At 43.3% G+C, this 281804-nt stretch overlaps 10 protein-coding genes, 3 long non-coding RNA genes and 1 other non-coding gene across 22 annotated transcripts; 9 read left to right on the top strand and 5 right to left on the bottom strand.

Moving 5' to 3' along the window:
* Positions 1–6294: 6294 nt before the first annotated feature.
* Positions 6295–47841, top strand: fndc1 (fibronectin type III domain containing 1). 2 transcript variants are annotated; one of them, XM_037087427.1, is made up of 22 exons: positions 6295–6713; positions 14453–14647; positions 16839–16907; positions 20836–21081; positions 21268–21366; positions 21933–22050; positions 22549–22736; positions 23308–23415; positions 24115–24303; positions 24396–27062; positions 27226–27341; positions 27691–27802; positions 27959–28312; positions 30120–30194; positions 31187–31339; positions 35125–35361; positions 39133–39241; positions 43706–43785; positions 44098–44127; positions 44664–44825; positions 44932–45054; positions 47025–47841. In XM_037087427.1, the coding sequence occupies exons 1-22, from the start codon at positions 6641–6643 to the stop codon at positions 47138–47140; spliced, it is 5619 nt and encodes a 1872-aa protein (XP_036943322.1). In that variant the 5' UTR covers positions 6295–6640; the 3' UTR covers positions 47141–47841. The 2 variants fall into 2 exon arrangements, with proteins under 2 accessions (XP_036943322.1, XP_036943323.1); XM_037087428.1 differs by lacking the exon at positions 30120–30194.
* A 23062-nt stretch (positions 47842–70903) lies between these two features.
* On the bottom strand, positions 70904–73615 carry sod2 (superoxide dismutase 2, mitochondrial). The gene is made up of 5 exons (XM_037085939.1): positions 73460–73615; positions 72694–72899; positions 72420–72536; positions 71680–71859; positions 70904–71551 (listed from the first exon to the last, which is right to left on the bottom strand). The coding sequence occupies exons 1-5, from the start codon at positions 73504–73506 to the stop codon at positions 71406–71408; spliced, it is 696 nt and encodes a 231-aa protein (XP_036941834.1). The 5' UTR covers positions 73507–73615; the 3' UTR covers positions 70904–71405.
* A 1367-nt stretch (positions 73616–74982) lies between these two features.
* On the top strand, positions 74983–87384 carry LOC119012282 (WT1 associated protein). Of its 2 annotated transcripts, none has more exons than XM_037085936.1 (8): positions 74983–75196; positions 75760–75797; positions 75921–75976; positions 76078–76136; positions 76279–76406; positions 83369–83547; positions 85869–86023; positions 86163–87384. In XM_037085936.1, the coding sequence occupies exons 2-8, from the start codon at positions 75768–75770 to the stop codon at positions 86819–86821; spliced, it is 1266 nt and encodes a 421-aa protein (XP_036941831.1). In that variant the 5' UTR covers positions 74983–75196; positions 75760–75767; the 3' UTR covers positions 86822–87384. The 2 variants fall into 2 exon arrangements, with proteins under 2 accessions (XP_036941831.1, XP_036941833.1); XM_037085938.1 differs by lacking the exon at positions 74983–75196 and adding an exon at positions 75328–75563.
* LOC119012281 (piggyBac transposable element-derived protein 4) lies at positions 77429–82011 on the top strand. The gene is made up of 2 exons (XM_037085935.1): positions 77429–77835; positions 79944–82011. Exons 1-2 carry the CDS (start codon positions 77690–77692, stop codon positions 81766–81768), a joined length of 1971 nt encoding a protein of 656 aa, XP_036941830.1. The 5' UTR covers positions 77429–77689; the 3' UTR covers positions 81769–82011.
* A 752-nt stretch (positions 87385–88136) lies between the features above and the next one.
* On the top strand, positions 88137–91671 carry acat2 (acetyl-CoA acetyltransferase 2). The gene is made up of 9 exons (XM_037086747.1): positions 88137–88197; positions 89539–89673; positions 89807–89988; positions 90199–90316; positions 90409–90552; positions 90662–90784; positions 90892–91046; positions 91130–91240; positions 91345–91671. Exons 1-9 carry the CDS (start codon positions 88137–88139, stop codon positions 91513–91515), a joined length of 1200 nt encoding a protein of 399 aa, XP_036942642.1. The 3' UTR covers positions 91516–91671.
* Positions 91672–92302: 631 nt separating this feature from the next.
* tcp1 (t-complex 1) lies at positions 92303–97012 on the bottom strand. Its single transcript, XM_037086746.1, has 12 exons — positions 96855–97012; positions 96272–96357; positions 96058–96186; positions 95646–95743; positions 95442–95552; positions 95130–95311; positions 94491–94617; positions 94066–94241; positions 93797–93920; positions 93326–93518; positions 93015–93178; positions 92303–92710 (listed from the first exon to the last, which is right to left on the bottom strand). The coding sequence occupies exons 1-12, from the start codon at positions 96925–96927 to the stop codon at positions 92497–92499; spliced, it is 1677 nt and encodes a 558-aa protein (XP_036942641.1). The 5' UTR covers positions 96928–97012; the 3' UTR covers positions 92303–92496.
* On the bottom strand, positions 96473–96610 carry LOC119013164. The gene has a single exon (XR_005072711.1). It is a non-coding gene; the product is annotated as a small nucleolar RNA SNORA29 (small nucleolar RNA).
* A 1552-nt stretch (positions 97013–98564) lies between the features above and the next one.
* Positions 98565–108650, top strand: LOC119012891. The gene is made up of 3 exons (XR_005072626.1): positions 98565–100447; positions 108030–108111; positions 108525–108650. It is a non-coding gene; the product is annotated as an uncharacterized LOC119012891 (long non-coding RNA).
* On the bottom strand, positions 101714–166525 carry LOC119012890 (pleckstrin homology domain-containing family G member 1). Of its 4 annotated transcripts, XM_037087099.1 has the most exons (18): positions 143839–143849; positions 143092–143171; positions 124240–124811; positions 118154–118254; positions 116895–116964; positions 110743–110789; positions 108519–108669; positions 107978–108109; positions 107062–107244; positions 106842–106937; positions 106363–106449; positions 105924–105957; positions 105683–105775; positions 105280–105341; positions 105000–105185; positions 104795–104914; positions 102835–104704; positions 101714–102730 (listed from the first exon to the last, which is right to left on the bottom strand). In XM_037087099.1, exons 3-18 carry the CDS (start codon positions 124660–124662, stop codon positions 101733–101735), a joined length of 4653 nt encoding a protein of 1550 aa, XP_036942994.1. In that variant the 5' UTR covers positions 124663–124811; positions 143092–143171; positions 143839–143849; the 3' UTR covers positions 101714–101732. The 4 variants fall into 4 exon arrangements, with proteins under 4 accessions (XP_036942994.1, XP_036942991.1, XP_036942993.1 ...); XM_037087096.1 differs by lacking the exons at positions 143092–143171; positions 143839–143849 and adding an exon at positions 166385–166525; XM_037087098.1 differs by lacking the exon at positions 143839–143849 and having other exon boundaries at positions 143092–143395.
* A 14497-nt stretch (positions 166526–181022) lies between these two features.
* paplnb (papilin b, proteoglycan-like sulfated glycoprotein) lies at positions 181023–191898 on the top strand. Of its 2 annotated transcripts, XM_037087431.1 has the most exons (14): positions 181024–181189; positions 183257–186043; positions 186226–186305; positions 186653–186762; positions 187148–187208; positions 187323–187425; positions 187881–188011; positions 188222–188539; positions 188940–189116; positions 189200–189350; positions 189432–189512; positions 189967–190123; positions 190244–190331; positions 190739–191898. In XM_037087431.1, exons 3-14 carry the CDS (start codon positions 186252–186254, stop codon positions 191012–191014), a joined length of 1707 nt encoding a protein of 568 aa, XP_036943326.1. In that variant the 5' UTR covers positions 181024–181189; positions 183257–186043; positions 186226–186251; the 3' UTR covers positions 191015–191898. The 2 variants fall into 2 exon arrangements, with proteins under 2 accessions (XP_036943327.1, XP_036943326.1); XM_037087432.1 differs by having other exon boundaries at positions 181023–181189; positions 183257–186305.
* Positions 191899–192211: 313 nt separating this feature from the next.
* Positions 192212–194152, top strand: erh (ERH mRNA splicing and mitosis factor). The gene is made up of 4 exons (XM_037086608.1): positions 192212–192369; positions 192802–192889; positions 193221–193341; positions 193433–194152. Exons 1-4 carry the CDS (start codon positions 192367–192369, stop codon positions 193533–193535), a joined length of 315 nt encoding a protein of 104 aa, XP_036942503.1. The 5' UTR covers positions 192212–192366; the 3' UTR covers positions 193536–194152.
* A 126-nt stretch (positions 194153–194278) lies between these two features.
* smek1 (SMEK homolog 1, suppressor of mek1 (Dictyostelium)) lies at positions 194279–206289 on the top strand. Of its 3 annotated transcripts, none has more exons than XM_037086596.1 (15): positions 194279–195613; positions 195845–195900; positions 196009–196107; positions 196239–196856; positions 197833–197910; positions 198000–198116; positions 199106–199222; positions 199309–199440; positions 200005–200107; positions 200222–200380; positions 200520–200689; positions 202298–202437; positions 202891–203099; positions 203883–204094; positions 205099–206289. In XM_037086596.1, exons 1-15 carry the CDS (start codon positions 195472–195474, stop codon positions 205219–205221), a joined length of 2475 nt encoding a protein of 824 aa, XP_036942491.1. In that variant the 5' UTR covers positions 194279–195471; the 3' UTR covers positions 205222–206289. The 3 variants fall into 3 exon arrangements, with proteins under 3 accessions (XP_036942491.1, XP_036942489.1, XP_036942492.1); XM_037086594.1 differs by having other exon boundaries at positions 202295–202437; XM_037086597.1 differs by having other exon boundaries at positions 194281–195613; positions 202295–202437; positions 202909–203099.
* A 2617-nt stretch (positions 206290–208906) lies between these two features.
* On the bottom strand, positions 208907–210218 carry LOC119012618. The gene is made up of 2 exons (XR_005072534.1): positions 209948–210218; positions 208907–209655 (listed from the first exon to the last, which is right to left on the bottom strand). It is a non-coding gene; the product is annotated as an uncharacterized LOC119012618 (long non-coding RNA).
* Positions 209543–235077, top strand: LOC119012617. Its single transcript, XR_005072533.1, has 3 exons — positions 209543–209676; positions 212139–212314; positions 232980–235077. It is a non-coding gene; the product is annotated as an uncharacterized LOC119012617 (long non-coding RNA).
* Positions 235078–281804: the final 46727 nt, after the last annotated feature.

Here is a 281804-nt window from a genome sequence, read left to right as displayed (position 1 = left end):
ATTGTATTTATTTCGCAGAATTTGACATGAACTGTGATGAAACTCTGTCTTAATGCCTCTTCATCACACACACTGCATCTGTACATGTCCAAGTGCAACCCAAACAAACAGAATGAATAATAGCTAAGTATGTTTCTGAAAACCTATCACGTCCTTGCAGCTTTGTGTTGGTTTGGGTTAAATTTTCTATTCATCTCATCACTACGCTGTGATTATGCTCTGGTTAGCTTTATGCACAAAAACCTCCTGTAATCATTTGGGGGGAAAAAATCATGATTTGGCTTAAATACCTGTTTTGGTCGCCACAATCACGGATGGAGCAGGTCCGACTTCCTGTGAAATGTAGCCGGTTTTAGTTGCCACAAAGAGCATCCTTCATATAAAATTCCACGCCTATTCACTCTAAACAGGTACAGCATTTCTATTTTCTGCTTTTATACTAAATTTTTACCTTTTTTTTAATTTATGTGACTAGTCACAGTGACGCTTTTATGCTGCATCAGAGCTTAAATGCTGTTACACTAGTACTATATAGTATATATATCAGATGTGATAATAGGCCAGAGCTTTAATTGGACGACCAGTAATGTACAGTATACATAAGTGTAAATATATGTGTAATTTACCTTTACTTGGACCATTTATACTTAAGTACATGTATTGCCAGAAAATTACTTTTGATATGTTTATTTGATATCAGATATTTTAAGACTTGTACTCAAATACTCTTAATTTAGGTGGCTTTCATTTTTACCAAAGTCATATCTTAACACAATTTCTTTACTTTTACTCAGGAATGATTTAGGGGTATCTTTTGCAACACTGATTATGTTTCCTTTATATTGTTAGTGACACTTATAATGTACTTTTACCTTCTAAAATTTACTGTATATTGAGATTAAATGTAATTCTTTAGGGCAACACAGTTGCAAGGCATCTCCTTTTTCCCTTACTCCTGGGTCAGAGGTCAGATGAGTATTGATCGTCTGCCCCTGTCTCTGGCCAGTAGTCATTCTTGCTGCTCTGGTAACAAACAACAGAAACCTAATTTTACCTTCAGGTCGAGGCACTGTAATCCATGTATCTGTTACAAGGAAAGCAGATGTGCCAGGAGTTTTCAGAACAGAGTCCAGATACCTATCGGTTCCTGAGGGGGTCCTCCACGAGGAGAATGAAGGATAATTCACTGGTTCACCAGGTGCTGCCGCAAAAACAAAATGGTTAAATACCAAACCTACCCCAGGATTTACAGCTGAAGAAAAGACAGTGTGTGCAAATCAGCATGTGTCAGTGAATTTTCCCTTCTGGCTTATAACAAGTAGTGTTGAGTTTCTTCCAGGAGCACTGATGGCGGCAGGAATCTGTCTGACAGCGCTGTGATGTTCCTCAACATCCCAGCAGGCACAGTGACACCCAGGCTATCAGCACAGCTCATTGGCCCTGCCAAGATATGGAACTGACTGTCAGATAGGACAGGAAATGGCTTTACACAAAAATAAAGACAGTTCATAGTCTGACACTTTGACATGTATATCCAGCATCACTGTTGCTGTAGTTTAGTCTGAATGTATTCAAATGGTAAGAAAACCTGGACTATTACAGGTTTATTATATTATACATTTTTAGTTGGACAATATATTAGAAAAAAGCTTGTTTTTTGTTTTTTGCAAGCTCCTGACTGAATACCTATATAAAGTGTCAGTCTGTGCACCGCTCAGTATCTGTAAAGTAATTAATAATCATAATAATATAATCACACTTCAACAGACAACAGTACCACACAGTACATCCTCTGAAAATGATCATACTGTCATGGTTTTGGTTCTCAGTTTAGATGTTTCTTTTATTTTGGTGAATGTATCCTCATGTGTCATGAGTGTTTTGTTTTTTTCCAACTTCCTTTCTTTGTGTGTTTTCCCTGTGTTTTCTGATCACTTTCACTTGTCTCTCATTAGTCCTCCCTCCTGTGGTCATTTAAGTCTGTCTTTCCCTTGTGGTTAGTCCATGTGGTTCGTTTCCACAGGTCAGTCCTGCTTCCGTTGTTTACTTACTGGTTTGTTCTTTTGTTTGTTTTGCATTCTTAGTCTTTCTTGGATTTTCATTTATTGCATGTATTTTGATTTTTTTGGATACTTTTTTTTGTTTGGTGAATCAGCATCTCCTTAAAACATTATTACAGAACTACTGTATTAGACTGTATACATTTAAGCAAGGTGACAACTGAGTGTATTCAAAGAGAGTCTTGGATCAGCTTTGCCTCTAAGCTTGGTGTTTCCATTTACTGAAACTATTAATATGATGTTGTTTACCTCTCAACTCCCCCCGTGAAATTAAGGGACAGATACAAAGGCGATGATGGAGTGAATGAGCTACTTCAGCAATTTACAATCTCTGTATATCAGCTCCCTCAAAGGAGTGGAGCAAACACAAATGAAAGGCTGCATGTGTCTTTAAACACAGTTAGATGTTGACCCCTATCAGCATACAGTAACACCTCTTAGATCAACACAGACAACTAAAGAAATAAAGTAAACCGACTGATAGAACTGGAGCACAGCACTCGTTCTGCTTGAGCATGCTTCATATAAACTCAGTCAGGCAGTCAGTCTCACTCGATACAGTATATCAGCAGACACGGCCTATTTCATCACAGCCATCTTGTCAGCTCACTCGGGGGAATTATATCAGGACCTGACATAAATAACCTCAGGCGCGTGTGTGACAAGATAGCAGACAGGACACCTTGTGGTCACTATACGGAGCTGGCTGAAGCATTACCTGAGAGACAATCCGACCATGTCGCTGTGTGTGTGTGCGTGTGTGTGTGTGTGTGTGTGTGTGTGTGTGTGTGTGTGTGTGTGGTTTGGAGGGGAGCGAGTGTGAAAAAACAACGATCTGCTTGGATAAGATTTTTTTTTGGTTAAAAAATGCATTACTTTTCATGCTGACTCATGCACTATTGCAAGCTGCCACAGTGGTGTTGGTGTGTGTTGGGGGGTGTGTGTGTGTGTGTGTGAGAGAGAGAGAGAGAGAGAGAGAGAGAGAGAGAGAGAGAGAGAGACCACTCGAGGCTCAATCAGCACCCTTAATGAGTTTATGAAGTGAAGGTTTTCAGGGCAGACACTGTATAAGAAAGACAAACTGTGATGACTTTATTGGTCCTGGGGAGCCTGAAGATGACCACTGACACATGTATTGATTACGTGGCAACTGTGGCCCTTCTTCTTAGTAATGAATACCGAAAATGGCCTGAAGAGTTTGAATTGCTCTTCACACAGCAGTTACTGCCTTGTAGAAACCCACTTAACCCATAATTTGCCATCTGTCCCCCCTCAGACTGGATCTTAACAGTCATTCATGAATTCATTCATGAACAAGTGACAATTGAAATCTTTCCCCAGTGTAGATGAAGGCCCTGACCAACAGAGGGAGACGTTGATCTGGACTATAATCACCTGCAGACAACTGAACAAAGCTGACTTGCATCACTTGATGTGCCAATAAAAACATATATTTACAGTTTTTGTGGGTCGCTTGATATGAAAGATTCTTGTTCTTGTAAAGCATTGTGTGTGTGTTCATTTTTAATGAATTAATTCAGTAGGGTTTATTGGTATTACATTATATATTAGAACAATTAGAATTATGAACAAATAAGGAAAGAAATTATCAACAAGAAATGTTAATTATAACATTAGTTAAAGGATTAAAATAGATCAATTAAACAAAATGGCACACGTCTACTGCATATATAACCTAATACCAGTGAGTGAATGGAACTAATTACACATACTAAAATATTTGGACTTGAGTAATGACATTGTCGTCTACTTTTTACGTCTGATCTGCTACATTTTGCAGACAAATATTGTACTTTCACTCTACTACATTAATTGAAATCAAAGTTAAAATAAAAATGTATTATTTACTTTTTTCGGCACTAGGACAAAAGATAAGCAGCTGGATAGATCAGTAGTTATAAAAAAGCCAATTGCCAAGTTAAATTTCCGGTTCTTTCAGTATGAATCAGAATATTGCTTAGAGAATAACCTCTGAGCTGAAGACCAAGGAGGATGGATTCAATAATTGCCCATCTGTCAGATTGCTGCTGGTCTTGTGGGACATTTGCAGTTCTAACAAAACTGTCAAGAGGTTTTACAGCAGACAGTCTCTGCGGGGAGACCTGAACATCTCTCACATGCAGAAAGCCTTTAGTGAAACAGTAGACACTAGAAAAGAAACGAGGAACAATGTTTCTAAGGTGTTTGATCTTACATTCCTCCAGACAGAGTTAGAATGGATACAAAGCTGTGTAACATCACACATGTTAACTATTAGAAGGAGCAGGATGTGAGCTGATTTCAGCCTCATTGGAGCACATAATAAAACAAAAACAAACACCTAATTGATTAATCAACTACATCAGCCTACACATCAGACTTCAGTTACAACACGGACAGCTGCCAGCTCCAGAAGTTCTCCGACGATACGGTCATTGCTGCACGTGTGGCGGAGGGGAACGATCTGGAGTACAGGTAGGTCATCACCAATATTGTCGCCTGGTGTGAACTGAACCGCCTGTGCATCAACGCCAGCAAGACAAAGGAGGCGGTGATGGATTTCAGGAGCAAGGATCATCAGACTGCACCGGTGAACATCCAGGGTTTGGACATTGAGATCGTGGAGGAGTACAAATACCTGGGTGTCCACATAAACAACAAACTGGACTGGACACACAACACAGATGTCCTGAACAAGAAGGGTGTAGCCGCCTCCATCTGCTGAGGAGACCGAGATCATCTGGTGTTTCCAGGACACCGTTAACTTTTTTTTTTACTGTGGTAGCATCAGCTATCTTCTACACTGTGGTCTGCTGGGGCTGTGAAAGCTCACAGAGGGACAGGAAGAGACTCAATAAGCCGGTCTGAAGGGCTGGCTCAGTCTTGGACTGCCCTCTGGACTCCATTGCAGGGACATTAAGCAGCTCCTTCAGCAACAGACTGCTTCACCCACAGTGGAAAAAGGAACACTACCGCAGGTTGTTCATTCCAACTGCTGTCAGACTGTTCAACAACAATAGCCCTTAATAGCACCGTAGGCACCTACTGATCTTGCACTACTTACACATCTGCCATCTTGTCCAATTATCCTGAGCTATAATGTCATGTCATTGTCCGAACCGCTTATCCCTTTCCATGGAGTCACGGGGTGTTGCTGCTGGAGCCAATCCCAGCCTTGTCTCAGGGAGAGGGCAGGGTGCTCCCTGGATAAGTTGCCAGCTCATCGCAGGGCCCTCACTGATGAGCAATGTGGGGTTCAGTATCTTGCTCAAGGACACTTCGACATGCAGCTCAGCTCAGCTCAGCTGGGATTTGAATCAGTGACCTTCCGATCACTAGTCGACCTGCTCTACCCACTGAGCTACAGCCAGGTAGCAACATGGCAGGTGTGGGACTACATTTGAAACTCATGAATACAGTGCACATTACCTCTTTTTCCTGTATATAATGCACATAGCGCATAGTCCTTTCTATTTCCTATCTGTCTCTCCTATCTGGATGAAACTATTAAAGATTAAACTCCACCGCTGCTGCTGGAAAACGCCCAAACTCACCTCTCTTCTACGGGTTATACTGTTTAAAAATGTGGCTTGTTGCTCCATCTAGTGGTTAAATGACTTTCTTGGAGAATGGATGTTATTGTGCACCCTGTCTCTACAAATTTAGATCATGTGTCTTTGCCTGCAGCTAACTCCTGCGCTGGCCTGAGTTCTCACCAGTAAGAGACATATAGGGGCCCATTGCTGCCAGTCAGGTTTTCATGATGAAAACAGGCAGCAGTGGGCCTCCATATGTTTGCTTTTGGACAGTGGCCCACCATTAAGTGTCAGTTTTGGCCCTCAGTGGCAAAAAAAAAAGGTGGTTTAGTTTAAGAGGTTTCTGAACAAACAACCATTCATTCCTGTGGTTTCACGGAGAACAATGAAAAAAAGGTGTTGTAAAAAGAATACACTGTTCAATAGTAAATAAAATCAGGACGAGTAGGTGTGGCTCTGCAGGCTCTGAACATTTGCAGCATGTTATCCTGGTGCTGATCAGTCCCGTACAGCCTGCAGTCTTTCTCTCTCTCCTTCCAGACCTTCAGTTCAGGGTGAAACCAGTGCACTTCCCTGAAGAGGGAGACATTCTGTCAGTTTTATTTTATGATCCTCTCCAACCATCGGTGACTCTCTGCACCAACCTGTTCACACATTTACAGATCTTAGCAGCATACTTTCGGCTGTGGGCACTGTGGAGGGGTAGAGAAAAAATGGCATTTGAATGCATACAATACATGCAACTCTGAGAAGCTGTGCGTCTTTTAGATACACGAACAGTATTGGGTCTCACAGTTTATCTTATTCATAAAGCCTACTTCTGTGCGTAATCGCGTAATTTTTTCCCCAGCCGGAATTGACTGGGGCAGTTCGTGAAAGTCATTTTGCTGTTGGGTTCGTAGTGGAAGTTTTTCGCCGACATAAAGACAGAAAAAGTGAAAAGCAGGAGTCCCCATCGGAGGAGGGGAGGGGAGGGCTGGTGCGTCCCAGCCCTCTGCATCCAGCTGGAGCGTCGCTCCGCAGCAGCAGCGCGCCACTTTCACTATGGCTTTAGCCGCAAGCAGGACGCTCTTGGCGCTATTCGTCACGTTTTGCGCACCACGATGCGGATGGACAGGTAAAAAAAAAACAAAACAGAAAGAAGAAAAAAAGATTTGCTTTCTTGCTCCTGAGCAGGTGCACGTTATTCAGTCTGATAACTGCTGGGGCACTGTTGCTTTCTCTTGAGTCATCTTTGATCTCTATGGCAGTTGTTGCAGGGTGCAAGTGTGAGCAGTATTTTGTATTATAAGTGCAAAGACTGTAATATTTTGTTGTCAGGCTCTTGATTCTGTGGTTTTTGGAAGGAAAGAAAATACCACAATGTCTGTGTGTTCCTGCCTGCATACCCGAGCCATACTCATCAAGAAAAAGCTAATTTCCTGCTGCTGCAGATGTGATTTTTTCCAACCTTGTCTTATTGAAATGTGTAAAGGGGCACTGTGTAGTTTTGGAGAAGAAATTAAAACTCTAAAATAGTAATGAGGAAATAATACAAACTCAGAAATATGTTTGTTTTTTTCTGAACTGAGTAAAGAAGCTGTCCTCAGAAGACAATAAGATGCCAGAAGACTGTTTGAAGCTAGAAAGGTGGCAGGGTCCGCCACACGTAAACAAAGCAAAACAGCATGAGACCGTGTTGTCCTTTAAGGTCAGTTTGTTTATTCAGTTTATTCAGTCATCAGAAGACAGAGAGTTCATTCAGTTTGTTTGGACATTAGAAAAAGAAATCTGTGAAGATCTTACTAAAGATTTCAAAACTGCACAGTGCACCTTTCAATCTAGTTTCTAGGAGTGCACCATAATAATTCATTCAGAGTGAATAGTCTGATTTATCATTTGCAGTAGTTATAGAATTATCTTAAGTGTGTAATCGCAGCAATTGCAGCCGTGCAGAGACTGCCGTGACTTTATGGGGGAAAATATGATGCTGGCGTCTCAGCAGCAGTCATGGAACCGGTCCTTACCTCATACAGTTCAGGGACATCCTCGAGGAAATGTGATCGACAGCTAGAAGATGACGACAAATGTCAGTCAGTCAGGAAAAGTGCTGTGTTTCCTACCGAGGGGGGTATCATGCCCAGTTGGTGACTAATCTGGCTGACGGTGGAGATGAAAAAGTGGTTTTCTGTCACACTCCTCTTGGACGGAGTTGCTTTGCTGCGTGTCTCGAAAGTCAGTCATCAGCTGTTTGACAGGGATGGTGAAATAGCGACAGGATTAATGTTTTTATCCATTTTGCTTTTTTGAATTTCTTTGACAAATTGATATGAAATGGGCGCAGCGTTTCTGACAGGGCACGCAGCCCACAGCACACATGTTTTTCAAGTTTATTGAGCCCTGTTTGTAAAATCAGTTTTCATGGAAAGATGCCCACATCCTTCAGACAGTGAAAATACCCAAAATATCAAAAGTGCAATAAAGCGTGACGAGTTTTGGAGGGCAGTAAGCTAGCCCCTTTGGCTGAGTTTAAAATTGCACCCAGCCTTTTCTTCTCTTCTCTTTTTCCAACGTACTTAGCTCCACTTATACTGTCAGTTGATCTGTAAGGCTCTATATGCCTCCTTCTTGACTGTAAGCACTTAACGCATGAGGTCATTTCTTTCTCTGTTCTATTTGTTGTGTTCTTTTCCTCTATGTCTTTTCCATCTTTTAGGAAGTATTTTCTGCAACACCCTGCTTCCCATTCATCCACTTAACATACATTCACACCTGGGAGCTACTTAATGCAGCCACAGTTCACTGCTGCGGGCCGCTGAGCAGCTCCGCTGGAGCAGCTTGCCGTTAAATGCCTTCCTCTGGGCCCTTTGACAGAAGTTGTTAAGGCGGGTATTACTTATTAACTTTCTCCACTCACATGTCATCAGCTTGTCACTCTGAAGTTCTTCAGAACAGTAGATGAAATCTGGCCCGCGGGAATATCCGGACATTGAGGCAGGAGCAGTGCAAACAGAGAGAACAGAAACATTGTGTGTTTGCATAATAGATAATGTGGACTTCTTCCATGCAGCCACAGTCCATCAACTCCTGGAAAGTGTCAAGTGTAGAGAGTAATTGGGACAGAGAGTGAGGGGAAAGAGGGAATCATGTCCTTGCAGGCTGGTGGAATTTAATTTCTCTGCTCCACTTAACATGCTGGAACCCTGCAGGAGCCCCTCACAAGAAAACCTGCACAATCAGGAATTTCATTAATTGAACTTCTTTCTGAGTTAATTTTTCTAATATATTTCACAATGTTTGATCAACTGAAGTAAGTTGACCCAGATCTCCCACCCACCTGCAGCTTGGCTGCCTGTCAGACCTTCCAGTGATGGTGTGTCTCATGTCATGATGTCATCTCTAGGCGCTGTCTCAGTTGTTTAAACATGTACCACCTGCGCCATGAACACACCTGTCACAGCTGAGTAGATGTCAGCATGCAGGAAGATAGCCTAAACTAGCAGTGTAAGATGTCAATTTTCATCTTCGCGAGGGGATGCTTGAACATAACTCTACTGGTTGGAGGAGTGAGTTTGTGACCACCAACTTTGAGAAGCAAAGTAGGTTTTTAGACTAATTTGTACTGGCCAGCTTCTGTTCAAACATGTCATATGTCATAAATGTCATATGTGTACGCATGTAGCCCTCCCAAACTAAACAATTACTCACTCCTGGTTGTCACTTTAAATAAAAATGCATTCTTACTGACTTAAATGAGGCTGAACCTCCATTAATAAAATGACTGCATCCTGTCCAGCAGTGGGGTGATTGATGTGCTGCTGTGACTGACTGAAGTCAGAGGGCACTTATGGTCATGGTCGCAGTCTGGTTCGTTGGCTTTATGACAAGGTTGATTACTGGAGAGAGTTTACTGAAGGTCAGAGGTGAGGGAAGAGGACTGACAGAGGTGCTACCAAGAATCTTGTGGCTCAAGGCAAGACTTCACACCAACCCCCCACCTAGATGAATACCTACCTACCTTAGATTGCTCAGATCGGTCTGGCTGCACAGATTTTTTATTATGGTATGGGGGTTGACGCTTTGGCTTGTTTGTATTTCTTTAAACCAATCACAGTCATCTTGGGTGGCGCAAAACCCAGGAGGCAGCAATTGTTCCCATCCAAAACAGTGTCAGGCTTGATGTGCACATGGGGAGGCAAACCATAGCATTAAAAAGGCTACATATAAGGATTAAACAGTATGATCAACAGAATGGGCACAAATAGTGTTTTTGATATTATTAAGTGTATGGACTGTGTTGCACAGACATCTACTAAGCTGCCATGATTGACTATAGTTTAGCTACACTCTCACTCATTATGTTCCTCTTCCACGGCTGAATCTCGTGTAATGTTTAGTGTTGAGATTCAGTTTGTTCTGTCTGGTCCGGTCTTATGCCTTATATCAAACCGGTTTGAACATCTTTGAAAATGGGCCAAACCCTAATGCCATATGAAGTAGTCGTCTTATGGCAGGCTTGTACCCACTGTAAATATATCTGCTAAGACAGACTAAATATATCCAGGTCCCAATTTTCCAGTAACTAATAGATATATAAATAGATTTTTTAGTCTCATTCGCAACTTATCAAAAACTGACACTTTGGAATGGTGACCAACCCGACCTACAATCCCAAAGTGTCGTATTAACTAGTTGGGAATGAGACTCAAAAATCACTTCTGTCCTCTCATCTAATTCTTGGCAAGAAAGTGAACAATATCCTAAAATTGTGTAGAGTAGGTTAACCAAAAGACTCCTCTTACCCTCTAGAATAAGTGAGAGTGGAGTTTTGTTTGTGGGACTTAGAACATTAAAAACATGTCTTTCCAGAATTAGTGTCCTGGTTACTGGTGAAAATCCACAGAACAAGCTGTCGACAGTTACCATGGGATTGTTTCTCTGGTGGAAAGCATTTTTATTTGAAACTGTTGAGAGCGAGGCATGTGAACCATCCAGATAAATATTGTTTTGGTGAAAGATATGTTGCTGTTGAATGTTTAAAAAAGCTGTGAGCACCACAATTAAATTTCATTAAATTCATAAATCTTGGCGACAGATTATATCTGCATGACTGTCCAGTGGTAAGTTATAATTATTGAGTTATTCCTTTGGTAATTTGGGTAAACGAGCCCTTGAAATCAATGTCATGGATGGTTGGAGTTTGATTCAAACCCAAATTGAAAATACAGCTTGACCAATCAAACTGAAGTTTAACTGAGTGTTTTTCTTTCATCTAACAGCCACCTTCACTGCATAGACATGATAGGATACGATAGGATAAGATACACTACAGTATGATACAGAATGATGCGATACCAAAAAAATACATTACAGTACAATATGATACACTATGGTACAACACAATACAAACATTGCGATACGATACGATACAATGTAATATAGTACAATAGGATATGGTATGTGTACCGTGTGGTATGATATGTTACAATACACTCCGGTACAATATGTTACTACATGATGCGATATGATATGAAACGGTACGCTACGTTACGATACCGTACAGTATGTTAAAATGTGATAATGCGCATATTATTCCTATATATTCTAATCCTAAAAACAAACATCAAAACGGCTTGGCAAAAATAAGCCTGCAGAGACATCTTTGAGGTTTTCCTTCATGTCTGTCGAGTGTATGTGTGCTGCAATGATTAAAAAAAAAAATCCCAGAAGTAGAAAAGTGGAAAGTTCTACCTCACTTGCCTGTAGCACCTACACTCACTGGAGAGAAAATACACCTCAGTCAGTGTGTGCATGCCTTTGTTGTTGCCATGACAGCAAATAACTTTATTATCTAAACACCTACAGATGTGTATGACTTCACTCATAGAATGGACAGTGTTAGCATCATGAGCCTCCTCCACCTTACCACCCATTCAGCTGGTCCTCCTCATTATTGATGGGTGTTTGTGGGGAAGGACAGTTAAGAGGTTTGAAATGGCATACTCATTAGGGGTGAGCGGCGGGTCAGCGTCTGTGATTTTTGTGGCGAGGTGAGAAGGTGCTCTTGTAAAAAAAGTGAAGCTGCATTGCAGGTGCATGAGCGCAAGTATTTTCTAGAGCAGTTTTTACAGGAGTCCTTTGACCTCGGGGCTTACCTGCATATGTTTCTTGCACCGAACCGCACATGCAGATACACGTGTGTCTGTAAATCTGCATCCATCTCACACTCTCTTTCTTTCACAGTTTTATCAAAGAAACGACACTGACATAATGACCCTCAGGCTCTGCCCTCATTCTTCACATACTTAATACTTTCCACTGTCTCACTCAATCACAGTCTGTCTGCCTGTCTTTCCATTTCACATTCACATTCAAACAGCACAGAAAATGTTATGGTATTGCTCTGGTTTTCCATGGCGGCGCCTTGAAACCAAGCCTCCTTCCATAAGATTATGATGTTACAGCCACTCAGTTGCCTCCCAAACTGTTTATTCTTGGATAGCAATTATGCATCTGCGTTGCTTCAAGGAGTCCTGATTTAATCAAAAATATCTGGTGTGCCCTTGGATCGTAAATTTCCTAAGAGGCCAAAATCACAGGATGATGTCTGGACAGAGGAGGACAGATCCATTCCTACGCAATACATGGGCTTAATGGAAACAGGATGGAAGTGACTGAAGTGTGTCCAGATGTGTGTCAGTGGATTCTGCAACAAACAGCTGATAAACCTGTCTCTGCTGTAACCCTGCATTAATGAGGAAATAATGAGGAGAGATTATGTTTTGTTTTGTTTTTTTGTTTTGGGAAAACACACTTGCTCCCTTCTTCTTGCACCAAGACACAGTGTGAATCAAGCCTGTATCCGGTGCTATGTAGGAACTGCAGAAACATCAATGAAGACGATCTTTCCGCACATACTAAATCTCCAAGTTGAGAAGAGACAACATTTGTGGGCCTCTGTGGCCGTCTGTAAACTGCAGCGCGCGAGACCGGAGTGGCGATTATTTCTAAATGTGAAAAGTGAGAGTGCGGATCCAGCTGGGCGCACACCTGCAGGCAACCAGGATTCAAAGTGATGAAGTGATTTTGTGACGATGCTAAAATGAAACTGCTGCTGTAAACCTTCGGGGAGCACGGACAGTCATAAGAACCAGCTGTTTATGAGATGCGCGGACAGTACTAACAATTGTATGTGACAGTGATGAATGACCAGTGTGCTATTAAACCTTGCACAACTTTTGTTTTGTTAGGGTACCGCAGATCTTCACCATTCAGCCAAAACATTGAGATTAAGATTTAACGCTGCCATCGTCAATATTTTCGTATCAACAATACAATGAATGGCACACAGGATTATTTCTTCTCTTCAGCTCTCTGGAGCATTTTAGCATCTTTCAGCGTATTGTTTGCTTTACAGCCCACAACTTGTACCGTAAAAAAACTAACAAAAAGGCTTCAGGATCATCATTCAATGATTTACACTGGTTAGGCACACTAGCACATAATTTAGGCGCCACCCCCTCCACTATTTGTTGACAGGTAAAAAGGTGCAGATTAATGTTAATTTTTTATTTTTCATTTAAATTACAGCAAACACAACCAGAGGTTTTAGTAATACATATTTTTTTAATTATCTGACTTGCTGCATACCAGGTGCAAGGGTGTGACCATTGAAAACGTTTATTCCTATTTGACGGATCAACATTAACTTTGTCGATTTTAACTCTAAATTTTTCAGTAACGTGTTTCAGACAATTTGGGACAGGGGCAACCACAAGGCAGTTGTGGAATGTACCAAAAACATCCCACGGACAAACAGGTCCATTGGTAACAGGTGATAATGTCATGATTGAGTGTTAACGGAGCATCCACAGAAGGCTCAGTCACTCACAGGCGAGGATGGGGCGAGGTTCAGTACTTTGTGAAACACATGATTGTGTAAAGGATATTACCACAGGGGCTCAGGAACACTTCGTAAAACTGTTACTGGTTAACACAGCTCTTTTTGATGACAGCATTCTCATCATATTTACTTTTTCTCTAACTTTTTTTTGGAATCAGGATTGTACAGTGATCATGTTTTTTTTATGTATAGCTTGTTGGGTAAGGGTTATAAACAATATTAAACACCTTTTTCTCCATGCGTCAGACTTTGTACAAATGTTCCCTTCTCGGGTTGAGTCAGCTGAGGTTTAAGCATCCATGCAAGCTCTCAGGCACGAGGCCATCATTTTGTGCATGATGAATCAAGTCAGCGATTTTGAATTTTGGACTGTCTCAAGTGACTGCTAATTATTTCTCCATGTACGCTGCACTCTCCAGGGGCTTTTAACAGCTACAGTTTCTTCCTTGCAAGCTGAATTCACAATTTTAGACAGCGTTAAAGTCACGCTCGACGCTTTACTTCATTATCTTGGTGTAATGTTCACCTGTTGGTAATTGTGCTGTCAGTCCTGCATTGCACTTGAAGAGGAGCATGGAGGCAGTTGCTATCCAAAACAGAGCGGTGGTTGCTGTTTTCTTTGTTTTGTTTTGAGCAAATCTAGCCAAGAGAGAGTCTCAGCTTTGCTTATTGTGCTGAGCCTTTAGCATCCAACCCAGTCCTCATTTATTTATTTAACCATCAAACTTGTTTGTGTTTATCAGGGCCGCCTTAAAGTTTACGCTTCATCAGAATCAGAGTTACCTTTAAATGCCAAGAATAATAATAAACAGAGGATATCGTTCTGGTGCGATCAAATAAAAGGTGTATTAACAGCTTACCTAGCTTGAATAGTGAGCATGCACCATTACAATAAGGGGCAAAGACCATTAAATAAACTTTATACATACACATAAAATGTACACATAATTCAATGACGTAATTTGTTTTTGCAGCAGAGAAGCCCCTGAGGCCACACAGTGGGAAACAGACATCTGTGGACAGGGGCCTGAGGGAGAGCTGGGAGCCTTCTATCCATCTGGATGGAAGACCTGTGGACCGCTTCGTCATCAGCTCCAGCAAACCCACGAGGTCTCACCGCTTCACTAGAGTGGGAAAGGACAGTCGCTCTCACCTACTGGAGGATGTAGGTAAGGCAGAAACAGAAGTTAAAAAGACGAGGATGTGAGATGTTTGAGACTGACATAAGTGAACAAATCTAGTGGGAACTAAAGTAAGGGAAATTCTCCTTGAGGAAATTTGAGAGTTTCTAATTCTCTGAAGAACTGCAGATTGATCAGATCAGGCAGCACAGAGAGAAGACCCAAGCAGAGTGTTCTCTCTCGAGTTTCAGATTGTCTTCACTTATATACTGTCAGGTAAACACTTGACAACAGATGCAGACCCCATGAAAGGTGTTAATCATGCCTTCCCCAGAGCAATGAACCTCTGGGGTTTTGTAAGACAGTGGCTGTGAGATCATCTAACTCCCCGACAACACCTTAGAGGAAGCGAATCGCCTCTCATCTGACTTCCTGACATGTTCTTATCCCCACATTGATTACTGAATCTAAAAGATGTTTGATTCGCACAGCTAATAAGTGTGTTTCTAAGGAACTTAAACAAACAAAAAAAAGTAATTCAGAGGAAAATAAATGGGCTGAGAGCAAGAAAAAAGAAGTTTGGCTCAAACTTTGGAGGGAGCTTTCAGATCCTGGAGTCCTGCACTTTCTCAAAGCTACTGCCAAGAGTGAGGAGGGGATGAGCAAAGCTGTGTACAAAGCTGAGACGCCAGGAGGTGAGGTGTGTGGACACATGTGAGTGAGTGTATGATTGATTTTTATCAGAGGATTAGTTCATCATTGGATGTTCTGTCATCCCGGTTTGCCAGAAACAGAGAAAGAACACTGCGGGTGGGTTCCTGTACGACCAGCAATCACCATCCCAGCCGGTTATTTTAGACTTTAGATTATTTTTAGGTTTTAACAGCTTCTCTGGTATAATTCCTAATCCCGCCCTGTAAAACACAAGACAGGTCTTTATGTTTCGACACACATACAGTTTGCAGTGTTGACACAGTCTAGCCTGCTTTTGTCATTATTCCGTTTTCCTCCGTCCTTGGCTTCTTAGAGCCATACTTCATCAGCGGCTTAAAGTCTGCAGCCAGCCCTTCTTTTCCACATCCAAACCCAGCCCAGCTCCTATAACCCAATCCCCTGTGTTGTGGTCACTGCTGTGTGTGTGCGTCTGGGACATGTGTGTGTTTGGTGGTGTTTGTGGTGAAGGGTAGGGTGGTGCCAAGTGTTGAGGTCATACATTGTCTTGTATGGTGTGTCAGTGTCTTCAAACATGCACATATAGATGCTTTTGTGATTGTGCTCGTGTGTTTGTGTGTGTGTGTGTGTGTGTGCCGACCAGTGTGGCGGCGGACTTGCGGTCTCTCCAGCTCCGGCACAGTTTGCCATTAATCTCAGCGCTGCCTGTCCAGAAATTCCTTGCAGATCGTGTGTTGTTCCCTCAGCAGCATGAGCGCTGCATCACTTGTCATAAATAACACCATGCTGTTTGCCTCCACGTCATTAATGTGTCTGGCCAGCCGCTGTTAAAACAACAAAGATGGAGAGGAGGCTCAATGGGAGCAACAGGGAGAGAGGTGGAGAGTAAAGAAGAAGGGGAGATTTCTTTTCTTTTTAAGGGGAAAAGGCAAAGCACACACATGGCAAAGTTCACAAACACCACAAGAAAGAAGAAAAACATTTCTGCCAGAACATGCCTTGAGTATGTGTAGCTTGAACATGTCTTCAAAGTACCCATACTAAAAGGCTAACAACAGGTAAGCAAACCCACAAGTGGTCCAAAAGGATACACATGCTAACATGCTAACTGGATTACAAGTGGTAAAACATGATACACAGACTGAAATGCTGGAAGTCTAACAGCCTTACAACAGACTCGTAGACCAACAGGTGGTCTAACAATGTACACATGCTAACATGCTGATAAGTTGAATGGCTAATATGCTAATGTGCAATATGGCTTTGTTAATGTCAAAACACAGTATATCACTTTGATATTACTATCAGTTGGTATATTTACAATAACTCGTTTATTACAGTAAATATTGTTATTTTACAGCAAAATAATGTACTTTTACAGTATAGTTTTGTTTGGGTTTCTGTGGAAAGACGGTGTATTACTGTGATTTTCATCTTCATGACTGTAAAATAATTACAGTATACAACTGTGAATTTACAGTATAATTACAGTTATCATTGTCAGTGTGCTCACAAGTTCCGATGAGCCACATCCTATAACTCGATATCTTGTCTTTTTCTTTTTTAGACCCCGACTGGGTTAACCTGGATGGCTTTGCTGTGTTGGGTGGTGCACCTGTCAGCAACTCATCAGCAGGTAAATCTGATCTCAAGGCGGCTTTACTAACAATGCATGGGAGCGGTCAAAAGAAACCCCTGTAAAACTATCAGGTTAAATCCATTAAAAGCGGGATGCTGAAATTATCTGCTGTCATCATGGATATAAAAGGATCCACTGAAACGAATGTGAGGATGATTCAGTGCTATATCTGGGGCGACTGTCTCCTTTTCCTACATTCCCTCACCTCATTATGTCCCAACGGGATCTGTGGGGAAAAACACTCAGTGTTCTCTGACTCATAGATTCCCATATATTTGGCTAGGTTGTGTTTTTCTTGCAGGTGATTCAAATTTACATGTATTTTTCTTGCCTCTAATGGTTTACGCCACATTAATTATCACATATTTGCCTGTCAGTGCTTTCAACAGACTGTAAAATGACAGGAAATTTCAAGCGAGCGATTTGCGTGCACTTCATGGATATATTTATGAGTTTACAGTGAACTAATTGATAAATCTAGTGATAGAAAATATATGTAAAATGATTAACATAAGGTCGATATATATTTTGCTAAACTGTAGCAATGTACTGACATTAACTCAAAAGTATCCAACAATACCTAGAAATCCATAACTTTAGTCAAGGTAATGCTGCATTTCATTGGGTCCCCCGTGTGTCAGAGAGTGAGGAAGGAAGTCAGCGAACAAGAATAAATGTAATGTGAATTAAGCTTTCAAACATTAGCTCATACATGAACGATTGTGTCTCAGTCACCTCAGATTGATGTTAATCGACAGTGGAGGTTGTTCAATGGGGCGTTAACTTTAAGCTCTTTAGACAAACTTTGATGGTCTTGATATTTTTCTTCATTGAAGTCAAGCGCAGCTTTATGGGACAGTTTTACATTTAACCATATGTCATGAAAACACTTACTCGTCTACCACAGAGCTAACACAGGAGACACATGCACACTTGTTTTTATGTTTTCATGTGCCATGGGCAGATTTAGTCTCGCCAAACCACTTGACTGGCATGTCTTTGCGCCGAGGCATGGAACATGGAGGAAACCTACTCAGATTCCAGACTGAAAGGATCAGCACCAGCAACTGAACCCAGGACCTTCTTGTTGTGAGATGACAGTGCTAACCACTGAACCTCCGTGCCGCTAGAGTTTCAGTCGTATTTGTTTGAGGTGGAGCTTCACTGGAGACATGGTTAATCACATTTGTTGAGTTAAACATCAGTGAAGGGAGCCAAAGAACCACTGTGACTCTAACAAAGTGAAGTCAGAATAAAAACCAGTGAAAAGGAAAGGGCAAAAGAATGTTGAATGTTTCAAAGCACACTTGCTTGCAATCCTATCTTATAAAGTTACCAAGCTAGCTACGAGCTAATGATATTTATCCCAGTCAACATTTCAAATTATTAGGCTACACTAGGTTAGCCATGGATAAATAAAGAATATACTCCACATAACAATTTTGACAATTTGTTTATCAGCCATTAATGGACATAAACTAGGAACATGTTGGCAACTGTTATACGTTAAAATGATGTTAAATGATCTTTTAGGTTTGCTAATTTTTCAAGTTATTTACCTGCTAAATAGCCTGCAGCAAAAAACAAATGAAAACTTTGGCATATATAGAGCAATTATTAAATCTAATTGCTCCTGACAAATGCTATCTAATGTGGGCTTAAGTTATCGCTTAAGAAAAGAACATCTAATTTGCTCTGTTTAACTAAACTTAACTTTAATCATACTCCAGGTTACTAGCTGTTCTAGTAAGCTAATGAATGAACAAAAGCGTTGCATTTCCAGATTTGGACCTGGGTTGTTTCTTTTCCATGTGGGTTTCGTCAGATTAGCTAACTTTGTCTCTGCCACTTGAGGTCAAGTCGATCATTTGTGCTCCAGGAATGCTCGACCACTGAGAATTGTTTGCATGAACTAAACTGCGGATAAACTGAGAACTGTACACCACAGCGAGACTCAAACTTACCAATTTATATTTGCAAAGTTTAGATTTTCTTTTGAAAGTGGTGAAATGTCATAGACTGGGGATAAAAGCCTTGTTTTCTCCAGCTAGTTTTTGAGGAGGAGTAAACACTCAAGCAATGACATTCTTCACCGCCAGTGTGAACAGACTGAGGTGGGTCTCCCCTGTAGCAGTGTTCGTCTGTCTGGAGGCCAGGCTCATAGCACCTCGGACCATGGAGCTTCCAGGAAAAGACAGAAAGGATCTGGCAGCGAGAGCATTGTGGAGTCAATGGTTTTGTGGTCCGTGGCGTGGTGACCCAGGCCAAACTATGCACTGTGACGGTTTTCCAGAAAGACAGAAGGAGGAAGACGAAAATAAAGAACATGAGAGCTTGGCTGATTAAAACCAAATGTGTGTTTTTGTTAAGTCAGCTAGAATGAAGAGAGACAATCAAACAGGTATAGTGGGTGTCAGACAGACACAGAGGTTTGGCCCATGTTCGTGTTATTCTTAAAATGTTAACTCAACAGCTGTCAAAAATGGCTGAAATACACATAATGCAGGAATAGAATATGTTGTATTATAGTCACTATCAATATGTTACTGTTGGGCTCATTTCATACATCCAATTCCATATTCAAATACTTTTAACTACACATAATATAACTTTGAAAGATAATCCGGTAAACACCATGTTTGCAAATTTCTTCAGTTCATTTTACAACACATTTTAAAATGTAATCGGTTAGCATACTAACTGTAGATGTATCGAAACATCATTATGTCAAAGTCCTTGATATGCTGTTGATAAATGTATATATGTTTAATGTATTCAATCAAAACTCTTACATTTTTTTATTCAACATAGATACAAAAAGCTATAGTTTGCTGTCATTTTGGCTGACAATAGGAACATACAGATTATCCAAGAAACTTGCACAGGTGCAGGGGAATTTTGAGAGAAAATTTTGAAAACAGGAAAGGCAACAACAGTTGTTGCATTACCAAACAGACACTGACAAATTGTCTTGATCCATAAGGGAGAAATCGACTCAGCTGTGCTGGCAGATCAGCGCGAGGGATAGAGACAGACAGACAGACTTAAAGACATGGGGAGCTCCAAGTCCACAGGTCTTGCTGGCACAAACTTCCTCTCTCGTCCTTGGAGCTTTTCTTGTTTGCATTTATAATCCCCCTCACATCCTCTTTGTTGTCCACCACACAAATGGTCATAAGGTGGAAAGCCGTTTGCACTATAACTGCAGCCACAGCTGAAGAAAACATTTTGGGTGTGGTGGCCTCTCTTGAAAGACAACTCTCTTTTTGTCCACCCTACCTGTTTGTTGGACGGGGAAACCCAACATCACTGTATCTTTTTGTCCTCTTTCTATTTTGTCAAATCCACGTTGTAACATAAGCTTACTTGTCAGTACTCACCCAGCTGTGCGGGAAGCTGTCCTGATGGGAAACAGGGCAGATCCCTCTCATCTGACAGTGATTATGAGAAAATATAAGTGAGGGATAGAGGGAGTACACGAAAGAAAGAAGACAAAAGGGTGGGAGGGATAGAGGATTTTTTTTTATTGTGATGTTGCCAATGCTATCTATCGCTCAGCACTGCAGCCAGATGAGGGGGATTGTCTGGCTGTCTGAGTCAATGTCTGAGAAGCTGTCCAGGATGGAGTCACCACGATGGTGGGATTAAAGCATGAAGCAGGACAGCAGAAGTTGGAGCAGATGACAGGGGACATGGTGCGCTTCCATAGCGTATCCCCTCTGTGACAACTGGTCGTGTTTACTGTCACTGATGGATTAAAGTCACATGTAACTGTGTGTTTATCACTGAACAGATGTGACTAGAGCAGAGTGGCAGTTAGTTTCAACAATGCCAACCCAGCACAGAGTACAGTTTATGAATTAGCAATGGGGCCATAAAGGTAAGATGAACTCCGACTTTTCTCTTGTTTATGTTCTACCAACAGGTCCAGCCAGGTCTCCACAAAGATCTACCAGAAATCAGCCCTTCGTACAACGGGCCGCCAGGGCGGGCAGAACAGCTCACCCATTGGGCGTGTCTAACACCAGGACACACAGGAGGGCCCCTCAGTCCTCTTCGGGCCCCAGGCAGCCTGAGAGAGCTTCTGCTGGAGCCCCCCCACTTGAAAGAAGACGCCAACATCACACAAAGCCTCAATCTGACCAGAGGAACCGAAACACACAAAAACTAAGTAAGGGGACCCGCATTTTACACCCTTTAACCATCAGAGAAACAGGCCGAGTTCTAGCTGCATGCAAACCACTATTTCTGTTTAGTTTTATTTGAAAAGGAGCTAAGTGTATAAATTCTGTCTGTACTATCTTTAGTGTCCATAGTGTAAACCCTGGCCGTGCCTGGTATCCCTTTCTATTCATAGCATCTGAGTCCGTTCATGTGGTGTCACTGCAGGCACAGAAGGCCCAGGGCCAGAGCGCATCGGCTAACAGAGCGGTCGCAACCAAAACAACCACACCAGGTACCTGCAGGTTTATTGACCCTCACTGCATTCCTCTACACATGTATCTGTATTTCTTTGCATTTTCAATACCTTAAAGGTGCAATATGTAAGAATTATATTTTTAAAATTCAGCATCTACTGTATTGTCTTCCTGCTGGAAAAAACCAGCATAGACCAGCACCCAATTGCAACATATGCTGGTCTTGTTGATGACTGGTCATGCTGGGTTTTCCAGCAGGGGTTGCAGAGATAGGCCTAAAGTAAATAACGCCATCACAGAGCTTCCAGTCTGAGCAGAGCCCATTGATACAGCCCCTAGCTACTGGTAGCTACAGCTAACATCAGTTAATAGTGACTCTGGTGACTTGCGGCCCCCTATTAGTTTGGAGCATGAATGTGAAATTAGGCTAATTTTTACTCACTGCACCTTTGAAATAACCAGTAAGCTGAAAACTGACATGTTTAGCCAAAATCACAGAAAACAGCAGCTCACCTATGAACAAATTCAATGATCTCAGAGGCAATTTCATTATTGGTTTGGAGCTACCTATTTTTCTTTGTGTGTGTCTGTTTGTGTTGTCCAGAGCCACCAGAGTACGAGGCACGGGACATCAGTGTCAGGGTCATGTCTCCACAGTCAGTTCTCATCTCCTGGATTGACCCTGCTGTTGAGATGGGGAAGGTGGACCCCGGGACATCCAGGTGGGAATTTGTTTAAGTGCGTGTCTGTAAAAGAGACATAAAAGGAAAGTAATTTATAGATTTGTTATGTAAGAAATGGCCTTGTATTTGTTTTGAAGAAAGTGTTATGTTAAGGCAACTAAATTAATCTTTGTCTTGCAAAACAGAGAAATTTTAAATCATCAGGTGTATGGCGTTGCTTTGCTGTTATATAAGCAACATAGGTATAAGAGTATTTACTCTCTTGACATTTTGTGAGTTTAATTTGTTTATTGATCTAACTTAAAAAGCTAGGGGACCTGAGCTATACTCACAGAAGATCACCATTTGAGGTAAAAACTGTCATTTTGAGACAGGAGGGTCATGCTGGTTAGCATGCTAACTTTGATAGCTACTTCAACACAATATATAATTGATAGTTTTAATAAAGTTAATACCTTAACTATTGTACATTTATAGGTAAAGAATGATAATCCTCTCCTTTTGAATAAAAAAAATCCCAATTTTCCCCTTACCCAGAGCTTATACAGTCAGGTACAGGGAAAAGGGTGAGTCAGCACGCTGGGAGTACAAGGACAGTCCTCAGAGGAGACTGATGATCGACACCCTGTCGGCTGACAGCATGTACGAGTTCTCTGTCAGAATCTCTCAGGAAGAAAATCACGGGAAGTGGAGCGTCTCCGTCTTTCAGAGGACCCCTGAGTCAGGTATGCTCAGCCACTGCCTGCTGAGAATTAATCATGGAATATCATCATGAGAAGTGATGAATAGTGATTTCTTTTTCAGAGGAAAATCTATAGAGAGCCAAAGAGCTGTATTTTTATTAGAGAGTTTATTCCTGCAGAAAAGAGTTCGGTCTTGCGTAACCACGTCTGTTAGCTCTTTTCTTCATATTTCCTCAATACCGCACTTCATCACATTCACTGCCTATTACTCCTATTTGATATTTGATTTGATCTTTGGCTGCAGCTCTGTCGTGATTGCAGCTTTTATACTGTGTCATAACAGCTCCTGAGCTGCGGTTCATTGGAATGTCAGCATTTACTGCCTGGCTCGCAGCTCACAACCTTCCATCTGCAGTCCCATACAAGATCTCATGGGCAGGTTCCTGACAATGTATGGCAGCAGCTGAAGCCTCCTGGCACAAACCACTGTTTTAACATGCTTTAAGTGGCAATGTCCTCAGCCTGCTCCCTCTATGCTGCTTCTGGTTTCTGTCCTGCTCCTCCTCCAATCACTGCCATCTTTCCATTGACGTGTGTTCTCCTCACTTGCTAGCACCATCTGGTCCACCAGAGAACTTTGAGGTCAAGCCACTACGAGGGAAAGGAACCGCCGTCATTGCAACATGGGATCCACCTGAAGAGCCAAATGGGAGGATACGAGGTCGGACCAGGAGGATTAAAGCCAAAATAAAAACAAATTCATTTTTTTTGCCACAATATCAGTAGTTAAAGTTGCTGTAGGTGATATTTTGTTGTTAAAACAAGTGTTAAATATTGCTATATTCCAACAGTGACCACTGTTATGTCTGTCCTACTCCTGATCATACACTAAAATGTTACACTTACACTTGAATGTTCTGGTATCCCTGCCCATGTTATCCAATCAGGACAGAGAACTTTATAAAGAGCCGGTCCTGTTGACTCATGAACAGCAGAGAGCAGGTTCTTCCTGTTTCCTTCTAGGTCAGCAAATTACTGCTGCAACACTTACAGCAGCATAAAATATATCCTTGGTTTATGACTTGTGGACTTGTTTGGTCAAAGTAGGGGATGGCTAGTACAATCAGCACAATTGTTCTAACCGGCAATCATAAATAATCTACTAAAAATATGTCAAGGTAATATACAGATTGGATTTTGAAAATTATGTCTAATGGGAGTCAGTGCAATTGTAATTATTGTTTTGTTTTGTTTTGACTGGCAAACACCCTAGTGGAAGAAATACATTCAGTGCATTTAAATATTAAAATTGTTACTAACCCATCACTTTGTTGGCTTGTTGGAAAAAGTGAAAAATGTTGGTGTACACTTTCTAACAACCTCTCTTCATAACAATTTTTCATGCTCTACCTTCACACAGACTACATCCTGTCTTATGCTCCTGCTATGAAGCCATTTGGAATGAAAAGTATAACGTACCGTGGCAGCACCATGACAGCCACCATAGATGGCCTCACGCCAGGGGAGAGGTACATCTTCAAGATTAAAGCCACCAACAGACGAGGACAGGGGCCTCAAAGCAAAGCCTTCAGTGTTGCCATGCCAGGATGTAAGCACATTTGTCTCAATACAGTATGTATGTGCATTTATGCTTGAAAAGATGATTAATCAATCCTCTTACCAATGTTTCCCCACTGCCAGCCACCAGTGCTGCCTCATCACTACCCAAAACCAAGGACAGCCGCAGGACTAGCCATACACCATCCAGGCAAGATACCAACCCTGATGAGTCTGATGTCCAGTCAACAGAAGTACAAGAAGAACCAACCACACCCCCTCAGCCACGCCCTGCTGTACCTTTCAACAGGCGTGTACGCCCACTATCCCAGACACGCTCCTACCACAGCATCTTCTCCTCTGTAAGGGGCTCGGTCAGGAACACAGCAAACAGAGGGTCATCCAGAGGAAGAGCTCAAGATAGAGAGAAGGAGGAAGAAGAAGCAAAAATACCAACAACACCACCTCCAGTAGTGGAGACAACAACCATGGAGGTTGTACCAGAGACAAAAGAACCAGACAACAATGTTGCCCCTGAATCTGAGGATGAAGAGCAATATGATGAAGAGCCCCTGACTACTGACACCCCCAGCCTCAAAGTTATGATGCCCTCCCCCACCAAACCTGCAGCCACTCACCCCAAACCACCGGCCAGGAGGCCCATTAAAGTGAGGGTCCATCAAAAACCAGGATCCAAAACTGCTTCCTCCTCATCATCCACCTCTTCATCTTCATCTGCATCATCTTCAGCCACCTCCTCTTCCTCTGATTCCTCCTCGTCATCTACCTCTTCATCTTCATCTTCATCTGCATCATCTTCTTCATCTTCTGCCACCTCCTCCACTTCTGATTCCACCTCATCATCCTCACCTTCTACAACCTCATTATCCTCCTCTTCACATAGCCAAGAGTCAGCAGCCAGTAGGAAAGATTATGTGGCGTCCACATATCCAGAGAGCAAAAACACGTATGATAAGCCTGGCATAACTCATGCAAAACCCTCCACTACAGTTGTAAAAGAAATGGAGGCTACATCTGTAGGAAGAGGCTCAGCTTCAGCAGGGCGCAACAATGGGTTTGCTTATGGTTCTAGATATGGTTACAGTCGAAGACATCCAGGAATTTTATTTAGAGGGAATTCAACTCGAATGCTGAATGGTCATAAACCTTCCATCACCTCACAGGTGAATTCACCTAGCAGAACTCCAAATCAAGCAACATCAAACACACATAGTTCAGAAACATCACAGTCCACCTCACCAGACACCACTCAAAACCACAGAACATCAAATACTTTCAATTCTGCAACATCCAGGTCTCCTTCAGGAAGTGGAACCCACAGCCAGGCAACATCAGATCCATATAACCTGGATAATCTGCAGTCCAAATCAGAGTCTAGCTCTCAAGGGTCTACAACTTCACAGAGCTCAGGCACCAATCCATCCACTGCACAGAGCAGTTCAAACCAGCCATCTGTCACAGACACATCACGCTCATCTCAATCAACTTCACACAGAGGATCTCACGGGTCTACAACTCCACACAACACACAGAGTTCACACACATCACCTGAACAAGACACAACAATCAGAGAGGGTAATGAGGACAGTTATCATAAGAACACAGATTCAGAGGTAACCAAAGTTGAGGACCCTACTTCAAGCTCTAAACCACAACCAACTGAGGAGGAGAGAAGAGTGGAAGAGGGAAGGGAGGTGAGCAGTAATGATAAACGGACAGTTCCTCGTACAGGAATTAGTCGCTCTTTTGCAGAGAGGTTCCCTTGGCTTGCTAGTCGTTACCCAGGCAGGTTCGGTTCAGTGACAAGAACGTCATCTTCCAGGCAGGATGGCAGGACTCCTTTGACCAGGACTTCATCCTCTGTCGGGGCTGGCACACCTGTCTTGACAGGGACACCGACTAGGGTTTCAGGGGCCACAGGTGCTGCAGGAGTGTCCAGGATTCAGGAGACTAGTGAAGATCTGAAAACACCCTCCATTCATGACTCGCTGAAGGATGGAGTCACAGCAGGTTCAGCTAAGCCTTCTTTGACCAATCAACAAACAGCATCTAGCGTCCCTAGAATCCCAACTACTTCATTCTCTTCATCTTCATCCTCTTCGTCTTCAGCAGCCACTTCTTCAAACTCCAATTCACATCATTCCTCAAACGGACACAGAGACTCAAATACGCCCGTTCATCGAGGAACCACCAATGGCAATAATAATGATCATGATAAGGATTATCTTGATGAGAGGAGTAGAGAAACCAGTGGAAAAAATGACAGACTCACAGACCCCACAGCGGCCCACAAGAATCCTATAACTTCAGTTTATCCTCAGAGAAACGTAGAGGACAATCAGAGTGTGGATACTTCTTCCAGGACAAGACCTGGATCACCATCTGGAGTCTCGCCAACTCATCGTCGTCCTGGTGTAGGTGTGAACGGGAGGGTACGCTCTCCTCTGCTGGCTAACAGGCAGGCTGGTGGATCTAGGATTCCCATCAGACCACAGTCAGCACAGAACTCAAGGCTTGGCTCTGGTTCATCATCATCATCATCAACTGATTCCTCTTCTTCCTCAAATGTGCCCAAGCCTGTTTTAACCTCAGATCGTGATGCTGGCAGTGGTACCACCGTGACGAAGACAGGGGGATTAATTGGCGGCAACTCTCAGTCCATATCGTCATCCTCAGCATCTTCATCCTCATCTAGAGACAGGATTTTGGGCCAAGGAGGTAGGACTCGCTATCCCATTGTCAGAGGAAAACCAACCAATGGAGGGCAACTCAAGCCTGGCAATGGAAATGGTAAAGTTAATTGCTGAAGTGCATATAATAAAAGATTTCTGCCACTGAAAAGTACAGAATCGAAGGTCAAAGGCTTTGCTTTTGCAAAAAGCTAAATGATACTGTAGATAATATGTCATTATTTAGTGACCACGTGTCTGTGCTTACAACATATAATCATTAGGTAAAAATGGACGACCAAATCTGACAGCAACAAATGAGAAAGAATCGTCCCCCTCTCATGGAACCAGCAAGGCCGTTGGTCAAAAGTTTATCACTGGACCTGATGGAACCAAATGGGTAACTATATTTTGTGAAAGACATGTTACCATAGTTTTGATCTTACATTTGGTAGAAGATTATTCATGAGTCATTGAGCTAAACCCTATACTTTTAAGGAATAGTTAAACTTTTTTTTTTACCCTTGCTTGGTATGAAACTTCTCATCTAACTCTTGACAACAAAATAAAGGAGTCAGTTTCTAAATCTAATTCTTGAACCTTTGATTAATCCTGGTAAAACGAAATTCTACAGATTAATTGTTCCAGTTCTAATAGTCAGGAGCAGGATTTTTCAAAATCTCACAGGTGTTCACATTTTACTTTTATAGATTTCCATACCGATTTAGCTAATCTTTTTATGTCCCTAGGTCATAGATTTGGAGCAGGGAGTTCTTATGAACCAGGACGGACAAGTTCTCCAGGACTCTCAGGGCAAACCCAAGAGAGTTGTGCTTGGAGAAGATGGACGCACGATTTTTGGTGATATGCTTTATTCTTACATGACATTTCAACATAAATTATCAGCTTGAACATGTGTAAAAGAAAATACGTTAATCATGATGATTATTAGCTTTCTGTTCAAGACAAAGTCAAGAATATTCCGTTTCCCCACTTCCTTGCTCCACTGACCACCAGACCTCATGGGCAGTCCTCTGGTAAATCAAGATGGTATGGCTCTGTTTGGCCACGGCAGAGATAGCCGGCCTGTGGTAAACCCCAAAGACAAGGTCCTCATGATTGGAGGGAAACCTGTTCTTGGCTTGGACCTTCCTCACCTCAGGACGACCACCGCCACCACCACCACTACCACTACCACCACCACCCTGGCTCCTACCACGACACCTGAACCCACCACAACTGAATGGTTCATAGAGGAGTCTACCACTGCACTACCATTCCCAACCTGTCCACCTGGAACCTTCTCCAAAACAGATGAATATGGGTATCCATTGCTTGACCCAGAGGGAATATTGGACTGTTATCCAGAAGGTGAGTCTTTGCGGGAGTACTTGAAGTTCATCATAACACACTGCGGTCAGCACTTCTTCAGCACTCAGCAAATATTGATCTAAATGCAGATTTTTTGCTCAAGGGATGAAACAAAATATTGCATGGCCCCAGTTTGCAATGTTACTTAGTACATAGCTTTTCCACAGAACATCAGTCAAGTTAAATGAAACGTTTTAGAGCCATAATAATGAACATAAATAAGTATGACTTCACTAAATCTCTCAGTTGATTTGTTTGTCATATCCATCTAGGCCAAGGCCACGAGTGTTTCCTGTCTATACCCACAGAGTCCTATAACTCTATAACTGTGTCTGTCATAACTGTGTGATCTGGTCAGTGTGTGTGTGTGTGTGTGTGTGTGTGTGTGTGTCTGTGAGTGTGTGTGTGTGTCTATGTGAGACCACAGGAATCACATGCAAGTTTCCACATCTGGGGCCTGGTTGTGGTCGGAGTACTGCTGGTTTAAACACACTTTGGGCTGTCAGTTGCACATTGCCATTAGCGTTATCACACAGAGACAATAAATGAAACATATTTACACACAGGCATAACTGAACAAATCATTTATATTATAGTTGTTACAACACACATGGTGGGCAACTTTAAAATAATTAATCATACCTCAGGGAACCTTTAACTGGTTTTGAAATAGTCTCAATCTAATACTGTTGCCTCTGACCTACATAAGCAAACAAGATCATCAGCAAGAAGATTGGCCACTTTATATATACTGTCGATATTCTTTGAGATCCAAAAATGATCAGCAGCAGATACTGATAACAATTTATGCTGGCCTTGTTAAAGTTCCCATGAAATGGCTAACATGGGCTATTTGCTTTGGCATAGTTACGTGTTTCCTGTAAAAACAGGCAGCAGCCAATAGCGCCGAATGTACATTACCCCCCTCTCATCCCCCAAACATCAAGTTGCTGACACTGACTCTTCATGGACTGGCAGCTTCCTGTGAACACAGTTGGACCAATTTGGTACAACACAGCTTCAGAGAAGTAGGAGGCTAATTTGACGAAAGGAATATAGTAGAATAGGTGGTATTCTGGCCAGGTTTTCTCCTGTTAACCTGGGGCTGAGTCAATTAGGACCATTACAGAGCTAACGGTAGTTACATGAAGCAGTTAACACTTACTTTAGCATCAAAACTACTCGTATCTGTGTACCAGGAAACTCCACCTTGATGCTGTAACTCACTTTGTCATTCTCCCTGGTCCAGAGGTGTTAGTGGAGAAGTTGCTGGTTATCCGTACTGTATGTTTGATAGCAGTTACTTAGTGACAAGTAAAGCTATCTGTTCAGAGTTTCTCAAGGCAGAGCAGCCTGAGGGAAAATTTTCCGCATAAAACATGACCCAGTTTTACTTAAATCACTGAATACATTTCAACAATACAATACAAGTTGTGTATTTCTACAAGTTATATAGTTCAGATTGATGTATTAGCTCATCGCGATGCATCATGCAAACTGCTGTGTTTAGAAAAAGACAAAATACAATCCAAAGTTTTTTTCTCACTGCGGCATCTCTGCACTGGACCATGTAAACCTCAAAACACAGTCCAGCAAATCAGAGAGCTGGAAAGATGTTTAGTGGTGAAGTCTGAAGACAGTGGGGACAATAGATGTTACAACACTTTTTTTCACTCAATCATTACACACTGGCTATATGTTCAGGTAGGATTGTGTATATATGGATGTGTGGGTGTAGACGTCTATGTGTTTATGTGTACGTGGTCATGTGAGATTGATGCTACAGCTTGTTCTACTTCTCTGACAGAGGAATCCTCAGGGATGGAAATGGACCACATGGTTACAGTGACCATGGTGCCTGATGCTTTAGCTCTTGAGAAAGGTATTGGCTGAGTTTGGCTTCAGACCGACCTACCGCCACTGGGCTGGGATGGACTCAACTGCACTATATGCTCTTTGTTTGTCGACTGTGTGCTGCACTTTGTTTATTGTCTGTTTATCTCTCAGTGGATCTCTCTGCTAGCTCTTCCTGTTTGCTTTGCCTGTGGTCCTCGCTTTGTTTCTCTTCTCGTATGTTTGTCTGGCTCGGTTTTGGTTCATTGCTGGGTTTATGGAAATTTTCCATTATGGCCTGTTTTTAATAACTTTTATTCCAAAAACGGAGCCCATAGTGCATGTGAACTGCATTACTAAGCTGAAGAGAATGCCCTGGCATATGTATTTACTATTCGTAACATTGTTTTGTAATACAATAGATGGAGACGGGCTTCAGCCAAACACTGAGTTTAATGAAAACTGCAGTGTTTGGTTGATGTGAGATTTTAACTATGTAGTTTCACTACAGGTGTTTAGATCTCTGAAGGAATCTGTTGCATGTGAGCAGTGTTCAACTTTTTTTTTCTTTCCTCTTTTGGTTTTGCTGGAAAAGACACATTGAGCGTCACAATATTTTCTTAGCATTTCCCTGCCATGGCTCAAAGCTGGTTGCATGTGTGTGGACCATGATGTAATGCCAAGGTCCACTGATGCGGCACAGAAAAAAAACTGATGAAAACTAATTGGATTTCACCCACCGAATCCCTTCACAGTTGTCAGCCTCGGAGAGTTGTGAACTAGTCATTGTCTTCAAACCCCCCTCCCATGGAAATTTGGGTCGCAAAACATTACATAAGAATGAAGCTTTGGGTGTTCCGGGGAAAAAGGGGCTTACACATCTGCCGACAATTAATTAAATCAGTTTGACACTCTTATTACATGGATCACGGTGCCAGTTACGAAGGATTAATGAAACAGAGCAGCGCGTTGTTGAGTCAGGATGTAAATAATATAAATCTGTTTAAATCAAAAGCTCACTGACACATGTGTTGTTGCCAGATGAGCTTTTTGTCCGGACCACCATGCCACCCACAACTACCACTACTGCCACCACCACTACCACAGAGATCCCTGCTCCAGTGCCAGAAACCAGACGCAACAACAAAGGCCCTTCATCAGAGTATGACCTCAGTGGGAAGAAGAGATTCACAGGTATTTAATGAAAGAAATAAGTGTATGTGTATTTGCTCCCATAAAGCCTAACAGAGTTTTTTGGGTTTTTTTGCCTAAACCTAGCCAAATAGTTTTTGTTTTCCTTACCCTAACCAAGTAGGGTAAGGTGTAAACCTAACCAAACCATGACCATTTTCTTACTGTTTGTCAGCATTCTTTATTTTGAAAGTGTAAACCAAAATTGTACATCACACAGTATTGGTAAATGCTAACTTGACCACAGAGCCCTTCGTGTCCAAATCTGATGCTAGAGGGGAAGGTAGAGGATCTTATTTTGAAGCTTGAGAAGCTTGAAGCTTTGAAGGCCACTGACCAATGTGCAGTATTTGATGAGTTCGGAGCGAGAACTTGTTGCTGGAAAAAGGCAGGCATTTAAAAAAAAAAACAAAAAAACACTTGGCTGGTGATTGGATGAATCATCTGTCCATCATGGGCAAACTTAACCAGTACTGGTTGGATCAGCTGGAGAGCACTACCACCTGTGAAGCCAGGTGTTAAATCAAACTCTTGCCAGGTGAGAGTGAAAACACAATATCCCTCCAGAAAAGCCTTCAGTGCCGTTCTTTGTTCTGCTCATTCAATGAAGAAATACTCTCAGGTTCTGATGTAACTGATGGTATAGCAGCGTCTATGCCAACCAACAGGGAAGAGGTGATAGGTGATCTTCCAGAGTTGAGCTTTGAGTTTGTCGTATAGCTCTAAGCTCAGATTTTAGCTTTTGATATCAAAATCCCATTTTGCATGAAGGATTGCTTTCCAAAATGGAACTTAACCTCCTCAGACATACCGTTTTATACTTTCAAGGGATGTATGAAAAAAAAGAAGCAGGAGATTAAAACTTTTTATAGGTTTCTATCAGTATATTTTAGTGCACATGCCAGAGAAAGACGCATATTATCTTCATCTGGCGTGCATGATAAATAGCATTATTGCTGAGAAAACCAAAGAGCATGACCGATTGAGCATGCCTGGCCTCTGGGTATACACTTTTCTTTGTGTGTGTCCTTGGTCATGAATTTGTGCTCAGGGTCTCTCAGCGCTGTAAATAATGGTAGGCTGATGGGAGTTCTGTTTTGTTTTGTGGCGGGGTTATACTGCCGAACCTCCTTCTTGGTTTCTTCAGCAATGACTCACAAGTATATGACCCTCTCAGACTTTACAGTAAGTGTCGGCCAAAGTAAAAGGACTACAGACGCTCATCCATATGATGTAGGTGTCACTGAAGATACAGTGGTGTTCAATGTAAGCTCAAACTACAAAGATCTCAACATCTAATTTGTGAAATCTACACATGAAAATATGAATTTATCACTTTGTGGAAAATGCTAGTAAGATTATCTGTAAAAAAAAATAAAAAAATAAAATGGATTCAAATCTGTTCCGTCCAACCGTAATTGGATCATAATAATAAAGTTCACTGAGGACACGTTGTTCAGAGTCTCCAGACTTGATCCCAGTAAACTTCGGCCCCCTGCTTTCTTTTTACTGATCCTGTGTGCTTATTTTGGCCTCTCTTTCGCCATCACCTCATCTGGTTGCACAAACAGACCACAATATTCTCCTGACAGAAATAAATACAACGTCTACTAGACTCCAACCCTCTAAAAACAACGAGATGTCAGAGGTCCTTTTAATATTGGCTTGTTTAACGACTGTATTTTCTTGTCATGATTCAGCTGTAAATAATTGTGAGGACACCATAACTACACACTTGTAGCAGCCTTTTACTCCACAGACAAAAAAATACTAAGTACTCATTGTATACTTTTTGAAAGTTTTTACAGTTAATCTAGTTGGAACAAAAGTATAAGGTATAAAAGTTATAGTATTATAAGTATATTTTCTTTTGAGACCATCTTTGCAAAACTAGCTATAATCCTTACCCTTCATTTTTCAATAGTAAGTTAGAGAAGCCATAGCCTTGTAATAGCTGAAATGACTTCTCCCTATGAGTATTAAAGGGAAAGCACAGTGATTTAATAAATAGATTGTATAAAAACAATGGTCACAATCAATGCCATGGAAGCTGAGATATCCTGACTTTTATTGGCCAGGATGGGTCAAGTTCCAAAAACACTGGATACTACTATTCCAATAGTGCAACTCAAGCCAAGATACACAACAAATGACTCATGAGTAATTTTTTCAGACTTGACAAAACTCCTTCCAGAGCCACAGTCAATTGAGTTTGACATATAAAAATTGGTGGAGTGTTTAGAATAAAGGGCAGATTCCGGTCAATCATTATCGTCCTGACTCTGGAAGTGAATGATCCTGTTGCTGGTGCGATGATATGGATAAAACCATGACTGATGGCCTTCCTTTCACTCATCGACAGATTCAGAGCAACTTGTCACTGTCATTTATGTTGATCTCTGTGAGAAACCTTTTAAAAGGGAAGATTTACGGCTGTGTCTTTATCAGCTCTAGACAGCACTATCGGTATCATCCGTTCCGGAGGCAAACAGCAGAACGATAACATGACTTACTCTGGACGCCATTTATCTCGGTAAACAACGAATGTCTCACAATCGCACACCTTTCATAGAGCCATCTGAAAGCTATTACTCTCTGTGAGATTGAAAAAAATGGCAGGAGGAGGAAAGCAGTGGAAATCATAAAAGTTAAGGGTGCTGACCTCAGCACTGAACGAAGGCTTTGCTGGCTCAATGCAGAGACATCCTCTTTCCTATTTATGAGTTTCAATATATTTTAGGTCCACTTCAGCAGCCTTTGCATGAACTGTCTGACAGAGACTTCCCCTTTGTCTCTTTATCTGTCCAGGCCAGGCATGTTTGGATGAATCTAGCCGGAGGCAGATGTGTGACAAAAAGTATTAACTAATAATTCTTTGCAGTTGTTTGAATCCGCTTTACAGGAAGATCCAGATGGATGGGGTTTGCCACATTGGACTAGAAAATGAGTACCAGCATGTTTGGACTATTAGGATGCTAATTTATGCCGTACCAGAGTGATATTAGAGATGACATTATGTGAACTGTCCTGATGCTGTTTTGAAGTGACATTCGATCACATCTGGCACACGCGCCAGTTTTCGTCAGTGTTTTTGGATTTGGTTATTTTTAAAAAAGCAGACGAAGACAGTGCGTTTCTGAGGGGAGGCACGTTTAGTGTTTAGCAAAGCAAAACATCTGGATCTTCTGTACAGATCCTGGACATGTGTATGCAGCCTTACAAGCACCCTGTGTATACACAGACACATAAATCTGCTCACCTTGACGACAGATCAAGTATTTCGGTGTATGAATGTGTAATATATAAGCCATATGCCTGCATATACACATACAGAAGGAGCTTGTAACAGCCTTAATCCGCTCAGCCTCACAGGCTGTGTTGATGTGAAGATATTGACACGCGTTAGACTCTTGGCCCGCGTGGTGGACCAATCATCTGGGGTGGTGGGAGCAACTCCAGGCTCCAGCGGCTCCCTCCAAATCCAAGTCAGCCAAGGAATTGTGGGATATCTGAAGTATTCACAGCTGTAGGTCCAGCTGGCATGTCCAGAGTCATTGAAAAGCAACAAAAAAAAGATGGATTGGGGAGGAGAGGAAATAAAGGAAAGATGGGGAATGGTCATCTGAGCGACCAAGCTTACTTTGGATTGCATGACCTGGAAAAGTAGTATCTATCAAATTTAGTTTTTTATTTTAAAATCTAAATAAATGAAGATAAAAACTTGAATTCAATCATCAGAACATTATGTAGTTCTTAACTTATTTTGCATCACATCTTCCTGTCATCAGCTCCCTATGTGGACTACATCCGGAAGGACCCGGGTGCTCCATGCTCCTTGACGGAGGCTCTGGAGTTTCTTCAGGTCGACGTCCTGGAAGACCTGATAGAGAAGGACAGCCTGGCAGCCAATCAGAAGCAACCGCCCAAAAACAAGCCTCATAACTTCACTGTGGTTGCTATGGAGGGCTGCCACTCGTTCATCATCCTGGACTGGGCCCGCCCACTGAAGGACGACATGGTGTCAGGTAAGAAATATTTGTCCTCAACTAAAATAGTTCTCAATTGTAAACAGTAGCAATATGATGGTGATGATAATATAATCATTTGGACATTTGGGAAACACTCTCCACCCACTTTGACTGCGTGAGCACCAAGCACCACCTCTCCTCGTCCCGCTGTAGTCCACTCTGTCACCATGGAGCACAGTCTGTCCATCAATGTAACATTTTGATCTGAGATGTTGTGGTGGAGACGGGTCCCTGTGGGCACAGCAGTTTCTTATTGCACGTTGTTTGGCAAGCCTGAGTCCTATTTGACCATGTTCTTTTCCTGAGACCGGACATTAGCCAGGGGCAGCCTTAAACCATGTTGGATGGGCATGGCTCTTTTTCTGACTCTTCCTTTCCTCCCCGGGGAAGTCCGGCTGGCCAGGATGGTCAAAACAGGTGGATGGATGGTTACAGACTTAATATCTGTACTGGTATTTGATTAGTAAATCTTTGTTATCATACTCAAAAAATATTTACTTTTAGGTCAATTAGCAGACGCTTTTGTCTCACATTTTTCTCACAAGAAAGAAACCGAAACATATCACCGGCGATAAAGTAAGAATGAAATAACAGAAACAATTTTCGAGCCCTCTTCTGAGCACCATTGCTGCTATCAATCAATATCAAATTTTGATATGTATGCGTGATATATATATGCAGGGGCCGTTGCAGTTAGCTGTGAATTGGAGCACTACTGGTGTTTTTTCGGCTGGATTAAGCTGACGGGATGAGTTGCTGACAGTCTGGCCTTTTGTGGTCCGCACAACTGGACCCACGAAATAGACATATAGATAGACTAGCTAGTTATACTGGCTAGATGCCCCTCTTTGTAGCTAACTAGCTTCCACAAACAGCGAGTTAGCCTAGCATGATTGATTCAACTTTCTGAATGCAATACAAACTTAAAATAACAATCCATCATGTGGAATATTGCAAAGGATAACATGTCTTAAATCGCTAACAGTAGACAACAAACTCTGCTCTCTCGTTGGCAGTTTTCATTCATAAAAAGACACAGGGCTAAAGCTTTCTCTCTAGAAGCTGAGACGCTGTTCCTTATAGAATAACATCAGTATATTCGCCTTCACATAGGAGGAAGCAATAAAGTTAGACTCAGATTCATCGTGTCAGCATTTCTTCAGCAGACTATTACTACATAAGATTGTGATTCGGTTTCATCACCCTTTCATCTGTTGTGATTTAAGGATGTGCCTTTAATATGTTACCAGCATCAACTCATGACTCAGATTTTAAGGACTCGCTCCAGAAGTTTATTGTGAATAAATCATGAAAAAACAGACTGCACTCATTCCCGGAGTTTCTCAGGGAAAAACCAAAGCTCCGTTGACCCGAGAAAGTGACACATGGAAAAAAAAGAGACTGAAGATAACAGCCGACTGCATGAGACGTGGTGGACTATCAGAGGGAGCAGTCTGGCCAGCCAGTGAGGCAGTGTGTTGTCTTTGGCAGTGAAACACAAGCTCCTGGTCACGCTGTGGGCTGGTCCGTACTCTGATGTGTAAAACAGATAGATGGTCCTTACTGTCACTGGTGTTTTCTTCCTCTCTTTCTTTCCATCTGTTTGTGTTTCCTCTCTGCTCACACACTATCTTGACAGTTCCTGTATAACTCTGCCCGCACATTTTTGCACCTGATCACAATTTTATTCCATTTCGCATACTTTCCCTGTGATTTTTGTTTATCTTGAGACCAGGTTGCATTCCAAAAATGAATTCATTTAGGTGCTGAGTGATAAATTGGCCTTAAACTTTTCGTTTCTTTTAACATTTTTGCACAAATTCCTTCATAATCTGAAATGCTGTTGTATCGCAAAGACATGTGCTGTAAATACAGCAGACATCTGATCCACGCACATATGCAGGTACAGTTCACACATGCAGATCCAATCACAACGCGCTGTTTTAGTTATCAGCGAGTGTTTGCACAGCCATGTCTTACGAGTTATGGGTCACGGCTCTCAAAACAAGCGGATGGAAACAGCTGCGGGCAAGTGGACTCAAGAGATGAAGGACATCAGAACCCAACTTCTGGTTCCATTTAGTCTGATTCACTGAGGAACTTCTTTGGGCAAAGCACAGACATTATTCACTGAGTATTTTAAGTGCTGCATTTGGCTTAAAGTACCAGCTTCTTAGGAAATGTTTAATACGTTTATATTTAAAGCTGGAAAAGATAGGGTACAGCAGCAGATGGTAAAGGCAACAGTCTAAATACTACTCTCTCTGTCAAACCATCAGTTAATGTAGAAAAAGAAGGAATGAAAAACCAAAAGCCAAAAAACAAAGTAGCAAGTATGTCCCTCCTCTCTTGTCAGCAGCCAGCTGTGTTGGTGCAGCTCCAGTAAAAGCTGAAACTCAGACTCAAAAAGTCCAATAGAAACAGTTGGTAGTTTGATGTACGCCGGAGCCGGACTCCATACTTTTGACATGAGTGATGACGAGCCACGTGACCTGAGGTTGCCTGCCGGATTCAAAGGATTAGTCTGCGTGACTGAGAAAGGAGAAGAAAACAGACAGTGATGCAGGCAGGTTGGAGGACAGTCAGCATCAATTATTGAAAATGCCAGGGCTGCAGTTTTTCCTCACAGATAAATATACATATGGAAGACCACCTACGCAAAAAAGAATTGAATTTTTGATACTTTTCAAGTCCAGAGTTGATAAAGAAAAAAAAGCTGCACTGGTTTTAGACGGGCTGGAGGGTGGATTTAGAGTTTTATTTCTCTTGGAAATTGGAAGTTGGAGCTTGTCAGACTTGAGTGGATCACATTCCACTAGAGAGCCAAAGTCAGGTCCCTTCCGGTGGACCACCATGAGAAAAAAATGTATGGTAGTTAATGGAGAAGGATAGATATTTTTTTGATTCCATTTGAATTGTGCTATGAACTACACATGTTTGTTAACTTAACAGCAAGATTTATTGTTAATATTTTCCCCATGCTGCATGTTATTGTTAGTGATGTATGTTGAGAGAGTCGATGTCGTTCATTGTTATGGTTTCATGCAAGACAAGATGCCTTTATGACAAACAGTGACCTTCTTGACTTGAAAATTGATGTTCTAAACTGGGAAGTCAAACATTTCAACGAATGTTGGCTATTTCCTTCTGTCTGTTGTTTGTGTGCTAAGCTAAGCTATATCTCCAGGTAGGAGCCTAGATTTACTATGTCAACATAGTCGAAGTTGGAGGTCGAAATTTCCTTCCTCCCTCCTCATTAGCAAAAACACTGGCCGAATGTAATAAAACTTAGGGCAAGTGCACACACTATTGAACCCTCAGTAGTGTCGCTTATCTAAACAAAATGGAGGGAAAACAAGACATGAAGGTAACAGTTGCCATTATACATTTTATTTTACGGCGCTTTTATATCCAGAAATGTATCTGAATGTTCCATTCACTAGCTTAAAACAAATACTGTAGTCTACAAATACATCTAACCATTCCACATGGTATCAGACAACTGTCCCCTCGGAGTAAATAGAAATCGTAGCAATTCAAGCTCGGAGTGGTCTCGAATGCAGCGTTACCTTACAGATATAAGACTGGTGTCAATTGCCTCAGCTGACTCTTGGCACAAAAAAAACAAGTCAAAGTCCCAAAATATCGAGTTAGTCTTTTAATGTTAAATCCCGTTTCACTTCAAAACTTGCTACAAACATATATCTGCTGGTAACTGCTACAGTACATCTATAATATCTGAACTGTATTTTGCATTGTTCCCTGCAGGCTACATGGTCCACAGTGCTTCATATGACGACGTCCTCAACAACAGATGGTCCTCTAGAGCCTCCAGTGGGACCCACCTGCCTGTGGAGAACCTCAAACCCAACTCTAGGTAACACATGGGCACCTGCTGTGTGTTTATTTTATTGTGTATGCATGCGTATTGTACATATGCTAGAAGAGAGGCTTAGTGATTTGCGGTCTCATCTCACACATGGCAGTCATAGAGGAAAAGAACCTGAACTTAGAGACAAAGGTTTGCTAAGTTGCCAGATCTCTTACCCTGATCTGCATGTCATGTTTAGTATCAGGTTGCTGCCTCGAGTGCAGGTGCCTGGCTGCGGCCCGAGACTGTTTATTTCCGTTTGGAAGTGTTTATATCATTATCCCATCATCGCATAATGCACAGAATATGCAGCTCGTCTGGATGTTTGTGTGTGACTTCATGTATGATTGCTCGTATGTGTGTTGGTCTTATGCCATGTTTATGTAGGAGTGCGTTGCCAATTGTGATATCAAACCAAGCTGACACTGATCGGAGCAGCGTGTGAGTTTGAAGCAAATCAGTCAGGCTCAATGGAGGCAGGTTTTGATCCACACCAAGATGTGACGCGCTGTCAAACTCTGTTGGGACGTTGGAAAATTCAGTGGAACGTAAATACAGCACGTTATCTAACACTTAAACACCAATACAGTCAGTTCAGTCTGTTTCAGCCATTAGAGCATGTTTCCACAACCTTGTCGTACTAGACAGTCACAGTTTTCAAAAGAAATGCATGGAAACAGCTCTTAGCACATGGACCCAAGGGAGGACGGGATTTCTTTCCATTAAACCTATTTCTTGTTCCATCTGTGCATGACGCAGTTTTCTTGTAAGTTGTAAGTTTGATTGATGCAGAGAAAGTTTAAAGCGCTTTAGCCTCTCAGCAGTTGTACAGTTTCAACAGTTTTACATTGGACTGATGGATCAAAATAGGCATGTCTATTTATTTATCATTTACTCAACTAGATTATATGGTCTAATTACATCAAACATGTGTGATGTTTATGCTTTAAAATCCAAATGATTGCATCAGTACTCTCTGATCCAGACCACAACAACCACCCTAGACCAGCATATGTTGTGTTTTGGCAATGGTCTAGGCTGGTTTTTCCAGTAGGGTAGCCTTAGAGGCTAACGTCAGCTAGCATACTACTGATGGCATTAAAGAAGCATTTTACCTCCAGTTCTTACTAAAGAATAGAACATCTGTGTTGACCACATCATCCCAATCATCCAGACTCATTTAACTAACTGCTTTTGTTTTTTTCCCATTGTCGCACCATGCTAATCTCCATTTTGTACTTTAGCCCTTAAAAGCTAAAGTAGCTAGTATACCGTTGATAGAAACTTAAAATCTCATTTCCAGTTCTCGCTTAAGAAAAGTAAACCCATTTTGACTGGGGCTGATATCAATGTTGTGTCCTAGCCTAGCCCCTGAAGCTAACGTTAGCTAGCATACCACTGTTGAGAAACGCATACAATCTCACCTCCAGTTCTTGTTGAATAATGAAAACCCGTGGTTACCCACTCATCCAGACTTGCATGTCACTGAAACTTCATAATTACAGAAAGTTGTTGAATGATGGTAATCTCCATTGTAGCCCTTCTGGCTAACATCAGCTAGCATACCACTGCCGATGGAAACTTAAAATATCAAGAAGGTAGCTGAATAAATGCATGACACAGAGGTGAAACTGCTAGCATGACACGTAAGTAATGAGTCAATCAAAGTCTTTATGGAAGTGTAAACTGTTAAGAGGCCACACACAGTTAGGATGAGCTGTAGTCATATACGTACAGGCTGTGTATATTAATCTGACACTTCATGGATCTGTTGTACAACTGAGATGTGGGATGAAGGTCATGTTTTTTCTTCTGTGTCATGTTACCAACCAGATACTGTCAAAGCTGTCTCGATGTGGCCGTTCCACATCTGGTGCTCCATAAAAATTTATTTATGCATTCTTTTTTAGCAAGTAATCTAACCATGGGAGAAAAACTGTTTCAGATGTGCGAGTGTATCAGGATCCAAACTTTGCTCTTGCCTGATATAAAAGCACAAATCTGTTTGAGGTGTTATGATAGGTGTCTCATTTTAGAGAATAGGAGGCCAAACACCTGCTGCCGAACACAAACAGAGGAGCTGTGTGCAAGGGGTAAAGTTTTCCAGGAGCCTACAAAGAGGGTTTCCCTCCCTGGCAACCAGTTTGTATCCACGATAGTGCCTCTTCTGTGGTTACGGTTCATCCCGGGATGGGTTATGGGACACTGTTGGCATTTCCCATGCTGCAGGCTCCTTCTGGTTGCCAGAAATACTGAGTTGCTATAGTCCTAAATACACACACATATGTACATACATGCATCTGAACAAATTTTGTTGGTTCTACAAGTTTTCCTGCTCTTGAGATGCAGTGAATTACAAATGTCTTATCCAGTTGGAGGATTTTAAACTTCGAAATTTCGACGTCTATTGAAATCCCTGCCATTGTTTAAAGGTCCAGTGCGCAGGATTGGGAAACAGCTATTGGTAGAAATTGAATATGATATTCATTCCTATTCCACAGAGTCTTCCTTGCTTCTATAGTAGCTCAGAATGGACAAACAAATAAAAACAAATCAAGCACTGGCTCTAGGGCTTGTACGTTTTTAGCAGCTACCATAGGGGAGGGTGAGGCGATAGCTGCTGCGTTTCTTGCAATCTGTAACCTCACCACTAGATGTCACTAAATCCTACACACCGGACCTTTGATCGACAAGCCAAAATGCAAAGTATTTCTTGATTCTGTTCTGTGTGATAACGTGTGCTGCCTTTCTTTACATTATCGTAAATCGATTTTGACATAGTAACTTGATGATATCACACTGGGCTCCAATTTTTTGGGTGTTTTAAAGACCCAAAAATGAACCCAGATATCACTAAGATTTGACTAGCTTAGCCTGCAGATGCAATTCCAGACACTTATCCTGTGTGCATGAAGACAATAAACTGACTAGTACCAGAAGTGTTGAGTTTATTTTCTTTTTATCCAAGATCCTTCATTGATTTGTTTGGAAAGAGGGTTCACTCTGGACAGATTTGAGAAACCAAACTTTGCAACTCTGTTTATTTCAGAATCTTCAAAGGACAGTTTATTTTGTTTGATTGTTTTCAAACTCTGAAATCTTTATATTGGTGCGAATCATTTGAATTTGCCCAATCCTCACCCGTAAACATCACCAAAATGAAGTCAAGCTGTTGTCGAAAGAAGTGGACTGGAAAATGCTAATGACAGTCGTCAGGGCATGAATACAATGATTTGTTGATCTTAACATAGCCAGATGTGATAGTCTAACAACTGCATAACCATCCGTGCTGACATTTTTTTTTTTTTTTTTTTTTAATCAAAACTCAAACCGAATCATGGATTTAGAGAATCGTGACACTCCCGATGGATATTCAGCTATGTTGTGAATTTGAGTCCTTGCTTCTTTCCCCTCTTCTTTTCAAACGTAAACTTTATGAGTGTCAATAAATGTCTGAATAGTTTTCGGTTAATAATCGACTTGTACAAGGTGAATTTGAGCCTGTCGTGCGGGGTTATCACGTAGATCTCCTTCCAAAGATAAAACAAGAAGAGCAAAGCTCTAAATAAATTTTCAAATTGCTAGGCTTGGCTTGATGAAGCATTTTGTGGTCTCTCCTCTTTTTTTATATTCTGGCACACATTTTCTTTTTACTATTTTTTTACCCTCTCCAATTTCTTCCTTCATTACATCACCTCTCTGCAGCTGCCTTGCTCTCTCTCGTCTCCTTTCTCCCTCTCTGTTGATATATATTCTGGTCACTGTTGTCACGTGGCTGTGGTGATTGGTTCCAGGCCTCGTGGCGGTACGTGGTGAAAGTTTTTGGCTGGGAATCGACAGACCGTGAACTTACTGTATGTGACCTTGCAGACTTGGCGGAAAGCGCAAACACATCTACAGTGGAAACATTTGCAGACTCTCAAAGCTGTCACTCACTGCTGTTGTTTTTGATGTGATAGGATTTAATAATTCCTCCAACGCCTGGAGACAAGGTGAGCTCACTGCTCTGCTCTGTCAAGAAAAGCTAATGAGCTCGCAGTGACAAATTTCTCTTCCGAGGCCTCTCCTGCCATTTATCCACTCCCTCTCACCGTACATGTATCCCTGTGCTTTACTTTTTCCACCTTCCTCCTGTTTTCTGTCTTTCATCCTTATCCTTTCCTCCTATCTGTTAATCTCCACGTGTCTAGATGTCTCGTTTTTCCCTCAGCACCCTTCCTCCACTCCCCGCCCCCCCTTCTCCCTTCAACACGAGCCAAATAGCCATTTTATTGTGCTGCGCTCACTTTGGATTCATATCAATAGAAAACAGACTACTCCTAAATCAGGCTGACTGAAGCATGCCCAGTCATCTGCTATGGTCATTAACATTTTCCGCACCTTCATCGGGTCACAACAACACTGGCGGGATGACACTTCAACGGCTGAATCTCTCATTAAATCCTCTCGCTGTGGTTTGTTTTCGTTCAGGTACTACTTCAAGGTGCAGGCCAAGAATGTGTTTGGTTTGGGACCCATCAGCGAGACGCTCACCTATGTCACCGAATCAGGTGCGTATCCTGTCAGCGCCTGCGAAGATAAACTCTAGGACGCCCCATTAACTGCAGTTCGACCCTCAGTCGAGCTTTTTTTTTTTCTGCTGTTCTGCAGTATGCAGGCACTTAAAGAAAATGTCCTGGTGATTTTATTGCAATGCAAGATATTCAAATGCAAAACCATCCCTGCGGTAGAAGCAGACTACCAGATGTACACCGCGTTAAGGGAATTATGCGCCATTCATTCTAAAAATCAGGTGAACCCATTATGCAGTCTGTGTGTATTTCCCCCCCTCGTGACACGATCGCATTCTTTCTTTCTTTCAGACGATCCTCTTCTCATCGAACGGCCGCCTGGTAAGTCAAGGCAGCGACAACACCCCTCTAATTCGACGAGCCATGTCCTGCCGAAGCTCTCTAAAAAGAGAGAGACGTCCATCGGTGAAACAACATGAGAGGATTTCCACTCTTCAACCACTCCAACCAGTGGCAGTCCTTTGATTGCTACTGTGTATAGGCAAAGGATTTAGACGACTGGCAGAGAGACATCACTCTCGCCACGTTTCCTCCCAAAGTATTTGAGTCCCAGCAGCTACTTTTCAAGGAGCTTAAAGGTTCCCTCAGCCCTTCAGCCAGCGCAGTTTTTACACGTCATTTTTTACATGACTCTTGCTCAGCAAGGCCTTGACTTGTATGCTTTCTTTGTAACTCTGTGTCAATGTTTTGTAGCTCAGTGAACAAAAGTAAATCATCACAACACCTAGGTTAAGTTATAAACTGAATTTGGTAGCATGTATAAAACACATGTCGTCCGGCTGCCTTTAATATCGGACCATATAAACAACAACACATACTTTAATTATCTGTATCTCCTCCTCTTCTCTGTTCCTTAGGTGGGGAACCGATCTGGGTTCCCTTCACCTTCAAGTATAACCCAGCCCACAGCACCTGTAAGGGCAGCCAGTACGTCAAGCGGACGTGGTACCGGAAGTTCGTCGGTGTGGTTCTGTGCAACTCGCTGCGATACAAGATCTTCATGGGAGATGGCCTCAGAGGTAACGCATGACGTCGCCTTACATGACTTATTTTTGGAGATAATCAACCATCCATTATTGAAAATATCCTCATTCTTATACCCAATTCCCCTTTTTACCTCCACAGAGCCATTTTACAGTATAGGAGACACGTTCGGCCAGGGAGAGGACCACTGCCAGTTTGTGGACTCCTACAGGGACGGGAGGACCGGCCCGGCATACCTCTCAAATGCTCTGCCCTCAGCACAAGGTAAACAGGAACACATTGTACACACATTGATTGTTTGTGGCCGTGACATTTAGACCAATCCCATTATCATTTTTTCCATGTGATCCCGCTCCCGGTGTCCACCAGCTGTGTTGATCTTGTCAATGCTGAATACAGATGCAGGAAAACATTTAAAGGAATACTTGTTAAAGGACCCACCAGCGTCTTAGACCAAATCTCACATGCTTTCCATTACTGCAGACCATGTTCCTAGTTCTAACATAACTTCTTAGCAATTTTGGTTTCAGGTCATCTCATTACATAATGACATTACTTGCTTGAGATAATTGAACCACCAAAGTGAACGTTATTTACTCGTAAATGGCAGCTTTTTAAGCCAAATGTGGTTTATGTAGCTGAGACTTGGAGGTGCTGTGAAAACCTCACCCTTGTTGGTGTTTTCAACGACCAAGATGTCGGCTGTTTAACAGCAACCTTTTTAAATTCTAGCATTTGCTAACTCTTCACCTCCTGAGTTTGATTTCCCAGAACCAGCAGTGAATGCATTTCTTTGAGTTTGGCTTGCATTTAATGGTTAAAGATGACCAGATTCTATACATTTCCTATTGTAAACAAATCCCGCAAGAAGACCACAAGTTATGATGTGCTCACTCATTCATCGCACTCAGTGTCATACGCACTGGTTCCCACTGAAGATAGGTACAGTGGGGTTAAAGAGACCACGAGTCAGAATTTTTGTTTGGCATTTGTTTCAAATGTGGTTCTTTCTTTTTTTATAATGATGAACAGAAGCTTGGTAGATTGAGTGAGGAGCTGAGAAACGTTTCATGAATTTCAGAATGGCCTTGTGCTCGGTATGTCCCCATTTTGCTGTAATGACAGCATCCACTCAAGCTGGCATGGAAAAACCTGATGACTCACGTTGTTCCAGCAACAGATTTATGTACATCTGTTGCCATTAAATGTCATTCGGCCAATTATGTCACTTTAAATGCGATGTGAGATCAACTTTAAAAGAACTTGACATGAAAGGCATTGATTACATTCAGCCACAGCCTCCCCCTTCTATCGCATTCACGTCACAACGCGGCCGTCGTTCAAATCGTCTGCCCCTCAAGTGGTAGCTGGTCTGTTGCTAACCTAGCGAATTTTGATGCTGTTAACACTAGATAACAATTGCTAACATTAATGGTGCTAAGACTAGCTAGCTAAAATTGGGGCAGTGTAGTGTGCTGGGCGCTTACCGTTGAAATTAGCTATTATTTTCCCCACCAACTGACAACTACCAAGACTCTTGATCTAATCAAACACAGGTACCACATGATTTGTCATACTATTGGCTCACAAACCCTGTTAGAAGTTGGAAACAGCTGACAGAATTGTAATACCAATGTAAATAAATCAATCATTTGGGACCAGAACATTTTATAAACTATTAATACCATCCATTTTTTAATGCATTCATTTTTTAAATCACTAATTCCATAAAACAGCTGGGAACTGTAGGTAATGGAAATGGACGAGTAGGAAATGGACAAGTGCAATTGTTCAGGCCAATTTTTAGCTGCAGATTAACACAAATTTGGTGCCTTCCAGTATTTACAACAGCTGGAGGGTATTTATTTGAAATAATCTATGGTGCCCAATACCCATTATTATGGCTCATTGAAGTGTTTTTAATTGTCTTTCGATGAGAAGTCTGCAGAGGAATGAACGAGTGTTTGGCTCTCACACAGACAAAACGTGTCAGCATGATGAAGTCATTATGTTGTCATGGGATTTAGCGATGAAGAAAATAATGCAGAACATCACGAACCTCATCAACAAAGCTGTAAGAGGATCTTGAAAACAAATTGTCATTAAGAATCAAGGAGAGAAATAACTGAATGGTTGCGAACGCGTGCTGAATGATGATTATATCCAGATTCGCTCAAGCGTCCTGATTAATTTCCTTGAATGGCTATTGACTGCTTGCATTTGTTCTTTTTCAGGATTTTATCGTGCATACAGACAGGAGCCAGTCACATTTGGAGTCATCGGCCGGCGCACGCCCCATCCATTCGTCGGCTGGTATGAATGCGGGGTACCAATCCCCGGGAAGTGGTAACAAAGGAGGAGGAGGAGACGTTGTTACCGAGGGCAACCCTTCCGCATCCTGCTGCAGGCGCTTACCGTCACTGGTCCTGCCCTTAAAAAGAGACTTTTGCCTGCCACGATGAAAAGAAAGACACCACTACGATTTTATTACAGCTTTACAGAAAGAGAATATAGTACTTTAAAACAACTCAGTGTATATCATTACCATGCACTTTTTATACAAAGCAGTCTGTATATGAGGGGATAAAAGAAGCATGTGTGCGCTAGCTTAGTTTCACTCTTGTCCTTACCAAAAGTGTCCTTACCAACTATACGAGAGACCGGTCCTCACCCAGTGTTATTTATCTCATCAGGAATGCACACACATGGTCAAACTTTTGACATTGGACCAAAGCACATGCTACAAAGCAAAACTGTAAGAATGGACACTTAAGGAGTTGTATAGGTCTGTTAATTTTCAGTTGTGAGATTTGTATTTCATAATGTAACGGCTTCCGACAGCTGCATTTTGTTTGTTTATTTGTGTGTTTAAACCATCATACTGTTTGGGGTTTTTTTTTTTTACACCCTTTTGGTATCCCCCGGAATTCATTAAAAGTTACTGTGTAAGTTTTGTATGTAATATGGACAAAGAATAAAATAACCAAATATTTGCTCAGGAACTGTGGGAGATTGAATAAAGGTGCTATGGAAACCACAGCAATCCAAAAACATGAATCATATCATATTCTTCTGCCACTGCCACATTCTTCTTGAGCAAAAAAAAAAAAAAAGCCTCCGCACACGTGATCCAGATCCACTTCATCAACCTAATGGAAGGTCTGAGTAACCGAGAACATTTTGGTTCAGCCAGTTGGAACAGCAACTGTTAAAAGCCAATGAAAAGTCAAAAACACCATATCGTGGATGGAAGCAGGTGAGAGGAGAGAGTGAGACAAAAGGCCATGAGTAAATGTGGGCAAAGCCATCAGCCCACGTGCAGACTATTAACACGCTGCCCCATAAATATTCAAGTTGGAGTTGCAAGGCACATTTTTACACATTCATTTGATTTGTGGGAAGCTACTATGCACATTTACTCAAATACTGTTTTTAAGTAAAGAAATTAATCTTTTTTTTTATTACAGCTTGCAGCTTGGTGTTGGTGCTTAATGGGTGGGGGTAGCTGGTTATACAGTGAGCAGTATACTAGTATACAGTTGCATATATGGAGTAAAGTACAAGTACCTAACATCTGTTCTTTAAAACAGTGCTTCAGTAAATCCACTGTACTCACTTTGGTGAGAACACCTCCGTAACTTAAGCAGGACTTTGAATGCAAGGCTTTGACTCTCACTCTCGGCTCTCTTCGAAACAGGACTCACACCTGCTGTGTTACATTTGGAGAGGCATATTGCACACATTTGCAAAACCAATCATCATTTGAATCATTTGAGACCGCATATTAATCCAATTACCCTGTGGACTTGTAAGAATTATTCTCGTAACATTTATAAATTGAGATAAAACATCTGTCACGGGGGAGAAGATTTTTATATTTCATGCCTTAATCCACTTATGAAGCTCAGATTTCACTGTGCTGTTTGAACTCAAGTTATAGTCCATCTGTGTAATGTGACTGATTGAAAAAAAAAAAAGAGGAAAAACTTGTGATCATAAGTGGGTCAGTGCCTCAATAAACCAGGTGGAAAATATTTTGCGAATGAGACTTTATGGAATGGAGAAGTTTATTTTGCATTTTTTGCCAATTACACATTACTCCAGTTATGAGATTTTACGATTAATTTTCCCCCATGAGATTGATTACTTTTCCTCAGGAGCCTAACAGCAGAACCAGTGTTGCCCTTGTCTGACAGTGATTACAACAGTCAGCTTTGAGTCGGTGAATGAAATTGATGGCATCCAGTAGCAGCCAGGCTACTTGTTTTCAACACATACTGCAAAACTCTTGACACGCAGCAAAACGTATCACTCTTATTAATCCCCATCAGCCCTCCCGGAATGGAACAAAATCTTTACACGCAAGAGCCGAGAGACTTTATCATTGTGCTGTACATTTGTCACTGCAACACCTAATTATTGACTGATATTCAAGCCAAAAAGGGCATTACATTTGTTCTCAGTACAATAAATAAAGACGTAGAAAACTTGTAATCCTGGAAATCTATGGAAAATTACACTTAAAGGCCTGTCCAAGTCCAGCCCAGAGTAACCTCAAAGCTGTTATTGAACCTTTTGGATCACAGGCATGGTTTGGGGCTCTTTGGAAGGTGAAAAAAATGACCCATTGTATGACCTCAAAATACCCCTGGTTGAGAGAAACAGGGGCAAAAACTTTACACCAACTTTGTGTATATACAATGGTCAAAACCAAGTGCTTTGATGGAAAAAACAGCCTATTCAATGAGCAAAGCACATAATACTACAGAAACTTGCATAATTTCCAAGTTCATGTCTTTAAAAACCTGCAATAAACTATATATTACTGGATTTAAGAGCTCAGTGGCTCCATCATGCATCAGTCATCTGGAGACTGGAGTGTAAGTGGCTCAGGAGAGAGAAGAAAGAAGAGTGAGTTGGTTACCTGTTTACATGATTAATGATTTGCTGTTGTAGGCTCTAGGACGGGCATAGATACTCCTATACTATCAATCTTCTTACAGATGAAATTATGCAAAAATATCAGCGATCACAGTTTGTTTTTTCTATCTTGTCACATTTAATCATGGCATACTGTGTTTTGACTGAGTATGTGGCTAAGAGAGGACAGTTTGATGCATTACTGAAACATCCAACACTTTACTGGTGTGCTGGCAAAACTTTGCAAATGCTAGTTTGTTAGCTTGTTTGTTAACCTGTTTGTTTGTTGATTGTGCCTCGCAGATGTGGTCCTATTTGAAACTTTACGAATTAGAATCAAAGCTTTTCTAATGATGCATGCGATGACTTTGCTGTACACTTAAACTGAGCCGTTTGCCTATTAGCCTACTTGTGTTTGTTAAGTTTGGCAAACTAGCCGGACAGCCCCTTAAACTGTGCGGAGTAGCAAAGGTCTAACCTGCAGTCTCTTATCTGAGCAGCACATGCAGTAGTTTGTTGAGGTTGGCTCCGATGTGCTCCGGTAGTGAGATTTAAAAGACATCAAATGCAGAGGGAGTGCTCAGAGGGCATGAAATATTTCCCTGGGCGTTGATGGGAAGATAATGATTGTTTTTGGAGTAATAGCTGACCAATTTGTCAACACCGTGTAGAGGGTGGTTGTCACATTTCAAGCATATTTTCCAGGTACACTGTGTGTGGATGAAAGCCTCTGCTGCCATGTGGTGTCAGTGAGTGATGAGTCACTCCAAAAGTCCCAAAATATTTTCGTTGGCTGCAGGCTGCGGTACCATTTGACCCGAGCAGAGAATAATGATATGTAATGCAAAGTACCACGGGGAACCTCGTCCTGCTCAGAGATTTACGATGGACATACACAAACATAAGATGCTTCGTGCTTGAGAGGAACAAAAGAAGATAGTTTAAAAAAAGAGAAACGAAAGTTAAAATATGAGACAGAAGGACAAACACACTTGATGAACACATGTACATAAAGGCTACCACATCTGCTACAGATGTTAGAGAGGATCAAGTCATCGGGCCCTTTTCTACTTTCGACTCATATGTGTGCGTGTGTGTCCCAGTCTGAAAAAAATGATGACTTCTGTCAGGGGGGAAAGAAAAATAGATAAACTATAACCAATACAATGAGAGGACGCAGAGCTGCAAGCAGGAAAACAGGAACGCGGTCCAAGTCTTTAACTCCTGCTTCCCCCAAGGCGTTGCTTTCTTGGAAAGACCTGAAACACATGCAGCATTCAGAGCATGTGATGCTCAAACTCCCTAATTGGGGCATTTTAACAGCATTTTTCATCATGATAAAATAAAAACCAGTGCTTCAAACAAGAGCTCTGATCTTGTGAAACTTAAACCAATCCTCATGAAAAATGATTTTGATTGTTACATACAATCCTGGCGAAAGAGGCTTTTGTTTTCGGTACGTGCAGGTCATCTTATTTCGTTTTGATCGACTAACCCCCAGAGAAAATGTCTCTCTGTTATGGTATGCTTCTCCACATCTAGCTTGGCTACTTCTGGACTGTGCCTGTTGGTGATTTTCTGCTTTGAGTGATGTAGTGGGAGATATTTGAAATTATGGGGGGGGGATGAGGAGTGATAAAGAGAGGCAGCTGCACAAAACTAAACTCAACCAGACAATGATATCATTTGTAGAACATTTAACCTATAGCTTCAACTAGCTGCTCTGGCTTGGCCCCCCACAAAAAAAAACTAGAACATAGAGTGTTTTCTCAGCATAGACTTTGATGTAGGGAAGTGGTTAGCTTTCTAGCAGGGGTTTTTAATGATGTCAACATTTAACTCAACACAGCCTGCTCATAAAGTCCTCAGATAATTAAAAATGAACGAGGAGCTAACAGAAAACTGGCCACAATGTCGCAAAAGAGTCGAACGGTTGCAATCTGCACAAGATAGAATTCGGTTGTCATCGCTTCGTGCTTTTCCCGCAAGTGGAAGTCAAAATGTCCGCTGTAAAAAACGGCTCATTGCTAGCGACGGCAGACATTTGGACGGTCAGACTGAGCGAAAGCTGCCCTGAAGGATCTGCATCTTCCAGCAGGCCAGGCAAGTTTCAATCGCATCTGCCAATGATAGACATCCATACATTTAGCAGCAAGTAGCATGTCAGCTGAGCGGTCACTGCCAGTTAGGTAAACGCACTGATACAAAACTATTGATTAAAGGGAAGGAATTATTGTACTCTACACTTAAACCGGCCCCTGTTTGGCTTAAATTACTGTAGCTCCAAGAGGAGTGTATTGAGCCACATTCTTTATTTCTAAGTTCTCTGAACATATTACTGTTTTCTGCGCATGATAAAAGCATGAAATTCATTTTCCCACATTTACAAAAACTCTCCTGAAAAAGCTGGTCATCAGAGTACTTGATTATGGCTGCGGCTCTGCTCCTCAGGGAATCTTAACTGATGAGAGAATATTTAATGCAACATTCACATCATATATGCAATCCTTTAAGTGGAGTCTGCCCTCATCAGCCTGGGTGGTCCCGGCTGGTCCTCCGCACCAAAGGAATAGACAAGAGCTGGCTCACAAAATGTAGAATCCCCCGATGTTGTCGGGGGTTTTTTTGCTTTTCATTAAGAATTTACTTTGTCATTCTTCAGCATCGAGCTTGGGATCAAGCGTTGGATCGCGATTGGCTGCGTCTGTTTTGATCGAGGAGTGCAGCCAAAGGGTGATTTGAGAAAGACAGAGGGAGAGATTCGTCACCATCACCAAATCAAACACCGTGTACACATGCACACAAACACGCGCAAACACACACACATGAACCCTGCCTTTAAAACGGGTCCAAAGATGTTGAAATTTCACATATTTTCATCCAAGCTAACACCATGACATCCAGCCGCAATGACACGGCTCTAAAACATCACATGTCAGCTATTTTTCAGCGTGTGTGAGATTGTCTGTAATAGTTTTCAGTCTGTGCACAGAGCAAACTGCAGATCCTTCATATAATAAAAAAAAAAAAAAGGCAAAAGGCCACGGTTGCTTGATTGAGTCCAGGCCCAGCTGACTTTCCACACGAGGATCTTACGTTATAAATTCAGCTACTTTTAAAGGCCAGTAATCTCCTCCTGGATTTATTGTAGTTATTTCGAAAAGGCTAATTTCCATACATTCAAATATTGCACAAAATTGCCTAATTACAGGAACATTAAAAACTCATAACTAAAAATGTGTAGCTGTGAAAGAATGCAGGTCTTCTTAACTGTTTTCCATGCTGCTTTTTTTTTTTTTTTTCTTTTTTTGTTTCTTTTTGATAGAAGTGGGTCACGCTATTTGGGCTGGAAAAAGTTAGACTTCATTCTGGAGAGCTGAAATCATCGCAAGGAGAATCAGTTGGAGGCCGAAAAGAGAGAAAAAAAAAAACAAATTGTGAGAAACAGTCACAATCAGGAATATTACAAGCAATGTCGGGTTGTATTCCTGCTGTTTGTGCACAGAAACATATAGGTCAGTGATACTTGATGGACTGTGAATGTGTTGTCTGTTTGTTGGACCCGTTTTCCTGCATCCCCTTCTCCCCTCTTTGACAATGTTCTCCCACTGATGAAGTTTTTGTTGTAATTGTAAAAAAAAAAAAAAAAAAGATGTTGAAATGCACTCGCTACTGATTAAATCATTCAATCAGTCTACTTCCTGTTCACCTGTGTTCCGTTTCCCTCCTGCGTTCCTGTGGTCCCGCCCACACCTGTCTCACATCAGCCTCATCAGCAGCGCATGGCTCCCAGCCCCTCCAACTTCATCCCATCTCCTTATTAGTTCAGTTTGTATTCAAGCCTGTGTTGTTCTCTCCCTCTTTGTTGTTATCACACCGTTCCTGTTGTCAGTCCTGTTTTTCATCTATGTGCTCCCTCCCTGTGTTCCTTGTGGTTTCCCAGTTTGTCCCTTCGTTCTTGCATGACTTTTAAATTTCCCTTAGCCTGCCTGTCTGTTGCCAGTTTTTGTCCCCTGCCATTTTATTGTTTGCACTTTTGGACTTTTGGATTTTGTACCTCAGCTCGTTAAAGCTACCTCGTTTTTTCTTTACGATTTGCCTCCCTGAGGGTCTCGCATTCGGGTCCTTTCTGTGGCACTGCGACAGATTGTTTATGAAACCCAATCTGCACACGCAAGCCACATGCAACATACAATTTCGACCCATTTGTCAGCACAACCTGGCAACCCGCAGGCACTTGGGGCCTGTGCGCAGCTGCTCTCGCCGTTGTCGAAATGTCGGGGAGTTGTGTCAAACAGTGATTTTCTGCCAAAAACTGATTGTATCGGCCAGTTTATTCACGTCAACAGTTGCTTTTATCTGTATCAAACAGCCGAAATGACTTCACGTCTGTGGTAATAGCGATGGTATGCCTTTATGAAACTTTAATGCTTCTTGTGACCGAATAATCGCAGTTGTGTCCAAAGAAGTGTATACCGTAATCAAGCATGAATTTAAAATAACATTTTGAAAAAAGTATTTATGGTGGACGATATCCTTTCGGCATGGCGTTCCACCTCAGAAAAAAAAGAGAACTCTGGGAGCTATCTGGGCCTTTAGCTGCTAAATGCTCCACAGTCTTCTCCAACTAGTTGCTTACTTTATCTGCCTGCAGTTCGGAGCTTGACGAGTAGCGCACTGTGAGTTTACGAGCGCTTTCTTTCGCCGAAAGTGCTGGATTCCGATGCCGATGAGAGCAGTGAGAGTGAACCAAAGCGCTAACTTGTGGGCTGTGAAACCAAAACAATGCGCTGGAAGGCATCAAAACGTTCTGAATGGCTGAGGGGAACTACATAGCGAGAGGGTGGCGACTCTCCATGGGTTGGCCTAATAACAGCTCTCTCACATTATTCACTGCTTTGTTATTTTATCCTAAAATTATTGATTAGAGCCACCGCAGAGCAATGATCCTATGAAAGTGATTTAAAGCTGCACTGGGAATATTGCAGGACATTACATAACACGCGTTGGGGAAGTTTTCTGTGGGATCGAGAACAAACAGACAGCTGAATTAAAATGTTTCAGGGTTGAGGTTTCCCTTTTTGTGAGTAAAAGGGGGCTTTTATTTGTCTGCGATGGCTGATTTAGGTGCATAATTCACTGTTTAGTCATTGAGTTTGGTCACAGGACCTGTTCCGGCACGGACCAGCTGGAGACGCTCCAGTTCAAAAGAGTAGACTCAGCAAATTCAGTTTCAGCGAAGCTACGAGAGTCTGCAGAACAAAAACAGCACCAGCAGAACAATCATTCATGGCCTGTTTTATTGATTCAAAATGTAGTATGTGGTTAGCAGATCACCGGCATGTATTCAAAAGCTTTCATTTCTTCCTGTATGCTGTATTTTTTCTCTTACAGTCCAGATAAAACATGTTAAAGAGTTCAATTTCTGGTAGAATATTTATGTGTCGAGTCCAAACATCAGCTGTCTCGCTGATAACGAAATGGATTCTGTCACTCTCTGCTGCTGCTTTTGGTTTAATACTACTCATGATGGACACGGAGGTTATAAGGTCCTCAGAAAATACAGTCCTGAGGTTTCAGCTCCTGTAAGCATATATATATAAAATGTTACATGTATTGGAAGAGAAACCGAACTGGCAGGAGAGAGGTATATGCAGAGATTCAAGGGGGAATATCGTTTATCCTTGGCAGTATCGGTTGGAAATGACATGACCGGATAGCACAAACAGGAGCCATAAACAACCGAGTGGACAGAGAAAGTGTCCCGTCCCGTCTTCTGATAAAAAAAAAAAAAAAAAAAAGATTATGAAATAAAAGATCTGGGAGTTCTCAAATGCTCAGAGACATAATATTTACCGAACTCCAGGATGACATAACAGGCAGTCTGCAGTGACAGAGACTTGGTTGTTTTGCTCTCAGTTCACTGTTCTTTTAACGGGGTTTGGATGAAAAGTTGAAGCTGTTTTCTATTTTTTTTTTTTTTTTTTTTTTGCTCGCTGCTCTGAGCTCATTGTAAAAAGTCAGTTATGAACTCAGCCTGCTGAGCCTCTGCAATTATATCATTCTTTTGGCACGCGCAAAGGTCATAAACCTCACAAACTCTGTGGGGGGAATTGAGAGGTCAGCCTAAAGGAGTCTAAAAACATCATTATTGTCATTTCAGATTATCAGTGGTTAGACATGTTATCTTTCTCTTAAAGAAAAAGTGAACGTCTGCCCCAATGTCTTATTTCCTATAGCAGGAGGTGCAGGAGGGAGGGGAACGGCATGGTGACGGGGGGCTTAGAAATCGGAGACGCACTATTCGTGTCATGAAATGCTGTGGAAGTCTTTAAAACTCAGCTCCCGTTGCCCAGGAAATGTCGCCAACATTCATTCAGCGTGCCTGCTTTGAAAAAAGTACACACACACTCTGATATAAAAGACCTGTTGTTTTCAGACACACACACACTCACACACACGCACAAAGCACGCCCCAAATAAAGGCAGTAATTCAAGGAAAACGAATTTCCAGGTAATCAGGTCAAGCTGAGCGAGAGCGCCGCAGCATATCCCAATTCTGTCAACGGCTAAACTCATTTATTGACGTGGATGTCTAAAATTACTTAACGGGATGGAAACAGACCTGGAAAAGCGGAGGAGATTTCAGACGTCGTTAACTCCGGGAGAGTGGGGTATTTTCTTACACTTAAGCCCTGACGCTGATTGCTACTGACCTTCCTCTGTGGCTGTGTGAGGTCTGAGGGTGCGCCGAGCTTCTCCCAGGGGCCATTATCTGCACCGGCATGCGCGCCGCTCGTAAACAACCGCACTTGTGTCAACACACAGCACACATGCGCACCTTCATGACACTTCATCTTCCTGCTCGATTATTTGAGTAAATCCTCCCTGATCCGCTGGCTCCGAGATAATGCTCTCTTTAATTGGCCCATAAACCACAAAGATGGGATTTGGACTCATGGGTTATTGTTCCCGTGGCTTTGGCTTGTTGGATAACCAAACCACCATGACATTCTATCTCATATGGTCAGCTAAGACAGAACGGATAAAAAGGCAGTGGAAGAAAATGCCCTTTTGGATGACCATAAGGTGGATAAAACATGATCAAGTGTCCTCTAGGGTGTCCCTCCAGGGGGGAAAACGTCATTAAGTGCAGTCTAGGGTGCCCTCTTTTGCTCCTCACCGGCCTGATTTTCCCTCCACACCTGCACCGCATCTCCTTCCTCAGTCTAGCACTGCTCCCAGTGTTTTTTTCCCCCTGGCCTGTTCCTCCTGTTTTACCACACGTCGCCCTCACCTGTGTTTCTCCTCCTCTCTCCATCTGTACCTTGATATCTTAGTTTGTATTTGAATCAAGTCTTTAGTTCTGTCTTTGTTGAGTCATCTGTGGTGTTTCCCCCCGATGGTGCAGTTGTGTTTGTCCGTTCCTGCGGTGATCTTGAATAAAACTTCACCCTGCCTGCCGTCTCTGCTCCAGCGTGGCAAATCACGCTCGACGGCCGGAAACTCTCAACAAAATATGTTACACTATGTTAGTTGAAGCAACATTATTTTCAGAATCATGTCCGTCCAGTGGGTACTTTGATCAGTGCTCATGTATGTCACCCTGGTGAAGAGGAGGCTGTGTGGAGCCACTTTGTCCTCCTGGATCCACATATATTCACATATTTTTAACAATTACTTGTTTGCTGAAGTTTCTTCTCTTTTTACCTGCTTAAGGTTTACTTTGGGTAAGTTTTTCCTTATCTGAATCAAGAGTCTCAGGACAGAGATTTATGGTATCTGAGAGCGTGGCACCAGTGGCACACCCAAGATAAAACAACGGTAACTGTATAGATAATTGTACAGAATTTTTATGCAACATAAGAGGGCTTAGATATAAAAGTGTTTCCCCATAAGGTGGGTTTAAAAACAAGTGTATTTTTGTGAGTGAAAGTTGAGCCAACATCAGACTAGGTTTACATCCACATTTCTGATACTGCACTCATCTGGCACTGTGCTCCTGATCTTGGGCACGGCCACAAACCTTTGGATTAAAGCTCATTAAATCACCTCCACTGCTCTTGTCAAATGCCAAGTTGCTCAAATGTTCTATTACTTCATTATTATCCTCCACCTCTGCAGCAGATACAAATACCTCATCGGAAAAGTCCATGCCAGTGGCAGCCGAGGCCAAGAGCGGCTCTCCCTGATAATCAAAACACAACGCTGGCAGGGGGAGCAACCTTTGACAAGTTTATTGTTTTGGAAGTCATTTTTCTCCATGTTAACTCACCAAAACAGTGGACTCCATTGTTGGGTTCAAAGACATGATATCATCTTAATCAGCAAGGTTAATATTTACGCTGCCCGAACATGACTTTATCCCTCCAAAACACTTCACCATCTCATTATGATTGTGTGCAAAAGGAGGCGGGGGCAGATGTGTCAGGGAAAGCTACTGTACTGCTTATTTTAGTCTTTACACATTCACACCAGGGAGACAAACATCGTCAGTTATGTAGTTCAACATTTTGGAAAAATGTTCCCTTTCTTGCTAAGAGTTTGACAGCACTATCATATATATTCGTTAGGCTAAGTAGCCTATGATGCGAGAGCCAGGGGATGGTAAGCTTAGCTTAACATAAAGTCTGGAAGAATAGGGAAAACAGCTGGCCTGGAACACAGCAGAACGATATTTGATACACTTGTCAGAGGACAAATGGCCGCCATTGTATATGCACAAATCTGAGGTCAGAGATTCAAACACAAGAATAATTTGGTTTCCTTGTTCCTCCTCAGATGAGAAAGATAATGAGACATTGTTCCAGGCAGCTCTCCCTTCCTCTGCTGTGATCATTGTTCAGAAATCCCCACTGAGTTGGTAGAAGCCAACACTTTAAAGTGCTAGACTTACCAAAAGATATCATTTTTTTATGCCAATGATTTAAAAAAAAAAAAAAAAAAAAAAAAAAAGCACAAGGCTGTTTTGGTGCGTCGCTGCAGGTGTCGATGAGAAGATAAAATGAAAAAAACGAGAAATTCAGTTTGAAGGCTGATCGGACGCCAAGACACTGCTTCACTCCTCTGATGATGGATTTTGCTGCTCTGGAAAGTTTGGAGGCAATTATCATCTTCTGGACACAGTATGACTGAAATAACAGTAGAATAAATCCCTTCACACCTTTTACGTAGTCAGAATTGGTCGCCGCTTTCCACCTGCTGGCCAAAGAGCCTTCTCTTTTTACCTCTGCGGGACATTCCGCCCCGCTGCACCAACACAGCTGTCTGAATGAGGAGGTTGTCTTTCGTTTAAAGCAGTAGTAATGACTCATGTCTAAGCTAAGGACTGTAGCCCACTGTGAAACCGGTGCTAAAACTTTCACAACTATCACATTAAGTAATTTGACGGGATATTCAAACTCGAAACTTTGAATTTTGTGCGCGGTATGACAGCGTGGAGTCGACAGAATAGGCTGAATTGTAAACACACAATAAAATGAGGCACGGCTGGCAGTTGCATAACATAAAGCAGACATGTCTCTGCATGCGAGCATGGTATGGAAACTGTTTTGGTTTATTATGTCTCTCTCTGTCTCTCTCCCTCTCTCTCAGCTCATTTATTGACCTGAGAAAATCTGACGAGTTGACTTTATTCCTCTTCGCCCGTGTGCCAGATGAAGGTGGAATATGTGCGTTATGTTTTTGGAATTCATCCCCACATGTGTCCTCTGTCATCCGTCAAAGTCGATCAGCCTCGGCCCCGACGTCGGAGGGGGAAAAAACAGTTGTTCCGTATGATTATTAGTGTTTGTTTGAACCTGCGAGGAAAAAACCACACAGGTGGACCAGGACAGCTCGGATGGTGAGTGAGTCAACCCCCCAAAAGGCGCGTTAAGCCGACCCTGACGTGTCGAAGCTTGTCCGTGTGTGTCCATGCCAACTTAAAGCAAATGTTAAAAAGTGTTTGTCAAATTGTGACCACCTCTAGCCTTGATCCTGTTGAAATCTACTTTTTTTTTTTTTTTTTTCTCTGACACATGCATCAGTTTTCCATGACTCTTTTATGCTCTCTCCCACCCTGTCTGACTTCTCCGGGGTCGTAAATGTTACGCCCTTCTGCCAGCGGCCGAGGGAACAGACAGACAACAACACATAAAAACAATCTGGATAACAGAGAGACGTAACCGGTCTGGTCCTTGGGCTCATGATCGACGTTGTTACTGATCAATTAACTGCCATTTGAAAGCACTTTGGGTACACGATTTATTTATACAGAGAGGGACGCTAGCAGATGTGGAATAAACAGAAACACAAGCTCTTCCGTGTGTGTGCGAGGCACATGCTGCTCACACGCCTGCGAGCAGAGCAAACACAAGCAGCGGGACACAAGTGCGATGCATGAGCACAAACATGTTTACAATCGACCCGGCGAGCGGAGGCGATGCTCGGCCCAAACACACCATGGTAGTCTCATGTCTTTTGAATCTGAATCTGGGGATTGGAGATATGCTTTGCTCTACGCCCTTCTTGGCAAATGGGCGACACCACTAAATCTGGATTTAAAAAAAGAAATATTAAAAAAAAATATCACATCTTGAAAAGCCATCTCGTGTGAAGGGGTCATACATGGAAATATTCTGTACGCAATTTCCCCAGTGACGCTTCCAAGGCAATATTTTACTTAATCTATTATTAATCACTCTGCATTAAAAAACATCCTAGACGAGGGAGCCAGGAGATGTTGTGAAAGAGCCGGCCCGACTCTTCTCTGGCTGATTGGCCCAGTCCCACGGCTCTGGATGGAAAAGTCTCATCACAACGGGAGCTGCCTGGGTCGGCTGGCTGGCCAGCTGAGGCGAGACGGCGGCCAACAAAACGGAAGCACACGGAGGGGACGAGGGGAGAACAACGTAGGATGTTTATGGAGGTCGAGGGTGCGACCTCACAGTGCGAGGTCTCATGCTGTACGTATATGTCTGAATGTTTTCATTGACAGCGGGGAAGGCAACTCCAGCAGTGCTCAACATTCTTATGGTAACATTGGATCAAAAGACTCAGTGTGACATTATATGGGTGACAAAACAACAGCGAATTATCACCTGACCCTGTGAATTCTCTGGGCCCGACAGAGCATGTGTCTGTCATCTCACTGTTTTGTCTTTATAGACTCAGTTTTACTGTTTGGGTTCACTCTCACCTCTTCTAACCTCGACGCTCAGCAAAAAGAAGTTCAACAAAACCACTTTGAACTACCTGCCCAGCACCAAACGGCAAATTTAGAGACTATTTGATGGACGTTTGACAGATGATGAGCCAGATGTTTCTCTCAGAAGACAGTAGAAAACCAAAAACAGAGCAGAGGGGTGTGAATACTGGACTTAAGAATATCGGGATGGCAGATACTACAAATGAGTGCTAATGTTTCCAGTGTCTACTAGATGTGTTCAAGACAGTTAAAGTATTTATAGCTTCATGAGGTAATATTTTTTGGTGATGTATTTACTAAAGCATTCATGGAAAAAACAATGGAAAATAAGGAAACAAAAATGTCTCCACGCGGCTTGTTTAGTGTAATCCAAGTCTACCAAATACCCGGGGCGCGCAATATTGCTTGAAGCAATGCTAAAATGCTAAGCTGCGGTGGAGATTCTGGCTCACCAAATAATGTAACAATCCTCATCTATTTCACTTTTCTGGGGGAATGCTGCGACACTGTTTTGCTGTGAAGCTCCTGAAAAGTTTCGTGGGCTGAGAAACTTTGCAAGACTTTCCATCGGCGTTGGGGTGAGTAGATGATGACTGAATTTTCCTTTTTGAGTGAACTTGTCCTTTAAAGTTTCAGACAAATCCTGCTGATGTTCGTGAACACTTGACTTTTCTTCCACTGCCCCCTGGTCAGATTAAATGCCGCAGCAGCGACATACCTCCACATCTACAAGCTACACTGGCACAGATGTTGGTTCAGAAACTCTTGAACCCCAGGCAAAGAATTCAGATGACTTTACTGACCGGGTTTGCTCTCAACTCCACGTACTGTGGACCAGAATCATTTTTGAAATGTATGATCTTTGTGAATACGCTGACCTTTCACCTCGCGTCATCACCTGGTTCTTCTGCCCACAGTCTTTTGGCAGCTTTAGCCATCTAACAGTCCAAACGAAAAGCATTACAGCCTCAAAGAGAAGCTTGCTCGGCTCCTGCTGAAATTAAGCCGGGGTGACAGAGTAATTATTTTGTCATTACCGTCTGAAGTGGAGCAACTGGAGCGGGGACGAGGTCTGCCTTGTGCTGCTAATTATGCATTAAATAGCCGAGCTGTTGTGTTGACAATGAGCAGCTCTTCCACAGCTGGGGAGTTACTATTGTGCGGATGTTTATAAGGACCGTCAAATCGAATGCATCGCTGAGCATGATTAGTTTTGTGTGTGTGTGCGTGCGTGTGTGTGTGAAAGTGTCTCTTCATTCAAATGCATCTGAATGGATGAAGATGTGTTTACCATGTAGATTCAGTCATCAACGATATGTTCACATGTGTTGATCATAACCCCTGCAGACTGCCGAGGCCCCGCATTGTGCCCCAGTTGGTAAAAAAAAAAAAGTGCTGCAGATGTGTGTGGATGAGGTCACTCACGTGCAGCCTTAAAGACTTACACTGATGCCGAATGGCCTCACATGGATGGAGAAGCAGAACAGGGAGGAGGGGGGAGAGGAGAGAAACAGACAGCATGTGTCTCGGGCCAGAGACTGAATTACTTGTTAGCTAAATCTGTCCCGCCTTAATGAGACATTGTCATCAAAGTGGAAGATTTCAGCTCGCAGGAAATGAGGGATGTCCTGGAAATTTGTCTCTCAAACACTGACATTAATCAGCATGTTTGCTTTGAATCGGGCGACGGATGCGGAGAAGACACTTTATCCAGAATCGTGAAAGGAGAAGTGGAAGGACGAGAGGAGGAACAGGCCGAGACTTGGAGTAAAATAAATGTGGTGGGAGTTAAATGAACAAGAGGAATCAGTGCAGCCAAAGAGGCTGTATCAAGAGAGGGAATGGCAGTGAAAAAAGAGGGTGAGTGTGAAATTAGCTGGGACAGCAGGAAGAATGCTTTGAGGCCTTTTTTTTTTTTTTTCTTAGACTTCCTACCAGACTACTGGTTGGACTGCCAATAATGCATCTGTTTCCGAACACAGCAGTGACTATGGAAAAACCCCTGGCAGGAAGAATCTCCAATCGCACAAACACACACATCAGGACACAAACACTTTCAATCTACCTTCACTGTATCTATACTTAGATCTCTTCTTTAATTTACTCTAACATTGACCTTTGCCCCCTCCAGGCTTGCCCCTTTATGTCAGTTAGTTTTATCTCTACCTCATCTGACGCCACATCCTCTCTGGCCTCCAGTACCATTATTCCTTCCTTACCCACAAGCTACCAACACTTCACGCCACATTTGAGGGTTTTAACCATGTTGGTTCTTGTTACAAAGCTGCAGTCTAGACTTATTAACAAACGCTGGACCCTCTGCTCTGTTATTAAGTCACCATTTCAAACTGGATTCAGACCTGCGAGGGCCTAGAGCAGGTGAAACAAGACGAGGAAGGGAAATGAGTTAAAAGGCTTCCAAATGTTTCCCCTCAGACTTAAAACTCCCATAGAAACCGTGTCTTTTCTTGTCTTCAAACTCTGAGGACAGGAAGTGAAAAATATACCACTGCGACACTGGATGTGGCTTCTGACCTAAAGCCTTTTTTTTTTCATCCTCTCTTTTCAAAATACCTTCTGTTGTGACCGAGTCACTTTTTCCATGCTGGTTTCTGCTCCTAGTTTTCCATGTGGAGATGTGTTTAGACAGACAATGAAATATAACAGAGCAGAATGATGAATGGATTTCTGATGGATTCTTGCAAAAATACAGATGACTGTCTCTTCTGTCCAGCATGACCTCATTATGCATGACATATGAGGTCCGCTGAGAGCTGTTTTCAGATTAAAATAGCATGCGATGATTACTGAACCCCACTACATGTCAGATAATGAGCGTGGAAGGTTTCTCAGTCATCCGGGACATTGCATGTCAGAGGCAACGGGACTTCCTGTTTGATCTTGATGATGACTCAGCAATCACCACTCATCGGGTTGTGACTTTTTGGGCAGAGCATTGGAGCACCATTTTAACTGCAGCAAAACATTTTCAGGCAAACTGAAACACTTAAAAAGCAGGTTTTAAAAATATTTTTCATCAGTAATTGCTGTAATTATGCTTTTTTTTTTTTTTTTTTTTTTTTTACAGTGTATGATAAATGAATTAGTTTGTATGGCATGTTTGTGTCCGTACATGTCAAAAAAACCAAAGTGAGATAAAAAGCGTCCCTTCCTAAAGAAAATGAAGGGCTTAAAAATAAAAGCACAAAGTGTTGGACAGTCATTATGGTGTTGCGGTGAATGCAACTGGTTGTACACTTGAATGGAAACAGGTCTGTGAAGATGGATTGATGGTTTGATGGATGGATGTTATTTTAGGAAGGCTCATCAGCATCCACGTGGAATAAAAATGGTATTTAGTTACTTGGAGTCATTGTTAACTAACTTACAATAAGTCTCAACTCACTTTATATGCTCAGTTCTCCTTCATGCACATCTGCCAAAGGCCCTGTTTTCCAGACAGTGTGTTATAAGCAGATTCTTCTTCATTCCACCTCCCTATGAAGAAAAATATCTTCTGCTGCTGCTGCTGCTGCTGCTAACACAGCCAGCTTTCCACAGTGTTGGTAAAGGTTAAGAGGGAAAAACTGCTGACACAGCTGAGTGCGTTGGCATATACTGAACTACTAATAGAATTTATGTCTTGTTCAGCCTCATGTGAGCTCACGAACGTGCAACTTTGATCTATTATTGGTCAAGTTCAAACACGAAACATTGCACACCCATTTTTTTGGTTTGTTACACTCGCAGGCTTGATGGAGAGTTGTTTGGTTGTGTTGTCTTGTATGTCACATACAAGTGTGAAGAAGATTCAAGATAAATGTCAGCTCACATTTTACACTTTATTAAGTTTATATTCTCTGGATGTGTGTTAGATTTATTATCGTTATTATCAAACAAGAATTAAAGCTAGACTGATAAATCGACTGCGATTATATTTTGGCCGATATGACTTTGTTGCATAACGATATTGCTGTATATCTCAGCTAATAAATAACAAGAAAGTGCAGAGCGATAAGGTCAAAGATATCTCTGAGGCAGTACTGGTGGAAACAGTATCTTCATTATGTCAAGGAGAGAACTCTGGAGCCTTGTTTTTCACGCATTTTTCATCTCCGCACAAATCCAGATTACAGTACGCTGGAAAACACATTTCAGGGATCGTTTTCAAAACAGTTTGTGTCAAAAGAATCCCAATTAGACAAGATAAAAACTTAAAACAGGTATTTTATGCCAAACCACGAGGCTTTGATAACCCTAAACCTAAACAGATCATAAGCACCGTGTTGTTATTGGGGTCATTATTTTGATCCACAAAATCCGTCTCGTCCACAGATAATCAGATCTGTTCGCCGGTCACGGTCACCTTGTAAAGACAGTGTTACTGATTAGATACGGCCATCTTGTTTTTCTTTGATCTTTCTTGGCTCGCAGCGTTCTGTCCCTCATGCTTCACTCTTCACTGGACTTCAACCAAAGACTTCATGAACATCGGGCGATTTTCCAAGAGGTCATCCGAAAGATATCAATACTACTGGAGCCAAGAGGATGTCAGGGTTGCTCTATACATAATCACACTGAAACAGATTTACTGTTACCACGCTGTACAGAGCCAAGGAGGAGATATGTGAAATAATCAACACAATGCTGTCTTTATCTGATAGATATCTCCGACACTTATCAATAATTCATAGTTTCCTCTATGCTTTCCCGATGAAAGACACCACAGAAACTGCCTTTCTCCTGTCTGTCACCAGCAGCCACCTTTGTGGATACCTGGAGCTGAAGGAGGAGTGATGCTTTTATGTGTTTGTGAAAGTTCTTGCTCGTACGAGGCCACCAGGAAAGGCTGATGTGTTTTCTTGCTTGAATCCAGTGGGAGCACTGTGGAGCAGGCAGACAGGAAGTCGAGTCTGCTGCACATGAAGGTCTGAAAGTCTCCTCCACTCTGACATCCTGAGTGGCCAGCCAAAGAGGACCCGCTGAGTGCTGACTCTCAGCAAAAAAAAAAAAAGAGAGAGAGAGAAGACGGCCAATTTTTGACAGCAACACTTGATTAAATCCAGGGGGATTATTGAATTAAAACCCGTGGCTTTTAATTGCCAGGACGGAGAAGGCAGCTTCAGAAATGATGGATATGGAAAAAGGGAAAATACAGGCAGAGGAAATCATTTCCAAACAACTTTCAAACAATGTGTCAGAGTTAAAGTGTTTCACTTCTGAGCTTCAAGCACTGCTCCTGTATCACAGATTTGTAGGCCTGTAAAATGTACCATGAAACAATGCAGATCTGGGTTTTATGAGGATAAATGAGTTCGAATGTTGTTCATTTCATGGAAAGAAGGATCTCTTGTCTGGAGTTTTTTTTGTTCCTGCATGAGCTCGATTTGGCAACGACGAGAGCATTTCATTTTTAAAAAGAAAAGCCAGTGATATCCATGTGGATTTGTCAAGCTTGGATCAATCCCACATAAACCTAAATGACCCCGGGCCTGCGGTGATTTATTGCACTCTGCTGCCTAAACGATGTCCACAAGCCTTTAGACTCACTGGTGCAAGTGACTATTACGTAACCGAGAGGAATTAACCAGATACGGTCACACCCTCTCGGCTAAAACAAGCTTTTTCTCTCCTTTTTCTTGAAAGAGGAGAATTTCACGCAGAGAGATTTTCCAGGAGAAGAAATGTTCATGCACAGATGAAACACGATCGGTGGCAGAGGGTAGCAAGTCATAGGGAGCTGATGAAATATACTGTATTCGTCTTTACTTTATTCAGGCTCTTGAGGATGCTTCGCTGTCTGTCCGGTCTTCTCAGCCATCCTGACGAATCAATTACCCTGTCAGGCTGAGGTATCAAAGCTTCCCACAGAACCCTCCCGCCTCAGACCCACTGAGAGGTTTTGGTTCCTGGCTCCCAGCGCCTGGTGAAGAGCTCCCTCTCCAAAGCACTCAAGACTCGGGCTCGGACCCAAACGGGTGCCCTGAATTTTAGCTCCGTCACCAATTGCTGCCAGGAACAACGGACGGCAAATGCTGGAAAGTTTTACCTCCTTAATGTTGACACTTCACTTTTTCGAATAGCTTTCCAGTCCAAATGGGACAACGGCGGCTTGTGTAGGGCACACAGCACAAGCAAGCCACGTCGGGCAACAATGTGGGAGAGCTCTGCAGGCGTGGGATATCGTCTGGAGCCTGGGAACGTGCTGACAAAGCTCCAAGGGTTAGGGAGACAGACGAGATTAAAGATTTGGACCTCAGTTCAGGAAAGAGTCACAGGACAAGTATGCATAGCTTATCAGATTTGCCTAGAGGTGAATGAGAGGTATCGATCTTTCATGGCAGGTGTGAATGCTGCGGGGGGTTCACAACGTTTTCTGTCCACCGTACAGCTCTTTCAGACACCTCATCGTGTTCCAGATGTGTTCACCTGAATGACTTTTAGACTGGATGTTATTTCAGACTATTGGTTAGGCGGAGGTAGAATTGTAACGATAACTTTGCATTCAATCAAATTTTCAATATTTAGGTAACTGAGTGTCAGGGTTGTTTTAATGACTGATCTATCTGATTTATCCTTCTAATAGGCTAGTAATGTCCAATACTATAAGTTAACATGTTTTAACCATTTATCCATTGCCTTTGGCCAGTTATTCAAACGGATTACCCATTAGCTACTCTAACTATCAGTTAATTTCAGCTATAATCATTTAATCATTTACCTTTAGCCAAGTGACCATTTCTCTATTTGGTTACTCTAATTTAAATATTTTATTTATTAGCTTGATCTCCTGAGCTCTCCTGAGTTGATTATTTAAACTGACCATCCTTTAGCTACTTAGCAAACTATCCAGCACTTTAAGCTAAAATCAATATCTTGCTACTTTGACCATTATCTATTACTTTTAGCTAATTATTTGAACTGACAATCTATTAGCTACTTAGCTAATTATCTAGTATTTTTAGGTACACTCATTTACATTTAGCTAACTGGCCTGGCTACTTTTAGCCTTTCCACCATTAATCATTACCAATACATATCCATTAGCCTAGCCTACTTTTAGCTTAACCAATTCATGAGTTAACCTTTGCTGACCATTTAGGCTATCTACTAGGCTATTTCAGCTTTTTCATCATTTACTCATAAGTTTTAGCAAGGTATTTCAACCATTTATCCATTATAATTGATTAGCTATTTGAACTGTTTAGCTAGGCTCTATCACTCTAATCCATCTGCTGGACTTTGAACAGTTTGGCTTCTCCACTTGCCTGTTCATAGTCATCAATCTCATTTTGCAGCATGTAGTTTTCCAAAGTTACAGGTGACTATACTATACGGTTAAGTTGTTTTTGTAATTTCTTAAATCACAACTAAAATGTTTTAAATTTGTTGAGCTATTCCGCATTTAGTGCACCTCCACAAATGCAGTGGGCCTTGTATCTGTATCTGGTATCTGCTGTAGTTGCCGCTTTCATCCAAACATCTGTTCATAAGTCTGTCAGTTCCTCTACACTTTTTCTCTGCTCAAAAAATGATAACAATGAATACCGTATATTTTTGTTGTGATCGTGTCAGTTGCTTTCTCACTCTTGGCAACCTAACATTAGTCTCTGAAAATTTGAACAACATTACCATTGTTGTGCAAGAACATAAAACCCTCTGTGTGCGGTAATACCGAGTTTGAATCAGTAAAGAATACAGTACGTGATGGGCACGCACCTTCACCACTTATGCCCAGACAATGACAAATAAGGATGTGAAACAAAGCCACATGTGAGCCTCACTGCATGCTTGTCTGCGCCCACTGAGAAACCGCACCAACAGCGGAGCTTGTATTTCCCAAAGTGTGTGCATCTGTGTGTGTGTGTGTGTGTGTGTGTGTGTGTGTGTGTGTGTGTGTGTGTGTTTGAGGGAAGCTCAAGAAAACAGCCTTCTGTGTTGCAACTGAAAGTTAACCTGACTCACCACCAGATGGTTTCGCAAGGTCAATTCAAAGTTCTTTCTGAGACTGATCGGCATGTGTTTAAACATCTTCTTGGCTATCAGCACATGCATGTCCCAAAGGTCCTATCGGAAGGAGTCTGAAAATGGGAGAAGCCACAGAGTTGAGTGTACGTTTCACTTTCAGCTCTTTTTACAGAGCTTTTAGTGGCAGTTTTAAGGAAAAAGCGCTAACCGAGAGAAAAAAGGGAGTGGAGAGAAAAAGAAGGACAGATTTCAGAGGAATTAAGCTCAGTGACTGAGACATTTCCCCAATATTTTCCTCTCTTCACTTCCAGAGGTTAAAGAAACTCTATCCCGAGTGAATTCCTTCTTTTTTTTTTTACGACTTGTGGAAGAGGGAAATAATTTTTGGCACACCCAAACTTTAACGGAGCAAAAGTAGGCCACATTTAGACAAACCATCATCTTATAAACGGGGAGACTTCTGTTTTTAAACCCTGGAAATGTCTCCCAAATGAAACTCAAGTCTGCGTGCCAGTATTTATGGTTCTGATAAATGGAAGCAGTTCTTTGTTGCTCACTCCAAAAAGCAGCTTGAAGTCAGTTGTTATTAGTTTGTCTGTTCCCACAGGCAGGCTTCCTGCTGCAGCTGGTTCCTGCCACATCATAATAGTTTGATATACCGTGTATATATAACTCCCAAAAGGTGCGCAGGTCAGATTTAACAATAGTTAACCATGTTAAGATGGAGTCAAACTGCACCAATATGTAATAATTCACTGCATGACATGTTTTCATTTTTTGACTCAGCCAGTTACTTCATTCAATTAGCCGACTCTGGCCAAAATGTTACATAATTAATAGAACCAAAAATGTTGCCGATTCCAGTCTCATGATTTGGAGTCTGGTCACCACGTGCTTGAACTCGCCATGTCCACTAAAAAACCACTTCACCTCCACATCGTGACACCACCTAAAGGAAAAGGGCGAGATCTCTGGAATGCGTTTTGCCCACTGGCAAACTGGTCGGTCCTAATCGCTGACAGGAAGAGCGGAGTCACTTGGATGACAGGAGATTAGCCAGCTGGAAGCCATTTGTACAGTCGAAGTGAAGTTGTCATTGATATTATTTTGATAGACACCCCTCTTTTTTGACAAACTTATGAGTCACACAGTGTCTTATTAAATCATCAAGCAATAAAATGTAGCTTCTTGGAGAGAGATTGTTGATTGTTGAGTCACCTCTCCAGGTCTGACTCAAGCTGTCAACCCGAGCTGTGTCAATGTTTGAAGTTCTGTGGATGAAGACCAATAAAGTGTCTTGGTCCTGGAAGTTAGATTGTGTTTTGTTGCTTTAAATTCTGTTGTGGGTTCCATGGATGGATGAAGAGACCTATTAACTGTTACTTCTTTGAGTTATACACAAACATATAACTCACATACAGGCATGATTTAAATACACTGGATTTGTGCAAAGAAAAATGTGAGCATTCAGCCCAGCCAACCAGGGACATCTACAGCACGAAACCTTGGGAAACACTGCCCTCTTCTGGTAATACTATGAAGAAGAAAAGCGAATCATGCAGTGTACACTTTACCTGTGGTCAGTAACTTTATGAAGTAATCTTTAGATTGGACTGAGGCCAACCTGGCCATGTTTTAGAAAGGCAGGAAAACAAATGCTGATAACCATCATGCAGCGATAAATACGATGATTGCTGATAATTACAGTCCTGGAGAGAGCTCTCTGAGGAGGACTGCTTTCTTGTTTGCGAAATACCCTACATGCCTCACCAAATTTGGTAAAAGCTTGCTTATCTTCAACATGCAACCAAAAACAATGTTTTTTAATATAGAGGTTGCGTGGCCTGAGTTAAGCTGTCAATAACAGTGAACCGATCTTTATCGTCATCGTTATCATCCACTTACGGTAAGTAAAAAGAAGCCTCGTCATCCTTCTCTGACATGAATAACTGTGGACGCTAACTTTAAAACACATTCTAGATGACTGTCATACACACACAGAAATAGAAAAACGAAGCACCAACAATCAAGTTTTTATAATTGAAATTCTATAATTTTATTATAATACATCAAACATGGACTGCAATAACATTGTCGGATTTTGGCGTGAGTTATTCTGACAAAGAAAAGCCCACTGAATATGCATTCCGTTATCTGATACCTAGTTCACATGTACGGCAGACAGTGTTTGGGTTTGTTTAACAGAAGTCAGCCTTGGTGTAAAGGGAGGCCTATTTGTGCGTTGAAAAAGTCTTGGGGTTGGGAACCAACCTGAGATAAAATGAACTTGCAAATAATTTTGAGATGCTTCAACCTGTGTGTGTGTGTGTGTGTGTGTGTGTGTGTGTGTGTGTGTGTCTAGGGCATTATGTTTGCCATAATCTGCACCAATATATAGGAAGTATATTAACAACAATCAACTTTGAAGCAGATGATCATCTGAGAACTTAATGCAAGGTCAACCTGAACATTATTTGCAACTACCATTTGATCTAGGTCAAGGTGGAAGAAGTTGTGGGAGATATCCGAGGATTAGATTCTACTTTTTGGCGGTCTGGAGACGCTCGCTCACATTCTCCCAGCTGATGACATTCCAAATAGCCTTCACATAGTCTGGACGCACATTTTTGTACTGAAGGTAGTAGGCGTGCTCCCATACATCGATACCAAGGAGGGGGATGAGACCTGAGGGCCAAAGAGAGGAAACAATTACCGTGATGGCTCTATTTCCTATGCAACACTGACAAAAGAATGTATGAGCATAACATAACTGATGCACTGTGGAAAGACAGTCAAATCTGTTGTCGACTGACCTGTAGATCCCTGCAGGGGATCCTGGTTTGCACAAGCAGCGATACGAAGTCTTCCACTCTCTTTCTCGTAGCCCAGCCAGCCCCAGCCCGAACCCTGCACTGCCACTGTGGCAGCAGACATCTTCTCCTTCATCTTCTGGAAGGAGCCAAAGTCCCGCTTGATGGCCTCCATCAACTCCCCTGCAGGAAGAGACACAGACAAGCTAGACATAAGCTAGACATTAAAAGCGAGAAACAAAATCAGAAAGCATTTTCAGCCAAGTTTGAAAATGTATTTTTTGAGCAAGTATTTTTATTTCTCCTAATCTTTTTGCAATAAATAATACTACTAATAATCTTTGAGGAAAGCAATACAATATTGTGGATGCAAAGGGCATCTTTCAGCACTAAGGGGCAGAATGGCACATCATATTTTCTGCCCAACTGATGACTGTAAGTCTAATATTTCCTCTTTCTGAACTTTGGTTTTGAATAGGAAAATCCTCACAACATCTTGAACTTTATCTTACTGGATACTTTGCGAGCTACTCATTCACTTGTCTGAGCTTTCTCACAGGGAATGGCTGTCTTTATTTTATATTGGTGGCTTATGATGAGCTTAAAGCTTAACAGAGCTACAGAGACAGCTGTTCACTCACATTGTGTTCAGCACTAGTAACGAGGGTTTGAATTTCTTCTCTGAAATGATGTAGTGCCCCTTTAACTACAAAACAGTGTAGCAAGACACACTTCTGCCTTACCCTGTGGCTCGCCTCCTCCATTTGGCGACAGGTTTGTCCAGAAGATGGTGTGATTAATGTGGCCTCCTCCATTAAACTTCAGAGCAGGCTGGAGGGCCACCTGTGCTGTCACATCTCCTACAATACAAGCCAAACACAGGCAGGTGAATACAAAGGCATCAGAGACACATCTACAGTTACAAATAAAACATTTGAATACAGTGATACATTAGGAAACATCCAAAAGTCTCCCTGGCATACAGTAAATGTGAAATGCTTGCTTTTGTGTTTGTACCCTTTGCAAGTGCCTCCTTATATTTCTCCTCTGTAACGTTGAGGTTGTTGACATATGTGGCATGGTGTTTGCTGTGGTGCAGCTGCATGATCTCTGCGTTGATGTGGGGCTCCAGGGCACCATAGTCGTAGGTCAGGTCAGGGAGCGTGTGCTTCTGCCTCGATGCAGCTACCTGGTTCAAAGTTTGGCTCAGGCTGGCTGCACATCTGAAGCAAAGAACCAAAACACACTATTATAAAATTCAGTACAAGATAGTGTAAGGTTATGTTAGAGCATAACCAGTTTCAAATACATGGAGAGACAAAAGTAACTTTGCTACCAGTGATGCCTGTGTGATTAAACTGCACAATATTAGCCCGGGACAGCCTAGAACGGGAGGGTTTATTAGCTTAAGTGGCATCAGTTTGATAAGCCTCCAGCAGCTGGCTTTAAGTTACCCAACATTATGACTTTAGTTTTGAATTAACATTCAGTAGTTAAGTGGTTTTAACTAGATATTAGCTGAATGGCCTGGAGGCACTGAGATAGCTAGGTGTGCTCAAGTGTGCCCGAATATAAAAACACCCTTTATTTTGGTGCGCCACACGCTAACCTTGCTGAGCTGATGAAATAAGTTAGCATCCAAGCTAGCTAACTGTTAGCTCTGCATAAACAACTGTCTCAAGTTCACGAGCAGTAGCCGCTGACAGGAGCCAGCCGATCTATTTCCGTATGCATTCTGGACGAGGCAATGGCACCAAGCGGTAGGTTGATATCAGTTTTTTACCTGCGTATTTGACCAACTCTGCAAAGCATGTTCACGATAGAGCTCATACACGAGATATAGTTGACACTCTTGGTAACTGCCCTTGAAAGTGTGCAATTTCAACCTGACAGACCGAGGACTGTACCATTATAGTCGTGTGGGGGTGTGGCGAGAGTGTATAATAATTAAAACTTCAACTGCTAAAATTAAAGCCACTACCCAATTTTTAAATTTGGAAAGATACCATAGTATGGCTTGTGTCGTGACAACGCAATATATTGACATCTATTTAAACACACTATATAATGCATTTACCCCTCCCTCCTCCCCTCTTCTATACATTTTTTCGAACTCGCCCTGCTGGTTGGTTTCTGTGGCCTTTGTAAAAGTGCAAGAGGCATAGTTGAAGTATATTTTGTTATAGAAACAATGTCCTCCCGTCTATCTATTCTATTATATCATATTATGATACATGGCCGTTTTGAAATATGCAGTGATATTGTGAATACACAAAATTTAAAAAAAAAAATAAAAAATATCAATAATATGAATATGGCCAAATTAAATTGTACATTTTATATTCACAATAATAAATATCACAACTTATAGTGAGGTAAAAGAATGGGGGAAAAAAATCACGTGAACACATTATCCATCGGAGGGAATGCCAGAGATCGTCCATGTTAAAGCGAATGAATCACTCAGGGATTAAAACCAAGAGGACCTCAGTATCTGTGATAACAACGTAATGGATTGGATAATTGGATGTTGTCACTCATTAAATTATGAGCAACAAAAACAAAACATTTGAATCAAGCATGAAGACCCAGGTGAATGAGAAGCCTCAACTCATAATTTCCGCTGTACAAAAAAATATGGTTTAAAGGAATGTTATAGTTAAGAAATGTTGATTAACAGGGCAACACAGCACAGCACTACATCTACTGCCATACACAACTAAGTGAGGACTGCAGCCAGTGATTATCGTCTACATATTTTCTTCATTAATCATTTTATCTACAAAATGTCATTAAAAATAGGCCTGCTGAAAAATTTCCAACACTTTCCCAGAGCCTAAGAAGCTGTCTTAAAACTGCTTGTGTCATCAAGCCAACATTCAAGATTTTAAAACCTTGCCAATATTTACACTGAGAGGCAGGAACCAGGCAGTAATTTTGGCAACAATCAGATTAATAGTGTTAAAAATCAACAGATTAATAGGTTATCATTACAGTAAATGACTTATCATTGGTAAATTAATCTGGAAAACTGAAGCTTTCACATATGCCCATGCGTGCATTGCATTCTAAAACCTTATACAATAAATTAATTAATTAATTGACAACAACAACACAATAATAATAATATTAGTAATAGTAATAATAATATAAATAATAATATTCATGAGAAAATGCCACGTTCCATATCTTTCGTTTAGAAATCATGAACAGTAAACATTACTGTTTTTGATCATTTTTCAGGTATCTCGTCTCATTTTTTTTTCGGATCCGGAAATCGCGGCGGAGTGAGACGTACTTCTCCCTCTCCCCCGTCTCTGGCTGTGCTCTGCAGCAACGCGAGTGCAGCAGCTCGGTCAGAGCCATTCTGTCCTGCCTTCAGTGACGAAGATGATGTTGATCACGCCGAGGCAACTACATATAGATTAACAGCGAGTTTTTAACGTAGTTGCAGTTATCCGCCTCATAAAGAACTAGTGAAGCCGAGAAGTCCCAGAAAACATCGAGGGAAACGGGTCTGGTGAGTGTTGTGAGGGCTGTAGGCCCGATATCTGCAGCCAAGAGCCCGCTAGTTTCAGGAAAAGGAGCGCAAGGGAGGGAGTCATTTCCTTCACCGCCATTTTGTGATAACAAGGAGCCGAAAACAGAGCCAAGAATTGCATGCTGTCAGGCGGAACATAAAGGAAATACTGTCGCTCGAACGCCTACTTTCACGTCTTGTATTTATTTTGCTAGCGGATGCTAAATGTTAGTAGCACGCCAGAGTTAACCTTGCTTAGCTTATTTCTATCGCTTGCTGTCCATGGTTGCTTGCCTGCCGCACCAGCTAACACAGGCTCGACACCTCTTATGGACTGGTTAATGCTAACTTGTGTTTGGCCGACCAGGTAGTTAACTCGCTCGTCACGCGCCATTGGCTTCATTTGGCTGAGGGGAAACCACAGTAATTTGTTTACAACGAGCCAAGTTGTCATACATGTCATATTTCACTGCGTGTGGACAGTCAGCGTGTTACAGCTGGAGATGATGCAGTCACACGACACCGAGCTCTGATTAATGTTTTCTGTCATTTTTCACTTCTAGATTTCACAATGACCAACGAGGAGCCTCTTCCCAAGAAGGTGAGTGTCTTTTTATTTAACTTTTTCTTATATTATTTTAGAAAACCTTCCTGCCTGAGTATGAGCCTGATTATCCTGTGGGCTTCTGTATCTAACCAACTCCTTTGGTCATCTTCTCTACAGGTTCGCCTCAGTGAATCTGACATGAAGACCCTGACCAGGGAGGAGCTGTGCACAAGGTAAATAACAGCTCTACAGGTAGATTCATTATGTTGTAGGGGGCAAACTTGATCTGTTTAGCTTGAGCTGTTAATGTTTACACATGTTCTGCTCCTCTCAGATGGAAGCAGCATGAAGCATATGTCCAGGTCCTGGAGGCAAAATATGCAGATCTGTGTTGTAAGTACATCTGCTGTTACATAAAAGTGTCATCCAATACCACACGGTTTCTCCTGCCAGCTGTAGTCACTATATTGGCTGCGTGAGAAGAAAGGGACACATCTTGATGCACTTTCTTTCCTTCCCCTCTTTCCCGTCTTAGCCAATGATGTGACTGGGCTGAAGGAGTCGGAGGAGAAGCTCAAGCAGCAGCAGCAGGAGTCTGCACGCAGGGAGAACATCTTGGTCATGCGACTTGCCACCAAGGAGCAGGAGATGCAAGAGTGCACAGTATGTATCTATTCTTCCACTTTGTTCATGCGTCTGATATGATTATGGGATGCATTATTGTTTTACTCACAGCGAGGGCATTAGATGGACTTCTTACAGTGTGTAATAATGTTTTGCGCTGTGCCAGAATAACTGATCTCTAACACAAATCCAGCCACTCTCTGGCTGTAGTTAACCATTACTTTCACTATTCATTAGTTATTAGATTTTTTGTGTGTGTGCAATTTATGGATTTGACAAATGCTTCAAATCAAATCAAGCTGCCATGTCTTAAATTTGGCGAATACACCTTAAAGTACACTGTAAGACACAAAATAATGATTTGTTAAAGCTGGAATCCTCCAATTTAGTCTCTGCAGACTAGCCCACCAATTAACATCATTTCAGTACTGCGTTAGACCTTGTGTTCATTCATTTGCATGGCATGTAGGTTAACCTCTACGCACCCACCCGCCCACCGGCGGGCGATTTCAGATTCGTGACTGTATGTCTACGCTGCGCAGTGACGTATCTCGCTTCAACTTTCATCATTACGGACATACTATACGTCGTTAGAAAGGGTAGAATCTCCCCAATTCATTCATCCAGTTGATTTTGCAGAAATCATGAGCACTAAACCATAAATCAGTGATATTTACCAGCATGGTAAGCGTGAGATACAAGAAACATGCGGCGACTCCCTACCTTTGACGCGGCCATAAAGCCGTAATATGTGTCCGATCCTCAATTATTTATATTCCAGTTGTCCGTAAGAATCCACTGATCAAAAGCATCAAAATGGTTTTTCATAAAATTATTCCAGCTTGTGAATATCATCCTGTAAAGTCCATTTGTTTACCGTCTACCAACTTTGTTCGTCAAATAAAATCCAGACTTTGCCGGCCATATCTTTATTTTCTCTAGTTCCTGTATGGTGTTGTTGGGTATGCTTGTTTTCATCACTTTGCTGGCTACAAAATAAAAGTGTCCCCATCTTTTTCTGTTCAGTTTTCACCCCAGCACAGCCCGTGAAGTACATGGAGCGCTCCTTGTTTAAAGGGCCAATCGGCTTTGTTTACTGTTTTTTGCCGCCTTAGTACAGGGATAGCGTTTTGGCTATCAACATGTCAATCACTCAGGCTTCTAGCCAATTATTTTACCTTTCCAATAATGGTAGGCGTGTCCAGGTCCGTTCGGTATGAGCCGAGCAATATAACTTACTTTATTAACAGCTTACTTTACGCAGCAGACGCACTCGCAGCGGACATTTAAATTTTTTTGGACGGCAATTTTCTCACTTTATAATGGCGAAATCCACAAAGAAAACTAAACATGTCCGAGAAGAAGACCTGGAATGGCTCATGGCATCATCTGAGGAAAGTGACGACAGTCAGTACGACTCGGAGAGAGAGGAGATGTTTGCTGAGGGACTTGACGACATCTTGGATCGGTGAGTAACGTTATCTTTGATTATGTATTTAGCCATGAGTGAAATTTGAATGAAAGTTAGTGGGAATTGGTTCTTATGCTTACAGTGAACCGTACAGTATACATTAGCATTTCATAAATGACGCTAAATAGTTAGGGCCCCAGGGGCTAATTAGCCTAGCTAGCCGCAACTACTCAACTAAAGCTATGTAATCCTTGTAATTCTGTTCTATGATGTAATTCTTTTTGAGCCTCTAATTCCCTTTTATTTAGATTTTTTTTTTTTTTTTAATCAAGCTTGTAAACAAATTGAGCTAGATCTTTTTCACTGACCAGACACTGGGAATATTCCCCCAGTTCAATTATTCTGTTTATGTACAGTTATTTTCCTGATGTTTTTCTGTAATATGTAATGTTTAATATCTGTGTTTATTTGTTTCTATGTAAATAGCACCCCATTGAATTGCATTTACAGTGGGGCAAATAAGTATTTAGTCAACCACCAATTGTGCAAGTTCTCCTACTTGAAAAGATTAGAGAGGCCTGTAATTGTCAACATGGGTAAACCTCAACCATGAGAGACAGAATGTGGAAAAAAAAAAACAGAAAATCACATTGTTTGATTTTTAAAGAATTTATTTCCAAATTAGAGTGGAAAATAAGTATTTGGTCAGCTACAAAGAAGCAAGATTTCTGGCTGTCAAAGAGGTCTAACTTCTTCTAATGAGGTCTAACGAGGCTCCACTCGTTACCTGTATTAATGGCACCTGTTTTAACTCTATCAGTATAAAAGACACCTGTCCACAACCTCAGTCAGTCACACTCCAAACTCCACTATGGCCAAGACCAAAGAGCTATCGAAGGACACCAGAGACAAAATTGTAGACCTGCACCAGGCTGGGAAGACTGAATCTGCAATAGGTAAAACGCTTGGTGTAAAGAAATCAACTGTGGGAGCAATTATTCGAAAATGGAAGACATACAAGACCACTGATAATCTCCCTCGATCTGGGGCTCCATGCAAGATCTCACCCCGTGGCGTCAAAATGATAACAAGAACGGTGAGCAAAAATCCCAGAACCACACGGGGGGACCTAGTGAATGACCTACAGAGAGCTGGGACCACAGTAACAGAGGCTACTATCAGTAACACAATGTGCCGCCAGGGACTCAAATCCTGCACTGCCAGACGTGTCCCCCTGCTGAAGCCAGTACACGTCCAGGCCCGTCTGCGGTTCGCTAGAGAGCATTTGGATGATCCAGAAGAGGACTGGGAGAATGTGTTATGGTCAGATGAAACCAAAATAGAACTTTTTGGTAGAAACACAGGTTCTCGTGTTTGGAGGAGAAAGAATACCGAATTGCTTCCGAAGAACACCATACCCACTGTGAAGCATGGGGGTAGAAACATCATGCTTTGGTGCTGTTTTTCTGCAAAGGGACCAGGACGACTGATCTGTGTAAAGGAAAGAATGAATGGGGCCATGTATCGAGAGATTTTGAGTGAAAATCTCCTTCCATCAGCAAGGGCATTGAAGATGAGACGTGGCTGGGTCTTTCAGCATGACAATGATCCCAAACACACAGCCAGGGCAACAAAGGAGTGGCTTCGTAAGAAGCATCTCAAGGTCCTGGAGTGGCCTAGCCAGTCTCCAGATCTCAACCCCATAGAAAATCTGTGGAGGGAGTTGAAAGTCCGTGTTGCCCAACAACAGCCCCAAAACATCACTGCTCTAGAGGAGATCTGCATGGAGGAATGGGCCAAAATACCAGCAACAGTGTGTGAAAAGCTTGTGAAGTTACAGAAAACGTTTGGCCTCCGTTATTGCCAACAAAGGGTACATAACAAAGTATTGAGATGAACTTTTGGTATTGACCAAATACTTATTTTCCACCATGATTTGCAAATAAATTCTTTAAAAGTCAAACAATGTGATTTTCTGGGGTTTTTTTTTCCACATTCTGTCTCTCATGGTTGAGGTTTACCCATGTTGACAATTACAGGCCTCTCTAATCTTTTCAAGTAGGAGAACTTGCACAAGTGGTGGTTGACTAAATACTTATTTGCCCCACTGTATATATTTTTTCATTATATTTGGTAACATTTGTGCATTGCATTGTGTTTTGTAGGTCACAGTCTGAAGACAGTGATGAGGATTGGGAGCCTCAAAGTGAGGCAGTCAGACGCCCAACCCCCTCTCCTGCTAAAGGCGGTCGTCAGAAGCGCCAACGATCCTCATCTGTGTCTACCAGTGCTACCTCCCCCGCTGTGTCGTCCACTGCCTCCTCTGGCTCAGGGGATGTAGCAGCTTCTACACTAACGGCTGGTCGGTCCCCTGCTGTTAGACGTGCCCGGGGGAGGGGTAGAAGAGGAGGATCCTCCAGAGCACCTAGCTCCCACACAGAGGAACAACAGTGGCATGATGTAGGGGATGACGACGTTGAGCCTGCTCAAGTTGATTTCATGCCGGTGAGACAGCCTGGACCACAGCATGGGACCAGAGTGGCAACCACTCCACTGCAGTTTTTCAGACTGTTTTTCACCGATGCAGTGCTTGGGACTTTGATGGCAAACACCAATGCCTATGGAGCAAAGAGGCATGAAGGAAAAAAAGAGGTCTGGCATAACATCGGAGTAGCTGACATTTTTTCTTACTTTGCCATGGTAATATACATGGGGATGGTCAAGTGCCCTACGCTGGTGGATTACTGGAAAGGGTCCCGCCTCTATAGCCTTCCATTCCCCTCCTCTGTGATATCCCGAAATAAATTCCTCAGGATTTCTCGTGCTCTCCACATGAGTGACATCAGGGCAGATGAGGAGAATGCAGCTAAGAGGGGGACACCGGCTTATGACCGCCTGGGCAAGATCAAGCCCCTTTACAGCCACATTGTTGAAGCCTGCAAAGCCCACTTCCAGCCAGAGCAACGCATCTCAATTGATGAAAGGATGGTTGCATCAAAGGCTAGAATCTCCATAAAGCAGTACATCAAGAACAAGCCCACTAAGTGGGGATACAAACTGTTTGTTTTGGCAGATTCTGCTACTGGCTACACATGGAATTTTTTTGTTTATGAGGGGAAGTCACCTACTGCTGGAAAGGGACTGAGCTATGACTCTGTCATGTCCCTCATGGACTTTGATTCACTTGGTACAGGTTATCATCTTTATGTTGATAACTTTTACACGAGCTGCCAACTTTTTCTGGACTTGCTAAAGAAGAACACAGGGGCTTGTGGTACCATCCGCACAAACCAAGTAGGTTTCCCCAAGACCACCATCAATGACTTCACCAGGGGCACTCCTCGGGGGACAATCAAGTGGCTCAGGGACAGCGGACTCCTTTTTGTGAAATGGATGGACACTAGAGAGGTTGTCATGTGTTCCACCATTCACAAGGCATTCACTGGTGATATAGCCCGAAGGAGAGTGAAGACAGCTGGACAGTGGATGGTGATCGATGTCCCCATTCCAGCACCAGTCAAGGATTACAACCAGCACATGGGGGGTGTTGACCTGTCAGATGCACTCATTGGCTACTACAGCGCCACACACAAGACAATGAAATGGTACAGGACATTCTTTTATCACTTTTTGGACATTGCGATTGTGAATGCCCACATCCTGTACCAGCAGTGTCAGAGGGGGTCAGTGACGCAGAAAGAGTTCCGTCAGGCCCTTATTGAGGAGCTTGCAGACAAAGGACCTACATCAACATCCCAGCCATCCACCTCAGGCATCACTGCACCCCCAAACCCAGCAGCATCCCACAAGCTGCATTATTTCACAGAGGGACAAAATGTGGCTAAGCGGGATGCAGGCAGTGTCGGCAGACGGCTCTGCACACTCTGCCACAAAAAGACACCAGTTGGCTGTTCAACTTGTGATGTTCCCTTGTGTTTTGTTGCCAACAGGGACTGTTTCAATGAGTGGCACACACAAAACGGAATGTAGACTGGCCCAAAATGTCCACTGAGCATCACAGTGCACTTTTTAAGTTTGCATTTACAGTACAGTTATATATAAGTCATTTTTGTAGACAAGTTTTTAGAGTTGTTATATATTGTTCATATTTAGCTTTTATTCTATATTTTTATATATAGTTCATTCATTGTTCATATTTTGTTGATATTGTACATGAGTTGTACATGCAGTATTAGTATATTGAAAGATAATAAAATCCTTGTTTGAAATTCAGTTCATTACAGTCTGTCATTTTTGTATAATGCTTACTATTCTGTAGTGTCTTGTCGCATGACAATATCTCAATATGGCCACCTACAAGCGTGTGGAAACCCCTCCAGCCACCCATCAAATGAATGTGTGAAAAAATAATGTTTTGAATCATGGAGGAAGGTTTTATAGTCACCAAAATGCTTCAGTAATGTTTCCAGTGTCACAGAAGTGAGTAAAAGCATTTGGCACAATTTGGCCATTTGGAGACTTTTTGGAGAGGTTTGTGGACGCCAGTGACACCACAAACTAAAAACTCCATAACTCCCATAAGGTTAGGCCTAGAAGTCTAAAATTTCATCCAGGTGTAGTTGATAAGATGTAGAAGGTATGTGGTATATTGCCATATGCCTTACATAAAGCACATCTGAGTTATTGCTATTCAAAGATGACCTATTTTTTCGAAGAAAAAACATTTTTTTAGAGCCATGTTTGAACTGATGTCATTTAGGTTCATTTAGGTTCAGAAACTAGAGGGTCTCAGCTTTCAAGTGAAGTATCATACATCCATATGGGACTTGTAGTTGTTGTGTTATAAGCTTTTCCATTTGGGTATGCTAAATAGGTGAAAATTACCAACAACAGGTGGGTGCGAAGGGGTTAAAGGTAAATGGTGTCAAGGAGGGCAGCCTTTGCTCTTATCAGATTGACAGCTCAGTGGATCACCCAGTGGCTTTATGGCAGCATTTGCCATTCTTACAGGGCAGCTGAGGTAAACACAACACACACTGTCAGACACAGGTTAGAAAGGTTTTGAACGTATGTCCCTGTTGTCACTTTTTACCTTTTGTGACTGGAAAACTTGGATTCAACTAACTGTTGTGTTTTGAGGCATATTAGCTGCACCCTTTTGCCTCTAATGCAATTACATTTAAATCACTTCTGAGGTCATCATAACTGTGACTTCAGCAGGTGAGTTTATGTTTGTTTTGAACTTGTCTGGTCTTTTGGGAATGAAAATTAATCAGGTGTGACTTGGAAAGCAGCTCATGTCAAACAAAAGCTTTAATTACAGAGTTCCAATGGCTTTGTAATTAAAGACGAATCCTGATAGTCCTCTCTTCACTCACACAAAAGTCCTGACCTTTAGTAATCTCCAGTTTGTTGTCCAGAGACTCAAGATTGAAAAATTGTCAGATAAACTTTAAAATATTGGTGGATTTTACAACTAGGTGGTTTGAATTCATCTGAGTCCAGGATGCATTTTTAAATGTGACTTCTTGATCTGCAGACTGGACATGCTAAAGGACTGGTGTTCATAAAAATATAAAGTACTTCTCCACTTTTCCCGTCACTAACACCTGTTTGTTTTATCCTGCAGACCCAGATCCAGTACCTCAAGCAAGTCCAGCAGCCGAGTGCGGCCCAACTGCGGTCATCCATGGTGGACCCAGCCATCAACTTGTTTTTCCTCAAAATGAAGGCTGAACTCGAACAGACTAAAGACAAACTGGAGCAGGCCCAAAATGAACTGAGTGCCTGGAAATTTACACCTGATAGGTAAAGACAATCAAAATAACCCCCCTCCCCCACAAAAAAGTCAAGACTTCCTCATGCCCCCCACCCTCACGCTCACTGCAGGCATGCAGGAACAATGGTGGGGTGGAAGACTTTACAGAAAGCCAGTCACTGCAGAACAAAACTGTTTTTGTACTCTTGCACTGTGCCAGCTACATATCACATAACCTAAAGTGAAAAGACAGTATGGTCAGGTGACACTTGTGTTTCAGCTCTCTCCCCTCGTATCCCCTCACCGTCCATGGGCCTGAAGGAGTCCGGACTGTTCCTGAAGAGGTGGTCACTCACTTCCCAACACGGATATATGCCCTCCCCGCACCCTCAGCTCAAACCAGACAGTACACATATTAAATAGGGGGGTCATGGTGGAGGGTGAGTCAGGCAGGGAGCATCCCTAGCCTAAAGCAGCAATTGAACATTTTACAGACAATTCCCATACTTGGTTTAAAAAGACATTTAACTGTGGATTACACCACACACATACCCCCTCTAGTCTGCCTGAGAAACGTAAAGACTTTTTGGACAGTCTAGATACATTGCAGTAACGTGAGGACAGTTTCTAGGATTTAAAAGTAAGACTGTGGGGGGGAAGAGCCACTAGAAACGCTGTTAAGACTGTGAGCGGAGCCAGATCCTCGGTCCACAGAGGACTGTGGTTCAGGCATGAGGGTCCAGTCGCCTGTGTCTCTGAACATGGGCCCACTCACGGTAGAGTGTATTTACATGTTTTATTTTGTGACTTGTTTCTTTTTATCTGCATTTCATTTGATCTTTCTCTTGTTTCTCTGAAACAAACACTTACTGCAGTGTGTGTGAACCGAGAAGCATGATTGGCTTTGATTGTTTACATAAAAACATTTGAACTTTGACAGTGAATTAAGCTTTGCTTAATTCCTCAGATCCATACCAAACACACTGCTGTAGGTGCACGGAGTCTTGTTTTCAAGTTGTGAATGCAAATGTCTTTAACAAGTCATGTTATGAGTTGATGGAACTGTATTCATTGTATTTCTGTGTATTTTTGTTATTGACCTCACGATCTCTCCCTCAGCCTTTAACGCTAATAGCTGATGAGATGCTTATCTCTCACCTGTGTGACACAGATCTTAGCCACTGTTTTCACAATGAAACGCACGTGGAATCTGTTTTATCTTTTCATGTCTTTTTAAAGCAAAGCCGTACTACACTCTCACACCCAAGTGAGGCAGTGAGAGTAGAACTGGTAGTGTATACACAATCTACATCTTCCTAGTCCTTAAGAAAAATGAATGGTTATGATAACCACTAAACTACTGAAAAGTGCAGTTAACTAAATGATGTGCTGTGCGTAATTTTAGTGGACAATATTAGGAATAACTTACATGGTTTTCTGAGCTGTTTAAACTTTAATGACTGCTTCTGCTTTTAGAGGGTTTGCTTAGTAATTCAATTAATTAATGTTTATATTTAACTTTCCACTAGCCAGGTGACTTCCATAGGTATTCAAGACTAAATAGATGGCAGTTATGGTTTTAAATAATGTGTATACCTGTCATATGTTTGCAATTTTGGCTTCTTGATTAGGGCTTTGGTAAAGCATAAACGCAATAACTGCTAATGTATGAAATACCAGGTGTGCAGGACTGTTGGAGTGCTCTTTAACCTGTTGAGAAAGCGGCACCTCAAGCTGTTTTGATTTTACTGTTGAAACTGACTACTGTTGAGACTGTTTAAAGTGATGACTACACAAAACAGGTGCCGGGTGGCAGTGCACATTTCCATTTTTTGCTACTCAGTTAAGGGTTGATATTTAAATTGTAGTTTTTTGTAGCGTGTCAATTTTAATATAACTGTGACATTTTCTATTCTGCTGCGAGTGCGTTTGAATGTGAGAATTTGGTTGCGTAAAACATTTCTACAGTTCTTTTCAACGTGCTCACTTGTCGTCAATATGCAACATGTTGAATTAAGATAAAGTGTAAGAATTGATGTATTCGTTACTTAAAAATGTGGGTATATGAAGTGTGCTATGGAGCCACAATGAATACCTTAGATGTTAAAGATATTAATAATTTGATAATTTAGAGAAAAAAAAAGACTTTTGCTCAGTTCAAATAAATGTACATTATTTTCTTAAGGAAGATCCAATTGGATTCCTTATGATTTTATTGGAATCAAATTGATATAAGAATCTTGTCTAGGGTTGGCTAGGTTGAAGAGTTATGTTAGCTTGTGGACCAGTCGGCTGGGACAGATTCAGTGGCACCTCTTGTCACCTTTGTCTCCTGGTTCACTGTGTGATGTGAGACTTGTTTCCCTTACAGCCAAACGGGGAAGAAACTGATGGCGAAGTGTCGAATGCTGATTCAGGAAAACCAGGAGCTGGGTAGGCAGCTGTCGCAGGGACGCATCGCCCAGCTGGAGGCTGAGTTAGCCCTGCAGAAGAAGTACAGCGAGGAGCTCAAGAGCAGCCAAGACGGTGAGGACATGAGCAGCATCTACATCTTTCAGCCTGACCATTCTAACTTGGAATCAAGTCTTGACTTCTTTAACAAACTGCTGTTCAGCTGGTTTTTGACTTTGTTCTTTTTCTGCTCCTGATCTCCCGTCTCTCCCAGAGCTGAATGACTTTATCATCCAGCTGGACGAGGAGGTGGAGGGGATGCAGAGCACCATTCTCGTCCTGCAGCAGCAGTTGAAAGACTCTCGTCAGCAGCTGACTCAAAATCAGGGGTCGATAGCCGGAGCGGGACCGAGCAGGACTTCACCCACTGCTTCCAGCTCATCCGCTGAGCCGTCCACCCAGCCTGAGCAGGCCAGCGCACCCTCCGAACCAATGGGCAAAGACTACGGGAGGGTCTCCAATGGACCAAGCAATGGCAACTCCTCCCAGAGGAGCGAGACCACCACACCTAGCCTGTACCGGGAGGTAAGCAGCACAGAGGAAGACTTTCCCATGTCCCCTATGGTCTCCAGCCCCGGGGAAGCTGAGACCAAGCTGTCCAACCACTCTGAGGAGGCGTCAGGGAGTCAGACTGCTGCTGGGCGGGTTGGAGGACCTGTGGGTTTCGGGAGCCAGCTGAGCGCAGGGTACGAGAGCGTGGACTCTCCGACGGGAAGCGAGACATCATTGACTCAGCACTCGAATGACACAGACTCCACCACCGACCCCCATGAGGACAAGGCTGCCCTGGTAACCAAGGGCACCAGGACTGCAGGGTCACGGCACGCTCAGAACGGCCTGGACTCCAGCACGGGCGACAGTGTGGTTTTGTAATGTACTTTGACATGTACTGTCTTTTTCTTTTTCTTTTTTTTTTATACAGTATACAAACAAGGCAACAAACGCATAGTCTGTAACACAGCACTGCTGTCCAAGACGTTTTGTTTTCACCCTCTTCCCCACGCCTATCGTGATGCCTCTGTCACATTTGTGTTGCTAAACAGGGATGTAACAGGTATGGGTTAATGTTAGATTTAAAGTGAGTGGATGTATGATTTAAAACTAGTCTGTTTCATTCTGCTGTTCATTTGAGCATGTCTATGCTGTTCTTGTTTGAGCTCTTGACACTGAAATGGGGCATCTGGTGTTGTAACTCATCGTCAAAAGTCAGTAAAATCACTGAATTGCAGTAGCTTCGCAATATTCAAGGTCATTTTTAGATGTTGGCCTGTGTTTTGTTTTTTTTTAATGCAATTTTAATTTTTCATTGAGGAAACAAAAAATTCTGTTCAAAAGATTCTGTTGAATTGTGAGTAGTTTATATGCGATGTTCATATTATTCTGACTTCAGTCCTTTTCATGTACTGACCAAATACCAATAAAGATTTTTAATACTACACAGTGAAAGCCATTGTTACTACCACCAAAGTATTAACATAAAGAAAATTGAAAAGGCCTCCTCAAACAGTCCACTCCATTGAGTCAGTATTACATTTATAAGAAATGTATACAAGAGGGATTCGCTTTGTGTTAAGATTCATTCTGGATCTTCATCATAAATCTCAGGTGAACATAATTTGGGTTTTGTAACAGGATCAATTTTGCTAATCCCAGGAGAGAAATGAAGCATTTCAACAGAACATTATTTTGAAGAAGACTGAAATTGTAGAGAGAACAATTAGAAAAAATACATGTGTGCTGATAAATCAATTCAAAGCATTTATTGTCATGTACAATTCAAGAACATATTTCCACGTATAAAATTACATTTCCTTCCACTCCAAATGCTGTTTTATGATATAATGGGGATAAAAAAAAATACAACTGTTAAAAAATATGCAAATATAAGACGGTACAAACAATACATTAGAAAATACCTATACAGAAGATTTTAATGTAATACAAACAGTAATGAGTTTTGTTGTGTTTATTGTTGTCAGCTCAGTGGAAAGTGGCTCCAGAATGAAATAAACGAAACGCTGTAGTTGTCCTCCTGCACACACGGGGGCGCTGTGGTGCCTCCTCCCTGCAGTTACACTCTCACAGCTCCTCCTCAGCGCAGCTCTGTCAGGCAGGCAGTACAGGTCCGCGGTATCAACAGAGGCGACTGCAGTGTGGACAAACAGGAACAGCACCTTGAAGCACGGACATGAACTCCAAAATGAACTCCGAACCTGTTGTCATCGTGTCTGCCGCTCGGACACCAATCGGTAAGATTTAATACCCGGCTAAACGCGAACACATGCGTTTGAAACACTTTCTAACGTTGCTATTTTACTGTTGCTACCAGCCAGTGTTTGCTAACATGCACCGCAGCTCAGTGTCGCTGTGGTCACATGAACTGTAACATACATTAAATAGTATTGTAGCTACCGTATTTAGTTGTATATTGTTCTTTTACCGACGTGTCATTATTTGTCTTGTTCAATTAGTTAAAGTGGTTGATGTCCATTCATTCAGTCAAATGCGCCCAGTCTTGCGGCGCTCTGATTGGTTCACGCATGTGTCCGGAGTGTTCTGTGATCAGTGATTGGCTGGCTGGTCATAGTGCCACGGAGCACGATCTTCCTCTGATTGGTTTCCTCCTCTTTCAAGGTGTGATATGACAGTGAGGCCACCGTGTGTCCAGTAAATGTGTCAATATAACAGCAGGACACTCCTAAATGACAAATAGCAACTTTAGACCAAGTTTGTTTTTCTAGCAGCCTTGTTGTTCAGATGTCCAAAGTACCTCCAAAAATAATGCGTTAAAATAATGAATTGAGCAAATGCTTAAACAGGTAAATTCTGAACTTCACAGAGGACAGAGATAGTATAGGAACCACAACCACATGGTCTCACATTTTCCAGGCCAGGGTCACACACTGGCAAATCACGCGATGAACAGGTGAAACTATAATATAGTCAGGATTAAAGTTGAACTATTATTATTATTATCTCCAACTTAGTTTAAGACACAATATGGACCAGTTAAGCAAATATTTCTCAATAAAGAAATAAGATGAATTATTGTGATATGATACTCCAGCAGTGCAAGTTGACACATGCATTGCTGCAGTGCCTACATAGTCCCACTTTCTCCAGATGTAAATTAAATTAGATGTTGCAGTGTGAAACAAAGTACAAGTATTGATCTTTTAATTAAAACATGACGTTTTGTGCCCCCTATACTGTGTAAATTTTTCCCTGTGGTATCAAACATTGCATAGAATATTTTTAAGGTATTGTATCAAAGTTAGAAATTTCAGTATCAAACACTTCACATGACAGTAAAGAGACAGTGCAGGAAATGTAATGATAAGTATGTCTTGTAGTTGTTGATTCAGATAAAGCAATCGGTGGGGGGTTATCTGTTTTTAATCTGCAGGAATATGTTCTTAACTTTTCAGTTAATCATATAGTTTATATGATATCAAGAAAAACTCGTGAAAAAATCCAACTATATCTGATGTACAATGAGAAATTATTTCAGTCCTCCCTTGTATGTGGAAAAATGAATATGCACCATGGTGCACTCATGCTACAACATCTTCTCCCCAATTTTTACACAGGGTCCTTGAACGGTGCTCTGTCCACAGTCCCTCTGCATGACCTGTGTTCAGTGGTGATCAAGGATGTCCTGAAGCGGGCTGCAGTGAAGCCAGAGGAGGTCTCTGAGGTTATCATGGGACACGTCCTCACTGCAGGTAAAAGCTCAGCAGGCCACTGAGATCAGAGAGCGACAGAGGTCCAGTGTTCCTGTGTCATATTAACAGCTGTTGAGCAATATCAGCCAGATTTTCTCAATGGTGTTTTTTTTTTCCCCTCTCTGTGCTCAAGGTCACGGTCAGAACCCGGCACGTCAGGCCAGCGTTGGGGCAGGTATCCCCTACCCTGTACCGGCGTGGAGCTGCCAGATGGTGTGTGGCTCTGGACTCAAGGCTGTGTGTCTGGGAGCTCAATCCATCCAGGCCGGAGAGTCCACTGTGGTGGTCGCAGGGGGCATGGAGAGTATGAGCAGGGTAGGCTTGGACAGAAGGAGTGGCTTTAAAAGCTTAATATAAATAAAAAAATGCTGGCTCTTTCACTTACACTGATGATCTGATCTCATTAGGCTGGAAGTTGAATCAAGGAGAAAATATGAGATCTACAACTCCGAAAAGATTCTTGCATAGGTTTCGATGCCTCAATGACTTGATGATGTCACATTTGTGTCCTCCTTCCACCAAAAGGCTCCTCACACCCTGCACATGAGAGCAGGTCTAAAGATGGGCGACGCCTCCCTGCAGGACTCCATGCTGGCTGACGGCCTGACAGACGCCTTCCACGGCTACCACATGGGCATGACAGGTGGGCACAGCTGAGAATACAAGCAAACAACCGATTGTCACGCCTCTACACAAGTGTTCGTTGTTGTGATCAATCCTGTGTATCCCTCTCAGCCGAGAATGTGGCGAAGCAGTGGGGAGTCACTCGAGAGGAGCAGGACCGGTTTGCCGTCCAGTCCCAGAACAAAACTGAGGCAGCGCAGAAAGCAGGACATTTTGATAACGAGATCGTCCCAGTCGTGGTGCCAAGCAGAAAAGGTAAAGATTTGTTAAGTGATTTATTATCTAAATCATCCTTCTATCTCGAAGAAATTGTTTAATCAGCCCTTGGTGTGTGTTCACTGTAACACTTGTCTGTTGTCTCCAGGTCCAGTGGAGGTGAAAGTGGATGAGTTTCCTCGGCATGGCAGCAACATGGAGAGCATGTCCAAACTCAGACCCTGCTTCATTAAGGACAGCAGTGGTAGTGTTACTGCTGGAAACGCCTCAGGTTTGAGAGCTGGTGCTTTTCTAACATATGATGATGTCACTGCCAGCTTTTTGGACCAATATGTCATGGATCAAGCAGTTTTTTTTATTTTTTTTGTGTTACATTAGGTATCAATGATGGAGTAGCAGCAACTGTCCTAATGAGCCAATCAGAGGCTGCGAGGCGTGGTGTAAAACCACTGGCCAGAATCGTATCGTGGGCTCAAGCTGGCCTTGACCCGTCCATCATGGGCACTGGACCGATACCGGCCATCAGGAAAGCGGTGAGAAATCTGATGCACCTGAATGTAACAGCAACTGAGAAAATGCTTCTTTATGTTCATTCTCCTCGTCTCCTCTCTGGCAGGTTGAGAAAGCAGGCTGGCAGCTGGACCAGGTCGACTTGTTTGAGATCAATGAAGCGTTTGCTGCACAGTCTGTTGCTGTGGTCAAAGAGCTCGGCCTCAATGCTGACAAGGTAACGGCTATGTTGTGCAGTTTTTGTCCAGTCTGTCCGAAGCATAAGCTGGATGCTGTTTGTCTGCTGTCACTTGAGTCCAATGTTTGTTTTTATTTCCTCAGGTGAATGTGAACGGTGGTGCCATTTCTCTGGGCCATCCGATCGGTATGTCTGGCTGCAGAGTGCTGGTGACCTTGTTGCATTCGCTTCAGAGGACTGGAGGACATAAAGGCGTGGCATCTCTCTGCATTGGAGGAGGGATGGGCATCGCCATGTGCGTGGAGAGAGTCTGATTAAAAAAAACAAAAAACAATGCTGCTCCACGGATTGCACTTGATCTCATCTTTTTAAATGGATAAGGGATACAGACACTGTTTACGCTGATATAAAATGGTAGTTTTCCTGGGTTGTTCCAAATTACTGTATTTGAAGTAAAAGCGACGAGTGTATTTTGTGATTGGATCTTATCCGACCATAGCTTGCCAGTCTCACTGTGAACTTAAACTCAACCTTGCTCAGGTTGTAGCTGTGTAGCATGTGGCTTCATTTTAGAGGATTTAAGACATAAATGTAGTGTATGCTGATAGCTTTAACATAAAACCAGTAATAACTAAGAACCGCTCTTATAACCTGGTACTAGATACGCACCATACTAGTTAGTAAATGAAGATGGGTTGTTTTTCCTTTAAAATGACCCGAATGGTTGAAAAACGTGAAACACCAAGCCTGTGAAGGCAAAGCGCAACTGTTGCTGCGTAACAGTATTTGTAGAGTAACTTGTGGTGTAATTGAATAGTTTGAAGCACTCAATATGTTGCTCTGATACTGACCGACATTCCACTTTCTATTATCAATTGTGCAGACAGCAGCCTTGAACCTCATCTAAGTGCCGTAAGGTTAAGTATGCCAGCCTTCTCTAACCTCGTACTTCCTGTACATAACCTGATGTTTGTGAAGATGGTTCCTGTAATCATATCAATAAACAAGTATAAGCCATAGAGTTTAAAACTTGGTTGAAAGTCATTTCTCAAAGTCTGTCAAATAACCACAACCACACGATATGAATTAACAAATCAAAGGTCATTTACAACCATTGGAGCTTTTATTAAGTGTCCAAAAAAACAAATCACTTACAGTTCCTCTGGAAGCAGGAGGGAGTGGGAGAACAGTAAACAGGCAAAGTGCACGCACGGCCTACACTAAGAGCAACAGCCACGAAGAGCTCTTTATGTATAAATACAGACAATGAACTGGACCAGACCAATTACAGCCTCTTAACCCTCCAGAGCTCCTGACTGCACGGCATCCTGGTACGACTGGCCGCCCTCCTTCGGCTCTGGAAACAGTTTGATGAGGTCGTCGATACGGAGGATGGTGATGGCGGCCTCGGTGGCAAATTTAAGGCTCTTCGTTTTGACCATGGTGGGCTCGTACACACCAGCCTGACGGTTATCTCTAGGCTTGCCGTTCAGCAGGTCCAGACCAATCCTGTAAGGCAACCGAAGTATTCAAATACTGGATGTTCTACATTACACAATAAGGTCACCATGCCTTTGAAACAAACTGAAGACTTGAACTTATCAAAATCTTCAAGGCTCGCAATAAACAGTGCTTACTGCGCCTGCATCTTTGTTACATTTTCATGATCAGTTCAGTATTTTAAGGGAGCACAGCCAAAAAAGGGAGCATCATCTCTAACACAAAGCCTTTAAGAATAGTCAGATAAATCTGTTGTGCCACTTTGTTAACAGGTACTTTAGTTTCATGACTGCTGCTGTAAGGAAAGACTCACCACTTGAGATTCTTGCGTTCGGGGTTAACCTGAGCCTCATTGTGGAAGGCCCGAAGCTTGGCCACCAGATCAGTGGAGTCCTGTGCTGCGTTCACAGCCAGTGTCTTGGGGATGATTAGGAGAGATCGAGCAAACTCGGCAATAGCCAGCTGCTCCCGGGAACCCTGAAGAAACAAAAAAATAAATGGATGTCACAACCAGTACTCTGCTCAAATCATCTTGCGTCGTAAAAAAAAAAAAAAAAAGAAATTCAAGCTCCCAACCCCAAATCTCAGCAGATGCATGCTGGACAAACATTTTACATGTCTCACCATGCTGGTAGCATAATTCTCCAGGTAGATTGACAGAGCTGCTTCCACAGCGCCTCCGCCTGGAACTACAGACTTTGACTCCAGGACCCTCTTCACCACACAGAGGGCATCATGCAGTGAACGCTCCATCTCGTCACACATGAAGTCGTTGGCCCCGCGCAAAATGATAGATGCTGATGTGCGTACTTTGGTGCTGAGAGAGTTCAAAAGTAGGAGGAAGGAACCAAGACCATTAACATTTATAGTTGTAGTACATTAATGTGTAGATAAACATGAAGGACTTCTGCATTCTACAGATAACACAAATCCTTTTCACTGTCTCAGTTTATCACAACTCCTGTCAGAATTACAGTTGAGGAATGATTACATGCAGTGAAAGGTTCTTAATCTACAGTTGTACTGACCACTCTGCATTTGTCAGCATTGTGTTAGAAAAACAAACACACACTACTATGTAGTTGTAGTTCTTACTTTTTGACAAGGATGAGCTCATCATCACAGATGCGTTCCTGCACAACCTCCTCAGCCTGACCCAGCATAGTGGCCTCAAAAGTCTCTTCTCCCTCCAGGTTGGTCAGAGAGGGGCAGATGGTGGCTGAGAACAGACAAACGCAATGTCACTATTATACACTCTCAATTTAATGAAACTACTTGACCAAACCATAAAAAACATTTCACAGTTTAAAAGACCAGTAACACAAAAGCCAATCACCACAAACTGTAGTCTGCTGCCACCTTACCTCCTGTTGCCTTGGCGATGCGTTTCAGGTCCTTCTTCAGAACCCGCCTCACTGCCATGGCTCCGACATCCACAAAGTACTTAAGACACATGTCATCGATGCCACCTGTGGTCAAGAGGACATTGGCACCGGATGCCAAAATCTTTTGGATCCTCTCCTTGGTGATGTCAGATTCTCTGGAGAAACAACATCCAATATTGATTTCAGTTTCATCACAAACATTAAGATGGAATTCATCACATACATAATGCAGAATTGTCCAGCCCACAGTCATGGTAAACAGCTCAGAGAGAAGCTGCTGCCTTGACTCGGGCTGCTGATATTTTCTCCCACGCGTATCACTGTGTATACTATTGGTTCAGCATCACAGCAAATTTAAATGGGATAATTCTTAATGATAACATTACATACTAAATATTTTCTACCTTTGTCTGATCTGGTCAAGCTTCTCTGGGTCGTTGATGATGACTTGGACTCCCATCTTCATCTTTGTCTTCTGCAGGCTGAAGTCCAGGCAAGCAATCTTAGCGTTGATGACACGTTTTACCATGCCTTTAGATGAACCCAAAAACAGCATGATCAGCAGGACAAGTAAACAAAGAATTGAAGTGGACCAAATTTCAAGCCTCACAGCCTGTATGATTACATCCATGATTTTTTATTTATATGAATGATATTGAAGATCAACCACTAGATCATGTTTGCATTCAAGCCTATTCCTCACCTCAAAATCATTCTGGTTAAAATTCATTAGTTTCCAAATTTTTAAGACTTTGTACAGATGCTGCTTCGAAACTAGCGATAATGAAAAACATGTAATTAGACTTCTGACTATTTTTCCATTGTCTGGCTGGAAAAGAGGCACCACAGTTTACAAACTACTGTGTCGTCATTCCTTTCAAAGCCAATATACTGTCTCCCACGCGTATCACTGCTTAGCCATCACATGGGACACAGCAGCAAACTTAAATGGGAGTCTATTTAGCTGCAGTGACAATCGATGAGACAAGTAAACCCTCACACTTTAAATGTGAACTTGGGAATTTCTTTCTAAATGTAAATACCTTGTGAGCCGACTGTGCAGTTCAGCGCATACCCATTAACCAGGAAGCTCTCTTTCTGGCTGCGGCCATGGGCTTTCAGCACATTCACAGAGTTGATGGGGTATTTGGCCACTCCCCTGCCGTCCACAAACTTCACAGCAATGGCGGCATCCACCACCATGTTGGCGAAGAATTCTGAATCACTAAGGGGTCAGGATTAAGGCAGATAAAGTCTGAAGCTGTATACATAGAACAATTACCTACTGCAAACTACAGGCATGTGAGTTGAATCCAAACTAAACATTTTAAGCAATCAACAGCAAAAAGGGATACACTCCAATGATTTTGGAGGACATGGAGGTTTTGGCCGCATTTATTAAACACTCTCTGCCCAGGTCATCTGTCCCAATGGTGAGGTTCTCATTAATGTAGCGAACTGCCTCCCTAGGAGATGGAAAAACATTTTTGCATGTGAGATAATATTAGGATCAGCATCTATTTCTAAACACTCAGGGTATTTCTTTGTTCACATCTTACTTGCAAGCCAGACGATATCCACTGATGACTGATGTGGGGTGAATCTTCTGCTTCACAAGCTCATCTGCACTCTTAAGCAATTCTGCAGCAAGAATTACCTTTAAAAAAATAAAAAGGTCATATGATGTTCATTAAAATGAGATCTGTTTACATCTGATCCAGAGAATACTTTGCATCATCGTGAAAAAACTTGTACCATTGTTTCATTAGGGGTGGCAGAGATGAGGCTGCTCGACCCCTTCAGACACTAACGGACTGTTTCTCTCTCCTGTTAGCATAGCCACACATCCGTAACAAAATGCAGATGCATGGTACTAAAACAGGACATTCACTTTTTAACTTGTTACATTGGCAGCAAAAAAGACATGTAAGTGTCTGGCACCATGTAGGAGCAGCTGTTGACCCTACTCACCACAGAGGTGGTCCCATCTCCGACCTCCTTGTCCTGCAGGTCAGCCAGTTCACACAGGACCTTGGCAGCTGGGTGCTCCACTTCCAGCAGCTTCAGGATGGTGGCTCCATCGTTGGTGATGGTCACGTCCTGTCAACATGTACATGAGACATGGTGAGGAACCCATGCCACAATGTGTAATAAAGAAATAGATGATTTGTAGAGAGAAACATACTCCAATGTCGTCCACCAGCATCTTGTCGAGGCCCACTGGTCCGAGCGAGCTCTTGACGATGTTGGCGATGGATGCTGCGGCCATGACTGCAAAGACAAGGAGGAAGTTGCTACTAGCGAACAAGCACTTAATTACATCATATGCCCATTTAAAGACATATTTAGCATGGCTGTTGCATCCTATAACAATATCGCTGTCAATGATATGATGTTCTGTCATATTATTTAGTGAGGTACACAGTATGTTAGCCACACCCTCAGACCATGACAGTGTTTTTCTATCCCATTAGCATAGCCGTCCATTCATAGTGATAGGAGTGGAAGGTACTGAAATGGGACTAAGACTTCATAACCAAAGTCTTTGGCGTAAAGGACACATTGTTTAAACAGCAGACTTGTCTGCGCTTAGCTGAAATCCTCCACAGACACTTTTCAACTCGACATAAAAGTTAGCTAGCATTAGCATTAGCCACACGTGTGTCCGCAGCAGTAAATGAAATCCTTTCTCCTGCCGGCCGCTCGTGACGCACGGAAAATACACAAAGCGCACATGAAACACCAAGTGAAGCGGCATCATTACTTACCATTTTGAGTGCGAATAGACTCGCCAGTTGTCCTCTGGCCGAGCACGTTTAACGGACCCTCTAACATCGACATTTTCCACCACCACCACAGAGCCGAGAAGAAAGGGAATGGGCGCGGTGCATTATGGGTAAACCGGCATTACCCAGAAGGTTCGAGAAGAAAATGTACCCAGAAATCTCCGTAAATTAACGATTAAGGGGTTTTGACCGCATAAAGCATCTCAAATTTACAGCTGTACGTGAAGACCCTTTATGAAATTAGAAAATAATGTTTTTTCACGTTATTTCTTATATACTGCATTTCCCAGCATGCCTCACCATCTTCTTCTTGGTTTCTTTCATAGTTTCCGGTTTACAGTGTGCAGCGTGTGCGCCCTCTGCTGTTAGTTTCGGGGATGGTTGTAACAGTTTTTGTCTCAGCTCCTGTAACTTGCAGAATGTTTGTGCTAGGGCACTCAAACACCCTCATTTGTCTACTGCAGATAGCAATGTTCTTCACTTCTCCAACTATACCACAGAATTCATTATTTGATGTCAAATGCAAGAAGTACCATTGTTAGAACCAACCCCACTACCAGGATATGTTGTAACACAACCTGGGGTTAATTGTAACAGTATGATTGAATAACTAAAAACTGAGCCCATACCACAAAATATACGTCTATATAGGTTTATTGCGCATGTGCCAATACGAAAGCATCTCCCTGTGCTTCACAAAAATGACTTTGTTTCCTGAAAATGTGTTTTGCCTGAAAATCCTGCACACCTCTTCTCACAGCCATGCAAATTCACATGCAAGATCAGGGAGGGAGTGGTTATACACGAAACTGATGACACTACTCTTATGTTATCTCTTATTGGTGAAAGTGATGCTGTTACAACCATCCCCGATCTCCCCTACTATGGTATCTTTCATTTACCTCTAATTTGTGCTTCTCACATATGAATTCAAGTAACAACAAATTACAGAATATACGTATATAATCAAATATATGTTTAAGGTAATTTGGAAGCCAGACTCCAGACAGAGAGCTTTGACAACTTTATAATTTTAGTTACTGAATGCACTCTTCTTCTTTTGTAGACAAAAATACAATCATTAAGAGATCCTCATACATAAAAACAAATCGTGCTGTTCTAAAAGCTCGTTTTGTCAGATTTAACTCAAAGTTAGATATTGGACCCAAAAATAAATATATTATTGGTTGGACCATACTCCATCTGCTCAATTAATTTAGTCTGTGAAGGCATATTTTCTTGGTTTCTACCAATATGTAACGACCAGTGAAGGAAAGAGTACTGGAAACCTGTACTCAAGTACTAGTGCAGTTACATTACTCAGATATTACTCAGTTATAGGTAAAACTACTGGTATCAAAAGTATTTAAATCAAAGTACAAAGTATTCTTGTCAAATACTGCTTAGAGTATTAGTTACTTTTTAATGGTTGATTTTTAATTCTTTATCAATAGCAGTCTGTCATGTCAGAGTTTTCAGTGATCCATTTGTGATCAGATATCATTTTACCCCACAAAAATGACATTATTATACAAATCTGAGTAGATGTAATTAGTTACTTCCACCCCTGGTGATAAACAAATTGTTCACCGAGCTGGGATGTGTGATGCCACCTATTTTAACTTCTGTACTTAAATACTGATGAACATAACCTCTATAAGATGTTCACTGTGGTGATATGTTTGTTTAATGACAAAAAAAAACACAGAGATGAGTTTAATCTGAATTTATTACCTCCAATACATTGTTTTGTTGAGCAATGACAACTAGGCAGTTAAAAAAATACAGTACACTTAACTTAAACATTAAAGCATTATAAAGCATACCTATGGCATACAAGAATAACTTTCCTAAAATGTACATCTTTACAAAGTGTTTACAAATAAAATGTAAAAAAAAAAAAAAAAAAGACAGAAAAGTGCAAAACAGAGTCAACGAAGACAGACGATCCCCACCAGTGAAACAGGACAAAATGTACAATGAAAAAAAACAAAACAAAAACAAAAACATACTTCATATTCCTAACTTGCTTTTGATGCACGTTTCCTGATATGAACAGTGGGCCGTGAGATTGTGCTTTTCAACTGTCCATGTGCTTATTGTGATTTGGAACTTGTATTAATCGAGCAGTGCGTGATAGAAAAACCCACTTCTGAAAATATTCACAGTATTTCAAATTTTTGTCTGCGCCCCCTAAGTTTGAATGAAAACCACCTTTAAATAAATACATTTTACTTTAATTTACAACTTTGTTTGTGGCTTAAGATGAACGTGATGAGGGCCAAAATAACAGGGGTAAAAGAAAATAATTATATAAATAGGACACCTTTTGTGGAGTTGAAGTGTGTGAGGGAGAGAAAACATGAACATGTGTTTTATGAACCTTATTAGATCTGACCTTCTTTCTGTGACTGTGGATGCAATATCAGTAGTGTGACAGTGTCCCGTAACGTAAACAAAGTAAACAAACAGCTGACTATCCGTTTGAAAAATAAAATATACACCAAATACAGTACTGTAGTCTTTTTAACCCTCTCTCTCTTTGATACTCTCCTTCGTGGTCCCTCTTAAAAACAAAGGTTAAAATTAGTGTGATTAAAAAAAAAACAAAAACAAAACCATCATCCCATTGTTGAGATGCACATTTCACTCTACGTGATGGGAAACATGTAAAACATCAGATTTACTCACAGATTTTTAAAAAATAAATATGAAGCCCTACGGTTCCTTATCGATCATCTAAAATATCAGCGTCTTCTCTTGATTTTTAAAGCGTGACGACCCTAAGTGATGGCGAAGGCGGTAGGCAGAGTGAAATACAATAACTTCAAATAGACTTACAGGTCTAAGTCGAGTTAAACTTAACTTAACTGGATCTTGTAATAGCGAACGTGTTTTCTTTACAGCTGCATCCTTACCGCTTAAAGAAAAAAAAGAAAAAAAGCTGTTAAAGTGACAGTCTAGCCTGAGTAGCAAATCTGAAGACCACAGAATTTGAACGGTCTGATAGTGAAAGCACGATTAAAACACACCAGCCACCGCCGTGGTTCACCGCTCCTACACAGGTTAAGATTAACTAGTGCTGAGAGTGCAGTTAAAATAAGCTTAACAGCAAATTAAAAGAAAGCGCTTGAGGAGGTCCACCAAAGATTTGATTCTTGTACTTCAGGTCAACATGTTTGGGCAGCGAGGAGATTCTAGTTCTTTACAAACAGTAACAGATATCCTGAGCTACTGCGTGTGTCTGTACAACAGTTTATTGCCACGGCAAGTCCTCCAGCGGAGTCAGTTCCTACGACTCCAGTCTATTCCTCAAGGCTCACATGTAAAGTAAGAGAAAGAGTTTAAATCCATTCAGTCACACAGGATAGACTTTGTTCACACGGCGGCCATTTTCCTCCAATGTCACACTCATGGTGTGAAACTTGAATGCTGGGATAATGTACTGCTGCTGTACTGCTCTGTACACAGTATGTGGGTGATCTGGCAAACTGTTATAATTTCACTACTTCCTGATTGAGTAACTACTGTGAAGACAATGAAGAGTTTAATCTGGAGGGACATCAAACTTCAAGGTAAACATCATCTTCGATAACTGATTAGCTTTTCTAAGACAACAGCTGAGGTTAGCATTCAACCACATTCTAGCTAGCGTTACTGTTGTGCTTCAAAATTCATCAGCAACTGAGGATATGATGGCTAGTTACAATCCGGACACCTTCAGCCATATTTCAGGATAAAACAACAGATTTGATTACTCATGAGCAGATGTTAGCATTCAGCAATGACTTAGTAAATATTAGTAATTACACCCTGTTTCACTTCCAGGTTTTAACAAATGTCTCTAAGATGTGTGCAGACATTTCAGAATTTATTTCAACATCCCACTCGTATCATATAAAACAACAGTGTTAACTAGAATGTGATAGAATGCTAACATTAGCTGTTATCTAACTGAATGTAGTGCTAACATCGTTAGCTGATGTTAGCATTTAACAACTTTCCAGTTAACATTACTGTTGAAGGACATCTTGTGTGTTTTACTTAAGGGTTTGGACATACGTCTCCAAGTCAGGTGTTGATATGTCTGAATTAATTTAGACTTTTTTCTTATCATATCATATCAACTGTAATGTCACCTAGAATGTGTTTGAATGCTTAAGCTGTCTCATGAAAGCTAATCAGTTATCAGACTTATTGTCTTACCTTGAAACATGATCCGATGTCCCTTTTGATTAAACCACCCCTTGTCTTTATAGATTATAATCAATCAGGAATCAGTGAAATGAGGACAATTTGACTTGACTGCATACTTTTATAAGATTTGCACCTAGAATACTGCTCTATTAGATATGAGCTTCCCACCCTGTGTGATGTCTGAGGAAAATGGCTGCTGTGTGATTGCGGTCTATGCAGTTAGAAAGAGAACATTTTAGTTTCGACCACTTCTTGCTAACTTTTCCCCACCGGATCACTTTTAAACATACATAAGAAGTGCTAAGGCAGCTCACATGCAGGCTTTGATGTGGCATTTCGACTATTAATAGTAACCTACTGTGCATTTTACACTGAAGCCCTGTAACAGAGAGGTTAGTTGTTACAAACATGTCTGCAATCAAAGAAATTCTTTCTGATCTATGTTGAGAGATGGTTTATGTTTGTTTAATATGTTTTATGATGTTGAATGATGTAGGGCGTATTCAAGGTAAAGCAGCAGTGTCCCTTTTGTTGCTATATGCTGTATGTTTATATATATATATATATATATATATATATATATATATATATATATATATATATATATATATATATATATATATATATACATATATATATTTGGCTTTTAGTTGTCATATAGACTCAGGCGAAGCTGCTGGAGCTCAGACACTGAAACTTCTCCCTCAGAGACTGGACGATTTTGGGCTGGCTGGATGCTTGCGGCTCGCTCCACAGGTACTTCTCCAGTTGTTCACGGTCAAACGACCTCAGTGGCTCGCAGGAGTGCACTGGTGTGCACGGCAGACTCTGGGAATGGACAAGACCCCTATTCTGATTGCTTGAGCTGCCATTTCTTTGTGCCAACCTGACCTGCTCCTGCTCGATCTCATCCTCTGAGCGGATCTCGACATAGTCATCGTCATCTTCCCCGTTGTCCTTAAAATTAGCCAGGTAGTTCTGGGTGGCGCTGAGTATGCTCAGTGCAGAGGCCCGGTTCAGGACCACCACCTGTTGACCGTCGTGTAAAGTGAGGTCCGACTGTCCCTGGGTGGAGCGCTCTGGGAGACTACTCTGCCGACCAGCACGACCCAGACTTGGCCCGTGGAGTCGGTCTGTGGATTGATCCACAGCGGGTCCGTTACATTTGAGCCCAGACTGGTTCTTCTCCTGCTGCTGGCTGCCCAGAGAGCTGACTGACTGACTGTGAGTGGATGGGGGAGACTTTGAGGAGGGTGAAGATGGCGTGTTAAAGGAAGGATGTCTCTTAATGGAACTGTACACATGCTCCTCTTTTTCGCTCGGCGCTGTCATGCTCCACCTCTGGGACGGTGGGCTGCTTGGAGAAGAAGGGAAGGTCTGGAGGGAAGGGATGGAGCAGGAGGAGGTGAGTCTGCGATGCGGGGTTGAGGATGCCCGGCCATCTTCCACCTCACTGGATGAGGAAATGAAGCTGGCCAGCTCCCCGTTGCTGTAAGTGGAGTGGAGCCATTCCTCCTCCAGGGAGGTCTCGGGCATGGACGGAGAAGATGGCAGCCCTGGATGTGTGTGGTGTGGGGCTGCGGAGGTCTGACCAGCTGGACCAGGAGGATCTTTAAACATGACCTGGTCGTAGAGATGGGAGTACTCGGCTATCCTTGCACCTAAAGAGGAGAGACAAACGATGTGAAAAAAGGTGTGAGGAAAAGAGGAAAAGATTTTACATTTAGGGGAAAGACAGCACGGAGAGCCAAATGTTTTGTGTTACCTATGGCAGCGCCTCCTTGTTTCTTCTCCTCTAAAATAGCTGCCAGGTCTTTCTGCTTCTTCTCAGCTCTGGCCCGAGTACCACAGTCTCCGGGGTCCATGCTCCTCATACGCAGCAGCTGGTTGGCCTTCTTGATCTTCTGGCTATACTGCCTTGCCATCAGGAACACCCGGCTCTTTGATTTATCCATCAGTTCGAGGGGAAAGTCCACAGATTCACCCAGGGGAGAGAGCAAGAGCGAGGACGAGGCAAGGGGCGTGTCCAGCCCTGCCAGCTCCCCGGGGAACAAGCTATGAAGGTCCTTGAGGGGAATATCCTTCTGAGCTACGTTTCGTTGTGGAATTTCAACCAGGTCGTCATCCTCAAGGCGGAAGCTGCCACTACTGAGGCGAGCCAGTCTTTTGCGAATGTTCTTAACTGTGCCTGGGAGGGGCTCTGGGGTGACAGGAAGGGGGCGTTGTGCAGGAGGAGGGCTATGGTGTTCTTCCGCAGGGGTGTCTTCACTTTGGGGGTCAGGGAGGTTGATGACTGGGATGGTGAATGATGGCGTTGAGGTGACAGGTGGAGGTTTGGGCTGATGTGTTGGGGGACTCTTGGTGGGAGGGCTGGCTGCTCGAGGGCTATTTACATGGGCTCGCTTCGTAGGGCTGTTTTTGACCGAGGACGCCTTCTTGGGCGATTCGCTGGCACTGACAGGGAAGGCAGCAGGAAGTCTATCGGCTTTCTTCTCATTGCTCTTGATGTAGTTTTCAAGGTCGTTCCAGATTTCGTCGACCTGCTCTGACATCTTATCGCCTTTATGTGAGCGCTGAGAGAACGTTTCAGAGGCGGAGGAGGACGAATAATCCGGCTCACAGGCACATGGGACAGGATGGGATGTGTCCGCTTCTTCATCCTCTCCGAAGTGGAGGCTCTCCTCAGACACAAACCCTCTGAGGCTTTCAGTCAGGTCTTGCTCAGAGGCCAGCAGACTGTCCCTTTCATCTTTTAATTTGTTGCCTTCACTCACTCCTTTAAGCGATGTTGTTGGGGGCTCCCTGAAACAGATGGTGTCATAGATGTTTTCCTCTACTATCTTGAGGTCACATGTCCCGTATGGCCTCCCCTCCTGTGTGGAGGATCTGTTGCTCTCTGATGAACTGTCTGGTTCAATCAAAGGCTCTGCGACCACTGGAACCTCTGGAGGACCTGGTACCCTTGCTGTTTGGCTCTGGGAACCCTGTACATCTGTAGAGGCTTCTTTCCGTGACTGGTTCTCCTCAGGGTCTCTTCTCACGAGGCCCATGCTCTTTAGGTCCTCATAACTGATGTTGTCATACACATTCTCAATATCATCTATCGTCAGCTGCTCGGCTGAGGACGATCCAGATATGTCATTGCTGGATGATTCAGTATGGATAACTTCCAAGTTACTATGACCAGACTGGTCATCATCAGGACTCTGTACAGCCTCTGTGGCCTTCTCTCCAGCGCTGCTCGCCCTCCGCAGGACTCTGCTCCCATTGGGAGGAGGGTCGACCTGCACGGTGGGAACCTGTTCGACATGCCAGCTGCAGGGCCGAGCTGTCTTGGGTGAAGAGGTGGCCTCAGACCTCTCCGACGGTGCCTCTGGTTCCGGTCCACTTGGTTCTGTGGGGACAAACATCTGGTAGATGTCCTCGTCCTCGTCATCAGGCTGCATGGTCCTCTGGCGGGTTGGGAACATAGCCCTGCGAGCTCGGTGGTCTGCCCAGATATTGTTCACAGAATGGTCACTTTCTGTGATTACTACGGATGGAATAGGGGTCTCTGGCGGTTCCTCAACCACGTTAGGTGTCCTGAGAAGTGGAGGGTGGTGACTTCCTTCCCTCACAAGGGATTCTCTTGCTTTCTGTGGTAAAAAAAAAAAAATCAGAAGTTGTAAAGACATTTCAAAAACATCCAGATGGAATTCGATTATTTGTGCATTTGTGATCAATACCTGAAGGTCTGAAGGGCTCATGTTGAAGGTTTTCCACTGTTCTATACTATCCACAGATGCCTGAGGGTTCAGTCTCTTCCTACTGCTTCTTCCGGGGACTCGCAGTCGTTTTCCGCCTCCCTGAATGCACAGTTTTAGACATTAACAACATGTCTGAGGGACCAGAGATTAAAGTGGGATCTTCACTGGGCAGCTTTAAACTCACCAGGCCACTGTCATCTTCATCATCAGCATCTTGCTGATGCGGCTCCTCTTCTCTGTCACTGTGGTCAAAGTGATCCCCAGGGTCGAGGGACTCCTGTGATTGGTTGATGAGGCTGCGGCTGCGACCGATCGTGCCCAAAGCCAGCTGGGACACTGGTGAAAGTAGGGTGGCACCCAGACTTTGCCGCTGAAGAGGAGAAAGTAATGAAGGGTTAAGTGAAATTAAATCATAGTCATAGTCCTCTAACTAAAACTGTTTATGATCTTTGGTCGTAGCTCACCTTCTCGCCGTCTGTGTTGGCAGCATTCTGCTTGGCATTCTTCAGTAATTTCGACAGAGGTTCTGAGAAATCAAAGGAATAATTGATGAATGAACAAAAAAAGCAGAAATTGTCTGAAAACAAGGACTCAAAATAATGACTTAATATGTCAAAAGAGAGAAACTAAATTAAAATGACTTAAAATGATGAGTTGGTGTTTTGAAATAATGAGAAACCTTTGCAATGTTTTGACTTAAGGGTCATTTCTGCTGAATGTTACATAATAATATGGATGGGGCATTCTGTCTCTGGGTTCATTTCATCCATATTCCATATTCCTGCTAGGTCATCATCTAGAGATACCAAGTTATCATTTGGCAGGAGAGCGTTTCCACACAAAGTAGTACATTTTTTAATCTCTCACCTTTCCTGCGTCCTCTTCGAGGGGTAGGACCCTCCTTGGTCTGAGGGGAGTCCTTCTTGTCTCCATCAGGGCTGTAATGAAACCCTGGATGATCTAAAGACGTGACAGAAAAGATGTCACACAACAAATACATTATGATTAAAATGTATGAATATGGTTAAACACCAAAATATAAAAAATAAATAGAACATGATTTTGATTAATTAGTTTTTCTATAGATTGTGTGTGAATTGGCACTTACGCATTGCATCCATCTCCAAAATCGCCTGCTTAGCCTAGAATTCAAATATTAAAAAGATACTGAGTTCAACGGGCTACAGATTATGCAACAATAAAAGATTTGCCACAAGGTGGCACCCAATCACAGGCATGGCTTAACAACTTTGCTCAACACTTAACAAGCAGCCCCTTTATGTAATCACGGCGGACCCTCTCAGCGACCTTCACCCCTGAAGAGAAATCCTCACTTTACACTTAAACATGGCCAACGGCAGACGAAGGGACAGAACACTAATTGTCGACAGACATGAAAGGAAAGGAGAAAAATCAGAGGGAAAGAAAGGCGGAGACGAAGGAGGAGAGAAGTGGGCGAGACGGGACTGACATTTCCAATACATCCTACTCAAATTATGTGTTTATGCCATCAGTGAACAAGCTGTCAGGAGACAAGCTGCTCTTACCTTGGCAGGGATTTTGGCAGGATGGTTTTCAAGTATGAGTCTTTTGAGGTGCAGGATCCACATGCGCTTGTCTTGCTGTGATTTGGCCTGAGGGCAGATGGGGAAACATCACAGAGAAGATAATGTCAGTCATGAACTTTAGAAAAGGTGGCTGAAAGGGTCGGGATTAACCCTGACGTTCTTACATCACACAGACTTTCTCATATTTTTCAGCGCTTGTCCAAAACACAGTGGTTAGGTAACAACAATGGCCGCATTAGCTTTTTAGCACCCGACATGTCTGAGCATCTGTCTGAGGGTGAGCCTGGACGATCTACAAAACAATCAGACACCTGCAAATAACCGTCACACTTTCTTATTTCACTCTTGCTCAAGGCTGCAGATAGCTACAGAGTTCAACCAAAACATGTAATTACAGTTACAAAAGACTTGGACGTCTTGCGTTGTGATGTGTGTTCTCTTGTGCAATGTTTCTATACCTGGACTGTGTGCTGAAGTTTGGGATTCTTGTAGTGAAACACGCTGAAACTCAGCGGTTCTTTAGGAATAACTTCCACCAGCATCAGATTGCAGCACTGCAAAAAACAAACAACAACAACAAAAAACAGACATGTAGGAAGTCGTGTTAAAATATTTTACTGGGAAGAAACATTTGTTATCTTGGCGTATCTTCGGGTCGCTTGAAGCGGCACGACTTACCAGTATGTGAGCCTTGTACGTGTAGGTTTCCTCTCGTTTCTTGGTGATGAGCAGGAGCTTGTCAAACAGGAAGAGAGTTCTCTCGTTTTTGGCTCGCTGCAGACGAAACGTTCCTTCGAGGACCAGCTCACCGTAGCCGATCAGATCGGGTCCCTTCCAGTTGGTCAGCAGGCTCTGGATTTCCTGCAAAAAGCACAGTAAAAAAAATAGTGTATGTATGAAATGTAATGCAGGTAAAAATGCAAATAAAGCCGGTGATTTTAAAAACATATTTCATACTTGGATAAAAGATAAAGAAAATGATTGGGAAAAAAAGTGAAAACAATAGAATAAAAAATTATCGATGGATCACTGAAAAGCTGTTTTTAAAGATGGCATGAATGAGGAGGATAAAGGATGTTTGTGGAAGAAACAGAATACAGACAATAAAAATAAAAAAGTTAAAGAGAGGTAGGCAAGAGAAAATAATTACAATGAAGCGGACAAAACAAAAATCCTGGAAAATGTAAGACCGAGCCAATCCTTTCCTCCAGACACCGAGAGTAAACGCTTCCACACACATTCCTGCATTCATCTGACCCTTCTGGCTCCCAGCTGATAAAAGAAACAAGCATCTCTTTTATGTGTCCTCTCTATGCAAGGCCGTCATTAGCCCAGTGGAAAATGCAGGGACTCGTGTAAGAAAGACGTGGGAAGGATCAGAGCCTCGGCTGATTCAAGAACCTCGAGTGCACATAGCTTTTGTGCAGGACTATAAAATAATCGGCTCCTTAAAAGGCTCGAAATAATGAGAGAGAAGTGTGATGGATGCATCGTGGGGGGCGATCACACGTTGACATTTAATGGATTCAGGAAAGGTCTGCACACAGAGAGTCGCAAATCCAGGGGATCTTTCTTATTTTTGCGCTAGTAGTACCTGCAACCTGACGGCGTGCTCGTGTTTCCTCTTCATGTCGTTGATGTGCCAGGCCACTCTCTGCATGGTGTCTATGGCTTCCTGCACCACCTCGTAGGTCTCCGTGTCCTTCTCCATGTGGTTGGCTATCTCCTGTAAGGACAACACACACGCACACACACAACGCTAGGAGCTAGCACTTGGACATAATGTATGCACATATACTCAAATCTAATTTTTCCTTATTTCATGTCAAAATATCTTAATATGAGACATAATCTTTTTTCTGTGTGTGTGTGTGTGTGTGTGTGTGTGTGTGTGTGTGTGTGTTTCTGCACATAAACACACTCTAATGCAAGCACATACACAGGAACATACATACTGAGCACCATATGGCTAAACATTTGGCCTCTCCAGTGGAGACTGTTAGTTGGAGAGGATTCAGAAATCCTGTAACCAGACTCATCTATTTATATTGGCATACATTATCCATCGGTGTGCTGTCCTGTGTCCCATGCTTGCATTTTTGTGTGGGTGAAAAGTAACTGCTCATGTGACTTACATGCAGCAGTAGGTGGTACTTGAGGATCCTCTGCACTGGCTTGAGCAGGTAGGAGCCCAGGGGCAAGGAGTGTCTCAGAGATTCCTGGCGCTCGCGGAAAAACTTGGCCAACGCCTTGTTCCTCATGCACTCTGTCAGCACAGCCACCGACCTGTGGAGACGAGACACGACGAATGAGATATCGGGGATTTGTAGTAAAATTGTAAACCTTGGGTTTATGATGACAAACGAGAGCTGTAATGATCATCCTCCAACCTTTCATCCGCCTTTTGTTGAAACGAATATCACATATTTCGTTTGGGTTTTTGCATAATATTAAAATGGGAAATATGTCCAAAACAATACATGTATTTCAGTTGTGATGCTCTAGACCCAGTGCACTACACTGTGCGTGCGTAAACAGTCTGCTTTTGTCTCACATCTCTTCCAATGGAAGAACATTTGTAGGTATCTTTGTAGGTATCCAATGTTCAGTGTATTTCCTCAGATAAACTCTTCACACATATAAAAGTAAACGTCTTTTTAATTCATTGTGATCGTTTTTTTGCCTTTAGTGTGTTTTATTCCAAGGTCCCACATTCTAAAATGTTTGATGCCTTCCACAAAATGTTTGCAATCTTTAATGTTAAATAAACCACATAATTTTTGCTGAAGCACCTCTATGCACCCTCTGTCTGATCGCTCTATATTAGTGCCAGTACATTTAAGCCCCCCCCTCCTGAAAAGTCCCGTCTGCTCTGATTGGTCAGCTGTCACAAGCCTGAGCAGGCACCGCCCACCCTGTTTAACCATGGTGACTTAAAGCGGTGACTTAATACTTGTGACATCACAACCTTGTGGAAGGAATGGCTCATTTAAAGCACAGTTTCTGACTATAGGCCTTCTACAGTACCTGCTTTATAATAAGAAGGACATGAAACCTCACCCTCTACAACAGATGGTGGTTAGAGGTTACTGTTTGTATAGCATTATTAAAAGATTTTAATCTTCTGGGTTATTCTGATTATGTGTATGGTACACATTCTATTAAAACAGCAGAGAGAAGTTAATCTACTTGTCATTGCTGTGTGACCTACTGAGGGGGAAAAGTTTTCTAGACCAAATGTAGGCTGTTTGTGTGTCTGTGTGCGCACACACACGCAGTGGAAAAGGACAGAGAAAGACAGTTGTGAATTGCTCAGCTTTCTTCTCTGTCTTTGTGTGTGCGCGCGCATGCATGTGCATGTCTGCATGCCTAAATTCCAGTGAAGCTCCACACAGGCCTCACATTGTTCTAAAGGAAACCCGACCTCGAAGCTCAGCATGACCGCGGTACATCTGCAGCCTCTGTGTGTGTGTGCGTGTGTGTGTGCACTTGCGACTGCGAGTGTCTCCCATGTATGTGCGTGTGTGCGTATATGTGTGTGCGTGCGTGTGTGTCTGTCGTGTGTGACCTTGGTCGGGGTCACCAGCTGTGGTGTGGATGTGGGAGACGGTCTATCTCAAACAGCTGACAATAGCCCCTTCACACACACACAGTGACACACACACACACACACACAAAATCAGCGTTCAATTAGCCGTCATTAGCTTGTAAACAGTTTCTACCCCGCGTGCCTTTTCTTATCATCAGAATGGTAGCCGCAGGAGAAAGTGTGTTTGCTCGGCGCAGTTTGTCTTGGCGTGAAGAACAGCCTCACGTTTCAGCCCATTTAAGTCACACACAATGTACACACCGACACACAAAAAGAACCTCCACATTACTCTTCCCGAGCGATTCCCCCACAGGACCACGCTCACACAAAGCTTAATAAAACATTAACGGTGTATGGTATGATAAGGTGACAACCATAATACCCATGTCTGTCAGTGTGCGAGCTGTAACTCTGTCAATAGGCAGCGGATAAAAGAATGAGAGGGAAGAAAGCGAAGCGCGGAGGGAGGGAGGGAGACCCTGAGGCACAACTGTAGGTAGACACTTTGACTCTTGCTGAGGTGGCTTCTATGGAGCGTGTCAGTTCGTCGGCGAGGGAGAAAAGAGGGTAACGCATTGATCGAGGTGCACAATGGAGCCATGTGAGACGCTGGGAAGACGGTATGTGGAGGTGAGATCAAGATAGGATGACAAGGACAACAAGAAGATGGGCTGTGTGGAGGAGACACTGTACTGTAACAAACACACACACACACACACACACACACACACACACACACACATACACACACATTCTGGTTGGGGTCTTACCGTGGGTAGTTGGTGCAGTACTGAGTATAAATGTGGAATTCTTCACTCTGTGGAACACAACAAGGACAGAATTAGGTCATGTGTTCTACTGACAGGAAACAGGACAAACTGAAGAGTGAGGGGAAGAAAAGGTGTGAGATGTAGAGGTGTAGGTGTGTGTGCTGAGGGATGAATTTGCCAGATGTCGTGTAATATTCATCATGTACACCATCATGACGATGAGTTTCTGACTGAATTTTGTTTTTGACTTTTAGTGGTTTTCGGCCTCCGCAACATAATTACACTTACACTAATTAAAAGGCCCATGAAGTGTTTTTGCAAGTTTTGCTCTTTAACAACAAATCATGCACTTGACTAACTTGACTTATATTAGCTTGTAAAGTTTGGGCAAAACCTGCCTGATTAGCTCAGATAAAAAAGTGTTCCTTATAACCAGTCTAGAAAGTCATTGCATTTCCTTTAATTTCTAAGATAAGAAAATGTATTAATAGACTGATGACTAATCACAGTGAACACGAGGTCAGTGTTACACTACTGTTTCCTTGCAGTGTGGATTAGTTTGAAGAGTCTACTCCATTTCCTCTTAACAGTGACTCACACTTGATGTTTTCAGAGCTGGATTTCACAACAAAAGCCAGTTTCAATCAACTTATGAATTCACACACCATATGAAATTGGTTATTAGCAATAGCTGGCCAGAACCGAGGTTAAAAAAAACAAAAAACAACAAGAAAACAAAATGAAAAACAATGCAGCAGTGTGCAAAATGATTAGTTGTATAATATGCGTCTCGAAATAAATAGAACTGAGAGTGGTAACGGACAACCACCGCCCTTTTCAGCATTTCCAAGTTTTGTAAGGTCTAATTGTTAAGTATTGTTGGTGCTGCCGTCACAAAGACAACACGCGTCCATTCAATCATTTGGGCTACAATGGAGACGTGCAGGCAGATAGAAATGGTGCCAGGCTGCCAGCTTGACTTCATTTTCCTGGGAGATTTTGTGCCCAGTGACAGACAAAGCTGCATGGTGAAAGTGAATTTTACAGGCAAGCGATCTAAACGCAGACACTGTTATTAGTCTATAGACATTACACTGTGCAATTAGCATTTACTTCACAATGATTAGCTTTTATAGGGCACAACCTGCCTGACAGGCTCAGAACTCTAAATGTCGACATATGCAACAAGCTGTTTGTATAATATATAGTGACTACAATTAAAATGACATTTTTCTTTGTATTGTCATTTCTTGTCTTGTGCTATATGAAGAAACTTAATTTTTAGGATTAATCATGTTTTTCTTTATGGCGCAGCTACAAAACTTGAAGGTCATTTTCTCTGTTTTTATTCCTGACAGTCTTTGGTTTCCATTGGTTTCTGTTTGGTGTGAGCAGACTGGAGACTGATCACATCGAACATGAGGTCCGCATTAATTTTTGCTGGTGTTACACTATTGTTTCCTCGTACTGCAGTTTGATTTGAAAAGTTTACTCCATTTTCTCAAAACAATATGTCGTCCTCTGACAAAACTTGATGAAGACTTTGATTACACAACCAAAGCGAGTTTCAAGAGGCCGCTAATAAATTCTCCTGTCATACGAAAGTGATTTGAGCACAATGGACGCCTGGAGCTGAAAACAAAGTCTAAATTTTCTTACAACGCAGCAGCACATTTTTCAACATTATCGTTTTTTTAAAATAAGTTTAATAAACTTTTTAATAAATGTACTAAAACAGAAAACCAATGTTACTGTGGTATCCTTTTTAAAGGTCGAGGTTGTCGGCCTCTTCATTGCTGTGTCGGCGGAGCTTCGATGACTCGCCACTTATTTCATGTTTACGACTCGGCACACTCTGAGCCCACGGACAAGGCATCCTCTCTCCTCCGCTCAGCGCGACTAATTGAAAGTCAACCCCGTAGCTTATGATTACCCTTTCGTCCTGGCCTTTAAGTCTCTGTTGATCCCAACAGCCCTGAGCGCTCGGATTAAATATCCCCTCATACTTCATCGCCGCCCCTTTAATTGAGACTTTTCCCACCTTGCATGCCTCTCTGAACTTCAAAAGACACCAGAGACGGTGCAACTTGTCAAAGCTAGGACGAGACAGGCTTCCTGTGCTCTCCACCTCCGGATCGTCCTGATTTCTATCTCATCTCTTCGTCAATCTTTTATGGATATTACGCCAATATCCTCCGCTTCGAACTTTGAGTTCCTCGTCTTGTGCTCTCATGGTGGCCGGGAGATGAGCCCTGTACTGTTGCGTAACTCTGTCTAATTAAACTCTATTTGTGTCTGTAAACACTCGGGGGGTCGCAGGATGTGGACAGCTACCAGGAAGCGACATCATAAACACACAGGGCGCATGACAGAAGTCTGTCCTCGTTCATAATGTGTACAAACACACACAACATGGACATTCACACACACTTTCCAACATGTAATTCATAGTAAACTTACAGTAAACATAGACTGAATGCATGTAAATGTTTTTTTTCTTGCTTTATGTAAATATACATTACTATTCAAGCTACAGCAAACAATTCAACCTGCTTGAAAACAAAGTGGGGACACACACACACATGGACAGACACACACTCTCATGATTTGTTAGCCTGAGGTGCTCCGTGGGAACCGTCCTAAATTGAAGAGCAGAGCTCTCCTCCTCGTCTCCAGCAGTCTGCCGCCACAGACCAGGCCTAAACACAACCAGATGTGCCACCATCGATTTCTGATGACACACACCAACACACACTCCTAATACACACTCTTAATATCCGTCTGGACGGCGAACACGAGACCGCAAGACACACAAACGCTTCCACGGGCCTACAAATTTGTGCCAAGCACGCATGTCTGCACAAACTCTTTGAAGCCGACCATGAAACCAGCCGACCCTGAAATAGCTCAGATCTGTAATAAACTTCCCCTTTAAGAAATATATACAAGCTATAGCTACATCATATAATCAGCGTGTCCAAATGCTGCATGTGAACTCTGAAAAATCAAACATATCTTTTTCCAGAATCAAGAGGAAAATTACACAGGAAGACGTTTAGTTTTCTGAGCGGTGGCTGCTAATGATACTCAAAAGAAACAGAAAAAGACGGAGGTTAAGGCAATTGATCAGCGGGTTTTGTTGCGATTTGTCGAGACTGGTCAGGTCACATTGAGTCATCAGGTAGGGGTGAAAAAAAGAAAAGCTTAAGATCTCGTCGTAATTGTGCCCTCCGAGCTTCAGTCAGCATGTAGCAACCCATAAAACGCTTTGGAGGATTAGTCAACACATAGCAGAGTCAGGGAACATGAGGATGGATAGCCAATTATCTGAGAGAGGGGGAGAGATTTACAGCGAGATCTGTCTCTTCTTCAAACAATGTGCTTAGACCAGAAACGCATTAGTGTGTGTGCGTGTGTGTGTGTGTCTGTGTGTGCGCATTTCGCCGCAGATAGTGAAAGAAAGGTTTTGTGGTTTTTCTGGTTCTTAGCAACTGTGACTAACTTTTCAGCAATACAAAAGAACCCTGGTTACAACCCTTTTACCAGAAGTCTGCATGTGGAATGATGACACACACACACACATATATATGCACACGTGGATGTGAGTCCTTGGATGTCTCAATGTAAAGGGAGTGTGACGGTCAGCGGTGACGAAATGCTTCCAGGCGGCGGACTGGCTCGTACTCCCTGTAAAATCCATAGAGGCCAAAACACACCGACTCTTTAAACACACAGTTAAAGATACTGTATGTTCATTTCAGCTGCTCCTCTTATGAATATGAGCAAATAATGGAAATTTAATTAATTTAAGCTTGGAAACATCAGCTTTTGAGCTTTAGCTTGTGTTTTTCCTTTGCAGACAAAGGGGCTGTTCACATCTGGTTTAACCATTCGTCCTGAGTGAACCCATCACAAGTAGACAGCCTCGAGTCCGACAATTAACACCTGACATTAAATGCATCTTGAGTGACCTCCTATCAACCACCTCCCCACTTTACATGCAAATGTGCACCTATAAACAGATACATTTTTCTACACAAAGTTAGAAATATCTACATGTACCAAGTGCCGAATTAACAAGTAGGCCCAATTAGTTAAGAATTCGTTGTGGACAACATTTCCCAAAGTTTATTAAGTTTCCTGTAACTCAACAAGTCTCTTAAAAGGGAGTCTTGTGAATTCTCTTCAAGGAAAACAAAGAAAAAGCTGTTTATTGTGTTTGAAAAGGTTTACCATTAATACGTAATATTCTTTAATAAATTTGGTGTAATCAGTTGAAACAGTGGCTGCTGGGAGGTCAAACGCAGCTCAGACACAGAAGCAGACAGGATTCACTTTAGGCATTAAAAAAAAACCGAAAAAGGCTTTTACAGTGATGCCGCGACAATCTGACACTTTTCTACTAGGAAAGAAACATCTTAAGGTATTGTATTTCAATTTCACAGTCGTAATGACCCAAGGGTAAAATGTAGGACTACTTTGGGATACAATCATGGCCACCATGCAGGCACCATGTTAAATGTGTGGTCTGCAGCTAAACTATATCCATGCAAAATAACCGACTGGGTTTAAACATTATGTAAAGATGGACGTTGTGACCGCTCCCCAAACATGGAGCCAAAACATCTCGAACTCTCCCTAAAAGCTCCCTGGCAGTATGGCAGGGTGGCAGTACGGGTCTCCTCCTCCACTGCACACTTCAGTTTAGGATATTTTGGCTTCAATTGTTCTACAGTGGGAGAACTTCCCTGTTTTTGGTTGGTTTGATCAATTGAGAGTTGCATGAGAGTGTAGTTATGAGGGGCAGGGTGTTTTATTGACTTCCAGAGGTTGAGCCTCGCTCTCAGCTGGCTTTCACCCAGTTTAACCTCTGGATAAACCACACAGTAAACACCATGAGGATGTTATACTGGTTTTTATAATGAATGCTGCGCTGGCTACAGAATAAAAAGTCAACAATAGGATGCCTGTATTTCAGGTCAGGGGCTCTTCTGAGATCGGCTTCTTTTCTCGTAAAGACTTTTTTGTTTTTGCGACTGTAACATGAATCAGTGGGTTACAAGATGTCATCACGCTGGTTTGTTTATGGATCCCAGTTAATTATGCAGAGCGCTGCTGTGGGCTGCTATAAAACGGGTTTGTCTCAACAACAGCTGCTGAATTTAGGGAGTCTGTGACTTGATGGTCAGACAGTTGCTCTGTGGTGTTGGGTGTAATTGCAGTCGGGCAGGGAGGGAATGTAAAGTGTTTCAGAGGAAGTGCTGGAATGCAGCAAGTCATCATGGGACATAATCATGCAATCATTATTTTTTGAGGGCACAGATGGGTGAGGAGCAGAGGAGGAATAAAGGCAGAAACACAGACAGAAGGAGCAGAGATAGCCGAGTCCAGTTTGTCTCGGTGAAGCCCTGCTATTATCCCCCTTCTGTAAAAAAAAAAAAAAAAAAAAGGTGATTATACATTTGGACGGTCCTTAAAATTCCTGCCCTCCTGTCGCACTCTTTAAACACACATCTAAACCCCCCAAAAATAACACGAGTCTCAATAAAGTTTACTGACTTCGTGCAGCAGCGTTATCTGATTTTTGTAAACTAATCTCTTGTAACAGAACATTGTCTATAAGTGTGTGTGTGTGTGTGTGTGTGTGTGTGTGTGTGTGTGCGTGCGTGCGTGCGTGTGTGTGTGTGTGTGTGTGTGCGTGTGATGGAACCAGCTGTTTGGACGAGTTTCAACAAGAAGAGAGGAGGAGAGTGCATGTGGGCAGAGAGACAGACAGCGGAGGTAGAAGTACTCAGAAGCTTAAAAAAATAGTAGTATAGTAAAATACAAGGGGCTCAACCAGACCATGTCTCAAACAAGTAACTCTGACTGTTTCATAAATGCAGAGGAGTAGGCTACATTCAGACTGCAGGCACAAGTGGCCAAAGCCAATTCATTTTTTTTGCTCATAAGTGACTGTTTTTTTTGCACAAATCACATCACATCTTAACTTTTTTAATTCCGGCATGTGAAGTTTTGTGACATGTTAATGTTCTTACGTGCGTACGGATCAGTTCAGTTTAAGTACAGTAATTTAGTTAATGTCCATTAACGGGAGACAGAGAGATGGAGGTGTGGAGAAAGAAGGGGTGAAGGGAGGCAACCATTGTTACCTTGGATACGAAGCACTCTGCGATGGCCACAGGGTCGGCGTTGCACTTCTCAAGATCATGAAGAAGGTCCCTGAAAAATACACACACACACACACACACACACACACACACACACACACACACACACACACACACACACACACACACAGACATCACTCAGTGAGATCATTAGTTGATGTGAAAATGTGAATACAAACGACTCGCCCTCGACTCATTGTTCCAAACTGAGACATTCAGGAGCAAGAGTCACCCCGACTACAGAAATGAGGTCTTAGGGCACTCGGCTCTGAACAAATGAGAAACTTCCATGAATTGAAACAGGCATCTCCCATGTGTGGCCTTGTGTGTGTGTGTGTGTGTGTGTGTCAGTGTGTATGTGTGTGTGAATGTGGAAAAAAAGGCCACCGTTGGGAGTTATTGTTTCATGGTTGAAGCATGAGGTCACCTTGATCGCTTTAAACCGCTTTCATGCTTCCTTTTTACAGGCCAGTTTGTCTGTGGGACAGCTGAGAAATGAATAGGTAGGAGAAATGAGTGTTTGTGTGTGTGTGTGTGTGTGTGTGTGTGTGTGTGTGTGCGTTTGTGTCTCCAGACCACCATGGCTGATGCTCAGCTAGCCACACACACACACACACAAACACACAGTTAAGAGCAGTGCCGGAGGACACAAATATGCAGACGGGGACTTATCACACACACACACACACACACACACACACACACACACACACACACACACACACACACACACACACACACACACACACACACCTGACTGTTGCGACAACGCCCTTCCCACAAATCAACAGGTGGCTCAGCCCAGTTTCACTATTTGCAGGACATTGTTTGTTGAACCTGAGAGAGTCAATGTTTTTCTGTGCAACTGTTTTTTAAGACCTTTTCGGGCAGGTCAAAGTCAAGTTCCAGTCTTCATTAACAAACTGGTTTTTCATTTGCTAAATATGTCTGAGTTTAGACCCGTTACAGAAAGAGTTAAACCTGTTTTCCTAGCTGATCACTAACCTTAAGACAATATTCACATTAAGGGATTGAATCAGAAAATTGGGGACATTTTCTTAGTCGTTTACGTCTAAGTAGAATCTGACATATCTGACGAAGCATTTCATAATGTGGAACTGCCTGAAAATCAAGGAAATAGGGACGCATCACATCAGACAAAGTTTATCGTTGAGATGATGAAGATGAAGAAGTAGTCAAGTCTCAAGTATGTAAATAGTGCGTGTGTGTGTGTGTTGTACCTGTTGAAGTGGTAGATGTCCTGGATGTTGCCGAACAGAGAGCCTTTATCCTCAGAGCTCAAAGCCAGCCGAGACTGGTTACTGATACACTCCAAGTAGTCCTGCAGAGAGAAAGCTGTCATGATGGAGCTGTTCTGTACCTGGCTGCCATCTCGGCAAACACTTGATGTTGACGGACTGCTCGCACTAAGACTCCTGCGGACCTCAGGGCCTTTCAAAGCCCACTATTCTCTTGACACATTGACAACTTAATGTGTGAAAGGTCACATTTTTAGAGCTGCTTAAGTAACATTCCTTTAGTTTAACAGTCATATCAATAACACATTAGCATTGTGATTCAGGACTTTCAGAAGCAGAGGCATTTTTTTTTATCTATCAACGCTGTGGTTCATCTCGCTTTGCATCTTGCAGGCATCAAATTCACAATGAGTCTGTTTGTTTATGTTTAAATGGGTCACCAAACGTACCTGGTCGGCCACTACTACACCTGGGCATGCTGCCCATGTAAAATATATGTGTGGGAAACACCGGTATTAAAAGGTTCCCTCATACAAATGCAGAAACCGAAACAAAGATTTGATTAGATTTAAAAGTAGAAAGGGCCCACACCAGATTTCGCTGTGACCTGTTGTAAAACCTGTTTTAATCCAGATAACGACAGCGTTGTTTTGTGCAAACAGCTTGATAAGGAAACAGCACAGGTCATCAGGTTGAGAGCGAATGCTGGGAAACAAATGCTTCGCCCATGTTGAAAAACAACCATAAGTCTATTCTCTCTTGGTTTCTTATCACTGCGTCCATCACTGTCGTTAGTGAGGAGACGCTGACAAGACAACACCGGCTTCAGCTCTCAGTCTGCCCTGGAGGGAGAGAGTGAAAGGTGCAGAGACGGAGACAGATTGTTTTAATGTTTTTCTGTTAAAAGCTTCTTCTGCTCGCTGATCGTGCTTGTTCAGTATTCTGCGGCGCGGCTGATCAGTAAGGCACCCAAACAATACTGCTTTTACATCTACTGCTGCCAGCCACTGGTAATTTAACAATACATGTCTCTGTGTCTGTCTCCTGCTGCTTCCTACAAAGCATCTTAAAAAGAACAGTCCACCCAAAATAGAAATTTGTTTAAAAGATGTAATAGTTCACAAAAAAATTCAAAGCAAATCAGCATTAGAGCATTCTCCAAAACAACTGAAGTAGATGGACATTAAATGATTCCGTGCAGCTTATCTGCAGAAATCTCCAAGTCTCCGGAAGCCCTGAGATCCAAAGTTGATAAGAAAAGACATTATTTACAGCCTCGATGTGCTTTCGAGCTTGTGCATGGGGTCCCTGTGCTAGCATTTCAGCAACAGCTGAGATCTCAGGATTCTGGAGGCCTGGATTAGACTGGTCAGGCTGCATGGAGCCATTTTTTGTTTTTTTCTTCACTGTTTCGTCGTGACTGCAAAACTTCCCCAGACTTTCTATCAGCATGAGGGCGAGCAGATCACGACTGAATTCTCATTTTTGGGTTGAACTTATCCTTTAAGCTCTGAAAGTTGCCTACCCGCCTCCCAAAACACCTGCTCACGCGCACAAACATGAACTCAGTCACCCACGCAGCAGCTGTATTCACACTCCACACCAGCAGCAGTCAGGATACGGGTTTGAGGAGGCAGAAGCATCCTGCTGGCAGTTTTCAAACCTGACCACAACCTGCGACTGGGCAGGACAGACATTACAACACTGAGAAAAGTACAAGGCTGTCCCCGAGCGTGCACAAACACACACCCACTGATCATTTCTGCACACAACATCGGTGTGTTTTCAAAGAGGGAGCAGAGAGACACAGAGTCTGTTTGCATAATTTCCAGTCTGCTGTAGCGGTTTTCGATTCCTGATAGTGTTTAATGTATTTAGCCATTATTATCATAATTATTATTATATGGCTGCGTCTGAGCAGGCCATTAAACTGTGTTTGGATAGGCGAAGGGAGGGAGGTAAAACACAGAAGAAAAAAAAGAGACTGAATAATCCCAGCTAAAACAAATGACAGCCATCTTGGGTGTTTTAGGGTTTAGAGAGCTTTAGGCCAAGGTTTAGTTTTGAGGCTTTGAGTTACACAATTAGACTAACAGGCAGGTTGGTGGTTACATCAGGGGGTCACGTGAGGTCAGAGGGTCATGTTTGGATTTTGCTGGCTATCGGAGGTGATGCGTAATGCGATGCTGTATTAGCCGCCGGGTCACCGATCTGACCCGGCCTGACCCAGTCACTCATCGCACTCAGCTCAAAAGCTTGACTGAGCTTGACAATGGGCAGCGTTCAGATCCACACACACACACACACACGCACGCATGCAGGTACACTCCCTGCTAACGTGTACAAACGTGATGATTCTCGTGTTAACCATTAACCTCCTCAAGTGCACACTGTTTTTCCTCCACACCAAGCGCTCCCTTCACTCTGCAGCGCAGCAGGAAGTCATTCCTCCGGACCAACGCCGAGTGCAAATATCCAAATCTCACTGTGTCGGATGTTCCTCTGCAGGCCGAGTTTGATGCAGTGTTTCCAGTTTATTTCCAATCTTAACTTCAAAATGTTTTGGCGATGCGTCAAAGCTCTCAGAGTGGAAAAAGTCAGTAGGAGGAGGAGGAGGAGGACGAGGAGGAGTAGGAGGGGAAAGAAAGATGAGAACTTTGTCTTTGGGGTTGTTTGTGGAAAACGGATTGGCCTCATTACACACACTGATCGAGCCAAGGAGGGGTGATCACACAGAAATGTGCGACGGCCCCCCGAGAGCTCAACTTGAACACTGTAGCCTAACAAAACCCATGCGAACAGACAAAAAGAATGCAAAAGATGAACAAAATTGACATCCAGTCTTCTGTTTTCTATATTTAGATCACATTACACATCACCTCCAGCAGCCAACAACATCCAAACATGACCCTCTGACCTCGCGTGACCCTCAACATAGCTGCCAACCTTCCCGTCAATCTAATTGTGCAACTCAAATCCTCGAAACTAAAATCTCGGCCTAAATCGTCGAACATTTGCTTATTTTTTTTTTGTCTACTTGCACTGGCTTTCTTAGGTTGCAGCATGTTGATCTTTCAGGGCCACCGTAAAAAATGCAGTCTAGCGCCAACTGACAAACTCCTTCATACCTACACACAACAGAAGAAAATGCCACTGCAAACAGACAATGAATGCTAATGTCTCTTGCTTGTAATAAGTAAAAGAAGAAACTAAACACTGCAGGATTTGGTCTACTTTGATATCCCGTTCATCTTTCAGCTGGATGAACAAACCCACAAACGCTCGCTAACGTCTGGCTGTTGTCTTCAGTGATAAAAGGGTACGATCAACATTCAGGCGAGAGTGAAATGAAGTTGGCATAAACAAAATATTTATCTTCCCCCAAACTAAATGTTGTGTTTTTTAGAGTGAAACTCCCCTCGGAATGATGGAGTTGCGGCCCAAAACCTCTGGAAAAACCACGGCACAACATCTCAACATTCCTCCTGTCAGGGTTGATGCTTTGGGCAAGAATCTACGAAAGTGCCGTCTTAGATTCCTCATGTTACAGCCAGTAAAATGTATTACAATTTTCTTACATTTAAGTAGTAAGTCATTTAAGTCCATCTAAATACAGCTGTTTTTGGCCTCAAATCTGTAGACTGTCAGCTTTAATACTGCATACTGTCTCTATTGGCATGAAACACTATGATTGCTAGCGCCAGCTTTTGGGGGCCGTTTTTGTTGCTTTTGCGTCAGTTGCTTGGTGTTGGAATTATGTTTTGTTTAGCTGCGAACAGCAGTGATGAAAACAACACCAGGGTGGACACGCTAATTTTCGGCCCCTTTTCCAGTACGATGCTAGGGCGCACACGGAAGTTAAGTACGTAACACTTTTCAACCCGTCTCTGTTCAAGCAGCATTCAGTCATTCTTCAGTCAGCATTATCAAAAAGTAACCACTGTAACACAGTCGCTGGCTCCCATGCTGCATAATTTTCCTGTTTTCGGGTGTGTTCATGACTTCAAACGTGACTCACCGGAAAATAAAAACAGGATGGCAAACTCATCGACTGGCAATAGGAAAGGAGTCAATTGTTTATTGTTTTTGTTTGACAGGTTTACCCTCGTTTAAAAAACGCCATACATGGGCTCATGTTGGCGTAGAAACTGTGCTGTGAATTCACAAGTACAGCTCACCGACTGGCAGCCAGGGCGGGAGTGTGAGCGTGGACCACATCTCGGGCCGCTGACGGATGAAACACAGGTGAGCCCGGGGGAGGAGGGAGTCTGGGTAAATATTTGTGTTCGGGCTGTAACACCCTCTTCCCTCGCAGGAAGCAGCACGGGCAAAAGGGATTACTGCGGGGCCGGCTCACGTAGGACAGTGCTGATAATAGGCGGGTCAGTGCTGCGCTGTCCAGCAGCTGTCTGCTGTGTAAGGTAAACTGTCATGCTAAAAGGCCCTATTCATACAGATATAATCAGCGCAATACATCAGCTGTGCACTCACTGGAACTGTCATTAAAAGGGGTGAGGAAAGGCTAAATGCACGTGTCTTTATCCAAAGTACCGGTGACGAATTAGCTGTCCTGCCATGTAAGTGTGGTCCTCCAGGGCTGGGTGGTCCGCGGAGCAAAGCCAGCAGAGGCCCATTAAGTGCAGCTCCTAAAGCTCTGCTCTGTGTTTTCCTAACCTACTTTAGACGTTGTTATCTCCGAGCTAAACCCCTCTACCTAGCTTCCACCCTCTCTCCCCCTTTTCCTCACCTCTGTGTCCAAAGGGGGGAGGAAAGGAAGGAGGAGAGAGTGGAACATCGATCAGGGGTGACGGGCCAAAACCACAAAATCTCTAAGCCTCACTCTTACAGCGTCTCTGAGGGATATGAGGTTCCTGCGCAACAGCTATTCCTTGGAATGAACTTTTCTAACCCAAAATAGCACGCAGACAGGAGTTGGGGATGTGAAAAGAGGAATGCAAGAAAAAGGCCCCAACACATGCAGAATACGACAATTTCAGTACAAATATTTCAGCGCTTGACGCCATCAATTCAAATTAGGCCGCAGGGTGCAAAACGCAAAACACGCGTCACATGTGCGCACCACATTCGAGCACAGACGACATTAATTTTAGTTTCATAAAGAGCTAAAAGGAGCTGAGCAGAGAAACACAGAGGAAGGGAACAGAAAGGAGCGACCTTTGACACAAGCCACTACACCCAATCTTTAACAAAGCCAATAAAGCGCTGACTAGAGGCAATGTGTATCCTCGCAGTTCAAAGCCAACCTCACAAAAAGAGCGTATTTATCCGTGTGTGCGCTTTAAAAAAAAAAAAAGAGAAAGAAAAAAGTTTTGAATGTGTGCCTGTGCCCGCAGCACAAAGGCAGCGGTGTCGTGTATCTCGGCCAAACCCCGCCTGCGAGCGCAGGTGACCTTATTGTATCGGAGGTTCCCGGCAGGCAACAAGCGGTGCGTGTCACGTGCGTGAGGAAAACCACAAAGACGTGAAGGATGTGTGTTATCTGTTGTTTTAAAAAAGGCCCGTATTCCTCATGGAAAGATCGGGGTCAAGCCAGCGCCAGACTGAAACATATTTATGTCGGCAGACTGCTGCTCGGACTTCAGATGGGTCAGCTGGGAGATTGTTTTTTTTGGGGGGGTGGGGCCTCTGAAACATTTACAACTACATGATCCACTTTGATTTAAGCTGTCTGCAGTGTGCATGACCAGGAGCTAATGTATGTACCTAATATGATGACGGACTATGAGACACCTCAATTCATCCCAACACAAATCTTTTTAATTCCATGAATTATCCATCCCGGTTTCAGTTTCTTGATGTACGTTTAAGAGCTTTATAACATTTTACTTTTACTTCTTGACGTCTGTTTAAACATTCAAACAAACATCCTGTGCGAAGTCACATGTGGAGCTGATATCAATTTGTTCAAGGCCTCTCTCTGCATTTGATTTGCTGCCAAATGTGCTAATACACCTTTAAAGTCGTGCCAACATCAAGGATCCTTCTGCTTCTAACACTGACACAGTTTGTGTTTTATCAACATATCACTACGGAAGAGTGTTTCGTACCTCGACAATGCTTCGCAGGTCCTGGACGTAGGTTCTCTCTGTGTCTATTATCTCCTGCACCACCCGGTCCACATACGTCTTGGGCGCCTGCACCTGACCGGTCCGCTCTCCCCCATCTGGGCTCTGCTCGGGTTCTGAATGTTCTGTCACATTTTGCCCACTGCCCTGTCTCCCTTGTCCCCTCCCCGTGTCCATCCCTCCATCGTTTCTGTCCTCTTCCTCCCGGCATCCCAGCTGCCGGGCGGGGACCAGCTCCAACCGAATCGCCCCGGAGTCCCGATCTGAGGTCACCGGGTTACAGTGAGGGGCAGTGACGAGGGTGGAGCGGCTGCCCAGCGAGCAGTGACTGTCCCGGGAGGAAGCGGACGAGGACGTGGAGCTGTAGCTGATTGGCCTTTCGGCGCTGTCGGGTGACGAGTCCATGCTGAGGGCAGAGCAGTAGCGGGAGGAGGTGTAGCGGAAGGCCGGGTTGCGGAGGCAGCGGGCCTGTATGTCAACGGAGCTCAGGACTGAGCCGGAGTCCGGGACTTCAGGAAGAGGAGGCAACACATCGGGCAGGTAGTTATAATCGTCTACAGAGGAAACAGAGAGAGGGGAAGAGATTCTTTATCAGTCGGTAGGGTTCATGCAACATCACGCATAGAAACATGTTCACACACCAACTTCCTAGTTCCTTTCAGTGAAACTACAGGTTTTTGAGACTGCAGACTCCAGCAAAACACTGAGTTTACCACCAAGTGTCAAGTGCATACCGGTGGAGAAACCAGCACCACTGGTCCAATTTACTTTCCAAGCATTTCGATGAGAGAGACAGTTACTGTGTGTTGCCTAGAGCGTCTTCCAAAGTTGCACAATCAAGGCTCAAATTTGAATTAACGGCTGTATCCTGTCTTGGTGTCAAAAATTTTATCGATTATCAGATCTGATATCTATATATTTTTAAGGTAAAGCACAAAATTGGACTTAAGTAGCAACACATCCACACCGGTGCAGCCCCTTGTGTTGTTGTGCGGTAGTTCCATTGTTGGTCTGAAGGTCTCTGAAACAATGGCTCTGCACATTGCAATATTTAAATACACTGTTGATATATCGGTCATGATGCCTGGGTATAATTACTGCAAACATATATGACCACAGTCTAGACCTGTGGTATCTCTTATACATGCCTACATTGGAATTCCTGTCCTTATGTCCTAATCTGCTGAAGTGCCTCCAGTGGTGTCACTCAGCGGCTAAGTTGCATTGTGGGTATTGTGGGCGGAAAGCTTTCGAAAAAGAAGTAAAAAGTTGATATCTGGTTCTGCTGTTTCAAATCTGATCAAGTGTTTTAAACTGTCACAATAATGTGTTAAAGGTGTCACAGGAGAGCAATGCTTGATCAGGGGTCTGCTTTGAAAACCTGGTGCCTGCATTACCCACAATGCAAATTACACGCAGCTTCGCCTGGAGCCACAAAAGTCTTCATACTACTTTTTTTCACAGGTGCTGTAGAACTCCCCAAGACCAGTTAAGACGCTTTAATGTGTAAAAAAGACCTGAGACAGACAAACAGACAAATGATCAATAGGTGCCATTAATCAGAGTGGACGCAACATGGAGGTCTAGTATTTCATGTACCTGTAACATCATGTTTGATTACAGTAATTACACGACTCTCAAACTGTAAAGTCCTGACGATTTACTGATGCTGGAAAGTCTCGCGCAGAGCCGTTAATATTCAAATTAAATTCAAACACTCGACAGACACCGACCCTGTATTTCCCTCGCTCCCACTAAATGCTAAAAAGACTCACTGTATGTAACGTCGAACACTTACAATCACACTTTCATATAGCTTTACACTCTCTATGTGTTTGGCATCCCAGTTCCTGACATTCCAGCAGACCACAAGTCTGACTGACCACCCGCCAAACGAGGCCTGCCAGCCCTCCCAGGTTTGTCCTCAGCTCTACCCGAAGAAACTTGGTGTGTACAAGGAGGTGAACAGCGAGAGAGAAAACACACACAAAGACGAGCGGCAGAACAGAACAGAACTGTGATTTGTGCGAGAGATAAATGTGTTTTTTGTGTGTGGGACTGAACTTAACAGCGAGATTGACGGTGTGATGCTGAGAACACTCCACTCCGAGGCAGTGAATGAAAGCCCTATTTTAAGAGGCAAGGTTGTGTGTGTGTGTGTGTGTGTGTGTGTGTGTGTGTGCAGATACAGGAGTCTCTCTGGCGTCACGCCGGTGCCAAACTGGCTCACAACCTTGTGTCTGTGGAGAGATCCGTTAAGATATGATTACCAGCTCTCTCTCTCTCAAGGCCTCCCAGTCTGGCCAGCTGAAGTGAAACCACACATGCAGCGTATCAAACAGAAGCCTTCCAAGTTCCCTTCAACGTTTTCCAAGGTCTCGCTTCGCAGAAAGGCCAGCTTTCATGGGAAGAGCAGGGAGAAAACAAACACAGGCAAGGGGAGGACAACGTGAGAGAGCGCCTCGCACCAGCTCTGTCGGAGTCTGACACGGTCCTCCATCATCAAAACTCCGTACACAGTGCGACCCTGCAGCGCTGCTGTTGTGGCAACACTGCGGTTCAATGCACTATAGGAAGGTGTCGCTCCCTCGCTGCCAGCAGCGCCGGTTCAGCCTAAACCCCCGTCTCACTTCAAAGCGTCGGAGATCACAGGCTCGCGTTCAAAAAACATGAAAGGTGAAACTGAGAACAAGCACAAAGAATCCCGGTGCATACCCACTCTCTCACCTTTCAAATGGGTACCTCGGAGGTCTTTTGGCCACGGTGACACCGCCTGTTCGACTGGCCTGTGATGGTGAGATCACAGGGTTGATTCTGGCAACCACTGCTGATCTGGTACCAAGTTGAGAAACTGAACCTACGTTACCACACTTTAGATTTTATTTTATTTTTTTTTTTGTCAGCTTGAGGCGCACAAGTTTGAAACACTTAGAACGAGCTCAGTGCGCCGGGGCAGTGTTGGTGTTCACACTGCTGGCACGGGAGTGTTGGACTGAGACAGATCAGGGCGAGCTGGTTAGCATGCTAATGACATAGACGTCATAATGTCTGTTATTTCTTAAAATTCTCTTCGTATTTTCAAAAAATATTTCAAGTTTTCAACCACAATTCTTACATATTGCACCTTTAACCACAGACCTTATTTCACACATTTTAACTGAAACTAGCTAGTCATTTAACACCTGAGCTTTATTCAGCTTAAGAACAGCTGCCTATTGTATGTTCAATTAAGGCTGAAGAGGGTGGAGTATTCAGGCTAACCAAAACAATCAGCTAAATAGGCTTAAAAAGTCTTTACAGCTGAGGGAAATGCAAGGTTTGGAGATTATTCCTTTATATGACACCTTTATATGTGATTATCATTTGATCACTTTTTAAATAACAGAAGTATTGATAAGTGCACGTCCAAAATCCCTTCAGTCCGCCCCACTTCTCCTAACCATCGTGTTTTTCACAGGAATATAAAAAGGAGTTCCTGGTCACATTGTTCCTCAGAAGGAAGTGTTTTGAAATCTCGAAAAACAACTGCGTTGAGGGGCAGAGCTGCAGTCTGTAGCGCTGAATCGCAGCTTTCTGCAGTTTTAATTTCGCTCCGCGGCCGTGCCAAGAAAAGCAGGAAGGAATTGGAGCGTCCAAAAAAACTGAAGTGGCATGAAAACTGGATTTTCCTCAGACAAGTTTGGAGCCGATTCATTGTGCGTGCGTCCGTCCAAATGTTTGTGCTCCCGGTGCCTGACCCACTTTTTTAACAATTACAGATCAGACAGGAGGAGGAATCTGAGGGGAGGAAAACAACACACACACATAAACCGACGGCCTCTGCTTTTTTTTTTTTTTCGATAAGCAACGTGCTGCTTTTAAGTTACCGTACACAAAGCACAATGGGTTGCATTATATCACATACCATGACATTAATAGGTAACCGACTCTGGCAAATCTATGATGTTTACTCCCTTATCACAGTAGGTTATGTATGTAAATCACACTAAATGCATTACGTTTATCGCTCCAAAGATAACACTAACCCAGCTAATAACTTAATGGTCCTCGCACCGCCTATTGCAGCTAGATACGGCTGTGCACGTGACAGACAGACAGTTACACACAAACACACACACACACACACACACACACACACACACACACACACACACATACGCGGCGAGCAAACACAGAGAGGCCATGTGTTTCCGTTTGCAGTGAAACCCAAACATCTCAGAGAGAGATTGCTCCATCTTGTGTTTGCCCAGCCCTTCCTTCCCACCTTCCAGCTTCATGTTTGGGGCACACCCCGACCGTTTCCTGGGTGAACTGGCTCTTGGACACACACACACACACACGCACACACTCACTACACACACACACACACACTACACACACAGAGACAGGGAGCAAAGATGGCCAAGCTTAAGTTACCTCCTGTCCAGATTATGTTCAACCTGATCCTTGTAAATGATCTCTAATTATGGTCATAAGCACACAGGTTGGGACTGTTTCTCCTCAGTGTGCGTTTGTGTGTGTGTGTGTGTGGGTGCATGTGAGGATTAGGGTAGTGTGTGATAGCTGCGCTTCCTGCCAGGCCGGAGAGGGAGAGAATCAGTCGAAGCCTGAACAGCCTGGCTTCAATCTCTGGCTTTCATTTAACTTGAAAAAGACAAAGAGCTCGGGCGCTTTAGTATTCGGCCAAGTTTCATATGTTGAACATTGAGGCCGACTGGAAGGCAAACAGTGAGAACCAGACTGAAGACTGACAGAGTCCACAGAGGGCACAAAACACTGAGAGTCACGTGTGGTGTTTTAGTTTTTAGGAGAGCGTGGTTCTCACAAGTAAACAGAACCCTTCTGATTAGAAAACCTTTACATTTGTGCTTGTTTTGATTATCAAAACATGGATTTTTAAAAAAAACGACTAAAGGCATAAATTTGATCATTAAAGTAACATAACAGAGACAGAAAAGCCACACACTAAATGCTGCTGCTCAAAACCAGCGTTTCTGTGTTGTTTCTCTCACCGCACAAGCGCTTCAGTCCAGCACTCCCGAGCGCACTGCCAGCATTTTCATGCCCGGACAAAAACATCATGTGGACACGGGGCCCTTACAGTAAAATAAAGTGATGATCTTGCAGCAGGAAACAACATTTTTTTGGAGGCAGGGAAACAGAGAAATTCAGTGAGCGTTGAGTTGGATGTCGGACGATTACTTTCATTAGAGATGATTCTGCTGAATACGTTCGTACCTTTTATTGTTTCAAGGAACATTCAAATCGCTTCTTTTTGTCCAACCGTGTCGTGAATGATAATAGCCGCTCCAGCTCTGGCTGTGTCAAATGTGGTAAACAATGAATTAACATCACACTAATTGAATTTAAACGCCTGGTGTGCTGCTCCGACTGGGACCTGAACACCCTCCTCCTTCGACGCCGTCTCTCGGGCCTCTCTACCTGTCCGGCCAGGTTTAATGACTCACGCTACACTTGACCCGTCCACTTCAGCCGGACACTTTACGGTCACCTGAAGCTCTCTTTACTCTGGAGTGGTCAGCAAACAGCTGTGAGCACCCTCGTCCCTTTACGGCCCCGGTGGTCCTCAGAAGTATCTCAAACAACACAAACAGCTCTGTGAGTGCTTTGTGACGGACATGTGAACATTTCTTCGTGGCCTTCTAAGCCAAAATATGTCAAGAATTATGTCATATGCAGATTCCGGAGACAGGACAGCTGCGTGTTTATTTTGAGCTGCGCGGCATCCCGTAATCTTCGGGTTCAAGACAAGTGTAATAAAATGACAATGTGTAGTTCGCCGGCTCCAGCAGCATAGCCCGCACGCGACTTCCAGGGAGTATCCCTCAGCAATAAAACCCAGGGAAATCAAAGAGGGGACTTGGTACTGAAAAGGCTGGAAAATACCCACTTGGTTTGGCTCTGGCGGCTCACGTCAGATTTGGCTGAACTTTGAAGGCATTTCTGCTGCGAGCGAGGACCGAGTCGTGCAAGAGAAGGTTCAGGGTCGGTTTGGAGAGGACGAATGATTACAGCGGCCGAAAAAAGGGCAGATACGCCGTCGGTTGGGACACGCAGACCACAAAGACTTGGATGCAGTTTTATTTACAGTTATGCTGCTTGGGTCACTGTCAATGACTTGATGTCCTCATTGTGTGTGTATTTCCACTTTAGGTGGACTGACGATAGAGGAATTGGCAAACTGGAGGGTGAGCATGTGATGTGCTGACATTATGTGGTGTACTATAAGGTGCAAGAGATGGAAGAACCAAAAACGGCATAAAAATAGACGGGAAACAGCACTTAAAAGGTAGGAAACATCAGCAACAGATAGCTACTCAGTGCTTGGGAAGTTTGGAGCTGTGTTGGGACTGAAGGTAAACGCCGAAATTTACAACCAGCAAGTCAAACCTTGTCGAGACGCGACTGTGAGCAGTGTAAACTGGGTTTCACTCTGCTGAACTTCCTTCAAGTCTTTCATGAAAACACCATGAACAAAATGCGATGCCAAACACTGCGTTAAGAGGAGGTTGCGCCAGTTTTTATTTAAATGGAATGTTCTGACCAAAATCGGCTCTTTTCAAAGGAAATGCGTGCTTGGAGTCAAAGCAAATCTTCCATCTTCGACACGCGGATCTGGATGTTTGACCGACTGCCAACGGCCTCGACACTGAGAACATAAGAAGAGCCAGAGGGAGAGCAAGAGCCTATGGAGCCTTCTGCTTTATATCATTTTCCCCACCAGCAAAACCAGGCCACTTATTTTGAGAGGATGCGCAAATAAAATTCCCACCAGCATCATCTCCAACATGACGTCAGCGAGGACAACAGGCTCTGTCAGCTGAAAGACTGTCGCCTTTCTTCTTTCCATCTCTCCCCCTTCCTCTCGCATTAATGCCACTCGCACTAAAGTTTTAACGACATTTTGGCCACTTTCTTGATTCCTGCCATTTTCTCTCTCCCTTCCTGCCATTCTCCTCTTCCCTCCTTCCTTATTATACATTCAAACTCAGAATATGTTTGGCAGGATATAAAGTAACTGCGAGTTCTCTCCACAGGACATTCCTCCGGGCTCAGACCATCCCTCTGCAAGCATATACTTTACTATGTAAAAATACACATTGACCAGCCCACTGTGTGTACGGCTACAGACCACCGGGGCTCATATTTACACGCCTTCCTAACACTCCCTATTCACGCTCAAATTACTGACATACATAACAATCAGGAAGGATTTAAACCTTGCAGATGATCTTGACTGTCACCTAGAGAGAAGACTTTGTGGACTGTTTTAATTAAATTCTGAGAGCACATTCAAGAAACCCATCAGATGGAAGATCCACTGACAAACAAGCACATTTAGGAAAATAAAAAGGAAGCGGAAATGTTCCAAATTAAAGAAAAATATCTCCAGGGACTTTAAAGGTGCACGATGTAGTTTTAGCGAGGACGTTTTAATCGGAAGAATAAACAAACTCTTTGTTTTCATGACTGAATAAACTGAAAAACATGAAAGGACAACACAATTTCATACTGTTTTACTTTGTTTACATGTGGCGGACCCTGCCACCTTTCTAGCTTCAAACAGTGTTCTGGGGACATCGTTTTCCTCTGAGCACAGCTTGTTTATTCAGTTAAGGAACAAAATAAACACTTCTATGTTTGTATTATAACCTCATTAATATTGTAAATATTAAAATTCAGACTTTGAATTTTGTTTCCAGAACTACGCAGTGCCCCTTTAACCAGACAGGACTTGACCACACACTGCGTACAGCTCCTCTAATCAGCCTTGTTTGTCCGTGTGTGTTCTTGTTTATCCTGCAGCAGGCCTACCAGATGGCGTCCACCGCCACGCAGCTTGTTGCTGACTTTACGGTCCCGGTGCATTTACATTGTAACCGAGTCCAGAGGCTGCTTTGATGGCAGACAAGAACAATGTGTTATTTTCATAGCACTGGAAGTCAGAGGGCGAACGCAACGGGGGAAAGATGACGAGAGGAGTACATGTGTGTCTCTGAGAGCGAGAGAGAGTGAGAAATGAGGAGGAGAGCACCCAGAGGAATGAAAGTAGGAAGAAGAGATGAGAAGAAAGGGCCAAAGGTCAAACACCACCCACTCCCTCTTTGCTTTTTTCTCACTTTTCCATTCCCCACTCGCTGATTTTGAATCCCGCCTTTTGTGGGACTCAAACCCGCAGAGGTTCTTCTTCTCTATCTCAAACCAATCAACCAAATTCCCCCCAGCGCCCTCGTCTTTTTCGAAACCACACCGTTTTTCTCCTGCAGCGGCACAATGAGGCGCCTCAGCCCGTGCTGTCTGTTCGGCTCCAGCCCCACATCGTCTGCCGCGTCCACTTGAGGTCAGTCTCTTGGTTTCCTTGATAGAGACGCAGGCCTGATCCCAACTGACGCTAAGGGCCTTAAAGTGTCACTCGGGATTTCACACCGCGGTCGGACGACTGCGGCCGAGCGGGAGGCGGACGAAGAAGAAGAAGAGAGGGCAGAGGTGGGAGAGACGGAGAGAGGCCGAGGATGGGGTTCGAGACGGGGAGGCGGGGTTTCCACCGAGCAACTTATCACCGGACCGACAAAGAGCCGCGGACATACATTATAATGCAGATGTTCCGGAGAATGGAAGGAGAGGGGGAAAGTAAGGAATGGAGAAGAAACAATTTCAAACATCTCCGCAAAACAACACGTCACGACTGGTAAAGACGGAAGCTTCAACTTGACGTGCCACTTAATGGACTCCTGTGGCTTTCATTGCCTCACGAAACGCGATTAAAGTAAACACGCACACACGCAGCTGGGAGGCTAATTGGCAACAAATGGCGTTTTTTTTTTTTTTTTCCTTCTTCTTCTTCTTCTTCTCACGATCGAGTGAAACCAAACAATCAAACATCCCACAGGGTTTTTATATACACAGATGAACACCTCCTTATCTTCGCCTTCTGTTTACGAGCGGTGAAGTTTCTGTGTTTGGACATGGGCGAGGAATGCTGATGCAAGGCGTACCGCTCAGCTGACAGCACCGGTGTTTAGCCTCTGTGGGAAAAAAAAAAGACATGTCCACCCTGCAACACTTACACCTCCCTATTTTCAGACACTCTTCACACCCACCCTTGGGACAACCGTGCGACCTGTCCCGCACACACACACACACCCACCCTTGGCCCTCCCCTCCCGAGTGTGACATACTAGCCTCATTCTCTGGATGTCAGCCCGGAGGAAAAAAAACGCTCGCCTGCCGGACTCTGCATCCACATCAGTCTCTCTCTTGTTATCCCTCTTGTAGCTACGCGAACACTTGCTTGATTGCATGATTGGAACACTACTGATCTGTTTTCATATTACTCCAAAGGGACCTGCTCCCCACGACCCCACCCCAACCCCTCCACAGAGCTGCAGCTCCTCGCACGTGAGCGCTCGGGATGGGGGGCAGATGTCCTCCACCTCCCCAGAGGACCAGGACGAGCAGGGTGGGAGGAGGACGGACGGAGGGGTCCATTGTCTCCGGCACCTCTAAACCAAAGAGTTTGCACTAAACAGTAATTATTCCACCACCCCCCCCACTCCTCCTCCTCCTCCTCTCCTCTCTTCTGTCCCCATTTGTAGCCACCCCCCAACTGCTGCCCTCAAGGCTCTAATTTGGGTCACAGGCAGCAGAATGGCATTTCAACACTCAGTCAAACCTACACCCAGCAAGAGGACGCTGACACATGGGGTGGCCTCAGGAAAAAGAGGAATACAGTTAAAGTTATCTTTGGGGAAAATGAAACACAGAAAAGCTATTTCTTAAAAAAAAGTTTTTTCTGCAGTTTCTGCCTTTAAATTGCATCCGGAACGAGCAACGCAACAACATTTACAACTGTGGAAGAACAGCAGAGAGGCTGTGTGCGCCACCGCCTCAGCATCATCAGGGCTTTCTTGCGGGAAAAGCAAACACGCTCCCTTCAACGCCAGGGGTGAGAAAACAAACCAGAAGACGCTGTTCATACAACCGTGCCGCTGAGAGACGCGCGGCGCGGAGACACTTCACACAGCGCTGTCAGCTGAGGACAAAATATCACACACACACACACACACACACACACACACACACACACACACAGCACAAAAAGAGCCACCAAGACAAACAGCCAAACCATCAATGACTCGTATGAAGCTTGTGATGGACGTCTGGCCAGATGCCACTTGAGAAGAGAAGAAGCACTTTTTATACTTTCTCTGCGGTGCAACACGTGATATTAAAGGTGCACTATGCAGTTTTGGGGAAGAAATGTAAATCAGAGGAAAACGAGGAATCCATAAACAAACTCTCTTTGTTTTCATGACTGAATAAACTGAATAAACAAACCAACTTTAAAGCACAGCACGATTTCATAGCGTTTCAGTTTGTTTATATGTGGCGGACCCTGCCACCTTTCCAGCTTCAAACAGTGATCTGTGGACCTTGTTTTCCTCTGAGGACATCTTATTTGTTCAGCTATGGATAAAGAGTTTGCAGAATGACCTCATCAATAGTTTCATATCCATAACTACACTGTTCACCATTAACTCTCATTTTTCAACCAAATACTCATTCATTGACAAATTGTTCAAAGTGATTATGGTTTAATCCTGTTTTGATGGGGTTTGCAGACATGACAGCAGAATGTAGTCCTGCAATCACTTCTGGAAGAAACTTTGATCTGATCACGCTGGGAAACATGACTGAATGTATTTGATAAAACAAGAAAAGCTCTTTCTTACCAGTAGGCATTGTGGCTTGGCTCTTCTTCAACAGAAATGAGGGTGAGTGAGGTTGGAAAAGGAGCACAGGTTTTAAAGGAAAACCGAGCAGGTCACATATCCAGAGTATTCCAAGCAGTATTCCCAGCAAAGTGTTGGAAAAAAAAAACCAAAATCCCCTTTAGATCTCCCAGATTCTCTCAGTCATTGTGAATCCTTTTTTTTTTTCTTCGGGGAGCAAACACGCAAGTCCGCTCCTCCAAAATATACACCGGAGTCCAAAACTCTCAAACTCTCAGGCTGAACCACACACACCAACACACTCCTCTCTGGGTTTTCTCTCACTTCAGTTTGATCTCCTCTGTCTGAATGCCTCTCTCCCTCCCTCTTCTCTCTCTCTCTGTTTCTCTCCCTCTCTCTCTCCTGTGGCAACACATCCACTGCCTGCATGTGTGCGTCTAAAACTGTTCGTGTGTGTTTGCATGCCAGTGTGTATGTGTGTGTGTGTGTGTCAGAGTGAATGGCCTCTGCTCTCTCCGCTGCTCCCTCCCTGCTGGGTATTCCCCTCCCCCTGACTCCTCCTCCCTCTCTCTCCCGCAGCAAATTACAAGGAGCCGGGAGTTCCACATTAAGTGCCTCCTCTCCTTTTTGTTTCTTTTTTCTTTCCCCCTCTCTCCCTCCATTTCTGTCTCTCTTCCCATCGTTCCCCAAAATCGAACTTTTTAGCTTGGTTCTAGTAAACGTTCGTAGGGCCTGGCGACACCTTTTGTGTGTTTTCGTCTGCTGCACGCTCAGCAGGCAGCTGAACTGCCACTGTTAGCGCACAGCTCCAGAGATCACACACACACACACACGCACACTTAGAGAGAGGCAGTGAGAGGTGGAGTGGGGGGTGGTGGTGGTGGTTACGGCTGATCAATAGGCTGGGTGCCAGCTCAAACAAAAGCTTCTCGTCCACTGCGAGACACTGCACCACTCATTGTGTCCCACATCAGAGGAAGGCTGGACTGAATGGGCGCACAAAATGTCAGAAGTGGGATTCAGCATGTACATGAACATCAGCCAGTGGTTCACATTCACCCGGGCTTGTGTTAGATCATCTGTTTGACATGTTTCAGCACCAACACTAATGTGAAACGTCTTCTTTATTCCTTTACCTTGGCGGAATTAACTATTAATATGTCATCATCCTCGGCATTTTTCACAGGAAGCCTGCATCACAAAATTGAGGTGTGGAGCATTCGGGAGCCGGAGGAGGATTTGATTAAAGGCACCGCTGAGTTGCATTATGGTAATTGTAGGATCATTTTTGAAGTTGTACTCACACTAGGGCCTTAGAGAGAGGACACCTCGCCCGCCGCTGCTTCGACTGTGACCATTCCTTAATCTTAATGACAACTTTTAGAGTGCATCGCTAAATCAGTGGAGTAACCCTTTAAAGGTGCAGTGTGTAGGATTGAGGAGGAGTACAACCTAATTACCTGAAAATAAGCATAAGCATGTATGTCCATAGAGGGAGTGGGAGTCTGCCATGTTGCACCTCTACATTCTTCCTATTTTCCAGCGGTACTGTCAAAAGGATTTTGATTGGTTTGAAAGACATACACATGAGCAAAAGAGGTGGTCTGAAGTGAATAATGTCAGAAAGCAGTTATAGTTCAGGACAGGCCACGAGCCCATAAGGCAGACACGCGGGAGACAATGGGCCCTCAGTCTCACGCACTAAAGCAAATGTGTCGACTATTAGTTGTCGCTCTCTAAAGACAGGGACTGGTCCCAGCAGCATGGGGTCCAGCTAACACCACCCCCTTCTCCTCATCAATACAATAATAGAGACCCCCTGGACTATCCTCACACACACACACACACACACAGAGCAGACCCCAAGAAGCACGACCCCTCTCTCTAATGGTCTGAGGGTCCGATGAACCACGAAGCCCCTAGACCTCCTCTCCGAATCTAAACACGAGTCCCCCCTGCCAGCTCCACCCCTCACACACACACACACGCACACACAGTACATAACGAGCACCTCCAGCTTGGCAAACACACACAGGGAGGGAGCGCCTAAACTCCTCGGCTCAGCCAAGCATGACCTGTTGATGACAGAAACCTACAGCGGCAGTCCGGCTTATCTGATGCCCCCTCTGTTTGCTCCGACGGCCTCCCGTGACACTCCGACCACGGAAACAATACTGCTCCTCTTTTACTGCGTATGACAACCTCTGCATGAGCTGCAACACATGTAGACAAAGTGCTTTAAAAAAAAAAAGTGGGATGAAAGGGACGACAGGAAGGCTGAGGATATTGATAAGGATCAAAGATGAGCCCGATGTTTTGGCTGCAGATTTGACCCGCCGAATGAAAACTCATCCTGCCAGACTGTCTGACGTAAAGTATTAGAAATGTCACCATCTCCTTCACTGGTTGTTGCCCGAGAATTGTAAAGAAACAGCGTGTCATTTTGCGTTCATTTCACCTTCTTGTCAGGGGTCAGATCAGAAAGTTGATGGCACCATTGCTTCAAATGTTTCAGCACCCATACTAATGCGACGCTTGTCTTTTAATCCTTTTACTTTGAGGCATAAACTGTTAACATGTCGTCATCATCAGGTTTCTTTGTTGAGGTGTGGTGTATTCGGGAGCCAGGGGAGGGTTTAATTAAAGGCACGGCTGAGTTGCGCTGTGGTAATTGTAGGATAAGCCTGACTCACAGGGAGTTAAAGCCCAGATGAAACTGAAGCCAGGGTGACATTCGGTTCCCCATATTTGCGTGTTTCCCGTTAAAACAGTGAGGTAGGGAGGGACTTGGTATTGTCTGAGGGAATACAGTACCAAACGGCTAAACAGCAGCCAAACTCCAGCTCAATATATTATTCCCTGTCATCACGCTGGCCGCAGTTGGTCTCTGAGTTTATCATTTCCCTCCTAACTCAGATTGCAGATTTCCCAACAGACCCCCACCACCACCTCCTCGCTTTTAAAGGCTATCAACAAGCCATATAACAAGGCAGTAAGACTCTCTCATGCACCCAGAATTAGGAATTGATGGTTTGAGAGTTTGAGGGGTTGCCAAGATGATCGGGGCTCAGAGCGCCGCAGTGGTCACTATGACGGCGGTTGAGGAATTCATCTCCAAGGCAGAGTGGCATGTGGAAAGACATCGAGGGAGAGAAAGAGAGAAAGAGAGGGAGGGGTGGGGGGAGGGAGGGAGGGAGGGAAGGAAGAAAATGCTTATTGTTAATAAACCACTCCGTTCCTCATAACACTCGGGCAGTGCAAACAGCGAAGCGGGGCAAAGGGTTCATACACACTCTATTTAACTTTTACTGCCCACACACACACACAAAATCGCTTGTTTTTCCGACCGCATTGTAAACTTAAGAAAAGTCCGCAGCCTCTTGAAAGTGCTTTAGTGCACGGAGAGTGTCAGAAATTTTTTTAAAAAAAAACCCACTATCCCCAACCACTTAAGCATGTCCCGGAGGAAAGGAGGGCTGCAGGCGGAGGGGGGCGGAGATCTTATGTGATAGTTGTTATTTCAGCGGGCAGCTCGTGCGTGTGTGTGTGTGTGTGCGTGTTCGCATGTGTGAAATCAGGTGCAATCACTTCCTCAGGCAGCCTGACAGCTTCTTCATTTTCTCAGCTGTCCGCAGCGTAAAGCGAGGACGTTTCTGTGGTAACGTATGCAGCACACGGCGGAGGAAAACGGGAAGAGATTCAGACTGAGAGAGAGACTGTGACTAATGACAGGAGTTTTGTGGGTGGAGGGGTCATTCATATACAGTTTCCCCCTCCCTCTGTGACCCTGTCCGTCTTTGTCGCTGGCGAGATGGATCATCTGCGCGCGCACACACACACACACACACACACACACACACACACACACACACACACACACACACACACACACACACACACACACTCTACGTCTTTCTTTCTCTCTCGGATTCTTTAAGTGTCACAACTCTTGAAGCTTTTGTTCTTGCCGCCTGAGCTCTTCATTAACCCCCCTGAACACACAGTTTTGTCCCCCTTTTTCAGCCCCTCTTAAGTAACACCAAGGTTGGAAAATATCATCCCTCACTGTCTGACAGCAACGTATACAAATTCCATAATTTGTCCTCGCTCTCCGGGACGACACATACAAGTGTTTTCTAAACTGAGGCCACAATCATCAGAGGACTGTTTGTCTGTGCCTTCCAATGTTCCAATGTTACAAATCCAAATAAAAAAAACACGGAAGGAATTTGGTTTGGGTTGCAAAAAGGAATTTGGTTATGTTTTGTGAACACCAGCCCTGCGGTTACAGTAATAACCACAATTGTAAGAGTGGCGGAACGAGCGCAGACATCCTTATGAAAGGTCATTGAGTTTTTGTTGGAAATTGGAAACAACCAACCGTCTCCTGTGTTAAAGATCCATTGCTTTGTTGACATGTCCGTCCACCCCTTGTCCTCCTGATGCAGGCTGTCGATCCATAACAACACCCCCTTTACACACTCATGTCACAATAACTACAGCTGGGAGACTGCATCGTCAATGTAAAAATATGCTGAAATTATGAACATTTTCATTTCTTTAGGGAAACATTCCCTCCGTATCAATCCTTCTCTTACATTTTTTAAAAATTTACTGTGAAATATTCAAATTCAAGGGTCCGTGTTCTCTGTCCACAGCTATTAATATAGTAAAAACTGGTTAGCTTAGCTTAGCCTGCTAACTGTAAACAGCTGGCCTGACTCTGTCTAGAGGTAACGACCAGCATTCATGCAAAAAACTCGAGTAAGCACAACAGTTTGTGTATTTTAAAGTCACTGTAGCACCTTAAAAAAACTCCATTCCATTTTTAATCTCTCCAATGAAGATCTTTTTGGTCAGAATTACTCGACTGTAGCATGTAGAAACACAGGAATACCTGCCAGTATTCCCATTAATAGAAACTACATCTGGGTTTGGGCCTTTAATGTGAAACAGAGCGATGGAACCAGGCTTTTAAACGAATTTCACCCCAAAAATCATGTTTCAAATTAAATCAAGGTTTGTTCGGTTATTCCAGAAGCACTTTTTGTTTTGCTTTGTTGAGACTCTCCTTACATCCCGACAGCTATCACTAAATCAAACGCTGCCAACTGGGCACCACAAGCACGCAGCCAATGCATGAGCCACTGCTTCAAACAACACACGCCTGCAGCGGATAACGTTAGCATAAATCACACTACTGCAATAACTGTCGTGCCGAGTAGCTTATTCAGACAGGGGTAAGTCAGTGACGCCTATTTTGCCTTTTGTATGCATGATAGTGGCATTTCCGAATCTAACAGAGTCATTTGTTTCTGTATCTATTGGTCTTAAAAGTTAAAAGAGTGCGTTGAACAAAAGGGAACTAGCCACTAATACACCTTCCAGCTGGCCGGTGAGAGCGACGGAGCGGTCCGTGTAGTCCCAGGAGAGGAGGTGGGATTTTGGGAGGTTTGGATACTTTCAAAACTTTGCTTGCTTTTGCTGGTTGATACAGTCTCACCAGCCCCATCGTTTAGCTCTGTGAGTATACAGCACAGACATCCACTTTACTGCTGTCTTAGTCCTAGCTGTTGATGCATTGCAGCACGCTTGTTACAGCACCTCTGCCTGTCTGCTTAGATCATCAGACTCCATATATCATGCGTGGATTTCAGGATAACAACCAGTAAGAAGCCTTAAGTATGTTCTGTGCTGTTGCCAATATCATCCATGTAAAATCTACTATCCTGATTGTCTGTACTATCCATTATTGATTTTTCCCCTTTGCCAGATTTATGAGATTTCCAGAATCATGGACCGTATTCCCTCTGGGCCGCAGCAGTCTGCTCGCAGTGCCGGGACAAGTCCAGGAATTTCTGACTCTGGCCAGCCAGAAGTCTGACTGGCGCACCGGCTTCAGCTTATATAAGAGCATGCATCCCTCAGATTTGGAGGAGCCGGAGGGAGAATCCAGGAAACAAAACAAAAAAAAGACAAGGAGCGTCTTCGCCATTCCAGCAGACTAAACAACAGCGCGACACAAAAATAACTACAGCTGCTACGTCAACAACAACAAGGTCAACAGCCGCAGCTAATGATAGAGCAGGGTGGCAACCCCGGCCCGTAGAACAACCCAGGAAAAGTATTTACGATGGGAGATAATGTCAGTATTCGTCTACGCAGCGAGTCGGTATTCACATTAGCGGAGGCAGATAGAGGAGGAGAGACGGGGGGGGAGAAATAGCAGGAAAACAGGTGGTCTGCGGGAATTATAACTTTCAATTCCTGTAAGCGAAGATCATTTGGCCGTGGGGATCGTGGAGAGATATTTCTTTACACGTCAACATTACGGGAAGCAACACACTGGCCATTAATGTGTGTGGTCTTTTCTTTCGATTTAATTCAGATCTCCCATTTTTAATCACTCCAGTTCGCTGGAGTGATTAAAAATTGACACATGTTCTTGTTTGTGTAGCATACTGTAGAACTGACCGAAAAGAAAGTGTCCCGATTCTTGAGGGCGATGAATTTGCGTGTGTGTGTGTATATATATTCAGTGTAATTGTGTGTTGAGTGAGTGTGTGAGCATGTGTGGCGGATATATGGAGGAAGCTGTGTTTGGCCTCAGATTAAAATGCAGGACAGGGGTCCTGCTCCAGGAAAGGCGACCAGCAGAGTGGAGACAGAGGGACTTTTCTCCCATTAGGGAAACACGTGACACTTACTAAAATAACACTTACATACCATTCACCTATTCTGTCTCCAATATTGTATGAACATGAATTAAATATCACTTAGATCCATGTTATTGCGTTACATTTGCAAGATTTATGTCATGGATTTTTCTTAAGAAAAAAGAGTAGATCTGAAAGCGATTTTGTTATATATTTAGAATTTCCGAAGGTGTTTAAAGGGGCATTATGTAACAGTACAAACTCAGAAATGTCTCTTTTTCATAATTGAATAAAGACGCTGTTCTCAGGGGAAAATAATGTCCAGAACACTGTTTTGAAGCTAGAAAGGTGGCAGGGTCCGCCAAATATAAACAAAGTCAAACAAAAATTGTGCTTTCATAGTTTGTTTAGGCATTACAAAAGTAGCCAGTGAAGATGTTTCTCTTCTGATTAAAATTTGCACCATTAAGCAACCAAACTCTAAGTATCAGAGAAAGTTGATCCAAGAATTTATGAACACTTTATCACCACGTTATCATCAATCAAACTATATAAAGTCCCATCTAACACACAAGACAACATGACCACGTTTTTGAAGAAAGGAAGTCAGACAACCGATAATAAAGTGACTTCACGCGATAAATCTTAATGATTAACGTCACACATGACAACAAATGAGTCTATCCCACTTTGTCCGTGAATCTGTGTCCCTCAGAAAGCTGGGTGCTCCAGTTAGAGCTCCCAGAATGAGGACAGACCACAAAGGAGAACACACGTGTATGCACATGCACGCACACACGCACACACACACGCACGCACGCACGCACACACACACACACACACACACACCAAACACTTAGGTAAGAGTTTGAGGTTACTGTACTGAAAGAACACTGTCAGATAACTTTGCCTCTGGTAAAAAACTGACAGATTTTTTTCTGTTTTATCCAATAATTCATTATCAAACTTTCTGTGCAAACCTCTATTAAAGCCTAGAGACTAATTCTTCTCACAAAATAAGTGTGTTAAATCTCTACTGAACACTAAATCAGGCTCAAATCAGACTAGACATAACAAACACACTTACAAATGTTGATCCTCCTCTCATATACAGACTTGAAAGCCTTATTATTATCATTATTATTATTATTATTATTATTGCCACGCTCACTGTTGACTCCCAAGCTTAAACCCAAACTGGTACTTGTGCTTCCTAATTAGACAAGTGGGCAGAGGTGGCATTAGAGTTAATTGAAACTTTGGAACGAGTAATTGGAGGTCAGGCTGGGTTTGGTGGAGTCGACCTCTGCAATTACGATTCAATAAAGAGCTTTAAGGAGGGAAGAAACGCTCTTCTGTGACGTCCGAGCGTGCGATGGAACCAGTTCGCGCATCCAAAAACCAAAAGACAACCTGTCACTCACCTCACAGAGACCATTCCCCACGACTTAGCCTTTCCTCAGACGCTGGTATCCCAGTATCCTGTCACAGGTTAGATCCATGTCTAGGCATTGAAAAAAAAAAAAAAAAAAAGGTTTCACACCAGTTCATGTGCCGACTTAAAAACGCGGACTGACTCAGAGAGGTAGGCTCGTGTCAAGGCGGCCTGGTCCGTGGTCCACCCCTCTATGAGGTCAGTTCAGAGAGAAAGAGGGAGAGGAAAGAGGGGAGAGAGAAAGAGAGAGAGGGGGGGAGAGCAGATGGAGGCAAAAACGCAACTGAACTGACTGCCCAGTGGGAGGGGAGGGGGGAGAGACAGGGAGAGAAGTGCTCGCACATCCAAGCAGCCCACTTCCTGACCAATTACTGCTGCAAGACTAGTCTCTCTCCCTCTCTTTCCAACTGGACCCTTGCTCTCTCTCTCTCTTTCTCTCTCTCTCTCTCTCTTGTCTCTCTCTCTCTCTCATCCCTCTCTCTCTCTCTGCTGCAAGAACTGGAGAGCAGCCAGCACTGCAGGCGACACTGGTGAAATCACACTGGGAGAAAAAAAAAGGCGACAGGAGCCGTCACCGAAACTGTGACGAAGAGACCGAAGAGAAGGGGGGGTTGGATCGAGAGATACTGGTGATTGAGAGGAGAGGGGTATGGGTGGGTGAGACAGGAAGAGAACAGCTGATGCAGAAGAGGAAAGAGAAAAGAGGGCAGCGCAAGGACGAGCCGTCTCGCCTAACCCCGAAAAAACACGACAAGTGGGTCACATTGCATACAGGATCGGTCTGGTGCGTCTGTTTTTCTTTTTCACTTTCAATATCACAGCTTCTTGGATATGAGAGGTCGGGGTCAGGGGAAGAGGTTAGACTACCCAAAAACAGCCAGAGAGCAAGAGATCACAGAGCTCAGAGCTCGGCCTGCTGTGAGCACACACAGAAACTATCCAGCGGTCATTCATTGTGTGTGTGTGTGTGTGAGTAAGTCGGTCATTGTTCTGCATCCTAACGGAGCAGGATGGAGGAAAGTCCCCGTTCTCGGAGCCAGTGGCTGTTGTTCCTGCCTCCTGGTAGCAAGGCTTCCTGGGATTGATAAAGCAGCTCCTGGCCCCTGTCAGCACACACACTTTCTCACTTCCATGGTTTCCCCGGTCTTAAAGGTTTTTCCAGGGAAAACAAAACCGCACGTGGTGCTCCTGTGCGGTCGCAGACGTTGGCAAACATTGACCTTTGATAAGAAACCCACTAAAACACACTTAACCCTAAAATGAAAATGATCTAAATCTTCGTGATTCGCGCACTCACAATAGAGCATGGAGTGACTTTTAGCATCAGTCGACACGAGGGATCAGCCCCACGCTGTCTGTGACCTACTGTGGCAGTGACCAGTGACCACACAAACAGGGCCGATGTGGGTCAGCGATTATTATCCTAACCTGGATAAACCCAACAAACCCAGCGGCGAGCCTTTGTAACCCAACACAACTCCTTGCACTTTAAAAACACAACGAGACAAAGACGCACGATAGCACCGTGTCAAGGAAAAACAAGCCTCCTTGCCAACCGGTCGCCCTTATCTGCGCTTTTGCTTTGCTTCGAGGACGAGATGGGTGGAGTTTACTGCAAGTGTCAGGTGGCTTGTTAAACACAGAGGAGTAGACGAAACTGACTTTTCAACAGACTCCTGCGATTGTCTGAGTTATCGCTGATCAAATAATATATGGTTACGACAACAGTTTACGGCCGAGGTCATGTCTAAAATCGTATTTAATCTACGTATACACAGTGAGCCGTAAAAAATAGGTGAACAGCGTATAAAAAGAGTCAGCAAAGGTAATACAAGCACCGTTTCAGGTGAGTATTAAGGCCAGTTTTGTTTTCCATTTTTCTGAGAAACACCTGCTTGAAATTTCAGAAGAAAAATCAGAAATCGGTCGATCAATCTGCAGTGATTCTGAATCACCGCAAGTCGAGTTGCTGTTCCAGAGATGTGGCGTTGAATAATGGCCACAACATTTTTTTTTTTTTCCCCACAGGACAAGCTTCCTCTGACAGTATAAGTTAACAAATATATGACGGTTCTTGGTTTCAGGTGATTAAACATCAGGTGATGACAACAAAGTGTTGAATATCATCTCCTATTTCTGCCAACAGAGCTGCCTAATCTGGACCTTAAATCAACTGATCACGACCAGTTTTGTTGATTGCAGCCTCAGAAAAACTCTTAGAGAAAGTAGGTTAAGTGCGGCCTGTTTTGATGTTAGAAGCTACATTCGACTGTGTGATTATTAAGAGGAAACTAGTCATATCCCGTTCCTCTTAGTGTACAGGCAACTCCTGTTTGCCTGAAGTTCAGAATAAGAGAGCTGCCTGTAGCGGCAAAAAAGGAAAGAGGTCAATTATTTTCGTCTGCAGCCACTGGTGGATACCACAGGATCATTAAAGTGTTGACTGACGCTGATGTTTCTCCGACAGGAAAGCAGAAACGAACGAACCAAAGTGGGACTGTGAATTCGACAGCAGCTTAAGAGATTCCCCAACTCACAACAGGAAGAAAAACCCCCTCCCCCGCCCTCCACCCTCCTCTACCATTTCCTGCCCATCTCCTGTCGCTTGTTTACAGATGGAAAACAAAAAAAAAATCAAACAGGACGTGACATCATCGCGCAGGTGAATCACCCTAATGTGATGGCTTTGTCATTACAGCGTCACCCAACATTACGATTTCTATCATCATCTCCTCCGCCCAGCGACTTCCTGGTGACATCAGACTGACAGTGCAGGAAATGTTAATGAGCGAAATGTAATTCTTGCACGTAAATGCTCTCGAAGTGATCCTCATTCCTCTGATGTCATCAGGGACGTGAGGAGTACACAGCGTTTCGGAGCTGTAGTGGGACACTATTGTGTTCCTGCCCTGTCCCTGCTGTTGTGAGAAGAGGACGGATGATGGACCAATAAATAAACTAGAACATTTTTTTTCACTTATCTTTTTAGCCTGGCTTTTACTTTGGGCGCCCCAACAGACATCGCCCTAGTCCTAATCGTTGGTGTCCTTAAAATTTCCATCTCCTGTGTCTTATTTCTTTTAAAGGAAAAAAAATGTAATGCTTTCATTGCTTCACTGTTGTAATTTCTACTCTAGACTTGCACGTTTTTATTAACTGCTGTCTATTCCTGTCTTTGCTTTTGTCTTCGTTGTTATCATCTGGCTCTGTGAAGCACTTTGGGCTGCGTGCTTGAATGAAAGGTGGTATATAAATAAAGTTGATTTGCTATGATTTGAAAAAAGACGTTTTGTACAAATGATATTTTAGAGTTCGTAACTTCCTGAAAATCCACTGAAATTGTGGATGATGACTTCCCGCACTTGCAGCCGTAATTACTTGTCCGATAATCGCACTCTCTACTTTATGATGCTGCCGCGGATGTATAAAAAGAAGAATGACGCCAGAGGAACGTGATGCTGAGGACTGGACCTCGCGGATTACTGTGTGGCAGTGTTGGAGAGTTTGCACTGGTGATTCGGCTGTTGGGGGGGGATTTACACCTCTAGCTCCGAACGCACAGAGATCAAACTGATATAAACGCTCCATCAAACTCCAGCTAAAACAGCAAACCCACTTAATGACTGTACTAAATCTCAATTTGTAATCCCTGCAGGCCACATACAACCAGAAAGTGTGCCAAAAAATCTAGCAGGGTAGAAACGTAATATCAAGTTTTCCTGCAACAAAACCTCAATCTGAAAACATGGAGTGTATCCAGTGTATCAAAGGTGGGAGAGACTTTGTGTGACAAAGTGTCCTCAGTGTAGAAAGCCATGACATCATCATCGTCGTCGTCAGCACTAAGGGGCCCTCTTGAAAGGGTCATCACTTCTTCGTCTTGGCAGCTCTGTATACACACTTAGATTAAAATAATATTTCTTGGTGTGGTTCAAAAAGGGTAAGTGATATCACCACCGCTGCTATAAATATGAATGTGGGGGAATCTCAGTGAGTGCATGTGGTTGGCATTAAGATTAAAAGCTTTACATTTAAGTTAAAAACAGAGAAAGAGACACCACAGCCGGGCTCCTCTCGACAGAAGTACGAGCCAAAGCACATTATTGCTCAGACGGAGATAAAGCAGGGGTGAAGCGCTGATGTGTGTGTGTGTGTTTGTGTGTGTGTGTGTGTAGGCGCCACACTCCGAGCATGTCTGTGTGTGTGTGCGTGTGTCTGCTTATGTGGGTTTGGGGGGGATAAAGAGCCAGGAGTGCGTGTTGGCAGGTTCCCTTTGACCTGTGGAGGCTTTATTTTCCCTCATATTCATATTGGGCTAATACTCTGCCTTTTCCCATGCCAGTGAAAACCCTGGAAGCCGAGCCCTCTCCGGCCCTCTCCTCTCTTTGGGGAACCTAAGATGTCACTGCACACAAAAGGAGCCGTGAAAGCCGTCCAACTCAAGCAGGGGCTATTATTTACAGTACCAAAAGAAAAATCGCTCTTCCCCCGAACAGTAACCCCCTCCGCCCCTCCGAGCGTCGGCCGTCTGTCTCCTTGTAATGCTTCCCCCTATTTTGCCCTTTTCCAATCCTTTCCTTTCATTTTTTTTCTCCGGCTTCACTTTCCTCCAATCATGTCTCTCTCTCTCTCTCGTTTCCAGCCCCCACCACGATAAAGTAAATAGTGGGGTTTTGTAACCAGTAAGCCCAAAATTAGGAGTAAGCCCTACACTGATCTGCATTGAGCCGTTCAAAACAGGCAGAAATTTCAACGCTGATCGTATAAGTCCCTCTTAGTGGACGCAGCTGCGTTTGGAGAATTTTACACAGCTTTACATTTCTTTCTTGAGGGGATTTAACATGAATGGACTTAAAACTATCCACACATGACACGTCACATATCAAAACTACACTAATGAATAGCTCTAGATTTACGGCGGCTTTGCAACAGTATCTTAATGTTTTGTTTGTCTTGTTTCTTCGCACTGTGTTGGTAATTGTTTTGAATGACTTATGAGGTGCTATATTTGGGGGCTTTATAGTCATGAAATTAAACAGATGTGTTACCTTTTGTAAATAAACTGTAACATGCTGATGTAATGTTAGCGTAAAATACAGTTATCCTACCGTATTATACTGAAATCCAATACATTGTAATAAGCTTAAAATAAACAGAAATTACAGCCGACACACTGTAAAAACTTCACAAGTAATCTGTCTGATTGTTCCGTGCTGTTACCATGCAGGTGCTGCATTACACTGTCCAGTAAAACAAACTGAAGCAAATGTTGCTCTGCCCAGCTTTGTGCCGGCACTCTTTGAAGCTTTCATGATGAATACATTCTATTAATTAATTAGAATTTCAAAGGAAATCTGCACTGAAAGACAACTGCTGACATCCGTTTAAGCACCGGCATACTGGCTGTAGAGTATCCACAGAAGTGAATGTTTTACAGAAGACGTCTGCGTTATAGACGCAAAGATGGAACGGCAGAGTGACATTTCAGGTTTCAGATATTAGCATAACAGGTTTTTAATAGTCGCTAAGTAACGTGATTCATAGATTCATGAGCTGTTTTCTTTCAAGACTTTGTAGTTTGATGGACACGGAGGCCAAGGTCTGCTGCGAGCTACCGTATCAACAGTAGTCCAAACTGTGGGCCGGCTGATGGCTTTTAAGTTACTGTCACACGTCTCTGTAATAACACTCTGACACCGAGACTAGAAATATGTCTCCAGTCTGAAGAAAGCCATTAAAAGGCTCTGGAGCTCGAAAAATGTTCTCCCCTCATATTTACAGTAAATGCAGATGTTAGTGACAGGTTTTAACTCGGCCCAGATGTGACCAAGAGGAAGATGGGCCCCATAAACACTTCAACACCCACAGACGCCCTGACGCAGCATTTTCTACATCCCAGAGCAACAAAGAATATAACATGCAACGCATCCACAGCCTCCGGCCCCACTTGCTGAAAATCTTGAGGTAAAACAGCACTGAGATGGAGCATTTTACCTGTGGTAATGTGGGCAACCATATAGATTATAGTAATACCAAGGCCAATACTTCTGGGGGGTTTCTGCATTTAAAAAGCAGAACATTTTGCAAAGATTGACTGCACAAGGTACACCAAACTATATCATTACTGTACTAATGTCAGTATAAGTGACTGACAGTGCGCAGGATTTTTTTTTGTTCCTTCACAGTCAGAGTTTAAGATTCGACACAGCTGTCTTTAAAGGTTTAATTTGCACAAAATGGCAGGAATGCAAACGTAGCTTAACTGCTACTCAAAATACTTCTTGCTGTAGCGAAGCCACGTCCTGGTGAATGCAGCTGGACATCAGAGCGAGACTGAACACGCCCTGAAACCGATGATGCCAGTTTGACAGGGGGACGCAGTGCAGCAGCTCTGACCAGGACTATGACTGTGGGGACGAGAAGTATGAATTGAGCTTGAATTATTCATTCATTTCTCTTGCCTTATAAATTTTGCTTATGTAAATCTTTTAAAAACACAAACACTGCCCCTATTAGCTGCGAGACACAATGGGTTCCACATCCTACCGTCTTACAAGGTCCAAGCACACGTTTCTCTGGAGAAATATCCAGGCGTCTGGCAAAAACAAATGTCATTTTGTGATCTAAAAACCCGCCAGATTGAGAGCAACAGGGACAAAAAACATATTATACTTATTCATTTACTCATTTACTCAAACTTTGTGCATATAAAATAGTCAAGAACAAGTGCATAGGTGTAAAACAGCCTATTCAAAGAGCAAAATGCAAAAACTACATAAACTTTATGTTAATGGCTTTGAAAAAACTTTAACAAACTATATATTACTTAATTCAAAATCTCATTGGCTGTGGGATGCATCAGTGATGCGGAGGCTGATGCGTAAGTGGCTCAGAAGAGAGGAGAAAGAAGAGAGAGCATGTCACTCGTCCGCATCACTCATTGGCTGTTGTAGGCTCGAGGTCGGACATAGAAGCTCCCGTCTGCTCAAATGCTTTCAAAACGGCTGTCAAGTTTTTTACAGATAAAGCGGATGTGGTTTTATCTTGAAATTGGAAAACCTGGATTGCGTGACTAGAATAAAGATATATAACAATGTATGGCATGAATATGTGCTTAAACTGAGGCATTTAAGGGGTTAAAAGTAGTATTATAGTCTGTGGGATCGTGAAGATGTTATCATGAGTTCAAACTCAGCAGCTGAAACTGATTTAAACAGCTGTTTTATACATGCTGACACACTTGAAACGGATCTGTTTGTGCTGCGTCTTATGCTCATCTGCATCACGATTCAATGCGTGGCAGCGTCTTTGAAAAACATCACACAGGCCACCCAGTTATAAATTAAACCTGAGACACTGGCATCTTTCTTATTCCACTTTGTGGCGGCGGTAACTCTACCTCCCTTTATCTCCCTCCATCTCCTCTCTGTTGTCATCCGTCTTTTAGTTCAGCAGTCACCACCTGTGCTGCGTCTCAGCTGACGTGTGCTGCTGCTAATGTAGGCCATCGCTGACTCCAACGACAACACCCAGCCTGAACCCACACAAACAGACACACACACACACACACACACACACACACACACACACACACACACACACGTCCCAGTGGATCTGTAACAGAACTCAGGATTCTGGGATGAGAGAGCAGAAAGGCTCGAAGAGAATCACATTCAGTCAAAAGGGGGAAAAACGTATTCAGTGGTGGAAAGTAACTTAGTACATTTACTCGAGTAGCTAAAGTACAACATAAATAGAATTGTATTTCACTTGAGTATTTGATATTTATTTAATATAAAGCGTATGAACAAATAATTAAATCACACGTATGTGAAAGGAGTCTTTGAGAGGCTGCTACTAGCTACTATTTGGCCATTTCGCTTGACAAATTACCATAATTGCAGTTAACTTGATGTTTTGTCAGCTAAGTTATCATTTCATCACTTGTGGGCATATTGGTACATTGGTGCATAACTCGTCCTGGTCGGTGATGTTTTGACAGTGACACAGTGATTTTACTGTGGTCAGTCAGCCATGAAACATCAATTGGAAAGTGCACAGTGTTCACGAGGAACGGCTGTGTAAGGAAACAAAAACAAAAAGTTGTACAGTATGGATGCACGTGACATGATGTACATTTGTGCAACTGGTGAGAGTGTATGGTCGGCCGTCGGGCTATATGTGGCCTGGATACACGAGAGCCAAGGAGAGCGCTGGACGGGAGAGAGGAGGAGGAGGAGGAGGCTCCTGTATTTTTAGCATTGTTCCCCTGCGCACTTATCACCAGGATGTGATTTAGAGACAAGTTCCTAACGCAGCCTCCCTGCTCATAAAGACATACCGCGGTGCTTATGAAGGACTGTAAAGACTTTACACCGCACTGACGGACAGCGGTGAAATATCTCAGAGCTGAGCGTCACAGCGACATGAAAAATCTTAAAAAAAAAAAAAAAAAAAACTAGACCTCAATCGCTAAAACAGTCGTGTGTGATATTGCTGCGCTGGGAATTTACGACTGTTGATAGTACAGCAAACTGCACCTGCAGAGAGCTCAGTACAGTGCAACTTCCTAAAGTACAATTCCTTCAGATCAAACAGGATCTCGCACACACTCGCGCGCACATGCACACACACACTCACACACACAGCACAAGAACTCCACTCATGCAGACGTAAGAGGCTATTTATACACCACTTCCTTTTATTTACCCAGCTCATTGTTCAGACCACATCTGCTGAGGGCCATGGGCACAATGGTCAGTCCATATAGCTGACCACACACACACACACACAGTGTGGCCCTGCAGCACAAAGAATACGGGAGCAGCCAGACACAAGCCAGCATTCAGAAATATCTACAGCTTTTGTTCTGCGTCTGAGTGACAAACTCCAAAAGCTGATGCCACCTGTTACGCAGGCTGACATTCTTGCACACACACACACCCACACACACACACATCCATAGATGCGTTAATACACACACGCCTACACACAGATCTGCACAGATGCCGTATGTTAGCTCCACTGGCACAGTTGGACATTTGGCTAAGTGCTGGAGATGACAGCTCATTACAGCCTGTCTGTTTCGTGTCAGCTTCAATATAACAGGAAGTCAGTTAGGGGCTTTAAAAAGCCACTGGACAGCTCATAACCCCTCATGGCCCGGAGGCTGTCGGCTCACAACGGCAGCCACAGAGTCAGGCACAAAACTGCAAATCTGTTGGCTGCATAAATCCTCGCCATGTCAAGTCAGTGACGCACACATTCAATGCCCCTGAAAACACCATTAAATCTAAAAACATTGCCGTCTCTTTACTCAGAGCCATTTCCTATAAAGACGGGAGCTGCCCAAAGTGGCCCCTCAGGGGTAAACAGCTCAGATCATTATCTTCTCAGCTCTCCACCAGCAAACCGCAGGGGTACAGCGGTGGGGCAGACGAGGGGCACAGGAAACCAGCACGGTTTCTTTTTCAAACCGCAAACTCAACAATTCCACCGCACATATCCATAAATCACTTCCAGGTACGCCAACGTGTTGTAAAAACCTGCAATTTGAGGACTTTTACGCCTTCCACAAGTTTCGCTGAGCAGTTTAAACATTTTCCTTGGAGGCTTTTCTGAAATTGTGCGACAATGTCAAGAAAAGACACAAAAACGGCACACAAAAAAATTGGACATTTTAAAGTTGGAAATGACTGCTATACGAGCTAAAATCAGAACAACAACAACATGAGCAACACAGCATTATCTATACTTCGGTACATATCATTTCCACAATAATCACACACCCCGGGGCTCTCCGTATCTCTGACTATTCATGCTGACTGGTGGTTAGAGGATAAACATACATCCTTCGTTGTTTTTCAGGAGGGTGCTGTATGTTCTTGGCTGGCAGCGCTGCTCCAGATCTTTTCGCTCCCTCAACATATTTTCTCCTCTCCCGGCAGGAAACAGCCGTTTGTCAACACCACAAATAAATGTTGTTTGTTTCCTGTCCTTGACTGGGGATTTTTTCGGCTCATTTGGAAGCTACATGACAGATCTCGGGCTCGAGCGTGGAGCTGACATTGGATACGTGGGTTTTTTTGTATTCCCCCCCCCCGAGCCTAGCAAGACATAAAAATAAGGGCTCGAGCTGATATTTACAGAAAAAAAGGCATCAGCTCCGTGAGTCAGCTGCAACAGTTTGGCTGCCATGTGAGCTGATGAGATTTTTTTTTTTTTTCTTTCTGTGAACACAGGAAGGAAACTGGTCCAGGTAATGAAGAGGTGTGAAAAACAAACTCCACATTCAACAGTTAACACTTTTTTTGGAAATGTTTTTAATCGCAGCAAAGAAACAGAATCAGAAACACGTGTTCGAATGGGTTAAAACTAACCGCCTAAAAACATCTTAACGCTCATTTAGGAACCAACTTGTCCGACCGACTACTCCTAATCCTCGGGCTTATCCGAGCGTCCACGCTGCTACACCCCGGCGTTCAGAGGGAGTCGGACCCCTGCCTCAGTCCAGACGGGGGTTTCCCTGCCAAACGCTGCACAACAATAAAACAAAGCCATCACACTGGGGGTGGTGGGGGGAGGGGGGTGAGCATGCAGGGGTGCAGGGAGGGCGGAAAGTGAGAGGAACAGCTGCTGAGTGGGAGAGCTGGATGAAGGGGGGGTGGCTGCACGGGAGAAAAAGAAAGCTGGAGGAAGGAGAAAGGGGGGAGCGCTCTCTTTTCTCTGTCAGTGAAATAAATTACTTTTATGTTTGCGGCCTGTTCAAGCTATGCCATCGTTAGGGTGAGGCCCCCCCACCCCCGCCCCCACCCTCGGGTCTCTTTAGGCGTGCACAAATTGAAGAGCGCACAATGGCACAGCTTATAGCTAAACTGTTTCTTTACAATATTCGCCCAGTATGGGGAGTCGGGGCGAGAATGTCTCAAACAGCTTCACCACACAAGTAGACAAACGGTTTACGTTCAGGTGCAGTCTGAATATTTGCTCCCCTGCCTCCGTCTCTGAGGAATTCTCTGCATTAGAGCCACGGAGTCGCTTCATGGCTAAACTTGCACTTGTGTGCTGACAGATCTGTTAAACACAGGGATGGAGATGACAGCTAGTAGCTGCTGTAAAGTCGAGAGCTGGAGGCCGGCCAGGTGTGCACGTTTTATTGTGAGCACGACAAGGTTCAACAGGTCAGACTTTAACCTCGGTTTTAATATCCAGGTTTCATTTTCTGGAGCTAATTCTTAAAAGGTGCCCCGTGGCGTTTTTGACCACTGGTGGTGCTGCAGAGGGATGTTTGGATGAGAAGGTCCTCGTTGGTTTGTGTTTTAATCTCTGCTGGTGACACAAAACTCATTCTCACAGGTGATTTCTTCCTATTGAAACGATCATGTTTGGTGAGATATTAGCATTTAGCACAGAGAACAAACTCAAAAAAGCCGTTAGCACTAACTCATCGTCTTTTCGTGAATAAAACAGGTGTCATGCATGCACTTTTTTCCCCACATTTTCAGACACTGGTATACCATCATCCTTTAGGTTGATGTGGAGAGCATGTTAGCAAACAGTTGTGAAGTAACGTCATCATTCATTTGGAGTTTCTGTGCACCTGATGAAGTTGAATCCAAATTTCTAGCCTCTTCTCTCCTAGCACTGTGTTTGCTTGTTTTAGATGTAAAAGTATCTAATTCTGCTGTGGAACTCTTTCACATCAGCAGACACAAATTGGTGCTCGGGGGTAATTCTCAGGAAGAGGTTAAGTCACAAATTTACAACTTTATCCTCATTTTTTTAGTGCTTTGGATAATAAAAAGTCATAAAACAATATATCATCATTCCACAGACCCAATACGTTTTACAGCCTGATGTTGGTTACCGGACAAACCGATGAAGTGTGCAAGCTAGGAGGTACAAGGTGCACTTCATACACCCCTCCAAGCACAGACAGTTGGTCTGACCCACAGGTCACACGCCTGATGTCTGAGTTGGTACAACCCCAAATACAGCTGCTCACTCCACTTAGCCTGCCGCAATAAAACACCAGTCAGCAAATAAAAAGACTGGAAAACAGATTTGCAACCGGAGGCGCAAAACAGAATTTATTTGGGATATTCTCGGTCACATGAGGCAAGCTGGTTTAACTCTATTTTAAAACAGAAGCTAAAAAGAGGGTTGTTAATCGCATTTTCGCCCCCACATCCTCACCGCGGCGTTTTATTTTTGTTAGGATTTAACAGCCTGCCTGACTCTCATCTGCTCCTACACTCTTTATGCTCTTCTTCTGCCCTGTGCCTCTTTCACATGTACGTTAAAATGAATGGATGCCAGAAATAGTGCAGTGCATTCGGAGGGGCAGTAGACATAACAAAATCAGGGAGGAAAGAAGCCAGCCATATATACAGGGCCTTGGGGAGTACACTGGGAGGAGGGAGGGAAAGCGCAGCGGCCAACAATGGCACACATTCACATTCTGGTTCAACCTACAAGTTTCTGGTGGCCTCGTTATTTAGTTGACCTAAGTGGAACAGCACTCGCTCTAAGGATTCGAGTCTGTTATTCAAATCATTGAAAAGGTTATTGCCTACTTTTGTACTCCAAAATGCATCCTCACTGAAATCAAGATAATTGAGTTGTAACTACAAATGATCAGACCCAACAAACTGCATCCAGTGTTCTTCTTTGCAAATGAGACAGTTCTTCTGATATCGGAGACGATATATCAACAAGTTGTCTCTCTTACCAGGAAATCTAACGAGTTTGGCATGTTCCATTAAACAGACTTTTGTAAGTTGTGAGTAAATGAAACAGAAAGGATAATCTCTGAACAAAATCCCCCTTGTCACTCCCATAGTTCAATCTTCAGTCATCAGACTTTAATCTGTCTTATTCATACCTGATGACATCTCAGGTTTGAGGTGAACCAGTGACTGACCCGCCCTGGCTGACGGGAATACAAGGGGAATTCATATGTTGTTTTACTAGGTAGAAATTGGAAAGAGGAGGGAGCTTAAATGAAATTGTTCAGGTAAGATGCTGAGAAGAGAAAGCTGAATAAAACGTGGCTACATACATTATCAGGTGCAGTAACACAAACAGCAGGTTTTCACAGTGAATTCTAACAATGAACTTTTGTAATTAGCGGCATTCTGGAGCAACCGTAGAGAAAAGTAAAGACAGTGCATTACAAGGAAATTTATATTAGGGTAACGTAGGGTACAGCACCGCACAGTCATTTAGCAATAAGATATTGTAATTTAAATAAAGATAGCTAAAAGCTAAAACGCTGACAACAAGCTAAAAGGCTAACCTGCTAACAGGCTAACCACATGCTAACAGGCTGATGCTAAAATGCTAGCAAGCAATATGGCTAGTTTAGCATAAAAACACTGCAAACCACTGTAAGATTACTATAAATGTATATATTTACAACAACTACAGACGCTTAACACAGCATCATAATGTGTTTTCACATTTGTATTTTAACAGCACAATTGTGTCATTAGAAACACAATATATTATTGTAAAATCATTACAGTGCACTGCTGGGAATTTACTGCAATTATTATCCAGTATTTACTGCAAAACTGCAGTATCATTTCCACAGTGAGAGCTTCTTCCAAACTAGATTAAAAATATAATGTGCAAAGATTGAAGGGACAACCCATCATCCTCAGGGGGCCAGTCTTCATGACTTCCTCGCCCTCACACATCATTCAACAGCAGACTCCCACTGCCAGTCCAGGGCTGAGGGGACATTTAAATAAAACCAGAGGAATGTCTTTCCCACCGCAACATTCAACTCCACATAGTTTCCCACTTCAGAGTTCACCAACCTGATAAACTTAGCAAGGAATCCACCCGACTGGCATAAAAATGTCACTCGTTGTCATGGGACATTCACTGGCTATAGTGAGCTGGTGACCCCTGACCCATCCTGGCATTCTCTTTCTACGTCTTCTTCCTGTTCGTGTCCGTGAGACATCCAGTGGATCAATGCAGGTCTATTACACCGATCGACTTGATAATGTGAGTTAAAGGAAAGCCCCGTGAGGATCACTTCTGAATTTGGAGCTTGGGAACTTGGTCTAAAGTGGCTCTGTTGCAGTTATTGCATTATAATGACTTCACATGGAGAGAAAACAGACTTCATCAGAAATGTTGGCGGTGGAATAAAATAAACAAGTGAGCGATGTGAAGCTGTGGTGAGGTGGTTGTCAAACGTAGACCATATTCACACGGTGGCCATTTTCCTCTGACATCACACTCAGGGTAGGAAGCTAAAATGCTGTACTGCTGTGTTCTACAGCTGAATACATGTAGGCAATCACTTTCACTTCATATCATCTCCTTCCTGATTACTTAGCTATGGATAAGACGATGGATAGTTAAATTTTGAGAGACGTCTTACCAAATTTCAAGAGCTAATTCAGCCATCCAGTTAACATGACTGTTTGATATGATACTGTTCTGATATGATACAGTGAGGAAAGGTGTAAATTATTTATATATTTATTTATATTGAGATATAAACATAGATATTAAAGACATTTGTCTAAACCTGGACAAGAAGTACACAAGGGTAATGTTAGCTAGGACGTTGTTAAATGCTAACATCAGCTAGAGTTGTGAGCGAGCTGTAGATTATGTTCTGCCTTGAAATACGACCAAATGTGGCCCCAGATTTTCTTTTTAGTCATTGGCTATTTGTCAGATCACCTATTTTTGTACAACTTGCAACCTGGAACACAGCAGCATTACATTACCCCAACCCTGAGTGTGACGTTGGAGTAAAATGGCCGCCGCAGCTACAGTTAGCAGCAGTTAGCAGCCATGTTTGCAGTTGTGTAGAGTATGAATTCAACAGGTGGCCAATTCCCACATACTGCACCTTTAAAAGTAAATGAATGAAGTTAAACTTAAATGTCCAGTGGCATCTAGCGGTATAGTAGTTTATTACAATTATATAATTATATTTTTCATGCTGTTTTTTCTATGTAAGTTATGTTTTCTAATCAGTGTTGTTTGATTGGAATGGAAACACTGTAACGTGCACAACTCTATGGATGAAGAGATTGAACTTTGAACCACCAGCAGGGAAAGGCAGACACATATATAACAACAAACACACACACAGAAAGGACAAAGGGCCACATTTAGCCACTCGATAAGCAGGTGTGTTTACATGTCCTTATTATACAGAATCAACTCTCCATTGTACGGAGCACGGAGGCTCCATAGGCCGAATGTTTACAGTCCGCGGTGAGTCCACAGCCACTGTACAATAAGTGAGTGCGTCAAGCGACCTGCGCTCACCATATATAGCTACTACTATTAGGATTCCTTTCATACTATCTGCAATTAGCCTGCTGCTTTCAAAGCAGGAGTATTTTAGTCTCACCCTGCCCCCCTGACCTCCGACCTTATAGCCTTTAGTTTACACGGCTGCAAGCTGCAGGTAGCCCAGAGAGCCAAGTGCACGTGCAAAATGCTCCTCAAGGCAGTTCGTCTCCTCTCGTATAATGTCTCCAGTCCAGAACATAGAACATATTTCATTTTGAAGCGGGCAGGATATCAAATTAAGAGAGAGGCACGTTGGGGTCTTCAAACATTTTTTTTAAAAAATCATGGAAACTGGAGAGGTATGCAGGAAAACAAATGGAATGTAAATATATAGACATCACGTTAAAAGCTTTGTACGTTCAAACACTGGTTTAAACATATCTGCCCTGTGAGCATTGTGATTTACAACAATATAAATCTTCGCAGGGCAGCACTAATCTAATTACAAGTAACTCCCCAATCTCGGTAATCCCTCAGCTCTTGTTCCACCAGGTGGGTATTAAAGTGAGTCTGAGAGCATACATTAAAATATTTTCTAAGGTTAGCATTTTCGAGCGCTACAGCGAGCGGGGCCAACTTTCCCCTCGCCTCGCCACACACCTTGTAATTAGGTGGAACATGTTTTTACAGCAGATCTCTAAAGTACTTCAAGTAGCGGTTAGTCGTACAGATGGAGCTCGAGAAACACACACGCACACTTAAATCGCAGCCTATAGGTGCGTCTGCCGGAATGCTTTTACAAATGCAGACAGCGTGTTATCGGATGCACAGAGTGGGGTGGGACGTACAGTACACATGCGCTAATATGCCCGCACACGCTTCGCTTCACATGTGAGGTAGGTGAATGAAGTGTGTTTGGGTGTGTGAGGAACAGGCATGTGTCAAGTCAGCGGGTTTGACAGCTCAGGTCAAATCCATTGTGCCCTCAGTGATCCAAATGTCTCAGCTCATCTGAGACGTTTTCACTGATTCAAAGCAGACACATACTCTAGCAAACCATTACACACACACACACACACACACACCAGCACAGACCTAAAAACCTGGGTTGACCTGAGTCATTTCTGCACTGAGCCTGAAAATTGACATCAGATTTAAATGCTACCATCAGCTGCACAAAGTGGTCTTTATCTAAACTATTGCAAATTGTCTTTTCTATGTTGTGTCTTTCTATGAATGACAAACAACAGTAGAGTTAACAAAGCTCCTCTTTGTTCATTCCAGTATAAAGTGCAAAGATGAAAGTATAAGGACATTTTGACAAAAATAGCAACCAGGAAAGTATCCCGATGTCAACACAGGCATTAAATGGGTTGAAACGAGGCATCAAAACATGGTAAGCCACGAAAAAAAAAACTACTTTAAAAAGGAAAACATAAAAAGAGACTACAAATACCACCTTATGGCTGTCTGTCTGTCTGCATTTCCTGAGCTGTGGCATTGAATAGAACAGAAAATATTTTGCAGAATATCACAATGCCACAGTTTATTTAACCTCTGACCTCTTCGATATCAAATTACCTCACCATTTTATCCTATTAGACATGTGCATGTCCAGTTCTATTATAACCATCGTATAAATCCCTGAGTCACGGCCCAAAAATGTATTCTGTATGGTCAAAGTGACCTTGACCTGAAACCTTTGAAGAAATACGCTTGAGGCTTTATTGAGATATCACATTCCCGAGAGTGGGACGGACGTATAGACAAATACCATAAATACCATGGAGGACAATGATGGGAAATGTTTTAAATTGTGCAGAAGAGACCTAAGACAAATGCAGAGTTCGCTGCAGTACTGCCAAGTTTACTACCATGGAAACAAAACTCATTTATATCTATTCATATTCATCACAACTGTTTCGTTGATTTGTTATAGCACCTCTTGCATCAGAACTGCAGAATTCATTTAATTAAAAGAAAAGCAAATATCGGCACAGAGGGATTTTTCTCGACTGATTTACCAACAGACTGCACAGGTGGCGCTTTCCTTCTGTTGATCTGATTGGTTAAAGTTAGCCCATGATAATTTGTCCAATCACCTGCAAAATGTCGTTCTCAAAACAGTTTGTTGTGGCTCGGTTCCAGATGCTGAATACGTAACGTCAGATCAAAGACTTATATTTTAGGGCTTAAGATGAGGCGCTGGGCGTAAGTGATCTTGGTTCATGATCAATAATGTATCTATAGGAGATGAGTATTCCATGACTGTGTCAACACTAAACTATTGCTTCCTGGCTACGTGGTCACCTCCGTGTACGTTCAAGTGCGTTTGATGATTCAGTGTGTGTCTGTACTGTAGATCAGGTCAAGGTTCTCTATGTGGGTTATCTGTATTTAGTCCCAAGGTAAGGAGGTCGGGTCAGCTTAACATCTAGATCAAGTCTCCTCTTTCACTTCAAGAGAATATTTACTCCTCGAATCTGCTTCCCTGCAGGTGTAGAGTCATAACCGCGTGGTTTTATATTCATACGCTATGAATAGAAAGTTCATCATCCAGACTACAAGACCTGGAAAAAAAAAATCATTTGGTTTTGAAAAGGAAGTTCCTCCAACAGCCTGCCTCTCAGTAACACAACAGTCCAAAAATATCTCCGTGCAGCGCGGAGCAGGTCTCTACATGTCCGTCTGCTGCTCCAGTCTGGGCCACGGAAATATGGGCTGGACCCGGAGACACACGAGTGACCGCAAACGTGCACGCACGCACGCGCACACCTGAGTGCAACAGGAAACACATGGCGATATGCATCAACCTTTTGTCCTCTGACATGCACACACGCTGACATCCACACAGGTGACGACAAACTGTGAAATTTGGAAATTATAACAGGAAGCAGCAGTCGCAGCGGCGCGAGCTCGTCCATCACAACAACAGGGCGCCATGATTAAGAGAGATTACAGCTGTATATCAGAATATACTAAAAAATACACCACCTGTCATGTTTAACAAGACAAAATCTGAATTAAAAATGTACAAATCTACAGCTTGTGACTTTGGTTAACACATTTAATTGAATGATGCTGAAACTCTCTGGGATTCATCTTTACTCCGACGTTTCTATCAGTGACACCCGGCTGCATCTTGTTGGGCGGCCACACAGCTTTGCATGTGGAAGGGCACACTTTGCATGACAGCCCAGATTGGCGGTATTTGCATCTTCACTCACGGCAAGGAGCATTAAAACGATGCAGGCGGCAGTATGTGTCTTAAAGCCGACATCTCTATGTAGAGGTGAAACCTGATGAAAACAGACCTACTGGCTGCGAGAGATCGTTGCTTGCATGATCCTTTTTAAATCGGCCTGAAATGTAGACCATAATAGCTTAAGAATTCATTATTTTTGCATAAGGAAGCAAAGACTTTCAACTTCAACTTAATCACATTGTAGGTGCATGATTGATGTCATGATGGCACGTGATATAAAACGTGGTGAAGATGTGCTGCGGCAGCAGGGAGGGAGGCAGTTTGATAGTTGTCAGAGAGACGTACTGATTTCAATCGCAGTGTATTTTGTAGTTGTGGGCATATTGAGCAATTTCAATACTATTAGCATTCATTATTGTTTATCGATTGTCATAACCATAAGGTTGCAAAGATATCAGATGACCTCACAATAATCTAAAAAAAAAAAAAAAAAAACACCACAGTGGCATTGGCAGATAATTTCTATTGCAGAGTTCAAATGTTTAACAGGACGATGGCTCTAAGGCTAAAGACACATTTTTCACTAAAGGTTAACAACACTTTATAAAGAGCAAACTTTCGTGCTTCACACAACGTGGGCATTTTGTGGAGGAGTGTGCAACCTGCGTGCGTCTCTGAAGAAGCTAAATTTAAAGCTGGATGCTCGGCTTGTTAGCACAGCTCATTTCCTTTTCCTGTGTGATGGGCAGGAAAGGTCATTCGGCTGCGCAGCTGAAGCCCGCGTTGTCCGGCTGAAACAAAGCGACTTGATGAAAGATGTGCGAAGATGTGGCGGCTTTTCTCCAGACTGCAAGACCATCGCATTTCGGCTCATCTTGCTAGGAACACAGCATTGTGGCATTTCAGGCGACTTTGCTTCCATGACCTGTAAACTCTTTCTGCACTCACTGGGAACTTCATTAGATGTGTACAATCAAGTGTACAAACTAATCCCACAACAACAGCACAGTGATATCTACAAAATGCGTGTTTCTATTAACTTCTTCCCCTGCCATCTCCCTTCCCATCCTCCTTTGCTGCTCTTCCCTCCCTCCCTTGTCGACTCCTTCACGCCTCAGCTCCTACATGTGACCTCCCAGCAGGGAAGACTGCCAGCAGCAGGTGAAAGATCGTGACCCCCCACACAAAGACTCACTGCCCTCCTCCTGCAGGCAGCTCCAGCCTCGAGCAGAGATTAGGAAACACAGGGGGATATCACGTCCATCAACACCGACGGCTTATCAGGGAGGATTTTAAAATACTAACGAAAGCGAGCCCTGTCTAGAAAGTGGAGTTTCAGCAGATCCCACAATCAAACTGCCTTGATACAGCTACAGTTCAGGCACGAAGCGCTGATAAGGAAACAATAGAGAGAATCCGGTTTGTTTCTTAAAATAAACCTAACCATTAATTACTTTCTCATGAACTCTGCCTCTAATCTGTTGTTATTCTAGCATCAGCCTCCCAAAGAGTACTGTAACTGCTCCGGTCATATAATATGCCCCAGATATGTATCGTGCCTCCTATGGAAGCTTAGTGGGTCTCTTCCGCCTGCAGAGCGTTTGAACTCCACATGCCATCTGGAACTGCTTTAGGCAGGACAGAGATAAAAGTGTTGGATCACACTGGACATCAGGATAGCAGGTATACAATCATTGAAACAGACGCACATGCACACACACAACTGTTTTTCCAATAAACCATCAAATACACTGCACACTTGCGCACACACACACACACACCACCTGGACCTCGGTATAAATAGGGCAGGTTGTGGAGTGATTTAAGATAATCTTCAAGGCAGAGAAACGTGATACAGCGCGGGACCAGAGACATCCTGCAGAGCCATCCGTCTGAAGGACCTCCAGTAAAAACATCAATCAGGAAACACGCAGAGAAAAAGCTACTTGACAGCTGCAGCGCATCATAAACTTGACCGGCCGTCACTGTGACGGGTTTGTTTCCATGTGACAAAGAGGAGTACAGTAGGCCTGACAATGGCCTTGTGAGGCGGTGACAGACAAGACATCTGTCCCCCTCTGAGTTTCCACAGAAAGATATGATCAGAAAACATTTGGATGCATTTGACTGACTCTTTTTGTATTTTCTACTCTTACCATAGGGAGTTAGAACACAAACAGACAGGAGCACGCTTAGAGCACTTAAAGTGGCAATGATCAGGCAAAATGAGGGACAATGTGCAAGGTTTCATTCATAATGATCAATCTATGGACACTTATCACTTTAAAGGAGTTTGTGAATAGCTTTAGCTCATTGTTTAGCTGTCCAGGCCAACAATTCTAGTGTTTTTGTTCAGTCTGACGTTTTTGTTTTCAGACACTGATAGCGACAGTGGCAGACTCAGGATGTTTGAAGAGCAGGGGCAAACAAAACAAAAGGGCACCACATGTGTACGGGGGGGGTGATATAGGCATGTTTTGTCCCTAGAGGGCTCTTTCCCATGGTTGAACTACCATAGGAGCATATAACAAGGCAGGTATCGGACTATTTAGCAACTTTAGCAGCCATCAGATAGAGAGAGATCAAAGGGACAGAAACACAACTTGAAATTAATGCAAACATTGCTCTGTAAATACTTTTGTAAATAAGCTAGTGTTAGCTAACAAGCATGCCCAGTAGTCACACATATTGCAGGTGATCCTGAGGGGGACATGAATGTGTGAACCAGACTTCATGGTGACCAATCTATACTTACAATTCACTCAAAACCACTCAAAACCACAAATGTGAACATAAAGGTGGCAATACAGGGAAAAAAGGAACCAACAAAGGTAACGTAGTTCTTCATTTTGGGACCAGGAGTGCCTTCACAAATTTCCATGGCAATCCATCCCCTAGCTGCTGAGGTATTTTAGTCTGGAAAAAACTTGTGGAGACAGATTCACCGTTGTTACTATCTCTAGAGTCATGCTGCCGGCGTGGACAGAAAGCCCCTACAGCCACATGCTAAATAAACCTGGGGCCACAATGTCATTAGAAAACGAGCGGAAGGCAGTAAATCACCACGACCAAACCACTGACAGGACATGAGAGGAGAGGAGAGGAGAGGGTCTGTTCTGGGTTAACATTACAGGGTGGCACACAGGTCATCCAATCTCCGATTACATTCTCACGAGACTCAGAAAGGAAGAGGAACACCTGCCATCTTTCTCCAGCCAACCTCCTCTCTCTGATCAGGGATGAGGCAGAATAAACACACAAAGCTTAGAGTAAGATTTAAAGATAAACAAATCTTTTTCTCATAATAGTATGATTGTATAAAGAACATATTTACTTGGCGGCCAATTTTCTCCGACGACTGGAAGGCTCAGCTGTGTTCCAGACTGCAAGCTGCATAAACACAGGCAGTCTGACAAATCATTATCCTTTCAGTGTTTTATTATTGATCAGCAACTGAAAAGACAATGGACGCTGAATATCTTGAGGGGTATCAGGATGTTTTACATATTTGACATTAGCATTCAACCACTTCCTCGCTAACATTACTGTTTGATGGTGTTACCCGATATGACAGCACAGCCATACAGTAGTTCTAAAATATCAACACACATCTTGAACACATTTCTTTAAGTTTGAAAGTGAAACACGGCGGACGTAATCAAACAGTAACGTTAGCTAGGAGGTGGTTGAACGATAACGTTAGCTAATGGGTCACATATGTCGTTTTACCTTAAAATGGACCAATTTTGTGCATTTCTGATTCATGGTGGTTTTATATTTGTAAAACTTCCATCAAGCTTAGAAAAGCAAATTCAAAATCCTGTGACATTGTCACAATATCAAGTCTATGGGCCAAGCGGGAGAAACTCTACTGCGCATATGAGATGGGCTGCACAACCAGGAAGTAACACAGTAGACTTTTTTGTAAGCAGTTCTCGTTGGTTTGAACAGCCGCCATCTTTCCATCTGGTATCTAGTTTCTTCTATATAAATCTTCAAGTCTATGCCAGGCCAATCTGACTGGCTGCAGGCTGCAGCTTCATACACTGTATGGTATTAATATCAATCTTCTGACAGGGAATACGTCTAAAAATGTCTAACCAAGTCTTTGTGTCAGCAGCAACAGCAGGAGCGGATGTGATGGGGATAAAAAGGGGCCATGTCGATCATACATGCAAAACTTCATATGTCACAAAGGGCCACGCTAAAACTTAATCATTGCTTATGAAATCCGAAGTGATTCAGCGTGAAAGTCACCTGTGAGGGGCCAAAAAACTTCACAGTTCCACCCCCTTCTTCCATCTGCTGCTCTTACATAACACCGCGATGTCTGTCCAAGTTGGAAAAAACATCATCAGTGTCTGATCTGAAACTGTCAAGTGTCTGACATACTGCTCAGAGAACAACATCAATCTCCAAGCTGGACGGATCTTTTGTAAGATCCGCTTACGTAAGATCAATTTGAAAGAGAGAGAGAAAAAATAAAATACAGGGTGGGTGTCAGAGTTCACCAGGTCCTTGTGTTCCTCCTGTCCATCACACACATCTCATAATCAGGGGTGCATCGCACAGCCCCATGGTCTTCATTATTCCTCCCTCTTATGCAACCTGCTCCACCGTCAGTCTCTCTATTATCATCTGCCAGCATCTCTCTCCTCCCGGGCTGCAGTCTGGCCTACAGGCTGCTCTACAGGTAGCACCTGCTCCTGTGGATCACCTCAGTGTTTAACCTGCCTGTGGGCCAAACCATTACACACAGACAGAGAGAGAGAGAGAAGGGCTCGTTTGTTAGACGATGTTCACTCACTCTTTCTCTTCGGAGATGTCTTTCTTGCAGAGAGCACATGCGCAAATCTTCGGTTTCCTGCTTCGGGCTTCATTAAAAGCGGTTAAAGGTCTCACACCGGGCAGCGTTTACCTGTTGACACACTCTGTAGGTTCGCCCGCTCACGCGCCGGTGTACTCCTATGATCCGGCGGTACAACGTCAGTGACGTCACGCGCGTCCCTGTAGCGTTGCGTCAGTACCGCTGACCATCGGCTGATGAGAGATCAGATTCAGTTGAGCGGTCTGAAAAGTATCCCGAAGTAATACTTGAATAAATGTAACGACAAGATATATATGACTTTGGAAACAGTGGAAGTCACCCATATGAGTAATAGTCTATATGTAAAAGTCTTAAAATATCAAAGTTAACACACATTTGGCTCTGATGCGACATGTAATTTGTAATTTATTTAATAATTAAAGTAATCAGTCGAAGTATGAAGCAGCAGGAGTACAGTGCTTGTGTAAATATACTCCATTACACTCCATCAGTGGAAACAGCCAACAAAAAACTCAACAAATTGTTTGCGTAACTGAGGTGAATATAAAACACTTCCCCTGTATTATAGTTTCTTCTTCACTACATTACAATGATTTATCAGTACAGTATCTTTAATCTGCATGGTACATTTACTTACTAGTACTGAACGTCCTTAGTTTGTGTTGGAAAACAAGTCCGAACACAAATATGGCAGGTATGAGAGGAACTTACTCTTTCGACAAATGGCACCACGAGCGCTTAGCCTACAAACACACATTCTTACATTTTCTTAAAAAACAATCCCCAAAGGATTTGTAAAACATAGAAAACGGTTAGCGCTGAATGTACCTCTGCGTGCCTCTCCACACTGGGCCTATAAAACACGTTGGTTTATGTTTTTGACTCCTCAGTTTTGTTCTCTTCAGCAGCTGGCTTCAGGCAACCTCAGTCCCCGAAGGTCCTTGTAGGATTTACAGACGGTAGCAGAGGTCACATTGTTGTAGTTTATGACAGGTCTGCTGGATTTTGTTTTGTTTTGTTTTGTTTTGTTTTGTTTTTTACCTCTTCAGAGAGTTTCTGTGCAAAGCAGCAGATCTTTCATGACTCTGTAACTTCTTCATGTGAGCTCAGAGAATAATGGAGACGTTGATATTATTCCCTTTGTTTCTAGATGTTTTCTTTAGTTGTACAAATATTACTTGCCCCTTCTCATTGCCAGATGAGACAGTGATTTCATCATTTATGGGGAATTATTTTTGCCTACATTGCTGCTTGTAACTTAGAGATCAGAGAAACCGAAACCTGCAACTGCCCACACTCTCACTGGTTTGATAAAGTTTCTTTAAAATATGTTGTTGGTTTTTTTAACGACTAGATCACATATCTCTACAGAGATCACGTTGCTTTAAGTGCAAGACTTTGGACGCCAGTTAATACTTTTTTGTTACATTGACATTTACAGTAGCAGTAATTGATTCCAGCTACTTCCCTGCATGCAGGCGGAGTGTAAAGGAAACCCAAAACCAAACTCGGACCCTGTGCTCTGTATTAATAGTCTATAGGGTGCAAAAACACAGTGCAGGGGCAGAACGTGGCTGTGATCACTGAATGGAAACTGGGTCGTTGTGAGGAACCCATGGGGAACGAGCAGCACGGCCTGTGTACCTTATTCCTCACATTGCTGCCCCTCCTTCTTATTGAACTCACTGTAATCCTTGAGAAGCGCTGAATTAAAGCTGATGTTTGCAACTTTTTCCTCAGAGAGAGCCACTCTGTCTCTACAGCACTGATATTAAAAGCGACCCTCCCTTCACATTGTGATCGATACGTCTCGCGCTTTCTGCCGACTGGGGAGTAATACCTCTGGCGCTGGTGAGGTCGCGACCTAAATGGCTTGTCCCAGGAGGGGATAGGCTGCATACAGTATCATCTTTCTCACGGCAAGATGACTTCATTGTCAGCTGAAACCGCCGAAGCCCTGAAAGTGATAAGGATTTCCCCTCAGGTAGCAGCTGAGCAGACACACAATGCCGCCCCCCTCGACATGTCACTGTCTAGTCCTCCGGTGAAAGAAATTATAGGTTCCTAACAACTGTCCCCCCCGCACATGTGTCGGCATGCATGGCCATTTTCAGTTAAGTGGAAGTCCCATAGTCCAAATAGTTTTGAGTTCAAGTTAAAAGGTTGCGGTCGTGAACTTAGGATGGATTGAAAACAATTTCAGCTATACCAGTTTTGACATGTGTTGATGCCTGTTTGATTTTATCATTTGATGGTGAATTCCAACAGAATTCCGACAAACTTAGTTTCACTTGGCTGTCGCCTTGCGACGTCTAAATGGCCTGTTGTGTCGTGTGACAGTCTGCCACATCAGGAACTGACGTGCTGCTCAGAAAACAGGCATTTATCTAGGATGACTTGGGCTATGGGACACACAAAATGACTTCCTGGACTGGAGATAAATATTTCCTGCGTTTAACGATGTTTATACACATCTGATAGTGTGTGTACATGGAGCTGTTGTGTTATTTCTTACTTGCACATCGTTTCCAGCCACAGTTGTCTATTTTTACCCTCTGTTTTTCGAAGTCCTTTCTTTTGTTGCCATTTGGAGACACAGCAAATAGCAACAGTCATCTTTTTATTTACTTTTGGTAACATTGCTGCAGGTATTTTGTAAATTCAGATGTTCAGATGTTATCTATGGAAGCACATTTCTGCCAGTTAAATTAAATAAATAAGATAAGATCTAAGCCTATATATATATAAATATCCTATAAAATATCCTAATCATGATATTAAAAAGGCATCATTATGGGATAAAAATTATGAGATTAAATGTTGAAATCATGACATAAAACATCTGAATTATGAGATAAAAAAATCACGATTAGAAAAAAATATATAGATTCTTGACATAAAAAAATCTCTTCTCATCTCTTAATTAACGTGATAAAGTGCCCCCCTATGTTGCCCTTCTACTGGAAGAGGTGGTGAAGTCCTCTGTCATCACTATAAATATATCACAACTCTCTGCCACCTGGTGCCCCTTTTAGTTTTTCACCACTGCCTGTGCAACATCTTGAGCCTCCACCGTTGAGAGGAACTGCAGAAGCAACATTTGAATCCCTGCGTTCCATACCCACTATCAGTTACTTTTCCTTGAAAGTGAGACGTGTGCTTGCAAGGTTTTAGAGCTGCAACCAGTAAATTAATGTGTGACTTCGCTGACTCATGTAATTGTGAAGGTGTGATGGCTGAAGCAAAGCTTATCTATGGCAGACTGTGAGGGGACCGAACTGTGTCATGCCAGATATAATCCATGTCTAGTTCTATGGTGTCAAAGGGCAATATGACAGAGGAGAAGCCAAAAATAGGCTCACAAACAAAGGCTGTGACTGAGGGAAAGATGAGGGCAGTCATAATAAAAATCATTATAGACTCGCGTGCGACTGTCTGCGATATCAGATGACACATGCGCATGATGTTGGTTTTTGAAAATTGCTTTATTAAGCCATGCAGACACAACAATACAGATGATGCACTACAGGTTCAAATAGGCCGGGACCACAGTAATAAAGAGCCCTCTAGGGTGTCCTTCTAGTGGAGAGAACGTTATGAAATGTCCTCAAGTGTGGTCTTCCAGTTCACTATAAATGTATCGTGACTTGCTGTTCACTGGTGCTCTACCAAATACAGCTAGTGCCTTTTTTTTTTACCCACCCCTGCCCCTCAAACATCCCGAGTCCACAACTGCTCATGACCCCATGCCTTTAACGACAGCTCATCCACTTGGATTAGCAATCGCTTACAGACCTTTTTGACAGATTTTGTACAGCTCGGCATTAGTTTCACAATTTCCCAGACAGTTCTTCCCCCCCGGCCTGAGCTGTACACACTGCAGATCTCTCTTCCCTCTTGTACATGCACACACAAGCATGTGTACACCTACACACATCAGAAAGTTTATCTCCACCATCGGCTGTGAAATACTGGGAGCCCCAGTCTGCTGCTTTCAGTCCAGAGCGACAAGTGTTAGAGAGAGAGAGAGAGAGAGAGAGAGAGAGAGAGAGAGAGAGGCTTTGTGATATCAGAGCCTGAGACAGGGAGAGCTGCCGAAAGCTTGACAGGATTAATGGACATTAGCACATGAAGTCGTGAAGAAAGCAGGAAACACCACAGGAAATGCCTCAGAGGGTGTGTAATGCTATCTCTGATCACTGCCCAAGTGGCACCCACATTATGTATGCAGACGTGGTGGGAAAATACTGGGGGCTTTTGTACGCTCGGCACACAAGTGAGATGCTAAATATACTCCGAAATCTGCAGCGTACTTTAGAAAGCGGGATTGTATCGTTGCTGTTGTAGGACATCAGATATTCTGGTGGGACTTGTTAGATAAACTATTACAGTTTTACCAATCAATGACATTCTTAGAGTCTATATTCTGTTGATTTATGTATTAGCACTGCACCGCCATGATGGCCTTTTTCTGTGTTTTTAGCCGTGAAGGAGGGTGAGATGAGCTGGGTTTTAGCTTCATGTAATCTGCAACCCCGACCACCAGATACCACTATATTCTACACAATGTTTTAATAAGAGGCATTTGATCAAAATATTATTATGTAAGAGTATGTAACTGTTTACATTTCAGTCCAAAGTTATAGAAATTAAATGTCAGAGTGGGCCACCTTTCGTAACTGCTAACTGCTGCTAGCTGTTGTAGCTAGAAAGCACAGTTAGCTCTGCAGCTAGCAGTCCGGACTGGGAGCTCGGGCACTATTCTGTTTGTCTTGATCAAACACAAAACATTTTTGAGGTGATTTAGTTTTTATATCTTCTGAAAGATTTCAAGAATATAAATCATTTTTAGAATTGTGTGCAAAATGTCAATAACTAATGTTTCTAATATATTTTAACAAGCTTGTTTGCTAACTGAGCTAATGAGCTAACATTCATGGACATATAAAGAAAACACAGTTAGCATTGGTCAGGAGTTACTCTGGTGATGTGCTGGCCCTATTTGTTGAGGGCATGAATTCAACAGTTGTCCGGTTCTTACGATTTACCTACTTAGCCTACGTATGAAATCCAGCTAATAGAAGGTTTGATAAGATCTCCTGCCTGAACGGTCTTGCCCCTCCTGTGTATATTTCACACTCAGTGAAACAGAAAGACAGCAGCGAGCGACTTGTCCAACGGGCACAGGAAGAAACGCCTGTGTGTCTGTCATTCACGTCATTGAGCTCATACAAAATCAGGGGATACAAGTGTACACTTTGTTATTGCACTCAGTTCACTGATTAACAATGAAACTCTTTGCTTTTGACTCAGCCGTTGTGCAAGGATTAAAATAATGAAGCAGGACATACAAAGCAGGTGGCTTGCAGGTGCCAGCATGAGCTGTATTTCAGAACAGAATGAGTGTTATCGTATCGGGACGGTGATCAGATAACATTTAGAACGTGTTTTTTTTAAAATTCATCATGAGCAGTTTATCCTTATTTATCGACCCAGCTCAAGTAATGTGGGAGCCAGAGGGAGCTGCTCCCATGAAAACAGTACAATACAACATCCTTTGGGTCATTGATACATTACCAACCATTACTGTAATAAAAGATGATGGATTTTTATGTAATAAGCATTATTTAGGTTGATGATTTAAATAGACTGAAAGAAACTAAAGAGCTGCTTTTTGCTGCCAAACCAGAACACCGCACATTTATGACTTTCTATCTCATTATTTTGACTTTCTATCTGGAAATGGGCTTACATAGTTTATGGCAGGAGCTGCCACGATGTGAAAATTTCTCTCCCTCTTTCTCGCTCACTTAATCTTACAAGATTATAATTCTAACTCAAAAGTTTATGGGACAGAAATCGGAAACAGCGTGCATGTTTTGTCCTGTGTGGCCAACCATAGCATGAGACTGGGTGATGCATTTCAGAAGCCCAGAAGAAGGAGTGTGACTTGTGGTGTTACGTAAAGGACATGAGTGTAAGAGGAGCACAGACACACCTGGAGCCGCGCAGCCCATTAGTGTTCGACCTTCAATAGAGAGCATTTCAGTGCATCTTGTCTGCTGTTCCCGGTCCTTTTCCTCTATTTTTAACATGTCATCGTTACATCAGTACCTGGTGTCAAGTTGTCCTCTGATGATGATGTCATTGGGTGAGGTAACCGACTGATCCCAGGAACTCCCTCACACAAGTGCTCATTGTGTTGTAAGTGGAGTCTATAATCTGTTGTGTAGTCTATTAGGAAAGTATTCAAGCGGTAACAGTTGACAAAGGTGGCCAAATATGTATGAACATGAGGGCGGTGTTTTTTCTAGGTGTGAGACTTGGGTGCTTATATTTGATGAGGGATTCTGGTGTCTACCACCAAGAGGCCACTTTTTTTGTTGTTGCAGTTTTGCGATTTTTAATGATTTTGGATCATTATTACCACTGCCATATATGTGTACAATAAGCTGGATAAACATAATGATAATTCTTGCTGAATGAGTCCACAGAGGATTAACTACCAAACCACACCACAACCTCTGATGTCAACTTTTCAGCTGTGTTTTACTTTGAAATTGGTATTGTGGTTTCTAAACCAGGGGCCGCTTTGACACCATCTCTTGTGACTGACACCTTTACATGTTCACTTTAACAAGTGGAAATGGGAAATGTCGAGTCCTGCAGCCACCCTCCGTTCAGCCCACATCTCAGCTTCCCAGAAACCTGATCCACTTCCTTGACTTCAAATCCATCCCTCATAATCAAGCTTCATCTTTCCTTTTCCCATCATCTGTTAGTCACGTTTGCATATCATGTTTGAGTCTGACTGGAGTCCATCAAACCACCCACTCAGCCTCGGCCTCAGGAAGGTGAGCGGCAGGTGGGGGGCTCCGTTTGAAACGGGTGTCTGTTCTCCTCATCAGCCGCAACTTTGAGAGTGCGATCAGGGGAAGTCTAGGTCATCAAACCCTGAGAGCCTCCGGCTCACCTCAGACAAACTTTGGTTTCACCTGCCACAAAGGGAGCAGTGTTTAAAGCTTTAAACAAGAGCCATCATTATCAAGCTGTGAAAGTGAGAATGTGTGTGAAATCTTTAAGTCTGAATATTTGTCTGTGCCTGAGTGTAATCCTGTAAGTGGCACTTCTCCTCAGTTAGGAGAAAATTCAATAATGATTTTGGAGTACAGCTTAAACAGTTTACAAGAACACAAAAATATGTTTCCTTACATACATACAACACGCTCTCATACGTAAGTGTGACTGACCGAGTTTATGAGTTGCCAGTTATTCCCAAGATGACATAAATGACCGGTGACGGCAAGCTGTGACAGGAACGATGCACCAGACCGGAATGGTTGCAGTTAGGTTAAGTTTGGGTTCGAAAGCTACTTAGGTCAGGTTTAGTGCTTGGAAAGGTTCGTAAAAGATCATGGTTAAACTTAGTCATCGTTGACTTTTGGTTTCACACAGGACTCTCACAGCCAGTGGCAGACTCAAGATGTTTTGGGGCTGGGACAAAAAAAATAATGAGGGCACGCCAGCCTCCTTGATATGCAAATTTGGTTGCTCTTTATACTGTGTCACTTGACACTTGCTCCCATCATACGTACTAGTGGCTAAAAAATAAAATAAAATAAAAAAAGTAAAAATTAATGGCAACCAAAAATGCTCTTTGGGTGGTCAAGTAGTTGTTAAATATCTAAAATATAATATAATTAGTTTAATATTGTTGCTTGATTAGCTCAGAGTTTGAGATATCTATATCAGAGATGTCAGAGAGCAGTAGTCAGCCAAAGCTCAACATTTTGGGAAATAATTGTTTACTTTCTTGCTGAGAGATTAGAAAATTGATACTAGCTTGAAGCTACAACCAGCAGGAAATTAGCTAAGCTTAGCATAATAGAAAAGATGAGTTGAGGGAAATCAGCTAGCTTGGCTGTATCAATCAATTGCCCCCCATGGTGTCCCCATATTAAAAAAAAAAACCGTAGTGAAAGTGCTCCCTTGGCAGATAAAACATAATAAATTGCCCTTCCGGTGCCCTTTTCTGCATGCTGGGGCCCCACCGCTTATTGTTGGTGCCTTTTTTTTTTATATCTGCCCCTCACCCTCAAATATCTTGAATCCGCCACTGGCAGGGAGCAAGTCTTTTCATCCCACTTCCAGTCGGCATGATAAGCTAAGCTAGTAGGCTGGTGGCCAGCTTCATATTTAGTACACAGACGTGAGATGAGAAAGGTAATAAGTGTATTTTTAAAAAAAACAGTCCGATGGATACTCAGAGCAAATGGACTGACACAACACCATGTTTGGAAACTTCAACAAAGTTGTTTGTGGTCATTTGCAAAAAGGTCTCAATTTCCTTAAGCATGTTGTCAATATGAGAAAAGGTCATTAGAACCAGGCTGGACCAGCCGACAGGCTTCTGAGGTAACGGCTCTCGCTAGAATGTTCTAAAAGGAGCTAAGATGTCACCAGAAGGCTCTTCTCCATCTCCCTCCCTTCTATATAGATAGCGGACAGATGGAACTAGGCTGTCGCTTTGCTAAAGTTAGCTATGCAATTAGTTCACACACTAATTAGCTGTGAGAGGAGCAGAGGCACACCAGATTTCCCCAGTGTCCAAAACCCGTTTCCCAGCCCTGAATAAGAGTAAATGAGGTCCTGGCAGCGGCAGCAGGAAATATCCAAAAAGAAAAACATGGCAGCGCCTGTGATACAAGACAGGTTTGTCAAATAGTTGAGGCAAGTGTGGTTCAGCTGTGGGAAATGAGAATGGAAATGTCTTCGAGGTTGTAGGACAAGGGTATTTTGACATTGCGTAATCTGTGGTTCCCAACCAACAGGTCAAGAGATGAATATAAAGAGCAATCAGTGGGATAGGAAGGCCGAAAACAATGTGTTTGTTTGTTTGACACACTCAGAGGGACTTACATCTGTTACAACCATCTTGTTCTTTCACTACAGTACTTTGAATGATTAGATCATAAAATCATGATCATATCCCATATTGTTTTTAGTAGCTTATAATTTTCAAGTTGTTTTACTTCAGCATTTTTCAGAAGTTATTATTATTAATTCTTTAAGATGTTAAAGATCTGGCATTGATAAAAAAATATATATATATTTATTTTGTTCTTCCATTTAAGAACCCTGCTTTAAAAGGTCACAAGCTCCACTTTTAAGAAATTGTATGTAATAAAGTTTCTCAAGTTACAACGTCACCACAAAGCACATCCATATGGCACTGTAGAAGTATGATTCAGGTGAGCTGGCGTTTTATTTTCACTTACAGTAAGCGTCTCTCATGCTGCTGTCTTTGCTCAGTACAATGTGGTTTCATTTCCAGAGCCAGTCATTCCTGCGAAAGCCACATTCCCACATGCTTGTATTTGTTGGTGCTGCGAGCCAAGCGTAGCACTTCATTGGAAAAGAAAAAATAAAGTCCGACGAGTGTTGCCTCAGTCTGTTTATGTACGTATGAGCACGTGTGTGTGTGAGTGTGTGCTGAGGGGAAAACTGAAGCCCAAGAATGTGGGGAGGATATAAAACAATTAAAGCTCTGTTAAGGGAGTGTAGCGCTGGCAGTCGTCTCACATCAGGTGCAACAGAGACCCCCCGACAATGGACTGCTGTGGGCCGGCGAGCGCATCGATGTCATATGTATCCCTTATCATGAACGGGGGGGGGCCAAATGCTTCACTTGACTGACACTCTGAACACATTAGGCATTCATAATGGACACGAGTCACGAGGAGGTCAGCTCGATGCGCTCCACCTTAAATTACATCCCCGTGATTTGAAAAGAAATACCCCAGTTTATCTTCCCGAGGTCTTCGATCAGGATCACCAGTGTTCGCTCTGATTTTTCTGGCCTTGTCCGCCAAGATATTTTTATAGGCCTAACCAATACGACCGATATCATACCAGTCAGATGAGTCATTTTTAGTTTCTCCCAGCAGGTGCCAGTGGGAACATAAATCACACATTTTCAACAATCTGGGTTTGTTCTTCTGAGATGAATCTTGGGGGAAATAGTTAAGCTTTCCATCCGACTCTGACAAGCGAAGTTTCGTAAGAGCTGGGCTTCTGAGCAGCGCCGACTTCAGATTGTTGTTTTACTGACAGGGGAGAGGAAATTCTCTGGCATCAAATAAAAGCGGGGGAGGTCTCGTTTGGAACATTAGCTATTCATGCACTTGTACTCCCCTGGAGGGACGAGATCAGGAATCCCACCCATTTACCAGAAAGAGGCAACGTCTTGAGGAAACTGATCCAGATCTGAGAGCTCGGGGTGGAGCGCAGCTTAGCTGTTTTTTCTTTTTGTTCACCTTTTTCTTTTTTTTAAACTACAATGCCTTTTTTTTAACAAAACAAACATTTTTTCAAAAGGCATTCATCTTTTCTTTTTGGGGGATTTAACTGTCACTCCAGCCCAGAGAGACTGACATTTGAATGAAACTCTAAACAACACTTTAAATAGAAACGCTTTTCAAATCTCCAAGGTAAAAATTTTGCACCGTCTGAAGGGCAACTTGCTTTTGTTTCGGGTTTTAATCCACAACACATTCCTCAAATTGCTTCATAATGCACATTCATCATTCTATTGACAGACAGAGAATAACAGCAGCACTTGGTCCTTGACACATTAGACGTTCTGTAAAGGCCTACACAGACACACAGCTTGTCACATGTTCCTCATCAGTAACTTGTACTTTGCTGACTTGGGTTTTTCATCCCATAATGTTTTACTTAGTGTGGTGCAGTTGGCAGTTGATATGGCGAGGGCCAAAAGTTTGATCAACCAAACTTTGTTCTTGAGCTTTGACCTGACTCTGCTCTGGGGATGTAAAATTAAAGCTGTTTTCACTTTACTCAATAGACCATATTCACAAGGCGGCCATTTCCCTCTGACATCACACTCAGGGTGGGAAGCTCAATATGAGAGACAATATGTTTCAGAAAAGTGTACATTCGTTCAGATGTATCAACACACTGTTTTGGAGACATCTGTCTAAACCTGGAAGTGAAACACACCGGATGTAATCAAACAGTAACCATAGCTAGGAAGTTGCTGAATGCTAACATCAGACCATATCATTAAAAAAAATACGAGATTATAAAGTTAGTGTTAGATGTTTACACATCCAGCAGACGCATTTCATTTGGACTAGCTAGAAGCTAGAAATATGTTCACCAGCTGTCGGTAACTGAGTCTCTGTGCTGTTTGGTGCTGGGCAGATCGCCTGCATTGGGTTTATGAGAGCTAGATGCAGCCAGAAACTGACACTGATGAAAGAGGTGAGACATAAAACCAGACTAATGAACTGAGGGGAGATGCAGAGCTGAGTGATAATCACATCCGGACTCATCACTGCTGCCCCCTCTCACATCACTTCACCGATGTGGATGTAGAGGAAAATAAGGTCCCCTGAACACCGTTTGGAGCTAGAAAGTTGGCAGGGTCCGCCAAACAAAGTGAAACAGTGTGAAAATGCGTTGTCCTTTAAGGTAAGTTTATTTATATCTTCAGGGGTCTGGATTTTAGCGGACTCAGATGATTCTGAGGTCTCCCAAGATTCACCAGCCGGATGTAGAGGTCCATTTTCTGTTTCTGGCAAATTTCAGTGCCGTCAAAAGAATATCCATCTTACATACTTTGCTGCAATTTCAACACTTTCAACACATGCTCCAAAGGTCAGGGTTTTTTGCTTTTATGTTAGTACTTGCGTTTGACATTTTGTTCTGAACTCTTTCTTGTACTGTGCTGTCCAGTGGCAGAGTCTGAGTGTTTAAGGGGCAGGGGCCAAAAAAATTAAAAAGGGGCACCACATGTATGAGGGCTGTACCATCATGTAGAAAGTCATGATTTCTTAAAAAAAAAAAAAAAAAAAAAAAAAAAAATAAATAAATATATATATATATATATATATATATATATATATATATATATATATATATATATATTTGTTATATTGTTACAGAGAAGAAAAAAGGGCACTTCAACACAGTATGTCCACTAGAGTGCCCTCATTCATGTTTTATCTACTATAGGGGCATCTGAGAGAGCACTCTCAACATGGGGGCACCAGGTGGAATGACCACTGGTAGTGTCTATCTATGTAATATATTTCAGGCTTTTTCTCTTTCACTGCTTCACCCACCGCACATCTATAATTGCCCACTTGTGTGACCCAATCCCCAAACTCAAGTCAAACCACCCACGTATGGCTTGCCCCCTATAACCACACGCCAATCCCCATGATTCCAACCATGACAGTCCCCACGCAGAGACTCCATCTCCTTAGGAGTCTGTGTTCTCAGTATCAACAACAATATCCCCACAGAACCAGATGGAGAGCCATAAATCACAGGCCCATGCACACCCCGGAGAGTCCATAAATAGTGTAAAGGCTCTGAGGGTAAAGACATCATGGCAAGCCCCTGGTTCCCCCAAGGGTCCCGAGGGCCGAGGCAGCGAGTGAGCCACTGGCCCATAACTCTCCCATTCTCTCGGTGACACGGAGCCTTTTTATGCTCTCGCTTACTTGAGTAAATCATAGAGGGGAAACACTGCCGCGCACTATTTCTTCAGCTCCGGCCAGTGATGATGGTGGGCTGTCTGAAAGCGTTCTGCAGAGACAAACCAGATGTTGGCGTGGAGATATTGTGCGTGAGACAAAGAGAGAAAAAAGAGATAAGGAAAGTTATCAATAACAAAAGTTATCTCCAAGTGATTCCGAGGAATGTTTCTACCCGTGCCAGACGCCTGGGTTGAGGAGAAAGCGGCAGAAAATTAAAACAAAAACGACCAAAGAAAGGAATTTCCCCGTTAGTCATAAAGTTTCATTTCAGACCAGACTAAATACACTTTTAATACATTGTCTTTTTTTTCCCTCAGTGATCTAACACCAATCAGTAACAGCCAACATACAGGAGCCAGACCATGACAACTGATACATTTAATCCCTGCATAAAAGGGGTTCAAGCACGGTCACAGTCTGAGGGGTCAGGCACTTGTTGCAAGTTTGTTTCTGCTGAACCCCCCATGTGTGAATCTATTTTCTGAGGCACCTATGACATTCATCTGGACCACAACAATGTCCCCTTTCTCCTCGCCACCTCACGCTCGACTGGCTTCTCTGAATAAGACCCGGGGCGAAATAATCCATACCCCTGAACCCCCACACAGCACTCGCATACATAGAAACACACACATGAATACACATGTTGGCACTTAAATGGTCACACGTGTTGGGACTCATGGAAATGTAAGTCTATCTTCTCGCAGAATTTATAGGCACACACCTGAAACCTTTAGCTGAAGGAAACGCCTAAAAATGATATACTCATTCACATGGAGGAGCAAGTAAAACACACGGTTGCAAGAGACAATATAATGCGAGTGAGAACTATAAGGCCCAAATAGCTTCCACCAAAATTCAGCTATGCAACACTGCCCTCTTGTGGAAATATTGGCAAAATGCAAAAAAAACTTTGCTTCATTGATTCTGAAAAATTGTTTAGAACTATATCAGAACAAACAGGAAATTAATTGGGGAAAAACACCCAAAAAGCAGTGGTGGTAACGCATAAGAACAGAAACTACACCTCCTCGGTGGCAGTGACCCCACCAGCAGGACAACACGCCCTGACACACCACAGAAACTGCTCAGGAACGGCTTGAGGAACGCAGCGAAGAGCCAAAGGTGTTGACCAGGGTGCCAAATTCCCCCGGATCCCAACCCAGTGGAGCAGCTGTGGGACGTGCTAGGACGAGTCCGATCCATGGAGGCCCCACATCCAGAAAATTACAGAACCCAAAGGATCCACTACAGCCTGGTGCCAGGCACCAACGGGACACCTTCTTATGGCCTTACCTTGACAGCTTAGAGCTGTTTTGGCTGCACATGGCGAACATGCACATGCAAAATATTAAAGCTGCAAATGGGGACAAAATTGAGAAATGTTACAAAGCGAAATAAACTGGCACTGAATGAAATCTAAAACACGACAATGTAGGGAAAATATGAGCAGATCTGTGTTGTTAGACATTTAAAAAATGCACCAATTCTAACTTATATAGAACAGAAAAGTAGGTTTATTTCTGTACTTTACAAGTAGGTGTACATCAGCACTGTGGCAGAAACCTCTGTGGTACAGCTGTTGTACCTCTGACATTAGGTTGTTATTTATACCCTTGTGGTTTGTACCTTAAAAAGCCCAGTTTGGTGCCTCTGCTCAAGAATATATGTGTAACTTTTTGGCAACCCAAAAGGTGCATGTTGTTACCTTGAGGTCCGATATCCAGCCACAGGGGGTTGTGTTAGTGTGGATTGTACAATGGGGGACATAATTGGACTCCTACTGAACCTCTATTCCTGTGTGCTTCTCAAAAACAGTGTATTTTAGCTATTTGTCACTGAATGATCAAAGGGTACAGATTGTGCTCACTGATTTACTGACCCTCAACTCTGGACATTTAGTTGTGAACACTAATGCGTTGAACATATTGTGAATCTGCATGTCTCTGTGTGAGGGCAAATTCCCATTGAAACACACAGACACACTGCTCACACAACTAGTGCTGCTGTGTGAATTGCTGATAAGCAGCATTCGGAGTTCGGTCTTAAATAGCAGCAGCGCGACCACCGCCCTCACCTAGAGTGAATATAGTTTGTAGCTTCTGTGACGTGGGCCGCGCCTGGAACAGGATCCACGCTTCACACACAATCTAACTTATCTTCAGCCTGCATGTTGAAAACATCCTGGATGCTCTGTGAATAACCACAGAAACAAGTAAGAGCTCATCTTCTCACTTCACGCTTAAATGTAAATATATCAAAAGTAGGTCTACTTCTGCAGTAGTAAATCCAGATGTTTCTAGTTTTTCCTTTGACTTGCTCTGTTGTGTTGCTTGTGTCTGTTGCTGCTAATACCTGATGCCTCTGTATGCCTCAGTAAAGAATTTTGTTGCACTTTTACCTCCAAAAATTCTCTTTTCATAGCTTATTCAATTGAATAAGCTATTAAATAAATATTTTTGTAACATGTTGTGCAATGCAATTTTTTAAGCACTACAGATACAAGTAATCCATAATGTAATGCATTACCTTTATATGTAATGCTTAAAATATTGCATCAACTTCATATAAGTAGAAAAAAAAATATTTCATCTATTTACATCAACTCAACATGTCATCAGTACTTTGCATTAAATTTCATACTTTGTGTGGAATGCATGCTATTGAATTACATAGACATTTGAAATGTAATTCAGTTGAAATTAGAATCATTTTTCAATGATATCCAAGAGATCTCAGATTGTTTGCCATAAGACTTTATGAGTCTATTTGTTTATGTTGTTGTTGTTGTTGTTGTTGTTGTGCATAAAAAGAAAACATAAGCTCATCTGATGACCATATAGTCACTTTTACAATAAGATGTTGTTGCAGCTAACTAACTGATCTGCTCTTCTGGGAGGTTTTACAGTAAATGATCCAAAACTTAATCACAAATGAATAATTCTTTACTGTTCCTCTAATACTTCTAATATTACCACCCACTGTCAGAAGGAGTGTAGTCTTCCCCCTCACACCGGCCCCCCTGCAACAAGTTGGTTTGCCATGATAAGAGACTGAAGGTGGTGAGGTCACCATTGCCACTCCTTATCTTTACAGCCATTTAAAGGGAAGATTCTCTGTGTCGTCTCTTCAACACGTTGTTAAAACATGTGGATTTTCTTACTGTTTCATTCCGTGAGGTGGCCGAAGGAAAAACACTGGAAATTCTGCTGTTAAATGTATTTAAGAAGAGTTCGTTAATGCTTAAGGAACATCTGTACAGCTTTCTCAAACTGAGCAGTGTATACTCTACATTTATTAAGGTATGAAAATGTAAAGCATATAATTTCCACAACACTCAGAACATACAAACTAATTTTATAGGTTATAGTTTTCTGCCCGATAAAACTTAAAAAATAAAATAATTTCTATATTTATCTTAATTGTTAAAAGTTAGAACTTTTAGAAGTTAGAACAAAACTTTTTCTGCTCGTACAACTTAAAGGTAATGGTCTACTTTACTTACGTTATGTAAAGTCACCTTTTCTACAGTGTGCTTTTAACATGGTCCCATATATCAGCTGATGATTTGTTTCCTAGTGGAGCATCCTTTACCAAATGAGCCATCAGAGGGTGCCATCTCACTGTCTTCTTTTCTAAAACTCTTTCTGCTTTGAGACGCCAGAGTAAGTGTCTGTGTGGGAGCGTTGTCGGACCATTTTATTGACCTTCAAACTGCTTGTGTTTGACTCTGCCTTGAGTGAAAGGGAGACAGATAGACGGATCAGAGAGAATGGATAAGAGATTATATAGTGTGTACCTGTGTGTGCATGCGAGTGTCAAAGCCACACACACACACAAACACACACACGAGGATGAGGTTAATCTGTCTGGCAGTGAATAGGCCGGGCGGAGGGCTGGAACCACGTAATCTGATGTCCCGCCTGCCGCTCACACGAGCCAGCAATGGTCTGGACAGGGGAGGCTGTCGCTCAGGATAGCTGCCCTAAATGGATTACAGGATAGCGCATGTCAGTGAGAGGACACCTGGGCACATAAACACTTAAACCTACACACACACACACTGTACACACAGGTGCACAAGCGGAGGAGATTACTGCAAGTTTCACCCCCTGCAAGGAGCTTAGACTCCTTACCAGCTGAGAGAGGGAAAGGTCTCGGTGCTGCTCTGCGGGTTTTTGTCACATTTCTCAGCCTTTACCTCCCAACATTTGAATTCTTTCCACCCCTTTTGAACTTCACACTCGTCGGCTGCTGGCTAAATGATTCCCTTTTCTTCCAGATATTTGTTTCACTGAAGCCTGACTTGAGTATCGAGCGCCTTGAGAGCTGCTACAGCAGGAGAATGGAGTCGAAGCCAGAGCCAGAGCCAGAGCCAGAGCCAGAGTCTGAGGCCCAGGCCCAGGCCCCAGACAACGCCGAGGCCGGGACCCTGGACGCGTCCGGCTTTGAGGTAACCGCCGACCGGCTGGAGCAGCTGATGAAGAGCATGGAGGTGCTGCTGACGGACGTGGAGCAGCTGCGGAGCCACTGCAGCCACCAGACCACCGAGCTGATGCGTGCGGCCGTGGACCTGAGGAAGCAGCAGGACGAGCTGAAGGAGAGCTACGCGGATCTGTCCAGGGAAATGCAGGAGATCATGGATTCAGTGGATGAGCTGTTCAGCACCAAGAGTGCCTTTGAAGCCAAAGAGAAGCAGGCACAGAAACTGAACCGGCAGCTCTGAGGAACGGAAAGCGTCTGACGGACTGTTTCTCAATGAGGAGAAAAACAAAAGAGAAACTGTGTGTGTGTGTGGGGGGTGTGGTTTTGAATTTGGATGTGTGAGTTCTGATTTAAATTCTGGTTTGGATGTGTGGTGAGATGCTGAGGTCTCCATGGCTTTAATTAGATTCTTTAATGGCATTATATAAACTTCTTGTTGTGCAACTTGTAAGGTCGGTATCAGTCAAACACTCTCACAACCCAATCGCCACAACTTACCATTTTTTCATGTCACGACTTTGTGATCTTTAAGTTAAATTTTCTACGTTGTGAAATCGCTGTGTTTCTGATCGGATTAGGTTTTGGCACAAAAAGTCAGGATCAGGAACGGCTCACGCTTCGTCTCATCAAAAATATCCAGTGGTTTCAGGCTTTTATGTGTTGAGCAGTAAACTCTGGCTTGGCAGTCTCGCACAGCTGTCACCCCACCACTGTACCCATCCTGTGGAAGCCCATTTCAGCAAGTTAAAGGGAAAAAATGGAAAAAATGAATGAAAAGTAAGTTATCAGTGCTGAAAGGACGCTAAGAGACAACAACCAGCCCACATCCTGCTCAGCGCGCTGCCCATCTGACAAAAGCAAGAGTCCTCAATTCACCTGAGTTTAAGGCCCTTTATGGAGCACAGCAGACTCAACCCTCGTGATGTAAAATGACAATTAAGTGAACATTCAGCCATTAACCTTTATGATTATAGGATAGAAGGTCAAAATGATGAGATCAGAATTCCAAATTATTACACAAGAAGTCAAAATTTTGGGACAAATAGTCATAATTTTGTGAAAAGACGCTTAGTTTTCAGTACATTATTTCTTTAAAGGTGCACTATGTAGTTGCATGTGTGGCACAAGAGTGGCAGTGAGGACCAGGAAATGCGTTACCTCATGTTAAGGCATCATTCAGTAATGAAAACGAAGACAGTTTGTTTATGTAAGCTTAAAACAACAGCCTAGAGGGTTTTTTTCTATTTTGATTAAAATGTCATCCCGAAAAACTCCGCAGTGCACCTTTAACTGGCTGAAATTGGCTTCCGCACCACCCCTTCCACGTCCCAACATGTAAGTCAGCTCGCCGTGTAGCGTGAACGTATTGTACCGGAGAAATCTCACGCGCAAATCCGAACATCCGTAGTTTGCGGCACCAACATTTTGCCCTGGCGACTGAAAAGCGCCATGAAACATGCATGATTCTGTGTTACTGCTCTTAGTCTAGTAAATGTAACAATATGCATTAAAGCATCACAAATTGCAACCTCAAAAATAACCATAAAGTTAATGAAACACACACACATTACGAGCTCTCCTAGGGTACAATTTGTTGTACTTTCACACTAGATTGCCGTGTGCTGCTGTTTTTAACACAGGCGATGACAAGACTGCGCGGGCCTACGCTGCGTGTCGACGGATGATTTACTATCACTTCTGCTGTCATTGTATTTTTTCTTTTCTTTTTTTTGCGCCCACCCGCTAACAAACACACATGTCACAGCCACGATTTACCGTCACCAAAGCATTCTACGTTGACAGTTAAGTATATATGTCTCTCTCATCAGCCCGGATGACTCCTGCAGCTTTAATCACTGTTGGTACATCCTCCATATTCTCGTCCCCTCCAGGCACATGCTCCACTGTGGTTTCTCCCTGAAATAAACCAAAATAGATCCTCAAGGCGATCTTTACCTCACGCCAGCTCCTCTTCTGTGAATTATTGGTCTGTGTTTAGTGGTTATGGGATGTGTGAAAGGGACACTCAGTGGCCAGCATCCTAAAAAAAACTTCATATTTTCTGTCAACCCTCAAATCTCATTTTAGTGTGTTTCTTATGGAAAGGCTGAATGGATATTATTGCTTTCAAATGTGCAATTCATGTACGGCAACCATTAAATGATGTGTACCAAAATACAATGTTGTCTTCTTCTGTACTGGCGTAAATCGTGACTTTACACATTTTTTGTAGTTTTTCTTTTGCTAACTTCATAATTGTTGTTTTTGATCATTTGGCTTAACAGATGAGAGAAATAACTACGACATAAATAGTCTGAGGGTGTTAACTGCAAACACCCTGCACCAGATAGAAGAAATCACAGCTTATATTCAACATCCCAAAAGTCCCAAAATCTTTTTTCGGGGGAGAAAAAAAAAACAACTGTTTCTCTGTGTGGTTGAAACCTGACACTTTATGGGTTGTGGTGTTGGTGAGCAGAGAGGGTGAGGAGATAGAAAGCTGGGTGTCAGTGCCTACATTTACTGCCGAGGCGCACATCTCTCTGGACTGCTGGCCGAACAGCTGGCGATTCACTTCAAGAAGGTAAGATTAAAGAGGACCTGGTGACAACTTTTGAAACACTTTGCATATTTAATGCAGATTTTCATCATTGGAAAAGAAATCACAAAGGATATCAAGAAATGTTGGTATAATCAGATGTGTACATTTATTAAATGCACATACCTGGATTCGATGTTTAGTTACTTAGTTTCTATTCTCATCAGAAGGTCTGCAGAAGCCTCTGGCAAACATGAACATCCTCCAAGTCCTGGGTCTCCTCGTGCTATCTGGACCGGCTTTTATTGTGAGTCTCACTTTTAACAATGTCAATGATATCGTGCCATTTCAGTGTAGAAAATATACTTTACTATGGGTGAAAATTGCATGTACAGTAAGGTACAGCATGTCCAAAATCTCAACATAAAAAAAAAAAAAAAGCCAAGCGTTCACACATGTTGTCTGCTGGTTTACATTATGCAACATTTAGGGGACGGTTAGTGGTTAAATGTTCCAGCTCCTATTTCTGCGTCTCTAGCATGCCCTTAGTGTGTGTCGGTGGTTCGGTGGTTGTTGGGCTGTGATATGATGTGTGAGAGTACTATGTGTTCCAGCAGCTGACCGAGTAGGAGTTTTGTGTATTTTGTTTTTCAGCTGACACGGCCAGCCGATGACTACTGGGGAGAGTTTGGAGCCTATGGGCCCTGCAGTCGCACATGTGGCACAGGAGTCGCCATGAGGACCAGAAAGTGTATCACGTCAAGGTAGGACATTTAGACGCAGGGTGATAGGACGGGGATGATAGTCTCATCTATTAAAGGGGCACTGTGTAGTTTTGGAGGAGATTGATTCAAACCCACAATTTTTCTATTTACAGTATTAATGAGGCTATAGTACAAACACAAATGTAATTTTTTTCATAACTGAACAAACACACTGTTCTCAGCAGAAAATAAGGTCCCCAGAACACTGTTTGAAGCTAGAAAGGTGGCAGGGTCCGCTGCATATAAACACAGTAAATTCACATGAAACTGTGTTGCATTTTGCTGTTAGGGGATTTGATTTGGAATAACTGCAGCAAAGATTCTTTTTCTGAGATGACTGATAAACCAAGATGTGTTCAATAGCATTATCTGCTCTCTCCTGCAGGACAGACGGAGGACATAACTGCCTAGGATCTTCCAAATCCTATCGAACCTGTAATACACAAGTAATCACCCTTGATTATTATTTTCTTTTGCCTCTCTATAAATTACATCCACCCTCAACCTGCACGAAAGTACCTCACAATATGCCAATAACACAGCATTTTTTATCACTGCAGGCATGTCCAGTTGGATCCAAGGACTTCAGGGAGGAGCAGTGCTCCCAGTTTGACAGAATGGACTTTCAGAACAAACACCACACATGGGTTCCTTATTATGGAGGTACAAGAGCTTTGATATACTGTACATCCATATAATCTGCGTGTGGGTGGAACTGCGCTTTAAAAGTTATTCTTGGTGTTTTATTCAATCCTGTTAGATCGGCAGAGGTGCGTATAGAAGAGGATTAGGTCCATTGTCAAACTTTTTTCTAACAATTCCAACTTTGTCAGATTTTAAATTCAGAATCCAAATTTGAGAAAAAAAAGTTAGAATTCTGAGTTTAAAGTGAGAAATTCTAAATGAAATCTAAATCTAATGTAAACAGTGGCCCTAATCCTCTTCTATAGGGTGTGGTCATGTACACATAAAAGACATAAATGTGAGTGACTCTAGGTTATGTCCGTCATAGCAGTCAACCCAAGTGCTGATTTTAGTTGAGACAGGTCTAGTGTTCACTGTGGACTGTAAATGTAGATGTCGTGAGTTTATTTTTAATGCCTGTATCTGCTCTGTAGGATCCAATCCATGTGAGCTGAACTGTGTCCCAAGAGGAGAGAACTTCTTCTACCGACACAGACCTGCAGTGGTGGATGGGACTAAATGTTACGTGGGCCGCAGTGACATCTGTGTGGACGGCATCTGCAGGGTGGGAACAAAACTAAGACTAAGATGACCGACTTCGAGAGCTCTACGTTGTACTGTTTTATACAGAAAGCCATTGTCTATTTTTCAGCACAGCTCTTTCTCAAACAGCTATCAAGTCTTTTGTGTTGCACACTAAGGATCAGACCTTCCACTCCTTAAGGCTTTAATACACCACGACCTTTCAAATTAAAAGTCGTGTGTCTCTCTCCAGCTCCTGATCCACGGAGACTTCATGGGCTTGGATGAAGACACCAATTCCGTGCACTCCTCTGCTCCTGTCGCCGTCGCTCCACACCCCAGGGAGACGCTCACATACATGTACAAGGCTGGTGTCTATGGCGAGTGCTCGGCCGCCTGCAACGGAGGCATGCAGTATCGCAGCGTGGCGTGTTGGGTTCAGGACCCAGTGAACCCCCGTGTGGTGGAGGAAACTTACTGCATCACCCAGCGCCTGCAGAGGCCAGCGAGCCAGCAGGCCTGCAACATGCACTCCTGTGCTGCAGAGTACAGCGTGTCCAGCTTCAGTGTGGTCAGTGCAGCAGAGAACCTAACTTTAGCAATTTGAAGATCAGACAGGCAGGGGATGGCTTACTGTGTGTGGCAGAGAGTTAAAGGAGCGCTATGCAGATTTGGAGAAGAGAATACAACATAACTGTAGCAGTAAAGTACAAGTAAGAACATGTAAATGCTTTTAGTTTTACTCTCTATACTTAATTTGCAGAAAAGTAATTCACTTGAGTACATTTTGCACATGACTTTTACCTTTACCAAAGTCATATTTTAACCCAATATATTTTACTCAAGTGGGATTCTTGGTTACTCTTTACAGCCCTGGCTACTTGACTATGTTTACCTATGATAATGCTCAGGTATTGAAATTGATCTGGTCATGATACATGTCACATTGTCTCGTTGCATATGGTGGTCAGTGCTCTGTGACTTGCGGGGAAGGCCAGCAGATGAGGGAGGTGACCTGCGTGGGCTCAGGAGGTGAACGTCTCCCTGACCACGCCTGTAGTGGGCTGGCAAGGCCATCTTCCGTCCAGGCCTGCCGCAGACCTGCCTGTCACACACACATCACCTGGCACGTGACTGACTACGGACTGGTAGGTGAACTGGAGCAACAACGATACTTATTATCCCTCCTCTACATCCACATCCTTTACGCTCTCCCGTCTTGTGTCTGCAGTGCACCAGAAGCTGCGGTGGTGGTGTGAGGGAGAGGAGAGTGGGCTGCTATGATACGGATTTGAACCCCTACCCAGAGGCCCGCTGTGGAACAGCAAGCAGACCTGTTTCTGTGGAGACATGCAACTCACAGGCCTGCCCCGGAGCACAAAGTGAGCCAAACCTGAACCGCTTCCACAGTCTTTTTTCATGGGTTTTATTGTTTGTTTTTAAGCAATGTGCTTTCTCTTTAGCGGTCCCAAGTGTACAGGACCCGAGGGCACATGAAACCACCATGAGAGGATTTGTGCCCCATGTTCCAGGAGACCCTTCAGGTATGTCGAGCATGCTTACTTTATGTACTTGATCGCACTGAATTTGTACGTGGGTATGTGTTGCCAAAGTAGTCGTAAACATGATGTAGAGAGTATTTTGAGAATGAATGTGCAGCCTGTTATTTGAGCTCAGGTATCATTCAGATTTTTTTTTTTTTTGTGGGAATTCATCCTCAGGGCAGCACAGAGAACGTGCCCTTGTGTTGTAATTACTGATGTCTAGACCGTGATTGCACTGCTTTCTCACTGCTTTCTTGTTCTTGCAAAGCACAAAGTGTTTCTTTTCATACAGAAAGTCACATTTAGATTCTAAAAAAATAAAACAAGCCAAATTTAACTGCAACCAAATGTAACCTTAACTTTCAAAAACTAAGCATAAACATATATTCCCACAGGTCTATGCCATGTATAGAAGCAGTCTGACCATGTCTGTGTCTGTATTTACTTGCTTTAGCTTCCAGGCCACAAGTAAACACTGCATATGAGCCGTACCCTTCTGTGATTGGTCCTCACTGTGCGCAGTCATTCTATGGCTGCTGTCCTGACGGGTACACCTCCGCCTCGGGGCCCAGAAACGAGGGCTGCACCCAAGAGGACTGTGTTCGCACGAGGTAACCCCTCCTGGATCCAAATCTTGTGGCCAGTATATGACACAAGTCTGCTGAAACTGATGAACAAAATATTGGCCTATTAGAAAGTGGTTCTAACATACAAAAAATATTCCTTCTCAGATACGGCTGTTGTTTGGATGGGGTGACTCCGGCTCAAGGATTCGGAAGGGTTGGATGTCCTGAGTACCGGACAAGTGTGTCAACTGCGGTAGGAATCACATTTTTTTTCCTTCTCGACAGAGTTGTTAAAAGTCCGCTACGTAGTTTCGGGGAATTATTATCAATTTCATACTATTTTAACTTGTTTATATGTGGCGGACCCTGCCACCTTTCTAGCTTCAAACAGTGTTCCGGGGACTTTCCTCTGACAACAACTTGTTTGTTAAGTTATTGAAAAAAATATATATTTCAGAGTTTTTATTATTACCTCATTAATATTGTAAATAGTATAAGTGTGACCCATATTGGCTACTAAAAACATTTTATAACACAACTTTTGATCACTTTTGTTTTACTCATGTCCCCCAACTTTAAAGAAGTTCAGCAGTAAATCCTCTTTAGCTAAAGACATAAAGATTTACTGTCTTTCTCTTTCTGTCCCTTCTCCCTGAGCAGCGCACACCACCACCACCACCACCTGTCCAGCAATCCACCGGAGCCGTGTGCTCCCTGCCTCGTGATGAGGGCCCCTGTGATACGTGGAAGGTCCGCTTCTACTATGACTCAACCATGGGAAAATGTACCGAGTTCTGGTATGGAAGCTGCCAAGGCAATGGCAATAACTTTGGGTCCCTGGAAGCATGCCAGAGAGAGTGTGGGGGTGTGATGAGGCAGTCCCCACCTGCTGTTCGCAGAGGGTCGCCCAGGGTTGCTGTGAGGGCAAGGGCATAACCATGCTCTCCACTAATACCTCCATAATTAAAAGGGATAACCAGGGTGAAGCATGGTATTTGTACACATGTAGTATTCACATATATGAAGACACAAACAGACATGTATTGCTAAATGTACCAAATCTAATCTTTCATTTAAACATCTGACATACACAGTACATTAACAGTTATCTAGATAACTTCACATTATAACTGATATGATCTCATCTCATGATCTTCATTGTTCTGATTTATTGGCATTTTGTTTGTAATGCTAAGTTCATTCATTTATGTATTTTGCCTGATACATCAGGACTAAAATTTGAAAAATGTTAATGTGATTCACCAACTTAAATCCAAAAGCTAATAAATAAATCTCCTATCCGATAACCTTGAAAAAAAACTGGTGTGGTTCTTTGTTGCCATATGAAATATGAAATGTTGATTTTACGTTCCTTCTATTGAACTATTAGTCAGGTTTTACAAAGCAAAATACAAAGGTTCTGATGTAACATACTACATTTACTGATGAAATTCAGTAGTATAGCTGAGGATTCTCATTTTTTGTTATTTTATGCTTGCTCTTTATACGCCTAATGCATTACATTTCATAGAAAAGTACTGAATTTACTTGCCAATTTGCCGATTAGAATTTTACACACAAAACAAATGATGAGTTTATCAGGCATTGTTATAGATTCAACCACACAGCATTCAGTAATAACCAGAATTGGGAGTGTTTCAATACAGTTACTAATTACCCTTTAAAAATGTAGTCAGTAACGCAATTCAAGTATTACAATATCAAAGTAAGATAACTTGATTCCTTTCTGTTTCTTTTGTATTACCTTGATACCAAACATATGCATGCATATCTAATTTCTGTAACTTTACTGCAATAAAGTCACCTTTTTTGGTTTCTGGATCATGTACTTCCATTACATTTTATTATTTCCCAAGCCTAGTGATAACAATCCAGTAACTATATTGCAATATCACTGTGAATGAAGTGATATGACACAGCACGTTAGAAATACTTCAACTTTTCATATGTAATTTGCTAATGATTAAGTACTTATGATTACAGTTTCTCTTCTAGTAGACTATTCTAACTTTAGATTGCTGCTTTTCATTAAATTATTTATATATTTTTTCAATGCTCATTTTTCTGACTAAACTTTTATTTTGAAACGAACATTTTTATTTTGAAAGCACTTCACTGTACAACCGGAAGAATATTTATTTCATTTCCCGTGAATATTTTCCTCAGGCGGCTGCATCGTACGGGGTACTGAAAACGCACTAAACAGCCACTTCTTATTTGCATTTTTGCATTCCTCATACAAAACAGGGTGTGTGGTCAGCACAAACATGGTAAGGTTGTTTTGTTTTACGTTTTAAGAGGTCAAACTAGCAGTTTTAGCCATAGCTCCTGTTATACCATCATAGCTAAGCTAACAAGCTAGGACGCTAACGTTTACTACTCTGTCAAACATGTATTTCCTCCAATTCCTTTCTTTTTAAACGCCTAGTTTTAATGTTGGTGCGTTAATGATTAATCTCTACCTGTTAGCCTACACACAAACAAAATATGTGGGATATTTTGTGAAAAAATTCGTTGGTTGTTTATATGAGAGAGAGTGACTCAGTTGCAGCGTTTAGCTAACGTCACTATTCGAAATCCCGTAATGCTTGGTGTATGAGAGCAAAACAACTAAACTGCATGTTGCAAATTGAGTTGATGTGGTGTGATATAAAAAGCGGACATTTGTTGTGTGCATTAAATAATATTAATCGTCTTTACAGTCGCACACAATTTTGCTTGTCCAGCCTACCAAGAGACCAGAGGGCCGCACATATGCTGACTACGAGTCAGTGAATGAATGCATGGAAGGTGAGTCTTCAGCTGATTTAAAGAGATTTTCACTAATAAATCACCATATTGTGTTGCTTTTAACATCATGATTTTGTTCCAATAGTATTCCTCCCGGATATAATTGAATTTACTTTATTCTTTACGGTCGTGGATGTGTGTGAGGCAAAGTGAAAGCTTTCTAATGCATTTGTCTACAAATATTAACTGTTATTTATATTAATTTTGTTATTATTTTGTATATTAGTTATTGAATGATAAGTACGATGTACAGCTTAACACAGAACATGCACAGTGAGCTGGAGTTGTTCTTGTAAATCAATGTGCCGAAAATCCTGCATCTCTTCACCAGGTGTTTGCAAAATGTATGAGGAGCATCTTAAGAGGATGAATCCAAACAGTCCCTCCATCACTTATGACATCAGTCAGTTGTTTGACTTTATTGATGACTTGGCAGATCTGAGCTGTCTTGTGTAAGTATGATTTAAAAAAAAAAACAAAAAACTTAAGCTTGCATTGAATCTGTTGATAACTTCCAGTAAAACATAATTGTCTTTTTTACAGGTACAGAGCTGACACTCAAACATACCAACCATACAACAAAGACTGGATCAAGGAGAAGATATATGTTCTGCTGCGGCGCCAGGCTCAGCAAGCAGCAAAGTAAAGGAGTCAGTGGGGAGATGTCCAGCTACATACGCTTTGAAGGAGTTAAATGTACATTGGGAAGAGAAGGGGTTTTGAGAAATGGGGACAAGTGAGAACTTTTGGGCTTTATATAGAAAAGGAGTCATGCTTGGCAGCATACATGTGTTTTTAAGTTTGTTACACTATGATGAGAGTCACACAAATGGCTGCAAGGACTAACTTATTGATGGAGAGGGATTCTGCCTGGAGAAATGTTCGCCAGGCTTGATGAATACTTTTTTTTTCTTTTGGTTTCTCAAATTTTTCGTAATGTGCTTTCAGTTTCCCTAAAATGTATGTGATTCTTTTTCAAATATACCCTTACTGGACGGTTTGATTTTTTTACATTCTGTGGGTTGAAAGCAGATGACTTGTTTTTGAATCAGATAAATATCTGAGGACTGACTGACCCATTTATTTAACTGATCCCAGAAGATTTACTTTCCATATTGCATCTGTTGTTACTATTGTTGCCATAGCCTACTATCGTGTTGTAAAATGCTGTTCTTGTAAACATTTCATTTTGCATAGATTTAAACTTTCCCTGTTGCTGTTTTCATTTGATTGAAAATAATAAACTATTGTTGTTTTTTTTGACTGGTGTCCACTATTGCATAAATGAGCATATATAACCATAATGAATACATTTGTCTTTGTATAGAAATTGGTGGTTGTCAAGGATCTACAACTCTGGATCAAAGTATGTGTCAAAAGTGTGTGTTTAATATGCAGAGTGGCGAACGTTATATAAAGGGTGTGAGGTAGAATGCTGTTGGATGTTGCTGGAGCCTGTCAATAAGTTATTTTTGCTGATCACCGTCAGAAATGGAAGTTGTAGCCTGTGATGTTACTGTCTCTTTAAATGTGGCGGGCTGCCCTGTTGTTGCTGTGCTGGAAACCCCGTACTGACTCTGAAGGGACCCAAGATGGCTGAATACTCACGGGGGGGGCAGTTAGCAATTATCTGAGCAAGACGTCGTGAATGAATGGCAAATAGCTTTATAATGTAAAGCGTAACCTTTAAGTGATTACACGACTGCAGTTTGTTGGTTTGCATAATTTTTGGGATGCATGAATACCAGTAAGGGGAGAGTGGTCTCTCCGCGGCCCCGAGCCAGAACATGGCGGAACACTTGGGAAGAAATAGCAGCTAACGCTAGCTAGCTGGCGTATTATTCAGACACAATTAGAAACATTGGTCTGGGGTAAACACGGTGTCTGCGGTCCGGAAGGGTGAAATAATGTTATCGGTGCACAGCTGTGGTCTCTTTGCTTCAAAGAATTGTTTAACATTGAGTATGTGGAGCGTTGGCAGTTAGCATACGCGCTAGCTAGTTAACTCGTTAGGTTCGCTAGCTACAGCAACTGGCAAACGTTGCCCGCAAGCGTACACACTGTACTAATAAGCAGGCTGTGTGTTTTGCGAGCCACCGATTGTAACAGTGGGGCTTATTCTGAATACTGTCCTCTGAGCTGTGTGTTAGGACTTTGCATTGTCTGTCAGTCCTTGTTTTGTAGATTATCACGCTAGCTAACGTCAATGCTACCCGCACTGTAAATTTGACTGTCGTTAGCTTGCTACAATGGTCTATAAGCTGATTTTGTGTGGCGTGTCGCCTGTAGCCCTGGCGAAATAAGTTTTGAGGCAGCTTGTAAATAAAATAATCGGATATTTGTAGTTGTAACTGCAGGATTGATTAGGGAAATCTTCCTGGATACACGTCCAGGGGTTTCACTTTTAAGCCTCTTCAAAGAACTGTTAGCCTGGTTGACCCCCGGCACTAGTTTGTACTGCATTGTAGAAGTGAACAGGTGTAAAAAGTGAATTGAAGCTGTGGCGTTATTGGGTGAAGCAGAGACTCTGTGAAAGCAAAGAGGGTCCGGGTGAGAGGAACCGGTCACAGCTACCTGCCAGGATGACGGACACTCGTCGACGAGTCAAAGTCTACACCCTCAATGAGGAGAGACAGTGGGATGACCGTGGGACAGGGCACGTCTCCTCGGGCTATGTTGAGCGTTTTAAAGGCACGTCTCTTCTGGTGCGAGCAGAGAGTGATGGTAAGTCGAGCTAAAGAACTAAGGCCACAGGGATGGCAAATATACCAATTTCGAGATCACCTGCAGTAAATTGCCCACAGTAACTGTTGTCCAGTACGTAATATGTAAACAATACCTTCCACACAGTCTTATTTTGATCAGCTGTATCACCTGTATGTACCAATATGGTACCCTCCTCACACAAGTCATTTTGACAGTGCTCGTGAGCCATCTTTGTTTTTAACCTGACAGGTTCTCTACTGCTGGAATCCAAAATCAATCCAAACACAGCCTACCAGAAACAGCAGGTCAGCACGTATCACATTGCAGTATGCTCATGTCAAATGAGGATTTTTCTGTCTCTGTTTACGGATTGTAAATTGGCTTTCTCTTTCTCTTTTTTTTTCATTGGAAAGGATACATTGATAGTATGGTCAGAAGCTGAAAATTATGATCTGGCGCTCAGCTTCCAGGAGAAGGCAGGCTGTGATGAAATCTGGGAGAAAATATGCCAGGTAACTGCACTTCTCTTTGTGTGGGTGTGTGTTTGTCTGCTCCATCTGTGTATGGATTTGATTTCAAGTGTTTGGGTGTTCCTGGTTTCTCATAGTTAATACCTCTTTTATGTGTTTGTCTCATTGTGAAGGTGCAGGGAAAGGACCCATCAGTGGACATCACCCAGGATGTAGTGGACGAGTCTGAGGAGGAGCGCTTTGACGACATGTCCTCACCAGGCCTGGAGTTACCACCATGTGAACTGAACCGCTTGGAGGACCTGGCTGAGCTGGTGGCCTCCTCGCTTCCATCACCACTACGGCGTGAGAAACTGGCACTGGCTGTTGAGAACGAGGGCTATATTCGCAAGCTCCTGGAGCTATTCCGTGTTTGTGAGGATTTGGAGAACAGAGAGGGACTGCACCACATGTATGAAATAATTAAAGGCATCTTCTTGCTCAATCGTACTGCACTCTTTGAGGTTATGTTCTCTGACGAGTGCATCATGGACGTCATTGGTTGTTTGGAGTTTGACCCAGCACTCCCTCAGCCGCGGCGGCATCGGGAGTTTCTAACTAAGACAGCCCGCTTTAAGGAGGTGATTCCTATCTCTGACCCCGAACTGCGTCAGAAAATACACCAGACGTATCGGGTGCAGTATATTCAGGACATGGTGCTGCCCACGCCCTCTGTTTTTGAGGAAAACATGCTGTCCACCCTGCACTCCTTCATCTTCTTCAACAAGGTGGAGATTGTGGGCATGCTACAGGTGAGATAGATGGACACATAAGGTTTTTGAGAGGTGCATATGCTCTACACTGTCATTTTAAATTTAGCTTATGACAGAAACAAATGATACAACATTTGTATTAGCTTATACAAATAAGCCTCACAAATAGTCAACCCTCTCGGGATATAACACCAAAATGCACACATAAGAGAACAGTTCTTGTGGACTGAGGACTGGGAATTACTGTAATTGTAGGTTTGTACAAAGGTTTTATTTTTGGCTGATTGTGCTTTAGCCAGTCTGAGTTTGTCTGCTAGTCTTTTATGGTCATGTGATCTTTGTGTTTTTGTACTGTGTCAACTCAGCAGTGTTTATGTATGGCTGTCTCCATAGAGATGGAGAAGTGTTGTGTAAATCAGTTATGCTGCGCTAGAGGAAAACTGAAACTGGCACACTGTTGACTCTGTTACACTGTACTGTGTGAAATTCTGAAGTCAAACACTACTGATATGGACCTTTTCTTCCTCACTTACCTCGAGGCAGACTTTCCAAGCAAAATTAACAGACAGAGTGTTATATTCATTCAAACCAGAATTGGATTCACTGGACCACACATATCATTGAATGGCAGTGGGTTGGCATAGTAAAAACCTATACCCCATCAGGGAAATGCAAAAAAATGTAGTTTTTCAAACTGGTATACAGCAGATTACAACTGTAATGGCTCTATGTTTTTGATTTCAGGTTGTAAATTGAATGTAGTGAGGTGTTTTATAATGGCAGTATTTTTCAAACTTGCATCAAAACAAGTCACTGGTAAATATGGTGAATGTTAATTTTTGTTTCCTGGTCATTTCCATGTGAATCATACCGTTCTAGATCAACAACATTGTTGCCAGCGGGGTGCACAATTGGCCCTCGTGTTAGGGCCACTGGTGCAACACCCCCCTCCCTTCTTTTTAGCTTGTATGTGATATTCACTCCCTCCTTATCTCCCCTTCCCTTTTGACGTCAGGACGATGAGAAGTTCCTGACAGACCTCTTTGCACAGCTAACAGATGAGGCTACAGATGACGACAAAAGACATGAACTGGTATGCCAGACCTTCAGCAGACGTAATTTATCAAGTACTGCTCTCATTTTCTCCTTGTTTCATCGAGCTGTGTTTATTTCTCCTCGTAGGTGAACTTCCTAAAGGAATTCTGTGCATTCTCACAAACATTACAACCTCAAAACAGAGATGCCTTTTTCAAGACATTGTCAAACATGGGCATTCTACCTGCACTAGAGGTCATACTGGTGAGTGCAGCAATCTTGTTATGAGTGGTAATTCAGTTTATTGGTGTCAGTAGCTTTGGTGGTGGGGTGACACTTTTTGGCAGTAGGATCATAGAATGGGACTTGATAAATTGGGCATTGAAATGGCATGCCCTTTAAAGAAATACTTGAAGCACAGCCAGTCAGTAATCATCATATGCTATGATGATGTAAGAGTTTTTGCAGTATATCGGTCCAACTCTTCATCTTTTCTGCACAATGCTACCGTGATGTATTGCATAACATTGTGATGTGACCGAGGAGTCGAGGTTAAACCTTGTGGCTATACGTGCATTGAACAGCCAAACAAAACCTTTCAAAAAATACCCAAACAATACATAACCACTGTCATGATATGCATCTTTGCACACAAACTTCCCATCTTTTTCTTTGATTTTTAAATGAGCAATGATTATTTTGACCGCCTCTGTCAGTTACTTTTGCTGCCACACCAGTGACAGCAGAAGAACCTATATGAGGATAGATTAGGCAACCAAATATGCTTTGTTCACTGACTTAGTAAACCGGCTTGTTTAGCAGCTAGCAAGTTTTCCTGCATTTAACCAGCCCCTGAGCATGCAATATGTGATGTTCTTGTACCCTGCAGTACAACCCACTACACTGTTTTTAATTAAATTATGTGAAGACATACCTTGGAATAGGCATCACATGTATGTGGAAAACAAATATAAACAAATGCATAAAGCATATTAAGACCTCAAATAGTAGACTACTCATGACACATGTACACCATTGCACATACAGATATGTGTGAGAGTAATGCTTCCAAACTCCTTCCTGTCCACACACACCCTTAGAAATAAACTGAGAAAAATGATCTGTGAAAGTAAATGTTGTTTGGGCATTTCGTTTTGGTTATGCCTTTTGTTTTCATAACAGCTTTATATTTTACTGATTCCAAGGTGAAATTCCCAATCCACTAACAAATGTAATGTGTGTTCGCAAAACAGGGAATGGATGACGTTCAGGTGCGTGGGGCAGCCACAGATATTTTCTCTTATCTGGTGGAGTACAACCCCTCCATGGTACGAGAGTTCGTTATGCAGGAGTCTCAGCAGAATGATGATGTGAGTATATGATCACCGTCAAATGCGTCTCACAGGTGGATATAAACAAGTGCTGTGTTACCGATTATTGTGTATTGGCCTTCCAGGACATCCTCCTTATCAACCTGATCATCGAGCATATGATCTGTGATACAGACCCAGAGCTGGGTGGTGCGGTGCAGCTGATGGGCCTGCTACGGACTCTGGTGGACCCTGAAAACATGCTGGCTACTGCTAATGTGAGTTTGGGCACCACTCCGAAACATGTCAACTTATGCAGATACTGAGTGCTTGATATGCGGTATTTCCTTTTGTATGAAGTGGAAGTGTATCCTGATAAATTCACTTAAGTCAGAATTGATCAAGCAAAAACATTTTCATAGTCCTTCAATTTTCTTTAGATAAAACAGAAACTGTGTTCACAGTTCTGTAGCCAAGAGTTAGACAGCATTGGAAAGAGAGTATTACAGTTAGCAAAGAGAGATGGTGTTTTAAATATGAAACTGCCACATTTCCTTCTAAACATGCAAAAGATAAAAATGTGATGTGTGGATATTGGCTGTTGAACTGAACAGATACGATAACTGTATCAGGGGAAAAAATGAAAATTCCAGCCCGGAAAGCTGGATTTTCCTGTAGAACAAATTTGTCTTGATTAGCACTACTTAGTGCTAGCAGTGTAACCGGCTGGGCCAGAGTTCTACACCATCACCACTGTTCTTAACAATGGGGTTCTATAAAAACATTCATTAGACTGTCGTGCAGCTTGGCAAAAATTTGTTCTTCAACGTTTTCCTCTCCAGAAAACAGAAAAGACAGAGTTCTTGAGCTTCTTCTACAAGCACTGTATGCACGTCCTTTCAGCTCCACTACTGGCCAACACCACGGAGGAAAAACCTAGCAAAGGTACAGAATACCTGCGAGGTGAATGTGTGTACCTGTGTGTTGGTTTTGTAAATGGAATGGTGAGATAAATGAACAAGTATTGTATGTTGCTTACTACCCTCATTCTTCTATTAGATGATTTTCAAACATCCCAGTTGCTAGCCTTGATTCTGGAGTTGCTGACATTCTGTGTTGAGCACCACACCTACCACATCAAGAACTACATCATCAACAAGGACATTCTCAGGAGGGTACTGGTGCTCACTGCCTCTCAGCACGCCTTCCTGGCACTTTGTAAGTCTCACACAATCATGATGACATCTTTAATTCTTTGCACTTGTCACATTTAAAAGCACATTCTGAATATAAATTACTTTGTTTTAAGCTCAATCTGTTTTTTTTTTGTTTTTTTTTTTGTCCATCTCCACCCCAGGTGCCCTGCGTTTCATGCGGAGGATAATTGGTTTGAAAGATGAATTCTACAATCGCTATATCATGAGAAATTTTCTCTTTGAGCCCGTCATTAAGGCCTTCCTCAACAACGGCTCACGCTACAATCTCATGAACTCAGCCATCATTGAGATGTTTGAGTATGTCCGTGTGGTGAGTGTTTCTTTTTTCCCATAGAATGTGTGCTTTAATGTCACTTTTGATTCTGTTGTTGACATCGGCCACAATGACTTGGTGCTATACAAATACAGATTTATTGAAAGTCGACAGTTCACCGTCAGGTTTGAGTATCCTCTTGCCTCATGTTGGTTTTGGTTGAAGAATCTCAGAAACCTGTTGCTTGTTTTTTTGTTTTATATATATCTTTGATTTTTCTGCCCCTTCAGTGGCAACAGTGGTGCTGAAGGCATTATATTTTTGGGTTGTCCAACCGTGTGTCTGTCCATCCTTCACACTCTTTTGATATCTCAGAATGTCTTGAGGAAATTTCTTCAAATTTGGCACATGTCCACTTGGACTCAAGGATGAAATGATTTAGATTTTGGTGGTAAGAGGTCAAAGTTCAAGGTAACTGTAACCTCACAAAACTTGACTTACCATAACTCAGTATTTCATATGCTAATTATGACAAATTGGGGTGATGTGAAACTTTACTCTGACATCATGATCTTCTGCAAAAAAACTTCCTGGTTGGTATTAATGCTACAACTCCGGAACAGAAGTTTGTTACCATATTTCACGTACAGTTGGATACTGAATTTGTGACTTATCTTGGCTTGCTACCTTGAATCTGTGCTGATTATAGAGATTTGCCAATGGCTTGAAGATGTGTGTGTGTGTGTGTGTGAAGCATCCACGTATTAGAATGTGTTGCTTTTTCATGGTCTATCAGAATAGACATGAAGCAGAAGCAGAAGGGGTTCAGATGACTGTCGTTGTACAATGTGATGAAGCTCTTTACTTGTACTTAACGACAGCACGTTTCTCTCTGGAAATTACTCAGTTGAAACGAACATGTCAGTACACCTGTGACGCGGCAATTCTAGTTTTTCCCGTTTTGTTGCTTGTGTCCTCAGAGTTCAGCAGCCAGCTAAATCTTTACAATAGAAACATTTCTAAGAATGAGGCATTGTCTTGTAGCATCATAATGGCTCACTCCTACATAGACTGATTTCACCTCAATTGAAAGAAAACGTAGTTTGTCTCATTCGGTTGGTTTTCATTTGGGCAAGTGACGAAGTGAATTGATTATCAATCAGCCAGTGGTAAAATGTCCATACATACATATTACATAAGTACTTTGTTTTTTAGGCTAGTGAGTGAAGTAGGTCTCCCAGCCACGTGCATGATTTACCAGCCTTTGGCTAGTGGCAAGTACTAATTTTGTGCCCAGCATCCATACATATGATCGTTTTATATTTGATCAGGTTCACGCTGATAAATGAAAGTTGGTCTGAAGTGAATTCAAATGTATTTCTTATTAAGTTTCCCAATCAGATCTGAAGACGGGAAACAATATTTGCAGCTTGTGATATATCACATTACTCAAAAGTCCAAAGTAGAGAAGTAGTGATTCATGTTTTATTGATTATTTTAACTTGTTTGGTGTTTTCTCTCTCCCTCTCTCATTTTCACGCTTCTGCTCTGCCTGTCTTCAACTCTAAACTACACGCCTTACCTCGTCTTTCTTTCTTTATCAATGTTCTCTTCTACTGGGTCACTACACCCCTCTTTTTTCCCCCCTCCCATTGCTCCCAGGAGGATGTGAAATCTCTAACAGCTCATATAGTAGAGAACTACTGGAAGGCTCTGGAGGATGTGGACTACGTCCAGACATTCAAGGGGCTAAAGCTGCGATATGAACAGCAGCGAGAGAGGCAAGACAACCCCAAACTGGATAGGTGAGAAAACCAATCGAAACCACTACTTCAACTATTACACTGTCACTGATGAATTAATGATCTAGGCAATCCCTGTGAGTCTGTAATAAATAGATTAAACAAGTAAATGTGAAATGCCAGTTGGAGAACTCTCATTGATAAGCTCTTGAAGTGACCAATGTATAATTACATGTGCATCAGGTGCAATGTTTTAGATGGTTTGTAAGTGTGTAGTAGTGTGTGGTTGCACTGTCTCCAAAAAAGTGAAAGCCAATGTATCATATACTTACAAGAATAAGTAAAAAGTAAAATATGTAGCATATGTTGAAACATTTAATTGCATGACTAGCAGATCACCCCAGTTGTCAAGACTTGTTACTCATATTAAGTACATCATTCTGGTTTAAGAAACACTGTCTTTGATATACTCGGTGAACATACAGTGTGTGCATTTTCTGTTTTGACCACTAAAAGGTGCATTGTCTTCTCCAGCATGCGTTCCATCCTGAGGAACCACCGCTTCCGCCGTGATGCACGAACACTGGAGGATGAAGAGGAGATGTGGTTCAACACAGATGAGGATGACCTTGAGGATGGTGAAGCAGTAGTTCCTCCCTCTGACAAGATGAAAGCAGAGGAGGACCTGATGGAACCTATAAGCAAGTTCATGGAGAGAAAGAAATGTATGTATGAAATGCAGTGGTTTCTACTCTTAGCAAATATGTTTGTCATAATGGTGGTTAATGGCTGATAGTTTGGAAAATGATAATGATGTATACTGAATGTGGTGTTTCTATATCATCCTGAAACCTTACAGTTTCAAAAAAAGCACTGAGGAGAGAGCTCTGTCAAAAGACTTGCATTGTCATCCCCAAGGGATGATGGTGTGATAAGAAACGACAAACTAATAAGGATGTGAATAAAGCTGAAACTTTTATACAATCAAATTTTGTGCATTTCACTGGCAGAAGAACAGATCCGGGGTAAAAACAACAACATTGTGATTAGATTTTATTGAAGTGCTGGATTGCTGGCAGACCGTGTTGTAATTCTCAGAGATCACAGAGTTTTATTTACTGGCCCCAAGTTGTCATCCACACTTAGTCAAAGTGCCATTTTGATAGACAAACTTTTTGCATGCTATTTGCCAGATTCTCCCTGATGGTTCAGTGCTGCTGGAGTTTCAGTTAATCTACAGCTGTGCCTGAATGGACATTTTTTTGCATTGTAGAGTACCATATAGGGACATAAAACTGGTTGCATGAATGCTTGATTCGACACGGACATGAACAGTCAGTTGTTCGTTAAATGTAAACAGTAAAAGGGAAATTCTATACAGGCATACTGTTTTTCACAGTATATACATTTTGTTCACTTATCAAATGTTTTTTAGAATTAAAAAAAAAAGAAGAAAAAAAACGAGTGAGAAGGGAAAATGACTAATGAGGTGCCCTCTCTACCCCCAGTGAAAGACCCAGAGGACAAAGAAGTACTGGGGAAGTCAAGCTTATCAGGCAGGCAGAACCCAAGCTTCAAGCTCGCCTTCTCTGGCTCCACTAAAACCAGCCTGTCTAGCCCTCCGTCATCTGCCTCATTGAACCCAGGTTCTCCGGGATCACCGGGTTCTCCAGGCTCAGGGGCACGGAGCTCACCCTCCACCACAGCCGTAACCACAAAGGTACCTGTCAGTATATTAATGTTGCTCTCTGTGAAGAAAATACATATATTGTCAGTGTTATTGAGCAGCAATGTGTTAAAGATGAAGACAGATTTTTTCTTTGCACAATGTTTGTTCTGTGTCTAGCTCTACTTCGCTGAAAGGACGAAAGAATTTGGTGAAAATTGAGCTTTAACTATGAGTCTTCACACTTTGACTGTCAATTTTCACACAACTCCCACCATCCTTGTTGTGTATTGTACGAAGAATGGTCACCACTACCACTGCGTCATTGGACAGAATTTCAACTTGTTAGCTTTATTTAGATGGGAGTTACAAATGGAGGGGAAAAGACTAGTACAGGACCCTGATGCAAGGGTCTGCACACCAAAAATGACATCACCTCTGCATTAAAAGTAATAGTTGCTGGATGTTACTCCAGTTATACAAATACATTATTAGCCCACAAACAGGCTTTGCTATTGGTTGGTTTAAACTCATTTCTCAAACACTTCAATTCTGGCACATTGGCCGTATGGCCTCTTAGTCATTAACAGATCAATGCACCCTCAGCCTAGAGGAGCTGCATGGCAGCGCATGACTTCCTGAATCTTCACAAAAGGTTCTGGTAATAGCCATGAGCATGACTGAACTGAAGTGATCATTTTGAGTGTAATGTAATAGAGTAAGAGTAATTGCAGTACACAAATATCTGCGTTTGCTGTACAGTTTAAGACGGCATTTTGACCATTACCAGTTGTGGGTTTTTTTTAATTGTTTTTATTTTCTTATTGTTGAAATTTTCAAAGTTTCTTTGATATATTTTTGCAGTACAGAAATTGGAAGTAGTTAAAGTTGAAAACACAACAGAGCTGCTAATTATAGTTGCCCATCTGCTAAATTTGGTAGTATAGGCAAACAAGCCAAAACCAAAGTCTACCAGATGGTTTGTAGTATTATCCTGATAAAACAACACTATGAAGTGTCTGACCAGTTTTTTGATTTGTGCCGCTTGTCTTCTTCAGGGAGGTTTAGTAGGACTGGTTGACTATCCTGATGACGACGATGAGGAAGAAGATGAGGAGGAGGATGGGGAGAGTAAAGAGGACCCTCTGCCACCTTCAAAGAAGTCCAAACTGAGCTCCTAAAGAAGCTCCACTGTCTCAGCTTGTGCTATGCTCAGACAGTTTCAGCGCGTAGACATTACACAGGAATGATCAAACTTGTAAACAAAATGAATGAATGAAAGCCACGCCTCGCCGTCAGCGGGTGGCCAAAAGAGGAGTGGACTGTGATCGGACACAAAGCCTCCTCAGACTCGCCCACTTCATACAAGTGCCAATCAGGAAAGCAGGAGTGGAAAAACGTCGGAACAGACGTGTGAAAGTTGGGGGAGAAAAGGTGACACTCAGCAGATCGTCGTCAGACTCGGACACCATGAGATCGGTTGGAGTTTGGTGATTTAGCAACTGGAGGAAAATACCGCATACAAAAACACATGTACACGCAGAGTGAAATCCCAGAGAGCTCGCGGGCTCGGACCATAACCCACTGCCCCCCCCGCCCCCCACTCAGGGAAGGACATCACAGCGGCCCAAATGGGTCGGCCAATTCAGACCCAGAACCACCACTCGCATCCCCATACCCTCTTCCTCAGACTTCACCTTCCTCCTTGTTTCTTTCTACTTCTTTTCTCCTCTGCTCTTTCTCCCTCTTTGTCTGTTGCTTTTTTGTCTATTTTTTTTTTTAAGTTAGTATATAGGACCAGACGGGAGGCAGCATGTGGCAAAGAGCTGTCCTTGTTGTCGTTTGATGATGTCAACAGTGTCGTTGTTCCTCAGCGGACGTTCTTTCTCTGAAGAGAAAAAAAGCCAGCAGTTTCTTCATTATTTTCTTTTTGTTCTCTATTTGTCTCTCAATCGTTCTCCTGTTTTTTTGTAAATGACGACAAAAAAGACCTGCCTTTAAATGTTCAGGACGTTTTCAGTCACACTTGAACAGGTTTTTAAAGACCTCAGTAGGTGAGCTAGTTTTACCCTTTTTGCCCTTTGAAACTGCAGATTTTTTGGAGAATTTGTAATCCCGTCTTGATTAAAGATTGAGTGGAATTCTAGATGTGATGAATTTTGTCATATCTTCTCATTTTTTTCCTTTTACATGAGTGTACACTTAGTTGTTCAGAATATTTGGGACCATTAAAATGATCTTTGCTGTAAGATGTCCTACTGCCCTTTGTCCTAATAACTCAAGTGTTTCCTTGCTGCATCCTGCTGTTATTTATCAGTCTGGTTGTCTCAACATGGTTCCACGCAGTGTTATAGGGCAACTCAACTCTATACTGTGGAGATCACAGAAAGATCTCCAATTCCACCCCATAAACTTTAAAGATTTGACTCTCATTTTCTCAAAACATGTGGACTACAAAATGTGTGGTCAGATGTTCTTGCTCTAGGAAAAACACTATTTATTTCATACCTTAGTTTCAGTTCTTCAGGAATCAAAACGCTGCCAGTATGTTGTGAAAATTCAATGCTTCATTTTATGGGCAGACCTCAGCTGCTGATGTCCTCATGATCCACCAGGTGGCAGCCATAGTCCATAAAATAATTGTCAGATGAGGCTCGCTCGCTTGCTGTCCTCATCAGTCATGTCATCTGTACTTTGAAATCACAGTGAATTTGTTTGGAATGGTGTCAGCTAAGCACAGGTTCACACTGTGCAAATAGATTGTGACCACTTGATGCACTACTGTCTTTGTCTTGGCGCTGTCGTTAAGTACCATCGTATAGCAGTTATTTTGCTAAGGGCATTTTATAATGTGTCATTTGAGGATGAAGTGTAGTACTTATGACAGCATCCCCACAAATGTGATCAGAGTGACTATTTTTCCCTTTTTAAAAAAGGTTGAATTGCCTCACATCCTGCAGGGGAAAAAAAAGATTGTGTTGAGGTGAAAGTTAATACCTATACGTATGCTATTTATTTAGATGTTTATTAGCTTTTTATGTAAGTAGTTTTGATTTTACCAGCAGTTTTAGCTGACTGACATTGTTTTGGTTGTAATCACTATTTAGTTGACATACTGTTGTTGGCCCAAACTTTCAGTGTAATAACTGAAAGCCACAGAACTCCAGTAGACCTTAAAGTGTGTTTTTCTTACAACGAGTGAAAATAGTTTAGGAAAAAAGTCAGCGCCTCCCAGCCTATGTGGTCACCTCAGTGGGAGTTTGAGTACGACTCAAAAACAAACAGCATCAAGGGCCACCAAGGAGTCACTGTGTTGTCCCTCCAAGTGCAGTGCAGCCTTCAAACATTGCTTATTAATTAAAACCCAACAGAAGAGGATCACTCGGTGCTCAGCGTGCAGCGAGAGCCGTCACACAACGCCTATTAAGGCTCCCATTCACATGAAAGCCATCTCCAGACAACGGCAGCTTTTCAGGAGCAGCCCTCCCTGCCAGCCTCCGTTTGCTCCTCAGCAGGAGTGTGGCAGAGTGTGTGTGTGTGTGTGTGTGTGTGATCTCCCTCTCTGCCACCGGAGAGGCCAGGCCGGTCCTGGTGCCAGCCACTGCCCCACCAGAACGCCGGCTCCACTCCCAGTGCCAAGGCGCTCACCCGGCTCTGCCCGCCTGTATGTCTGCCAGACTGAAGAGTCCCCGTCGGTGACACTGCTGTCCAGCTTCCTGCTGCGCCAATGAAAAGCCTCTTTGACAGCTCTCTTGATTGGCTCGGCTCCCTCGGCACCCAGGCTGCCAGTTATCAGCTCTCTCTGGATTGATCACATCAGTACACATCCAACAGTCGTACAGCAGCATACGCCGTGTCGGGGCTGAGTCGTATCCATATTTTCATGAGACAGCACCATAATTGCATACTGCCAGAAAGAGTGAAACTAAGAATTATCCCGCCGCCATCCTCCTCAACACTTTGAGTAAACTCAAACACACCTCCAAATGTTTCACGGACACTGCCCTGTCAACACAGAGAGCTTTTAAGCAGCGGTCACTTGTTTAAAGTCAGTCTGTTTTTGAGTTGTATAAGAAATACTAAGCAAAATTGTCGCATAGTTGAGCTCGACAGTTCAGTCCTAACTTTGAAAAAGGCAGTTGACAACAGTTTCAACTAGGAGTCACTTTTTTTCTGGCGCTCACAGCCATTCTTGTGACAACCAAATGAATCAAAGCTCCAGGTCAAGCAAGTGTACTGTTTTTTAAGAAGCTTTTCAGTTGTGTACATTTTAAAACTTGGTACAAATGTTGACTTGGACTCAAAGATGAACTGGGTAGATTTTGGTTGCCAAAGGTCAGAGGTCGAGTTCACTTTGACTTCACAAAAACGCATTTTTGGCCTTTACCCAAGATTTTATACAACAACTACAATACAGTTTTACATATAAATGTCTAAGAGGATTAAATGGTGAAGTTATGGTATTTCTTATACAAAAGGTCAGAGGTTAATGCACTGTGGAATCATGACCTCACGTTTGAGGTCCGAAGAGGTAGAAGGACAAATCTGAAAAAATTTTCCAAATTTATGAAGCGGCACTGTGCATCTTCTTCCCTTCATCTCCTAACCCACTGGATCTATCATTGACCCTTTGTGAGGGGCCCTGACACCTCACTTGACTTAATTACCTAACTGTACATGAAATGTTTAAAACTTTAAGCCGAGGATACTTACTCTGGTTAAAAAATCTTATTAGTTCTTCCACCACTGTGAAAAAAGGTGTTTATTTTTTTCCCTTGCAGTCTATATCATTTGTTTTTTTAAAATACCTAAAAATTGTATTTATTTTCATGTTTTGATAGTAAATAAACATTGCAAGCCTCTGGGTTTTAATTTTTATGTTTTTATTGTAAAAAACTGCGTTTCAGGTTGTTTGTTCTTGTATTTCTAAGTCTCAGCAGGGCAGGAGGTCACACACTACACTACTACAGCCTGCAGAGACAGCCCGTGGGGGGCGCTAGAGACCACTTCTAGAGATAAACAGCAGCATATTAATTGAGCAAGTAAATAAGTCATTAACTAAGTAAATGACATTTCCTATTAGCCAACAGGCTATCATGTAGTTAGCTCACAAACCTAATGATGCCTGTTGTTTGAGACGTAGCTGATCAAAGCAGGAGTAAAATGACAACACAGTGATCTATTATATTAATCCCGTGTAATCCTGCTAACCAGGCCAGGATATGAAATAGGAAATGAGGCACACATGCGGTTTTCGGAAACCTAGCCGAGGTTGTCAAAACAGCCGCACACAGTCCAGCCTCGTGTCTCCCCACCGAGCCGGGCGTCGCGGCGGACAATGACCTGTGTTCCCCGGGCACAAAGTGCTCTCTGTGTCGGCCGAAAGCTCCCCCGCTTTAATGGAGGCGATTGGCCGTGTTCAGCACAGCACGTCCGCCGCCGTGTGTGTGATTAATCACCGTGTTAAAAAACGCTGGAGGAGCCGAGCGTCCCCGAGGTGGAGTGAGAGAGGGCGGCGGGCCGACAGGGACCCCGGGCAGCCACGACGCCCCGGGTCAGCATCCGTCGGTAGCAAATGAAAGAGTTGTGGGGGGAAAAGTCATCATCCGTCACATCTGGTTGACATTAAGGCAGAGGTGAGATACAGTGAGGAGGACAAGTCCGACTTACTTTTCATGAGCTCCCCTGTTCATGTCTGACAGAAACATTAAGTCAAGAGGTTAGCATAACGGACATGCTAATTTTCAACATATCCCAGGCCAGGCTCAGTATGAAGGTTTGATAGATAGTAGTATGCTAGCTTAACTAATACCCCCTTTACACTGGTCAAAAATCAACAATGGGAATTGGAAACCTCCCATTTACATAGAACCTGTAGTAGAGAGATAAGTTAGGGGTTTTTATCACCTCGGCTCTGCTCGGCTTTGGTCTAAACCCGGATGAACACGCTAAATTCCGTGGTGCTGAGTGATGACCGTTGTGGTGCTAGGCCTAAACGATTAAGGAATACTTGATGCTGTCTATGAAGGACGTTTTATTACTGAACACATTGTTGGAGGTGAAGCCCCGTTTGTTCCTATGAAAGCTGCACAGAGGTGTTCTGAAGGCAGTAAAGCTGAACGGTTTAGGGCCCAGCTAACTTCAGAGAGCATTCAACCCGGAAATAAGTTTTTGCACTTCCGGTTTACTCATCTCAAAGTTAATGGGGGTTTTTTAATGGGTTTTCAGTTATATGCCTGAAATATGGTCTGTTTTTACCAGAGCCTTAAAATAATTACAAATTTTGCTCTATAACATGAAATATATCATTAAATGTCCCATGACTGTTGACGGTTGCTAAGAAGTGGCTAAATGAGACTATAAAGGTTGTCACAGACGATCAACAACCCCTCAATCGATTACAAAAGTAGTTTGTGATTAATTTAACGTAATTCTTTGAGTTGACAACTAATCAATTAATCGCTCCAGCTTAATTGTTAAAGTGTTTAGTTTCAGATTAACAGTTGTTGGGACAGTTTCCCCCCCCAGTTAATAGAAAAACAACAACAAAGTAATCAGTAATGAAAGCCCTACTTGCGGCCATCCGCCATATGTTAATTATGGATATGGATATGGATAAGCATTTCCCCCTCCTAGATTGTTTCACTTTAAAAAGTTTTTAAGGGGCCAAAAAAGTCAAAGTATTCAGTAATTCACAAAAGTTGCCAAAAGCCAGAAAACTAAATGTAATTTGATGCAACGGAAATTGTTATTAATTTTTTTCTTGTGAACCCTCAGATTTATCTTGGGAGCCTTTAGAGTTGGGAACCCCTCTCTGCACATATGCCTTTTGGCTCCGCTCATAACTTGCGTTCATTGCAGCTCAACACTAAAGTTCAGGCAGATACAACTGTTCCTAAATGTGCGCCATAAACGCAGCAGTGAGCCCATATGCTTCCTTTGTTTCTTGGTAGCAGGCCGTGGTCCCTTCATAACTCTTGTCGCTCTAAATCAAAGATAAATAATGAGCTTTCCCAGGGAAGCGCTGGGAAGTGGAAGAATTTGGGGGCTGATCTGCCATTGCTAAATGTTAAGTGGCTGGTATTGTGCCTCAGCATGGGGCACAGGAAACATGGATGTGAATGCAAGAGCTCTTGGGCTGCGTGTTAAATGAAAATGTCACAGTGATAAAGAGCGCACCTTCCGCACCCGGGAGTGTGTGAGCCAATGCGTGTGCATGTGTGCGAGATGGGTCGGAAGTATACTCGGGAGGCACGCTGTAAATCCACACCATGAGCTGCAGATAGCTGGTCACACAGGCACACATTGCACACACACACTTGGATCTATTCCTAGAAGCAGCGCGCTTTCCAGGAGTTTATATTTAATGGTGCTCCAGTAATGTGAAGTCACACATCGGGACCTAGCAGATATAGTATATATACACCAGTATAAATTTCTGCGCCTATTAAAAGCACGTAAAACTCACACTGAATAAAATAAAACCAACTTCAGCGGCCCTCTGGGAACCTATAGCGGCCCGAGCTGGAGGTGTTGTCTGAAATGAGCCTGTGCAGCCGAGCGCTGGGAAACAGAACAGCTTCTGTGAAGGGATACGCAGTGAGAGGCAGACATCCAACATGTAAAAATCACCCAGGGCAAGAAGGGGAATGACCAAACCATGATGCCTGGGCTATTGAATTTACCTCACGTAATGTAGCATGAATGAAGCCCTTAAAGGTATCAGTTTCCAGTCAATAAACAGGGGAATCGGACGCATGGTTCAGCCGGAGTTGAACATGTGGGACCAGTCACACACATACACACAGACACATACACACATACACATATGTAGCGCCTCGGTCATCCAGTCAGGATACTACTGTGTACATTAAACTCACTGTTCAACTTAACAAATCAAACCCCTAGCTATATGTTAATGTCAAGGCGGGCTTCTCCGGCCTGGTAACACAAAACTAACCAAACAGAGCTCTCCCCAGATACAGTAGTGGTCAAAAATGGTGTTTGACAGTCACAATTTGTGTCCACTTTTGTTTCAAGGGGGTGAATGCCTGTGTATAATCAAAACTGTTTGATATTTTTTTCTTCTTCCACGCAGCCGTGCCTGATGGCTCCCGCTGTTGGAGTGTCTGAGGCTTTGATGGCGGCTCTGTGTCGTGTGGCGTTGGCGTCCGCGCTGTGCCAGGCGGCGTGTGTGGTCAACGGGCGACTGGGAAGCTGTAGGGGAGAGACGAGAGGGCTGCGGGTCAAGGCAGAAGCCCCCTTTCGGTTCAAGTAAGCGCCTCACCATGTATCTGTTCAGTGTCCGCTGTTCATTTCTCTCCGCCTTTATGTTTCTGTCTGGATCGCTGCCTGACCTTGAATAACTTTTACATACAGTACGCATGGCATGTGTCTCTTTTATGATCTTCTGCATCCTGCAAAGACATATTTTAATCGACGCCCACGCCCCCCCCCCACACACACTTACACCTCATCTTTCTCCCCTCCCTCCCCTTGTGGCCTAGGGGCATATGGTTTGGCTGGGCAAGAGATAAGAGAGATGTGTCAGCCTGTGGTACTGAACAAACACATCTTTCATTTCCCCCCTTTCTTCTCTTCTCCTTTGACTCTTCTTCCCGGCCTCTCTCCTCTCTCCTCTCTCCTCTCCTCTCCTCTCTCCTCTCTCCTCTCCTCTCCTCTCCTCTCCTCTCCTCTCCCGGTCTGCTCACCTCTTTCGTCTCTGTGACGGCTGGGTACAATTAGGAGCAAAGAGTCTTTCGTCTTTTTCACGGCGAGAGACGTTGTTATATTTGCGGGTGATGGAGAGGGGAAGCGAGGGAGAGAATGGGCTTCAGATGCTCTCCAGGAGTGAAGGCGAGGGGGGAAATGAAGCGGCCGAAGGAGAAGAGACAGATCTCCTCACGGTGAATGAAAGGCCCTCTTTCCACTCTTTCCTCTCTGGTAGGGCACATCAGAGGCATGCGCTCCTCTCCTTTATGGAGGGAAAAGTGGTTTCCACCAAATTCTGCTTCCATTTATCTTTTGCTCGCTCGCACACACACTCGTCTGCACGCGCTCACATTTGTACGGCACATGCACGCTCATGCACATACTGTACACAGGCTGGATTTGCTTTGATTCCTGATTGCTTTGGTTTCTGTGGCGGCTTGATCAGGTTACTGTTCAAACTACGTGCCAAGCCAGCGTGTGTGTGTGTGTGTTGGTCTGAGACTCTGTGTGTAGAAGTGTGATGATGGATCTTCAGCCAGTGGTGGGAATAGCACAGTTTCAGCTGCTATTATTAGCCCTCTGTTCCACAGGCCTGATTTTTTTTTTTTTCCCCCCCTGTCTCCTGTCTGACACCAGCGTTTCATTATTATCTGGCTCCTGCGCAGGAAGGGCTACGCTATTGCAGCTAGCAACAGGGAGGACAGCCCCGCTTTCATTCCAGCAAGTCTTTTTATAGGCTCCGCTACTCCAGCATACATAGTGTTACTTAGTCAGTATGTCAAGGACTCGAGGTAAAATAGTTCCAAGAGCCAGGCGACACACTTTCATTGTGCGCTGCAGTACTCGCGCCAGCACACAGTTGGCAGACGCACCCTTGACCGGTGAGTATTTCAAGGGCGATCCTCGCATTTCACACTTCAATCATGTGAACACACAGCCTCAATGACGAATACATACACACATGTGCATAGCACACAGTCCGCGACCCCCCACCTGACTATCAGCTCACAAAGTGTCTTCCATTACAGATAAGTGCAGCAGTGATATTGACAGGGTCATGGTGGACCACAGCTGACTTGACCTTTGGGACAACTATCCATTTGACCAGCCAGATGGTCGGAGGGAGAGAGAGAGGGTTGACTTCTTAGCAGGCTCATTTCCATGAAAAACACGTTCTTTAAAACCAATTACACTTACTGTAAGACATGATTAGAAATGCTGTGGAGGCTACAGGAAGGAAATGGTTGTGCAGATCTTCGTAATGAAAGGTCTTTTGTCTGCTGCTGGGGGGGAAAAAAGTATAAATAAACACAATTTCAGGGATTGTAGAGGACGCCAGCACGGCAGCGAGTGAAGGTCAAAGGAATTTCCTTGTCAATCACTAATGTGTGTGTTTATGTTTGAAAGTGTGCATGTGCAGTTATGTACATGGATGTTTTGATTGCATGTGAGTCGTACGACTCTGAACAAAAATAAACTTCCAGTGAAAAGTTGTCCGTCACAGGCACATCTTACTGTAGCCCCTCGTTTCCCCTGTGTTTAATTTCTGACCTGAGACCAGGGAGATGTTAGTTTAGCAATGTTCTAGATGTGTCCCTCGAGCACTCCGAAAACCGACCTGGGACAAGAGGACTGTGAGTTTTGGGATCTTGTGTGACGGGTCCTTTGTGGTTTTTAGCTCTGACCTTGGATCAGTGCAAGTTCAGAAGTTCAGGCTGTGTGTAGGAAATGAACTCTGAAACTGTCTCAAAATCGTGAGGATTAAAAGATAGATTTTTGTTAGTGTGCCTTTGAACTTTTTCAAGCATTACTTTTCATTTTCATTTTTCATTCTTATTATAAATCAATGTATAATTCCTGTCTAAATATAGTGTGTATGTGATAATGTCTCAATTTGTTTCTCCCTGGTGGGGCATGTGGGTCTTTCTTTGTTTAGCGCTCACACACAGTCACACACACACACACACACACACACACACACACACCCTCTCATTTAGAGGATGTGAGCTGTTAGCCACAGTTTCCCTGTGTCATCTCATCGGCCTTGATTTCTGGTGTGAATTTATGTGAAATAGTAGCAGGAATAACAGCAGGAAAGAATCTGTAGGGAACCGTATTTCCTCTTCCTGTTACAGTACCAAGCTTTTATTGTTCCAGCAGAAAGCAGAGGAGGTGGTGACGGTGGTGTTGGGGTTCAGTTAAATCCTGGACCCGCTGGTCATGTCGCTCACGAGGTGCCGCAGCGTGAGGATCTGATGCTGGGTAATGGGCTGAAACGGCTCACTGTAAATGTCACCGGCCTGCTGGGTGGTCATGTTTGTCAGGTGGGGTATAAACCCAACTGGTGCTGAAAAGGTTTTGGGCCCGGTCCAGAAAACAGTCCTCAGTTGGCCCTCCAGCTTCTTCTGAAAAAGATTATGAGTAGACTGGCCGAGGAAATTGTAGCTTTTGCCGAACTTTATGGTTATTTATATGGGTAACTTGTTTGCAAGCGCTTAGAAGCCATAAGCATCAGTACTTTGGACTTTTGATAAAAACTTTTTAAAGGTTTTAAAAGTTTTCCCTCATCCTCACTTCAGTACAGTTTGTTCAGTTTGTCAAGCAGAAGTCTAAAGTTGCCTTAAAGCTGTATTTAAGATATAATTGCTAACAAAGCATTGATTTCCTGAAAAAGGCATTGAAAGGTGTTAGGTGATGTTATGTGAAATTCATATATGGACCTTTATAAGTTGTTTTAAAATTGGTAATCAGCATTTTATATGCTTGTATCCAGGTCCTGGTTGTGTTTAATGATTCACTGATATAATGAGCATTTATTGTTAAATACTAACAAAATTGGATATAAATGTCAATAATTGACACACTTTATCATCCCTACTGGTTTTCATTGATATTTTTTCACTTTTGGACTAGGGCTCACGCTTTCAACTCTAAATCCAGAATTGATCTAAATGAGCTTTTGAAGGTTCTCAGTCATCCAGCTCATGGTAATTCTATGGTAATTTCATGGTAATGAGCTTCAGCTTCCGATTCCGATTATGGAAATCAAAGCAGGATCGGAGATTCTCACAGTTTTCCTTTTTCTCTCCAACCTCACCTACTTGCAAACATCTGAAGATAAAAACAAAACAAAAACTCAACACAACAAGACTGACTGGTTACCCCGACAGCATCAGAGATGTTGGGTTTATTGATTTGTTTAGGAAGATGGTTTACTCAGTGCCAATTTGAGAAACCACACATTGTAACAATCTGAATTTCTGTCTTTTGTTGTTTACTGCAGAACACCACCAGCATAAAGTCTAGCTGTTGATGTAAAATAAGAATATAAGAATGACAGTTGTCAAGGCATAAAACCAGGGATTTGTTGATCTTTGCAAATCCAGATGCTCTAATCCAACAGTGGCATTGCAGTAAGTGCTGAGAAAGTCAAACCAGATCCTGGATTTGGGGAATCGTGACACCCCTTCTTTGAACAGCCTGGAAAACGGACCTGGGAGTTGCTGGGCTAATCTGTATTTAAATGTAACACATTACAAGGAAGTGGGACGCACATGTTGTCCTTGGTTTGGAAAGCATATCAAAGCTTTGCTAAGAGTTGTTTTTACAGTTTTATCTCTGTATAATCACTTTAGCACTCAAATTAAAGTGTTAAATACAGTTTTGACTCTAAGTAAGTCTGCAGATACCGTACAGAGTACAGGAAATGAAAGTTATCAGCTTGATAAGAAATGGCTTGATGAAAGCGATTTTGGTTTGGTTTTCATTGTACCCACTGTACCATTATCGTGTCTGTGTGGTCTGTTTTCATACTTCTCATTACAAACTGTTGTATCAATCTTATATGTCAGCTGTCTGCGAGTCTTGATCTTATCAGTGCTGCCACACACCCTTTCCCAAATACCACAACCTACGGCCTGTAGCGGAGGGGTCAAAGTTCACCTGTTTCTGATCTGATCCCAGCCTGACCTTTTCTGATGTGATTGACCACTTGCACAAAAGAGCCCCAGTGGCCAGTGGTCACTGAGGTTCTGGGCCATCCGTTAGCCACAGCAGGGGCAGATAGGGGAAAGGTTTCCAGGTCAGGGGGTCAGCGAGATGCCACATGCTCGGTCGTCTGTCACATGGCTCGGCCGTCTCGGATGACAGTGGATGGCTTTGAGAGTGGAGGCCAGTCCCCTTCACGGCCCTCTACTTGCGGATGGATGTGATTCATTCAGGCTATCAGTTCCCCTTGATGAGGACTGCATGTGACTTAGGAGACAGTCCAAACTGGACAGTGTTTTGATGCCATGTGACGGTAGAGCACGGCAATAAAAAAACCAACTGCTTGCAATTCCTTGGCTGGGATTCAGTGTAAATTAGCAGTGACGTGTGTCATTGCCTGGCATACAAAGATATGATTTATTATCTCGTTCCTGAAATCATTTGTAAACAACTGGATGTAAGTGGAAGCAAGTATTTGTATTACACAAGGAGAATTTTAAAAAATATGAGCCTGAATACACAAATATATCTTTTTCAGACCTTTTTTCCAGTGTCAGTCACACACACTCACACACACACTCACACATACACATACAAGCATACACACACAAAGACAGATATATATGTAGTGGAGGTGACCCTGTCCAGACGGGATATAGGGCTCAGTTGCATGGCAAAGCGCCGTTGTTAGTGCTGAGGAGGTGAAATGTGAGCCGGCTCACTGTCCTGGATCGATGGACTCGCCTCTGCTGCTGTCCCGGGAGTCTGCTCGCTCTCTATCACTGTCACCGCTCCCCGTCTCTGTCTCTTCCTCCCTTTCTACGCTCCCAGTCTTTTTCTCTTCTCAGCTTCATTCATTCTAATCTGTACTTCTCTTTCTGTGTTTACCTACAGTACATCTCCTTCAGTGTTTCCAAAGCAAGCAATTACACTGCTTGTGACACAACACAAACACATAGTACACACTATTAACAAACACCACTCAAATAATAATTTCTCCTCTTTCCAGATCCGGCCCAATCTCTCGTCCCCACCTCCTCTCTTCTTCTTGTCTTACCCCCTTGTCTCTATTTTTTTCCTTCTGCTACTCTACTCTCATCGTTTGTATTCCTCTCCTATCGATCCATTGCGGAAACAACTGGTCTGCCTTCCTGCTGCTCAGGAGGAATGGGACTGAGACGCTTTTTCATTCATATGAATTCAACTAGTGTGTGCGGACATCATGACTGGCATACAAGAAGTTGTCTGGGGAGACATGCTGCATCACATACTGTAATCAAGTGTGTGTGTGTGTGTGTGTGTAAACATGTTTAAGATAGAGAAATGGACAAAATGATTGTGTGTAAGTGTGTTCTTTAACGTGCATGTGTGTCTGAGTTTGTGTTGCGTGTGTGTGTGTTTGTTAATTTCTTTGTTTGCTCTAGTACTTCGGTCTTTTGTTAGGAGCAGTTTTAGATGAAGACGTATTTTAAAAAGTGAGGACACATTAATACTTTATTTAAGTTTGAACTTTGCTCTTTGTAGTTTTGGCCATCATTCATACTAGCAGCCATTGTTTTTTAATGACATCTTTTGCTAAAAATAGGTGAGCCGCACCAAGAATCGCAAGCACCCAGATGACCATTCAACCCCAAGGTTTGCTTTTTTGGATTAGGCTGTAGTCCGTCTGTAGTCACCACTCTCTGGTCTGACAACACAGTAATAGCCCTTGTGTGTGTGCATGTTTGTGTGTGTGTGTGTGTGTGTGTGTGTGTGTGTGTGTGTGTGTGTGTGTGTGTGTGTGGCGATACGCACGGCAACATTCCCTTCATTATCACTTGGGGAGCACTCTGCCCCAGCGCAGCCATGACTGCGACCCTGTGTTTCGAGTCCAATATGAGAAGAAGGAGAATTCCAGCCAGGAGGATTTTCCTGTAAACGTCCTCCTCTGGGTGAGAGCCATCAATCCGCCTCTGGCAGCATTCCGCCCGGAAACAAGGATCAGATCCAGTCAAAACAGGCCAGTGTTTGGTTTCCACCGCAGAACATGGTTGGGCGCCAGTGGCGAGACCCTTACTGTGAGTGTGTGTGTGTGAGAAAGGGAGAACCTCTGGTCTCCTGTCCACAGGTGAGTAGCTAACCCCTGCTACCTAATTTGTTAATTTTCCCGGAAGTGAAGAAAACCTCGACAACCTTGCTCTCTTAATGGAACGATGCTTTCATCTCTCAATGCTCTAATTGCCTGCCAGTGCCAGTCACTGGGCGGCACGTACACATGGAGGATGCCTGGTCTTCTCAACACATGTTACTGTGCTTTGTAATGAGTTGAAAACTCCCATCTGTAGCTCACTCTCTGTTCTCCTTTCTTCTCTGGGTCAGAGAATACAAGCCATTAATCATCACCTGGGTGTGTGACAGCCAGCGTTTGATTGGAGGTTTGATCCCGGCTCTTTGACAGCTTTCTCTCTCTGGCTGGTGTTGCTAGAGGGGTAAAGGCAGGGAGGCAGGGTGGCGGGGGGGGCGTGAAAGGGGGGTTGAACACACATCACAGGAAGCATAATTGGCCGTGAGTGAGCGCTTACTGGATCAGCAGCGAGCTCCCTGACTGAGCGGTGTGTGTCAGCCTCTTTGGACCCCCTCCAAGCAGCCAGGGATATTTTTAATTTACCTCCGACATCAGGCCTCAGGAATGTCCCACCCCCCCCACTCGCCCCACCTATAGATACCATACTCCAAGCCCCTCGCCCCCTCTCCCTTTCATTCACTCTTGCTCTGCTTCCCATTATCTTTATTTGAAATGCAGATCTATATTGACTCATCAGAAACACATGTGAGCGACACACGTGCACATGTGCAGGATAGTGCATACGTAGATGCGTGCAAGCACACAAACACACACCCTTATGCTCACAAATTCACTTACTTTCAGTTTGAAAGCCGATATGTGGGTTCACTGTAAAATGGGCCCAAGGTGCACTCCGGAAATACCTGGAAGTAGAGCCAGGATGCATGTTGTTTCATCCTGCGCTGCCAGGTCGCCAGAGTTCAGACTTTCTTCACAGGCATACCTCTCTGATTGATCTGGATCGGAACCAAGGAATGGTTCTGCCCTCAGGTACAGTAGATCGACTTGGTTACTAATGCGCAACTAGGTTGGCTCTGGTCGGACGCCTGCTGAAGGGGGCCCTGCTGATCAAGCACAGGCCTGCCCTGGCTTCTACCCCAGTCTTTAGTTTGACGACAGCAACTGGAGGTTATAATGGCTCCCTTGGTTTCGTTTTTGCCACGTGACGTTCTCTTGGAATCTCAACAAAGCAACGGTACCATGATGTAAACAGCCCTGTCTGGGTCTAAAGCAAGGCCCCAATACCACTACTTTTGAAATACTTGTTCTTGTAACAGGAAGTGTTTCTCCCCCACTAATTATGCCCTCGGGAAACCTGGCTTCTAGGAACCAACTAGTTGCACTCATACATAAACATTGAACTTGACTCAGAAATGCCCTTTTTGGAAGCTGAAAGTTGCAAGAAGTCAGACTTCAGCTTTGATAGTTACGGTACGTGTTTGCACTTTGAGAAACATGATAATATGAGTGTTAAACTGACACTGTGTTGACAGGGCTGCCTTGCTAAAGGGAGGGCTGAGAACATTTTGAGGATCAAAAGGTGAGGAAAGGCTTACATTTTCCTAGAATCCCACCTCCAAGGTTACAGGGAGGTGAGCTTCGGCAGGGTTCACTGCCAAGGTCTGGACGTATGTGTGCATGTGTGTGTGCTCCCCGGCTCTGTCTTTATGAACGTCCACCTGAGGAGAGGCTGTTTCCGCTGTCACGGTAAATTCCTTTGCAGCTCTCACAGTGTCAGCCCCGGCAGCGGGCTGTCTTTGGGGTGGTCGTACTCAAGAGGCCCCCTGTTTCATAGCTCCTCAGGTCGCCCCCTGCCATGCCTGCCTAAAATAAAGAGCTTCTCTGTCTTTGTGCTCTGGAAACATCAGTGGTATACTTCGGCCAAGTAGCTTGTGTTTCAACAGCCAACAGAGACATTGATCATAACTCTGGACACACTGAAAAACAATGTTTTAAGTCATCTTAAAGGTCTAGTTAGTAAGAAAGTTGAGGAGTTTCATTTCAAACTCCGAAATCCATTGTTTTGCTTTTATTCTGTTATTTTCAGACTAAAGGTCCAATCTGTAAGATTTCGTCAAACTCAGCTGGTCAAATAACAATGCTTTTGGTTTCCCAGGTCATCAAAAACTGAGAGAGTTTGACAAGATCTTAGAAATTGGATAATTACTCTTAGAGTAAGAGTATAAAGGTGAAAAATTTTGTTATTGGGTTATTAGCATGCTTTATGATCTGAAATAAACATTTATTAGATCTGATTTTGGGGTTAATTTTATCGTATTTTTCCATATCAAAGATAAGTAATCATGACAAGCACAATTTGAATCATTAAACTAGCTTTAGATTAGTGCTTTTGATTGATACAAGTACTTTGTAGAGGGGGGATTTTTTGCAGTGTACCATCAAGGTGCCCTTGAACTAGGTACTTAACCACCAGCTGCTCAGAGTTGCTCACTGGCCAATAAATGAAGACTGGTGGCACTGGACAGCTCCCAGTTGTCAATGCATGGAACTGTGGGAATGTGCCCAAGAGTGCCTCAATTACCTTCCATACATGAATACAGGATAAGCTTGATTGTCACATAATTTCAGCACAAGGCTCGGCGAGTACAGGATTTCATTCGAATTGTGCGCATTGTGCATCAGATTAGAGAGTGATAGTGATCTCCAGCCAATTAGGATTAAAGAAGCAGATAATTGGCGGTCTGCTTTTGTCACCGCGTTCATTATCCTAATCATGTCGGGTGGAGGAGCGACCAACATGCATATGTGTGCAATAAGTGTTTTATTGTTTTTGTGAACTGGACTGTGGAGGGGAATTGAATGTGAATGTGTGATGAGGGAGCGAGGGGGGGGGTTTGCTGTTGGTGGTGGTGGCGATGGTGGAGGAGGAGGAGGAGGCGTGGGCGGGTGCTGTTATCTAATATGTGTTGAAGCTGATTTTTCCACCTGCAGATGTAACAAAGCCAGGCGAGTCAAGCGAGGGAGGGGCCCGCGCAAATTAATTTCCCATCGCTGTTTTCTTTGTCTTTAACCCCTTCTTTTTGTTGCTCGTGCACACTGCACTTCCTCCTGCCCTCAGATCCCCCTCCATCTCCATCCCTTGGCTCTCTCAGTTTAGCCGTCCCTGCCTCCCTCTCTTTCTGCGCCTTTTCTCCCCCAGTCTCTTTGTCCTATACATCAGTGCATGCAGTAATACTATAGATGCATGACGTCACTGTGGCGGTTGCACTCATTACTGTAATAGCCTGGTGCGCTCTGCTTGGGGAGGGGAGGCCAGACGGATTTTACTGCTGTAGTCTGCATAGGTAGTGGATCATCTCCCTTTGTCTCTATCTGTCTCTTTGTCTTGCAGCCTACCTTCCTTTGTTGCCCTGTTTCTGCCTTTTGTCTTTGTCTGTCACATTTCTAAGGCTGTTCCTCTGGTTTTTCCTCACCATCATCCACCCACCCACCAACCACCACCACCTTGGTCCCTTAATCCCTCTACGCCCTGGCTCGCTTACTCTCTCTCCCTTCTTCCTGTCTCTCACGGCAGTTAGTTGAGTGATATGGGGCCTGCTCCTCGCCACATAGTGCACTAATAATGATGACCCTGTGGTCTCATGTGCAGGATGTCTTCCGCCAATAGGACCCCTCTGGGAAGTGTCAGTACCACTCTGTGATGGGGTGTGTGTATATGCGCATATGGTCGCTCATGCGTGTGGGTTTCACTGGTAATGTAATGTAAATATCAATCGCAGCGGAGGAGAAAATGGAAGATCAAAGCCGATGGGATACGGGAGAGTGGACGGCTGCGTCTAAATGTGTCTGGCCTGCAATATCAATGATGAGCCTGAAGTGTTTAGAGACAGAAGACAAATCCTGAGAGCCCCCCCAACCCCAATTCCTCAAATATGAAGTTAATAGACGCAGCTGATGAGAGCATTAGTCAGGCTGCCGTGTTTGAGAGTGGCCACATGCTTCGGGTCTCATCAGGACTGCAACACGGATTCTCATGCATCTGTGCAGGTTTTCCTGTGATATAGAAGTAGGGAGGAAAGCAGTTGAAAAGAAAAATGCGAGTCGAGCCCCTCAACTCTCAACGGGGCAATGAGAGATGATGGGTGGTGACAATACACCCTTCAACGAAAAATGCGCTTCCTCTCCGCTGGCCCTCCACCTCTTGTCCTCGGGCCCCCTCTCACAGCTGTCTGTACCACGGGGCCCTGGCTTGAGAACCTTCGGAGGCTCCGGGACCCCACCACGCCGCCCTCCCCAAACTGAGAGCTGTCACCCTGGGCTGCCTCAACCATTGAGCCCCTCTGCTGGGCCTCTGACCAGGAGCCACGGGAAAGCATAGGGAAACTGTAGAAGTCTTTTCGTATGATGTGGCCTGCAGAACGGTCTTGATATAAAGCAAATGTGACAACAGCAAATTACAGCCGATGAAGGGCACAGAGGCTTGAGGGAAGCTATCACACAGTGGACAGCACAATGACTAGTACAATGCTACTGTCCTGCTGCATTAGCTGTGTCTAATTTTTATTTCGCTTGCTCTCTCCATCTCTCCGTCTCGTTTTTCCCCCTCGCCGCTGTCATTACCGCTGTCATGCTGAATGAAGCTGGAGAATGTCTGTTAACTGGACACATGTGGACACACTGTCAGTTACTGATCTCGTGTGATTTAATATTTGTATTTCATGCGCGCTCTCAATGTTGGATCAAGGTTTTGCTCCACTCCCGCCACGCTGAGACAATTGTTTGTCTGCTATTGATCACAAGCGAGCATAATCAATGCTCGTAGTCTTGCCGGTGTGGTGAAGACGAATCAGTAATTTGAGCATCGCATAAAGAAGACTGACCCCGTCTGCTCCTGCAAAGCGCATTGATCCTGTGGACCAATCAAGCGTTAACGCTGCTGCTCACAGATTGCCGTATAGGATGCCAGTTGCTCGTAATCTCACCGACTTGGCGGAGGTGCAAACGCAGCCCTGGGTGGTCGCCGTGACAGTGTACCAAGGGTTACGTAACCCCCGCTGATGGAGTTGTGATTGGAGACTGATAAGGGCATGTGATCCCTGCAGAGGAATTAACACACGCCTCACTTCATCCCTGATCCTGCTTCCACTCAACATAAAGCAAATTACTACTAACAATCTTCAGGCAGTGGCGGCAGCCCAGGCTTCCAGTGCAACGCGGACAATGCCATTGTTCTCCGGCTCCCTCCCTCCCTTACTCCCCCAACAAATTATAAGTACCCCACTGGGCTCGAAGAAGCCTGTCGGCCTCGATTCCACAAAACTTTACACATCTAAACCGTCTTCTTAGATGGCCGTGAAAAGAAAAATGTTTCTCCTTTTTTGTCTTTACCCTTTTGTCCTCGCGGTCCTTGATTGTCTTCTAATTGATGGGTGCTTTGAGGTTCATATTCATCACTGATTTTCCCATGCCCCTCACGGGCTGTGTGCTGATTGGATGGACAGGGCTCTGGGAAGGTGCTGACACAAACAAACACAAAGCCGACATGACACCTGTGTGAGAAGTAACAAGATTTGAAAGCTGAAAACAAACACACTCAAATTCCAACGCAGGTTCACACAAAGGAGTGAGATTTTTTTTTTAATTTGCTGCTCATAATGCTGTGGCCCCCTATCAAGTACATAATGTCTCACTTGGGATCCAGGCCTATAGAGATGCAAGGAAAGACGCAGGATGCGTGTGTGCTACTTTCTGTATCCTGAAGGTCACCTCAGCACTGAATGTAGCCTGAGAGCAGGTGTGTCTGCAGGAGAGGGGGTGGTACATCGCAAAGTGGAGTGAGATAGAAATGAAGAGTAAGCACAAACAAAGGCACGAGCTCCAGGGGTCAGAGGAGAGTTCATTTTCCATGCATCACATTCATACTTGCAGCTGCAATTGCCTGATGAAACCGCAGCGTTTATTCTTCGTGATCTTACATATATGGAAACACTTTGATGTCCACTTTTTGAATTTTGAAGAACACGCATATGAGGGCGCATATTCATCTCTGAGGGGTTCGAAATGTCTCAGAGGAGCAGCAGCAGAGTGCCGTCGCCCCTCATGAACTCTCCCGGCATGATACTCAGCCTCCATCAGTGTCTTCTTCAGCGTTGTGTAACACCACCCTTAACAGTCTTGGCTCGCCCTTGACTGTCACTCTCATCATCTCCATCACTCCTTAAAAAATGGATATTGAGTGGGAAGCTGTGGCAGAGAAACATGTTAATCTTGCCACTTCAGCACGGCTTTCGAATTATGTGAGCGTCCCCTCTCTGGGTCACCTTGTGTATTCCTGAGAGCCCTTTCGCACGCACGTCAGTGTGAAGAAACAATGCAATTTTGAATGAATTTGCCTCGCAGTTGACTATTTGCATATCTATTTAACTGAGGATGTTCTCATCATATTTCATCGATTAACATATCTCGGAGCCACGTTCAACGAGATTAATTAAAGCCATTTATCTGCTAAAGGTCCTCGCTGTGCCTAGGGACATCACCATTTGTCTTTGTGATGATTACTGTTCGGGGCAGAAAGGAAAGGCTCACTAGTCTTCTCCGGAACGCCGTCTAAAGAAAGGAGTCGCCACTCCGGGAGACAAAGGAGCCGTGGAAGACCCAAGTCCCTGCATATGTGTCGGAGGGATTTAAGGCGCCGACGCCGATGACATTCTGTACATCATCTCACCGAGCGCACTATCCTCGTTGAACCTCCTGTTGTTCGCATCGCTCCCCTCGCTCTTCCCTCTCTCCCTCCTCCCTCCCTCTTTCTCTTGCATAATAGCTGTTGTGGCCGTGAGCTAGTAGCAGCAGCAATGAGCTCACAGCAGCTCACCCCGCCCACCGAGCCCCGGCTGGGTTCAGTCGTTACTGAAAAGCTGCCAGTATTTCATCATCCTCACCGTCTCCCCTCAATGACCCCCGTTTCAGCCATACCACCAGTCGCCTCAGGGTGGCAGTGCAGCCATGCATTTCCCCCCCCCCCCTCGGTCCAGACACATTGTCCTCGATGACTCTGTGTGTGTGTGTGTGTGTGTGTGTGTGTGTCTAACGGCTGGCAGGAACACCAACTGCCTGGAGTCTGCTACGCTCTCTCCTTCTCTCTCTACAACAGTCTGGCACCGGCTAACACCAGTAGACACAAGGGAGAGAGAGAGAGAGAGAGGTAGAGAAGGCGGGAGGGGAAGGAGAGGGACTGCGGAAAAAAAGGAAACAAAAAAAAAAAGGATGGGAGAGAAAATTTAATGCAGAGAGAAGGAGGTGGAGGAGGTAATATATAGAATGATGAAGTAAGTGAGAAAGATGCAGAGAGACACAATAGGATGCTCTGAGACCTTCAGGGGTTTAGGAGAAGGATTTATGAAAAGGAAAGGGACTGGGAAGAAGAAAGACAAAGAAGGAGACAAATATAGAAAAACACAGACAAGAGGCTGATATAAAGACAGATGAGGTGAGAAGACAATAGGAAGAGGGAACAGGAAACAAAGAAAGAAACTAAAGAAGGAGACAGTGATGAGCCTGAATATGAGAGTTTTGTATTTATATATCTGGGCAAAATCCATCTGCAATGCAGAGCACATAAATCTACCAGTCTGACAACAGCTGGCCATGAAGATGACTGTGTGTGTGTGTGTGTGTGTGTGTGTGTGTGTGTGTGTGTGTGTGTGTGTGTGTGTGTGTTTTCATGCACAGGTATGTGTTAGACCCAGAGACTGGTCTGGGCTGTGGTAGGATGGTGGCAGTGCATGTTGTAGTGGGCGTAAAGGGGGCATAAGTGGATGTGTGAGTAGGGAGGAGAGGGGCTCTTAAGTCAGCACCTGTCGCGTGCTGGCCCGGGGGAGGTTTTTTTTTCTGTGTGTGTGTGTACGTGCGTGTGTGTGTGTGGCTGGGGGACTTAGTAGAGGAGGGGGAATAGTAGGAGGAAAAAGTGCTGGAATGAAGCCCAATCCCTCGGGGTTACCCCCCTCCAATGTCGCCCACCAGTCCCCCAAATGATACCTCATCTCTGTCTCTTATATAACCCGATGATCCCGGCCCTCGTTACAAAGGCAGGCACAAGAGGACGACACTGACGGATATGCACAATATGCACGCGCACGCTGCACAGCGCGTAAAAGGTGTTGGAAGTATTGTTCAAGATGTTGGCCGGTGTCCAGAGGAGGATTATGTCACTTCCCTGTTGCTTTCTACTTCAATACAGGGAAATCTAGTTGAGCCCCAACTGTGATAGCACTTCCCCTTCCTTTTGCTGGCACCGCCAGCTGCACATCAACCAGGGATTCAGGCTGGTTGGTAACAGAACATCTTTAAATCCCGGGGAGTGTCTTGCTGAGCACATGCTCTTTCTCGTCACCATCATGTTTTTCTCATCCATACAGTATTTACACACACTTGGGAGCTGCAACTGTAGGTCACTAAACAGCAGCTCCGGGCATTTCAAGGTTTAAGTGCCTTGCTCAAGTAGACCTCAGGGCTTCTAATGAGGAGAAAGTGTGAATTTATTCGCCTAAGCTCCTTTTTTCGTAGTTTAACTTGCTGCTGTTAAACTCTTACTGATTGTTCGTGTTCATATATCATTTTTATGTTCTGGAAGTGCTCGGTAATTTCCTGGAGCAATAAAACCATTTGATTCCACAATGATACGTATCATTTTCAGGCATTCGCCCCATAAAGACTCAAGGATCCCCTATAAAAAAAGCCTTAAAGTGAGCTGTCTGGACACTTTCACTGCGCCGTGACCCTACTGTCGTGACCTTCGACCCGCAGAGTGTACGCACAATGGGGAGCAATGAAACACAAGGGATATGGTAAAGTAGTGGAACTCCCCAAGGTCAATGACTTTATGGGCTGGAGAGAGAAAGAAAAGGGGGGGGGGGGGTGAAAAAAAGAGGAATGACAAAAAGATGAGAGGAAAAGGAAGTGGCAACAGAGGTTGTGCTGGAGAAACAAAAAACAAAAAGCAAAGCAACGTAAAGAAGGTTTTAGCACACAATGGCACATGAACACACATCCCACCGGCTTCTTTCACAGTCTGTAGCCTACTTTTCTATTGTTTTGGCCAAAGCGGCATGAATGAGACCCCCAAAGTAATTATGAAATTCAATTACAATTCCTCGGGGAGCGGCATGGAAATGAGTTCCCCTGTTTCTGTGTTGCCAGGCAGAGAGCAGCACATCGCAGCAGCGAAGTGAAACATCTTTGCTGGGAACAGGCAGCATCGTCACGACAGCTGAGGCATTCACGTGAAGTGGTTGACGTTGAACATGTGATGAAAGCACCCTGTCACCTGTGACAGCCATGACGAGGTCTCTCACACTTCAGGTTCGACTACCCTGAAATAGTCAAGGTGTGGTGAATTTTTTTTCTCCCCTCCAACATCAAACACAAGACTTCCTGTCCGTGGCAGGATCTGATCTGATAATGCAGAGTAGGATTGAGGCTGTGGACTGAATCAAATTTAACGTATTGCAGATTACGAGCCGTCTGATTGACAGATCCTTATGATGTGAAAGCCACTGGGGTCGGAAATAGAAAACACCCAGACTGGACTGCGGTCAACAAGTCATTAATCCTGCCCGGCAAACACACAGATGTGCGACGGACAACACAATCCAATCACGTCTGCGAGCCGTGGAATGCGGTCAGATGCCATAACAATATATGACATCAAAGCCTGTACGGTTGTAAGCTCCAAGGGGTTGAATAACCCCTCAGATTAGTGCTTTGAGTCATGGCAGCCACCCCTGCTCAGGCACCCAGACGTCATAAATGTCCCCAGACACTGAGAGCCAGTGTCGGGCTCGGCCTCGCTGACCCCGAGGTGGACGTCTCTGCGTGGTTGGATATTTAGTTATCCAGCTCCCGAGGTTGGTCTTTGTTTGTGTCACGTTGAGAGTTTAAAGTGCACCGGGGGCTTTGTTTTAGGTGCTGATTTTTGTGACTCCCAAGGCCACGGAGCTGTGTGAATAGGAGCAGCTGTTAGGGTGTGGGTCGACCGTATCTGCCGGTCCTCATGACCTTAAAGAGCTGCAATGTCCTTGAGTGCCATTAATCTATGACAATGGACATAAATTATTATTATTACTATGTTCAGCATCTTTTTTTTCCCAACTCAATATTGATTTATGTAAATATTGCCCCAGTTGAGGCGTCCGGATGGCTCAGACAAACCGAGAATTAATCCCATGTAATTACAGAGTAGTGTCTCTGTATTGTTCTGGTTTCCTTCACTGTGAATTGGCAGATAAATAATGCAATTAAAGGGCACTGCAAAGCATGAGTGGGGGAAAAAAAATCAATTCTTAAAATGCCTTGTCTCTTGAAATGCAGAAATGTCAATAATTGGAAATATGAACCCTCATTTTTGACATTATGATAAACAACAGATGTAAACACATGCGTTGTGTTTATGTTCTAAACAAAAACTCAGTCATTTTGATGGATCACGAGTGGTTTTAATAATAGCAACGTACCTCTCTGTATTCAACTCAAATCGGAAGGTGCCTTGAGATTCACACCCTGACTGAAGAGGCACTTGAACGGTGCAAAACTCCTCCACCATTCAGTTGAGAAATCATCCCTTTTACTTTGAATTGAGTCCTTGACCTTTTGAACGTACTCTTAGATGTGGAATTCATTTATTTTCATTCAAATTATTTCACATTTTTGTGAATTAAGAGTTTTCGGAGCATGGCTTGAGCATCAATACTTGTCTAGTGGCAGTAGTCCCACATCTGGATCTCCATCAAATTCTAATCGTTTGGACAGGCCTTGTTTGACAGAAGGCCTCTTTCACTGCAGTCCTTTCATCATTCACCAGCTTAAGGACAAACAGACAAATGAGAAGAAAAGCTTTTTTGCGACCGAGTGCTGGGCTACATTTAAATGTACTTGTACAAATGTTTACATTGACCGCCGCTGCTCCTGCCGCTACTATAAAGGCTGGTTTGTGTCATCCTGGCAGCTGCTCCCTCTGAACCCGTCCTGTCTGACCCAGACAGGACGTCCGTGCTCCTCTGCTGCCGACAACAGGTGGATGCTTTAACCGAGGACCACCCTATGGAGTAAATACTCATAGGGAGTACGTGCACAAGGCGCGCACACACACCAGACGCACACAAAAGAGGGCTCAGAGTGGAGTTGCTGAATGAAGCAGGTTTAGATGAAAGAAGTTCTTTTTGACATCAGCAGGCTGCTGAGCCTCTGCTGGCAGCTACAGTCGGGGGTTTATGCCAGCGGGGCAGATGCTGAGGCTCCCGCCACCTGATATGGAAGGAAAAGTCTGAAAAGCAAGAGAAAGGGAAAGAGAGGTGAGAAGACAACAGAGGACTGGAGTGATGTGAAATGAGCAAAACGCCACTAAAATTAATGTTATGGTTTTTTTTTGTTTTTTTTTACAGTGGTCCTTTCCTTTCTCTCCTTGACTCTGCCTCTATCACACACACACACACACACACACCACACAGGAACTGCCTCACATTAGTTTAATCCTGCCCCTGAGCATGGGGAGTCATGGTTAGGCTCCCAGGCAGGCGTGACTTATGTTGTGTGCTTCTAATCATATTACAGTCAGCCGTAAGCTGATGTTCTTGGCATGGTCCCTGCTGATATGCATGTTAGACTCAACCCCCCGGCACCTCACCACTGGAGCACTGCACAGGAACGGTGCTGGGAGAAATGGTGGGGATTTTTTTTTTGTTGTATTTTTTTTTTAACAACGGTTGAAATGATAATGCTAGTTTTGTTAATCATTATGTTCCAGAAGCGTGTCTGTAATGGTGAGTTATAGTTTCATCCCTGTGACTGTGTTTGTTCAGTTGTTAGCACCCCATTAACATTTAGTGCAGATTTGGATAAAGGGACCGATCCAGGAATTTCAATTTGCTTTCTTTAACATTGTGAGATTTCAGCATTTTGGATAATTTCTCTGGGGAACTTGAACAAAACTGGCAAACTGTGTTTAGGTGGCTCGGATCCAAAAGGAGACTGTAGGCCTTGGCTGAGGTATACACTCTACTGAGTTCCATTCTAGTTTGTTGATATGCTCCAATGAGAAATAACAAAAAATTAAATGACAGGACCGCCACATTCAGTGAATGACATTTTTATTCACGTTTTTCTTCTATCCACACCCAAAACCGTGACGTCAAAGCAGGTGTTTTACCTTTCACACCTTCTGCGACTTCACTGACGGAGGTTTGACCAGAAGCAAAGATTCAACCCATGAAACGCAGCGTTAACTTAAAGCCTCTGCTACTTCGTTAGATTCCCAGGAACGTTTCCAGGAGCCTTTCTGGAAGCTTTTTCTTCATTACAACCGCAGAAACTTGGCCACAGCTTTGTTTCCAGCGCTGTTTTTCCTGTCTCTCCAAAACCCCTGCTCTTCTTGAGGTAGGATATTCTGATGGCCTGCTGACGACTGGAGTCAGCCATTCTGGATGTTACTGCGTGGTCAATCATAGCAACTTTTATTCCATGCACACTGAAAGATAGGACTGCAGTGATTGAATAAATGTTTTGATTAATCAATAAGTTGTTTGGTCTATAAAATGTCAGAAAATGGTGACAAATTGTGATCAGTGTTTCCCAAAGCCTCATATGACATTGTCATGCATCATGTAGACAGTGAGAATGTACATTTTTAAAGCCTTCAACCTTAAAATTGTGCATGTTTCTGTAGTTTTATGTTTTTTGACTCTTTGAATAGGCTGTTTTTCTACCTAAGCACTTGTTTTTGTCTATTTTACCTGCATAAAGTTAATGTAAATAAGGAAATAGTCAAACTTTAATGAGGATTTGCCCTTGTAGAAAAACATTGACGTGTTCATTTTCAATGATATTGCTATCTAATTTGAACTTGAACCATGTAAGAATACATGATGCAGACCCATTGTGTTTCCAAGCTAATATGGCCAGTTACAGGTCATCTGCATACTTGTTTTTGTATGAAATATTCAGATGAGAAAAATGAATAAATGATTAAGTGTGTTCAAACTCCAACAGATCAATACCAGAAGCCCTGAGAGAGCTTTCAAAAGAGCCCAAAAATTATATCTGTACTCCAAATGGTTCACTTTGGGCTGGACTGGGAATGTTGTTTTTGTGATACTTTAATGCAAATTTCCAGGGATGAGAACAAGTTAATATGGGATTTCTTCGCAATTTTAAATGAGTTACATTAACTTCATGATGCTGACAAGAAATGCGTATACAGGAAATGTACAATATGCAGAGGGAGACAGCTGATAAGCAACAGAGAGAGAAATGAAACTACACCTTTATTTGCCCTTTGTGTTTCAAAGCATTTCCGTGGTAATGCAATAAAAAAACACTCCTTTATCAGTTGGTGAGTCATCATGCCCTCAAACTCCTTTCATATTCCTGCATGTTGCTGTTACGACACTGATTGTCACACAGGACTCAATTACAAAACCAACAAAGCGGCTCTAAAAATTTGCATGAACAAACCGCCAAGTTTGTTATTGGTCCGATTTTTCTAATCAGACATTGATTCACTAAAGAAACTTCCCTACAAAGTTCCTGATTTCACTTCCTGGGACTTTCTCATGTGGCCACCGCGTCACCATGAGCTCGTCGGTTGGAAATCGTTGGACCGGCGAAGGGAAATGTGAGCGGTGAAAGTGAAGTGAACGTCCTCTCCTCCTGAGGGGACTTTTTCCAGGCACTTAAGTCTCCAGGTGATGCAGAAGTGCTCCTCAACGGTTGGCCAGCCTGTTTGCCAAATAAACCCTTCCCTGGATAAACATTAGTGAAAGAAAATTCACACGCGTCCTTCCTGTGTGAGGTGTGTGATTGGTTTATTAGTCTAGCGACGCAGAGATTATGGAGTGGCTGAAATGAAGAGCAGATAGATAAACTACAAACAAATGTTTAATCACATTTAAGGAGCAGAAGAGGAAGGCCTGTGTTGACTTAGCGGCACATAGAGATCTCCTTGTTTGCTGCTCCTTAAGTGAAGTGGAACACGGCAGTTAAACTCTATCAGATGGCTCGAGTGTTTTATAATGTTCAGCAGAAGGCTCTCATCTGCTTCCTACCCCACACAGTTGCATAGGCGTAATGTGTGCGTACACATGCGCGCACACAATAGTATTGATACTATCATCTCATCCTACACAGCCTCTTTGATGGTCTCTGCACGTCCTGTGCATGGTCCCTCTGAGGGAGGAGTTGAGGATGAGGCTTTTCTGCAAGTCACAAAGTGTCTCAGAGCCGTTGCGGTGAAGCTGCCCAGGAGCCAGACTGATTCAGCGCTCCATCGCCGCACACGAGGCATCAATCATCGTCGTCACTGCCTGACAGAAGGGAGGAATTCGCGCACAGGAAGTCAGCTGTGTTGCCGGCGGATGCGGCGCACACTGCGACCGCACGCGCACCCGCCATGTGTACCAGCATCGGTAGCCGAGAGCACACGGCGAACTCCCCGATCCCGCGTCCCGTCCTCAACATCGCAGCACCATGCAAGCTTGACTGACAGGCCGTCTGTTTGTTTTCCTCCTCAAGACGAAGTCCATTTCCTGTGCTCCCTTTGTTTTAGACCCTAGATTAAAAAAAAAAAAAAAAAAAAAAGAGATCTCCCTTTTAAATGCCGTGTTTACATTGTGTGAGCGCTTTGAGGGAAAGCACAAAGCCGCCACACAGTGGGTGGATTATAAACTTGGACTGAGTTTCAAACAGACTGAATTTATAAACACAGAATTCCCCCACACTCAACTCGCGGGTCCCAGCCTGCTAGCATATTACTGTGGATCAAACACAGACGAAGCCTATCCTCGCACTTTGATGCATTTATGTGTGCGTGTGTGTGTGTGTCTGTGCATGCATTGTGTTTGCACTTACTTGTATGCCTTTTTCTCACACGTCTAAGTAGCATGATTGGTCAATTTCGATGTTGTGCTTTTAAATCCATCACATCACCTCGATGTGTGTGTGCGCCGGCATCCTCGGCAGCACCTTGACGGGGTGATCTCCGGTTGCCGTGTTGTACTGAGGCACGCGAGGGGAGACGACCTGGGATCTCCGTGTCCTATCGAAAGACTACAAGTGCCTGAATACCCATTATGTGCCAGCTGTTCAGAATGAGGAGTAATTGCACTGTTGGCATGGGTCCACGTGGGCCCCAGCGCTGCGGCTTCCCTCCACCCCTGGGCACGCTGCCAAGCCCTCCCGCGTACTGCCTCCCTGACCCATCCGCCACCACCTAACGGCACCCCACCCCATATCCAGGCCCACCCCCTACGCCTCAGCGCCCGACCCACATCATCCCCCAAAAACTCTTCCACCCATTACCACCAGCCCTCTGTTCCACATTCCTAGGGGGGCACTGGTTAAATCTAATCCCATAATAAGACACTCAGCTGTCCAGGAAAAGAAAGAGAACTTTCCTCTGGTAAACTCTAGACTTCCTTTTTTCTTTCTCCCCTCCCTTCTTTTCACCCCAAGTGGAGGCAAGATGACACTTTGGGCCCCCTTGGCCAGTTGCCTTTGTCTTTCTTCGGGCTTGATTTATCCTTTCTTCCCTTCTCTCGCTCCCTCATTCCCTCTGTTTTTTTTTTTGTTGTTTTTTTCTGTCAGTGGTATAAGATTGCCTCTGTGTTGGGCCCACGGTCCCTGAACAGACACATGGGAGGGCCACGTTTGCTAAAGGGCCACATGGCTCTGTTGTGCAACACACACACACACACACACACACACGTTCATTTCTAGGCTCCCAACACAGATGTAAGCAATTTATACGTTACATTGCCAAGTCTTTTAACATACTTGTGTCTGCAATTCACTTGGCAAATGACATAGTTGGGACATCATTATCTCGAGTTAAAAGGTGAAATGTAGATTTCATAGGAATTTGTAACTTTTACCCGCATTAACAGCCTGTGTCACATCCATACTTGGTGGAAAAATGGTGCCTCTTCGCTACATGTTAGATTGTACAGATGGGGATTAGGGCCAATGTAAAAAATCAATAATTAAGCATTCACCATTTTTGTATTCCTTTATTTGTCTGCAACCTGTGCAACTTTGGAAATGACACAGAGAGTTGATCAATGAAGAATCGACAAGGATAGACGGACCCTCCACTTACACCTGAATGGACAGACTTCCATCATGCACTATTAATGTTCACGGCTACAACTAAATGTAATTTGAATTGTTGATTAATCTGTTGATAATTTTCTTGATTAATTAAATGTTGGAATATGGTGAAAAAACAATACTCAGTTTACTGTCATAGAGGAGTAAAGAAAACAGAAAATATTCACCTTTAAGAAGCTGATATCAGAGAACTTTGCCTAGTTGACAACTAATCAATTATCTGATTAATTGTAGCAGCTCTATCGATGTATATTTCCTGATGAACATAATATACTGACGCAATGCTGTATTTTGGTAAAAGTAAGTTTTGATTAATGTTTACAGAAGGTTTTTAAAATCATCTTAAAGAAGACAAATTGACTGTGGCTGGGTATCAGACCTCAATATTACTATGGGAAACTGCCTTGTGCTCGATTTTTGCAAGATTCATTGATTATTGAATACTAATTTAACTATTTTAATTTTAATCTCTCCGCCAGGCAGTTAGGTTCTCACCCGTGTCCATCTTTTGGTTGGTTGGTTGGTTTGTGAGCAGGGTTATACAAAAACTACTGAACGGATTCCCACAAAACTTAAATGTAAGATGGGTTTTGGGCCAGAACAGACCCCGTTACCTTTTGGTACGGATCCGGATAAAAAGATAGATCAAGGAATGTTCCTGACTTTCTTTAGCATTTTGGGATAGTGTTCTTTCGAACATTTTTGTCAGTATCTCAGGGAATAATGCATGGACCGTGATGTAAAAAATCAGCTGTATTTAGTATCTATGATTGAGTGTAATTTGGAGGTATGCGCTCTACTGAGTGTCATTCTAGTTTTATTTTGGCAAATCTTTCATGTGGCAGCATTTGTTTGGACACCATATAAAATGTAGTGACTTAAGGAAGATTCGTTGGCAAAATGGAAGATGGAAGGTATTTGTAGGAAAATATACAATCATTCAAGGAAAAAGAAAAAAATATTTATTCTTTGTACAACAACGCAGACTTAGTGGTTGCCTTCTTCGAATTTTACGTTTTGTTTTTAATTTCTTGAAACAATTCATCAATTTCATACATTTTTCAACCACCGCATACACTGCTGTTGTTAGAAATAGAAACACCACTTTGCATCTGGTGCACTCGGAGACCTTTTCTGGCGTATGCATAAATTCACAATGCCAGGTGAAACGAGATGATGTGTTTACACGACTGCAGAAGTCAAGTGATCTGAATGTATTAATCAGGTTACATCAATTATAAGTTAATGTGATTAAAAAGATTAGATTTGGCTCTTCACATAAAGGTTTCAATAGTGAGAGTATAATCTTAATCTGACTGTAATTAAATTATTGTGTATTTGCTGTAAGAAGCTGGATGTTGTTGGGGAGGCAGGGAATGAGAGACAGTGCTCGCTGATTGTAGGAAAAATGACTTTCTTGTTTGTAATTATCAGGACAGAACTGGGGCTTAAGTGTGTGTTAATTGTGTTTAATGCATGTGGCTGGGTAAGGGGTGTGTGTCCAGGGTTGAGTGTGTCCGTGTGGAAATCACTAAACTGGGTTATCAGCTCCAGGAGCCTGGGAAACTGGAACAGCCTGAGATACACAGAGGGCAGATAAAGACAAAGGGGTATGGAAAGGGAGAGAGATGGAAAAGGAGACTAAGAAATGAGCTCTATTATTCTTCTGTCAGGAGTGGAGGGGAAAAAAGGAAACAATGAATCTTATAACTTTCAGATTTCTGTGATGCGTTTGGATTTAAAGAAAAAAAATCACACTCCTCTCATTTCCCGAAGCTTGTCACTATGTCACAATTTGTTTCTCTTTCACGATCGTAAAACCCTGAATGTTTGCCTCTCCTGCTGCTGTAATCAGCTCGCATGCCTCTTTCTCGGTCTCTGCTGCAGTATTTACACCGCCTGTTTGTTCCAGTGAAACGGAGGATGATTTAAAGTAGGGGGGAGGGTAACGTTGCTTGTGGTCATTGGTGGGGAAAAACCAAAACAACAGATGGGCTGTGTAGTGTCTTTAACCCAGATTCTACCCCTCTAATCCTGTCTTCACTGCAAGAATGTCCACATCGCATGCTGGACCTGACATGCAAAGTGACCATTCGGATTTGAACCTGGCTGAGCTGCGGATCAAAAAGTGGCTAAATGAGTGTTGTGTCTGGCCCTTGAGTGCATTAGGGTCGCGCGTTGGACCAAGAGCAGTCAAGGTCGACTTGCCGATTACCCCACGATCATGAAGGAGACATTAACCTCGCTTCCACTGGAAACCTTGCTGCGAATAAAAAAAATATATAATTGGGCGGCGTGCAGTTTGCGAAGAGCAACAGACGTTGCTCGATGTGCCAGAGGGAGAAAATTGCATGACTCATTTGAGGTGAGCAGTTGGGGTGGGGGTTGCCAGGGATAGACAGTCAGCTGTCGGGGGCTCGAGGGGGTTGATGGGGAAGCGTCCGTCAGCTGATCTAGTGGGGGGGGGGGGGGGGGGGGGACGCGTCAGTCAGCTGATGGGGTTAGGAATGGGCGGGGCTTTTTGTTATGCTGGCCGAATCAGTCAGCTGGTGTCACATCATTAGTCGACCTTATAAACCAGGTCAGTAGTAGGATTACTAGACCAAGCCTTGTTACCCACCCCCGACCTCCCCGGTAGGCTACCCTCACGTTTATGTAATTATCGCTTCTTCTTTAATTCATTAGCGTCTTATGCCTTTCCGCCTTAGTGCTCAACGCATGCAATTGAGTCCTTACGTCAGCGTTCTTCTCCTCCTTAACCCCCCCAACCCTCATCTCTTAACATCCCGCTCCCCCAATTTTCTTGATTTCATTCTTTGCCCTCTAATCCCCCCACCCCGCACCCCCACACGCATATCCAATCTTTGCCTCAGACCCCCTGTTACACCGCCACAGTGAGACACCCTTGCCTGGTCAAGGTCAGAGAGAATATGTAGAGGATTTCTAGGTCAGGTCAGGGGTCTTGCTGGGAGCAAGGCATTGCGCTGTAAATTAGTTGATTAGAAATCCCTAATTACACGCCTCTAATCTGTCTCATGGTGACAGTCCCCAGCTTAGTTGTCGCGCCAGCTGACTTAAGTGCAGAAGAGAATGAGCGGGAGAGGAAGAGTCAAGGTTTTAAAAGCTCAAGGGTGATCTAAAAGTTCATGTTTAGTCTGAGAAGTTGGCCATTAACCAAATTGTTGTGCACAGTCTTGAGTGGGAGTTGGATCCTGGGATAGAAATGAATAATCTTTGCAGAGATTTCAATGGATTGTTTTTTTTTTTGTGTATGTGACCTAAAAAGACCTATAAGATGATTTTATTGAACCTAATGCGGTGTTAAACATTTAATGAACCACAGCTTAGTCTCAGCATGACTTGCAGAGTTTCCTCCGCAGCATTGTTGACTCTGTTACGATGGCCTAATGATGTTTTTGGTATTAGCGTACAATTAGTCGTATGAAATTGCTCCCTGTATTGAGTTTTTCTCCACCTGACGGCATCACAGCTGCTCAGTATTTATCCTCCTAGACAGTCGATGATGGCTGGTCAGCTCTTCTGTTGATTCTACGTGGAATCAATACAATCCCAGGGCTGACGCTGCAGAACAGGAGCCAGACGAGGATCAATGAGTCTTTAATGGGATCAGAACCAGCCGTCGCTACAGAGCCTCCAAGGTTATAGCTCTCACGCAGGGTGTTATGCGTGTGATCCGATATTAGAGATGCCTGGCATCATTACCAATCAGCAAGTTTACAAATGGATTCAAAGATATGATGCATGTAGACGAACCAACCCGTCCAACTGTCAAAGTTGTTGTTCTCCGACGAGCTCAAGGAATAAGAAAAGACGGCAGAGGGAACTAAAGTACAACAGACTCCTGTTGATGCATAATAACCTTAATTCCCCCTGTCAGTTAATGATGCGTTAAACACAAAGATTTATGGGATTGGTGTTAATGCCCGATTGGGTAATCAATTGGAAAAAAAGTGGTCCAGTCTGCAGTTCTTTGATGAGAGGAGGGACACGAGGGGAGGTCCTTGCCCGTGGAATTGAGCCGTGACAGAGGTCATGGGCAAATGATCTACCGGCCAGGCAGAAGAAGCCAGCTGTATCAGCAGGGGTTACGACCAGTAGGATGTCAAGTCAAAGGTCAAGGCTTCGTCCAGTGGTCCTCTGCTCTCCAGACGGCAGTAAACTGTGTCCTTCATTAGCAGAATCTCAATAGTGACCAATTATGGCAATGACCATCAAGGACGAGATGTGACAAGAGAGAAGTGTCGGTCTGAGTCAATCTGAAATGTTTGGACATTCTCATGTGGTAAAGAAATGTACAAGTGCCCAAGTGTTTCATTACAATAGTTATCAATCATTTATAAAGCATGCCATACATTCTGCTGGTTAAGCATCTCAAATCAGAGGACTTGTTGCCTCATCAACCAACAGTCCAAAACCCAAAGACTCCTCAGAGCCATAGATAATTGAATGAAATTTAAAATGATAAATAAATGTTACATTGATTTAAGTGTTACCTGTGCAAATTGGACATCTTTATTTGTTGTATTTTCTGTTAACCTTGCAGTAGGTTCGGTGAGATAATGAGCGCATGTGCAGTTCAATCAGTGAACAGAATTGTTGGAAGTATTTTGCTTCCAATGGGGAAAGTGACCATATCAGTTTGGAGATATTAATCCCCAAGCAATTGGTCTGTTAATCAAATATCTGATTGTCAGAACAACATTTACAGCTGAATATTAACTGTCAGTTAAGCCATTTATCCAGCAGAACATGCCAAACATTTGCTACTTCCAGCTTCTCAAATGTGTGCAGTTCAACATTGTATTTCATAGTGAATTGAGGTTTTAAAACACTTGAAAACACACAACCCAAGATTCAAGATTCTAGATTTTGGTGGCCAAAGGTCAGAGGTACGGTAAGGTCAGTGTGACCTCACAGCAACACAACCAACTAACACATTTTTGGTCGTCAGTCAAGAATTCATACAATAACACTTGACAAACAAATGTCTGATAGGATAAAACGATGAAGTATTGAAATTTGATATTCAAAGTTTAGAGGTTAGATGCACTGTGACATCTTGATATTCTGTTCTGGCCATTATTAAATGCCACAGCTCAGAAAAAGCAACTTTACTGGCGCATGAAGGCATAGGACCGCAAGGCCGTCATTCTAGTTCTTTATATTCTGAGACCAAATCAGTTCATTGAAAAGCCAATGTAATCAATAATGAAATGAAACATGAGTTGCAGTTGTGCTGGATTGTATTTGTATTGCTAATAAAGCAGCATGTAAATCACCCACAGTTTGATGTGGTTGTGCTCTTGTCAAGCAACAACTTGATGTTTGTTCTCGTTTTATGACTATTTGTTGCTCTGTAAAACGCTGGCTAATGAACCGACTGTTGTTAAATCGGCTTTTAAAATTAATGAGTTGACTTCATCTGATAAAAATCTGCAAATAATGAAAGCGAGGGCAGGCGGTGTTCGCACAGAGATCCTCTCCGAGCTGCTCGTGCTGAAGGCTGACTATTGTGCCGGAAACATATGATCTCAGTTGATGACACTAATTAAATCAAACACCTGAATACCTGCTCTGCGCTGAGGCACTACACTGTCAATACAGAGCTCTCCCTGCGTCTCAATCTATCATTTATTCTCCTTTAGCTCCCTTTCTTCTCGGCTCTGTTTGAACACGTCTCATCTCAAACACAGTTAATGAAACGTGATGGGAAGAAATCGACGAGATGGCTCAAAACGAAATGAGTTACTGCCTCGAGGCTCCACCTTCTCTGCGTTCTTTGAGCCTGAAGCCCCAATTTCAGTATTGATGGGCACATCTGAATGGGGAAAAAGCGTTGATATGGGGGAAAAGGGGGACAAAGGTAAGTCAAACCCCCAGTGACACGACGTGGAGAGAGGCTGAACAAGAAAACAAACCGCGGAGGGAGAGAGAGTGACGGGAAGGGGGAAAATGAGGGAGAAACAGAGCAGTACAGACAGGAGTGTGGGCGTTTTATTGGTGTCATGAGACGAGAAATCAATAAAAGAGGTGAAAAAAGCCTCCTGGTTTTAAGAGCCCCATCACCGCGGCAATTAAAGGGGCCTTCAAAGAGTCGGCCTAATCAGCGGTTAAATAAAGATAGGAGCAGGCGGCGCTTTGGACGGTCCCGCTCCTGTAATCTAACACCTACTGCCCTGCACTCAGTGGCCCCTTGAACTCTATATGTGTGTGTGAGTGAGTGTGTGTGTCCGTGCCTGCGCATACTTCGTGTATTTACGTGTCTTTTCTCCGCTCACACACACATGTGGGGTGTACAGAGTGCCCGGACGCATTTCTGACAGCTTGTATGTGGTTAACAGACTCTTAAAAGGCAGATTAGCCAGTTTAAGCTTCCTCTCCGCGTCCTTCTCTGTCAGTCTCTCGTATTTGACCTCTGTCTAAACCGAAGTGAGACAAAGCAGATATGTATGCTCAGCTTATATATTGCAGTTATGGTGAGGCAGTATACCCTCTGTACCCGTGACCCCTCCGCTTACCTGACATCTTATCTGCCGCACCATAGACTCATTCGTCATGTGCGTAGGTTCTCACCGTGATAAGGTGCCGGCCGGTGAGTCAATACTCCAGCCTTGGGTCTGTCTTCGCGAGCCTCTCCCTGCTTAAAGAGGCACTGTGTAGACAGAGCAGATACCAGGCTGAGCAATGAGTTTGCTTTAGGCACACAGAGGCCAAGATAGACAGGTGAAACAGGGCCTTTGCACAATGTCATTGCATGTCGTTCTGCAGTGTTAAAGTTTACAGGGCGGGTTGCATTAGGTCAACCTTGGTTTGTGCAGGTTTCATGTGTTGCACACATATAGCACTGGTATTCAGCCAGTTCCATTTTGGACGTGGCTTCCGGTCGCCTTTCCGCTCGCGTTCGCTACATAGCTCTTGTTGATTGTGTCGCTAATGTTGTGTCTGCAAGCCTGTGTCGGCTATAATTGGCTGAATACTTTGTGTCATTGTCGGAGTGAATGACTCACGATAAGGCTTCTGGAGAGCTCCATGACGAGCTGATGATTCGAATCATCAGTGTGTTGGAGCAGGTACGCATCTAACACATGCAGGATTTCCCAAGCAAGTTTTCTATGTCCAGAAAAAGCATTCATATCAGAAAACATGTATGCTAATATGTCACGTGGATCGATACAGAGATTTCACATTGAGACAAAAATTGTCATTGGTCGGACCTGCTTGTGTTTTCTGACATCAGTAGAGATTCTTGACAGGAAGATTCCTATCAAACAAAGGTTTTGTTTTACCTTTACAGTAATAAACACATACTCAAGCCAATATCTGCTGAAAACTGTAAAGGTATTAGACGGTAACCATTCAAAAAGCCAGGATAAACGGCTACACTCAGATGAGCCATACACAAGATGGCAAGGTTGGTTGCAAGCACTTCACATAGCCAAGGGCACGTTTCTCCACGTAGGTCATTTCCACCCCTTTTTCATTTTTCTAATTACACATACAGCTGATCATCATAATACTGTCATGACTTTATAGTATATGGCCTTTCACGTTTTTCTGGATAAGCAGGACGGTGCTTCTAGTGCAACAACAAAATTAAAAGGCTCACAAACAGCAGTGAGTGGCACTATTTCAAATAGATTATTAGTGAGTTTTCTTGCCAGATTCGCTCCCATCAGGCTGAGACGATGTAATGAAAGGCTGAGGCGAGCGCTGCAGATCTTGAGCCAAACAATGGCATCCTGTGCGGTGTGTTCTGTATGAGCAGCACAGACAAATTGGGTAAAAATGGCCACCAAAAAGAAGAGCAGGCAGTGTTTCTGTTCACTTGCAGCGCTTCCGCATCCGGAGCGTGATATGGAGAGAGAAAAAAATTAAAGAGTACATTATAAAAGTACCAGCCTTCTTAAAGCGCAGTACACTGTTTCTGTTGAGATGTTGTGGAGTCAAATAAGCCACCTGGATTTAGTACAAATAAGCTGTTTATTTGGTACAAACCTCAAAATCCTATTTTCAGTTTATAGTTTTATGACTTTATAGTTAAAAAAGGTAGTTATTTAGAAATGTAAAAAAAAAGATATAGATTTGAAAAGGAATTCATAAGGAATCAAATTCTTACATGGATCTGATGAAATGTTACACATGTATACTCACACACACACACACACACACACACACACACACACACACACACACACAAACCCTTACAACCATCCTGCTGTACACACCTGTGGTTGTGTTCTTCTGATACTTGCGCTCCGTCACTCCGATGTTCCCCAAATCCCTCTTCCCTCCTCCCCATTAACCCCTTGACACCTTGCCCCTCCTGGCACATCCCCGTGGTTAAGCCGGCATTATCAGCGGGCTCATTAGGACAGCATTAGTGTCAGAGATGGACACAGTGATATGGCTCCACAGCTGGATCAGGGAAGCCAGAGAAGACCCCAAGCCGTTTTTTTTTTTCTTCTCTATCTCCTTCCCAGCCTCTCAGTCTCTTCATGCTATTGTTTAGGGATGCCTCAGTTCTGACACCGGAGGTCGGAGGTCACTCGTCCACAGGAGCTATCCAGCTCCTTCTCCCAATGCACTGTCACTATGATTCACCACTCACACGGGTCCCTGTCACTCGGCCCCGACACAGCCGTCACTCACGCTCAAGTACATGTGAATATGCAGAGCTTGGCTCGCGGGCAGACGCATACTTTCATCACTGTCGGCTCCTCAAAGGCCCTCGTCTGCTTAGAAATCACAGCACTTGAGATGATTCACAAAAACCATTCTTTAACAAACACGATGACCCAGTATTTACTGGAGACATGGTTTTACTTGACAAGACATGTAAAAGTAAAAGACATAAGCCAAAAAAAGTCGACCGCTCATCAGTTGTCAGGTTCAACATTTAGTTTTGTTGGTCAGCAGTTTACACTCATTCTATCTGCCTGACATGTGATCATAGTTGAACTAATTGATTTATTAGAGGCGGCTGTTTATTTGATTTTCTTCAAGGTTACCAAAAGATAAAGGAAGTTATGAATGTAATGACGTCCTCTTTTCAATGTATTTAACTGTGGCATAATTATCTGCATCATCCTGTTGTTCTTGTCATTTTGCACAGAAAAGACAGCGCCACTGGGCGCCGCTTAGCTCGGGTGGTAGCGTGTGCGACCCATGTGCCGAGGCTCTGCAGCAGACGCGGGTTCGACTCCCGGCCCGGGTCCCTTTGCTGTGTGTCACTCCCCCGCTCTTACCCTGTTTCCTGTCACACTCTTCAGCTGTGCTGTCAATAAGGTCAAAAAATATATAAAAAATAAAGAAAAGACAGCACCACAACCAACTGAACTAGCAAAAGTAAGTTAGAGGCCCACAGATTTTGCAAGAAGTAAACACATTTGGTGCAGTCAGTCCTCTGGGTCAAAATCCACTGTAATAAAAATGATAATAAAAGTAAACTTAATTTATATAACACTTTTAAAAATACAGTTTACAAAATGCTTACTACAGAATAAACACAATGTTAAATCTCTGTTGGTTCTGTCTGATACACATGATCAAAGTCATTGGTGGGATCTGAGAAACATTTCCAAACTGGCCGATCCATCAGAATCATCGTCATTGTTTCTGAGCTCACCAGTTGCTTTTATCAATGCCAGCATGCTTCTCTGACTGGTCCACATTACAAAACAAATGATTATGTCAAGATTATGAAATATTTGGGCTTAAAGCAACATTATGTACCATAGGTACATAGGTGTAGTTGAATGTTCAGTTTAACTCCCAGATTGTCAAATATCAACCCATTGGGTAAAAATAATAAAGGGATTACTTTAAAAAAGCACTTCGTCTGAAATTTGAGTTAGTTGCAATTATTTTGTTAATTTTAACGTAAGTACATCGTTGTCTTTGTGTTTTTTGAGGTTTTGTTTCAAGTTTTTTGTCTTTTCATAGAATTGAATAGGGTTCAGCCCCCCGCCCCATTTCAGTCACTTCTGGAGGCTGTTGTTTATTTGGAAAGAAAAAGGTAACGCAGAGGCCAAATTCAGTCAATGTTAGATAATAAAGCAATCACACAATATACCTGTCAACTCACCATGTTAGCATCTTTTCCTCGTGTCCAACTCACAGATAGAAGGAGACCCAGCAGCCTTGGCCCTGTGACCCAGATAGCACCACTTAGGAAACCACTGCCCACATTCCCATCGCCAGCAAATGGTTCCTTCTCCTAATCATTAACACACAAATGGACCGTGTTTCTTGTGTGTGAGAGGGTCTCTGCGTGTCTGTGTGTGTGTGTGTGTGTGTGTTTGACACTGAGCTGAGACCCACTTAGAGCCCAGGTTTAAATTTAGCCACACAAGATACTCGCAGCCGTGCTAAGAGACTGTTTCTCTCTCCAGGCCCTGTTTACACCTGACATTAACATGCCTACTGGGTGAACTGATCACATATTGGCAGCTCAAGGTTCATCAGTTCACACCTGGCAATAGAATGCGTCTCTTTATGTGTCTTGAGTAGCCACTTGTGATTGAATCTTACTTCCTCGGTCTATATGGAAATAAACAGGTACACCATTGTTGTTTGCAAAGACCAAAAATATTGTTACGTCTGGTGACTGCAGTGGAAATCAGACAGGGCGTTTTGTGTGTACTCCATCTACAAAGCATTTTGAGTGTTTTGACATCCTCTCTTCGTTTTGAACTTCAGTATGTCACCATTATTATGATAAATAAAAGTATGGAATTAATTTACATTTACAGATCAAATGTTTGTTTTGACGAAGGGGTTTGATCCCTTTGTATCATATTTATGGACAGTTCGGGTCAGGAAAGCTGTTGGAACATATTTAAATGCAACGCCATCAAGGGTAGGGTGGTTTGTAAGGAGCTGTACAGGTCCAGAAAGGCTCCATTTCTTGAGCGATATGTGTGCAGTTACCTCCACCGAGGAGGTTATGTTTTCACCCATGTCCGTGAAGTGGTTTGTCGGTCAGATGACACAAAAACTGCCGAACGATTTTCAATTAAACTTGGATGGAGGAAGGGCCTCAGCCTAGAATAGACCCATTTCACTTTTGGTGTGGATCCAGATAAAGGGACATATCCAGGAATCTTTTCTCACTGTCTTTAACATGACAGAAATAGTACGTTTTTTGACATTATTACAAGATCTTGATGAAGAAAATCTGTTCTGTATCTATGAGTGAGTACAATTTTGATGCTGATCACATATTGATTGATGTATTTGGGGAGCTATTTTAGTATTTGTACTTTTATTTACAAGTACATGGCCATTTTGTTACAGGGCTTTCTAGTTTGTATTGGATTAGGCTTGATTGAATTGAAGGGAGCTGTTGGGCCTTGGTGGAGGTATGCGCTCTACAGAGTGTCAATCTAGTTTTTCATAATTTAGCCCTGGATTTTGTGCCTGTACAGTAGGCTACATATGTAATATTTATTTATTTTATTAGATATTACTACCTTTAAAACATTTGTTAGAAAAATCATCAAAAAGTAATCAAATGTATTGCATTTAGGGATGTCCGATAATATCGGCTGTCCGAAAAATGTAATTTACAGAATTATAGGTATCAGGATTTTATAACCGATGTTCTGTAGCTTCAGCATTTCTGAGCCTGCATGAATGCAGCATGGGACGTTTACAGGCACGTGCTTGATGATGTATAACAACAACGGCAGGCCAGTGATCTGAAAATCATGGAGTGTATCACAGTGAAAAAGGCTGTACTTCAATCTCAAGAGTGCTGTGGATCTCACTCGACAGACTGAAGTGTATCTTCTTTTGAAAAAATGGAATATCCCCAAGGCAAAAGTGCCTGTCTGTAGTGCTGTTTGAGGCAAAATGTTTCTCTCTAAAAACTCTAAAAAATGCTAAATTTGGCAGTGCCATATTGGCACTTTTTTCCATAACTTAAATTGAAGTTGTTATTTTGCACAGACAGTGTTTACATTTGGAAAGCCATGTTGCATTTATGTATGCATCCAGTTTGGCATCACAATAATGTGCTCATTCCACAATAAAAGATATGTTATGTTGTTACTTAACAGTTGTGGTGTAAAAAGCCAGCATCGGTATCGGGTGATATCAGTATCGGAAATTAAGAGTTGGACAATATCGGATATCGTCAGAAAAGCCAATATTGAGCATCCCTAGTTACATTACTTTGAAGCAATTGAAATTTTTACATTACCCTGTTAAAAATGTAATAAGTAATCTGTTACCCATTATGTTTCAAAGGAAATCATAAACACTGTCTTTAATCGGTTTGTTTATCATTTAAATAAAAGGAATGCAGTAGACGGTTATTTCTTCATCTGCAAAGGTGCTGTAAGTTTTATGATACAAGCAGAAGTGTTTGATCGGTGCGGCGCGCGCGCGCGTGTGTGTGTGTGTGTGTGTGAGGGAGAGAGAGAGGGTGGGAGTTTAAAGCATTTTCCAAGAACTTGCTCGAACCCAGCTCCCCTTCCTTGTGTTTATATCTCATAAAAGTATTACGACACATAAAGAGCTGTCAGAAGTCTCACCCCTTCAGGCCGTTCATTAAAAAAAAAAAGAACACGAGAAAGAAAGAGAAAGGGAAGGAAAAGAAAAAAGAAAACGGCGCAGGTGAAGAGATGAAAAGCGAAGCGAAGGCCTGACTCAACAGTATCGGGTGTTCAGGTGTGTTTACGCTGAGATCAGAGGTGAGAGGATGTGTGTGTGCGGGAGCGAGCGCGAGAGTGTCTCTCGCGTCGCTACAGAAGTGATTGGCTTCACCCCTGTCAGGTGACTGGTGTCCTTAGCAACGACCCACCTTGGGGGGGTCTGATAGGCTGCTCGGTCCCCAGGGTGACAGGTAAAGGTCGAAGTTCAGAGACCGGGTGCCAGGGCAAAGAGAAGGGTCCAAGAACAACAGCTGCGCAATTGCACCTAGAAAATGTTCCTTTTAAGAACATTTCATATTGCAGCAATGTTTTTTTTTCTTTCTGTTCTGTTATTGGAGAGGTGACAGATGTGACAAAAGCAGCCACAGCCTATACATCAGACTGAAAAGAAAAAGAAAACATAAAGAAGTTGATCAGATAAAAAGATGTTCATGAATACAAATAAAATAAAGGACAAAAAAGAAGCAAAATGTGGATTCAGATGTACTGTTTTCAAATCACAGAAAACACCATTTTGGAAATGAACTCTCGAATGTCATTTCCTCATGTCCCTTCTCCTCAAGTTCCTGTCTTGCCTTCCTCTACATACCACAGAGGGGGAGAAGCAGGGAGCGGTGGTATTTGTCTGATTATGAGAATGAATGAATAACTTCCTGCCGCTGCTAGGCAGAGTGGGTGTGTGAGTGTGTTTGTTATCTAGCCCGGGTGTTTTATCAGGATCAAACAGCAGCTCGGGCATTAGCTACAGAGGACTCTGCTCTTTTATCTGCACCGGCGGGGATGATAATTCTGTTCATTCACAAAGTAGGAGAAACAGAGGTAGGCCTGTGTTCAAGGAAAAACTGTTAAGGCAGGGGATTTGGTGATGGGATTTCACCCACATAAGTCTCACGCAACACATCCAGATCACTTAAAGGCACAGGTTGAGCTGCCTTTTGTGACCCCCCCGCCCCCCCCTTGCTCCAGAGCAACTCTGCAGCCATCACTTGCAGGAAGAGAGAAGCTTTCCCTGATTGGGAGTTGAACCAGGTCGCCTTCCAGTCCCAGACTTTCTTTCCATCAATGTACCACCGCCTCTTGCAATTCCCAAACCTCTGGCGTTTTTCCACTCCGCACCATTGTAATCAAAAGACGGAGGTACAGCTGTTCCAAAATGACTGCCAACAAGTCATCCCTGATGAATATGTTTGTTCTCCATTTAAAAGTAGCTTCCCTTCGGGGTGTGTGTCCAACTGTCTGAGTGCCCCCAAAGGAAGGGCAGTTACTCTCTTGGAAAGGATGCAGTGTCCCCACAGTAGTTTTTGGGAAGGGAGCACGTGACGCATCAGCTTTCCTTGTAAAGATATTCTTGATCTTGGCATTGCCTGCTTCTGTATTGGGAGTGCTCTTCTAGTTTGGTAAATACAGTCTGACAGACCGACCTGTTTCCAAAGCTACTGCCAAATGACCCCTGGCTGGATGTTGTTCTCCACTTAAGAGAAGTGTGCATGTTTGATTTTAAAAAAAAAAGAAAAAAAACCCCAAAAAACTAATAGTTAGACATCTTGACCAATGCACTTATTCACTTTCTTGTGGAGAGTGAGAAGAGAATACAGATACCAGATGCTTTGTGGGACTCAGGAGAATTTATTGCTGCAGTACAGCAAGTGGCTAATGGGCAAAATTGAAACAAGGTTTTTCATTACTTTTTGTACAACTTAAACAAAGGGGCAAATTACATGAATTTTATTTTTAAGTGAATTAAAATTTTCGATATAATGTGAAGAAATATATAGAAACCTAACCAGCTAACCCCATGCAGACCAGGGTTTCAATAATAAAGCTGTTGACACAAACACCAATTTCCATTGCTCTGAGCTGCCAGACCAAACATGGCCGGCTACACGGCTAACTGAGCTAACTAGCTAATGACAAATACAGTTAGCAGCAGTTAGTGGTTACTCTGGTGATGTGCTGCCCCCTACTTGTTTGGAGTATAAATCCAACAGATACATATTTATAATATATAACAAGACACGTGTTAAATAGCGCGCCAGTGTGAGGATTTTGTTTTCAGAGCCACCAAGCTGATTTCCCCTGTTTATAATTTGTGCTAAGCTAACAGGTTGCAGCCTTGTATTTAATGGAGAGATCTTTCAGTGGTTTTAATCTTTCCATCTCAAATCTGCTAGAAAGTGAATGAACCACGTTTTCCAAATGTCAAACTATTCCTCTAACCAGGAAGTCAAACCAGAGAAAATGCATGCATAATCCTGATATCTCTACATTTTTAAATCCCCCCCCTCGTCTGCTCTCGTGTATCTATTAGTCTCTGGTGGATACACAGTTTCAGGGGACTTCCGCTCTCAGCTGAGGGTGGCCCTGCTTCGTAAGTCTGCTCAGAGATCATCCAGAGACAGACACAGAGCAGGTATGGCTTAACATAATCCACCTAAATCAACCCTCTGCGTGACAGCCAGACACTGAACACCGTGTGCATGCAGCACACCTACGCATACATACAGTACATACCCCCCCTCCTCTCTCAGTTCATACAAGACTATCTTTGACATGATAATTACATGAAGTGCCTCCTCACTTATAAAGAGCACTATAAATCATCCGCATTGCTCTTTTAACAGATGAACACACCTGCATACACCTGAACGTCGCTCACCACCTTGGGCAAGCACAGTATGCAGAAAAAAACGCCACCCTGCAATTAGGTAATATCGCCCCAATTGAGGATCGAGTGTATAATGAGCGCATGTACCCACGGTGTATCTTTTCATTGCATATTAAATCATTGCTCTCCCACCCTGACAAGGTCTTTGAACTGTCAGGGCGTAGACATTTTCTTGCCAGATATATGGATTTTTAGCCCAACCCCCTTATTTTTAGTACAACACAATGCAGAGTGAGGGACAGGGAGGGGGGGCGATGAGGAGCGGGGCGGGGGGGGGGGAGCTGTCGTTTGATGTGTTCTTACCCTATCCAAAGTAAAATATCCCTCTAGCTTTGATGTGCTACCTTAAAACCCTTCCCCCTCCCTCTTGGTTCCCTTGCGGGAAGCTAAAAGTGATCACGCGCACACACATGCCTGGTTTCTTGGCCAGGTACACATGCACTAGATGAGGCTAATGGTTTGTGTTTTGGTGCATCTGTGTGTGTGTGTGTGTGTGTGCGTGCGTGTAGCCACTGAGGTCTTGCTGCGTGCCAGGATCCCCTCCATTCAGGCCACGGTACAACAGGGATTCGACAGGCTTTCGGGAGATTTAATCGCTCTGGGAGTTTGAGTGAGCAAGAGGAAATACCCTTAACAAGCAGAGTCAAAGTGTGATTAGCGTTCATTTTTTTCCTCAAGTCTGTTGGTTTATGTGTGCGCCGGCCTGTCCTGGTGACTCACATCCCTGAAGTAATGACACATTATCCCTCAACACACACTGTAAGCCCCCGCTACTTTACAGCCATGATCAAAAGCAGTAGTCATACATGTTGTTTCATTGCTCTCATCCACTGACTAAGCCCAATCATTGCTTTTATGACAAATCTCAAACTTTAAATCCAAGTTTTTGCTTTCATTGTAAATCCTTCGGCGATGTCGGGACCGATGCTTCCATTTATGTTCAGCCCCAGAAATCTTGAAGCCCCAATCCGGGCTTTCATGACAAATCTGGAACTTTAAATGTCTTCTTTATGACGAACTTTCAACCTCCGGCCCAGCAGTTCTGCTCCAAGTGAACTCCTAACCTTGAGCCAGCCAGGCGGCCTTAACGAGGGTTCTGCCAGTTCGGTCCGGCAGTAATATAGTTCCCCCCTGCCCTCCCCAGTTGGACACTAACGAGACGCCGCACACTGACCTCTGCAGCGGCTCAAATTAGATGTAAATTGTGCCTGATTTTTACGGGGGTCCCTAACGCGATCCAGATCCCCCCGCCATTGCGGCCAGCGGGTCAACGGCGTGAGAACGTCTCGCTCCCTAACGACATTTGGAGTGGTCGATGAGAGGGGTCGCGGGTAATGGCGACCTCGCTGGCCTACACTTCACTTCCTTCTAATTAGAGCGCTGGGCCAGATCAAAGGAGCCAACCGCATCGCAGCGGGAGAGCTACTGAAGAAGGAGGGAGGGTAGTAAAGACGAAGAGTAGGAGGAGGGTGAGGTAGAAGCCTTTTTCTATAAGTAATGGGGTGCAGCGAGGATGGGGGAGATTTTTTTTTTTTTCATTAGTTCTGGAGGTCATTGGGGCACTCAACCTGTGGGCAATGGTATGGACCCTCTTCTATAGGTGGCAGGAGTGCCTTAAAGAGGGGAGACTTATAGAGAGGTAGTGGAGGGGAGAAACGTATTTGTGAGGGAGGAGAGAGGGGTTTAGGGTTAAGCGCAGGAGAGAATAACCCTTTATTTCATGGCTTTCAGGAGAACCGTGCACCTCAGTGTCGGCGGCCGGCCTGCTCTGTGTCTGGCCACAGCTGTGCAGACGGACCCAGACACACAGGAAGTGGAACATTTGGCCCTTCCTCTCTCGTGTGTGGCTAAAGGCCCCCAGTCTTAAACATATGGACGAATACAAAGAGGATATGCACACACAAACGCACGCGTGCACGCACACACACACACAGACAACATTCATCTCTTGTGTTAGCCATTGGACAGTCTGTCACACAATAACAAGCGCCCGATTACATCTGTTTCCACGGTTACTAATGAGTGCACAAGCAGGCCGGATTAGATAATTGATGGTATCCACTCGGGGACATTTTGTTCCAGGAGAGTAGGAGTGTGAAGGTACAGGATGTGAAAATGTTCAGGGGTTTCCTGGAAGTCACTGTTATTATAAGGGTGAATTTCTCTTATTTTGCACTTTGTCTTCAAAGATTAAAAGAGGATGGAAACAATGATTACGTCTGAAAACATGTTTAAAATGCAGTGAATGAACTTTATAAATTGAGACGGGTATGACCTTGGGTATGAAATCTCAAGTGCACTTGTAGAGGTGACTGTTGGTACTCTGACGAAATGGTAAAACAATGACATTTTTGCTAAGAATTCATCAGTAATGTGGATGTACTGACCAAGTGATGGTACCGCTGCCCTGCATGCTTCACATGTTCCCCTGCATGCTTCACATGTTCCCCTGCAACAACACACCTGGTTCAAATGAACGAGTTGTTATCAGGCCTCAGCAGAGCTTGATGAGCTGATCATTTGAATCAGGTGTGTTGAAGCAGGGACGCATCTAAAAACGTGCAGGACCAGGAGCAAAAACACACTGTTACAATACAGCCTTTCATACCAGGAAAAGACAAAATCTCTAAGATAATATATGGTCTCATACAAGGATAATGATTTAAAATCAATATATTTCCTGGCCCTACAGGTCACCATGTTCACTGACATGATCGGAGTAGCCAACTGAATGAATGAATATGTTATTTCTTTGACACATCCTTCATTTCCACTCACATCTTAGAGCACAACTGCTTGCAAAAACATTGACGGAGAATCCTCCTGTTGATTGTATTCAAGTAAAGTTTTGACAATTGTAATTGTACGCATCAGGAGGTGCTGACAGAACCGGTCTTAAATGGTAGAAAGAGAAAAGAAGAAAACATTTTCGGTGCCTACAAACGCCAGTGGCAATCTGGAGCAAACTCTTATGTCGCCCCATCCTTGTTTGTGAGCTTTACGAGGTGACCCCCCTGTTTCATACCCAATCATGATACTATCATCTGTTACCAATTAACCTGTTTACCTGTGGAGCGTTCCACAACTTTCCTAGTCTCTTGTTGGCCCTCAGTTTGTTTAAAATGTTTTCCTAGCATCAAATTCAGAAGATGCATCTCTTTACATAACTTAATGAGAAATTGATGAGGGAAAACAAGACATATATTGTCTTTGTACTGCTTCCTGTGGGGTATTTATCAAAAACCACTGAATAATATATTTGCTGATAGTTGTCAGTTTTTTCAAAGTGTGTCTGAGAAGAACACTCAGTGCTGTTGAAAGGTTGTAGAGAACACTGCGCTCTTTCACATCTATGGATCTTTTAAGTGCGAGGACACTGTGTTCTCTGGAGTCAAGTTTCAGGACGGAGCCCCCGAAAATGCACCAGGCTGTTATGAATGTATGGCATGCTCAAGTTCATTACACGTGTTGTTGTTGCTCTGGTGTTGCTCTTGCGTAATGATAATTGGTTTGAATTTTTTACAGTGCATCATTCCCGTTCCAACAGTTTAATGTCTAGGTCTGAGTAAGGGTTCCAGTTCCCGTGACTATAAAACCTAATCAACATTTTATTATTGTTAACCATACGTGTGGAATGCAGGCCCGTGTAATACAGCGCAACAAACTTTCAGTGGTAATTTTCCAGTGATCTACTATCTAAACTTGAGTCAAATCCGGCGGTTTTTGCCCGTGAGCTGGATGAAACGGTGGATAACGCTCCAATGTAGTGCTGACCTCTCCTCTGTGTACTCATGAGCGCTGTGGATGCTGAGATTGGGAATTTCATATGCTGGGAGCTATGTGTAGGGATCAACAAACAGTGAAACTGTGGCCTGGGAAGTTCACGGTGCTTTGATGGAGCCAGAATTCCAGGAGCTTCCCGTAATCGTGGGATAAGGCTGTGTCATCCCTGTCACTCACCTGGATTTATCAGCAGGAAATCTGAAAATGAGACGGCATTCCTGCCTCCTTCAGGAACTCGGGCAGGTCGAACGGCAGACAAAGAGGGCCACAGTCACAGATGAGATGTGATTTGACACTGTGCAGGCTGCTATCTCACGCTTTGTCAAAAGATTTAATCTTTCAAGATATGTTTTGTGCGTCCTTAACTACAGAGGGAGTTTTGTTATAATAAACCTCTCACAGTGATTAAAAACCTGTTTGTAGAAGCCAAAAACCCTCTTCAGGCCGCCCCGTGCACCCCTGGGGACGAACCAGTGAACTATGTACAACCCCCTACTATTGATGTTAACATGTTCACTGACCTAGTCTATCAACACACACACACACGCACACACACACACATGCATAATTGGTCTGCCCTTTCCGTGCTAACTGGCGCTGATATCATCTGTGTCGTCTGATACACTCTGATGTGACCCCACTATGTGCCTTCGCTGCCCTCTGGTTCTGTATGTACCCATCAGAGCACAAGACCCCCAGTGGGCTCACTGACCCTGAGATGAGCTTCTCCCCAGGACCCTGCGGGGCTCAAAAGCACTTCTTTCCTTCATGGGATGTGAGACCAAAACAGCCAGAAATCACTGATGTAAACTGTGTTTCCAATTTGTGTGGATAAAATGTTATTTGAAAGACAAAGAGCCACATTCAGAGAAATGAACATTTATGAATGATGCCCTGAGGAAAGGCATTTTTTTAACAAGCTGCTGGAACACTTAAGATTTGTTAACAGTGTTTGCGCAGATTCTAAAGTGACATCCTTAAATGTCTTCTGTCAAATAGTCTGAAACCCAAAGATATTCAATTTACAATAAAATAAACAACAAGCTAGAAGCTTGTGGAAATTTGGCATTCATGCTTGATAAATGACATAAATGACTTATTGACTATCAAAAATGTTGTAGGTTGTTGTATGTCAATTACCCAACTGACTAATCAACTAATCGTTTCTGCTCCAGATCACATTATGTCTCTGTAATCTGAAGTATTAGAAAATAATTCATTGTACCTATTTATGATAATTAGATAAATATTAAGAAAAAAATGCAAATTAAAGATGTGGGCCCTGTGAAATTCTGAGGTACATTTTTACTGAGGCTGAACAATTAATCGAAATTTTATTAAAATTGCAATATGCCCAAGTGCACAATCCGAATCACAAAAGCTGCATTTTTCAAGACGGTAAAATGTGTGACAACACAGCATTAGAATGAAGAACTGTAGCGCTGCAGAGACGCCCTGACCTACAAATCTTGTTCTCCAGATGTAAGAGGACATGGTTATTTACATCCCCAAACAGACATTACATCACCATGATTTAAACAGTTATTGCAATGAAAATGAAAACTATGATGCAAAGCCCAGTAGTCGTCATATATATATCTTAAATGCAATATCAAAAGAATCACAATGGCAAACTATTTCCCTTACATTTCAGGGACTGGAAGGTCTTGAAAAGCATTTCACACACTCTGTCGTGCCTGTCCTCAGCTCATAATGTTAGATGTTAAATGTTTTTTTGTCAAGTAAAAGTGGGATTGTTGTAACAGCGGAATATGAAAGGTCATTTTCTCCTAATGGGCAAGTGTTGATTTCAGAAAAAAACTTGACGACACGGATGATTAACCAGTTAGAAATTGAATGATTCATTTTCAATTGGTTAATCATCAGTTTTATGACATCATTAGGAATTTTTGTTTTATGATCAAGGGAGTCACAAGATTCTTCACCTTGGGTTTGTGGAAGGCTGAGCATGTATGTGGGGGTCGTCCCCTTTTAATTTGGACCAATACTATTAGCTTATCTGTCTACTGTGGGAAAAGCAGATAACAAATGACACCAAAAATGTCTAAAGGTGCAATCAAAATTGCACTCAAAAGTAATAGTAGGCCAGCATATTACTAGAGTAACTGCTGCTGTTAGCCACATAGCTCCGTTAGCCGTGACACTCGTAGTGTGGACCAGGAGCTCACAGCATTGGGGAAGTGTATGTGTTTATACCTCTGGCACAAGAATGTTGTAGCATGCTAACTTCAGTAGATATCTCTGCAACACAGTACATAGAACTCACATTGTCATTTTTGAACTTTTTCAACTAAAGCTCTTACATATTACACCTTTAATTACTTTTGACGCTTGTCACATGGATTGATTATGTTGATTTGGTTGGGCCCAAAATGGTTTGGGTGCTGCACTTACACTCTGTGATAGGAGGGAAAACCCTGTAGGGGGAAAAAAAGTGATGTAATGAGAAAATCATTCTAAACCTGCTGGTTTTCCATCAGATTGATACTTTGGCTGATTTGACCGTGAAACTCCTATTAAATCGCACCTGTGAGTTTTATAGACCTGGATGTGCAGGAGGATTTACCAACCTGGGAACATCATGACACATCTTTCATTTTTTTTTTCCACGCACATGAGTGACAGATGCCTTCACAGGCAGGGACAGGAGCACATATGCACTGTACTGCTGCTGCTGCAACATACACACCTGTGATGGTTCGCATGGAGCCGTTCAGGCATGAAAACACGGTTGCGAACACACTGACAACCAGCCGGCTATCCTCACCAGCTCATTATGGTAACAATTATTGGGGTAATCAATCGGCCAAATTACAGACCAATAACTGAGGCCTCATTGTCTGCGGAGGAAGACGGCGGCCTTCTTCTCCGCTGCATCATTTTGGGCTTGACCCCCTGCGCCCCTTGAACCCCACCTCCTAATACCTTCCTGTCTCCATTATCAGGCTGTGGAGGTCATGCTGCGTAAAGGTCGGGGTTCAAGGGTCACGCTGTCACTCAGGCGGGCGCCAAAAATAGGTGCCGTGTGATTTTAACCACGGAAGAGCTCAACAGTGCGCCGAGTTATGTGTCATTAACCTCCTGTACACAGAGCATAGCAGACGCTCCCGAAAACACCCACGCGTGTATGTATCGACCAAGTGGATGTATAGAAGCTGTTTGACCCAAATACCAAGTTCATTGTTCGCGGCACAAAAGCAGACTAACTGGAAGAAAACAGTTCTTTAAAGCGGCCCACAGGAATCCAGTGATAATAGCTGGGAGGAGAGGTGGCCAGGCTGTTAAAGCGCTGGTAAAAAATCCTTGAGGTTGGCTGCAGCGGGGGCGCTGGCTCTGCGCGCGGGGCCCTCTGACGGATGTTCGCTGGCACAGGAGTCGGCCGCGGCGCTAACAATGCCATGTAAATCAAAGATGGCCTGTTAGCGCTGCGCCATAAATCACTCACATCCCGGCTAACACAGTCTGCAGGAGCTGAATGGGCCTGCATCGTGGGCTGCATTCCCAAACAGCGTCTCACCTGCACCGGGGTGTCAACATGACTGTCGGGGGGCTTAGCAGGACGCTCTCTCTTGCTCTTGCTCCTCTGAGATCACTCTCCAAGTAGCTGCAACGTGAGAGCACTTCTTAAGGTGAACAGCACAAGGTGATGTAGCTCATTAACTGACACGCAGGTGACAAATGCGCTGTGCTGTAAGTGTGCGCAGGTATGTACAGTTACCTGGCAGCTAAGAGCGAAATAGTTTACCTTTCATGGCTGCTTATGCGTTCTTAAGATTCCCCGCATCTGCTGCTGGGAGTGTGTTTAGAAGTCCTTATCTGCATCGAAACAGGAAGCACTGCGGAGCAAAGGGCGCTGAAAAGAAAGAGAGGATGTAAAAATGTCCAAAGTCGGTGACTTGGCAGGCGTCGGAGTTTTTGTTTTTCGGTGTCTTTTTACGATTCAGTGAATGTGCAAATATGTGATTGCGTGTTGCAGCAAAATCTTGGCACCGCCGCTTTATTTGTTCTCAGTTCTCTGTTGTTTTGTGTTCGCAGGGTTGTTGAAAGGTTGTGTCAGATTAGGCCTCAGACCAGGCGCTGCTCCTCGCGGGTAAATGAGGTTTTCCTGGGATTGATTTTCACACCAGCCTTAAAAACCAGCTATGAATATTGAATGTCTTTCAGCCTAAGACAGCGAGGGGAAACATGCTTGACATTTCCCTGAAAAGGAAGAAAAAAATGATAATAAATCACACCTGTGCGAGGCTATCTTCCTCCTCGGGAGGATGTGAAGTTTTGGAAACTGCCCGTATCTGCTGCTATAAAGATTCCTGCCTCCTGACCCGGAAAGCCAGGCCTGTAATAAGAACCATCAAATCATGTGATTGATCGCCGAAAGCCGCTGAGAGGAGTGAATGCAACAGGCTGGATGGGCCGCTGCTTGCCAACACTGAGGATGGTATGTGGGTGTGTGTGAGAAAAAAAAAAAAAAAAGTGAAGATGAGACAGAGAGAGCGAAAGAGGGAGAGAGGGAGAGAGGACTTGTTTAATAGGGAAGACTGGGGGGGGCATGTTTTTTTTTTCTCTTTCAAGAGAGAGATGACAGATGGAAAGAGAGGCTTAGAAGAGAAAAAAGTAGGAAAAAGGAGACTAAAGGGGTTGACATCAAGATGAAGAGAAGGTCGTACAAGTCGGAATGAGAGGGATCAGCGACAGAGACCCCATTAACCTGTAGCCAGGTGTAAATCACACAGGAGGGCTGCCGGTGTGGGCCTCGCTTTCTGCGAACGGAAAAAAAAAGAAGAAAACTCATTTGTACCTCTGAACCACTGATCAGCGTGCTGTTTCTCAGCAGTGTCGTCCCCTGCAGTTAAAATCCGAGCGAGGTGACATTCACATGATGGATGCCCCTGCGAGCACAATGAGCTGCGCGGAGGAGGGGGTGGAGGGAAATTGCGTTTTGCATACCTGATGTCATCTTTAAGTCTTTACAGCTCGTGTCTCTCAGAGCGGTTAGAGACAAGTGGCTGCACATGGACCTGAGTGGGTGTAAGCATGCTGCTGAGTGCAACTTGTACTGGTTCTATGAGCAAGAATCGTTTCAGGAGTGAAACTGCGCGAGTTCCCCCAAACTGCCAAGAAGCTGCGATATGCCGGTGTCATAATCCCCTCTAATCCGATTAGTTTCATGTATAAACTCTGTCCTGCGGGCGATGAGGGACTGAGGAGACGCAACACAAACTCTCTCCGAGACCTCCGTCACACCTGGAGCTTCCAACTTCCAGTCGTCACACTCGACTGAACGGAAGTCTGATCCCCCCCCCCCGCGCTCCGATAAGGATCGCGGGGCTCAGGGATCGGGGTCCAACAGGCGCTCAGAGGGAGGAAAAGACAGAGAGCGAAAAAAGATGAGGGAGAGTGAAACTGTGGGAAAGCAGCGGCGGCTAAACGTGCGGTTGGTATGTGTGTATTCCTAGGTGGGTGGGGGGGGTGAAGAGTAGAGAACCGAGGGGTGGAGGGTTTGCGCTTGGATGGGGCGGGTGACAGAATGATGATGGGGGCAGATCAGAGCCCAAAGCTGTTTTTTTAAGGTGGGAAGGGTTGATTGATTAACGGTTTGAAAGCCCCAGGGGAAACCTGGGTTGAACTTCCTGTGCTTCTCTCACGTGTCGCCTCAAACTGTAGAAAATTTCAAGTCCTGTTCCTGACGGGGGGAAAGAACTTTAACTCTAATGGGGATCTCAAACGTTACAAAGAACTGTTCTTAACATTAAACTCTGCTCGCCCACTTTTCATCGTCTACCGAACTGGGTTAATTGCAGCAGAAAGGAGCATGTTAGTGTATAAAAACTGTATTCTTTTCCTGTTTGATTTGCATTTTCGGCTGAGTCACACTGTAAACGACTGCTGGCAGTGAACCTCGAAACAACGTGGTATGTGGAAATCATCATCTTTTCATTCACACCCTGGAACTGTAACCCACGGTGCCCCTTAACCCCCGAGGATGCACAGGCAGCAACAAGGTGCATTGTAAAAGATTTTATGCATAAGTAAAAAAACCTAAAGGAACAATAGAGTGTTTGTGAGCGAGTCGCCGAGTGGAGGAGAGAGAGAGAGAGAGCGGTTTGAGCAGAAGTTGTTGTGCAAGTTAAGAAGGAATGCAAAGTGTTTGAAAAGATATTAGATAGAGCTGGCAGAACATTCTCTGTGTTTGGCTGAGGAGTGTCGCTGCGAACGCCAAGCCTCGTTCCTCCGGCGCGGCCCAGCACTACGACTGAACAGAATGCGGCCCAACACACACCCGACCGCCTGTGCACACACAGCACACACACTTTGCCCAAGGGGCTGTTAACAGGCTGCAAGATGGGGAGTGGGGAATTGAGTCAGTGTATGAAATTGGTTTAATTTGTTTGTGATTGGCAGATTATATAACAAACAGTTGCATCAGGCTTGCGACAATTGAGTTTTTTTCCCCTATTTCATTGTATCTTATCAGCAGCGTGAGCAGCTCTCGAGATGCTGCGATGACAAAAACAATCAGAAAAACGGGATGTGGAAACTTGTTTTCCTCTGGGATTTTCCCCCCAAACAAATTGAAACGCAAATGAAATCTAGTCACAATTTGTTTTGCGAAGTGTTAGTTTACATCGCAGGTAACCATGGCAACAGTAATGCTTGACACCATCATAGAGACCATGGGAACTTATTTCATGTAGGGTAGTGAATGGAGACAGACAAATAGTTTCATGATGTTTTGTCAATTTAAAAGATAATTTTTTTAAAAACTGGATAAAGTCACAGTGTGTCGTAAAGCTAATGAAATCTCCGGTGTATTAGCTGGCTCCCCAAACAATCCCTTTTTTCCCCATAATTGCAGTTGTCAGTATGGCCGGGCTTGGCTGTGAGTTTAACTTTTTTTTTTTTCTCAGACTTCTTCTGTGCCGAGGTGACGGCCAGGTTGGTGTTGGTGGTGTGTGTTGAGTTCACTGAGTGGTTTTACACAAAACTAAATGAATATTTTACATTCTTTAAGACAAACTGTGACTTTCTTGGCTTGAAAAAAAATCTTTTTGAATTGTCAAACATGTGCAAGTCATGGCATTATTCAAACAGGATCAGAAATGCTCATTTTCTTTGTCTCTCGCCATCGACTACCCCTCAAAATGTTTCCAAATTAAAGTTCCATGGGAAACGGTGAAACGGACCTACTGTATCTGCACATGGGGCAGGCCTGGTGTTTGTATTTACTTTTGTTCTTAAGGTTGTTGGAAAACCATTGATCCAATTGACTAGAAAAAAGCAAATAATAAATAATGCCTTGTCAGACATGTCAGAATTGATGCAATCAATCTAGTTCTTCCTTTTATTCAACTAGAAATGATTTCATCATCTGTCTTTTATGCATCCCGTGTGATATCTGTTACAGATCTAGCATGTAGTATTTTTTCAATATTTGTACTGTAATCACATAAATATGTTAATACAAGACTTTACTGCATATACAATTATGCGCATATGTGTAAACTGCAAGGCATCCAAACACAAGCGTTGTGTAATGATACAGCTATGTCCACGGTTTCTCTGAATGCCGCTTGCTGTTATTGTGGCTACCGCTATGTCATCAATATTCTAAACATTCAGGATTGGTGCTCAAGGACACAGGGATCGGTCCAGCCTCGCAACAAGGATGAATCAAAGGTTACAGATAAGAGATGAAAGGAGATACGGATGAATAAATATGTGTTTGTGTCGTTTAATGACCTCCGAGCAGAGACACCGTGTTGGAAGTGATGCATGTTAAACTGGTCACTCACCAGAGACACGGGGAGCCTCTGGACCACAGAATGTCCCGACACAGCGTTTTTCATTTTCCATGCATCGCAGAGAGAAAGCACAGAGGCTGACGGGGGCCAAACACACACACGCACACACGCACACACACGGTGGCACTTAGGCCCTGGAAATCTGCTGACATTTCTGCTTCGACCAGGCGGCGCTCAGTCTGTGGTGCTGCCGAGCGGTTCAGCTGTGACAACGCCGGTAATGACACTCCTCACCCAAGGGTGTCCAGAGGACAGAACCGGGCGTACAAGCGGCGGTTTATAGACGTACGGAAGATTGGAAAATGTAATTAACTGCTGAGCGGCCTTCTGAAAAGATGGCATTGTCTATACATAAACAAGAAAGTACATAAAACAGGCCGGGTTAGAATGTCACATCTATGTAGATTTCTACATATTTTTCGCTTCCTTTTTATTCATCTCCCCTGGCGTTTTGCATATTTTAAGGTTTTGAAATGCAAAAAAGAAAAAGGCTCCTTTTAAGCCCTGACATGGGCTCGGCAGCGTTTTATTGCTGACACACCTTTTGAGCTTCTAGACTGGATGTCAGACATCAGCCTTTTTGCTCTCGAGTTGTTTGGGTGGAGAAGGGGAAAGTGGGTCAGTCTGAAACACCCTGGGGAAGCGGAGGATGGATGGAGGGGAACATGTGTGGTGCGCACATGTATATGTCTGTGTTTGTGTGTGATGGAGGGGTGGGGGGGGAGTGGGGAGCAGAAAAGAGGAGCCGGGGAGGATGCAGACTGTCTACTCAAGCTAAAAAGTCTAAACTCATGAACCCTTTGACCTAGCTCTGAAATCACCAAGGTCTTGTTTTTTTAAGTCGGCCAACTCGCCACACAAATATGGTTACACATGCTGCTTCAACTCTTGGTGCAATTAAACATATTTACTGTTTGTTGTGGCTGAAGATGTTTCCATTTGGACTGCGATTAATGATTATCTTCAACATTTTTTATGAGTGGTTCTATGTTTGAGATTTTGAACATCATCAACTATTTCCTTTATAAAGATAAGATGGAGTAATGGCATCCTGACCAGAAAATAAAGTTTCACTTCCTGCATGTGTGTTGTAATCCAAGCGTCTCTGTTCTTTGTTTTGGTAGTCGGGCTGGCCGCGTGTGTGTGCATGCAGTGAGTTACGTGTCACAAAGCCGCTGAAGGGCTCCAACGTGACTCTGAGATGTTTTTCTAGTGTACACTTGAGGGCTTTTTTTTTCTGCAGATGTTACCACAATTAGATGGCGCTGAATATCGTGCATGTAATTGATCGATCAAATGACAGAAAATAAGGCACAGTGTCTCTCAAATGTCTTGTTTCGTCCAACTCAGGATCATCAGTTTCAGCTACTTTTGCTATCAACAGTCCGACACCCATTAATCAGTAACTAACAAACTAAAAAAATGCAAAATGACGTGAAATAAAGGTCATGCTGTCCTTTTTGTCTGGTGAGGACGCACTCCTCCTCGAGTTGGAGCGCACCGGACTTGATCTGCCAGTTCAGCTAAACCGAAGAGCAGCACCCCACAACTTACATTTGCTTTTGTTGCCTTTCTGGAGGAAATGATCCCACACTGAGCTTCACTTTTTAACCCCAGGCTGTGAGCTAGCAAAGCCGTTAGCAGGGTGTTTTTGTGTGTATGCAAATCAACCGATGGATCGTCACGCATAACCGTTGACTTCCCCCCCGTCTGACTAACTGTTCAAAAGCCAAACATTTTCATCTCTTAATGGTAAATGGACTGCAATTATATAGTGTTTTTCTGGTCTTACTGACAGCTCAATGAGCTTTACAACACAAGTCGACATTCACAAGCAGTGCCACCATGCAAGGCACCACCTGCTCATCCGAGGCAATAACCTTTTATTGGGGTTCAGCGCCTTGCCCAAGGACACTGACATGTTGACTGCAGTGCTTGGGAATTGAACCCACCAACCTATCGATTAGTGTACGACAGCTTTTTTGCTGCTTTGATTGTATTACTACCGATCCAATACATGTACGCAGTGATCCTTTTATGATGCCTTACTTTTAGAAACATCAGCATGTTTTTCTACAATGTTTTCATTTCACAGAGGAAGCAAAAAGACGAGACAAGAAATCCGAATCCGACAAGTTGTTTTGTGCCAGCTCTCTGTACTCAAGAGTTTTCTGAGTTAGTGACAAAAGGGTATAAAAGATTGATACCCATCTTTAATCTTTAGTTTCTTTTGTGTCTCTGCTCCCGCTTGACTTGACCCTGAGCAGATGTGACAAAAAGTGGCACTGCAAAAAAAGAAAAAAAAGAAAAAGGGAAGTGAGGATGAGAGGTGCAGACGGAGGGAGGAATAAAATAGTAATGAGAGGAGATGGGTAGGGACGGGCCACCACTGAGCATCGTCCTCTCCACTCCCCTCCTCGCCCCCTGCTGTGATAATGTCCCGCCTTGTCTTGTCTCATCCTCCCCATCTCCCTCCGCATACTCCCATCTCCCGGCTCTTGTGCTACGAGTTTCTCTCTGGTTTAACTTCTCCCGTTTCTGTCCTCGACAGCAGGGGAGAAGCAGCCAGGAGGGGTGAGAGACATCGAGAGAAATGTGTGAGAGAAGGAACACTTTCTTCCAGTCGGTTTGTATAAAGCCATCAGTGTCCCTGTTAAGCCCTGCCATCCCCTCCGCCATCTGTCCTCCTCACCCTCTGTCTAGTTATCAAAGTGTTTATTCAGCCTGGCATTGTTTCCTCTCTCCTCATTTTCAGAGAGAAAACTTTGAGAGCAGAGTGTGATTCGCTGCATTCACATGAGGACAGTGGGAGCAACTGAAAATGAAAAGACGTCTCGGAGGTAGGAGGGTGGAGGGTGGAGGGTTGGGGAGGCACCCCTTGCTTCATACACACCAGCCAGTGGGAGGGTATGGAGGCTTCCATGCCAGCGAGAGGTGGCGGTGAGGTGGTGAAGGAATGGAAAGAGGGGCCTCTCTGAACCGTGCCCCTGCTGATTGAGATGTACCCCACACAGGCAAACCCCACTTCGGGGTGGATCTGCGATGCGAACGCCCCCTTCAGCGTCCGGGGAGCGCCAGTCCGAGTCAAGAGCCTGCTGGGAAGCAGCGTGTGGGGGGGATGAACTTGACGTGCCGCTGGACGGAGTCTAAAGGATCCTACGGGGCGGGGGAGGGAGAGGCGGGCGCGGGGATGGGGATGGGGTACCGCTCTGTGCCAGGGTTGCCCCGGTTACGGGCAGAAGGAAGAGGCATGATATTCTCTCACTGTCTTGGAGGAGGTTTCTTGGTACGTGTTGTTTTGTGTGTCGCTACGCCGCTGTGGGGATGCTCCGATCCCTGCCGCTCTGGTGTCTTCACCGCTGGCCTTTGATGATCAACAGACACACACACACACACACACACACCCACACATACAGTCTCATGGACACACACAAGTGAAAGAAGTCTTTGGTGTCCATGCCGCTCTCCTTTGATGCTACAGGACAGACTCACACTCAGCTTACAGTATAAGTTGCTCGGTAAAGTCTGGCAATCGGTCCCATTCAGTTGCTTTTATGATGGGCTAATCACAATAGTTTGAGAAATTACAGGCGAGCCGACAGATTGATTGTACGCGCAGTGAGGTGCAGTGTGTGAGTGATTATGTGGGTCTGGTTCATATTAGAGCTCTGTCGGGGGATATAAGGCGGTTACGGTACTATGAGCTACTGAGGTGCTCTGGTATCCATTTGGATGAATCAGCAATGATGACTGAACTGCACAGAAAGACGGGGCTCACCCAGATAACTACTGCGCTCCCCTGATCAAACGAACCACCAGCGGAGATCTCTGTCATCCTCCCTCTCGCTCTATTATCTTCCCTCCCTTCTCTCTGGTCTTTTTCTATACCTCTCTCTCTCCATCTCCTCCATGTTTTCCAGTTTTTGGGGGTCTTCCCCCCCCCCCCACATGTACTTTTATTCCTCTCCCCCGCTCCTATTTAATTGCCACCTGCCACTCGCAATCAGCGTTATTCAGATACCCAGAATTTCCAGTGTCACAGGCAGCGGGTCGGAGGGAGATAAAGAGAAAGGGAGGAGATGATGAGAGGAGAAATGATCCGTGATTCATCAGGAGCTAAAGAGAAAGAGGAAGCACTTTTTTTTTTCTCCCCCCCTTTCGTGTCTTTAGAGGCAGCAAAGATTATTCAAGTGGAACTTTTAAAAAGAGGCGTTCAGGCTCCCAGGTGGAAATGTTATACCTGCGCACAGATCTAGAGTGACACGAGGAGGGATGAGGGGGATCAAAGGCGGTCTGGGGGTAGAGGAGGCCAGACAATCACCCTAAAACAGATAATTGGCCTGTGTGGGGTTCATAATGGAGCTGTCAAAGGGCTCCCTTTTCACAGCACAATGGTATTTGTGTGTGTGCATGCACGCTTGCGTGTGTGTGCACATGCTACGCGTATGTGGAGAGACAGGCTTTTAACTTCGGGAGTAAAGGTCGGTGTTAGGGTCTCTACATGCCTCTGGGGAACGTTTAGATGTCTGTAAAGACAGGAAGAGAGAGACGAGCGAGGAAAGACAAATAGAAGGAGACACTGGGCAAATCATTTGGTTCGTGCGTGGAATATTCTGTATCTTTACGATTTTCGGTTCTTTTACATTTAAGCCACGACTTAAGCCATGAGCGCTTTAAAGTAACTCCAGGTATGTTTAATTAGCATGTTTCCAAGCAGTTCATAATTTCTGCTGCAATGCTGACTTCAAGGTCCATTTATTAGCTATTCCTATTCAGACATCCATTGCCAAGGCTCAAGGTTACTTAGAAATTATCATGTTATTAATTTGGTAAATGACTATTTTAGCTGGAAATGACTGATATTTAATGGAATTTATACATGTCCAAGGAGGACCGTTTTCAGACACTATCAGTCCTATGGTCCAGTGGCACACTGGGTTGGCTAATCCAACTTTGTCAGGTTACAAGGCTAACTGATCATTAGAAAGGCCTTCTAGGCACAACTGAAAACTGCTGTGCTAATTAAAGAAGCAATGAAATAATCCATTCTTAGACTAGCTGAATATCTGGAGCATCAGCATTTGTAGGTGTCATCAAAGTCTCAAAATTGCCAGACAAAAAGAACTGTCTTCTCCAACTCATGTTTCTGTTCTTGTTCTGTGAAATCAAGGCTACTGTACATGAGAAATTGCCCAAGAAACTGAAGATTTCATACAAGGGTGTTCACAAAGCCCTACATAAGACAGCACAAATGGGCACTAACAAGAATAAAAAGAGACGTGGGAGACCCTGGTGCACGACTGAGCAAGTACATCAGATTCTGTAGTTTGAGATACAGATGCCTCTTGAACTGAAAGCTTCATTAAATGGTACCCTCAAAACACCTGTCTCAACATCAGCAGTGAAGAAGTGACTACAGGATGCTGGCCTTCTAGGCAGGGAAGCAAAGAGAAAGACACATCTGAGATTGGCCAATGAAAGGAAAAGATCATGATAAGCAAAAGACCTGGACGGAACAACATAGCCTGAGAGTAGGAGGAGGCCAGTTGGATTTCCAAGGTGGATTTCTTGCCAGGATTAGCTTCTGTCTGCTCACTTGCTAACAGCAGCTACATTTAGCATCAGTTAGTTACCTCTTTAGAGACAAAACTAGTGGTGTGAGTCAAGCAGGAAACTCCATAACTCATGCTCACATATTCGGTTTACAATGATTTAAGTCAAAAACAAAAGAGTAAGACATTATATTTTAGAAGCCTGGACAAATATTTGACGGTAATGCTTGATTAATAGTTTTATCAAGGAGCTCAACTATTAAAATTGAAAAGCCAATCTACAATTAACAGATTCAGCTTCTAACAGAAACCTTAAAATATTTAATTAATCCCAAATCTAATTGAATCAATTTAGTGGTTTTATGAAGATAGAGGGGGTAAAGGGAGGACCAAAGTGATGGAAGGAGGAGAGGAGAGGAGATTGACGGTCCTAATCCCTCCTTGGTGGCCTGGCTTCCCTTCAACACAACAGGTCTCATAATTACCCCCTCTCCTCTGGCAGCTCACACTCACAGCTCTAGCAGCAGGGAACTGCCTAATACTCTTCATCCTCACACACACACACACACACACACACACTCACACAAATATGCTGGTTGTTGGATCTGTCTCGCGCCAGTGACACGCAGCAAGAGGACAGACAGAGGGGGACAGTGTGGCCGCCGCGACGCTCGTTCCAAAAATCTTTTTTAAGAAAAATCATTTGGCTGGCAGAAAGTGTAGTCAAGTGGCTGTCGGGGTCGACTGCGTTTATTTTTCTGTCTCCTCCTGTCTGTCTCACCTAATTAACACAGTCGCGCAGCCAAGAGTGTGTTTGGCGGGAAGTGAGATGACGGTTACACTGTGGGTATGACAGAAGGTGCATGAGAGGTTCTGGATCTGTGCATTTACAAACTTGATGCTTGGTTATGTAATCTTTATGCTTATTTGTTTGTAAAGTTCACCACATCAGACTTTTACCTCTTTACTTTTTTAAGTATTAATTTTGCCAGTGTTTTCAGTGATCGTGAGTATGATAATAAAGCTTTGAATCTAGAAATTGAATTCCGAATGCTGATGAGTTTGTGTCTCAAGGTTGTGGCTGAATTTTCATGTCAAGAGCTTTTCAAGTCAGAAGCTGTTGCCTCTTCCTTCACTCCTTTTTTTGTCAGTGTGCAAGCTTTTAGTCCCTATGATATCGATATAACTTCAGTCGGACAGAGGTAATTTACAAACAGATTGACTGTTCTCTCTTTTTTTTTCTGTTCTCTCACTGATTTTTCTGTCCCTTTTGAGAATGAGTGCAATTTCTCCTCAGCTTTCCTGCAAAAATAATTCTATGGTGAGAGATCTTCTAAAGAGGCCATTTGAGAGGAAATGAGTCACATCATCGTGTAAGTGCCCCTCTTGCTTTGTTGATTAGGCTGCTATTTATCTGACTAGGGTGAATCAATAGTCTGCTTAAAACATGAGCTGGTGAAATGCAGTCTGGCTGTGTGAGGCTCATGAGTCTAATTCAGAATTTGCTCAACATGGACTAATGTGACTTCCGGAGATGCTTTTAAGCCCAGTCCCAATACGCCCCTTGCCCCTACCACTTAGCCCTCACCCTCCTTTTGGGCGTTCATGTCCAAGGGAAGGATGTCCCAATTCTTGTTGGGATAAAGTTACAGTATAGGGCGAAGTGTTCTGGCCTTCTAAACAGAGACACGCTTCAAATTCAAGGTTGTGAGAACCCCGTTTATTGTATTCTCGTCCTTTTCTTTGGCGATATGCAGCATTCTATGTCATATTGTCCTGCCCAAATATTGCTGTATGCAATATTACCGTTGCTAGTTCTGCACTGCTTAAGAGTGCACATTTGTGGTCCTGCCCTGTTAGTTTAAAGTCTGCTTACAGAACAGACGACATGCATCCTCGTTCAAATACCTTGGCCTGTCATTTTCTTCCACTTTAAACCAGAAATATTAACAAAATTACAAGGTACTGCATGGTAAATTCCTGCGTCCATATTACTCTTTAAAACTTTTCGTTTGCTACAACATGTTGTCCTTTTATGATCTGCATATTTTCCCATTGAAGAGACATCCAATGGCTATCAAGGGGAACATTTTTAAAATGTATATAACTGGTATTTAAATTCCATGTTATAATTGAACTGTGAGTCCCTAATTACATTTGAATGAGTTATTTATTGAATTAAGTCCCGACGCAGCTAATTATGTCACGCATTTATGTGAAATTACGACTGCTCATGCTTTTGTTCCCTTCGCTGACACTTCCAGCCTTGGCAGACACCATTGTATTGCCATGACACAATTATGACCATTTCCATATGAAAGTGTGGATTCTTAATTAAATCTTCAGCGTTTGTTCTTCAGCACACCCCTTCTCTCTCTCTCTCTCTCTCTTGCTGTTAATGACAGTGTTAGTCTGCTTTCGACTCACGGTGGAGAGATAGAGGGCCCTGTGGAATACACAGAGGTGCACCTTCTCTGCACTGGAGTTTTCATGTTTAATGAACCGACCATAAAGGACTGCTCGGGACATTAATAATAGATTAGCACTGTCTGGGTCTTGATAGGTGCTAAATCGCTTCTGAACATGATGCGATGACATATTCCTGAATCAATAACAAACAACGTGCACTTCAGCCCCTGCGCATGTTTCAGCCTCAGGAATGTAGATCCGTTCAGTGCTCAGAATTGATTTCCTGCATCTGATTCTGTTCATTATATCTTCCTCTTCGTGGTAAACTTGACCGCTGATCGCTCACTTTTCTCTGTACAGCTGCAACCATAACTGTATTCCGCACAGACATATTGATGTTGCTGCTGTGTGTGTACCTCGCTCTGTTCTGACCCCTCCCACACACTCACTGTCTACGGGGTCCTTCAGTCTTTACACCATGTATCTGTTTTTGCTGTTAAAACGCCTTTTTTTTGTTGTTGCAAGATTCTTCACTAAATAAGCAGCAGCCACGAAAACATGAGGTAATCTGCTTTACTGATTCTTATATAGCTAGATTCTGATTGGTGCACTGCAAAATCTGATCTTTTATTAGAGCCAAGCCGAAACCAGTGAAACTCAAAAGCAGATTAGGGCCACTAAACTTTTTGGGGATTCTGACTTTAAATAAAAAAAAAAAAATGTTGTAAATCACAATTCTGACATTAATTCTGAGTTTAAAGTCAGAATTATGGGGAAAAGTCTCCCTTACATAGTGAGAGGACAGATAACATGTTTGTAATTTGATGACTGTTAGGAATGATAATTTTTAAATCACAATTTTCATTTTCTCTGGAAAAACAAACAAACAAACAAAAAACATTTGGCAGAAAAGGTTTTTTTTAAATGCATGATTGATCAAATAGGTTTTGGGATCCCTTGATTAAAACCACTAAAACCTTTTCAATTTTACATTTATATTATTCTTCTTATCATTATTATTATTCTTCATTCTTTTTGAAAAACGCCTTGATTTGATTTTGATCATGTTTTTCAAAGGCAGTTTAAATGAAATATACATTTTGTCAGCGTTTGGGGCGTTTTCTGCTGTTGATGAGATTGTTATGTAACATCTCATTTGCATATCAAGGCAAATAGCTGAAATTTTTTGCAGGGAGTGAAGTGAACCAAATCAAATCCATCTCTCAAGCGAAAGCTTGGGTTGAGGTTAGGGGTTAAGATGAGTGTGAGTGTGTGGGGGGGTCTAGGAATGCCTACTTAAGATAGATAAAAGTACAGAGCGGCAATATTTCATTCTGATATCTGAATTTGCCGATGAAAGTGCATGAAGATGCTGCCATGACTTCCTACTGTCCTGTTTTTCATGTCACATATGATGGGGGAACAGATCTGTCACAGTCCAGTGGAGCTCTCTCGCCCTCATCACCATCATTCTATAACTCAGTTACTTCTGGATAAGATAACCATCCTTGGTTATGCAGCCAGTTCTCCCCTCCCTTGTCCCACCCACCTCAACCAACCATGACCCCCCCATGGGGGTCATACAATGACTGTCATGCATATCATTATTGGTGGGGGCCCTCCTTCCCCTCTGGGGGTCCACTCATTGACCTCCTGACAAAGGATGAAAGTGTCCCGTCCGGGGGAGGGGGTTGGCCGGGCCGACGTTGGGGTGAAGAGCCCTGCGTCCTCCTCCGGGTCGGGATAAGACCCAGCAGGGCTTTCTTCACGCTAATAGGCACGACCCCTGAACCCCACACAAAGAGCATCACTTCAGGAGCCATGGGCACTCAGTGTGGGAGAGCAAGGAGGAACCAATAGGAGCAGGCTGGGGGCTCTGGGTTCCTTTGAGAGAGTCGGACCACTGACTTTACAGAGGAAAGAAACAAGAGAGCAGGAGGGAGAAAAAAAGACCAGGAGAGAGAGAAAGGAGATAAGGGGAAGATTTTGTGTTTTTGTTTAGGGGAAAGGGCTTGTTGCAAAAGTTCAAAGGGCTTCTCCTTTAGTGCAAGGGTCTCCTTCTCCTGCTTTTCTTCTTCCACTCCTTCTGTCTGTTAATGGCTGAAGGTGGAGGGATTATTGTGCCTTTCAGATGCCTGCTTAATTACTTGTTGCTGGTGTGTGTTCTATGGGTTCGTGGTGGGGTAGCTACAGTGACCACAATTGTGTGCATGTAGCTATACATCCATGTATAGGAATGCAAATGCTGAAATACAAGTGAAAAGGATTTTCACAAAAATACAGTCCTGAACATAGATTATCTGATCGTACGCAACAATACAGACACATTAATGACATCACAGTCCTTTATTATTCACACCGATGCTGGTTTGTTTTTTTTATTGTTGATGAATGTGATGGACATGCACATACACACTTTTTCACGTAATGACGCGCCGTATACTGATGTGAACAGATAACAGTTTACATAACACATCCAGGGCTGCAGCTGAGGATTACTCTCCTCAGTTAATCGTTAAGTAATTGTTGAGTCTATGAAATATTTTAAAAAATGGTCCAAAATTTTCCCCCAAAAGATTGAAAGTCAGCACATCAGTGGCAATTCTGCTTAATAAGTTAACATAACTAATAAGTTACCATAAATGTATATAACTGTATATTTTTTCTGTCAATTGAAAAATGTATTTATTGACTAATTGAGCATTAAAGGAGCACTATGTAGTTTTTGAGGAAGACATTTGAATCAGAGGAGAAAGTCCTTCCTTGACTTATTTTTTTTATGCCTCATAAAAAACTTTTCATTTTTATGACTGAATAAACAAACTGACCGTCATAAAAAAACGACACAACTTCCTTTGTTCAGTTGTAAAAAAAAAAGCAATATTTTGAGTTTGTGTTATTATATCAATAATATTGTGAATATTACATTTCTGAGTTTTAATTTCTTCTCCAAAACTAAGTTGTGTCGCTTAAAATGAGCTCAAATTTTATAACATTAGGAAGATGTTGCGGCACACTGTACACATGTTCTTAAAGTCAATACTGACAAAAGATGGCTCAGATTACATGAAGCAGTGCAGAAGAGCCACCAGCTGAAAGCCGACGACTGTAAGTGTTTTCTCACCTGTCTGTTTTGCAGTGTATTGACACAACACTGCTCCATGCTGCCGTATCAGCATCTGTTTAACGTCAAAATGTTTGCCAAGAAACATAAACATCCGCGCTAAGAGTTTAGATTCCCCCCCGGTCAGACATGCTTGTGCACGAATTCATGTTACTGTGAGGTTCTTTAGTTAAGGAGCAGTTATCATAGAGATCATAATCATGTTGTGGTAGACAACAGGTTTGGGGTACAGTAAAGGTCTGCTGGGGGGGTGGGTGGTGGGTGGGAAGAGAATAGCTACAGTGGGGTCTGATGTGGGAACCAGAGGCCCCTCCTGGCCTCCTTGTTTCAGCTCCATTGATCAGAGGGGAGGGGTGAGAGGGAGGGGAGGGGGGGCGGGGTACTGTACCTGCAGGGAGCTGGTGTGTGTGTGTGTGTGTGTGTGAGAGAGAGAGAGAGAGAGAGTGAGTGAGAGAGCAAGAGAGAGAGAGAGAGAGAGGGGTCCACTTTTAGTTCTGGCATAATCCATCCACAATGCCTGTGCCTCTCCTCTCTCTCCCCTCCCACACCACCTTCAGCCTTCAGTGTGACAGGTCCCAAACAAAGCTCTCAGCGTCTTCACACACGCACACACTCACACAAACACACATCATGGAGTAAATATGGGGCAGGGAAGACCGAGGGAGGAGTGAGAGAGGACGAGGGAGCGAAATTGAAAGTGAGGATTTCAAATGAAAACAGGCCTTTTAACCTATCCGAAGCCAGCAGATGGGCTTTCTCCAGCTTAAATTGCTTTTGTTGACAGTGGCTCTGGGGCGTCCAGTGACGCCGCCGCTCAATGGGACCGTTTCTTTTTTCTTTCTTTTTCTTTTTTTTTGGGGGGACAAGCTCCGGCAGAAAATGATGTTTTCTGACAGTTTAAATAATACGTCTACCTCTTTGTTTGTGTGGAGCCAAGCACAGATGGAAAGAGGGTGTCACACACCTGATTGCACACCATTAATCAAGACACCTCCACTTGCGCAGCACACACTGACTCAGATTTCTGCACACTGACAAATCTGATTCAGAGACAGATAGTGATGCTGGCAGATATTTTTATCCTCTGTCTGTAACAAACTTTTTTTTCCCCAAGGAGACCTAATACCGAAAATGAATGGTGGCCCACGCAGAAAGGACAATCTCTCTGTATGGGGCTGATGATATGATATTATGAAATTGTTTTTACCAATGTATCGGCCAATATATACACTCATTTTTCCACTATGGCTGTCAAACACTTGTGACAAAGATGTCATCTGGGATATATTACCATTAAACAACAAACTTTATTGTCTAAAATTACATCAGTACACTTCACTAACTCCCAAGCATTTTTATCTGCATAATTGTTAAGAAAAAATATCATATAGCGGCACATCTGGGGATGTATACACTAATACTGATATATCTGAGATTGGCCAATATCAGCAGATAATATCAGCCAACCCATATGGTCAGGCTCTAATAGTTAGGATGCAAAAAGGATCCCAAGTTCCCTCCTAATTGACTGTGACTGTGCTCATATTATGAACAATAATTTATAATTAGAGATCTTTCATTTTTAACGAGCCCTATAATAACAAAAACATCAGAAATATCCATTTATTTCTAGGGGTGCCAGGCTATGTGCAGGCCTGTTCTATAAGATCTAAATAAGGTGAAAGATTTGAGGTAATTTGTACCTGTTGCAGACTCAGTATTTATAGTTCCTTGGGGAACTGTATCCCTGGTGGGCTTTCACCTGTGGAGCTAATCTCTATCATTCCTGTAATTAATGAGGCCTTAATGAAGGCTCTGTAACTCTGCCTCAGGTCATTAGCCGCAGGCAGACGCTGCCGCCGCTGCTAAGTGCTACTTTGCTCTCAGCTGTTGCATACCTCTTAGCATGTCTTTGAATTCCGAAGCTGTGGGAGAACAGAGAGAAATTAAGAGGCAATTTCCACACTAACACTACAAGTGAAGTGATTAGCGCTCCTCGTTTGTCATATGGCAGTTTGGCTCCAGTGTGAAAAGACAACTTGAGCTGTGACAGGAAAATGCAAGAAAATATTGACAAATCTTGTTATGTTTTGTGTAAATATTTTGTTTGTTTAATGATGATTCATCAGACTGGATTTAATTCACGATCACGTCTCTCTGTGTGACATTCTGAAACACTTTCTGAGCCACCTGTTGCCTCTGGCTTAATGTTTAAATACCCTGAATATCTGCAGCGATTAATTGATCACATATGATCAATTGATCAGTTGTTAATGTCCACCTATTTTAAAGCAACACTGTGTAACTTTCTGCATAAAGATAGTTTATTGTTTGGTTTTTGCCGTTGGACCCAAACCGTTAACCTAAGCGTTGGTATTTGAAGGTCTGAGAATGACACTCGACAATGAACTATCTTTTTCCAGAATTGATTAAAGTAGTTACTTAGTGTTGCTTTAATAATCGATTACTTTGAGTGATTGTTTTTAAGCAATTAGATGTTTTTACTCTCCCATGAACATAAACTGAATATCTTTGAAATGTGGACATCGCCATGGACTTTGGGAAACGCTGATCAACATTCTCATCATATTCAGTCATTTTATAGAACAAATGACTGACTGATTAATCAAGAAGATAACTGATAGGCGAATCACACATGAAAATGTATGCAGAATGTTGGCCTGTTCTCCCGAGATCATTGTAAATTGGCGAGGAATGACAGAAGTCTGACAATAGAAATACAAACAGTATACAAATGCCAAATTCTACATGTCCATGCCTCCCCTTGAGATACTGGACACCACACACACACACACACACACACACACACACACACACACACACACACAGATGCTTTCTCTCTCTCTCTCTCACTCACTCTCTCTCTCACACACACAGACACACACACATATACACACACACACCAACATGGCCTGGAAGAGTGTTATGTCAAGTACCTCCCATCATGCTTTGTTCCTGTGTAGTGAAGTGAGTGAAGCGAATGGCAATTCTTCATTCTCACCCTCCCCTCCCACCCCCAACTTTCATCCTCTCCTCCCTCCTTTCCTTTCTCACCCCATCCTCCCTCTCCCCACTGTGGAGCTGCACTAATCCGTATTGAGGAAGCCCCCCCACCCTCAAAGTTTCCTCCCCCGTCCCTTCCTCTCTCCACCTTAACAGCCTCCCCGTTTCTCTCTTTCTTTTTTGAGAAATTTCTGACAGTTTTCACTCTTGTCCACTCCCACCATTCAACCCCGGCGCGCCGTATTTCCTCCATATTTCAAAAATCCAAACTGCCCACCGGTGATCCCTTTTCTCTCACCGCATGAGAAACGGGGAGCGACTCGCGGCTTAGCGCTGACATCCTCCCTCGCCCTCCTCCCCCTCCTCCTTTCTCCCTCCCTCCCTGCATCGCTATCCACTGTACCGATCAATCAATCTCCATTTCTTACATTCCATCTCTCCTCTCCAGCATCCTATCGTGGACCAGAAACAAAGCAGGCTCCCATTATCGCCCCCCCACAACCCACCCACCCACCTACCCTTCAGCTTCCGACTGGGCCTGGCTGGTTAATCTTCCCGAGGCGTTCAGTGTCTAACCGACCCCCCTGATGCCAGCAGACAAAGAGAGGGCTCCCTAATTCTCCCTTTCTCTCCTTTACCCTCACCCACCCTCACCCCTTCACCACACCCCCCACTTACATTCTCCATCCACAGGGCCCCAGAACCAGCGGAAAGGCTTTGAAGAGGGGGAACACCCCCTCCCAGCTTCTGCCTTCCATCCCTCTGGTACCCCCACACCGGTCAAAAAAAAAAAAAAAAAAAAACCTGCACCACCAAGGCTGTCAGGGTGGCCCTTCCTTCTCTCCCCCTTTTGTGGGGTCCTGTGTACCCCGCTTTACATACCCCAGAACCTTAGCATCCACCCCCCCATCCAGCTCATGAAAGACCGACCTGCTCAAGAATGTTGTTTTTAGCTCCTTCCTTTTCTCATTGAGCGGGTGATTGGTGATGTGCCCGGTTTTGTTGCCCGTATCAATGGTGCCACTTGATGACAATTTGGCGGGCGAGACGGCCATTTTTAATCAGACGTTAATTTATTGCGCTGCACCCTTGCTGGCGTGACTTTGGTTAAAGGAATGAGTAGGGTGTTGTGTAGCTTTTTGTTCCTTGTTTTGTTGGGGAGTGTGGCTAACATTAATAGCGTGTAGCTATAGTCCCTCTTTACAGAGGCCTCCGGTGGCACTGAGCTTTGCCTGGAGGAAAAGTCCCTGCATTTTGTAAAAGACCTGAACACATCTGAGGACAACCGCATCAAGGTTACATTCACTTGATCCTGCAGCTATAATAGATGTACAGCATGTACTCCTATGCTTACATAACAGCTGGCTCATACAGCACACTAAGTACACTAAAGTTGGCTAAATATAAAATCTACATGGTAAAAAATGATTTGACTGTGTGTTTTCAGGTCATCTCCAGCTACATTTAAATCCAATAAACGTCCAAATCTCTTTTCCTTGCTTCTATATCACAGCCAACTATAGGTAAAGAGCTGGACACGCATCCAAGCTGAGGAAACAGTACACACTGCTCAGGTGTGCTGAGGTTAAAAGGTAAGAACATCCCTCTCAAGCTCAGTTCTGTCACGCATTGTGTGTAGAGACAGGTACAACACTGTGAGAGTAGGCAGATTGTCAGAAAATCTACGCAATTGTGCCCACATTTAAATGATCGAAGAAGACGGGAACATGCACTAATCGAGTGTGGCTGTGCGGACCAGCTATAAACACTTACCCCACTGCATAAACTTGAACTGCAGTCACCGGTTTCGCAGCCCCGTGGCTAGCATAGCTCCGCCACCATCTCCTCCAGCTCCTGGGTCATAAACGTGTCATGTGAACGTGATATAACATGTATCATGGAAATTTCAGTATGATTTATCGATTCTGAGTCATCTGTCGGAGAGAGGAGCAGGATTTGTTGAATCCTTCAGATCGGTACAGCTGTGCATGCAGAACTGTGCACGGACAGACTTTTCCTTTAAGTCATTCATTGAATTATACACATGAAAGTTGGGTGAAGAGTGGGGAAAAAAAAGAGGGCTTGAGGGAGAAGTTGCAGTCCTGCCAAAGGACTGTCTCATCTCAATTCTCAACACGCCTGGCCAGTTTAAAGTGTTGGGTTTTCGGTTCATGGACAGTCTCAAAGATTGTCTGATGCAGTCCTCCCAGTTCCAGGGTCAGGGAGTCAGTTTCAGTCTCTGTTCAGGGATCTGACAAGAACTTTTTTGACGTCATTAGTGTGATGAGATTGAAAAGCGTTTGGGTGTCTTTTTCCGGACATAGATTTCCACAGGTGTCACATGTTGGGCTCAGCTGATCTGCCTGGACGCCTGGTATCTGTTCACCACCATGGATTTATGGCAAACTGGCAACCGGAAATCTGAGCTTGAACCATGACCAAAGATCACTGCTGGTCTCCTCCATCCACGTCTTACTCTCCATACACGCCTCTTTGTCTCATATGCACAATAACCATCCTGTGTCTGTCCAGCCTGTGGGTCTTTTCTCTCTTTCTCTTTGGTATCCTGCTTTTTTTTTTTATTTATGCTGGTGGCAATCTTTTCAGCTCCAGTCTTCCATCACATTCCAAACCCCGTTACCAGTCAAAGTAGAAGGTGGTTGAAAAGCAGCATTACCGTGTCTGTGGGTGGATACCTGGCTGAATGGCATGTGCACAGCTGGAAAAATGATCCTACTTCAAACAGTAGTATGAATCAGAGAGGTATCACTAACACCACCCACTCAAAAGCAATAAAACAAGTGCAGGGAGGGGTTCTCTGTGTGTGTGTGTGTGTGTGTGTGTGTGTGTGTGTGTTCTCAGTGAAAGGAAAGTGGCAAGGCAAGAATTAACCAAGGCAAATTTTGTAGATCATTAACAGAGCTCAGTCTTTTTCCTGGTTTTATGAATGAATGTGGGCATTGTCCTGAATTAAAAATTAAACTGTGCTGGGTCACCTCACGTTTTTTTTCGCGGCACTTCTGATTGTGCTGTGTCCACTCAACCGCGCCGCGCCTGTTATGCAATCGACATGCAGCTGAGGTATGTATAGGGGATTTACATGGGGATTGGGGTGCACGTTCCAAGAGGGTTGGGGGGCCCCCCAGTCAAATAAGACAAAAAACAAGGGCAGGATATGAAGTCAGGACTCGAAAATACCACCATTGTGAGTAATACAGGCCTCAGGCAATCACTGGATACACACAGGAGGTGTGTGAACCCTTTTCAGAAGACTCATGCATGATTAGGTCAAGGCTATACAAAAAAAAAACATCCACTATTGATAAAGACTCAGCTGCTGCCACATCTACATCCAAATTTCATTTACAGTAAATGCCCCTGCAGCTTGCATAAAAGCAATAAAAGCGAAAGCACATCAAAAGAAAGCATATCACTGTGCCGACGCTCCTTTGTTCCTGCCGTATCTTATCACAGGAGGCTCCAATAGAGCAGCGCAAGAAGAGCGAGTTTTTAATGTAACATTTACAGCTTATTATCTGGAGAAAATAAAGAAAGTGAAAGACAGAGTGAGTGTGTGTGTGTGTGTGTGTGTGTGTGTGAGATAAGGTGTATAAAATCGTGATGAAACAAGGGTGGGAGAAAAGCGGCACTGGTCAAGAACACTGTGATCTTTGTGTCATCAAGTCAGTTCAAAGAGTCAGGCAGCTTTAACAGCTGGTTATAGGAAGTCACTGACAAGTAGTGAAAATGTGAAGATACATTTTGCGCAGAAATGTTTCATCGTGGCCAATAATCATGCACGAGCGCCTTGTTGTTTTCCAGAACAAGACGCTGAATGGACTGATACTGAGACTTGAGAACTTGGATCACAAATTTATGAACAAATGTCGCCGATCTGCTGATGCAAACATGAAGTCAGTAGTTTACTTTCCAAGAAACTGTTTGTTATGACTCGCTCTGATGGCACATTAAACCCACAGCCCTCCACAACAAACACCCAGAGAACTGCTTCAAGCCCAGCTAGTAAAAACAATCACATGGTCCCGCGTACCCAAATAGATGTAATTGGGCATTGTGTGGAGCATAATAGCAGCGAGTGTTTCAAAATATCACCGGAACCTCGAAGCGTACTCCTCTATCCTCCGGTCCCGCTGTGCTGTGATAACAAACTCTTAAATTGTTGCTTCTTGCCATTCATCTCTTAGAAATGAGCTTCAGGCTCTCGGAGACCTTCATTGCTCAAATGATTGCGTGTTCACAAGCACAAGTGGCAGATAGCAAATCGGATAAAACTGGGAGGTATGATGAGCAAAAGGGTCGCTTGTATGAAGCCTGAGCTTCAACATGTCACGGAACCCATTTTGGTTGGCACCCCCTCAGTGCTACATTACATAATATCTAAAGGAGGCACAGAGACGTGGCATAACACACCAACACACACACACTCACACTCAAATGAATCAAACACCATGGGCTAAATCTTCCCCCAGATAATGACAAGCTGATGATATCCATTCTTTTTGACTCCACCGTGCAGCCTCGATCCTGACGCAGGTTAAGGTTCCCTAAAGTTTTTAGCAATCACGTCAGCCCAGGACACCCACATGGTGGAAGAGGACATGGACAGTCAATGACAATGCTGCTCTTGCACTGATCGGGGTAGACCGGAAAGGTTAAAACCCGTTTTGCCAACTAACACACTTTTGGTCATGTCCCTCAACCACCATGTCCCTCAACCGTCGGGTTCTTGCGGAGCAGGAACAAAGGGATGGAGGAAATCAGCTGCCAATCCAGCTTCTGAAGGATGTCCAAGCTCTGCAGCTGCATCCTGGATATGGATTACATAACACTAATGTTCATGTGTTGTTTCTTTTTTGCCATTTTTTTTGTCTATTTTGGTTGGAACAGTGTGATTAATCAGTAGTGAACGCTCCATCATCCACTCATGCTTGTATGGGTTTCCTCAAAGACCGGAAGACCAGGTGATCAGAGAACTCCAAACAGGTTGTTTTTGTCCTTTTCCCAGAGGCATGCTTGGATAAATTCTGATCCTGAACAGGAAAAAGCAGGCGTACGTAATGGATGGATTTAGGAACAGGCGGGCAAATAACTGAACGGCATCGGAGCGCTTTTCCCTCCAGCTAATTGGTTGAATATTGTACCCTCAGACAACTGTGGAGTATATGCTATAACCTGTTTTTAGTGTTCCTATAGAGTCTGACTGTTCCTCAAAGCGCCATCCTGTACACCAGCTTTAATCAGGGTTGTCAGAGCACATTTTCCATATCCTCGAACCATGCAAATTAACGTTTTCTTTAGTGCTATCAGCCCGGAGGGGGGCAGTCCCCATTAATAAAACACTCATTATGATTTGTCCATACCTTCGCTCTCTGATTTCACCATCGCTCTTTCATATTTCTCTGCCATTCGTTACAGTCTGCATCCCTGTGAGGCATATCGGACGCTCATAAAACATGATTTTAGGGCTAATATAAACCTGTTACGTACATAAAATCAGCATTTAATGGCTGCCCACATCTAATCTGTAGCGTTGGCTTTGAAAGGGGGAATAATTTCAGGCTTTGAGGATGATAAAGAGTGATGGTGGGAGCTGTATGGAGAAGCAAGCATGCGTTTCCCATATCAATCAAGGCCTATGGATGGCGAGGCTAGTTAGCGGCTCGTGATTGTTTTGAGGCCCTTGGCTGGGGTTCCAGTGTATCCCCGAGGCCTGTCCCTTTTGGTTGGCCCAGTGGGGGGCGAGGTGGCGCCTCCGCAGCCCCAAATCCAG

Source organism: Acanthopagrus latus, chromosome 22 (assembly GCF_904848185.1).
Source record: "Acanthopagrus latus isolate v.2019 chromosome 22, fAcaLat1.1, whole genome shotgun sequence".
NCBI classification, from domain to species: domain Eukaryota; kingdom Metazoa; phylum Chordata; class Actinopteri; order Spariformes; family Sparidae; genus Acanthopagrus; species Acanthopagrus latus.
This window is presented reverse-complemented; position numbering and strand designations above follow the sequence as displayed.

Bases quoted from the DNA above. Each gene is read 5' to 3' on its own strand.
- fndc1 (XM_037087427.1), top strand. From the start codon at position 6,641: ATGGCTTTAGCCGCAAGCAGGACGCTCTTGGCGCTATTCGTCACGTTT. The intron at 22,737-23,307 runs GTATGCTCAGCC...CTCACTTGCTAG, and splicing joins TCAGAGGACCCCTGAGTCAG to CACCATCTGGTCCACCAGAG. The intron at 30,195-31,186 runs GTATTGGCTGAG...TGTTGTTGCCAG, and splicing joins TGCTTTAGCTCTTGAGAAAG to ATGAGCTTTTTGTCCGGACC.
- LOC119012281 (XM_037085935.1), top strand. From the start codon at position 77,690: ATGGCGAAATCCACAAAGAAAACTAAACATGTCCGAGAAGAAGACCTG. The intron at 77,836-79,943 runs GTGAGTAACGTT...TGTGTTTTGTAG, and splicing joins CTTGACGACATCTTGGATCG to GTCACAGTCTGAAGACAGTG.
- sod2 (XM_037085939.1), bottom strand. From the start codon at position 73,506: ATGAGCTCTATCGTGAACATGCTTTGCAGAGTTGGTCAAATACGCAG. The intron at 71,860-72,419 runs GTAAGGCAGAAG...CTCTTCCTGCAG, and splicing joins TGGAGGAGGCGAGCCACAGG to GGGAGTTGATGGAGGCCATC. The intron at 71,552-71,679 runs GTCAGTCGACAA...TTTGGCCCTCAG, and splicing joins TCCCCTGCAGGGATCTACAG to GTCTCATCCCCCTCCTTGGT.
- erh (XM_037086608.1), top strand. The intron at 192,890-193,220 runs GTGAGTCTTCAG...TCTCTTCACCAG, and splicing joins AGTGAATGAATGCATGGAAG to GTGTTTGCAAAATGTATGAG. The intron at 193,342-193,432 runs GTAAGTATGATT...TCTTTTTTACAG, and splicing joins GCAGATCTGAGCTGTCTTGT to GTACAGAGCTGACACTCAAA.
- LOC119012890 (XM_037087096.1), bottom strand. From the start codon at position 166,457: ATGAAGCCCGAAGCAGGAAACCGAAGATTTGCGCATGTGCTCTCTGCA. The intron at 106,938-107,061 runs GTAAGTCGTGCC...TGTTTTTTGCAG, and splicing joins CGTACAAGGCTCACATACTG to TGCTGCAATCTGATGCTGGT. The intron at 105,186-105,279 runs GTGAGCTACGAC...TCTCCTCTTCAG, and splicing joins CCAACACAGACGGCGAGAAG to CGGCAAAGTCTGGGTGCCAC.
- acat2 (XM_037086747.1), top strand. From the start codon at position 88,137: ATGAACTCCAAAATGAACTCCGAACCTGTTGTCATCGTGTCTGCCGCT. The intron at 90,553-90,661 runs GTAAAGATTTGT...TGTTGTCTCCAG, and splicing joins CGTGGTGCCAAGCAGAAAAG to GTCCAGTGGAGGTGAAAGTG. The intron at 91,047-91,129 runs GTGAGAAATCTG...CCTCTCTGGCAG, and splicing joins TACCGGCCATCAGGAAAGCG to GTTGAGAAAGCAGGCTGGCA.
- LOC119012282 (XM_037085936.1), top strand. From the start codon at position 75,768: ATGACCAACGAGGAGCCTCTTCCCAAGAAG. The intron at 75,977-76,077 runs GTAAATAACAGC...TGCTCCTCTCAG, and splicing joins AGGGAGGAGCTGTGCACAAG to ATGGAAGCAGCATGAAGCAT. The intron at 86,024-86,162 runs GTGAGGACATGA...CGTCTCTCCCAG, and splicing joins GCTCAAGAGCAGCCAAGACG to AGCTGAATGACTTTATCATC.
- smek1 (XM_037086594.1), top strand. From the start codon at position 195,472: ATGACGGACACTCGTCGACGAGTCAAAGTCTACACCCTCAATGAGGAG. The intron at 200,690-202,294 runs GTGAGTGTTTCT...CATTGCTCCCAG, and splicing joins TGTTTGAGTATGTCCGTGTG to GAGGATGTGAAATCTCTAAC. The intron at 202,438-202,890 runs GTGAGAAAACCA...GACCACTAAAAG, and splicing joins GACAACCCCAAACTGGATAG to GTGCATTGTCTTCTCCAGCA.
- paplnb (XM_037087432.1), top strand. From the start codon at position 186,252: ATGAACATCCTCCAAGTCCTGGGTCTCCTCGTGCTATCTGGACCGGCT. The intron at 186,306-186,652 runs GTGAGTCTCACT...TTTGTTTTTCAG, and splicing joins TATCTGGACCGGCTTTTATT to CTGACACGGCCAGCCGATGA. The intron at 189,351-189,431 runs GTGAGCCAAACC...CTTTCTCTTTAG, and splicing joins GGCCTGCCCCGGAGCACAAA to CGGTCCCAAGTGTACAGGAC.
- tcp1 (XM_037086746.1), bottom strand. From the start codon at position 96,927: ATGTCGATGTTAGAGGGTCCGTTAAACGTGCTCGGCCAGAGGACAACT. The intron at 95,312-95,441 runs GTATCCCTTTTT...CTGACCCCTTAG, and splicing joins TCCTCCAAAATCATTGGAGT to TGATTCAGAATTCTTCGCCA. The intron at 94,242-94,490 runs GTAGAAAATATT...TTGTTTCTCCAG, and splicing joins CTTGACCAGATCAGACAAAG to AGAATCTGACATCACCAAGG.